The sequence below is a fragment of the Copadichromis virginalis genome, linkage group LG10 (assembly GCF_057382275.1).
Source record: "Copadichromis virginalis isolate Kocher_CV1m ecotype Utaka linkage group LG10, C_Virginalis_male_GT1.1, whole genome shotgun sequence".
NCBI lineage: Eukaryota > Metazoa > Chordata > Actinopteri > Cichliformes > Cichlidae > Copadichromis > Copadichromis virginalis.
In genome coordinates this window covers 15907918-16180405 of record NC_140627.1, presented here as the reverse complement: position 1 = coordinate 16180405, position 272488 = coordinate 15907918, and the positions used below count along the sequence as shown (strand labels likewise).

At 40.6% G+C, this 272488-nt stretch overlaps 18 protein-coding genes and 1 long non-coding RNA gene across 36 annotated transcripts in view; 11 read left to right on the top strand and 8 right to left on the bottom strand.

Moving 5' to 3' along the window:
• Nucleotides 1–13150: 13150 nt before the first annotated feature.
• LOC146700128 (uncharacterized) lies at nucleotides 13151–14903 on the bottom strand. Of its 2 annotated transcripts, none has more exons than XM_085471381.1 (4): nucleotides 14772–14903; nucleotides 14154–14243; nucleotides 13718–14044; nucleotides 13151–13610 (listed from the first exon to the last, which is right to left on the bottom strand). In XM_085471381.1, the coding sequence occupies exons 2-4, from the start codon at nucleotides 14188–14190 to the stop codon at nucleotides 13513–13515; spliced, it is 462 nt and encodes a 153-aa protein (XP_085327507.1). In that variant the 5' UTR covers nucleotides 14191–14243; nucleotides 14772–14903; the 3' UTR covers nucleotides 13151–13512. The 2 variants fall into 2 exon arrangements, with proteins under 2 accessions (XP_085327507.1, XP_085327508.1); XM_085471382.1 differs by having other exon boundaries at nucleotides 14154–14210.
• A 2957-nt stretch (nucleotides 14904–17860) lies between these two features.
• On the top strand, nucleotides 17861–45827 carry nectin1a (nectin cell adhesion molecule 1a). Its single transcript, XM_085470202.1, has 10 exons — nucleotides 17861–18328; nucleotides 29864–29976; nucleotides 37443–37701; nucleotides 39034–39151; nucleotides 39710–39891; nucleotides 39993–40110; nucleotides 40971–41122; nucleotides 41319–41451; nucleotides 41555–41615; nucleotides 44784–45827. The coding sequence occupies exons 1-10, from the start codon at nucleotides 18271–18273 to the stop codon at nucleotides 45096–45098; spliced, it is 1509 nt and encodes a 502-aa protein (XP_085326328.1). The 5' UTR covers nucleotides 17861–18270; the 3' UTR covers nucleotides 45099–45827.
• A 5489-nt stretch (nucleotides 45828–51316) lies between these two features.
• Nucleotides 51317–77560, top strand: vsig10l2 (V-set and immunoglobulin domain containing 10 like 2). Its single transcript, XM_085470200.1, has 22 exons — nucleotides 51317–51416; nucleotides 51978–52253; nucleotides 52501–52797; nucleotides 52906–53163; nucleotides 54083–54358; nucleotides 55118–55393; nucleotides 55625–55903; nucleotides 56002–56259; nucleotides 56976–57251; nucleotides 57585–57860; nucleotides 59008–59286; nucleotides 59385–59642; nucleotides 69709–69984; nucleotides 70343–70618; nucleotides 71702–71980; nucleotides 72079–72336; nucleotides 72415–72705; nucleotides 72913–73248; nucleotides 75627–75749; nucleotides 75833–75857; nucleotides 75956–76056; nucleotides 76237–77560. The coding sequence occupies exons 1-22, from the start codon at nucleotides 51317–51319 to the stop codon at nucleotides 76383–76385; spliced, it is 5223 nt and encodes a 1740-aa protein (XP_085326326.1). The 3' UTR covers nucleotides 76386–77560.
• A 211-nt stretch (nucleotides 77561–77771) lies between these two features.
• chek1 (checkpoint kinase 1) lies at nucleotides 77772–86153 on the bottom strand. The gene is made up of 14 exons (XM_085470199.1): nucleotides 85982–86153; nucleotides 85684–85749; nucleotides 84530–84644; nucleotides 83628–83736; nucleotides 83366–83430; nucleotides 83197–83266; nucleotides 82899–83087; nucleotides 81071–81175; nucleotides 80903–80986; nucleotides 80746–80830; nucleotides 80495–80663; nucleotides 80151–80282; nucleotides 79942–80043; nucleotides 77772–78080 (listed from the first exon to the last, which is right to left on the bottom strand). The coding sequence occupies exons 2-14, from the start codon at nucleotides 85746–85748 to the stop codon at nucleotides 77988–77990; spliced, it is 1383 nt and encodes a 460-aa protein (XP_085326325.1). The 5' UTR covers nucleotide 85749; nucleotides 85982–86153; the 3' UTR covers nucleotides 77772–77987.
• A 2520-nt stretch (nucleotides 86154–88673) lies between these two features.
• On the top strand, nucleotides 88674–102147 carry LOC146700124 (complement factor B-like). The gene is made up of 18 exons (XM_085470198.1): nucleotides 88674–88784; nucleotides 89532–89738; nucleotides 89823–90008; nucleotides 90279–90455; nucleotides 90797–90883; nucleotides 95431–95570; nucleotides 96350–96494; nucleotides 96587–96712; nucleotides 96876–96974; nucleotides 97171–97305; nucleotides 98894–99000; nucleotides 99395–99524; nucleotides 99645–99783; nucleotides 99893–99966; nucleotides 100741–100841; nucleotides 100935–101064; nucleotides 101186–101235; nucleotides 101739–102147. The coding sequence occupies exons 1-18, from the start codon at nucleotides 88727–88729 to the stop codon at nucleotides 101910–101912; spliced, it is 2265 nt and encodes a 754-aa protein (XP_085326324.1). The 5' UTR covers nucleotides 88674–88726; the 3' UTR covers nucleotides 101913–102147.
• Nucleotides 102148–106574: 4427 nt separating this feature from the next.
• layna (layilin a) lies at nucleotides 106575–112059 on the top strand. The gene is made up of 8 exons (XM_085470197.1): nucleotides 106575–106850; nucleotides 106973–106993; nucleotides 107194–107491; nucleotides 108706–108866; nucleotides 108945–108989; nucleotides 109068–109127; nucleotides 109231–109327; nucleotides 110877–112059. The coding sequence occupies exons 1-8, from the start codon at nucleotides 106775–106777 to the stop codon at nucleotides 111586–111588; spliced, it is 1470 nt and encodes a 489-aa protein (XP_085326323.1). The 5' UTR covers nucleotides 106575–106774; the 3' UTR covers nucleotides 111589–112059.
• alg9 (ALG9 alpha-1,2-mannosyltransferase) lies at nucleotides 112028–121870 on the bottom strand. The gene is made up of 15 exons (XM_085470196.1): nucleotides 121702–121870; nucleotides 119093–119228; nucleotides 118296–118430; nucleotides 117853–117923; nucleotides 117553–117641; nucleotides 117122–117257; nucleotides 116743–116830; nucleotides 115889–115994; nucleotides 115516–115638; nucleotides 115104–115258; nucleotides 114839–114968; nucleotides 114605–114752; nucleotides 114365–114494; nucleotides 114146–114276; nucleotides 112028–113960 (listed from the first exon to the last, which is right to left on the bottom strand). Exons 1-15 carry the CDS (start codon nucleotides 121839–121841, stop codon nucleotides 113837–113839), a joined length of 1842 nt encoding a protein of 613 aa, XP_085326322.1. The 5' UTR covers nucleotides 121842–121870; the 3' UTR covers nucleotides 112028–113836.
• Nucleotides 121871–123429: 1559 nt separating this feature from the next.
• Nucleotides 123430–127453, bottom strand: fdxacb1 (ferredoxin-fold anticodon binding domain containing 1). Its single transcript, XM_085470195.1, has 5 exons — nucleotides 126966–127453; nucleotides 126634–126790; nucleotides 125219–125422; nucleotides 124949–125107; nucleotides 123430–124855 (listed from the first exon to the last, which is right to left on the bottom strand). The coding sequence occupies exons 1-5, from the start codon at nucleotides 127141–127143 to the stop codon at nucleotides 123634–123636; spliced, it is 1920 nt and encodes a 639-aa protein (XP_085326321.1). The 5' UTR covers nucleotides 127144–127453; the 3' UTR covers nucleotides 123430–123633.
• Nucleotides 127454–127688: 235 nt separating this feature from the next.
• Nucleotides 127689–135320, top strand: LOC146700120 (mitochondrial import receptor subunit TOM40B). Of its 3 annotated transcripts, none has more exons than XM_085470192.1 (10): nucleotides 127689–127857; nucleotides 128292–128491; nucleotides 128869–128936; nucleotides 129024–129116; nucleotides 129235–129336; nucleotides 129564–129669; nucleotides 133295–133417; nucleotides 133551–133627; nucleotides 133706–133808; nucleotides 133901–135320. In XM_085470192.1, exons 2-10 carry the CDS (start codon nucleotides 128308–128310, stop codon nucleotides 134038–134040), a joined length of 996 nt encoding a protein of 331 aa, XP_085326318.1. In that variant the 5' UTR covers nucleotides 127689–127857; nucleotides 128292–128307; the 3' UTR covers nucleotides 134041–135320. The 3 variants fall into 3 exon arrangements, with proteins under 3 accessions (XP_085326318.1, XP_085326317.1, XP_085326319.1); XM_085470191.1 differs by lacking the exon at nucleotides 127689–127857 and adding an exon at nucleotides 127866–128059; XM_085470193.1 differs by lacking the exon at nucleotides 127689–127857 and adding an exon at nucleotides 128076–128200.
• Nucleotides 135321–136387: 1067 nt separating this feature from the next.
• On the bottom strand, nucleotides 136388–142722 carry bicdl2 (BICD family like cargo adaptor 2). Of its 2 annotated transcripts, XM_085470185.1 has the most exons (10): nucleotides 142577–142722; nucleotides 141469–141944; nucleotides 139522–139737; nucleotides 139276–139392; nucleotides 138604–138750; nucleotides 138303–138449; nucleotides 137507–137581; nucleotides 137050–137132; nucleotides 136851–136965; nucleotides 136388–136748 (listed from the first exon to the last, which is right to left on the bottom strand). In XM_085470185.1, the coding sequence occupies exons 2-10, from the start codon at nucleotides 141706–141708 to the stop codon at nucleotides 136584–136586; spliced, it is 1305 nt and encodes a 434-aa protein (XP_085326311.1). In that variant the 5' UTR covers nucleotides 141709–141944; nucleotides 142577–142722; the 3' UTR covers nucleotides 136388–136583. The 2 variants fall into 2 exon arrangements, with proteins under 2 accessions (XP_085326311.1, XP_085326312.1); XM_085470186.1 differs by lacking the exon at nucleotides 138303–138449.
• Nucleotides 142723–142746: 24 nt separating this feature from the next.
• mia (MIA SH3 domain containing) lies at nucleotides 142747–144434 on the top strand. Its single transcript, XM_085470190.1, has 4 exons — nucleotides 142747–143260; nucleotides 143345–143478; nucleotides 143639–143749; nucleotides 143832–144434. Exons 1-4 carry the CDS (start codon nucleotides 143143–143145, stop codon nucleotides 143853–143855), a joined length of 387 nt encoding a protein of 128 aa, XP_085326316.1. The 5' UTR covers nucleotides 142747–143142; the 3' UTR covers nucleotides 143856–144434.
• A 780-nt stretch (nucleotides 144435–145214) lies between these two features.
• Nucleotides 145215–146850, top strand: LOC146700117 (uncharacterized). The gene is made up of 3 exons (XR_014922513.1): nucleotides 145215–145259; nucleotides 145462–145548; nucleotides 146248–146850. It is a non-coding gene; the product is annotated as an uncharacterized LOC146700117 (long non-coding RNA).
• A 1601-nt stretch (nucleotides 146851–148451) lies between these two features.
• LOC146700116 (alpha-crystallin B chain-like) lies at nucleotides 148452–150760 on the bottom strand. Of its 3 annotated transcripts, none has more exons than XM_085470188.1 (4): nucleotides 150702–150760; nucleotides 149220–149381; nucleotides 148865–148987; nucleotides 148452–148789 (listed from the first exon to the last, which is right to left on the bottom strand). In XM_085470188.1, the coding sequence occupies exons 1-4, from the start codon at nucleotides 150702–150704 to the stop codon at nucleotides 148598–148600; spliced, it is 480 nt and encodes a 159-aa protein (XP_085326314.1). In that variant the 5' UTR covers nucleotides 150705–150760; the 3' UTR covers nucleotides 148452–148597. The 3 variants fall into 3 exon arrangements, with proteins under 3 accessions (XP_085326314.1, XP_085326315.1, XP_085326313.1); XM_085470189.1 differs by lacking the exon at nucleotides 150702–150760 and adding an exon at nucleotides 150456–150515; XM_085470187.1 differs by lacking the exon at nucleotides 150702–150760 and having other exon boundaries at nucleotides 149220–149399.
• On the top strand, nucleotides 150730–173162 carry cfap54 (cilia and flagella associated 54). Of its 3 annotated transcripts, none has more exons than XM_085470179.1 (57): nucleotides 150732–150960; nucleotides 151685–151790; nucleotides 152090–152239; nucleotides 152486–152651; nucleotides 152823–152881; nucleotides 153484–153627; nucleotides 153941–154054; nucleotides 154276–154377; nucleotides 154712–154904; nucleotides 155002–155094; nucleotides 155194–155306; nucleotides 155470–155584; nucleotides 156172–156257; nucleotides 156389–156490; nucleotides 156630–156777; nucleotides 156966–157021; nucleotides 157162–157290; nucleotides 157437–157677; nucleotides 157906–158039; nucleotides 158159–158356; nucleotides 158474–158566; nucleotides 158663–158851; nucleotides 158939–159057; nucleotides 159159–159306; nucleotides 159404–159559; nucleotides 159655–159777; nucleotides 160238–160360; nucleotides 160456–160576; nucleotides 161351–161440; nucleotides 161532–161658; nucleotides 161781–161883; nucleotides 162099–162187; nucleotides 162280–162477; nucleotides 162724–162899; nucleotides 162988–163136; nucleotides 163388–163597; nucleotides 163748–163947; nucleotides 164373–164508; nucleotides 165148–165277; nucleotides 165491–165601; nucleotides 165692–165901; nucleotides 166088–166175; nucleotides 166369–166539; nucleotides 166649–166715; nucleotides 167205–167390; nucleotides 167476–167562; nucleotides 167650–167769; nucleotides 168358–168405; nucleotides 168713–168854; nucleotides 169218–169378; nucleotides 169718–169872; nucleotides 169960–170029; nucleotides 170202–170361; nucleotides 170584–170741; nucleotides 171381–171527; nucleotides 171652–171772; nucleotides 172378–173162. In XM_085470179.1, exons 1-57 carry the CDS (start codon nucleotides 150815–150817, stop codon nucleotides 172434–172436), a joined length of 7536 nt encoding a protein of 2511 aa, XP_085326305.1. In that variant the 5' UTR covers nucleotides 150732–150814; the 3' UTR covers nucleotides 172437–173162. The 3 variants fall into 3 exon arrangements, with proteins under 3 accessions (XP_085326306.1, XP_085326305.1, XP_085326304.1); XM_085470178.1 differs by having other exon boundaries at nucleotides 165440–165601; XM_085470180.1 differs by lacking the exons at nucleotides 171652–171772; nucleotides 172378–173162 and having other exon boundaries at nucleotides 150730–150960; nucleotides 165440–165601; nucleotides 171349–171448.
• A 619-nt stretch (nucleotides 173163–173781) lies between these two features.
• LOC146700114 (dixin-like) lies at nucleotides 173782–188395 on the top strand. 6 transcript variants are annotated; one of them, XR_014922512.1, is made up of 23 exons: nucleotides 173784–174197; nucleotides 174920–175049; nucleotides 175250–175375; nucleotides 175612–175843; nucleotides 176984–177085; nucleotides 179395–179489; nucleotides 179596–179699; nucleotides 180095–180181; nucleotides 180458–180511; nucleotides 180657–180707; nucleotides 180811–180915; nucleotides 181038–181091; nucleotides 181217–181288; nucleotides 182524–182595; nucleotides 182706–182771; nucleotides 183064–183213; nucleotides 183466–183529; nucleotides 183612–183708; nucleotides 185076–185184; nucleotides 185322–185401; nucleotides 185480–185599; nucleotides 187934–188072; nucleotides 188220–188395. XR_014922512.1 is itself a non-coding variant. In XM_085470183.1 (21 exons), the coding sequence occupies exons 1-21, from the start codon at nucleotides 174135–174137 to the stop codon at nucleotides 185487–185489; spliced, it is 1920 nt and encodes a 639-aa protein (XP_085326309.1). In that variant the 5' UTR covers nucleotides 173782–174134; the 3' UTR covers nucleotides 185490–186663. The 6 variants fall into 6 exon arrangements, 3 of the variants coding, with proteins under 3 accessions (XP_085326309.1, XP_085326308.1, XP_085326310.1); XR_014922511.1 differs by having other exon boundaries at nucleotides 187934–188135; XR_014922510.1 differs by having other exon boundaries at nucleotides 187934–188395.
• Nucleotides 188396–190743: 2348 nt separating this feature from the next.
• On the top strand, nucleotides 190744–199687 carry dlat (dihydrolipoamide S-acetyltransferase (E2 component of pyruvate dehydrogenase complex)). Its single transcript, XM_085470177.1, has 14 exons — nucleotides 190744–191193; nucleotides 192758–192859; nucleotides 192936–193060; nucleotides 193479–193638; nucleotides 195186–195312; nucleotides 195433–195608; nucleotides 195704–195851; nucleotides 195933–196000; nucleotides 196285–196371; nucleotides 196675–196782; nucleotides 196872–196990; nucleotides 198224–198386; nucleotides 198485–198621; nucleotides 198702–199687. Exons 1-14 carry the CDS (start codon nucleotides 190939–190941, stop codon nucleotides 198829–198831), a joined length of 1905 nt encoding a protein of 634 aa, XP_085326303.1. The 5' UTR covers nucleotides 190744–190938; the 3' UTR covers nucleotides 198832–199687.
• A 2360-nt stretch (nucleotides 199688–202047) lies between these two features.
• LOC146700112 (immunoglobulin superfamily member 11) lies at nucleotides 202048–208690 on the top strand. The gene is made up of 7 exons (XM_085471380.1): nucleotides 202048–202141; nucleotides 202964–203124; nucleotides 203970–204036; nucleotides 204123–204254; nucleotides 205571–205726; nucleotides 208206–208328; nucleotides 208410–208690. Exons 1-7 carry the CDS (start codon nucleotides 202048–202050, stop codon nucleotides 208610–208612), a joined length of 936 nt encoding a protein of 311 aa, XP_085327506.1. The 3' UTR covers nucleotides 208613–208690.
• Nucleotides 208691–210651: 1961 nt separating this feature from the next.
• On the bottom strand, nucleotides 210652–242950 carry LOC146700111 (pecanex-like protein 3). The gene is made up of 36 exons (XM_085470176.1): nucleotides 242532–242950; nucleotides 241199–241690; nucleotides 240412–240620; nucleotides 240205–240310; nucleotides 239688–239727; nucleotides 239467–239562; nucleotides 237292–239037; nucleotides 231290–231419; nucleotides 230893–231062; nucleotides 230516–230573; nucleotides 230255–230396; nucleotides 229975–230132; nucleotides 229092–229245; nucleotides 228492–228524; nucleotides 228224–228395; nucleotides 227898–228008; nucleotides 227380–227471; nucleotides 226317–226426; nucleotides 225898–226003; nucleotides 225722–225814; nucleotides 225479–225629; nucleotides 224383–224527; nucleotides 221514–221691; nucleotides 221226–221334; nucleotides 220817–220946; nucleotides 220652–220710; nucleotides 220350–220565; nucleotides 217849–218102; nucleotides 217355–217585; nucleotides 216949–217052; nucleotides 216697–216844; nucleotides 216372–216602; nucleotides 215990–216264; nucleotides 215739–215908; nucleotides 215209–215615; nucleotides 210652–213233 (listed from the first exon to the last, which is right to left on the bottom strand). Exons 2-36 carry the CDS (start codon nucleotides 241349–241351, stop codon nucleotides 213093–213095), a joined length of 6828 nt encoding a protein of 2275 aa, XP_085326302.1. The 5' UTR covers nucleotides 241352–241690; nucleotides 242532–242950; the 3' UTR covers nucleotides 210652–213092.
• Nucleotides 242951–248966: 6016 nt separating this feature from the next.
• Nucleotides 248967–272488, bottom strand: part of LOC146700110 (neurexin-2-like) — a 131409-nt gene continuing 107887 nt past the window's right edge. For 4 of the 5 annotated variants that reach the window (XM_085470175.1, XM_085470171.1, XM_085470173.1 and 1 more), the window contains 6 exons: nucleotides 269365–269546; nucleotides 258267–258438; nucleotides 256035–256124; nucleotides 254372–254700; nucleotides 252696–252780; nucleotides 248967–251542 (listed from right to left, as the gene is read on the bottom strand). In XM_085470175.1, coding sequence (XP_085326301.1) covers nucleotides 250740–251542; nucleotides 252696–252780; nucleotides 254372–254700; nucleotides 256035–256124; nucleotides 258267–258438; nucleotides 269365–269546 — 1661 coding nt within the window. In that variant the 3' untranslated portion in view covers nucleotides 248967–250739. The remainder of the gene's footprint in view (nucleotides 251543–252695; nucleotides 252781–254371; nucleotides 254701–256034; nucleotides 256125–258266; nucleotides 258439–269364; nucleotides 269547–272488) is intronic. The other variant, XM_085470174.1, reaches the window with a different exon arrangement.

The following is a 272488-nucleotide window of genomic DNA, read 5'->3' as shown; positions in this document are numbered from 1 at the left end:
CAATTTCACTCCAGGTGCAGTGCTGTGAAAGTATTTGTGTGATAAACCACATTTTTTGCTGAGGTGCAAAAGCGAGAGTGAAATAAGTGAACACCAACTGTGTAGTTATATAGTTTTAATTGATATCAGTAAGAGGAAGTTAAACTATCACCAAAAAATTGTCAGTCATGTGTTGGTATTGTTTCTATGTCATCAAAACAATGTTGGTCCAGGATTACTGACACTTACTGACACCATCACTTTATCAATGCTGGTCATCATGCCCTTTTGCTGCTAAAGTATTTAGTATTTAGTATTTAGTATTTATTTATTTATTGTCATTGTCAAGAACAATGAAATTGCGTTTGGGGCTTCCATACAACCCCCAAAAAAGAAGAAAATAATAAATACCCCTTAAAACCCAAGTGTACATATTTAACCCAGTGTGACTCCAATGCAATAAGACAATCCTTAGCAATAATGTTCGTAGAAATTCAGACAAAGACCTGAGAAACATGACAAAATACAGCAATGCAACCCATTCAATATTATTGTACTGTGAGATATGATATCAGATATGATAGTTATCTATTTAAGAAAGAGGGGGGGGGGGGGCAGGAGGGGGAAGAGAATAAAGATATGATGCACCAATGCAGACCAGTTCATTGCTATTAAGAAGTTGGATATGGTTATTGTCCGTGAGAGGGGGGCAGAGAGTTCAGGAGCCTCACAGCCTGTGGATACAGGCTGTTGGCCAGTCTGGATGTTCTGGCCTGTATAGACCTGTACCTTCTCCCTGAGGGCAGCAGATGGAAAAGGTGGCGCGCAGGGTGATGTTGGTCCCGCAGGATACTGTGCACCCTCCTCAGACAGCGAGTGGGGAAGATATTACTGATCTCTGGCAGACTTGTTCCAATAATTCTGCCAGCTTCTTTCACCACCCGCTGGAGTGCTTGCTGATCGGCCTTGGTGCAGCTGGGGAACCACACTAGAAATCCATACGTCAGAACGCTGCTGATGGCACAGTTGTAGAAGTTCAACATCAGAGATCTGGGAATGTGTGCGCTCCGCAGTCTCCTCAGGTAGTAGAGGCGCTGTTGGGCCTTCCGTACAACTGAGGTGATATGGTTGCCCCAGGACAGGTCCTCGGTCACAGTTACCCCCAAGAATTTAAAACTGCTCACCCTCTCCACCGCCTCACTGCCAATGAAGAGAGGCAGATGGTTGTTATGACCCCTCTTCCGGAAATCTACAATGATCTCCTTGGTCTTTTTGGTGTTTAAGACCAAGTTATTGTCGTGGCACCATGACTCTAGTTGTTGCACCTCTGTCCTATAGTTTGTCTCATCATTGTTGGATATAAGTCCGAGCACCTACTTTTCTATACCTATACTCTAGGGGTGCAACGATACTCGTATCGATATTGAACCGTTCGATACAGTGCTTTTGGTTCGGTACGCATATAAGATAAGATAACTTTTATTAGTCCCACACGTGGGAAATTTGTTTTGTCACAGCAGGAAGTGGACAGTGCAAAAGTTGTGAGGCAAAAATTAGAATACAATGAGAATAAATACAGTACACAACTGTACAGAATAGAATAAAATAAAATACTATATACAGTAGAATAAAATAAAATAAATATACAATAAGATAAAAATAGAATACAAATACAAATACTATATACAACTGAGTTCAGTTCAGTTCAGTTCAGTTCATTTTTATTTCAAACATTTCAAACATGTGCCTTCACAATCATTACAAAATATCATTCCATTATTTGTTTGAAAAGGAGTAGGCTGAAGTATTTACTGAGTAAACTGAGTAAAAATACAACGATGACAGAAAGGATTATTGCACTTAGTATTATTGCATATGTATGGATGTGTGTGCTTAATCAGTTAAAGTCTTTATTATGGAGTCTGACAGCAGTGGGGAGGAAAGACCTGCGAAATCTCTCCGTCCCACACCGTGGGTGCCGCAGTCTCCCACTGAAGGAGCTGCTCAGTGCTGTCACAGTCTGCTGCATGGGGTGGGAGATGTTGTCCATCAGGGATGACAGCTTAGCCGCCGTTCTCCTGTCACTCACCACCTCCACTGGGTTCAGAGGGCATCCTAGAACAGAGCTGGCCCTTCGGATCACCCTGTTCAGTCTCTTCCTGTCCCCAGCAGAGATGCTGCCGCCCCAGCAGACCACACCATAAAAGATAGCAGAAGCCACCACAGAGTCATAGAAGGTCTTCAGGAGTGGGCCCTCCACTCCAAACGACCTGAGTCTCCGCAGCAGGTACAGCCTGCTCTGCCCTTTCCTGTAGAGGGCGTCTGAGTTATGAGTCCAGTCCAGTCTATTGTTCAGATGAACACCAAGGTACCTGTAGCTGTCCACAGCCTCAATGTCCATACCCTGGATGTTCAGTGGTTGCAGTGGAGAATGCTTGTGCCTGCGGAAGTCTACCACCAGTTCCTTGGTTTTACTGGCGTTGATCTGGAGGTAGTTCAGCTGGCACCAGTCCACAAAGTCTTGAGTCAGTCCTCTGTACTCCTTGTCGTCCCCATCAGTGATGAGGCCGACTATTGCAGAGTCATCAGAGAACTTCTGCAGGAAGCACTGGGTGGAATTGTGGGAGAAGTCTGCAGTGTAGATGGTGAAGAGGAACGGAGCCAGAACCGTTCCCTGTGGGGCCCCCGTACTGCAGACGACCCTGTCCGACACACAGCCCTGAGTCCTCACATACTGTGGTCGGTCGGTGAGGTAGTCCAGGATCCAGGTAGTGAGGTGATGGTCCACTCCAGAGTTCACCAGCTTGTCCTTTAGAACCGAGGGAAGAATAGTGTTGAAGGCACTGGAGAAATCAAAGAACATGATTCTCACAGTGCTTCCAGCGGTCTCCAGGTGAGCGAGGGAACGATGTAGGAGGTGAATGACGGCATCATCCGCTCCAATGCCAGGCTGGTAGGCAAACTGAAGTGGGTCCAGTGATGAGCTTATTAGGCGCCGAAGCTGAGCCAGGACCAACCGCTCCAGGGTCTTCATCAGGTGGGATGTCAGAGCCACCGGCCTGTAGCTGTTGAGGTCCTTGGGGTGTGAAGTCTTTGGCACTGGTACAACACAGGAGGTTTTCCAGAGCTGTGGGACTCTTCCCAACCTCAGGCTCAGGTTGAAGAGGTGCTCCATCACCCCACACAGTTGGTCCGCGCAGGACCTGACGACCCTCGAGCTGATGCCATCTGGACCCGCTGCCTTCTTGCCATTAATCCTCCTCAGTTCCCTCCTAACCTGGGTGGTTGAGAGAGACAGGCTGGAGCCTTGTGTTGAGTGTGTATTGGATGCTGCAGTTGGGGGTGGGGGGGAGTGAGCAGGGTGAATAGAGGAGGTGTGAAGTGTCTGAGGTGGAACAGCAGCAGTGGGGGTGGGTGAGTCTGCAGCCGATGTTGCAGACTGCCTCATGGCTGAATCAAATCTGTTGAAGAAATGATTCAGTTCATTTGCCCACCTCACATCCCTCCCAGGCAGTATCGAACAATACACAATTTTTAATTTATTTTATCAACTTTCCTTCTGACGATGCTGTCTGTGTTGAGCGCTCAGGGGATCTGCGCTCGACAGTGCAGCCTAGGCGGAGTAGTCGAACGCAGATTCACTGAGCGCAGGGCAAGCTAGCGAGACAGAAGTTAAACTCTCCTTGCAACATGGCAAATTGAACCTTCCCCACCCTAATTCAGAATCAGAATCAGAATCAGAAAGGGTTTTATTGCCAAATGTTGAGCGGGTTTACAACATTAGGAAATTGCTGCGGTGCTTCAGTGCAGACATATTGTTATAAATTAAGCTTAAATAGACATGAAAATAAAAATGGGAATAAGAATTAAAAGTGCTAAGTAGATAGATAGATATATACATGATATATACATGAGTGCAGGTGGTGATCAGTGCCAAACATGGAATGATGCAGTGAACACAGCGTAGGGTCATGTATTAGTGGTGGGAACAGTCATACGGTTATTGTTCATGTGTTCAACAGCAGAGGAGAAGAAACTGTTCTTTTGAGTTAAAATATATATATATATATATATAATTTTAATAAATGACAAATTAAAAAGGCATGAACATTTTTTTTGTATCGAAAAAATATCGAACCGTGACACCAAAGTATCAAACCGAACCGTGAATTTTGTGTATCGTTGCACCCCTACTATACTCCATACTGGTACCCAGGTTGTTGCACTGTATTTATTTGTATTACTTTATTACTTGTTATTCTGTTTTTTAAATCTGTTTTTTTTAAAAATTCTGTTTCTTCATTATTCTGTTTCTTTTCGCTTTTCGCTCTCTGTACGTAATTTTCATTCCACCTCATGTAAACTTGTGATGCAAATGACAATAAAGCTTCCTTGGATCCTTGAATCAGCATTGCGACTGACCTGTGATAATGTCTGAGCATCCAAGAAGTTGGCTAATTCAATTATCACTGGCAAACCAATGTGAGTAAACTGTAAACTAATCTGGCTAAACTAAATAGCAAACCTAACTTAAAAATGTATTTACTATATTCTATAAATTAATAAAGAAAAAACTTATACTGACTATTTGTTCTAGGAGAGAGTTTTATATAAACAAGCACATATTTGAGGACATTGCAACGTTATGACATTACAACAAAATGATTGGTCAGTACCAATGTTGATCCTGGATTAGCATTATTATACGGATGCAACACCAACACAAGGACATCAGATACACTGTCACTCATCATGAAAAACAGCATGCCAGAGTCATGCCATGGCCTCAACATAAAAGACAATACCTCTTACAAATACCTCTGTCATGAGAGTGATAAACACACAGTGCAACATTATAGATTACAGATTAAGTTACTAAACTGCTGATCTTTTGTCTTGATGCATGCTCAGTCATCCAGGTAATGAAATCCCAAAAAATGGATTCTGTTCATTTGGATGTAACATTTTGAGTGGGAGAAACACTTCGTAACTCATCCAAGTGACTTCTTCAGTCTCAACTGTCTGCAGGTTTCCTCAATCTCAAAAACCGTGCCTTTGCAGAATTACTAAAACTAGCACCACTGGCAAACAGTGGGTTGTGAGGTAGTTTCTTGATCATTAACCATTTATGACTGTCACTGCTCAGTGACAGAAATACTTATGAGCCCCTGAAACAAGCCCAGGAAGTGGTAACAGGAAGAGGGTGATAGATTGTCTGAAGCAGTTAGAACAACTGCTTCAGCCATTGTTATACACAGACACAAATTTTCAGAGGCTTAGAAGTAATTGAACAAATTAGCATTGTTTTAAATATAAGAAAAGTCAATGACTGAAGTCTCTCTCTGTCTTCATATTTCTCAGTAACTTCAGTAAACACATGTTCTGTTGGGCTGAGATCAGGTGAATGGCTTAGCTAGTGAAAAATATCTCATTTCTTTACCTCAAGAAACTCTTGGGTTGCTTTTACAGTAAGCTTTGGGTCATTATACATTTGCACTGTGAGCCACCATTTGATCAATTTTACAGCATTTGGCTGAATATGAGCGCAGAGTATTGCGCTGTACAATTCACAGTTCATCCTGCTACTTCTATCAGCAGTCACATCATTAATAAACACTAGTGAACCGGTTCCACTGGCAGCCATATATTCTCATGCCATAACACTGACTCCACCATGTCTGACAGATGAAGTGGTGTGCTTTGTCACCTCGCAGTTTCAGACATGCAGATTTTCAGTAAGGTCAACAACTTGTTGGACAATGACAGACCTTTTAAAATTTCCCCTCTCTGCACGATATATAATTAAAAAACAAAGCAAACAAAAAAAAACAACCGAGATGTGATTGAAGTCCATACCACAGGCTATACCCAGGGACAGTCTATATTGTGTACCTTTAGGACCAATTGTCCTAAAACTCGGTCACCTATAACACCTTAAAGTTTCTGGCTTTGATCCTCAACCCGTTGGTAGGCAACTCTAAACATTACATCCAGAACAGTTAGTTTCGGTCATTGTGCAAGGGTACTGTTTATTCATGTTACAGCAACTCATGAGTGAATGAACATGGTGCAATAAAAGTACTTTTAAAAGTAAATTTTTCCAAACTCTTACATGTACTTAAATTTACTGGAGTAGGGTTAGGGGTTGCCACTTCAGCATGCAGTGAAATTCTATACTCTTGCTAATAACCTACTAATTTTATTCAGGCGTGTTGCAACAGGGACACATGGAAAAGTTTCCGGACACCGGTCCTCGAGGACTGGAGTTTGAGACCCCTGCTCTAGTCTAACCTCCCTGGTATCTGTCCTAGCCTGTGTAACACAGACTTCCTCCCACCTGTAGGGTTGCAGCAATATCTAATGCGTGCATCACCTTTTGCCCTTAAATGGTGTCAAATTTGTAAGGAAAATGTGAGTTGAGCACCAGAGTTGAGTATGTGGGTTGCGGCCATGAAAAATTTGCCAATAACAAACAGTTTATTTTGCTATTGACACTTGTTGGGTGTCATTTATAGAATTCTGAAAAAACAAGCCACATCCACAATTTAAGATTTTATTCTTTTAACAAATAGGGGCGTCAATAACATGTGGAAGAACAATACGCAGCCACAACAGCCTGGTATCTCAGCCTCATGCTGGTCACCAGGTTGGCCACACACTGCAACTCAGCCAGTGTGTGACCAAGTGCTGTGTTGGTCACTCTGTTAAATGGGGTTGTGTCCTTGTTTTATTTTGTTACATTTTTGGAAGAACCAAACTGCAGGTTCAGAGAGTGTTTCATTTTGCAACAACAGTATGTCATTGATATCTATGATCAACTACTTATTCCAAGACAAAACCAAGTTCCCAAAGGATGTACTAAAATATATTCTGTAGATACCATCCAAGATGTTGGGTCTAAATACCCCCTTTACGAAGTTCTACCAGAGTACTGCACTCAAGCTTGTATCTTTTTCCGACTTCTACAAGTTCATTTTTTTTGTGATTAATATTTTATTGTGCTTTTAGAACACTACAGTCCACTGCAGAGACAGGTTACATCACATAAAAAAAAACATCAGCATAGCAGCAGAACAGTAGAGAATACAAAACCAAAATGAGGGGGGACAAACAAAGCAAGAGAAACAAAAAAACAACAACAAACAAACCAAAAAAAAAAACAAAAACAAAAACAACAACAAAAAAGAAACAAAAACAGCCAGCCTTTGACTATGTGGGTCTCACTGCATGCCACACTCTGACATCCCTGAGAGTGCTTTGTCAGAATTCCAATGTCTGTCCCACTCTAAGTTCTAGTCTGATCCTTTTATTCTGGACAGATATGGATCCCACTTCAGATGGAAACTCTCCACTTTGTTCAGAAGCCTGTATGAGAGTTGTTCTAGTGCAGCGAGTCTCCCTAGTTGAATATGCCATACAGAGACAGGTGGGGTGGAAGGGGCCTTCCACTGGGAGATAATGAGTTTACGCCCCAGCATCAATGCAGTCTGTACCCACTCAGCAGCTTTAGGCGGAGCATATTTAAGGAGTGATGGGTCCCCCAAAACAAATATAGTCTTGGTGAAAAAGGAATATCCCATCGTATGGTTGATTTGATAAAGTCATGTATCTCAGTCCAAAAGATTTGGGTTTTAGGAAAGGGCCAAATCATATGGGTCAATGTGCCCACCCCAGTCTAACATCTCCAGCATTCAGGGGACTGCATGAGGTTTGTCCTATACAGTCTATGTGGCGACCAGTAAATTCAGTGTAGTAATATGAATTGGATTAGTCTCGTTCTAAGTTCCCTGGACACCTTTTTACTATTCTGCAAAATTGTAGTCCATTCCTGATCTGTAAAAACCACATCAAGGTCAGATTCCCAAGCTAACCGGAGGGTGGGTAGCCCTTTACTCGTGCCCTTAACAAGCACTGAGTAATATTTAGAGACTTCACGACCTCCCCCAAAGATTTATTTTGATGTAGCTGAGATATTCAATAGTTGGAGGTGGTGTGGAGGAGGAACCAAAGGTTTTCAGCAATAAGTGCCGGAGCTGCAGGTACCTCCAAAACTGACTCTGTGGCAACTGAAACTGTTCTTTAAGGTCGTTGAAGGACTTGAGAGTTCTCCCCTGATTAGAGATGAGTATTGATAAGATTTTCACGATTCCGATTCCATTTTCGATTCTGTTTAACGATTCGATTCTTTATTCTTTTTAAAAAAAGAGAACACTAAGGTCGCTTAGCTTAGAACTTTGTTTTATATCTTCTCTTTGAACAAGATAGAAATTTAGGAGTAACATGGCCTTACAAACCCAACAGTGAGATCTTAAGAGATCCACAGCCTACGGCTTTTCAATGGGTCACAGGGTCCCCAGGAAAAAAAATTGTAAATGTAAAATAATATAATAAATATAAAGTGTAACATAAATTATTCTGTAGCAATTACACAAGAATATCCAGTAATGTCCCTGCCTACAATTAATCACATTCACTTACCGAAAATCGGGGCCATATGCTGTGGCAAATGGGTGCAAGCCTTTGACCACAAACTTAGTCACTGCTAATATGCTAATATGCACTGTTAGTTGATTATTTACCTGCCGCATTAACGGGAGAGGATGGGCAAACATTACCGCTGCTTCTGGGTTGAGATTCACGAGTCCGGAGCGGAATTAAAAACACGACATTCATTTAAGGTTATCACGTGTTTTGTGAGCAAATGCTTTTGCATATTCGTAGTGTTTCCTCCCTTAAATGAAATATCTACTTTTCAAGTATTGCAAGTCGCCCTGTTGTCATCCATTCTCGTAAAGTATAAACAAACTTTTGAGCGTTTGAGCCGCTTAGGCGCCGTGTTTCCTGCCAGGTAAATGAAGCTCCGCAACATGGTGACGTCATTCGGGGCGACTGGAATCGATAAGGGAATCGTTTGCAAAAATGGCAAACAATTCCAAGGAATTGAAACAGTGGAAACCGGTTCTCAACAAGAGCCGGTTTTCGATACCCATCCCTACCCCTGATACAGGTCTCCGAGAACAAGTATCCCTCTCTGGACCCACAGTCTCCAGAAAAATGGAATACAAGTTCATTTTTAGATAAAATTAAAATTTAACCTCAAGGCCCAAACACAGTCATTTTAACCTGTTTTCCTACCATCAAAATATTTATAAATACATTACACAGCACATTTCGACACCCAGACTGTTGAATGCTTTTATTTTCAAACTTTTCAATCCAGGAAAGCCAAATGGAAAATACAAAGTATAGATTTTATTTGAACAACAGAGTCTGCGTCTAACTAATCAAAAGGTTTTTAACCCATGAAGCAGTTCAGCAAACATGTAACGCAGCAAAAATACACTAAAGGTAGAAAAGTGTTTTAAATAATTAATTAATGATGGAAGACTCACTCTAGTTTACCTGAGTTAATTTATTTAAATTCAGCAAGAAAGGGAAAAAAAATCACTGTGGTGTGAACATAAACCAAAAAGCCAACAAATGGTGTCCACAACCTGAAAAATGGCGCCATCTTGTGGCCTCTATCTGTCCCCGTAATTCCTTCAAAGCTTTGTGAACAAAACTGTCCCCGCTGACAGTTTTGTTCACCTGCAGAACGTTGAGCGGCTTCAGTCGATGACGTCACACGAGAGTCAGAACGCAAAACTAGCAAGGAAACCTATAACGTTCATCTCTGCATCATTATATTTGGATGTAATTGGTGGAGAAATATCAGTTAACACTTAGCAGCGTTCCTCACAGCATTCACTTGGCTTACTCTACATTTACATCGTGTTTTTAAAAAGCTTGCTAAAACGTTTTCAGACAATTTTAAACGACTTTCGACAGTCTGAAAGTTTTAAACCAGTCAGCTTAAAAGTTGGACAACTGTACCGACCAGTTTCCTTCAGACTGTTTTCATAAATCAAATGGAGACAGGAGACGGAGAGCATAACGACCCCATTCGAAGTAAGAGCGTGATTTCTCTTTTCAGTTTTCAGATGGATTATCTGACAGTTTGTTAGGGTTGCAATTGCAATTCGCCCGATGATCCGCTGGCTGCAAGTCGGTCTTTCACGTGGTGTCTTGACTGAAGAAAGCCTCGTTGTTTTGAGTCAAGTGATTCTTCAAGTGTCGCAAGATGAAATTGACGACAATCTTTCTAACAATGAAGAAGAGGCTGATATTCTTGCAGGAGGAATTGAAATTAATCCACCTCAGGAAGAAGAAGGACCCTGGGAAAATATCATAGCAGAGATCCCGGCAGAAGAAATTGAATTAAACCTGGCCCAGCAAGCAGTAGATCCGATAGTGGGAGAAATGAGATGGTTCTGGGAAGACGAAGGGTCTGATAGTGACAACGAAAGTGTCCCTGAAAATGACAATGATGACAGTGACCCTGATAACAGTGACAATGAAGACTCAGACAGTGGACAGGCTGCCCCTGTGTTATTGCCCCCCAGCCCAGTACCGGGGGGTTCCAGGAGGAGACCAAGAGAAGAGGAGGACGATGAAGAGGAAGATGGGAGAGACAGAAAACATTTCAAATGCTGAATTTTGCTGCTGGACACTCAGCATTGCACCCCATCTTCCAATCCCATTGTCCATCTTGTAACTCCTAAGAGACTGAATCTTGGCTGGCCTCCTCTGACCCACTGATTTAATTCCCTGCCACCAGGGACCTTTTTACCCGTGGCACAATATGATTGTGCATACAAATGGATTAGCTTTTCAATACTACCCAAGAACGAGGACGGCTCACACTGGAGCCGACACTGAACTCATCAGTGTCAATCAAACTCATCAGCAACCAGCTTCAGGTATGTTGCTTTGACTGATCATTATACCTTACAGTGATATCACCTATGATTGTAATAACTTGTTTCAGACTGATTCACTGTTTATTAGAATATAATATACATTCTGTTTCTTTCTCCAGAGGAGCTTGCATCTGATAAAAGCAGCAAGGACAAATCCAGGAAACAAATGGTTAGACGGAAAGAGTGAAAGGGTACACCGTGCACAAAGTTTTGAACCTCATTACAGCGCCAGTTTAAGATGGGGTTTTGGTCCACTGATCTGGTCTGGATTCTGCTGACTTCAATGAAGGGATAGATCCTTGCCATGAAATGCAGGAATGTATTCATAAAATATAGTTTGAGTTAGAGTTAATGGCACCAAATGTGATTTAATAGAATGAATGAAAAACTGATGTGTGTATTAAAAACATTGAATATTAAACTGCAAATCTGTCCTTAGTAGTTTTCCTCTGACACCGATGCATAAACTCTACCGGTCAACTCCGTCCCAGTGGTACCCCAGTGGAATATTGAACCGTTTTGGAGCTGGAGCTGGGCCTTTATATCGAGGTATATTGTGGGAGTAGAAGTGTGTTTCCCTAGATCAGGGGTGTCCAACTCCAGGCCTCAAGGACCGGCACTCGAGGCCTAGAGTTGCCTACACCATCCCTGAGCATCTAGAGCAGGGGTGTCAACACACTTGAGTCAGATGATTAGTTCATTCCCAGGCCTCTGGAGAACTTCAAGACATGTTGGAGAGGTAATTTAGCCATTTGAATCAGCTGTGTTGGATCAAGGACACATCTAAAACCTGCAGGACACCGGCACTCGAGGCCTGGAGTTGCCTATCCTGACATAAACCAAACAGCCAACAAATGGTATCCACTACCTCAGGGGTGCCCAATCCCGGTCCTCGAGAGCTACCGTCCTGTAGCTTTTAGATGCATCCCTACCCCAACACAGCTGAATCAAATGGTTTGATTACCTCTTCAGCATGCCATCGTGTTTGGCAAAGGCCTGATAACAAGCCATTCATTTGATTCAGCTGTGTTGGAGTAGGGATGCATCTAAAAGCTGCAGGATAGTAGCTCTCGAGGACTGGGATTGGGCACCCCTGCACTACCTGAACAAACGCGCCATCTTGTGGCCTCTTTCTGTCACTATATCTCCTTCAAAGCTTTGAAGTCTGATTTAGGAAAAAGCCCAATTTTATCTGCTTTGCTTTGGTGTAGAAAGCAATGAAACATTTTCCAAAGTCATGCCCTTTAATTCAGAAAAGCGCATTACAAACATAAAGTTACTAAAAATGTGACTCAGAAAATTCACAAAAAATAGAAACAAACAAACAAAGCCCCAACATAACAATAACAGGATCGCCAAATGTATACTGCAGTTGAAGCACAGTACTGAACACCAATAAATAGTATCAATAAATAAATAGTAACAGCTTAGAATAACAGTGGCAAAACAGATCAAGCAGAAAGGTTCTGTTCTGTTTATTTTAAATCACTACAGTATGAAGCAGAGCTCACATTACCTGGAAGGGCGTTGCAGAAAAGTGGAGCATAAAATTCAAATGTAACTTCTGTATGTTTAGTCTTGACTCTTGGAGCAGAAAGTAAACCTTTTGCAAGTGATCTGAGAACAGTTCAGGGTAGCAGCTATTGTTAAGAGATTGGTGGTTGAAAGAGGAGTTAAAGAAGCCATGTATGTCCACTGTGAGCGACCATTTTTTAATAGAGGCGGTGGTTTACGACACCGTCTGCCATCTATAATCCAGTTTTGATATCCCTTCCCAGACGCCTTAACGCCCACTCACATCCTGGGCCATCTGACCTCAGGAAATCACATGATAGGGTGGGGCTAGGTTTCACAATGAGCTCACCCGAAACCTTGGCTGATTGTGACCTACACCCATTTTCACACCTTGGCTCATGTGATTAGGTAGAGGATCATTAGGGGGTCCATTGTCCCTCTCGGTGGGTTACTCCCACAGATCTTAAATCTGGGACTCTCCACCATTGGACCCTAGAACTGAAGAAGCTTCTCGGATGAGAGGTGAAACGTCTTCGAGGAACTTAAAGAAGTCCAGACGCTTTTCTTTCCAAGCTCCTTAGAGTAAAAAGACAAGCTTCTTATGAATCCTTAGCTTTTTCTTTTAGGAGTCTTTAAAGACACCACTTGAGGTTTTTTTCTCTTTTTAAATCATGCCAAGACATGACCCCTTTAAATCATTATTTAGTGTCAAGATGAAGGTAAGACTGATTTTATAATTAGAACCCCCCCCCCCCCCACACACACACACACACACACACACACACACACATGTTCCATTTTCTTCATCTCAAACTCTATCTCGGTCCAGTGAGCTCTGACTTCACAGTAAATTAGAATCAGGTTTTAAGTTGTATCTTTATTGAAAACACAGGAAACAAATGCAGCATCTTCCAAAGTAATATTTACAATAATATTGATATTTACCCAGAGTACAGTTGTGTTTATGCATACAAATAGCAAATCGCTAAATATTTATGTTGAACCATATCTGAGTCATCATTATTACCGGAAACATTCCAATATTGTTTCAGTGCTTCTTGGAAGAAAAGATTAGACAGAGAGAGACGGTTACATCTGTGCAGCATGTTGTTCAGCGTTTTTTATGCAAGGGGTGTTTGTGGACGTAGACAAAAAGCAGAGATGGGTTAGATGTGTGTGCTCGTGCACTAGCCTGTATGTTTTCTGTAACATAGCTTTCTTAGCTGTGTGTATGATAGAAGAAAAGCAGCAGGTAGACCATCCATGACCAGGAGTTCTTCAGAAGCAGGCTTACAGCTGAGCAGCTGAGAATATTATCTGCCAAAGAAGAAAAGTGGGTTCACACAGACCTCTTAATATTTGTCTTCCCCTCATGCCCACTGCTTCAGATCCACCCATACATGCGCACTTGCCAGTACACTTACCCTTCTGAACAGTGATGTTTTCACCCTGCCCAGATATTTTGCACAGGAAGGTGGTGTTGTCTGAGAGTTTATCTCTGAAGTCGGACAGCGTCATTCTGTAGCCGACGGGCTCCAGCTCCTCCACTCTGCTTTTGTCTTTGAACAAGTTATTTGCTGATTCACCGGACACATTGGTGTTAATGGTCTCCTGCCTGGGTCCGATAGACCACGAGAACTGATAGGTGTTGATTTTATTAGGCTTGGGCTCGATCAGACAGTCTACTCTCAGTTCCTCATCATCTTCCACGCACACGGTCATACGCTTAGATTTTACTGGAATGAGCATCACTGGGACAAAAAACACAAAATTACATACTTTGTGAAGCAGTTTCAAACCTAAGCATTCAAGTGCTTTTTTCCCTCCTCGACAGTAATATTTCCTAAAAATGTTTCTCACCTCCCAACACTCCATATACAAATAGAGACTTAAGCATGTTGAAAAAGTCCCATCCACCTTTAAACAAAAAAAAAAGAAGAAAGAGGAAACCTGAGGACAAAGAAAGAAAGAGCAACACATAAATTGTAAACAAGCTTGCAGTGACGCATCAAATTGTATTATGATCTCTGTGGGTTGGGCTCTCTGGGTACATATGAGGTCAGGTTGGGTGAGGTCATAACAATATTTCTAGTATGGATTTTGATTTAAAAAACAAAAACAAAACAAGGTTAAAATGCTCTGTCCTCTGCCTACATCCACAACTTGATCCACCTGGGGCAAAATCTAATGATGATGCAGAATAAAAAGAGGATGACACAGTTCTGGTTTTCCCTTGTTTGTTTAGCTAAACTGTTTCTCATGCCTTTCCAATTACATTGAAACACTTCATATTTATCATTATCACAAGCATTATCATTTTAATCTTAAAGGTTAAAGCCTGTTTATCTCTGCTCGCAGCTTTTGCCTCCCATCATAATCTGGGTATTTCCACAGTCTTGCTCATCTAGTACCATCCAGTGACCCAGTCCTCACATATAGTCCCTGAAGGTGCAGATGAACATCTTCTTGGGGTCTTACCTCCTGCCAAGGCTGAATGATGCAGCAGCTTCTTCCTGCGTGGTCTCGTCTGGCTGTGGAGCTGCAGGAGGTCACCTCAATGTGCTGCACCGCAAAGCCCGACAAGTCTGAGAAGAGATGGAGCAGCACAGAAATGTGGAGGGAGAGTGGGAGGGATGATGGTTGAAGAGAGAGTGCTGATTCGTCTTTCTCCTCTGCAGTGCCTGACGAAGGACATCAGTGGGCAGGCTGTCTATGCATGGAAAGGAAAAACTCAGTCATCATTTTTACCAGCACAGTGTGAGGACAGTGAGTCTCCTCCTCTGGTCATCTCACTTTTCTCGTACATTCTGAGTCCTCTCCTCCTAATTTGTCCTTCATTTTGTTATCTTGTACTCTCTGTCTGATTTACTCTTCTGCAACATTAATGACTTTCAACATGATGAATAATTCTTTTAAGTAACAAGAATATGACTATAACCTTACTGTACTGATCAGAGGTATGACACAAATTATTTTGCAGTATAGAGAGAACACACACACACACACACACACACACACACACACACACACACACACACACACACACACACACACACACACACACACACACACAGGCTAGAAATTTCTAGCACCAGTTACAGTGACTCAGGGTCTCCATCCAGAGGCCAATTCAAGGAATTGCACAGACTGATGCAGATTTTATATAGTGCGCTTCTAACGTGACTGTGCTGGGTTTCCTGTATATGGACTGATATAGAGACTGATTTGTGAAGGGCCCTGCTGGGCACGCTATATTAAATTGCCACAAAGTAGCTACAAAGAAATGTAAAACAACTGATATTAGACACATAATGTCATACAAAACACTGGCAAAACACACAAAACAACAAAGAAAAGAGTAAAAATGATCCAAATGAAACAAAAAGTGATAAAAGTGGGACAAAAAATAGGTGCAAATGACCACAAAGCTACAAAGATTTGTTACAGATGCAGAATAACCGAAGTGAGACAAAAACTGTGATGCAAAATGAGCAGAGATGGAAAGCAATTAAAAGCAAGTAACAAAGTAACTACGAAGACATCAAACTAATATTAGAGTACAAAAATAAGTTTAAAGAGATGTAAAATGATCCCAAGGTTACACAAAACGTGAACAAATACACAATGTGAAACATAACTCTTTAAGTGTGGGTGTCCTCAGTCGTTTACATGTTGGTTCCCATGTTCATTTAATCATCTGTGTACATATCAAATATCAAAAGTACTGTGTAAAAATGACAATATGGAAACCATCTGCATCATCCACAGTCTGATATTCAGAGAGTAAAAACATAAGGAAACTTCTAATCAAACTTCTAACATGAACATTTTTTTTCGATACTTTTTTACTCTCTTCGCCTGTTTTCATGATCACATGGGATTGTGCAGTTCCCAGGCTGTAAGAACACATCTGGACAGGTTGCTTGTTGCTCAGATGATAACACTGGCAGATTATTAAAATTCATACTATAGCTATAGTCCACTTACAGCTGCATGAGCTGAAAGCATTGACCTCACAGGACAGTGCTGCCTCTTTCCCTTAAATTTTCAATTGCATTCTCAGTCTTGCTTCCTTATATGCTGTAATGTTGTAGATTCAATTTCGGGTGCCTTTCTGGAGCTGCCCTCTGCAGCAGTCACCCTGGACATACAGGCAAGGGTTTAATACTTCATTTTGTAATCATTTCACCGTGATGCAGACTAGTTCATACAATTAATGTTATCATTAAATAAAATTTGTTAAAATTAGTTTATGTCATTTTCTATAATGCAGGGATGGGTATTTCAGCATATTCACATATGACAGGAAACTATTGAGTCATTTAGTCTTTCACATTCTCGCCATGAATTACTAGGATTTAAAGCAGTTTATTTTTTGATCTTGTCTGATATAATGCTGTGCAAAACTCTTAAGCCACCCATCATTTATTTATTATTGCACAGTTTTAAAAAACTTCTTGAAGGACATTCAAAGCTTCTTTGGATATTTGGTTCCTTTTGTCTTCTTCTCTGTCAAGATGATCCCACAAACTCTAGGAGTACTTTTGTACATGGATAATTCCACCAATTTTGACATGATATCCAACACTACATCCAGACTCAAACAATGACAGAGTCTCCACTATGCTTTACAGATGGCTGCAGACATTCACTGTTGTACCTCCCTCCTGACCTCCTCAGTAACTGATGATGATTTAAACTGAGAGTTTCAAATTTGGATTAATCACTCAATAAGACCTGCTACCACTGATTTTCAGATAAGTCCTTGTGGAACTTAGCACACCTGTTTTTTCTCCCTGTTTCCCTTCTTTAAGAATGATTTCTTGACAGTTGCCTTAAGATCATTTCTGACGAGGCTTCAGTGAACAGAAAATGGATCTGCTTAAGGTCCAGATGCATCCAATTTGTAAGGACACGTTGCATGTTGAGATGTACCAAGTTTTTGGCTAATAGCTCGTCTAAACTTATTGATGTGAAAATACAATTTTGTGTCTGTTAAACTATGATATCTTGGCATTTTTTTGTAGACTTGACTAAAGAAATGAGAAACAAATGATGTGTTTTTGACAGACAGTTAGTAACAAAATGCATAAAGTTGGTTCTTTGCTAAGTTGCCTGTTATGTGTGGACACAACGCTGGTTCATCCCCTGAGTTAGGTGCTTTTGTATGGTTGAACGATTCATTGTACAGTACATGGACTGGATTAAAATGGGTGAAAAAGAAGAAAGACTTTAGAAGAAGTCTGCCTTCTTAAAATATAAATATATATTTATATACATACAGGAAAATATAAAGTAAAATAAAGAGACAGCACAAATCAGTTGGAACATTTTTTTCCTGCAAAACCTAGGCTCCATTATTATTAACTGATTGCTTAATTCAAAAGGTAGCATACAGTATAGACTACAAATGTAACTGTGGCTGTATCAATGTGTGCGGTTTCAGCTCACTGTTAAAGGAGGGTTGGCAGGGGTAAGTCCCCCCGGACCACAATTGCTGAAGCTCTGCTTCTGTCCGAGCGCTTAATTGCGTCAACTGAGAGTGCTCATTTAAAATAGGATGTACACACTAACAGTTTACGCTGCTCAGCCCTCACACAGTGGCAGATATCTGTCAGGCGGGACTGGGGGTAGGCTCTCTCGGAAATAATCTGCCCACGCGTTAAGCTGCTTTATCCCCGCCAAGCTTCGGTCGGACAGAGACGCCGCAGCTCCGCTCGCAGTCACAGCCTCAATTAGAAGAGGGGGGCAGAGAAAGGAAAAGTGACCAAAGGTGCGGAGCAAGTTTGAGAAATCGTTTTCTTTTTTCAGGATAACTGTGTGAATCAGAAGTGTGCGCTGCTGTTTGCTCGGATACATGACTGGACTCAGACAGACGCTCCTGAAGTCGAACCTACTGCTGTCTGGGAGGCAGGAGGCGTAAAACAAGTTAACAGAGGGAATTTAATAGCCACAGCCAGACGCTGGCAAGGGTGGCATGGGCATGGAAAAGGCTGGAGTGTGGATATTCCTGATAACAGCTTTTTTTAATCCAGGTGAGCTACTCTGCTTTTACAAAAGCCCGTTAATTAATGTTAATGTGAGCCCGGTTCTGCTCAACCAGGTGAAAGAAGTGCTGTGTGATCATGCGAATTTTGATGTCGATCCGCTACCTGTATTGCCGACACCAAAACCTATACTTTGAACCTGTAGAGGCAGCTGTAATTTAAGAGATGAATCAGTCAGTTTGCTCATTCTGAACACAATTTAATGACTACTAAATCACTGTGATTTTTACTTTCTACGATAATTAGTTAACAGCATAAAAGCACACATTTCAGGTTCATGTACATCACAGTCAACATAAAAGGGTTCATAAAGTACTGGACTGATCATGCTAATATCAATTCAGTACCAATACTAGCATTGGTTTCGATACTGCCGATTTTTGGATTGATCTGCCCAACTCGAGGTGAAAATCATGATTTCTCCGCTCTATGGCGATCCCAGTGAATGGGATGAAGTCAAAAAAACAAACTCATTTAATATAAACAGGTTAACCCAAAAGATAGAGAACTAACATGATTTTCAGAGCTTTATGATATTTATAAACCCTTTATAAAACAGAGAATTAACACATTTCTGTTGTTTTATTAATGCACTTTTATTTTGGGTTGCCAGGTTGTGGATGGTTATTACTTCTGCTAAATATTAGTGCATTTTTGTATGCGTATACACCAGGTGGATATATTAATACCCATTACCGTTAATTCTAGCATCATAAAGAGTTTGCATGTTGCATTAAAGGCAGAAATAATCTAGACATATTTGTTGCACCCCGGATCTTTTTTTCCCCACTGTGATTGACACGTTCACAGCCTGAAACTCCACTCTCATCTGCCCGTTTAAGTCTTTTCATCTGTCAAACCACAATCAGCAGTGATCAACTCCACAGGAAGTTGTACACAATGTCAGCAGGTGCGCTGCTGCAATCACACTAAAAACACAGGTGCCAGCGGAGAAAGTGTGCCACATATAAATGTGTGTATGTGTTTGGATGAACGCAGTAACTCTTGCTTTACTGTAACAGGTGCAGCGGTGTAATCACACTAAGCTAGGGCCAAACATACAGCTGTCATAAGAGTTGTGGTCTTGTAATATTGAAGCAGAGGGTGGGTGGGACCGAGGTATATATATTGCGTAATGGCAAAAGCTATTGTGGCTGCATATGGACGCTGAGCTGCTGTGATTGCTTTTTTCGCTCGTTCAGTGATAAACCCCCCAACTCCTGTGTGAGCTGAGCAGTAGTTTGCCTGTGTGCATACATGTGTTATTAGTGAGTATGAGGCTGGTGCATGTGTGCAGGATTGTCATGCTGAAGGCCAGAGCTGTGGATTAGAGCAGGGAGCAGAAGGGTGTAACAAGTTGATTGCTGCCAAGTCCCAGCCGGCTGACTGTTGCTGCAGTGTATCTGTCTTTTCTCTGGGCTCATGCAGACTCAGAGCACCTCTGCAGGTCTGTCAGATGGTGTAGGGTGTCACCAGGCTGATGTGAGTGCTGTCGCCACACTGTCCCCCCCTTTTGGAATATAAAAGTTTGAAATCCGTGTCTGCGGACTGACACAAAAAAAGGCTGAGTGAGACCAACAAATAGACATCCTCATGAATTCTAGCATAATCCACTGTCCACAGCTGGAACACACAGACGCCACCCCACAAAAATAATCCATCACAAACACACAGCCCGTCTGTTCCCTCCAGTTTTTTTTCCTTTCTCTTCTGTGTACCCCTTTCTCATTAGAGTCTGCAAATATTACGGCTCCCCCCCGCCGTCCCCCATTGTCTCTCAAACATTTGCTCTTCCTTCACAGATATTTTCCTCATTTCTCAGCATCTACCTCCCCCTCTTGGCTCTGTGTTCTCCTTTCATGTCTCAAACACAGATGCAGCAGCCATCATAATCCTTCATGAACTGCCCGCTGAACACCGGCCAAGCGTACTCTCCACGTTCCTGCGCTGCCACAGGGATTACACACTCGCATAGACACAAACATGTGTGGGTGTGTATTACACGCGCACAAACACACGTGCACACAAATTCCAAACAAACACAATGAGAGCTTATAATCGATCTGGGGGGAAATTAAAGAGAAGTTGTTTTTTTCATTTCATATTAGACAGAAATGGGCTGGAGCTCACACAGTTTAGTAAATGGAGTAAATGGAGGTCTACAAGTCAGTTTGATGCTGTGCAACCTTTTTGTTGGTGCTGCTGTGTGAATTTACATATAGTGGCATATATCATATCATATATGTTACTGTCAGGCCACCTGTAGTATGCACAAGGCAGGCTTCGGTGTGAGTGTTGTGTGTTTTTGTGCATGAGCACTCTACCTTTTAAAGAGGGCCTCTTTAAAAGTCTCACTATATTAGTTTTTTAATATCTGATTGACTTGAAATTTTGAACTTTTTATAGTAAATTTTGGCATAAAAAATGGACTTAGTGTCAGTCAAACCCCCAAAAAGAGAGAGGGAAATAGTTTGGTTTTCCTCTTTTGCCAGTTTAATCAGTCAAATGATTTTACAATGTGAATATACAATAATAAAAAAGAGACACAAATAGAGTGTATAATCCCCGATCAATCACAGATTTGATGGCCTAAAGATTAAACTGCTAATCTGTCCTCTTCCTCTGTCACATCAGGTCAGTTTTTTTCTTCTGGGTAGCAAAACACTGCAGCTTACTGCAGAAATCTTTATTAACAGAACCACGGCAGGTGATGAGATCAGTCTGAGTTTTTTTTAAACTCTCAGACACATGTTTGTAGTTACTTTATCTCTTTGGTATTGAGTTTGATCTCTGTGAACCAGTCATTCACAGAGATCATTTCATGAGTTAACCATAAGTCAGAAAGTTGTTTAACTGCAATTGAATGTTTAACTTGACCAAAATTGTAAAATAATTTACTGCTACCATAACTACAGATTTATGGCTACTGGTTGCTGCAGAGGTACTTTAAATTTAATGTATTGTCACATTAGGTCATTGTTTTTCATTGGTTTTGTGGTTTCAGACAGACTTTAGGAGTTGTTTTAATTAGAGTTTCAATAATTAGCAATCTCTTTAGGGCTGTATTTTACTGGTTGCTTACAAAAGGTTGGTGGGTCACTTCCAGCCGGAGACACAAATCCCCTTTGGGGTTGTGTCAGGAAGGGCATCCGGTTTAAACTGCTGTCAGATCAAACATGGAGAGCGACCTGTTTGGGCGACCCCTTGTGACAAGGGAACAACGGGGAAAAAAGGCAGCTCTAAAGAAAACAGAGATCAGCATTTTTACAGGAACTTAAAGTAATTACAGCAACAACTTGTACAATAATAAAACTCATGCTTGAACTGTTAATTAAGAGATTGATCGTGATAATACTCTTCCTTTCTTCCTTATTTTTTAAAAGCCTTCTACAACACCTGCAGGCACCTCTATTTTGAATTGTCACACATACAAGAAAATGTTCAAATTAGCCTCTCACGTAATGGCGCAGAAAGATGGGGATATCCACTCAGGATGCGAGGGAAAGGTCCAGCATGGTCTGGCTGCACGTTGCACATTCAAGTGTGAAACAATATTGGTATTGTTTTGTGCTTTTCCCATGCTCTTCTGTTGCCCATGCAGTGCTGTTTATGGAGTATTGCCATGTGGAGCTGTGAGGTCATTTCCCATACTCTAAACAATGGAAGAATGTGAATGGGCGCAATAGGAAAGAGGAACGTGGGAGAGATGTAGGGCAAATGAGATATGAGTGTGGTGTGTGTGTGTGTGTGTGTGTGTGTGTGTGTGTGTGTGTGTGTGTGTGTGTGTGTGTGTGTGTCAAGTTGGTCTATCGGTTCTTACCTTAAGCCCATAATGAGCTCAGCTGCTCAGCTCAGTAGGGGGTGCTATCAATGGGAGGTGTGTGTGTTAAAAAAAAATCCCACATAAGTGAAAGTGGGTCACGCCATGGATGAAGTTACAATTACACTTTTCAGTGTTACTCGCCGTGTTGTCTCATATTAACCAGATCTGATTAACAGTGAAAGAAAATTGCCCGGTTAAGTGAACTGCAAGAGCAAATCTTAAGCGGTGGGATAAGCAGCAGGTTAAAACTCACTGCTCGACATCTTTGGGGTTAGAAGCAGGAATAATAGGTACATTAAGCAGATCTGTGGGGTCAGGAACCTTTTCTCTAAAAGGAGTCATTTTCATGCATGGAGCTGCAAACTATATGTCGGTTCGACCCAGTATTTTGAGTTTCTTATGTTTTGGTTTATTTTTGCATTATGGATTAGTTCTTATTCTCTGGTGATACTGTTTTGATTATAATTATATTCTGATTCTTTAGTTATCCGATGATGATGATGTTGATGATGACGATGATGATTATTTCTGGTTTAGGTTTTGTTATCTTGCCCTCATGTTTGGTTTAGGTTGCCTGTGCTTAGTCTTCTCTGCCCGTATGTCCCTCTGTCTGTCCATGACATCATTATGCCTGTTTACGAGTCTGTGTCTCTGTCTGTCGTGTGCTTCCTGTTTTATTTTGTAGGTCTGTGTCCTATGTCAGTGCGTTCAGCTTTGTGCTCTCCCTGTCTCGTCAGTGTAATCAGCATCAGCCGTGTCTCCCAGCTGTTTCCTCTTCGCTTCGTTCACCTCTTGTATTTAGTGTCTGTCTTCCCCTACTCGGTGTCGCGTCGTTAACGTCTGTTCACCCTCGCTTCCTCTGTGTGTTCCGTTTGCCAGCCAGCCAGCCAGCCTACCTGCCTACCTGCCTGCCTGCCTGCCTGCCTGCCTAGTTATTCTGTTCTTCCAGTTTAGTTAGTGTTTTTCTGTTCTGCTTCTTACCAGCAATAAAGCTGTGTTTTGAGTTACTTCCGCCTCAGTGAGTCCTGCATTTTGGGTCCTCTCTTCCTGCCTGCCTACACACAGACATGACACAGGCTTTTTCATGGCACCACCACCAGTGTATATGCCACAGGTTAACCTACCAGTATGCACAACCTCTTTAATCAAAATTATATTTTTAATGCTAAAATAGAATTACTGGGTAAAACTTTATAATAGTGTCACACCATTAAGTGCTATTAAGGTATTAGCAAGTGCTTTATTCATAATTCGGCTTTCTTAAAAGTCAAGTTTGTGACAGATTTCTAAAATATTTGTTTGTTTTTTTGACAGTTGGTCTAATAAATGTGTTAAGCAGTGTATAGTTAAGGCAAAGACTCCTTGTTATCTTTGGCATGAATAATTTCTTGTCACAGCTACTCGAAATGTGTTTCCGCTGCCACATTCGTTTCCAGTCCTAAATGTATTTAGCATACCTTAGCATAATGACTGGAAACAGGGTGCAAGAGTTTTCCTGGCTTATATAGCTGGCTTCCCAGCCCCTCTGTTTATGTACAGTATATATAGTTATGGTACAGTATATTTCCTGAACTGTCTGGCTCACATAAATGTCACCACACATTTCATTCTTCATGATTTTGCAGGCTTTTTCAAAGTTTTAAGTGTGAGTTTAAAGCGCTAACATATGATTGAGCACACCAAAAGATAAATGCTGTGGCATTAGTGAGTCACTTTAGGATCCTTTTAAATGCCATTTACATATTTGTTTATAATTCTTTAGCCATTAGTGGCATTTTTTTTGCGACAAGCTGTTATTTGTTACTTTTAAAAAGCTTTGACTTGAAGTTGAAGACAAATGCTCCATTGTTACCTTTCTGAGGTGCTATATCATAGAATTACATGAAGTAAATGTACTCCATAACCTGTACTTATTCTTGTCGTGCTGTCAGGCCACAAAAAAAATTAAATAAAAATTAAGGGCTGTCGTAGACACATTCTTAATATTGTCATGATCTAATTCTTGTCAACAGTAAATCAAAGAAACAGCAGTTCTAATAATGATTTTTTTTCATTTACCTAAAAACTGGACAGCCAGTGTTGTATCATAGTGATACAGATATTTCATTCTGCAAACACACAGCTTCTTTATTTCTGATGTTCATCTTCCACCAGCTGTGTTTCAATATGTTGATTACCTTGATTCAATATGTTTTCGGGGAAATAGCTTGCATTCACTGGCAACACTTTTGTTAAAATTGAATAGGAGGTGATGGCTGAAATATTACATATTACCATATTTAGAACAAGAATCATGCTTCAGGTTAATAATTATATATATATATATATATATATATATATATATATATATATATATATATATATATATGTATATATATATATATATATATATATACATATATATATATATATATATGTATATATATATATATATATACATATATATATATATATATATGTATATATATATATATATATATATATATATATATATATATATGTATATATATATATATATATGTATATATATATATATATATATATATATATATATATATATATATATATATATGTATATATATATATATATATATATATATATATATATATATATATATATGTATATATATATATATATATATATATATATATATATATAAAGTGAGACTCCAGTTACTGTAAAACCATCCAGATAACTCTTGTCTTGACTAAATGGTTAGTTTAGAGCAGACTCTGAAAATAACTATGCATTACTTCAACCAAAGCAGGTTATAAAGATGAGCTGTCTATATGTACAGTAGTAAATGGGTCATAAATTATGTAATGCAAACGCACTTTAACATCCTGAATGCTGTAATCTGACATTGCTGGCCTTCCCCCCTCCTACAGACCCCCCACAAAAGCACACAATGAATTAATGAAAATGACCTTGCAAAGCGCAGTGAACCCCAGCATTAATACAAAACTTGCTAATATCATAAAACACACAGCTGTGTTTGACCATGGAAAGATTTTGTTCATATTGTGCAGTTGGGTCCTCCTAAGAGATCTGTCCAAGCTCTTGAGTGCATGTTTGCATGCAAATGCACAAAAGCCTATTAAATTCTCTGCGGATTGGTTTCTGTAACGTGACAGGAAAATGACAACAGCCTTTTCTCTGTAAATCTGTGTGATTTTGTGTCCCACAAATCAGTGTTCACAATCAAAATTCAGTCTGGCAACGGCTGAAATTGAACATTTGAATGAGGTACTGATTAAATAGCTAAGAGAGGACGGTGAAATTAGACAGCAAATTACCTTTGCTTTATCAACTGTCTTAGTTCCTGATCGCACTGATTCAGCAAGGTGCTGGAAGATGGCTACACTGAGGTCATAAAGGGATGACATGGTCAGCAACATTACTCAAGCAGGCTGGGGTGTTTAAATGACTCATGTGGTGCTCATTTATGCAAAATTTTTGATGCTAATATCCAGATGTTGCAGATGAGATTGGGATTCATGAGACCAGACAACGTTTTTGTTCTATTATCCAAGTTTTGGTGAGCACACAAGAATTATGGCCTCATTTTCCTGTTCTTAGCTGTTAGGAGTGGCATCCCATGTGGTCTAAAGCTGCTGTAGCCCATCTGCATCAAGGCTTGATGTGCATTCAGGGGTGCTCTTCTGCATACTTTAGTTGTAACAAGTGCTTATTTGAGTTACTGTTGCCTGGTGAGCTCATCACTGGACCCACTTCAGTTTGCCTACCAACCTGACATTGGAGTGGATGATGCCATCATCCACCTCCTACATCGTTCCCTCGCTCACCTGGAGACTGCTGGGAGCACTGTGATTTTGGACTACCTCACCGACCGACCACAGTATGTGAGGACTCAGGGCTGTGTGTCGGACAGGGTCATCTGGAGTACGGGGGCCCCACAGGGAACGGTTCTGGCTCCGTTCCTCTTCACCATCTACACTGCAGATTTCTCCCACAACTCCACCCAGTGCTTCCTGCAGAAGTTCTCTGATGACTCTGCAATAGTCGGCCTCATCATTGATGGGGACGACAAGGAGTACAGAGGACTGACTCAGGACTTTGTGGACTGGTGCCAGCTGAACTACCTCCAGATCAATGCCAGTAAAACCAAGGAGCTGGTGGTAGACTTCCGCAGGCACAAGCATCCTCCACTGCAACCACTGAACATCCAAGGTATGGACATTGAGGCTGTGGACAGCTACAGGTACCTTGGTGTTCATCTGAACAACAAACTGGACTGCACTCATGATTCAGAAGCCCTCTACAGGAAAGGGCAGAGCAGGCTGTACCTGCTGCGGAGACTCAGGTCGTTTGGAGTAGAGGGCCCACTCCTGAAGACCTTCTATGACTCTGTGGTGGCCTCAGCCATCTTCTATGGTGTGGTCTGCTGGGGCGGCAGCATCTCTGCTGGGGACAGGAAGAAACTGAACAGGCTGATCCGAAGGGCCAGCTCTGTTCTAGGATGCCCTCTGGACCCAGTGGAGGTGGTGAGTGACAGGAGAATGGCGGCTAAGCTGTCATCCCTGTTGGACGACATCTCCCACCCCATGCAGCAGACTGTGACAGCACTGAGCAGCTACTTCAGTGGGAGACTGTGGCACCCACGGTGTGGGACGGAGAGATTTCGCAGGTCTTTCCTCCCCACTGCTGTCAGACTCCACAACAAAGACTTTTTCAGCTGATCAAACCCTCACACGTGCAATAAGACTGCTATATGTGCAATTCTTGTACAATTCTTCTTCTGACGAAGTTGTACTTTTGTATTTTCTTACTCAGTTGTATATAGCATTTGTATTTCTATTTTATTCTATTGTATATATTATTCTATTCTATTCTATTTTATTCTATTGTATATAGTATTTTATTGCATTCCAGTGTTTTCTAATTTCTGCTACATAACTTTGCACTTTTGCTGTAACAAAACAAATTTCCCACCTGTGGGACTAATAAAGGTCATCTTATCTTATCTTTCTATCACCTCAAGTTAGTCTGGCTACTCTCCTGACCCATCTGACCTCTGACATCAACAACGCCTTTTCCCACTAGATATTTTCTTTTTTCTAGACCATTCTCTATAATCCTTAGAGATGGTGGCGTGGGAAAATCCCAATATATTTTTGAAATACTTAGACCAATCAAATTTCATTCCCATTCTGATGCTCGATTTGAACTTCGGGTGGTCTTAATCATACGTCAGTGTATTTAACTGCTGCAATTTCATTGGCTGTTAGATATTTGAGTTAACAAGCAGTACATAATAAAGTGACTTTTGTGTGCCACTAGGTGACAGTTGTTGTGAATTAGCATTAAATAAATAGAACAGAATTATTGAATTATTGCCCTTAATGTTACCATTTGATTTGCCAGAAACCAGATGTAGTAGAGATGCTACTATCTATTCTTTAATTACAAATTCTCCCCTTTGTATTGCATAATCATCTGTTAGACGAACAGGTGTGCCTAACAAAATCCAGTGAGTGCCTGTGGGATTGTAGCTGCTCAGTTTGTCTCCTTCGTTGTATTTTCTTGTTCATGATGCTCCAAATGTTTTCACTGGATGACAGTGAGCCAACAAACAACCATGTTCCTCCATACCATCGCGTTTACTGGCTTTTGAACTGTGAGCCGTTAAAGAGTCTGTGCAGTGATTTCCATTGCAGACTCTGGTGATCTCTGGATTTTCTGAGTCCTTTGATGATTTTATGCACAGTAAAATGAAATTCCCAAACCAGCTCTGATGTTATGTTGAGAAATGCTATTCATCAGTCGTTGAAGCATTTGGTCGCAAACTCTTACCCAGAGTGGTAGAAACGCCTCCCCATCTTTACTTCAGAAAGACTCAGCTTCGCTCAGCTCTGATATTTTTTAGTCTTGTTACACACTTTATCATGCAACAGACTGGCGACCTGTCCAGGGTGTACCCTGTCTTTTGCCCTACGACAGCTGGGATAGGCTCCAGCGCCCCCAGCATCCCTGAAAAGGATAAGTGGAAGCGAATAGATGGATAATGTAACAGCCTATGAAAAAACAAACAAACTGTGAGGTTTATACCAGCAACTTTTTCCATATCCCATTTTTTTAAAAATCAGTCCTTAGTATGTGCTTTTCAAAACCCAACAAATTCAGTTGCAGCATTTTAATACATATGAAGATATGTCCAACAAATTATAGGGGTTAAAAGTTTTGCAAATCAGTTTTCTGGTTATCTTGGTCTTAGGCCTTCAATCTGAGCCCTTGCAATTTTGCTTTGCTGGAGATTTTCAGTGCTAAGTGAGTGATTTCCCATGATGCTTAAAGTTCAGAGAGTGGTAAAACTATTTGAAAAGATTCTTAACAGTCCTGATTGAGGCAATTTAGTTTTGAACAATGCTCTGGAGTTCACTTTATGTTGGTAATGAACTGTGTCTACATCAGCAAGATCTCTGGAATTAAATTAGAGATACAGCTGTGTGTTGTTAGCACAGCAATGATAAAGCATGTAACAAGACAGTGCAGTCCAGGAGTAGTAACGCAGCAAATATCACCGGAGCACTATTCGAGCCCTCGGGAGAACCACAAAGCTGTATTCAGTCCTATCAGTTAGTATCTTTATCATAAACCCACTCTACTTCCTAATTCACAGCCACCTCTTTAATCATAAACAGACAGTTGAAATTAAACCTCAGTTCTACTACTTCAATAGATCCAAATGCACACACTCTGAGACTGGCAAGAATAGAACAAACAGAAAGTAAGCTTTTAATAAAACAATGATAGGAACTTACAAGCAAATACGAAAGTTATTAGATCCTATTCTGCGCTGCTCCCTTATTCAAAAGCTGGTAAATATGCAGCTGATAGCGCTGCATATTTATTTTGGATTTTTACACTGCACGCCTATTTTTGCATGCCTGGGGATGTTTCACTTATTAGGTGAATTTGTAAATGGTTATTCTTAAGGAGTCACCAAGCTAAGCTGATAATACGTCCAAAGTAAATAAGGAAACCAAAACTAACTAGACTAAGATAACCAAAGGCAGGGAACTGATGAAGATAGATTTTATTTAAAGTTCTAATTATTTTTCTAATGATACTACTCAAAGTGCTTTAGACTACAAGTCCATAACCATATATTCATACAGTACTGTATACACTCCAAGAACTGATTTATTAATTAATTAATTTTCTATGGTAAAAAGTAAACTAAAGCATCTAATGGGCTCTATTCATAACATGAAAATAATGGCCTGCAGAATGAAATATGGCACCTCGTGATCTTGTTTGTTTTCTTCTTCTTTTAATTATTTCAAACACGGAAACCCCTCCATGTGCAAATTATGTCTACGGTGTCTAATGTACAATGATGGTTTGGTTAGTTAGTAAGTTCCACTAACTAACTTGTACTTGTGTATGTGGTGGATGTGGCTCTGTGTTGGATTTGTTGAAGGAGATCAGTAAGTCAGTGGGAAAAGTAACAAATCACGCTTATTTTTATCTCTCTCTAATCCACAACCTTCGACCTCAGCTGACCCGTTACGCTGCTGAAATCACCTCTCACAGCTCAGCTCACTTTATGAGCTCAGCATATTTTCTGAGTGTGAACAACTTAAAGCACACCAGTCTAACGCTGTCAGCGTGTATGTTTGTGTGTTTGTTCATGGGAGTGTTTGTGTGTCTTTAACCTCTTCTGCTTCTCCTCTAGGAATAAATGGACAGACTGTGGAAATGGATGATGGGAAGTCAGGGTATGTTGGCTCAAGGGTGGATCTGCTGTGCCGGTTCATTAACAGCTCTCCGCCTGTCAAAATCTCCCAGGTATTAATTGCTCACCTAAATGAATGTACTATGCCAAGTGTATATGGTCCAAAACGTACTAAATCACAAAAACACAGTATATCTGGTCCAGGGGGTGCCTCATTTGTCACCCTCCCATCAAGGATGGCAGATGGCTGCCTCTACTTGGGCCTGGTTCTACTGCAGGTTTCTTCCGGTGAAAAGCTACTTTTTCCTTCCAGCTGTCACTAAATGCTTACTCAGTGTTGATCGTCTGGTTGTTAGCGTTTTCCTTCAATTATTGGAGGGTGTTTACCTTCCAAATAGAGCACCTTTAAATGACTATTAAATGACTATTATTGGCAGTCTTCAAAATTGAATTAAAGACTTTGACAGGTGGGATTGGCTCCAGTCCCCCCTGTGACACTAAAAATGGATCGATAAATGGATGGATGGATATAACAGACAAATAATAATTATCACTGAGATGACAAAACCACAACTATATTCGCAAAACTAAGGCTAAAAGTAGAGTTAGCAGAGGTATAATAAACTCTTAAAATAAGGTTTTTAGAAACAGCCTCTTAAACATTTTAGTAAATGGGACACAAATCCAGTAAAACCTGGAGTAATTCGCCTTTGCATGCAAGCGTGGTGGATATAATAATAATAGTAAACCTCGATCTATTTTCTAAACCGGTTATCCAACCAGGGTCATGAGAGGCTGGAGTCTATTCCAGCTGACATTAAGCAAGCACCAAAGTAACACCCTCGTCAGCCACTTACTCTCACATCCTCACCTATAGCTAATTTAAACTCACCAGTACAAGTATTTATTACGACACAGAACAGGTTCTTACATGGATTTCTCAGTGGTGGTTTTCACAAATAGTAGAAATGCACTAACATTTAACAATAAGATAAGATGTCAGTTTTGTAAACTGCTTTTTATCCTTACAACATTGTCTCTGTAGTAAGAAGTCAATCTAAATCTGTATTTGAAATCTGTATTTGGTTGAATAAAACAAATAAATAAACACTGCTAAATGCAGTCTGTTCCATAGGTATTTGGAAAGTGGTGGAGTTTTCACAACTTTCCGTCTCTTCTCCATCATAGTTATATTTAAATGAATAAGTCAAGATGCATTTGAGGTACAGTTAAGAATTACAGACATTTTTTTAACCCCACGTTCAAAGTTAACTGAGCAAACTGTCATAATTACGCTCATGGATTTTTGTAATCAAGGCAGCACGGTGGCACGGTGGTTAGCACTGTTGCCGCACAGCAAGAAGGTCCTGAGTTCAATTCCACCATCAGGCCGGGGTCTTTCTGTGTAGAGTTTGCATGTTCTCCCCGTGTTTGCGCGGCTTCCTCCCACCGTCCAAAGACATGCAGCTTGTGGGGATAGGTTAATTGGATAATCCAAATTGCCACTAGGTGGGAGTGTGAATGGTTGTCTGTCCCTATGTGTTAGCCCTGCGACAGACTGGCGACCTGTCCAGGATGTACCCCGCCTTTTGCCCTATGACAGCTGGGATAGGCTCCAGTGCCCCCCGTGACCCTGAAAAGGATAAGCGGATGGATGGATGGATTTTTGTAATCACGTGAAGGTAAATCATTTGCAGCCCATGACTGAAACCAAATGCTGATTTTCTTCCTCTGAGATGCTTTATCAGGTTGCTGCTTGTTTATGTGTATTTCTAAATTCAGTTTTATTGCTAGTAAGTGACAGACATGCTTAGTGGAGCGTATCTTGGTTAAAAACAATATATCTTTTCTCCCATATGGAAAAGATATATATAAATCTTATAAAGTTTTTATCTGTCTTGTATGAAACTTGTATGAAAAGCATACAAGAGTGAAAACACATATAAGATCCCTTGAAAAATTATATAATGAAACTTGTATGTTTTGTATACTTACTAAAAAATATATGAAAGTAATGAGAAAGTGGCCACTTTCATGAGTAAATCATGTAAGCCTTAAATGATTTATATATGATTTACTCATGAAAGTGGCCACTTTCATGAGCAAATCATATATGTTTTTACTATTTCTTTTCCATATGGGCTAATTGGCTCAGTCATTTTGGGGTCATTATCTTTTTGCACTGCATTTGATTAAATCAGAAAGTGTCATTTCGAAATTCATCCTGCTACTTCTGCCAGCAGTCACATTATAAATAAACACCAGTGAAGCTGTCCGTTTGGCAGCCATACCTGCCCACAACCTCACACACTGACCTAGCAGGTGTGTGAGAATCTCGTGTGCTTCGGATAATGAGCTCTTTCTTTCCTTCTCCCTGCTTTTCTTTTCCCATTATTCTGGTTAAAGCCAGTCTTAGTTTAATCTGTCCAATGAGCGTTGCAGACATCCTGAAAGGTGACTCTAGTTCATAGAGTTTGACTGTAATAAGCATACCACCTTGAGATTGTTCTTGACTTTGTAATAAACAGGAAAACAACTCTACAGTCATCCAGGTCACTTGTGTTCCTGTTTGGTGTTACTGAATTGGCCAGTGTCTTTCAAATAGCTAATTTTAGACACTTCTTAAGTTTCTCTCCTGTCTTTTGTCTTTCCTGCCTAATTTCACCCCATTAGCGTCTCTTTGGACCTCATATTGAGAGCATATTGAAATTAACTTCAGACCTTTAGTCTCCTGAATTTATTAGTACTTCTTAGTAGGGCTGGGAGTTGTTTAAAAATATCGATATATTTTTATACGAGATAAGATGTGACAATATCCTTTATATCGATATAGTCTATGTTACGTTATAATTATAGTTGTGGAGCCACAAGTTTGCCTCTCTTTCGTCAACTTTTGTCTTTACGCAACGTTACTCGGCCTCGCCTCTCCTTCACTGAACACAACTCCCCCTCCTTCCCCATCGCTTCACCTGCAGGCAGCGACAAAATGGACACGGCAAATCTCCGTTAACGAGTTACTGCGCATCGCTCCGTGCGTGGGGCTGGACGGCGTCAACGTGTTAACGAGCTAACCACGCTAACGCCATGAAGCCCACAGGGGCTGCACGGCCTAAAATCCTTTCATTCTCTTTAAAAGTTGACAGCGCGCCTTTTGTATGAATTCTGGTTGTGCTTGATGACCGCGAACCGATTTTATGTGGTACACAGCGCTCAGCAATCTGTCAAAAAATGTTTTAGTACGACTTTGGTAAGCTACGGAGCTGCACCGCTTGATGGATTGTCGGAGCATTATGGCTACCGAGGAGCCTCGCGTAGTAATACGAACTAGTGATGTGCGGATCGATCCTGAAATATCGATTCCTCCGATACCAGTTTTAGAATCGATTCTCACATTAAAATATCGATATTTTAGTAATTTAGGGTAAATTTGTAGTTTACCATTAACATGAACACAGTGGAAAGTAACTATATCATTCAGATTGTCTACATTCGAAGGAACTACTTCCTCTTCCACCTTTCATAGTCATGTGCAAAATACGGGTGCATAAATGTCTGCAGCCCCTTGGCGTGCGCACTCACAACAATGGCTGAGCGTAATTGGAGTCATGTGCGGACTATTTTACCTCCACAAACAGCTGAGCTGGTTTGCGATACATGTGGCAAAAAAGTGAGGTGTTGTGGCAACACCACTAACCTTGTCAAACACCTCAGAGTAAATCATATCACAGAATATGACAAGCGTATGTTGAGGCGAACTGAAGAGGAGGAGAGAGACAGGTGCTGCTAGGGCGAGACAGACGTCTCATGGAGTCCTTTAGTGCTGCAGGCAGGCAAGGTGTTCAAATAGCGCATAACTTCAGTTTTTTTATTTCTATATGATTAACTCTGCATTATTAAGTGATAAGAACAAGTAATCTGTTGTCCTTTAATCATTATGACACTTAAATTTGAGATACAGTAAATAAAATAAGTTTTTGTACAAAGTATCGGTATCGGATCAGTATCGTCGATACCACCCTGAATTCTACTTCGTATCGGATCGGAAAGGAAATCAGTGGTATCGCACATCACTAATACGTACTCTGCTTCAACGTAATATTACCGTATTGTGTGTGTATAAGGACCATAAATGGCACCTGTTAAGAGACATGCTTACGAAGCGGATTTCAAACTCCAGGCTGTCAGTCATGCAGTAGAAGTTGGGAACAGAGCAGCTGTGAAATCTGTCTCTTTGTTATTATGCTCAGCGTCTTTTAGTTTATATTTTGACTGCACAATTGTGAGCTCTTTGTTATACACAAAACCAACATAGTTTTCTTTTATTTATGGAGCCTTATTATTTAATAAATGCTCACAATTTATTTTTGAGTAATTCTTTTCATGCACATCTATGCTGTATGTTAATAAAAGTGCCCGTGTGACATCTGGGACACAGCTTTGACTAAGAACTCTCTTTTTGTTCTTACTTTATGGCTTTAAAAAAATATCAAGATATGAATTTTGGGTCATATCGCCCAGCCCTACTTCTTACCGCTAAGTTGTTCAGTGGGTGTTGTTCCTGGAAAAATGGGGCACTATGTAAAATGGGTTTAGTTAACAGTTAATGTAATGTTATTGAATATTTTGATCACATCCTGATTATTTGGATCCAGATTATTAACTGGATTTTGGACCTCCTTTTTTTTTTTTTTTTTTTTTTTTTTGGGCCTGTCCCGTTTGGCTCTTTTGCCATCAGAATTGTTGTCTAAAGGCAAAGAAAGATGCCCAACGGATTTACTTTACCAAACTGACCATCCCAGCCTTGCCGTAATGGTCCATTTGATTCACCTTTTATTGTTTATTTTATTTTCACTTACTGAATACGGGACAGACTTGACTGGGGGAAAGAAGGGAAGAAAGAAAGAGGGAAAGAGAAACAGCTGAGAAGAGGGACGGGGGAGAAGGGCAAAAGACAAAAACCAACAGAACGGGCAGAGATAAAAAATGCATATATCGATCACCTGGATCACCTGCTGAGAAAGAAAAAAGAAAGCAAGCAGAAGAGAACAAGAGTAATAGAATAAACAACATCACAATGATATATGGGAATATGACAGTAAATACTAAATGTTAAACATTATTGTGCAGCACATAAGATCAACAGAACACAGTGTGCTTTGAGGTAGGAGCCAAAAAGGGTGTAGTTTGTGGGTGTGATCACCCGTGTGTACACCTGTGAGCATGGACGCGCTTGTTTTTTGTTTTTTTAAAAGGTTCCTTCATGTAATGATCTGCTAGAGGGTGTGGGGGGGCCACAGCCCCGTCCTCCAGGGCGTGAAGCAGGTGTGGAGGAGATCAAAACTCCAGACATCCAGAGGCCCCCAGAACACAAGAGACCAAGGAAGACCAACAGAGGGGCAGCTGCGCCACTGTCCCGGAAAGAGCTGAGGAGAGTCCCAGATGAGGGCTCACTCAGCAGCCGCGGAGCAGAAGCCAGGGGGAGTTGCAGTGACGCGCCCGTGAGCTCCGCCGGCAGCCAGCTGCGCCTGAGTGACCGAGCCCCAGGCCGAGAGGCCGGGGGCACCCCACCTCCGAAGTGGCCCGAGCGAGCCCCAGGCTCCAGGCCCCGATAAGCGGCCGCCAAGGAGTGAGCCGGTGTGTACCTGGACGCCCATCCCCGGACACAAAGAACCACCAACGCACCGATGTCTGAGGGGGTCCGCCACTGGCAGGGGAAGTGGTGGTAGGGGGAGATAGGCCTCCAAACCTTGGAGGGCCTGAGATGTCCCCAGAGAGGTGGCGCCTGACACCCAACCTGACATATAGACACAGACATACAGGCACACACAGATACAAACATCCATTCCCACCCTCATGCTCTCATATGCACTTACTCCACACTCAACCAACGTGGAGACAGACATAAAGAGACGTTGTACACACGATCACACTCCCCAAGCGTACCCTACAAACCGGGTCTAGGTGCCCTCCCCCCCTGGAGGGGGGAACTGCACCCAGACCCAGGTGGTGTTTCCCTTTTCCCTGCGGTGGGGGGAGGCAGACCGCCCCGACTCCGCAGCAGCAGGAAGGCTCCACACTCCAGACCGCAGTCGGACGGCCAACTCCTCCTCCTAGCCCCCCTGCTCCAGCAGGTCGCAGAGAACGGGGGTGAGAGAAGACTCCAAACCTCCCTCCACCCGCTCATTGTAATGTTGATGCATGTGTGTTCTAAGGTGCATTTAAAACCCAGGAGGGCATGGAGCTACCTGCCAGAGAGCAGCAGGTAAGCGTATGGTCCCTCCTGCTAGCCCTCAATGTCTACGTGGGATTTTGGACCTCCTAACAGACTGACCACGTGGTGAGGATGGGGAGCAGAGTCTCCTCTGAGCTAACAATCAGCACAGGATCACCACAGGGCTGTTGTCTCAGCACTAAACTCTTCACAACACTGTCATCATCAAGTACGCTAATGGCATCACCATCCTCGGGCTCATAAAAGGTGGGGGATGAGTCTGCATATAGGGACTTGGTTAAAAACAATGTCTACAGAGAGGAGAATAACCTCCTCCTCCTTAACATAAAAAAAACATCAAATAATTGCAGACTTCAGAAAACACCCCCCGCTTCTATAGCCATCAATAGGACTGAGGTAATGAGAGCCGACAGCCACAAGTTCTTTGGTTTTCATGTGACATTGACTATGACTGTAAACATCACAGCAACAGTGAAAAAGCTCCAGCAGCAGCAGCTTTATTTCATCATGCTGCTCAGGAAGGCAGAAGTGAGCATTCATGCCCTCACTCAAGCTTACAGAGAACTGATGGACAGCATCCTGACTCCTGGCATTACTGTCTGGTACAGAAACACCACCCAGGCCGAGAGGAAGGCTCTCCAGAGAGTCATAAAGACTGCAGAGGGATTATAAGGCTTCATCTTCCATCAATGAAACAAACCACTGTAAGATAAGAGCACTTCATATCATCAGAGACATCCCCATCCTTAATAACAATAAAAAAACAATCAGCACACAGCCTGAGACGCAGCACAGCAGACACAGCACACTTCCACTACAGCTTCACTCCTGCCACAATCAGAATGATGGCAAGAAACAAAATAAGGACTGACTAAAATACACACAAGTGTAATAAACATTTCCATAGCATGCAATATGTTTTCATACTATAGTTATTTAAGTGTTTATAGTAATTTACAGTGACTTGCTGTTCCTTAAACTTGGAATAACTTGAAATATTGCCCCTTAATTGATCTTTGTTTTATTTAGCTTTGACTCTAATCGCTGCTCAATGTCTCTAGTATGTGGCAAATAAAGATTTTTTAATCTATCTTTTCTGATTTGATTTAATTTTAAATACGTTATGATGTACAGGGATACAATTACAAAACTTGTGCCACTGTCTAAAAAATGATGGGCCTGACCCAAGTGGGATAAACTCATTTCCTACAATAGGAATGTTGCCTCAAATCATATTTGTTGTGTGACATCTGTGGCTCATCTAAGATCTTTCAAACTTGAGCAGTATGATGTTCTCCGTCATGTCAGGCATCTTTTCTCCATCGTGAATCATCCTTCTTTCTTTAGGTAACATGGCAGAAACTGGTGAACGGCACAAAGCAGAACGTGGCAATAGCAAATCCATCCCTGGGTGTGTCTGTGGCCCCGCCCTACAGGGACCGCGTTACCTTCAAGAACGCAGCGGTGAGGCGACGAACTCCCACTCTTGAAGACACCACCATCACTTTCTCTTCACTTCGCCTCTCTGATGAGGCCACCTACATCTGCGAATACACCACCTTCCCCGCAGGAAACCGAGAGAACACAGTGAACCTGACTGTCTACGGTAAGGCAGACCTTTGATGGATGATCTGTCGGTGTAGCACAGGTGGATTGCCATCCTCCATCCTTGACAGGAGATGCTGGACGTAAAATTGTTAGAGTTATGATAAGCATAAAAGGTTCAGGACTTTAGAAACTGTAGACTCATGAACAAAAACTTGTAACGTGAGGTCCATATTCAAATGCATCTACTCCTCATATTTCTCTAATTTCAACAGACAACATAAATCGCTGTCATCATGTATCTGCCAGCAGGAAAACCAATATGAATGTCAGAGATGATGTGTTTGGTTATTTGAATATTTAGAGTGCCAGTGTATTGCTCTCTTAAAAATATCAACAGTCCCACCGTCCTTTAAGCTGCTTATTACAGAGTTTTTTGATTATCTGAACACTCACAGTCAGACATGCCAGGACATTTGAAGACATCATATTCAAATCAAGAAACAACCCAACTATTTCATAATTTTGTTTGGCCTAAATAAAATAAAAAAAGTATCATCAGTGCACCGTTTAAAAAAAAAAAAATCCTGTTTTACTAGGCGGTTCTTTATTCATCTGTAACAAGTTTAGTTTTTTTCAAGGTCGAGAATGCACTGTCGCACTCATTTCTTCATTCATATAACAGAAGTTTTCTTGATTGATTTTGTTACTTTCCTAAATATACAGTGTAAACCAGCTTTCAGGTGACTGCTGTCGATACGCTATATGAACGAAAGCTTTCGCTTAATCGTTAAATTCAGGTGTTTTCATCCATACACTTAGCCTCTGCAAACATTTGTGAAAGAATCGGTTGTTCTTAAGGTGTTAAGGAAACACAGCAACTCTGGAAAAAAAGAGCCAGACCACGTAAAGCAGGGGTGTCGAACTCCAGGCCTCGAGGGCCGGTGTCCTGCAGGTTTTAGATCTCACCCTGGGTCAACACACCTGAATCAAATGATTACTTCATTCATTAGCAGGCATCTGGAGAACTTCAAGACATGTTGAGGAGGTCATTTAGCCATTTGAATCAGCTGTGTTGGATCAAGGACACATCTAAAACCTGCAGGACACCGGCCCTCGAGGCCTGGAGTTTGACACCTGTGACGTAAAGAATCACAAGTCGCTGAGTATTGAGCTCCATAGTGCATAAAAGTTGCTGACTCAGTAACTCCAGAGCTCCAAACCTCCTCTTACATTGACATCAGCACAAAAACTGTGTGCTGGGAGCTTCATGGCTCCTGTACATGTAACGTGTGGCCCGGTACTTTTGTCTATACAGTTTATATAAGGTCAAAGCCATAGTTTTACTTATCAGCACTTTCATCAAACATTGTGTTGTATTACATTTTCACAGTTCGCCCAACAACTCAGATGAGTCTGTCCACACCAACACTGGTGGCTCGTTCATCCAACCTAAAAACTCCAGTGGCTACCTGCGTCTCTTCCAATGGAAAGCCACCCGGTACAATCAGGTGTGTGGGAATTCACTTTTCCTTTTCACAGCGTGCTGTCCTCTGATTAAGGTTTGCCTTTGTCATCTTCAGATAATGGTAAATGGCCTGTATTTATATAGCGCTTTACTAGTCCCTAAGGACCCCAAAGCGCTTTACATATCCAGTCATCCACCCATTCACACACACATTCGCACACTGGTGATGGCAAGCTACATTGTAGCCACAGCCACCCTGGGGCGCACTGACAGAGGCGAGGCTGCCGGACACTGGCGCCACCGGGCCCTCTGACCACCACCAGTAGGCAACGGGTGAAGTGTCTTGCCCAAGGACACAACGACCGAGACTGTCCAAGCCGGGGCTCAAACCGGCAACCTTCCGATTGCAAGGCGAACTCCCAACTCTTGAGCCACGATCGCCCCAGATAATGAGAGTGTTACTGCTAAATCTGTCTCATCTCCATGCTTTCCTCTTTTTAAAAACTTCTACTTTTTGTCCACTAAAATAAACATTTAGGTTACATTTACTGCATACACATGTATTTGTGCATCTCCATTAAGTCCTCACTGATGTGAGCAGGTGGGAGACCAGGGTACCTGGAGAAGTGACCACCCGAGAGTACAGGAACTCAGACGGGACATTCACGGTTCAGAGCGACTACATTTTGGTGCCCAGCAAAGAAACGCACAAAGAGACACTCACCTGCGTCACCACCTACAACGAGGAAGTCTACACTGACAGCGTCACCCTCGATATTCAGTGTAGGCCTCTTTTAAACCTAACAACCACATGACAGTACAGGCACTGAGAGCTTTTGTTGTGATAGTATTGCCAGCTAAATGTTTGTGCATGTGTGCGACAGATGAGCCAGATGTTTTAGTGGATGGGTTTGATGGAAACTGGTACCTGAACCGAGACAATGTTCAGCTGAGCTGCATAGCTGATGCCAACCCGGCCGTCTCTCTGTATCAGTGGAGAGTGTGAGTATAGCTCTAACATTTATTTTCTTACTTCCAGCACTCATGCAGCAGAGAGCAGATCATTTTCACTGGCTTCACCAGCGTGGTGTCTGAGTGTGATTCCAGCTTCTGCTTATGCATTATATTAAACTGCCATTTGACTGATTAATAGTCACAAACACCATGTAAACTCTTTATACTATTGACCAAATTACAATAGTGTCAATTTAATTCAGTTTAGCTCATTTTTATGCCATCTTGGGTGTAATGGCCGACCTAACAGCTCATTCAAGAGCTATATTTTTAGTTGTCACAGAAACCCTGTCCCACAGCGATGTAAGCAGGCTTTTATATAAAGAACCAGTTCAAATAATATAGACTGAATGTAACTTTTAAACTCTTGCGAGCCCTGAAGTGAGGTTCCCTCTTGGTTTTATTTCTTTCCCTTTTAGCTTCCTACGATAAAAGCATTCTTTCTTCCTTTTCTGGGGAGAGTTTACGTAGTGGTCTCTGTTGTCCTACTAGTCACCGTTTTAGCTCCAGATAGCTCCAGGAGAAACCTGTTTTGATTCAACAAGTCTTCATTTTCCTGGGAGATTTCATATCCAGTGGCAAATAGTGGTAGTGAGGCTTATAAGAACAGAAGGTGTTTTTATAATTTAGCTTCCACATAGGGAGATCAGAATCCGCTTCATAATTAAAAAGTTAAAGCCTAACAGCTGCTGCTGAGTGTCTAAGAAACATTGTAATATCTGGTCGTACTTTATCAGTTACACAGGAGTCTATTATTCCTAACGGCTTTATATATTTTTGTAGCTTCTGTTTTGTGGTGTACTCCTGGGTTTGTAAACTTTGATTTCACACCACTGTGTACTGTTCAGGATTAATGGCACCATCCCGAGCAATGCTGAGATCCGAGACAACGTCCTTACCTTTAAAGGGCCGGTCACATATGACCTGCAGGGAATCTACGTGTGCGATGCAACGAACAGCATCGGGACAAGATCGGGCTCCGTGGAGGTCAGCGTTTTAGGTAAGATTACATGAATTTGTCTGAAATTCAACATTACTACTTCTGATATTGTTAATGCTTTACTATTAATAATAGTAATATATAACACTCCTTCAGAAACAAGGTTTTGCTTACTGCTTTACACTCAAATTTTCTGTGCTGCACAGTTTTTGGAGCTTTTCCTTAAAAGTGTGTTGTTGGGTTTTTTTTTCTGCAGAAAAACCTTTACCGCAGATCGCAACGAGTGATGTCATCAGCGTAATCGCCTTATTATTGGCTGCTGGAGTGCTCCTGGGCATTACTATCACAGTCCTGGTGCTTAAAATAAGAAGTAGAAAGTACGACGCCTCGTACGTAAACAGCTCTCCATCTTTTTGCTTCACACGTGCCTGTTTTTTACGACACGGTTTAAAACCTTTAATACATCACTTATTTTGTTTTCTGCTTGATCAGTGACTCTCCATCCAGAAAATTGTCCCAGCCAATAAGAAAAAGGCCAGCAGATGACGTCCAGGTAACGTTTGCACTGAGTGGAATTTAGATAGCACATATTTAAAAAGTTTGTAAAATGTCCACAGGGATTTGGCTAATCCACTAATAAAATAGAAATAAAAATAAAATTGTTCCGGGCCACTACTGAGAGGACAGAAACTTCAGTGAGGACTTTTATGTCGTAAAGTATGTACCTATAGTTCAGGATTTGTACTAGCTTAGATACAATTACCCCTTATTTCTTCATGTTTTCCTTCCAAGAAGACAGACTTGTTTTTTTAAGTAAGTAAGTAAGTAAGTAAGTAAGTAAGTAAGTAAGTAAACTTTATTTATTAAGCGCTTTTCACAGACAGACAATCACAAAGCGCTGTACACAAATATTAAAATAAACAATAAATTCAATAGACATTATATACAATGTAAAAGATCAAACGTAAAAAATGTAAAAAATATAAAATATGTAGATCAACAAAAGGCTTGTTTGAACAGAAGAGTTTTTAACTGTTTTTTAAAAGAATCCACAGAGTCAAGCAAACGTAATTGTAGTGGTAAACTGTTCCACAGCCAGTGGGCTTGAGCAAGTTTTCCAGGTTCATAAAGGCCTTTTAAAGCTTTTCTTTGCTGCTTTTTCCACTGTTCATGACCATTTTTAGAGGAATTATTTGTTTGTTTGTTAAACCACTTAACACCGACTGAGTCATTCAAGCTTAAAAAAAGTCACTTAACTCAAGGGATAAACCAGTGTTGAGTGTACACACTGGTTCAAAAGAAAGAACCAATTTTAAATTGTACTGTTAGACACTTTATTACCAGCAGCCCCCCCTCAATTTAGTTATTTGAATTTCAACCTTAACACAGTTTGACAGGCATAAAATAGTAATTTGGCATCTAGATGATCCCCAAATAGGTTTTAGGCAAAAACTTTGATTGGTGTGCAGTATGTTCTCAGGAAATTTCAAGTAACTGGACAAGTGGAAGACAACAGAAGACCTGAAAACTATTTACAGCAGATAAACAGTATCTGACGCCGCTTTCTTAAGAAACAGGAAGAAAAATCCAGCAAAAACATGACACAGGAGCTGGGAGATGCATCTGGCCCCTCTCTTGAATAGTTTTCTGTTCACTGACGCCTCATCAGGATTGGTCTCAGTGGAAGTGTGGATGTTAAGAAGCTATTCTTAATGAAGGGAAACAGGGAGAAAAGGGTGGCGGTATGCCACATTACACAAGAACTGGCCTGAAAATCAGTGTCAAATTTAAAAATGTCATTAGATATCAGGTCAGGATAGAGGTACAGTGACTGTCTTCAGCCATCTGTAAAACATTGTGGAGGTTCTGTCACGGTTCAAAGCTGCATTTCAGCCAGTGGTGAACATAGATTATAGTAGATAGAAAAACATGAACATAGCAAATGACCACAAACACACTTCCAATTCTATCAAAAGCATACCTGGATAGAAAAACACAGCGGTGCACTATCAGTCATGGATTGTCCTCCCCAGACCCTGGACATCAGCATTAGCCGCGTGGGGTCATCCTGACAGAGAACGGAGGAAAAGCCAGCCGACATCCAAAGAAGAGCTTTGAGTACCCTTCAAGAAGCTTAAAGAATTATTCCTGAAGACTAATTAAGGAAATTACAATAAAGTTTGACTGAGAGTGTTCAGGCTATGTTGAAGAGTAAAGGCAGTCATACTAAATACTGACTGTAAATCTTATTAGAATTGTACAAACTCTGTTTTTGCCTTATATGCCTTATTTATGTATTTCCATGTAAGTTTGTACCTGTTTCCCATCTTCCTTCACTGAAAAAAAGACCATGTTGGATTTACTTAATTCAATAGTGGACATTGGTGGCACACAGTTGTTTTGCTTTGGCAGAAACTTAAACAACTTAGTTAAATCAACATAACTTATTCATATTCAATAAACCTGTGCATTTTGTGTTGATTAAACAGGATTGAAACATGTGTAGATGAAGTAAGTTGAACTCCTGGAATATTTTAATCGTTCACAATTTTGTCATTTTATTCCAAAACTATTCAATAGCTTTTACCCCAGTACTATGTGGTCACTTAAATACTACATGTTATCTTCATATTATATAATGTTCAACAAAGTCTAGAGTCTGGTTAACATAAACATTAAATGGATTTAATGTGTGTTAGCCCTGCGACAGACTGGCGACCTGTCCAGGGTGTACCCTGCCTCTCGCCCTATGACAGCTGGGATAGGCTCCAGCGCCCCCCGCGACCCTGAAAAGGATAAGCGGAAGCGAATGGATGGATGGATGGATGGATGGATGGATTTACAGCAATTACCTTCCTCCTATCTTTATACAAGTTGGAGGGGTGGCTGGGGCATAACCCTGAAGTGATAGATTAAGAGGCAGGGTACACCTTGGACAGCTCACCAGTCTATCAAGTAGAGACAAACAACCATTCATGGGCAATTTGGAATTAACCTAACTCTAATAATTGCATGATTTTTAACTGTGGGAGGAAACCAGAATACCCAGAGAGAACCCAGTGCAAACTAGCCAGATTGCAGATTTGAACCCAGGACCTTCTTGCTGTGAGACAACAAAATTGACAAAAGTTTGAAATCTCATGTGATCTTGTGAATTTCATAAGTCCAGCAACTAGCCACTCTTACTAGATTGTATCATGTCATCTCAACAAGAACAAATTAAGGTGTTGAATTTCATACAAATCCTACATGATTTAATTACGTTCACCATAGAAACATGAAATTATTTTGTTCAAATTACAAGTTAGACTTTTGTAAATGTAACAATCACCCAGCCTTCAGCGGCTGCTCGACTTGACTGAGATGGATGCCTTCCTCAAACCACGATCCAAAGCCGTCGAGATGAAATCACATGCAGTGTCGCGAGATTTAACATTGCTATATTATTGACTTACTTACTCACTCGAACATGATATGAACAATTTAATATACCATCTCTGCATATAATGCAGTTTCTACACTATACTGTATCTACACTTCACTTTAAAGCATCAGGCAATTGTGTTGAATACACGCAAGATGCTTACATAAATCCAAGAGATGGGCAATCCCTTTTTTTCAGTGTAGTGAAATTTAAACCCCCCCCCCCCCCCCCCCCCACAGATGATTCACGACTCACAATACTGTAGATCTTTAATAAACACGCCTCCTTTCTTCACAGCATTCAGCACGGTTTTACGAAGAGCTTCCAAGCACAGCTGACTATGTGAGCTACAGACTGGCCTGTAACAAAGAGGATTACCCAGAGCCCTACTCCCCTCCAATCAACCCTCCTCTTACATTTCTTCCCCAGCACCCCTACCACTCTACTCCTCCAAACCCTGCAACGACCATCAGCAGCACCGCCGCATCAGGAAACACCTTCTCTCCTCCTTCACACACCACTGCCATCTTTAAATACCCCTCTGTACCAGGTCTGTCCTCTCCTCCCCCAGGAGTAGCAGCGTACACTTTTCCCAAAGAGCAGTATGTCTGAAACGACATCAGCGAAACGACACGAATGAAAAAAAAACAAAAAAAAACCCCAAACATATTTAACCTGACTGGACTATGGGGCAGTGTCTCTGCACCACTGAGGATAAGGACAATAAAGGTTTGGCTATTGGACTTTGAATTAAGGCCAGTTTGGAAACATTTTCTCTCTTTGTCCTGATTTATTGTGCTCTACTTGTTCAATGAAAAAAGGAAGGCTGTGACCCTTAAAGGTGAATTGAATTTCTTTTGAAAAATGTCTATTTCATGGTTGTATTAGATTTTGATTATATCAAACTGAATGGATGGGGTTATCTCTTGATGTGGTTGATTACTTACTTTATCCTCTATAGCATCATTTTGTAAAAAAAAAAAAAGAAAAAGAAAAAAAAAGGAAAAAAATAAAGAAAAGAAAAGAGGAAAAAGTAAATGGAAACAAAAAGAAAAAAGAAAATACAGTTTCCTACTTGATATTTGATTCCCATTGTCTTCATCCCGTGGAACAACAGATATTACCTTTTGATTTTACCTCTTGGTTTAATGTAATACTACTGCTGTGCTTGTATTTTGTATAATCTACCTTTTTTTCTATGTAAAGAAAAATGTTTTTATTTACTGAGGAGATTATGTGATGATTTGTAAAGTTGATGTTTTTATTTGTGGTATCTGTGGGTTTTAGCATTCATTGACACTGGTTGTTATTTTGTTAAATAAAAATGATCACATAAATGTGCTTCAACAGTCTAGTAGCTGGGTAAAACAAACTCACCGCAACATGGCTGTGATGGTAGGACCCTCTTTTGACATTCAGATCTGTTTGAGATCTTCGTGGCACAGATTCAACAAGGTGCTGGAAACACTCCTCAGAGATTTTGGTTAATACCGACATGGCAGCATCACACAGTTGCTGCAGATTTGCTGCAGGTCCAGGATGGGAATATCCGGTTCCAACCCATCCCAAAGCTGCTCTATTTAATTAATTAATCTAATAATGGTGTGTTATCCTGCTGGAATCAGGAGCCTCAAGACGATGGATACACTGTGGTTATAAAGACAACCTGCGGTGTTTCAAGGACGCTCAGTTGGCACTTAAGGGCCCAAAAAGAAAAATCCCCCACCATCACACCACCAGTCTGAGTCATTAATAAAATCCAGGATGGAGTCATGCTTTTACGTTATCTACACTAAACTCTGACCCTACCATCTGAGACCCTTCTGACCGGGCAACATCTTTCAAATTTTCAGTTGTCCAGTTTGGTGAGTCTGAGACGCTCTTCTGCATACCTTGGCTGTAACAAGTGGTTATTAAAGTTACTCTTGCCTACCTAACAGCTCAAACCAGTCAGGCCTTTCTCCTCTGACCTCTGGCGTCAATAAGGCATTTTCATTCGGAGAACAGCTGCTCACTGGATGTTTTCTCTTTTTCTAGTCATTCTCTGTAAAACAGAAAGATGGTTGTGCGGGAAGATCAGCAGTTTCTTAAAATATTTAGAACAGTCCATCTAGCCAATAAACGTGCCAAGTTCAAAGTCACTTTATTCACCCTACAACTCCATTGTAATGCAGGTCATCTCGACAGTGTCTACATGCCCAAATTCAGTGAGTTGCTGCCATGTGATTGGCTGATTAGTTAACCAATAGAACAGATCTACCTAATCAAGTTTCTATAAGTAGGCGGCCCATTTAAATAATTGTGTTACAAACACTGAAGTCTGCAATGGCTTTCTTTCATTTTGGATTAAAAAAAAAATCTCTAACATTAGTGACCAATTTACTTTTTAACTAGTGAGACTGAATAAAAAGTTATTAAAATTTAACCTGTCAATGCTGAAAGGGTAACTGAATTTGTTTGTGTGTGATAGTTTCACACACAAACAAACTCTCCCATGTACACAACTATGCACTTACTCTGTGATTTAAATCCCTCAGGGATTTAGCTAATTATTTCAAAGAAGCAGATTAACAGCGGGATCAAGAAGTGTCAGCCCCACTAATTGTAAGAACAACCAGAAATGACACTTTAGCTTCCTAATGCTGAAGTCCTGTTTATTTAAAATGTGGATTTGGGCCAACAAGGCTTAGCACTGAAAGGAAGAGGATATTAGCTTAGTAATAACATCAATGTTACAGCTTTAAACATGAATACTTAAATCACTTAAATCTTCACCATTATGACACTGGTATCATTAACTATCATTAACTGACTGACTACCTAAACCATGTTAATTAAAACATTTTTAATGCTTAATTTGTGTGTTTTGATTTAATGTTATTTCCCAGAAGATTATAATTGCCATTATATTTACAATCTAGATGTTTAAAAAAACAGATCTATTATGGATTCTATGTCTGGCTCATAGCTCCCTCTCTCGCCTTGTCAGCTGCTACTTTCAAATGTGCAGTTTTTATAGTGAAAGCGAGTGCATCGACTCACTCTTGAGTCTGCTGCTGCTGCCGCTGGGCTTTAAAGTTGATGAATATTGTAATCAGTTTCTGATTGTACCAAGGGAACGCCTTGTTCCTCTGCATAAATCTGATCAGATTTACTATTAAGCTCTCAGACAATAAGTATATAAATGCATACGTTGTACTTCCATAAAACAAAACTGCTCCGAGTGGCACCAGGCTCAGATTATTTTCTTTTGGATTCATTTTCTGATTTATTATGAACCTTAATATCTTGTTGGGATTTGATGAACTGAAGCTAAAACTGATCTCATCTCACATTACATGCTACCTAAAAGTCCCTCCTGCTCCTCTACAAAGATAAAAACTTTCTTTAAAAAGAAGGATTAGGAAAAATGGACCCCAAGACCGTGCATACATGCAGGATCCGTTTTTTATTAACTGGAAATATACATCTTAGTATGTGCAATGATAAAGACCATGCTACGAGGAAACACGGCAAATGACTGCAAGATGCCAGATATCTAAATCAATTTCAACACTAATCCCATCAGTACAGGTTAAGCTTCCCATTTGCTCCTCATATGATCCGATGAAGAAATCTGAAGCCTTTGATTTCACTGTTTACCTAACAAAACAAAGATACAATAAAAAAAACATTGTTTGATCATACTTTGACTATACAAATGAATATTTTTGCTGAGATCCTCACCTACTAAATCATTAAAACCTCTTGTTTTTTGCACAAGATATTTTTGTATTTAAGCTGACACTAAAAGAAAAACAAAGGACAAAGAAAACATAAGAAGATATTAATCTCTTTTAATCCCCACCCCCCTTTTTTTTTTTTTATCCCTGAGCTTTGAGTGCATCCTCTGCGAGGCTATATGAAAATGACTGTTGATAACATTGATCAGCATTCCCACTTTGGTCACAGCTTGAAGAGGATGATGTAAGAAAATAAAAGAAAAACTGCACTCTATGAATATGAAAAAAAAAGGATTTCATTACAGTAAAACCTTTGTGAGATTTTCACATGTGAAAGACGTGTAGAGGAATGTCAGCTTCATCCAGTGCAGCCTTGGCTGTATGAGTAGTTGCGTGAAAGGCTAACCCATCCACTCATGCATATATCTTGCATAATAGATGATTTTGGTATAACTGATATTCTAAACCAGCAGGAGAAACAAAGACGGACAGAGAGAAAGGAAAAACCCATTAATACTTCGGTCTAAATCAGTTTACCGATCCTCCGTCCCTTCCTGCTCTCAGTCTTGTGAAGTCAGTCTCTGCAACTGGATTCCCCGAGAAACTCGTGCATCAGAAAGACAGAACGACGAAAGCCTCAGGCACCTGAGGGCAGGCAATAACGTGCTATTTTCAGGGCCACGAAATATTCACCTTTCAATCTCAAACACATTTTTTTGGAGTAAAGAAGTTGTTGGACTCAAGATCATCATGATACCATGGTGGCACCACTGCTAGAACTGGCTGTTCTGTTTCTAACTACCAGTCTGGTCACTTTGGGGGCAAATGGTAAGAGTTTTCCAGTGTCCGTGGATTAATTTACACTTTTATTGTTATTGTCTACATAACATCAGACACTGATTATTATAACATCACCTAAGTAGGTACTTCAGTACCTGCAATTCTGTTGGAATTATTGCTTAACAGACAAACTAGTAAAGACTTATTACAATTTCTATGGTATTTTTTACTCTCTGTCACATTTCAAAATTCGTTATGCTCAAAAAAATTTGAGATTTTGGAATGTTTTTTAAACAGAAAAACGGATAAATCTGTTTGTATTTGTCTCACATGGATCAAATGATGATATACAGAACCTTGCAGATGAAATTAAAAACAAAGAAGAAAGAAAATGTGTTTGAAAACTGAATCTGGCATTAAAAAAATATTAGAATTGCTTTTTATAACATTACACTGCCTCTGAAACTGACTGTGTAATCAATCCTGCAACTGAACACTGACCAGGCATTTGACACCACCGTCTCCTGTTGCTTAATAGACACTCACAAACAAAGTGTTTGTGTGTGGGTCCATAAAATAATGGACCCACACACATTGTACCCACACACATTGGCCATTGTATCCTCTGCCTCCTCCAGATGTGCAGATCAATCATAAAGGGGAGGTGGTGTACCAGGACACCAGTGTGTATGGGGTGGTGGACAACGCGGTGACCCTAGAGTGTGGTACCACCGTGCCTGACATGTATATATGGAGCTTCACCAAACCCGGCACTGAAGCAATAAAGGCTGTGGTGTATAATGTGGGTCAAGGAATAAAGACCCAGAAGTTGGCTGAGACACTCGGCCAACCAACAGTCATCTCAAACAGCTCAGCTTTAAAGATCGAGAAGCTCCCTCTGGCATCACATGGCTTATTCACCTGCCAGGCCTTCTATGACATAGCACAGGAGGCCAAAGTCTACTACTACTATGTCCATCTGACTGTTCGAGGTAAGAACTCCCCTCAGAAACAATGTTCTTCCTAAACACTCTCAGATCACGGCAAAAAAGAGCTAGTCTGCACAAGGTGAAAAACTTCAGCGGCTTTATAGAAACTAATATTTGAAGCAGTTGCGAAATAATCTTGGAGAAACAAAAAACCTTTGGGCCATCTTTCATCTTGGTGCCCTATGTGTTGACCAAACTTTAAAAACAATAGTTAATGGACATAATTTTAATTCTATAAATATGTACATATAAAGACAGCATTAACCAAGAGTCATGAAAGAGAGAATAGTACACCAAATGTGGAGGCCAAGAAAGTGAAGGCATAAAGTGACACCTTGATGTCCACACAGGTGTGGGCCCTTTTTTCATATCACCCTACACACAGTTTTGGAGCTCAGTTGGTCAACACAGCCTGCCATAAATTCCAAGATGCTTGTCAGTGTCACCTGCTGTGATCAGTGATTCTTGATTCAAGCTACTAGCCATCAATGGCAGTATTTCGCTTTGCTGCTCAACGTAGTGAAAGATGTTTTTCAAAGAAGTTTCCAAAGAGACGCAGTGGAAACGTGGTTTCCACTAAAGCGATACAAGAGGAGAGCTTATGTATTTGGTTGCTCAGAAAATTACCAAGAAGGTAACTGTGAGCCAGGCTGTTTGTCTTTGCAGGCAAAGACCAGATCCTCCTCCTTGTGCATGCAGCAGTTATCTTGTTTGTTGTACTTGTCTCAGGTCTCTACTACTACAAGCACAGATTAAACAGGAGTTGCTGTTGGCCTTGTGACTACATCGGAAGACACAAAAACAGGCCCAGGTCCCAGACAGTGAAGTGCAGATGGAGACTCTGAAATATGTTAGAATCTGACACGTTCTCTTAAACATGCCATCAAGCATTCCTGACAGAAGAAAGACAACAGCCAGAGTGCATTAACAATCAAAAATGGTGTGATAAAGTATATAATGGAGTTGAAGGGTGTGATGTTTGTGACTGGGCTATAAGTGCAAAAATGAGGTCCTTGGTACTGAGGGGGAGGAGCCTTGGGAAGATTAACTGATATCAAAGCCTCTTCGAAGCTGAAGATTGTGTTATTTATTGAACACTGTGACTCATTTTCAGTGAAGACGGTAAACATACCTTCACGTGTGTAACTTTATCTTAACCACAGTGCCTGTCAGCAAGCCTTACCTCCTCGTGAACAATGCTCCTCCAGTGGAAGGATCTACAGTGTGGATGAACTGCAGTGTGGAAAATGGGACTGGACCGATCCTGTATGTGTGGCACTATGAAACCTACAATGGTAACGCCACAACCTTTGAAATGGGCAACAGCAGCATTATTAACATGAACAAAGTTAACCGCAATCACACCGGTTGGTACCGCTGTGTGGCCAGCAACGCCGTCAACAGCGAGAGCTCCAAACGTCTATGGCTGGACATCCTCTGTGAGTATAATTAGATCAGGCAGACCTATTTCTTCATTCGTTATTCATTTCTTCATTTAACAATTAAAAGAAAGCATCAGTATGTAAAAACTTAATGCACTGAAGGTGTTTTGAGCATTTTTCAGTTAAATTTATTTACTTCTGTATTGTTTCCATCTAAAAAAAAAAGTAATGCCCTGTTAAGAATTTGGCTTTTATCCCCAAATTCAAAAAATGCTGATCACAGTACAAAAATTATGCAATTATCTGAATTTTTAGGGAATTACACATATTAGGGTTAATTTAGCTGCTGTATGTCTCAACTGCTAATGTAAAACTAAGTAAGAGTCCTACTTTAAACTGGATTTCTTATTAGCTTTCTGTAATCTGCATTTAACACGCCTGTGTTATGTGGGCTTGGGCTTGAAGCTTTCCTTGTTGATAAAGCTTGTAGTTAATGATGGATCAAGTTAGAGTTAGTTTGCTTTCTGTCGCATAAAACAAAGATTTCTTTGTTTCACAGGCACATAACACGCCTGTGTCCCTTATTTCTTGATTTGCGTTCATATTCTTTCTCCTCAGTTGGACCAGACATTCCTCAGATAGACGTGACTCCGTACACTATGACCAGGCGGGGTTACACAGCTCTGGAGACGGAAGCTGTTTCCTTGCTGTGTCAGGCCCAGTCCAATCCAGCCAGTCAGTACGTCTGGTTCTACAACAGCTCCCAGGTCTATACTGGGCAGAAGTTCACCATCACCAAGATCCTCCGTATGCACACTGGTGACTACACCTGTTTGGCACAGAACACCTACCTCAACACCAGCTCCAATAACACCATCAGCCTGACTGTCTACTGTGAGTGTGACCTCTGACCTCGTGACCATGCTATTAATCATCTTACTCCTCTGTCAATCCTTGTATGCTGCACTGACCTGAGCTGTTCCATCGCTGTACTGCATTTACCAGGATTATAAAACACTACAATGTCATTAAAATCACAATTTCACATTTTTAATAAAACACTACAAACAACTTTTATTTTCATCTTTCTTGTTCATGAATATCCTACCAACTTCTAACTTCATATGTTCTCCCCCCACAGACCCCCCTGATGGCTCCCCGTCCTGTTCTGTGGAGCCGGCCCTGAATCACACCTCTCTGCGGCTGCTGTGTTCCTGGCCTGGTGGATTCCCCTCACCTTCCCTCCACTGGACTGGAGACCTGATACAAGATCAGTTCAACACACCCCAGCAAACAAGTTCAGCCTCCAGCACTACCATCCTCATCAGCACTGCAATCTCGCTGCCCTCTGGAGGCCCGACTTCTAATAACAGCTTGTTTACGTGCCTGGGCTCCCATCCTGCCTTGAAACAGTCGACACAGTGCAGCACACGCACATGTGGGTGCAGAAATGTCAACAAAGAACAACAGAAAGTTAAACAAATGAGAGAGTAAATGTGAAGATTATACACTTTCAACATCACTCATTTGATTTATCCTCCATCAGATATTCCCCCTGCAGAGCCAGTGTGTTTTGTTGACGTGACTAATGACAAACAGTACTTAATGATGTCCTGCTCCTGGGAAGGAGGGTTCCCTAAAGCCTTGGTGTGGTGGGAGGGACCTGCGGGCCAGAGCAGGGGTGGAAAAGAAAACTCCAACATCCTCATCCTCCCGTACGGGACAGCTCACAGCGGGAAACCTTACACCTGCTATGCCAGGCACCCACTTCTGGTTCAATCCAAGACCTGCAGCCTCACACTGGGTCGGTGCGAGTGATGTTCAGCTTACTTAATCTGAGAACCATGTTATCACTTCTACACAAACATTGCACAAAGATTTTAAAGGATCCTTAAATTTTTAAGCCTTTGAATTGTGACAACTTCATGTACAAATCCAGACATTTTTTAGACCTTTTTAATGGAAGGAATAAAACGTAAATGCCATTATTAATTTATTTGAATTTATATTTTCTAATTCAGGATGTTACATAGAATAAGTTAAAATATGTCACGTTTATCTGAGTGATGCTTCGTTATAACAAATGCTCATCATACGAATTTGCTCAACCACACGAATTCAATTTAGTTTTATTTATAAAGCACCATATCACAACAAGAGTTGCCTGAAAGTGCTTTACATTGTAAGATAGATACTACAATAATACAAAGAAAGCAGAGAAAACTCCAACAATCATATGACCCCCTATGAGCAAGCGCTTTGGCGACAGTGGGAAGGGAAAACTCCCATTTAACAGGAAGAAGCCTCAAGCAGAAACAGGGTTACTAAGGGTCGGGCATCTGCATCGACAGTTTGGGGTGAAGAGAGGAAGACAGGAAAACAGGAAAGCTGTCATGAATAGAGAAACTACTGCATCCATAGAGACCAAAAGAATTTATTTTACCAGTTTGTAAACATGCTTTATATTTCCTATTAAATCTGCATTTTAATATATGAGCAGGCCATTACAGATGTTGTCTGGTCAAACCAAGAACAAAATTATACTGGTTGAGAAAAACTTTGGGACAAATATTATGAAGTCTTTGACCCCTTTCTTAGGTTTGAACCTGGATTTGACTAAAGCTTACATACCAGAGGTTAACATATAATCCATATTTTTAGTCAAAAATGTGACAATATTCTTCTTCAACAGACCTGCATGTATGATTTTGTCTTAAACACAGTGCCTGTCAGTAAGCCTTACATCCTGATGAGTAATGCTTCTCCAGTGGAAGGATCTTCAATGTGGATGCGCTGCAGTGTGGAAAATGGAACGGAACCGATCCAGTACACCTGGCACTATGAAACCTACAATGGTAACGCCACAACCTTCGCACTGGGCAACAGCAGCATCATCAACATGACCAATGTCAACCGCAACCACACTGGCTGGTACCGCTGTGTTGCCAGCAACGCCGTCAACAGCGAGAGATCTGACCGCCTGTGGCTGAACACTCTGTGTGAGTTTTAATATATAAACATTTTTAAAACAAGTTTTCAGTAAATACATTAAAAAACTACAAGCAATTAAAAGCACACAACTGTTACAGACCACAAGTAAGCGAAATTTTTGTTTTCTATACTTGGATTTTTTTAGTACCCAGCATGATTCAGTTTTTTCTTTGATATTTTATGTCTGATTAAATTTAAAGAGAATGTGCTGGTATCTGGCACCAAGATTTTAGCAACAGATCCTTTAATTCCCATACGTTGCAAGATAGGGCCTCCATAGATCTGACTTATATCGCCGACAAATCCCACAGATGCTCGAAAACACCTCAGACTTCTTGCTTTCTGTAATATCAGGAACCAAATTAAAAGTCCCTCTACTCACATATAGCCCTTAATTACACATTTACATAACATCCTCAAAACCTAACAGTAACATTTTGACCCGAAAGAGAGTGCTCTCAGAGTGCAGGCTTACTTGTTGTTCCTAGATTTTCCTAAAGTACACTGAGAAGCGGAGCCTTTAGCTATCAGGGTCTCTACTGTGCAGCTCCCTCTTTGGGTTTGGGAGACAGAGAGCTACTCTACTTTTAAGATTGGGCTTGAAGCTTTCCTTGTTGATAAAGCTTGTAGTTATGGCTGTATCAAGTAAGGGTTAATTTTCTTACTGTAGCATAAAACAAGATTTCTTATCAGACTAATATGAGTTTTTCACATAACACGCCTGTGTCCCTTATTTCTTGATTTGCGTTCATATTCTTTCTCCTCAGTTGGACCAGACATTCCTCAGATAGACGTGACTCCGTACACTATGACCAGGCGGGGTTACTCGGCTCTGGAGACGGAGGCTGTTTCCTTGCTGTGTCAGGCCCAGTCCAATCCAGCCAGTCAGTACGTCTGGTTCTACAACAGCTCCCAGGTCTACACCGGGCAGAAGTTCACCATCACCAAGAGCCTCCGTATGCACACTGGCAACTACACCTGTTTGGCACAGAACACCTACCTCAACACCAGCTCCAATAACACCATCAGCCTGACTGTCTACTGTGAGTGTGACCTCTGACCTCTTGACCATGATTTCAACTCCTTTGTCGGCCCTGTACCACTACCGTGTGTTCTTCTTACTTGTGTACTCACAGACACACAAACAATTTCTCTTGGGAAGTGGAAATATCGAATGATGAAAACACTTATTTTATTCTGATATAATAATTTCTACCTAACGTCTTTAGTATCGCTGCCAAACAATAACTTTTTTCTGTGTCATATGCCCACAGATCCCCCTGATGGCTCCCCGTCCTGTTCTGTGGAGCCGGCTCTGAATCACACCTCTCTGCGGCTGCTGTGCTCCTGGCCTGGTGGATTCCCCTCACCTTCCCTCCACTGGACTGGAGACCTGATACAAGATCAGTCCAACACAGCCCAGCTAACAAGTTCAGCCTCCAGCACTACCATCATGCTGCCCTCTGGAGGACTGACTTCTAATAACAGTTTGTTTACATGCCTGGGCTCCCATCCTGCCCTGAAACAGTCGACACAGTGCAGCACACGCACATGTGAGTGCAGCAATGTCAACAAACAGTAAAAGAGAAGTTAGTGGCAGTTTTGTGATCATGTATCTGAATGTGTTTATATCTCTCCTCTCCTTCATCAGATATTCCTCCTGCAGAGCCACTGTGTTTTGCTTATGTGACTAATGACAAACAGTATCTGACGCTTTCCTGCTCCTGGGAGGGAGGGGCCCCGAAAGCTTTGGTGTGGTGGGAGGGCCCCGAAGGTCAGAGCAAAGGTGGAGAAGAAACCTCCAACAACTTTACCCTTCGCTATAGCACTGTACGGTTTGGGAGACCTTACACCTGCCATGCTAGACATCCACTTCTGGTCGAAACCAAGACCTGCAGACTCACGCCGGGTCAGTGCACATTTTCACTTCATTCTTTTTGATCGATGCTGATGCAGTGCAGAGTCACATTTGTATACACGGGAAATTATTTGGAGTGTTCCTTCCACCTGGAAACAAATTATCTATCTTTCAGTAAACTAACATGATTTTAAAATCAGCATCTGAGGTCCTTTGATACAACACATGCAATAACTGACCACCAGCTAAAAAATCTATATGTGATGTCTTACTACCCAAAATTATACAGCAGTACAAATATATTCAAAATGATCTTATCAGTGTTCATAAGCTGGGGTTTGTTTGTTTTTAAAATTTTTAAGGTTCATTGTGCCTCTAAAGCTGACCATTTAAGAGTTGTCTTTACTTGATCTATTAAAAAAAATCTCAGCGACAACAATTTGTCCTTTGAACTCTGCAAAACATGACTGGTTAAGTCTGAGCATAATGACAAATGGTATACACATGTCCCTTTATCTTCATAAAATAGTATCACTGCATCAGCATTTATTAGTCATTTTGTATTAACATGCCCACATCAGATTAAACCTATACTATTCGAGAAACTTTGAGCCTCTTTCTCAGTTTGGTGTCCTGATTGGCCAAAGGTTTACACATACTGGAAATGAAATTATAAGATCATCTTTTTAGTGTTTGTTTACTGCCCTTCAGTTCTACTACTGACTGTTAACATCCAGACACATCTGTGTTATTCATCTTCATTGTAGTCCCCGTCAATAAGCCTTACATCCTGATGAGTGATACTTCTCCAGTGGAAGGATCTTCAATGTGGATGCGCTGCAATGTGGAAAATGGGACTGAACCGATCCGGTATGTGTGGCAACGTGAAACCAGCAGTGAAGACGTCACAACATTTGCACAGGGCAACAACAGCATCATCAACGTCACCAACGTCAACCGCAACCACACCGGCTGGTACCTCTGTGTCGCCAGCAACAATATCAACAGCCAGACATCAGATCGCGTGTGGCTGGACACCATCTGTAAGTATTGAAGCTGAGGTAGGGAATCACTGGATAAAAGAAAAAACGACCAAAATCATGATATTTTGGTCAATGGCTTATTTTTTCTGATCAGACTGAGTGAGTAATTTTTGGCATTATAGCTGCTTTACAACAAATGACCGCCACAGTTGGTGACCTAATGGCAACAGGATGCAGTAATTTTGTGTGTGATCCTACATGGATCACATGATAAAACTTTTCATTGTACCCTGGTTTGAATTTTAGCTCTTAACAACATTTTCTTGCTCTGCTTTCAGCATAAGTTGTTTGTTTCTTGTATATCTTACATGCACTGCTACGTTTTCTCATCAGTTGGCCCAGATGTTCCTCAAATAGATGTGACTCCACCTCGTACAGTAAAGCAGGGCTACACAGCTCTGGAGACGGAGGCTGTTTCTTTGCTGTGTCAGGCCCAGTCCAATCCAGCCAGTCAGTACGTCTGGTTCTACAACAACTCGCAGGTCTACACCGGGCAGAAGTTCACCATCACCAAGATCCTCCGTGTGGATGCTGGCGACTACACCTGTTTGGCACAGAACACCTACCTCAACACGCGCACCAAAAAAACCATCAGCATGACTGTCTACTGTGAGTGTGACCTCTGACCTCTAACCATTATGATCATTTCACTTTCAATTAAACCTCTCCTGTAATTAAACCTCTCCGCCTCTGTCAGTGCGCCCCAGGGTGGCTGTGGCTACAATGTAGCTTGCCATCACCAGTGTGTGAATGTGTGTGTGAATGGGTGAATGACTGGATATGTAAAGCGCTTTGGGGTCCTTAGGGACTAGTAAAGCGCTATATAAATACAGGCCATTTACCATTTACCATAATGCAGAAATCCTCATAGGTTCCTTTGTTTTAATTCATCCTTGGCTGTGGGGATGAACACAGTATGGGGATGACGTCTGACTCAGATACTAATTAAAGATGTCAATAAGAAATAACAAGAAGCAGAAGTGCCACACCTCAGTTTCTACAAAGACAGACCATGCTCCATGTTTATTGGACAAATATGGTAGAGAAATATAATGGCCATTTCATTGCTATAGCCCACTCCAAGGCGACTCCTAACCCATTTTAACGTGTTTTGTGATTGTCAAATGTGAGACAAGCTTTTGTGATCCTTTTTGGTCAGGAGTGGTTTTCTCCTTGGAGCATTTTTGCCTAGTCTCTTTGCTGTTGTTAAATCATGAAATCTGACCTTTACTGAGGAAAGTGAAGCCTCGATTTCTTTAGATGTTTTTCTGGGTTCTTTTGTGACTTTCTGGATGAGTTGTTGATGCACTACTGGAGTAATTTTGGTAGGCCTGCTACATCTGGGAAGTTTCATCACTGTTCCAAGTTTTGATTTGTTATTTGTGGATAACTCGCTGGAATCCGAAATACTTAGAAGTAGCTTTGTAACCCTTTCCAGACAGATAGATGTCAGTGACGTTGTTTCTCATCTGTTCTTGAGTTTCTTTAGAACTTTGATGTGTTGCTATCTGAGATTTTTTTCGCCTACTTCACTTTGTCAGACAGATTCCAGTAAAGCAGCTTCTGGTTCTGTCAGTAATCAGGCCTGGGTGTTGCTCATGAACCTGAACTCAGCTTCCCAAAATATGTGTATATAATCAAATAATTTTATAACTTATTCATGCCCAACATTGTAAATACACAACATCTTTCTTGGGCCTTGATTTCACCGCACTTTAAACATCATTACCTTGTTACCTCTATCATATCCCCACAGACCCCCCTGATGGCTCCCCGTCCTGTTCTGTGGAGCCGGCTCTGAATCACACCTCTCTGCGGCTGCTGTGCTCCTGGCCTGGTGGATTCCCCTCACCTTCCCTCCACTGGACTGGAGACCTGATACAAGATCAGTCCAACACAGCCCAGCTAACAAGTTCAGCCTCCAGCACTACCATCATGCTGCCCTCTGGAGGACTGACTTCTAATAACAGTTTGTTTACATGCCTGGGCTCCCATCCTGCCCTGAAACAGTCGACACAGTGCAGCACACGCACATGTGAGTGCAGCAATGTCAACAAACAGTAAAAGATAAGTTAGTGGCAGTTTTGTGATCATGTATCTGAACGTTTTTATATCTCTCCTCTCCTTCATCAGATATTCCCCCTGCAGAGCCACTGTGTTTTGCTTATGTGACTAAAGACAAACAATACTTGATGCTGTCTTGCTCCTGGGAGGGAGGGGCCCCGAAAGCCTTGGTGTGGTGGGAGGGCCCCGAAGGTCAGAGCAAAGGTGGGGAACAAACCTTCAACATTCTGATCCTCCACTATGGCACAGCTCGCAGTGGGAAACCTTACACCTGCCACGCTAAACACCCACTTCTGGTCGAAACCAAGACCTGCAGACTCACGCTGGGTGAGTGCACATTCTCACTGTACAACAAATAGCAGATATAAATTGTTAAATAATTAGTCTGTACATTGTCCCACGTAGAGGCACCAGTGCTGCAGACACAGCGCAGAGTCGTGTCTGTGTATGAGGGGAGCGACGTTCAGCTTACCTGCAGTCTGAGAGACAACTACCTTCCTGTCAATGAAATCACCTGGTTTAATAATCAGGGTGTCGGTGTGCAAGATACCTCAAAGTACATGCTTCTGAGAACGTCTGCATGGGCCAATCTGACTGTGAGAGACACAGATGAAACTCAAGACAGCGGCGAGTACAGGTGCTCCACTTCCAACGCAGTGGGAGGAACCGAAATCAATATCACTTTAGTCATCAAGAGTAAGGACCTGTTTTATTTTTCTGATCTTTTTTGGGCTTGTTGAATAATTTCCCTGTTGAGAACTGTATTACATTCCTTGAGTCTGTACAGCATATGAATCTCAGTCAGCTTAGAATAAAGATGTGAAGCGAGAGGGAAATGTGTCGACTTCTTCTCCTGATATTTTCCAGTTAAAAACACCTTAAATCAGAATTCAATACACAAAAAAACAACATGGAAAACTCATTCTTTCACTTTTTACTTTTGTGCAGTTTAGACAATGCTTTCACTGTCTAAATTCAGCCGAGGGGTTAATATCTCCCGTTTAATATATTGGTAATAGAAGTATTACTTAAAAGTAATTAGTAGTCTGAGAATTGACTACACATTATTTAATGGAAATCCACACATTAATTGATTAGATATACAAACTGGATTGATGTCATATCGAAGTCATATTTATTTATGTTTGTTTTATGTGTGTATAAGAGTACCCCATGCCACCCAATGCAACCCTGGTCAGAGTGATGTACACCAGCCGACAGCGTAATGAGGTGGAGCTGGAGTGGGTGGTGGAGAATGAGGAAGCAGGAAGTTGGACAGGTTTCTTTTTGGAGCACCGATGGTTGTCTGAGCGTCCACGAAGGAAAGGAAGTGGGAATGACTCTTCAAGTGAGCGGATGGAGGAGAAAGTTGGTCCCGTAGTCTGGTACCGTAACATCCTCCAGGATCCAGCTGTCAGGATTTATACAGTGGGGAGCCTGACGCCAACGGTTACCTACCAGTTTCGCATCATACCGGTGAACCACCGCACTGTGGGACACCCTTCTACTCCAAAGAAACCAGGTACAGGAAATGCGAGACATATGAGACTGGCAAAGAATTGGGCAAAGTGGGTGGGGGGCTTTAACAAAAATGTATTAAAATGTATCTGAAAAATTAACCCACAATACTCTAGTTCAACAGAGTTTACATTAATGTGGAACCTAGTAGTCATTCCTATTATGGGATAACGGTACGGTGAACGCTTATCACTTTGCAGATGTGTTTTCACAGAGCTCAGCTCCTTTGCAATGTTTAACTCTGATGTGTTTTAGTGGAACCACGCAACAATTTGTACCCCGCTGTGATTGGAGCAGCTATTGGTGGGATGATTGCAGCCATTGTCACTGTTCTGCTGCTCATGTTCATCCTCCGTAACTGCAGCATCAATCCTCGTGAGTCCTCCACACACATGACCACCACCAGCATCTTGCTGACCTGTGCATAAAGCAACATTATGTAGCTTTAATACTCTGTATCTTCCCCCAGGACTCCATGACTTGCTGTTTGGCTTGTAAGTATATGTGTATCTGTTGCAACCTTCACCCGGCACTTTATTAGGTACACACTGGTAGTATTGGGTTGGACCATCTTTTACTTTCCAATCTGTCTGAATTCTCTGTGATATTTTCTAACCTGAACCATTTCTGTTATGTTTCAGTCTTGTTTCCAGAACAAAACGGCTACATGTTCATCAGAAGTTATTGTGGGTAACCTCTGCTTGTACAGCTTGCAAGGGATAACCTCGGGAAAACACAGAATCTATTCTAATGATCATCAAACCATGTCTTTATTGATCATTACTCAGGTGTCAAAACTTGTTATTAAAGGTACTCAAGAGATGTTCAAGGGGTAACAAGTTAAGTAAGGTCTTGAAAACATCATCCAGTGCTTTTTAGTTCAATTCAGTCCAATTCTATTTTATTTATACAGCACCAAATAACAACAGCAGTTGCCTCGAGTAGCATTATATTGTAAAGTAAAGAACTTACAATAATAGAGAGAAAACCCCAAAATCAAATGACCCCCTGTGAGCAATCACTTGGCTACAATGGTAAGAAAAAACTTCCTAACAGTAAGAAACATCTAAAAGAAATTGATTCAGGTTGGGGGTGTTTCTACAGCTTATAGAGGTCACCTGCCCCATCATGTCAGGTCCTCCAGGGGAAAAACAAGGCATTCTGTACTCAGCAGATATATAATTTCTTCAGTTTTTTCTAGTTCTGTGCCTTCCAAATTGTACAAAACGCCACCGTCAAGAGATGCCCGAATGGAGCTCTTCATCCTGCATTTGTAAATATTAGTGAGTCTTTTCTGCTTATACTTTTAGCTGTCAGCTGATTCAAAACACTGCAGCAAGAGTAATAACAAGGACTGGAAAGAACGAGCCTGAATAATCAGGCTCTATTAAATTCTAAACTCTTTTTGTACTATATCATCCCGATAGAGGCCTTCAAGCTCTGTTTCAAGGCTTATTTCTGATTCTGAGAATTTCCAGAATCAGAAAGCAGACAACTGCTCTACCTCCCTTTTGATTAAGATTGCAGTAAATAAAGCAACCCTCAAGCAGCTCTTAGTTATGTTGCTACAGCCTGTGTTTATGTGCCGCTCTTGGATAGCAGGAATGTTTGCTTTCTCTTTTCTCTTTCCCCTCCACCCCTACAACCACTCAAGACAGATGGCTGCTCTTCCCTAAGCCTGCTTCTGTCAGAGGTTTCTTCCTGGTAAAAGAAAGTTCTTGCTCTCAACTATTGATATTGCAATATAAAGTTCAACAAGACAATTGATGTCAATACCTGCAAATGGCGGGCCCACTGGTGGGTGGTCCCATGTGGCTATTTACTAAAAGTCTCATAGTACGTATTCACAGTATTACTTATTTTTAAATAAGTAAACTTGGTAATGGACCCTCTGAACTTGAGATTCTTTCATTCTAGCATTTATTCCCAGTTACTTGCATAGTACGGACTAATAAAAATTTTTTTTTTTTTTTTTTTTAAAGACTCACCTCAGATTCCTGCACATTCAGTATTTTTCACATGTGAACTTGTTTTTGTGATGTATATATACACAGTATAAGTCTAACAAAAAGAGGAACTTTGGGGGAAAAAAAGAGGTCGACATCAAGAGACGATGAGCTGCTTCTGAAGTTTCTAAGCAGGAAAGTGGAACTGAGACTCAGGTTTCATGCAGTTCTCAAGAGAAGGGAGCAGCAGGGACAATTTCATGGTTTGATGCAGCAGTTGAAACTGCAACATGGACACTTTTGTACATATTTCAGGATGTCAGTGGCGCACTTTGAGTTCGAGTTAGCAGAGATGGGCCCAGATCTGAGGAGGCAGAGAAATCATTTTAGAGACGATTGACCCGAAGCAGTCAGTTTTGAGTTTAAAAGCGCACTTGTTGCCAAAAGCATTAATCTGACTGATGAGATCTGTTTATTCTATACTGAAAAATTAGAAAAATCGAGCTTGATCCAAAAAGACAAATGCAGAATATTCATCATATGAAATTAACGGCTGTGAACAACTTTAGTAAGACAGGCGAGTATAAAAACTATTTGGACTAACGCTGGAAACATTAGCATGAATTTTACTAGTTAGGTTTGTAAAGGCCTTTAGACACAGAGGCAACACTCATATATTTTCCCTTTTTAGACATCTACTCCTTGCCTTTAATCATTAGCTTGACATTGTATTCTACTGTTTCTCAGCTGCTTCTACTAAAATGAAAACATAAGCATTAAGCGGGTCAGCTCTAACTCACACTTATAGCCACAAATGCAGCGGGGCTTTGGCAGGTATGGCAAAAACCTGTTTATGCACAGGTAAGGACCCCTTCAACAATAAGGTGAACAGGTGTACCTAATGAAGTGTCTGGTGACTGGTAATGAAACATTTCCAGTTCGCAGCGCTGATGGTAACGATTACTATTTGTAATGCCTTTTCATCTTTGATGATGACTGCAGGCAGCACAGCCAGTCGCAGGAAAACATCAACTTCCCAGAGGATTAAGTGTTTGGTGGGTCAGAGGGAGCAACTGGTGGATCACCCAGTCCAGGAAAGTTGAATAGACACATTTATAGATTCATAGTCTCGAGTCCAGATTAAATTATTTTCTATTTTTAATTAATGAAAAAAAATCCAATTCATTAGGTTCTATTTTATGGATTTTGTTGTTGTTGTTTATTTGATTGTTTTATGACTTTATCTTTTAGCAATAATCAATGCCAGCACTCTTAGTTACCCATCTGCATAGATGCAAATGATGAATTGGACTGAACTTCATTTTCTAATAGATATGTGCTCATTTTTCCCTCATTATGAGCTTTGTTGAAAAAAACAAAATGCCAACAATAGTCTTTGATGTTTGTCTTTTTCCAGGTCCAGCAACGGCTTTACCCCGAGCAGCTTCAACCCTCACCTCCTCACCTATGACTGCCACCCCCATCCCCGCCACCACCAGCCAAGCCCCTCCCTCTGGAGGCGATAACAAGCCAGTCAGCGTCACCATCACCGTCAAGGCGACGGGCTCATAGTCACACGCCCCTCTCTTTCAGCTGTAATTCACATGTGACTATTTTTGTTGACAGTTTGCTTTTGAGCTCTTTTAAAATACAGTAAAAAGTTACGAGTTCCCCACATCGACTTTTCACTGCAAAGCTCACAGTCATTTAAAGCATGTTCGACACAGTAAATTAAATGTTATACAGAAAACTCTGACCAGCCTACTGTAGTTTTTTATTTATAAAATAGGAGAAATATTTTGAGTCCATCCATCCATCCACTCATCCATCTTCTGCTTATCCAATTCAGCGTCACCACTCAGGACACAGTGTGGTTCATCGACCAATTAGAAACAACTCCTCAAGTCTGCATGTTGAAGCATCCTTGAGTTGCCCCCAGTGTGTCTATTCAAGTGTGAATGTGTATTTGTGAAAGAAATCCTAGTTTCAGACACTAGAAAAAGTCACTTTATAAGGCACATCTCTCATTCAGATCAGTGGATATGTGCATTTTTACACCAATAGCTTCTAATTACCTGAAAAAATTCTGTGATTCACCTTTGGAGTTCTTGTAGATGTTTTCTGCATCAACTGATGTTAGGGTGATTTGGATAGGGTGGCCAGTGCTGGACTCACCGACAGTAGTTTGAAATTTAGGCCAATTTTAGATGATTTCAATGATTTCCCTTAAAGTAAAATGATTGATCTAAAAAAAATCTTTTTAAAACCTCTTTTTTAAGCCTTTATTCTGATGCCTTACAGATCTCGGCATAGTCACACTGCACACTACAGTAGCAAAGAGAACATTGTAGATATCAGGTGATGTTACTGGAGATGATCAAAGAAGATTAAGTGTTTGTAGTCCACATACGTAAAAAAAAAACAGCTTTTTTTATTTATTGAGACTTACAACCCGTTTCGTATCATTCTACATAACATCAACATAAATTTGGTCATATTTGGTCAAGACTGAAGCTTTACACACAATATCTTTTATAGCTGTATCAAAAGGTGTCCATCACTGGGAATGACTGGACAACATGGAGGCAAGAACATCTTGAATGGCTCTGTACATAAATCATGTAACATCTTTCAAAATGCTGAATTCTGTGTTTAGAATGCTAAAAAAAAAAAAGACAAAGCAAACTGATTGGAAGTCACCATAAACGTATAGGTAACAGAAATATAACAACCAATAACACACTTTATAATTTGTTTATGAACATGTATGTGGATCAAAATTGAAATTCTTTTTGGGAAAACATAGGCACCTTTTCCTTGGACCAAAGAGAAAAGGAACCATCTTTTTTTCAGTGCTTATCTTCTTTTCTTTTCTTTTCTTTTTTTTTTTAAAAAAAATGTATTTGTTGTTTGATGTGTGGACATGCTGCAAATCAATTTCCCACTGGGGACAATAAAGTCACTGACCATTGACTCAGCTTAAAAGCCTGCGTCTCTGATGGCATGGTGCCTACGAACTTGGCTGCTGAAAAAGCACCATCAATTCTGAGAGGTGTATACAGGTTTTAGAGCAACAGGTGACATCTTTTTCAGGGAAGGCCTGAATATTTCAATAAAACAATGACAAACCGCATACTGCATCTACTGCAGCAACATGTCTTTGTAAGTAGAAACGTCTAGATGTGAAAACATTTGAAGTATCATCAAGCAGCTATATCCACAAAACTCCAGCAGCTGCTCTCCTCAGCTCCCAGGTGTTTACAGACTGTTGTTAGAAGAGGGGATGTTACACAGTGGTAAACATGACACTGTCCCAACTTTTCTTGTCTATATGCTAAATATAATACAAAAACAAAACAAACCAACAAATAGAAAAGAGCTCTTAGCCAAATTGTTGTAGTGAAAGGCTGCATCTGATTTGAGAAATTATGATTCTGAACGGCACATTTCTGTGCCTGAGGAATTAATTGCACGGGACTATAGACGCCTTAATTTCCCTAAATAAATCTCACGCTGGGATAAAGCTGCATTTTAACATTTGATTAGTTTCCCCTAAATAAAGGAGTAACCTGCTGTATTCCATCATTCTGTTTGTCTGCCAAGTGAGGGAAACTGATCTGCGCCCTGCATTCATTCATGACAAACGTCTCACATTACATACTCACGGCTCCACCAAGCAGTCTATTCTGCTCTTGTATAAACATAAAAACATGTTGAAAATGGTTACAATTACTGAATAAAAGTGTTTGATGGACAGACTGTGCATTCTTGCAGTCCACTTTAAAGTGGAGATTACATTTTTAAATGTTGGCATGCAATGAGAGCATGCTGTGAGGCAACATGACGGTGAAATACTGAATACTTTTACTGAATGATTTTAATCCCACTGGTAGAGTTTACTCTGCTCCTTGGATCCTCATAAAACCTTTGAAATCTGAAGCCTTTAATCTCACAAGTCACCCAAGATGACTGCACATTACAAATGCAGTTTAATCGTACTCTGACTGCATAAATGTTTTTGCAGAGCTCTCCACCTATATATTTTTGTCTTGTATATATTTATACATTTACATATATAGAGAGAGAAATTTTATATATAGATAAAGATATATGTTTATGGCATTCCAGAGATCTGAAATTTGTATGAAATTCCAGTGTAGAGGATTGTGGTATTAAGTCCGCAAATGACAGATTCAGCTGCAACTGTGACTGCATTAGTTAATGTGCAGGTGTGTGTGTGTGTGTGTGAAAGGCCAGCCCATCCACTTACGTGGCTTTCTTGTATAATAGATGGTCTCGGTGTCAGTGTGTTATTCTAACCCAGCAGGAGAAAGAAAGAAGGATAGAGGGATAGAGAGAAAGGAAAACACATTAATAATTGAGCCTAAATCAGTTTACTGACCCTCCGTCCCTTCCTACTCTCAGTTGAATGCACTGGAATCTCCAAGAAGACCTGCAGATCAGAGAGTACGAAAGACGGAACATCAGGCATCTGAAGGAGGGCTGTAATGGTCAGTTAGGCTTCACCTTTTGATCTTTTCCACATTTTTTTGGAGTAAAGAGGTTGTTGGACTCGGGATCATCATGATACCATGGTGGCTCCACTGCTAGGACTGGCCATTCTATATCTAACTACCAGTCTGGTCACTTTGGGGTCAAATGGTAAGAGTTTTCCAGTGTCTGTGGATTCATTTAAACCCCTACTTTTTAAACATCCTTTAAAACAGCAAATTAAGAGAAGTGAATTCTTCATGATCTGGAATGCTGTTGCAAAAATGTAGGATTTGAATACTTGCATGTCATACATTTACATTTTCTGAAAGCACATATCAGTATGTAGACTGTATAAATAATGCAAAGTATTCAATATAACATTTCAAAATTCGCCAAGAACATATATTTGGCATTTCTGTAATCAAATTTGGGGTGAGCAGCAAATACACTGATGCATCTACAGTTATTTGGTTCTTACTGATTTAAATGACGGGTCACAGGGCACTGTAGATAACAAGCAGAAAGGCTATGCTAGCAAAAGCTGTTTTAGAACCTGCATGTGGAAATTAAGGAAAAGAAATGCCTGGAATCACTTGTAACAATGTTACGCTGCCTCTGAGACTCACTGTGTAATCAATCCTGTGACCGAACACCGACGAGGTAAACAACACCAGCGTCTCCTGTTCCTTTACACTCATATCTTTGTATCCTTTCCCACCACCAGCCCTGCAGATCAACCCCAATGGAGAGGTTGTGTACAAGGACACCCAGATGTATGAGGTGGTGTACCAGGACGCCAGTGTGTATGGGGTAGTGGGCAAAGCCGTGATCCTGGAGTGTGGTCCTTCTGTACCTGACATGTACATATGGAGCTTCACCAAGCCTGGTACTGAAGGCATAAAAGCTGTGGTGTATAATGTGGGACGAGGACCGAAGATTCAGAAGCTGGCTGAGACGCTGGGACAGCTGACTGTCATCTCAAACAGTGCAGCTATAAGCATTGAGAAGCTGCCTCTGGCTGCACAAGGCTTATTCACCTGCCAGGCTTTCTATGACATAGAGAACGAGCCCAAAGTCTACTACTACTACGTGCATCTCATTGTCCGAGGTAAGACTTCCTGCTGTCATGAATGCTACAAATTTTTAGTCAGTTTATAGCTGAAACAGAGACTGACATTCAGTCTTGTTGCCCAATTTCTCCAACATGGCTAATTTGTCTTATATATTCCAAAATAGGACAGTAGACTTGTTGTGTTTACTTGGGTGTATTATCCTAAATTATTATACAGTGTATTACTATCCCTGTTGCCATGTGCATTGGAGAGAAAGAGGAAGAGATGGAACAACTGAAAATAAAAAACTGTAGATATTTCTCTCTTTTTTTGACTTTTATCAACTAAGAAACTCTACTGTTCAGCATGTGCTGCTTTGTCTTTTGATTATTTGTTGGTCTTTTGAACAGAGCATTTTAAAACTTTATGAAATAAAGGCTTCTTTACTTTATTTGGCAAAGACGATTTAGATTATAAAAGTCTAAAACACAATTCCCTATAATCAGGAGATTATAGCTTTGTATTAAGGCTGGCCATAGAGGGACCATAGACTGCATACAAAAGATGAATACAGGCACTACCGATTATTTCTCACCCTTTTCAAGCCCACAAAATAGGAATTTTAGGATAAGGGGGTGGAGGCCCAGCTTATGTAAACTAGCTTGTTTGGCAAGTGCCTCCATAAACGGTATTGAGGTTTTGCAGACAGGTGACCACTAATCACACAATTAACTTGTCAGCAAATTTAAATGTTTAACAATCAAGTTTTCAATGTAGGATCACATGAAGAAGGCCTAAGTGACATAGGCCTTGACCAACTGCAACTTAGCTAGTAGTTAGTGGATACTTGCAGACAAACACAAAAAACTACAAGCAACTGTGGCACTCTGATAGCAACCAAAGCAATCACACAGAGGGTTTTGGTGTAGCACTTTCTTTGCAACCAGATTCCACAAGTGAGAGTCAGCAACCTCCAGGAAACATCACCAACCACCCAAGAAATATGTTTGAGAAGCTCATTAAGTGCAATATGGTAGACATGAAAGAACTATTGCTAAAAAATTCATTCACTTCGACTGGAGCAGAGACTGTAGAAAAGCTGTTAGATTAAATACCGAAAAGGAAACATTATTTTGTCAAATGACTGCATTGAAAATGTTAAATGCTAACAGTGGTGAGCTCCTGTTTTGTAATCGAAATTAGCATAAGTAAAGGCAGGAGAAAGTAAAAAATTAGCCATAGGGCCCCTTTGTAGGGCCCCTTTTGACACTGGTCTCATGTTCAATCTCCAATGTTGCTGCTTGTGGGAACTTGCAGCTTTGTTCTGTTTGTAAAATGATCTTTCCAGTTACTGAACACTGTGTTTCTTCGCCGCCAATGCAGTCCCCGTCACTAAGCCTTACCTCTCGCTGAGTGAAGTATCTCCAGTGGAAGGATCTACAATGTGGATGCGCTGCAATTTGGAAAATGGGACTGGACCGATCCAGTACGTGTGGCAACATGAAACCCGCAGTGGTAACATCACGATCATCGCACAGGGCGACAGCAGTGTTATCAATGTGACCGACGTCAACCGCAACCACACCGGCTGGTACCGCTGTGTGGCCAGCAACGCAGTTAACAGTGAAAGCTCCAACCGCTTGTGGCTGGACACCATCTGTAAGTTGAGGAAGTTGGATCAATATGGAGATTTTTGTAAAACTTTTTTTTTTTTAAAAGAAGCAAAAAGAATAAGACAGTGGTTTAAGTTACAGTCTTAAAGAAACAGAAATTGGTATGACTTTGATATTTTCTGTGTAATTTAAACTTGTCTTTGGCATTTTCTGTGTGAGTAATCAGTAAATTACAGGTAAACTGTGCATCATCAGCATTTGTCACTCTCAGAGAAAATGTCATCTTGTGAATCTAAACTAACTTGGATGAAACATTTTGTTATGAGTCAGCTTTTGTGGACAATTTTTAAATGAAGCAGAAGGTCCATCACATTAAATTTCACAGCAATGATTTTTCTCCTCAGTCGGCCCGGACATTCCTCAGATAAACGTAACTCCGTACAGTATAACAGAGCGGGGTTACTCGGCTTTGGAGAGAGAGACTGTTTCTTTGCTGTGTCAGGCCCAGTCCAATCCAGCCAGTCAGTATGTCTGGTTCTACAACAACTCACAGGTCTACAGCGGGCCGCAGCTCACCATCACCAAGATCCTCCGCATGCACACTGGCGACTACGCCTGCTTGGCTCTGAACACCTACCTTAACACCCGCTCCAAAAAAACCATCAGCCTGACCGTCTACTGTGAGTGTGACCTCTGATCTCTGATCATGCTATTAAGCATCTTACTCCTCTGTCAATTCTACCCTAAAGCCTATTGTTCTCTTGTTACTGCAAGGAGTGTAAAAGAGTCAAATGTGATCAAACTGTTCAGATTTGACATTTTCAGTACAATACTATCAACAGCTTAAACTCCTAAGACCCAAACTCTTCCATGGCATGTATTTTTAATTTCTCTTTGATATTTGGGCATATTGGGACCCGATGAATGTAAAAACAAAGAATCACCAGAATTTTTTGTTCCTAAGAAAAAGAGAGCCACATATGAGGATATTCGTTTTTAATTTTGATAAAACAGGGGCAGTATAATGTCCTCATAAGTGGATATCAGGCCCTTGTAGAGCAAAATTACGTTTTTTGGTCTAGACAACCCAAAATGTGATGTCCACATATGTGGATGCCAGGTCCTAGGAGGTTAAACATCTTTGATTTTCACCCAGGATCTCTGACCTAGAAACATCTCCCTGATCATTTCACTTAATGCAGAATCCTTTTCAGTTTCTTTTTCTGAATGTCTTCTGACTCCATTCAGCACATTCATCTGATATACTTATTTCAAAAGCTTAAACACCTTCAAACTCTGTCTCACTCACACACACACACACACACACACACACACACACACACACACACACACACACACACACACACACACATACAGCAGATAATGGAAAGCTTGCTGAGCTGTTCTCCTGTTTGGACCATCTTGGAAGTTGATGGGACTCTCTGGCAGGTATCTCACTGTGACGTCACAATCATGGCAAGCACGTCATTCACTCTCCCTACTTTTGGTTTTGCACATGTCTTATGTTTTTGCTATTTGCTAAGATTACATTTTCAGAAGAACTCCACCACCAACAAAAGAAAAAAACAGCAAAATCATAACAACATATCTCTTCTTCGATAATTTATGTATAGTTATTTTAACCAAACATCCTTAACAATGTAGCAATAGTTGGAAAAAAAAAAAAGGTTCCGGGCCCTGATGACATCAGTTTACTCCACTCGGCACATCATTACCTTGTTACCTCTATCATATCCCCACAGACCCCCCTGATGGCTCCCCGTCCTGTTCTGTGGAGCCGGCTCTGAATCACACCTCTCTGCGGCTGCTGTGCTCCTGGCCTGGTGGATTCCCCTCACCTTCCCTCCACTGGACTGGAGACCTGATACAAGATCAGTCCAACACAGCCCAGCTAACAAGTTCAGCCTCCAGCACTACCATCATGCTGCCCTCTGGAGGACTGACTTCTAATAACAGTTTGTTTACATGCCTGGGCTCCCATCCTGCCCTGAAACAGTCGACACAGTGCAGCACACGCACATGTGAGTGCAGCAATGTCAACAAACAGTAAAAGAGAAGTTAGTGGCAGTTTTGTGATCATGTATCTGAATGTGTTTATATCGCTCCTCTCCTTCATCAGATATTCCCCCTGCAGAGCCACTGTGTTTTGCTTTTGTGACTAAAGACAAACAATACTTGACGCTGTCCTGCTCCTGGGAGGGAGGGGCCCCGAAAGCCTTGGTGTGGTGGGAGGGCCCCGAAGGTCAGAGCAAAGGTGGGGAACAAACCTTCAACATCCTGATCCTCCACTATGGCACAGCTCGCAGTGGGAAACCTTACACCTGCCACACTAAACACCCACTTCTGGTCCAAACCAAGACCTGCAGACTCACACTGGGTGAGTGCACATTCTCACTGTACAACAAATAGCAGATATAAATTGTTAAATAATTAGTCTGTACATTGTCACACGTAGAGGCACCAGTGCTGCAGACACAGCGCAGAGTCGTGTCTGTGTACGAGGGGAGCGACGTTCAGCTTACCTGCAGTCTGAGAGACAACTACCTTCCTGTCAATGAAATCACCTGGTTTAATAATCAGGGTGTCGGTGTGCAAGACACCTCAAAGTACATGCTTCTGAGAACGTCTGCATGGGCCAATCTGACTGTGAGAGACACAGATGAAACTCAAGACAGCGGCGAGTACAGGTGCTCCACTTCCAACGCAGTGGGAGGAACCGAAATCAATATCACTTTAGTCATCAAGAGTAAGAATTATTAATCTATGTTTAATTCTAAATTACTTTCTTGCTGAGTGTAAGATCAGAATACTATAACACCTCTGATGTTTGTACAATTATTGTCCATAAAGTTACAGTCAGCATGAAAGTCGATGAGCTATATAAAAAGTTACAAGTGGTCATCACAAAGAAGTCATACAGATGAGGATATTTCTGTTTGTGTTATCTCTGTAGAGTACCCCATGCCACCCAATGCAACCCTGGTCAGAGTGATGTACACCAGTCGACAGCGTAATGAGGTGGAGCTGGAGTGGGTGGTGAAGAACCAGGAAGTTGGAGGCTGGACAGGTTTCTTCCTGGAGCACCGAAATATGTCTGAGCAACCACAAAGGAAAGGAAGTGGGAAGGAGGAGAAAGTTGGTCCCGTAGTCTGGTACCGTAACATCCTCCAGGATCCAGCTGTCAGGATTTATACAGTGGGGAGCCTGACGCCAACGGTTACCTACCAGTTTCGCATCATACCGGTGAACCACCGCACTGTGGGACACCCTTCTACTCCAAAGACACCAGGTACAGGAAATGTGAGACATATGAGACTTTTAGCAAAGAGATGGGCATTTTCAGCTTGTTAAGCTTAAATAAAAAGAGGCAAAATCACAAAGATGAAGTAATATAACATGTAATATATAATATGTAATATAGATGATGCATATAGATGTAATAATAACTGTTCTGAAAGGTGTGTTCAGTTTCAAACTTCTCCATTAACATGACATAAAACATGATCACGATGAGCTCTAAAAGTAGATAAGACCCCAATTAAACAAATGATACAAACATATTAATGATCAGTTCTTTACTGAGGAAGACGATCCAATCCAACTGTGACTGACAAAGGTATGTGAAACATTGCTTTCTGTACAGACCTAACATTATGCAGAAGTAACTGCACCTTAAACATCGGTCTGGCATACAAGAAATTGGCTTAAAATTGGGACTTTTACTTTACCCGTTAAAAAAAAAACTAGCATTAAATCAATTTGTGATCGAACAGGATCCTCATCTTGCTGCAACTTTCTCATAACAGGCGGGAACGAAGTGATCTCTTTTCTCCAAACACGCAATTTACAATTAAAATACAGTTAAACCATCTATTAAGCATCTATTTTGTTCTCACACAGTGGGCCAAATATCACACCAACAGGACTCTTATGTGCTCTGGACAGAGTTCTTTTTGAACAGCCAAGCACACCATGATTGCTTATTTACTCATGAATGTGAAAGAGGGCGTTATTGCACAACATGCTTTGATGTTCAACCACTTCGATGGAGTAAAACAAAGACTTATTATTCCCATTATTTGTGTACTGTCTGTTCATTAGGATCTCCCTAGGTGGTAGATAATATTTTGTGTCATTTGCTTAACTGTGTTGTCTTTTTTTTACACTCGTGTTAAAATCAGATGATGCTTCAGGTTATTTTTATACAGGAATATAAAAGATTCTTTCAAGCAGCATTGCTAATTATGAGATACAATCTTTAATGTTGTGTTATGATTAATGTGTCTAACTGTGGTGTTTTTTTGTTTTTGTTATCCACTCAGGTGAAAGACTCAAACAAAACACATGCAAACAACGACACATACCTCATGCTTACACACCTTTCCCTCACTTCCTTGTTACTTTCTTTTTTTCTGTCCTCCTGATCTTCCCTCGAATTCATCCTGTGTGATAAATGTGCCACTTTGTATTATATTATTGCAGGAAACTGTTCTGAATAAGCCATTTGTTTTATTTAGGTTGCAGAGAAACCTGTGCAGTTATGGTCAGATTTTCATACACTCATCATTGGCATGAATGTAATTTTGGGTTTCAGCAATTTCTTTGATTTTTTCTTTTTATAGGCTTGTATGATGGTGCAGCATATGTCTTTATTACTGATGTAATAAAGAATTATTACATCTGAGGGCACTCCCTGGGTTGACTAATACTCACAACAACAAGAAAGTCCAAGAAATTCAGTGAAGAGATTTGCAGTTCGGAAAGTCTCTTAGAGCCATTTCTAAAACAGATTCTAAGATCATTGGTTCAAACAAGAGTGCATAAGTACAAGTTATTCTGATGTGCCTCCACTTTGCCAAGGACGCAAAGAAAACCCAAACGGTCACCCTCAGATCAGAGGAAATTGGTTATGTTGTTCAGGAACAACCCAGGAACCAACAAGGCTCAAGCCTCCCATTAACTAGAAACTGCTGGAACACCAGTATCACTGTCCACACTAAAGGTAACTATTTGACCACAATGACTAAGAGGTATGTTTGGAGTAAAGGTGAGACTTTCAAAGCTAAGAGCACTGTGCCAGACGTCAATGGTGGCACATAAAGTTCATAAAGTGGGTGGAATAGTGAAGAAGGAGGACTACCTCCAAATTCTTTATTTTCATCATTAATCAGCAGCTACATGGTTGAAAATGCAGATGAAACAGGCTAACACAGGCTAATTTCTATCATCTGTTGATTACAGAAAAAAAGAAAATTGTGCACCTAATTCTTGTTTTTTTAGTCATTAAAGATGTATGCTGTACAATCCTTCCACCCTGAAAAAAGAACAGTTCAAATAAATCATTAAAACCCTTAATTTATCATGAGATTCATGCCCCCGATGAGTAGATGTAAACATCTGACTAGAACTGTAACATGGTAGGATGGTTCAGTGGTTTTCAACCCTTGTATGAATGAATGAATGAATGAATCCACATTGTTTAGTTCAACAGAGCTCCTTTTAAAGAAGAACCTAAGCAACATTTATTTACAGGATAATAGTAAAGTGATGTTTTCAAATCATGACATACACTGACCTGGGTTGAGAACCACTCGAGCTCCTGGATGTAGCTGCGGTGTTCTGACAGATATGAACTTTTTTGCAATCTGTAACTATGATGTGTTGCAGCTGAACCACGCTACAATGTGTACCCTGCTGTGATTGGAGCGGCTATTGGTGGGATGCTCTTTGCAGCCATTCTTACGGTTCTGCTGCTCATGTACATAATCCGCAACCGCAACAACAACCCTCGTGAGTCCACCGCACATGAGCACCAATATCCTGCTGATCTGTTTAAAATCACTGTGATGTTAATGTCGTCTTCTTTCCACCAGGACTACATGACTTGTTATTTGGCGGGTGAGTATCTAGATATATGTCTATAAAACCAAGAATTAATGATTTCCTGTTTGCAGTTATTGCTACAGACATGGCGTTTTAACATTTCCTGCTTCCAGGCAGCACAGCCAGTCAAGGGAAAACATCAACTTCCCAGAGGATGAAGTGGTCAGCACGTCAGAGGGAGGAATAGAGGAGATTGGTGGATCATCCAGCCTAGGCAAGATGAGCTACCCTAAATGACCATACACCTATAAACACACATATAGACCCATATAGGACGTTGCTGATGGCCCACATGGAAGTGATGGAATATCTCTAAGCAGATGTTTCAACCGTCAGCAGGCCTAAAAATCGTAATGCACATCTGTCTTATCTGCTGAACTTTGATGTTTTGCAGGTCCAGCCATGGCTTTACCCCGGGCATCTTCACCCCTCACTTCTTCACCTGTGAGTGCCACCCTAACAACCACCAGCCAAGCCCCTCCCTCTGGAGACGATAATGAGCCAGTCAGCGTCACCATCACTGTGAAGGCGACAGGCTCGTAGTCATATATCCGACCCATCCAGCAGGAAATACGCAAAACCCTTGAGCCATCTCCCATTTCTTCATATTTTGCTTCCAAGGAGACAATAATACATCTTCAGGCTTTCTGATGGGTTTTTCTTTGGACATTGGCTGCTTTTTCACTCATTTTCAGTCCAGTCCTTGTACCTGAGCATTTCCACATTAATGGTTTTAACACTGATAAGAAAGTTCACTGTTGTGTCACATGTGACATTAAACCCAGCAAAGAGTCAGTTTGAAATCATGTCTTTGGGCACCCTGTTAATATCAGATTTTCATGAAAACATTATTTGTTCATTTTTCTTTATTTCAATCTGTGAAAAAAAAAATGGACAAGCAGAGGACAAAAGAAGTGGCAGGCCTAAAGGCTATTTACAGCAAATGAACAGTATCTGAAAGTCGTGTCCATGAACAAATCCAACAAAGACCTGAAACGGGACCAAAAGATCAGACTTGATCAGAAATGTGTCATCTGAAGCGTGGCTGTCAAAAAGCCATTCTTAAAGAAAGAAAACTGGGAGAATAGGCTGAGGTATGCCAAAATACACAAGAACTGGACTGAAAATTAGTGGTAACAGTTCTTATGGAGTCACGAATCCAAATTTGTCATGTTTTACTGAAATTGTCATCAATACATACAGAGGAGGTCAGGAGAGAGGTACAAGTGGGGTCCACAGCCATCTGTAAAACACCATGGAAGCTCTGTCATGGTTGGAGCAGCATTTCAGCCTGTGGTGTTGGAGCTTTTCAAAACCGACGAAATTATGATGAGCAAAGTACTACTGTTTTGATCCAACATGCAACATCATCTGTAAACCATCTCATTGGCAACAACTTTTCAAAAGGACAATGATCCCAAACACACTGCCAGTATAATAAAAGCTTACATAAACAGAAAAAACACAGTGGAACACGAATTGGCTTCCCCAGACCTGTATCTTTATATTATTGAAGCAGTGTGGGAATCATGTTGACAGATATCCGAATAAAAAGCAGCCAACATATAAGGAAGAGGTTTGAATGTCCTTCAAGAAGCCTGGAGAACCATTCCTGAAGACTACTTAGCCTTGAGAGTTCAGGCTGTGTTGAAGAATAAAGATGGTCATACCAAATATTGACTTGTTAGAATTGCCTTATACTCTATATTTCTATTTATGTTTGCATGTTTCAATAAATAACACTTATGTCTGTGTAGATCTTCAGTTATTCTAGGCCGTGATAGCCTTAAGGTAAGACTAGCAAACTAGCACCTAACAAAGTATAAAGCAATGAGGTGTAACTCCAGACTTTAACAGTACTGTGTACTTGATTTTCATGGATAACAGCAAAGCTACAGTGTGAATTTATCAAAATACTCTGCGCACAACTTTGGTCTTTTAATAATTTATTCAAGATTTTGGACTGTTTAAACATAATCAGAACACATCAGTCTTTAATAGCAGAAACACAAACGACAATGTAGACAAACTCATACTCACTCAACAGCAGAATACATGAAAAACATCAACAAAACAAGTAAATATATACACAGGTTTGCCTCTCTACAGTCCATGGTAGAGAGCATTAGTGTGAAGATCTGCTCACTAGATGGGGACCAAAATCTTTTGAGTGCTGATTATGTCACCGAGCTTGTGTTTGATCTTCACAAAGAGACGCTTGAACTCCAAACCATCACCCTGGAAACACACACACACACACACACACACACACACACACCTTGATTAGATGAAAGTGCACTCATACACTGAGGACATTGTACTCTTAGACCTGTTCATTAGGTGACTCAGACCAGTGGGTTTCTCTGTATCAATTCTGCTACAGTTTGTCTTTCAGTAAACCCGTTTTAAACAAACATGAGTGAAACCAACTGACCTATAAGGATGACTGCATGCATACATCTATATAGATAGAGTTAAGTTTTACAGATATTTTACATGAATATAGGCTACAATCTAAGCCCTATATGCCTACATCTGTTTACCTACGGGTATCATTAAAAACAATATTGTTTTACAGACACATATGGATGAATATTAGGGGTAATATACACTAACAAGTTCCACTCCACTCACCCAAGGACACTGTACAAGTTTAAGAGCATGGGAAGTTATACAGAGTAGGCTATCTTAAACAGGCGGGTTTTGAGGGTTGACTTAAAAAAAGGGAATAGTGATGTTTTCGAGGTCAGAGGGTAGGCAATTCCAAAGTCGAGGGGCAGAGCGACTAAAAGCCCTGCTCCTTATTGTGATAAGACGAAAGGATGGAACAGAAAGAAAAAGAGGAGGATCTGAGGCACTGGGATGTGATGGAGATCTGTACCAAACCAGAACGGCATGGTGGGGAGAGAGAATGAATAGCCTTAAATGTATAAAGGAGTATTTTAAAATTAATGCGAAGTTTAACCGGGAGTCAGTGAAGCTGCTTCAGGATAGGGGTGATGTGGTGGGTAGAGGGAGTCCTAGTAATAATACGGGGAGCAGAGTTCTGGACACGTTGAAGCTTATTGATGGATTTTTGTGTAAGGCCAAATAAGAGTGATTTGCCCTGCTTATCCATGTAGAGGTTTTCAAGTGAGTTTATTGGTTCAGCCAGTTTGAAAAATCCTTATTTACAGACAGCTGAAACCAACTTTCCACCAGTCTGGGGAAAAGACTGAAAATGATCTTCATGTCTTCCATTGTCCAAGTTCAAAAGCACAAGTCACAATGTTTGTTGTAAAGTCATATGAAATAGAAAGCTTTCAAAAGGACTCCATGCAGTCCTGCAAAACACAAACTACATCCTTACTGCAAGTGCCAAAGCCCAAGAGCTACATCTCAGACTCTACAGGACTCAGTTTGCATGCTAAATGTTAAACAATCATTTCAAAAAGTTCTAGTTGAAAAAGACTGAACAAGTAAAAAAAAGAAAGAAAAAAGAACAGGCAGGTTTTCAAAGTCGCATCTAAACACACCACAAGACTTCTGGAAGAATTCTTTGGACAGATGAGACGAAGGTAAATATGTTTAACTATAATACACAGGACCATGTGTCAAGCACAGTGGTGGCGGTGTAAAGATTCAGGCTTGTTCTGCAGCCACAGGACCCGGGCACCTTGCGGTCACTGAGGTTTCTGTGTATACCAAAGTATTCTAGAGGCAGATCTGAGGCCATCTGGCCAACAGCTTAAGCTTAGCCAAAACTGGGTCATGCAACAGGACAATGATCCCAAGCACAGCAGTGCATTTACCACAGAGGTTTTGCAATGCTCCACTCAAAGTCCAGACTTCAACGTGACTGAATAGCTGTAGTGGGACCTTAAGAGAACTGTGCATAAACAAACCTCAATAAAGTGAAGCAGTACTGTAAAGAAGAGTGGGCCAAAATTCCTCCACAATGATGTGAGACACTGATGTAGCTACTGAATCTGAACTTCATTTTTCACACGACTGCATGGACTGCAAGCTTGAGTGGTTAAGATGTCAGAACGTGCAGAAGGCAGGGGATAAATCGTGTTAGAAATAATATACAATTCATCTTTTAAATGATAAAACCTACCTTAGACAGTCTGAAGTCCAGCAGCACTCTCTGATTCATATCCAACAAATGAATTTTAAAGATGAGCTTATTATTGCGTTTGTCAAGCGTGCTCACGGTCACCTAAAATGTGTGTTATAAAAAATAAAAGTATGTTATGATGAGACGCAGAAGAAAAGGCTGTGTTATCAGGAAATGTAAAAATCTTGTATATTTGAGTATAGATATACCTGTTTGGTGCTAGTGAGTTTGAAGCCAAGTGCCAGGCCTTCACAGATGTCTTTCAGGGCAGTTAAGGAGGCATCAGCACTGACAGTAGTGAAGAAACGCGTCATTCTCCGCACTAACCTCTGCCACGGCGACTGTGCACAGAAAGAAGAAATGAGGACATGTTAAAAAGCTCACAGCAATAATGCATCAGAGTTTTGTTGATATTCAGATGCCTTTAAATCAAAAGAAACTTTGGTGAAAGGTTAAAAAAAAAAAGAATAATCTGCATCTTTGTGTGTGAGAATAAATACACATATAAACATTTACGTAGTGAAACCAATCCAGCACTGAGTATGTGAATTACCTGACTGGCTCCTGGTGTAGCTAGTAACTGACTACCCAGTAACATGTGCTCAGGTTTGGTCGGCTGGGAGAAGCTGACTTGACCGTCATTTTGACTAATTAACAACATGGCTTCCCAGCCACCGGCTGCAAAGTCAGGCTGAGAGCTTGAAAACTGCATCCTGTCATCACTACAGAAAGAGAAAGACATTCTTAAGATTATCAGACACAAAAAGAAATTGAGCTAAAATTAGAAAAGCGCAAAGTTCTGACCTGTTGGCCCGAGATATGAGTGACCCATCAGATCGAAGACTGTTGTTCCCTCCTGAGTGCAGAGAACTTGTTGGCTGCTTCACTCCTACAGAGACAGAAAGACCATTATGAGTACAGTGAACACTGAAGCTAAACTAAACCTGTTGCTGGGACTTGCCTTCAGTAAACCAGCGGTCTTTCTGGATGTCTGTGATGGAAATGCGTGCATCTGGACTGGCCAGCAGCAATTTGGATAACAAACCTGAATTTTAAAAAAGTTACACATGAACCAAAGAACAACATGTAAAACATGCAGTAACTAAACTTACAATAGCGTGCGACTCACTAAGAGGCAGTGGTTGTATTTTTTTCCAAGGAGGTAGATATGTTTTCTTCTGAAGCCAGTCTGCGTACTCCTGACAGCTCTCAGTTGGCTGGTCCCACGGCAACTCTAACAAGGAAACAACAAAAAGGTTTCCTCACATTAACTGCATGGACTTCAATGATGCACAACCTCAGAGAAGTAGCGTTTGCATTTTTTCTAATGATGTAAGACATGCTGTCTGATCTTTCAGAACTGTATACAATAAATAAACTGAATTTTTAAACAGACCTCAATCTCTTTTTTTTACCATTACAGTGATGTGACTGTATTTCAAGATAACTAAATCACCTTGAGTCTATAATTTGGTTAAGTTTACAACCAATTCTTAAGCGTATAAACACAGATATCTATATCTGTATGTGATATAAATATATCTATAAAACTGTAACTTGCCAGCGTCCATCGACCTGACTGATTTCCGCAGCGATGGGGCAAAAAATAAGCAGCGGATAACAGACATGTAGTGACAAAGTTTAAGACAACATACACAGCTTTCACCTTAGAAATACTTTACTTTTTAATTTAGTCATTTTCCCCTTCACGTCCCTCCTGCTGGGTGTCACTGCTAAAGTAATGTGCCCTCTCATAGAGCAAAACTCAAGCATCTCAGTCTCTTCCACTGGTTGTAAAAGGCAACTTGAATTTTTGCCTCAATGTTTGTCATGTTCAACAACAAAAACAAAAAACAAAACATGTTTTCAATACACTGTGTGTCAACTCCGTACCAGCACTCTGGACTAAAAGTTTCACCCTCCTGGGGTAAACAACTTTTCTAGCGCACAACTCCTTGTCAGAGAGACAGAGAGTGTGTGTGTGTGTGTGTGTGTGTGTGTGTGTGTGTGTGTGTGTGTGTGTGTGTGTGTGTGTGTGTGTGTGTGTGTGTAAGCATCTAGTTGATCACTGGATTGTAGCCAACCTCAGTAGCAGTGCTGATTTGCAATGTGGAGGTTGGGGCAGTTAAACACAGAAGTTAATCTTTAAACAAGTTTGACATTCATGGTGAAATCAGAGACGGGTCAGAGCTTTGATGGAACATAAAAAAAAAAAGAAGAAAAAAAAAAGTCAAAAACTGCTGAACAGAGGCCAAACTTAAATCCAGTAAGCGTTTAGATTTTTATGGACAGAGTGAAAGAACTTAAATGGCACCGTGTACAACAGTGAGAACCATGTGGACCTGTACATTCTCTCAACATCACCAGAAGGGCACAGTCAGGAAATCTGTCAAACGAAACGGATTAAGGGCTTTAATGTTTTGTTGTTGTTTTTTTTAATATATACACTAACTGTTTATACTTCTATTATAAAAATTCTAACCGCTATAACCAAAGAATTTCATATATAAGAGATAAATAAAGTATTTCTTCTTTTATTTCTATTACCATGTGATCTCCTAGCTTGTTTGTACTTCACTGTTGACTTAAAATAAGATGATATTCAGGTAAACAGGTCAGGCTGTAAAGATTGAAAACTGAATCTGCTCGACTGTAAAGTTCAGACAATGTCAGACTGAAGATGGAGACGAAAACTGAGGATGGTCCTGTCTGACATCAGGCAGAAATATGACAGCAAGTTACAAGACAGTAAAAATGATGAAAAATCAGCTATTTAATTTAGTAAAATTAGTAATTCAATCAAATGCAAATTCACACAAGCACAACAACCACTTGCAGCTTTGACACTGGCCCTGCTGACCTAACAGCTTTGTGATATCATCAACTTCTCATTGCCATTGCTGTCATATGGTATTGGACTACAGATGTGTGTATGATCTTCAAATTTTGGATCTTACCACCAGCCAGCATGGCAGTGAGAACTATGCCACAAGCCCAGATATCTGCAGGCTGAGCTCTGTACTCTGTTTGGCTCAGAAGCTCCGGAGCCACGTAGGGAAGAGTCCCACACAATCGATTCAGACGGCGCTCTCGGCCTTTAAAGCGAAACATGGTCGCCAGGCCAAAATCTGTCAGCTTCAGGTTATCTGAAGGTAAAAAAATAAAATAAAAAATCAACCCCAGAGGGCGGTGGTTATAAGAAATAAAAGAGAATCCTAAAAAGAGAATCCCTCAATAAAGATTGCATTTCCTCACCTTTGTCATCCAGCAAAATGTTCTCTGGCTTTATGTCTCTATGTGTGATGCCAAAATCATGGAGGTACTCCTAGAAAAGGTCAAATAAAAATAAAAAAACTTAAAAAAGAGAACAACAGCAGGAAAATATGCAGGAAGTCACATAAACACAAAGATGTTCTTCACTCACCACAGCTGCTATTAGCTGCTGGAAAAATCTATGAGCATCCTTTTCAGCCATCCCTACATCGGGCTCTAAAGAGAGCGTAAAAGAAGAAAGAGTAAGCCTGAAATCAAATACTTGCAAAGAATGATTACTGAAAACTCCAGACGCATTTCAGCTAAGTTGAATTCATGTATTCATGCTAATCATATCCGAGTCAGGAAAGCTACAGTTGGAAGAATAAATCAGCAAACAAAAGGTTTTTCTTGTATGACAGTTTACGGCTCACCGATTCGATCAAACAGCTCTCCCCCGGTGCAGTACTCCAGGAAGAGGTACACAGTTGGTCCTTCCTTCCGATGGCCAAAGAAGCGTACAATGTTGGTGTGTTTGAGCATCTATGAGTTAAGTGCACACACAAAGATCCTCAAAACAGTGCTCTCAGCTATCATTCTACCTAGCTAAGAGCTTAACGTTTTTAATTAATTCTACAAATCTAAAACAATTAAAAATAAAATAAAAACAACTTCAGTCTGTGTTAAATTGCTTACAATCAGTTTGTACCTGTAAACCAGAGGAACAAACTGGTCAGTCTCAGCCAGTTTATCTTTATGAATCTAACCAACATTAATAACAAATGCCATTTCTTTATATTTTACTTTAGTATGAAGTACGACTTCATACATGTTTGCTTTCAGTTTGCCTCTTCGGTGTCTGTTCAGCTGGTTTTTGGATCTTCTGTCATCATGTCACATCATTTTAGGTGAGCCAAAACAAGCAGACACATCTGTACATCTGTATTCTTATCTGCATGTTTGCTTTCAGCTTGCCTGGAATAGCATTAGCTTTAACAAACTTTTCCCAACAAATGACACCCTCGAGCTGAGGGCTACCAACGTCCCCAGATCAGCTGAGGCTAGAGTTGGTTTTCACAACAGTAACAGTTTTTATCTAATTCTCACAGTCTGGAACTGGCATGAACAGGCTGTGTTCATGCCAGTAACTGATGCAAGGAAAAGGGAAATGAGAGCATACAAAGCTGTGATTCAGTTAATTAACAATTTCTTTCATGCAGCTGTTTACTGTATTAATATATGGATTTAAGAACAGCTGGACTTGTTTTACAACACACCACTGGTGAGCCGCTGCTTTCATTCATACTAACTGTGCAGGTGAAAGTGATGGATGTACCTTGTGGATGCAGACCTCCTTCTTGACATTTTCAGCACACTCTTTTGCCTGCGAGGTATCGATGACCTTCACTGCTACCGCCTCTTCAGTCTGTCTGTTCACCAGGAGCCTCACTCTGAGACCAAGAACACAAAGAGGACAAACCGGTTAGATCATAAAGAGAAAAGAGAACACAGAGGTGAAGAGAAGTGAGAGGAAGTCTGAATGGAAACAGGATGTACAAAGAGCTAAAGTCTTCCTAAAGTGTTTCTAGATATAATTTTCAAGTAATTTAAACTTTGTTAAACTTTTCAATAAAATCAGAAGGTCAGGTGTCAAAGTCCGTCTGTTTTAGTTGTTTATATTTTATTTATTTTTTTCCCCTTCTATATGTTACTACATCACTGTTGTGCATTTTATTTATTTTTGTTGCATTTTAGATTCTTAAGTACTTTGTGCAGCATGCAATGTTGAAAATGTGCTATATAAGTTAACTTGACTTTGACCTCTAGAAAACAAGAAAAGCATGATTGATATTAGTGATGTCATTCGCAGCTGCAGGTCTTTCTGATTCAGTTGATTAAATACCTGCAATCATCATACATCAGAAAAACAAAAACAAACAAACAGAAATATTTAAGATCATTTTAAACCCACTCAAAGAGTCAATCTAAAGTTAAAAGGTTCTTTTTGTGCAGTAGTTTTCTTCTATAACAAACTTTGAGCATTTGTATCTCTGGACACCTCATTTAATGGTGGCATAATGCCATAATTTAAGAATGATAGAAGCAGTCATTGCTACCCTGACTGTTTGATTTGTTTTCTAACAATTCCATTGCAAAAAACATGGAATTGTTATTGTAAAAATGGTTAAACTTTCAAGTCTCATAACACTACATTAAACATGTTTTCGCATATGTAAGGTCTCATTTTTACCTACATTTTGATACCTGGTTCATCTACCTTTTTTTCAAAGCTAACTGTGACTGCGATGGAGTCAGGTGTCTCCTGTGAGTGATGTTTTTGGATTATCAGATGAACATTTCTAGTGCATATACATGCCTGTCATGATCCCATGAAACAAGAAAAAAAAAAATCCTTGTCCGATGGCTAGAAGAGGACAGCTATTAAAGGCGATAAGCTAATGATAAACAATGATAAGGAATCTTTCATACTCTCCGTAGGCTCCTTCTCCCAGAGTCTGAACAACGTCCCAGTCCTGCACAAAAGGCACCGCCATGCTAGAGACAGAAACACACGCATTCATCACTTTGGCTTTCTAATATTTACTTATGTATTCGTTATTTCCACAACATGGGTCCTATTTCTTCTAACAAGTGTCTGTTAAGCCTTTACCGGTTTGCAAAACTGTTAACTTTGACAGCACTTTGACAGAGTTCTGTCAAATGTCATGATGCTCAAAAGAAAACCGCTAAGAAAACTAAAATACGAAAATATGAAAGAATAACCTACCTGCTCAGCCTTTTCACACAGCAGCGACTGCCACATGTAGCTATCCTTAAAGCTCAGACGCACGTCTTCATCCTGGTGCACTGACTTCTAAAGATTTTTCACAAATTTGGCGCGTTGTTGTCTCATTGGCGATAACTTCCGCATTTCCGCCTTGTCTTCTTCTACGCCTCTCTTCTTTGAGTTTAGCCGGTCAGACACATATTGCTGCCACCTACTGTTCACCTACTGTTATCCAAGTCTTATTCGAATTAAACATGCCAGATTTACAATTCATTATTCAACATTATTTAAAGCCTGAATAATTGCCACAAAATTTTTAAATGGAGAGTTTATTGAACCAGCTGAAAGATTTGTTTATAAAGTTATTTAGATATTTCCCCCCTTATAGTAGTTGTAATTTGCGTCATATTTGCTACATCTGGCCTTTAAAAAATGCTTTAAAAAGCATTGCAAAATTTATTTATACTTTAAAACGGGTAACAAATCACACTGATGATGTAGAAGTCTCAAAAATTCACAAAAAACTGCATGTATTAAATACGATACACTAGGCATGAAAGGGTTAAACATCCATCCATTCTCTTCCGTTTATCCTTATTAGGGTCTCACGGGGTTGGAGCCTATAAAGTTAAACATGTGGCATGTTTTTTTATTTTCTATGTAAATAAGATTTGGGTTTATGAGATATGCCAGTCATTGCATTCTGTCTTCAGCGCTTTGGACAGCTTCCCAATTCTTTTTGAATTGGGCTTGTAAAGAGCTGAAAAACATTTTAAATCTTTCTTTGAAATTACTGATGCAGGTGTTTCACAGTAATAATTGGCACTTTGCTGTTTTAAGAAGTATAATAAAAGATAGAAAACAAACAATAACATGAGAAGAAAACAAAAACCCACCCATCCACCCATCCTCATTTAGAGTCGCCCTAACTCAGGTCAGCACCAACACAGAAAGAATGACACCAAACTCTACCACTACCCTGACATTAAAAATGATGTCCCAATATCTATTCCCTTCTACAATATATTTACCAATATTTATACACTCACTTAATGTAATTACATGTTAATAATCTAATGTGACTCATTGTGCAGTGTAAAAAACTATGTAAGAAATACAGATTATGACATTTACAATAACATGCTAGCTGCATGTGGAATCCACAAGATCCAATTTTAGTAACAAAAAGTGCTACAATACACGTGGGTCAAAAATAAGGGAAATGCAATGCAGCTGTGAGTTTCATGCAAATGAATGTTCAAAAAGCCTTTCTTGCCATGTGAGAAAACATTTTCTAGTTAATGGATGTTACAAAGCTTTTATTTAAACCACTTTCAGGTGTCTGGAAGTGTGAAGCTTCAGCTGGAAGCTCCTGCAGATACTGTCATTTCAGAAGGCCCTTACAGAACTAAGGCTTTTCAAATTGAGGGCACTAAAGGGAAAATAATAGTGGAGTTTTGTTACTGGAGGAACTGATGTGTCCAGTATTCACACTGTAAAACTGCCCAGTTAGTCTGTGTGGCATGTAAATTAAAAAGAAGACCAAAAAAATCACATTTTCAAAACATAATCTCTTAAATGTTTTTCAGAAAACAAACTCAAAGCCAGAGAGAGCTTGAGGCACGACGGAGTGTTTAATCAATACTTGAATCAATGTGTCAACAAGCAAGCCTGGTGCTTTTGGGAAATGATGAAGTGAATGTTTGTACTTTGTCTTGATTTCACAATGACTTTGTTTTTCGTGTAACATGTGACAGCATGTGTACACATAACGGGAAATCCTGGATCCAAAAAAACTTAGTTAAGGTCAGGACACACAACACAAACCATGCAACCCACATTTGTAGTTGATGCATTTAACTATTTCATATATAAACAATTGAATAAATGAAAACAGTTAATCAAAAAATCAAAAATCTGAGTCAAGAGCACTTTTGTTACTGTAGTGCTTCACCTTTTGTTTTAAGTGAAAGATAATTGCTTAATACAGCGGTTCAGCTGCTCAGCTGCTTTCTGTTTGTCACTTCTTACTGCACCAACCAGGTGTTATAACACAACATCACATAGTTTGGCATCTTTTTCATAACATGAGCAAAGTCTTCCCAGAAAAAAAGATATCAAGAAAAAAGACAGCAAAATATTCCTAGTAAAGTGTCAAGTGTGTCTTTAATGGAGGACCAGCTGGAGATCCAGAGATTGGGGGCATTCGGGATCAGTTCTTGGCCTCGTGCCTTGTGTACTCTGAATTTGTCAGTTTTCCACATAGTCTTTCACAAAGTGATGAAGTGATCTTCATTCTTATTGCTGAAAGATGCAGACTCTTTGTATAGCAAATCTTATTACTAATGAACCTAATCAGTTTGGTAAATGTTTTGCTACTGGTTGTATTTATTTATGTATTTAATTGAGATGCTCAGCACGTAATAAAAGTAAAGCAAAGTTTACAAATAATAACTACTGTAAATAGCGTCCCAGCTCACATTGTAAGTAATATATTAGATAAGAGATCTTTGCGTAATTCTAAATAAGTTATCAGTTGAGAAGGATTTATGTAAATGTAGAAATTGTTTGAGTGTTTTCTGTGATAAACATGTATTGATCCTCTTTTATGGGTCATAAAGTTAATAAGTACCAGGATGGTCTTTGTCCACTCCCAGTTTAAACATCACTCTCTATTCCGAAATAAATCGGCCACTTCTGCAATATACTCTCATTTTTAAACTGTCCCCCAGTTTAAGCTTCAAGATGGGATTTTCTATCCACTGGAGTCGGCTTGCAGCGCTTTTATGTGCACTTTGGATGGGTAAGATACTTTTATTTTAGATAAAAAATTATATACAGTTTTGAGTTTCCAATAATGTTTTTGTTGTTTATTTAGGTTTATGCATTGTATAAGGTTTAGTATTCATAACATAGTTATAAAAACTGATCAATTTTCAAATATATTTATTTATTAACTAATATATAACTGAATATTACACAAACGTCCTTCTATCCATCAGGTTTTAGAGACTTCTATGCTTATTTTTCTTAAGGTACAATAGTTTTATGTTCTTAAAACTATGTTATGTTCTTAATTTGAGGTAGTTATATTGCCAAGAATTAAATAAAATAAAATCATTATCAAGTAGCAACATCATCAAATGTGATTATAGTGAATTTTAAAGATTTTTTTTTCAGAAAATGTAAGTCTGTTCTAAATTTTGTTCATCTATTTATGGAAATAAAGAAATAATGTTGTGTTAAATATAAAATATCAGACTTTTGCATTTTTACACATTAAAACATAACAATTTAAATTCTTGTAATACAAACAATACTTCGCAAAGGTAAGTAAAACAATGTATAAACCCTTCGTGATGATAAGATTTTAATAAAATAATAAAATGATGATTTTAATAAAAGAACGTTTATTCATTGCATACTGTGCACTTTAAAAAAAGGCAAGTTTTCAATTTTACACTACTTTAGTAATTGTGTAGTGGTACGTATGTAAGTGTATGATATACTTAAATTGTAGCCTCTGAGAACTGTGGACTTTTTTTTTCAGGAGCTGGTGTTCGATGTGCTTGCCCTGAGAGTAATTTGCAAATGCAAGGAGGGAATTACACACTGAGTAACAACCTGGAGAGAGGCAGCATGTTGGTATACCATTGTCCTGAGGGCTACTATCCATACCCAGCAATAACCCGCTTATGTCAGGCTAATAACTCCTGGAGACCAAAACCCAAAAGATCTCCAGCTCAGAGATGCAAGCGTGAGTAGCAAAGATGTTTCTCCCTTGCCTCACACTGCCTGATAACAACATATTAACTGAGGGTCCTTTTGTTTTGTTTCACAGGGATTGAATGCCCAGACCCCAATGTGCTGGAGTACGGAAGTGTCTCCCCCCCTCAGGAGAAGTACTATGTGGACAACGAGACCACGTATGAGTGCTACTCTGGATACACAATGCAAGGCTCAGTCACACGCGCGTGCTTAAAGAATGGGAAGTGGAGCGGCTCCACTCCAATCTGCAGGCGTGACTGTGAGTCCCAAACAGCAATGATTAAAACTTGATCATTGCTGTTCCAGCTTTCTAGATTTCATTCTCGTATTTAAAAAAATACAATTTATTATGTATATTTAGACAGACTGAAATTGACATTTTATACCTTTAGATTTGACAGCTGTTAAAACACACAGTATGATGAATGTAAGGTTTTTGTTGTAGCCCCACAACGGTCTTTTCTTGAGTAGGTGCTTGCATTCAGGCCTTCCATTGGGTTTTTGACATTGGGTTTTTTTCTTACCAAAGCTGGGGATCATTGTCCTAATCCTGGTATCCCACCTGGTGCCTCAAGAGTGGGGAATATTTTTGGAATTGATGACACGGTGAGATACACCTGCAATGGAAACCTGTTTTTGGTGGGCTCCAGTGAACGAGTGTGTCAGCAGACCGGCGAGTGGACTGGCATTGAGCCAGCATGCTACTGTAAGAATGACACAAACACATACTGTTTACACTCTGTGCCATCATCTTAGCCACTCTTTGCTCTTTTAAATGTTCTGGTTGTATGATATCTACTGTTTTCCTTTGGAGGCCTTAATGGTGGGAAGCCAGTGTGGGATCACGTCCTGCTGTGACTTAGTCACTGGTTAAGCAAATAGGATCTGCAGATGTGTGCTGACCATCTAAATATCACGTGTGCAGTGACAATATGATCCCTCACCAGCTTCTTATCTATAAATGTTTCCTGAAACTCCTGAGAGTCACCTTGTTATAAAGTCTTTCTTTAGTATAATTGTTATATATCACATACGTATTTCTTGCAGATAAACACACCTTCGACACACCACTGGAGGTTTCAAAGGCATTTGGCAATTCAATTAAAGAGAGCCTGACCACTTTAGAGTCCACAGGTAAGTTATTGATCAACAACTACATACTCTCACTGGACACTATATTAGCTACATCTTGCTAGTACCATTCTGGAGCCCAGGTACAGGATATCTTGAAAAACGTTCAGCAGAGAATTTGGTCTATATTCACATGACAGCAAAATGCACATCTGTTGGCTTCAGATGTGAATCATCCCCACATCCCAAATATCCTTTGTTGGGTTGATAGCTGGTGACTGGAGACCATTTGAGTTAATTTACTGAAGTCTTTGAGAAACCAGTTTGAGATGATTTGGGCTTTGAGACATGGTGGGTTTCCTGCTGGGAGCAGCCATCAGAAGATGGGTACGCTGTGATTGCCAATATTCTAAAAATGTTTTCTAAAAGGGAACGGGGATACAATTTGAGGGGGGAATTAAATTTAAAACATCCTCGTATCCGTACAACATTAAAAAGTTTTTGCATCTCTGTGTGTGGAGTGAAGCTGTGGAACAGACTAAGTAAAGATATGAAGCAATGTCCAAGCATGGCGCAGTTTAAAAAGCGGTTTAAGGATATGGTTTTTACAGGGTACAGGGAAAAGGTAGAGATTTGATAGGGTGTTCTTGTCTAATATTTTCATGTGTGTGCGCATGCACGGGTTTGTTGGTATGGGTATATATGTATGTGTATATGTATGTATGTATGTATGTATGTATATGTATATATATATATATATATATATATATATATATTAAATATATATAAAATTGTAGGTTGTGTATCCTTCAGGTGTTAATGGGGTTATTGAAAATGTGTATATGTGCGTATGTGTGTATATACGTAGGTATGGATAGATAGAAACATATATGTGTATATATTAAAAAAAAAAAAAAAAAAAAAATTACACATAACATATAATGTAATTACAAGGAGGTATTTCTGTAGTCTATTGATACTAGATAGTGGAAAAGGGGTGGGATTAAATAAGCTTATGCTTCTTCCTGCTCCTTTTTGAACATGGACGTTATTTGGAGTTGTGGTTGCTCGTTTTCCTTTTGTTTGCTTTGTTCATTTGTCTCTTTTAATTCTATTTTTTTTTTTTTTTATACTTTTTCAACATGTTCAAAATAAAGATTCAATCAATCAATCAATCAATTGCAAAGCAGCAGACATGGTAAACAACAATACTTAGGCAGTGGCATTAAAATGTGTTCTGTTTGGCCCATAATTTGTCAAGAAAACCATCCCACATCATTGCACAACCACCAGCAGGGTGAATTGCTCATGCTTTCATGGAGTTGTTTACACATCATGAATGTCTTTGCACTATAATCCGAATGTTGCAGCAGAAATCAAGACTCATCGAACCGGGCAAATTTTTTCAAATCTTCTGTTGTCCATTTTTTGTGAGCCTGTATGAATTGTAGTCTCGCACTCCTGCTCTTAGCTGACAGCAGTGACAGCCAGAGTGGGCTTCTGTTGATGTGTCAGGCATTCAGAGATGCTCTCCTGCATACTTTTTTTGTAACCAGAGGTTTACATCAAGAGTAGCAAAGCCGAATTTGATGCTGAGATTCATTGCCTGAATCCGGCCTTTATATCAACTTTATATTGGAAATATAAATGTTTGTGAAACATCTGCTTACATCTCATTGAACTCAGTTTTGTAAATCCACGAAGAGCAGTAAACATCAGAGGAACAGCAGCAAGTCAGCTGATCGCAGCTTGTACATCAAGAAAATCTACAACTCACAATAAAAATTATACTGAGGTTATTGTTCCCCATGCTGAGTCAGTACAACGGATCTTAGGGTACCACATCCACTGAATCCCACTTTCACCCCTGGCTGTACAAATTTTCCAGTTTAGGTGTGAAGGCAAAGTCACTCTCTAACACACATGTAACAAAAAATAGAGCTTTTTTAAAAAAAATTCTACTTTTTCTCTGCTCATATTTTACATATCTGATTCAAGCTTTAGTTTTTCACTTTTACTTGCGTAAAGAAGTTGATTCAGTACTTCAACTTTTACCAGAGTACTTTTAACACAAATATTTGTACGTCAACTTAAGTATAAATATGCATACTTATGCCACCTCTGGTTGTGACAAGTGGCTATCTGAGTTACTGTTGGCTTCCTATCAGCTCAAAGAAGTCTGTCCATTCATAGGCGGCTGTGGCTACAATGTCAGGGCAGCTGTGGCTACAATGTCAGGGCGGTTGTGGCTACAATGTAGCTTGCCATCACCAGTGTGTGTGTGAATGGGTGGATGACTGGATGTGTAAAGCGCTTTGGGGTCCTCAGGGACTAGTAAAGCGCTATACAAATACAGGCCATTTACAGGCCATTTTTATTCTATGACCTCTGACCCCTGGATATTAGGGGTGCAACGATACACAAAATTCACGGTTCGGTTCGATACTTTGGTGTCACGGTTCGATATTTTTTCGATACATAAAAAATGTTCATGCCTTTTTAATTTGTCATTTATTAAAATTATAAATATATATTTTAACTCAAAAGTACAGTTTTTAAATTTAACCCTAACCCTTGTGCGTGTTTTTTATTTTTACAGCGAATGCGCACCTGCGGACCACTTATGTGCAGCCCTGGTTATTTAGCTCGTCATATTGCAGCCACAGAAATTCTTTTGTCCATGAAACCATAAAGCTGCACTTTCTTTTTGCCTTATAGTCTGATTTGTCATAACTTCTCCGTTTTGTGGTAAGCTTTTCTTTGGCTGTCACTTCTTCACCCTGACCTGTCTTATTTGGCTCAGCAGAACTAAAATATATATCTGTCTGTGAAGGTTCTCAGTCATCCAGGTCATCGTAGTCAAATATAAATCCTGCTGCTTTTACACACGCACTCACATAAGCTCAGCGATTCTCTGCGCGATCAACCTCTCACATGTTTAAGCTGCGGGAGATTTCACTTGTCATGTTTGCATAGTAAGCTAACGATTAATAAGACGATGTCAGAGGAATTGGTGCGCAAATTATCATCACTCACAGATCAGTACTGTCGCTCTCTATATACAGTTGGCGCGATTGCAAAGTGAAAGCAAAAGAACAAGCGCAAATTCAAACTAGATTTCAATATGTCACATATTGACAGTGGCTCACAGATGCCAATGACATAATTACCCAGCTACATTTCCGAAAGAATGCAAAAGCATTGACATATATTTTTCCTTCCTACAATAGCCCGACGGGCAGGGCAGAGATAGATTTTGGTAGCCCGACTGAAAAAATCGCTAGCACCGGGACGTTGGGCTAGCGATATTGCGAGCCCTGTATCTGATTGAGGAATCACTCATCTTTGGAAAAGAGAGTTTATTACAGAGAAATGGCTCTTTCCAAAATAAAAGCTATACTATCCGCTTCTTCTGGGCTATATTCTCAGCAGCATATTAAACAGCTGTCTAAATGACTCGGCTAAAGTTAGTAGCATGCTTGCTTGTTTTTTTTCTGCTTCCACTTGTCTTTGCACTAGGATGATGTCGGCGTAAATGTGCAGTCATATTCGTTGTGTTCCCACTAGTGCTTTCAGGTTAATCTCGTTGAAATGACCTTAACGCCACAACACGGCAAATCTCCGTTAACGAGCTACCGCCGATCCCCCCGTGCATGGGGCTAGACGGCCAACACGTTAACGAGCTAACTGCGCTAACACACTAGTTCCCACCCATGTAATTGAGCATTGCACGGCACATCCAACATACTGTTTTACTTTAGTCCATGACTCGCTTACCTTCAGGATCATACGTCACATGAAAACCAAAATAATTCCAAACGCCAGATCTGAATGAGGGTGGGGGAGGTCCATGTTACAAGGGGAGCTTAACTTCTGTCTCGCTAGCTTGCCCTGCGCTCTTCCTTCTGACGATGCTGTCTATGTTGAGCGCTCAGTGAATCTGCGTTCGACTACTCCGCCTAGGCTGCACTGTCGACCCTAGGCGGAGTAGTCGAACGCAGATTCACTGAGCGCTCAACACAGACAGCATCGTCAGAAGGAAAGTTGATAAAATAAATTACAAATTTTGTATTGTTCGATACATATGCGTACCGAACCGAAAGCACTGTATCAAACGGTTCAATATCGATACGAATATCGTTGCACCCCTACTGGATATGTAGTTTTTTCTATGCATATTCTAGGAATGGTTGTGCGAGAAAATCCCAGTTGGTCAGCAGTTTCTGATCTACTCAGTCACCTTTCTTCAGTCTGATGCTCGGTTTGAACTTCAGTGGGTCGTCTTGACCACATCTGCATTAGATTCGATTTTTGCTTTAATGAGCAGTTGAACAAGTGTATCTAATAAAGTGATGGGTGCGTTTTGCTGTTTAGGCATATTTAAATAACAATAAAATTACTTGTGGCAATGACTGGGGGTGTTATGAGAGAATTAATCATAGCATAATAATGCATGCTTCTTTGTTGTTAATTCAGCCCAACAAAATGTGCTAATATATGCAAACATATAGTGTAACAGAGTTGCTATCTGTATAATAATTTAACAATGACAGTGTTTATTCAGACTTTTGTTTGTGAGGTGTAAGCTGACAGTATCTTTTGTCATTCAGAGGAAACACAGGAGGGCAGAAAAATCAGGATTTCAAAAAATGGCACACTTAACATCTACATTGGTGTGGATATTTCTGACAGCATCAGCGAAGATTATGTCAATAAATCCAGAGACGCTGTGGTGAAACTCATCACAACGGTGAGAAACAAACAGCTTTTCTTTCAAAAATTGAGAAAAAAAGTCAAAAGTAGAGTTTTCCAAAATGATATGAAAGCACATTTTACTGGAAGCTTTTTGTTTTTTATGCTGCTACAAAACCTCCTTTTGTGCTATAGCATGCTGATTTTGCAAACAGTCAGCAACATTGGGCTTGGACTGGAGTTATATTAGGATTGCTTTGCAAATTGCAGGCTCAGTTTGGAGGTCTAACGCTGTGCATAGGGTGAAGCTACAGGCTGCTGTTGAAGGATGCTGGCAACATATTCGCTGAGTCTTTAGAACATTCGATCAGATATTTGATAAAATGACAGGCTGCAGTTTAATTATTCACGTGTCACTGGTTTATTTCTGCCTTTAAATGTGGCACATGGACCCATAGGCGTACGTGAGTGTGAAGCTTTTTACTCTGACACACTTTAAGGAGCGCATCTTCCATGATGTACACATAACGTACACACTAAATCTCATCCAATCTGGCTGCCACCGCAACGTCCCATTAGAAGTAAATTTCATTATGTATTACAATTCATAACCGTGACTGATGCTTCTTGGCATGAGTCCTTTGGCTGGTTGTCAATGTTCAGCACAGGATACGCTAGCTGCTGATTTATGGATCAATTACTAAACAAAATAACAAACATAAGCAATCTGAAATGTAAGGAGGTGTTGCATTAAGTTTACACGTGTTCACAATGGCGTGACAGAAGTTCATATGAGATCAACTCTTTATGTAACTGATTTCCTTTATGTATCAACAGATTGCCTCCTTTGCCGTGACCCCAAACTACGAAATCATCTTTTTCTCCTCTGAACTCTATGAAATTGTCAACATTATTGACTTTATGGACGGCACTGCCAAACTATCAGATGTCAAAACTAAATTAGAAGAATTTGATATTGGTGGTGAGTAAAGCACGTATTGCTATTGTACTCTGTTAGTTTGTTTCTAACAATAAGTTAAGGAATGTGCGTTTTGTGCTTCTTCCTGCTCAAAGACAGAAACACGGGAACAAATCTGAACCTTGTCTTTGAGGAATTCTTGGAGAAAATGGCTCTTATAAAGATTCGAGCTGGAGAGAATTTTAAGGAGCATCGTCACGTCATCATCGTTTTTACAGATGGTATTTCCAGCCTCTTGATTAACTCTGCCGTCAACAATAAGAAATGCTCGTTAACTTCTTGTTATCACAATGTGGTTGTTTTGTTTTGTTTTGGCTCTAATAATATCTAAAAATATCGTTTTTTAAAAAAAAAAAAAGGTTTTGTCATTGTTTTTCACAACAGGGGCTTATAACTTGGGCGGTTCACCAGCACCCACTGTAGCGAAAATAAAAAACTCAGCATATTTGAACCTGGCAGATGGATCCAGAGACGACTATCTTGGTGAGTTTTCCATCCAATTTGTGCATGTTTCTATTTTTATACAGTGTAATCATTCCAACTTGATCCTTCTTTACAATAACATTTTATTGATACACAACAGTTTCTTGTTCGATGCTCACTTTAATGCATAGCGTGCTCAATAGCATTCTGTATATATTGTATATAAATAAACATGTTATGCTTCATTCTGCTACAGACATTTATATCTTTGCCATTGGAGATGACATCTTTGATGATGACCTAATGCCCCTCACAGCAGGAACTGGAGGAACCCATTATTTCAGAGTTAAGGACTTAGAAAAACTACAAGACACTTTTGATGAAATGATCAGTAAGTTGTGTTTGAAGTGAAGCATGAACGTCCATCTGTTTGTAGTTCAGCTGTGTGTGTATTTGTGTGTTTGCATTCACTCCAGCATTCATCATCCAGCACTAATAAACACAAGGGAGACAAATGATCATAACTGGAGGCCTGCTTGGTTCTCTCGTTTCCTAAAGTACCTGAGATCAGAGCGATTACTCTTTATCTAGCCTGACACCAGTGATGTAGCCGTGATAGAAATATGATCATGTATCCCTCTGGACCTGTATAATGCAGTTTAATGTAATGTAAAGGGTTTGAGATACTGAAATCCAAACTGAATGCAGCCTAATGTTCATTGTTCAACTTCAGTCTTCACTGCTGCTGCTACCAACTACTACTAACAACAGCAGTACTGGTAGATTTATAAAACCAATTTAGAATTGAACAAAATTGCAAAGTGCTTCACAGAACAGATGAAAACGAAATTTTAAAAACTTCAATAAGAAAATAATGATAAGTCATGAAAAAAACATCTTACTGTGAAACTGCACACTCATTGAGCTGCAGTGTTAATGTGGACTGTATTTTACAAAATATAGATGATGTTGTATTCAAGAAGAGTTTAAAATGAGGACCTGCGAGCATAAACTCATTAGGAATGGGCTCACTGTGCTTACATATGCAAGCACAGTTATTATAGTTAACAAATGCTCTCCACAACATAAAAACTAAAATGAAAGCAAACCCACTACGTAAACAGAAATTGAACTTTAATTATTTCAGATTTAAGGACTTAGAAATTAAACTGAATTACAAACAAACACATTAGAAAATACAAAGCCTGGGGAATTTTTCCCATTCCCTTCCATACAAACAAGCTGCTGACCAATGAAAAAATCCAAGTTGCTCCATGTCACTCACAGAAGCTACGTGCAGTTTTACATGCAGTCATATGTGAGTCCATGAACATAAGCAACCTACGACCAGATGATTAATGTAACTATCGCGATGTCAACCACTGGCTTTTTGCATCTTGCAGCTAAGATGTTGATTTTGGGGACTGGAGGGGCAGGTCTGAATGGGAACTCGCACACGCATTGTTTTTTTTTTTTTTTTGTTCTTTTTAAACATACTTAATATTTCAATAATAAATTACAGAGATCAAGACAAAAAGCCTTTTCCCCTGTAAACTTCTACAGCACCACAATTACCCCAATCTGGTGGCCCTCTGATAGAATTTAGGCTTAAAGCACTTCTGAATTGGCACTTTGAAATTAATTTTTCCAATCTGGAGGCTACATCCATGTTGTATACTTATGCAACCTGTCTGTGCAGCAGGCCACAGTCCCTGTCTGCCTCACGTCCTTTATCATTTTACCTGTAACAAAAAGATCAGCTGTTTCCTGCCTCAGTGATTACCGCGATTACTCGCCCCATCTCCCTGACTATTTTAAATGGTAAGCTAAGTGCCCCTTCTCTTCCGTGCTGAAAGCTGCAAAAGAAATTTAATTGATAAACACATAACAAAAAAATGCATTCCTTGTCTTCTGCTATCTACATGAACAACACTGGATTTTCTATTTTTAAATATCATTCATTTATTGTTTTCATGCAGATGAAGATGAAGTCAAGGGTCTCTGTGGACTTCACAAAGAGTATACGGATAACCGCAATGAGCTGAAGAGGAAAATGTATCCATGGATGGTGTTTATTTCTACTCAGGTGAAAAGTTTCGCTGTTTCATTTAAACCAGTAGAGTAATGCGACTGAATATATAAATCTCTATCCTTACATGTTTGCTAGTGAACCATCCAAAAACTTATAGGCATAACTTTGTGCTGAACATTGGGGAGGGGAGGGGGGGGGGGTCTGTCTCATTGAATAAATAAATCTGAGTAAATTCCCATAGCCCCCCTGGAAATTACGCCCCTGCAAAAACTCATAGATTTAATGAATTTTTATTTTTAGGTGAACAGACATCAGATTCATCTACCATATTGCTATGTTCTCCCTACCAGATGTTTTACATAGTAGATTAATTATGTAAATTAAGCGTGTCTTGCTTCAGTGCATGCAGCAGTCTAAGTATATGATTGTTTTTTATTTCAAATTTTAGGCTGACGGTCACTCGAAGAAATGTATGGGCTCTCTGGTGACGCCTGAGTTCGTCCTGACTGCTGCTCACTGCGTGTTTGGTTTTTTGCCTGACAAAGTCACTGTTGAAATTGATGATGGAGATAACAAAAGTAATGAAAACTTTATCTAAAGATAGCATGATACCCTGTTTTATAAATTTGCTATAGATAAATATGTCTAATGTTTTTGATTGATGATATTAACAATAATACAACTGATTTTTTTTTCAGTTAAAAAAGCAAAAACTTTATTTTATCATCCACTCTACAATGTTACTGCCAAAAAGAATAAAGGCATTAACGAGTTTTATGACTATGATGTGGCTCTGATCCAACTGGAGAAATATGTTGTCATATCCACTGACGTGAGGTAAGAAATTAGGCTATGCAAATTATTCTGTTTGTACTGTACTGATTTACTGATTATTGATAAAACACTTTTTATTGTTTGGAATGTTTGAAATAATACATTTTTTCAGGCCCATTTGCATACCTTGCACCCGCGAGACCAATGCTGCTCTACATTTGGTGGACCAGAGCTGCGAGTCACAAGGTGTGATAACTTTGTATGTATGCTGTATAGCTTCATCATAGAGCCAAGTCTGTAAAAACAACAAAAGATATAGAATTTTATGTAGAGCTCGGTGATGTTGCCTAAACAGACTGTGAGTTATTGAGCTCAGAGCCACACTGTCCTTATATATTTGTACAATTAGTTTTGTCATTGTCTTTCTGAAATAAGCAAAACCCTAAGAGGAAAAGTGGATAACTGGACTGCAAGTGGTTGCAGACCTGGTCCAGTTTTAGAAGCAACCATTGCAAAGGTAGCAAGATCGCACGTTTATCACACACAGTTGTGCTGCAGTGTCCAACCACTGTTTTTCTTGTGTTCCCCACAAGGAAAAAAATGTGTATCTCGTGACCAGCGTTTAGAGGAGTTTGCTGGTTCTTGCTCCTTGTATTTGCTTTGGCTGCTCGCAGGATGCAGCAGACAAAGTGATCCAGTGTTTAGGGACTCACTTTGCAAATTTTCACTGACACGCGGATGTTTGCTACACATTTCCATTATTCTTTTTCTTCGTGCTTCTGCTTGTTTTGTTTTTTTCCCTAACTACTACTTATGTGTCTGGTGTGCATTGGCTCCCTGTTTGATGGTTCTTTGTTGCTTTTTAGCTTTTCCCTCTGTTTCATCAGAAAGCTTTGTCTTTTGTTGGGTATACACTGTGAATAGGTATGCTTTGTTGAAAAAAAAAAAAAGGAAAAAACTGATGGAACGGGTTGCAGAGTGGCTCACCTGTATTCTTCTGTCTCTCTCTGTTATCTACAGAGAGACTTCTGTTAAAAAATCACCTCGAAAGACTGAATTTCCTGACAAGGACAAGCAATGTAGTGGACCTGAAAGATGTCCATGCTAAGCTTGGTGATAATGTAAGTTTTACACTTGTGAGCTGTGTTGTGCATGTGTCTTTGGGTATGTAAGCACAGGTTCCTTATTCTTCTCCTAAAACCTCTCCGATGTAGAGATATGAATGCATCAAACATGCCGTAGGTGTAGAGGGCATAACGGCTGATACACTGAGAGATGCTGTGACGGATAACTTCATATGCACTGGTGGTCGGGAACCTTTCAGAGATCATATTGCATGTACCGGTAAGTTCCTAATTTTATATCAAATTTTATACTCCAATACAGTGACAGTGGTGCAGATGAGTGACTCGGACTTTGTTTTCTGTTTTTTTGTATCTCTGTGTGTTTCTATTCATTGGTACAGGTGACTCTGGAGGTGCTGTGTATAAAAACTTTCAACAACGCACAATACAGGTAGGCTGCAATATACACGGTGCAACCACTGCACTCAAACGGTTCTGCTGCACAGCCATTACAAACAGAAAAAACACACATTTTAAATTTGGCTGACATTCCATGCAAAAGTCCTACTCAGAACAGACAGACATCCAAACAGCAATTTTAGCAAGAAGAGCAGGTAGTGAGCAAAGATTTCCTTGGTTTGGTGGCGTGAGTGGTAGCACATTGGTGAGTTGACAATTTGCAGGACTCAACCCCGTGATTGTCAAGGTCAAGCAGAAAGCAGAAACAGTAAAGCGATAAGTCGTGTACGACCGCTCCATAAGGCTATCTTACATGTGAGGGCAAATCAGTGAAATCTAAATCAGCTACTTTGTTTTGTATATCACAACCAAGTATAACCTTAGGGAATAAATTCACTAAGAAAATAAGTTCATGTCATTTTACCTTGTACATTCTTTTTTAAATAACCAATATTTTAAATAACCAATTGTTTTTTTGTTTTGTTTTTTTGACAGGTCGCATTGGTCAGCTGGGGAAGCCAGAAAGTGTGCACAGCCGGTGGTGTTAAAGAATCAACGTCAAACTCCAGAGACTTTCACATTAATCTCTTCAGAGTTATCCCTTTCCTCAAGGGTGTACTTGGAAGACAAGATATGGACTATGCACCACTTGTGTTTTTGGAAAATTAAACTCTTTGACATGCTGCAAATTCGTTTTGGGATTTCTCTTATACAATGTGTGCTCTGTTTAAAACGCTGCCTTGGTTTATTTTTCTAATTGAAGAACATATGATTGAACCCACTGAATCATTCATTTATTCTTTTTGTCACACTGTAAATTCACAGTGAAAACAGACTTTCACAAAGTCTGTTTTCACTTTTTTACTCAGAATTTTCTGAAATAAAACCAATAATTGAGGTTTGAGCTGTGCTTTGCTATGTTTTGAACAGAAGCTTGTTCAAGATCAGTTTGATCAGGGTAAAAGATATGACCGTATGCAGGAAAGAAATGAACATTTTATTCGACGCACATAGTTCACAACCTGCCAAAACAAACTAACAAACAGACTTTAGCTTCTGTAAACGTTACAGACCCAGGTCACAGTTCATGAACAGGTGCCTGTGTACAAAAGGGTCGATAAGAGAATCTTCACTAATACAGCAGATGGGCATTGTAGTATGGATACCAGGGGAGGGGCTGGGATTAATGATGAATGGGAGCTGCTGTGTAATGTGACTGTGTATAGATAGTTTTTATATAGGCGCTTCCTGCTGTGGAAGGTAACTCCATTGAAAAGTGCAGAAATGCATTTGTTATGGTTTTAATTTCTAGTTTCAAACACTTAAGTGGCTGCATTGTTAGTGATTGGGTTGATCTTTATATACACAGACACATTAACCTCATGCAGTCCCACTGATGCAAATATTATGGATTCAATCGGCAAAACTAAAAAGTGCCTTGTAATCTATTTCACACACACACACACACACACACACACACACACACACGCACACACACACACACACACACACACACTCAGAATACAGACAAAATTAGGACACAACTTTTCTGCAGTATCAAATATGATGCCAGTGGCGTGTCACACACACACCTGCAAGCAGACATACCTGAGCCTTTTTTGAAATAATTAAAAACAACATAATGACAACAGCATAGATGTCAAAATTTTCTATCATTTTCCAAACAGATGCCATGATCGCATGATCTTTGACACATCCCATGTAAACAGCTTGAAATCCTAAGGTTTTTATTCAGACTGAAAACTATGTATATACAGCATATCTGCAAAAAGCCTTTTTGCACCTCCAAAGCTCAACATTTCCCCAAAACTGACATAATGTGTGACACAGATCGCAGGGCCTCTGTACAAATTAGCATGATAATAAAATTATTCCTGACAAGCCTTTAAATCCCACCTGAACTGTAACGCTCTGTCTACAAAGCCACAATAATAAGAAGGATAGCGTATACACAGTGATGCTGCTTGGTAATAAAATAACAGAGAGCCCTTTTTTTAATAAGCAGGATGCTTTTTGTTTCTTTGCAGATATGAACAGAGATCTATCACACGGCTAGCACACAGTTTGGTTAATGGTAGCGCTTTCCGTCCCTCAAACACATTTCCAAAACCAGATTAACAAAATGAATGACTAAAAGAATTACTTCAGCTATTTAAAAGGTTTCATCAAAACTCTTTTATGGACACTCAGCTCTGCTGATAGAGCCGTCCGGCTCCCTCAGGTCAGTGACTCAGGGCCCATTTCCAGCTCTCTGTGCGGGCGTACGCAATGCGGACACTTGGTGTGGGCAGCGTGCCAACCTCTGATAATCCAAATTGAATTTAGTGGAAAGTTGAGTTCTTTTGTAGCGTGTAATTAAGTTTTTTCTTTCTCTTTCCTGCTTAAAGACTGGAATTAACTGAGTTTGACAGTCGTCGTATTTTTACAGCCGGCAAACAAACAAGCTCATTACATTACGAATGATTTGTTGTGGTCAGAGCCAGTTTATGGCTTCAAATCATGTTATTTTAACTACGTGGCTTTGTCTCAGTGAAATGTGCGTTTAGCAGTTCTCTCTGCTAATGCATATTGGCTTCAACATCACAGAACAGAGGTACATTTTCAACATTAATGCTAGGCTTCTTTATGAGGGGGAGTGTCTGCACATGTGTGGTGGTGCTTTGGGCTAGTGATGCACTGGCTTCCCATGGGAATATTCATCTGGTTTCCCTTTAACTAAATGGTAGAGAGGGTGGAGGCAGAGAAAGAGGGAATATGTGAGAGGAAGATTGAGGAAGAGAGGCTTAATTTAATGAAACCCTCTTCTGGTCTCAGATGCTATAAACAAGAAGGAAATTTAAACCAAGGCCCATTCCTTATTGAATCTCTCTTAAGGACCCTATAACCCCTCTGTCTTCTCTTTTACCATTCAGAGCGCAGGGTAATGCAAACGTCTCGTACTCCTCCTTCAGTTTATACAAAGCTGAGCCCCTGACTGAAATCAGTCTACACCTAAACTGATTAGCTGTGTTTAGATAGCGCATCTTGCATGAGGACAGTACTTTCAGAGCAGCCCCGCTGCCCCCGCCCTGGCTCCTTATTCAAAGCTAGCACACACAATATATTCCTGATGAAGCATCCTGCTGTTTAAACTCTGGCTGATCTGTCTCTCTGCGAGCCTTAAATCAACCTTATGGGCCATTTCAGAAATTACTACCATTAAGAACTGCATACATACACTTTTCTTCCATTTGTGCTCTGAAAAGCGGGTCACGTGCACATGCATCCTTGGCTTCAGTTCATCCTGCTGACTGAATATAAAACTGCAGCGGTAAAAATGCGTCTCAGTAATTTGACATGCTAATGCCTCTGCAATTGAGCTTGTCTACAAAGTTGTTGTTTTTTTTCTACCAGTCTTGTTATCTGCAGGTTTCCTGTCTGTAACTGGAAACAGCAACAAATAGCTAGTGGGTCTCTGGCCATGTAGCAATTCACCAACTAGCACCTTTAAAATTCCTGGGCTAGAAACCACAATCTGTATTCAAAAGATGGACATAATCACTGTGACATCACCCAGTGGTTTTGGACTACTTGAAACTAATCTGAAGTTTAAGATTATGAACTTGTTTTTGTTTGTTTGTTTTTTTCAAAACAATGTTATTCCACTTTGAAAAGGGAGGAGTGGTGAGACATGAGCTAACAATGTAAATATGCATACACTGTTGTAGATCAGAATAACAGTGTGTACAGAGAGCTGGCACTGAAAGCAGCTACAATCCCTTATCTCTTTAGTGAGTAAAATATATATACTGTAACTATTCAAAATGAGTGCTGCACTGAGTATTTGACATGGGGGACCATCAGTTAATTACACAAACGTTCTTAACCACTAAAGAGTGCATGAACAATTCATATAACACACCAGTTTACAACCCACACTGTCTTAAGCAGGGAAATCATCACAACACACAACGATTTGTGATACAAAAATACTTTTAACACTAAAACATTTACAAAGCTACGCCTCTGGGCAGCAAGCTACTTATAACCAGGCAGCATGGAGCCTTTTAATCACTAAATTCAAGAACATTAAAGACAGATGGAGGAGGAAGGAAAGATATCACAGACCCACCAAAAGTTATGTCTTAAAAACGGTGAAGATGACACACATGAAAATGACCAAAACAATAGATCAAATTGTTAAGTCAAAATTTTGAAATCATAACCCAGATTCTTTTACTTACACATGGCAAAAAATGTCGTTTTTAGTCGCAATGAAGGGAAAAGCTTCCATAATAGCAGACAGGCAAAGGTCTTTGACTCCCGTAGTGCTTTTTCTGATTAAACAGAGTCGCTGCCCAGTCAGAGCTTGATTGTAATAGACACCTACAGCCCCTTGTTGGCTTCTGTCTCTCACTTTGGCTGCAGATAACAGCAGTGGTGGTTACAGGATGCTAGTTTTCACACTGTACTGCATGTTGCATGTTACTTTAAAGGAGTTAAAGTGTTAGCTAGTGGGCTTTAGCAGCCCAAACTTTTTCTATGTCCCTGTTTTTTTCCTGGTTCATACAGTCTATGCACACTGCTGCAGAAATGCTGGCTCTTTGTTGATATGTAAAATCACTGTCAGAAAAGAGAACTACTCCCTGAGTCCTGAACTTATATTACTATTTTTTTAAAGACTACTTAAAGACATTAAATGGTCTTAATTATAATGAAAGATGCTTTCCTTCATGATTACAGGGGTTATTTGGGGGGTGGGGTTGACTTTGCTTACCATGCCTCATTAAATCTTGAAAACAGTTGTGAGGTTGTTGATATTCCCTGAGCTGTACACTTCAGTCTCACCAGTACACAGATAAGACCTGATAAAAGAGATTTTAATAATAAAAGCATAATGTGTTGTAGGGCTTGCCTGCTGGTTGTACGTGTCTGCTGTGTTTGGCTCTGTCTTGCTTTGTAACGAGAAACAATCAGCAAGAATGCTGCGAAGTGGACTTGAGAGAATATCTTAAAATATCCCTGATTGAGTTAGAGGGGATCATTTTCATGTAACACTTTTGTAATGATAATATCCGAAGCTTAAGTAATAAAGGAAGGAGTGAAATCTGCCTCTTGTCAGCATTTACGATGAGAAGCACTTGCATGATTAGATGTCTTGCGATCGATGCAGCCTCTTCTCCCAATCATTAAGACTGCTCTTAACAGATTACAGCCCCCTCCCAAACATGCAGCCCTTCCTCCTCTTCTCCCTGCTCCTCCTCCTCCTCCTGTCTCACACACTCCCCTTTTTCAGCAGAAAGAACTGGAGCCGAGACGCTCTCGTACTTCTTAAGCTTTATTTTTTTAATTTTAGCCTCTTTTTATAGCATTTTCTTACACCTAAAGCTGAAGCTCACCTCCTTTGGTATAGGTGGCCGTTATCTGCTTTCACATGAGCACTTCTGATGACCTGGCACATGAATGGACAGCAGAATGAAAAAGACTAAACTGTAATACAAGATTTTGTGGTTAGAGAAAAGACAACAAAGATGGATCTGCGGACAATCCTTTATCACCTGCTGCTTTTCTGCTTTGATCCATCTACAGCCACAAGCCTCATAACAGGTAAGACGCACTCACACACAAAAATGCTGCAAAGATACGTCTGCTTGATTTAAGTGTGGATCTATTTTTGCTTCCTCATGTGCTGAATATCTGATTGTGTGCTGAACTTTGGGCTCCTGAAGCAGATATATTTGAAGCCAGAGGTAAGCACTGTACTTCTACTGAAACTGAAACACTATAAAGACGAATAACTAAGTGTATTTTTGTAGTTTTCCTATATTTACTATTACAAAGTAATTTATTTGTTAGTGTAATACAGACTATTTAGTGAATGCAAATGTGAAGCCAATTCAGTTTATATCCAGCATGAACAATGGTGTGTGTGTGTGTGTGTGTGTTATAGGCCAGCGCGTGTGCAAGGCAGGAAAAGGGAAGCCATGCTATAAGCTGGCCTACTTCTCCGAGCTCCGCCGTAAGCTGAACTTCGTGGAGGCAGAACGCGCCTGCAGACGGGATGGGGGGCAGCTCCTGAGCGTGGAGTCTGAGTCCGAGCAGAAGATCATAGAGCAGCTCATCACAGAGCTCCGCCCAACTGATGGAGACTTCTGGATAGGTCTCCGCCGAAACCATGGAGGCGAGGATAGCAACTTGGACTGCTCTTCCCAGTATTACTGGCTGGATGGTAGCAAGTCCACATTTAGGTCGGAACAGAGTCAGTTTGTGAAAAGTTCATTTTAAAGCAGAGATGTAAAAAAAAAAAAAAAACTCCACCAGATGAGAAAATATAGACTGTATAAAAGATGGATGTAGCTTGTAGAGATTTTAGCTGAATTCTTTTTAACGGCATGTAGGGGTTGAACCATCTTATTAATACTTGCATAGAAATCTATGAGTAAACAGCCTCTAGCTGACTTTGTGTCCTCAGAAAATACTTCATGCATGACTAAATCGGCAGTTTTGGATAGTGTTAAATAAAACATGAAGTTACGACAAACGTGAAGCTATGTTCGTTTTTTGCGTCATTAGAGAATAAGTGTGTGTACCTCCCCTGCACATTTGAATTTAAATGACCAAAAATTGTGGTGGTGCAAACACTCATGGCTTCTTAACACGACTTCACTAATCAGCTGATTGAGTGGCTGCGTCCATCTCTTTATAGTCTGTGTGAGAAGACAGGTTTTTCTCATTTGTCTGATCTGCTCAAAGACTTAAATGTGTTAGTGTCAATGCTACCTTTTGTTATTTCAGACCTACTTATGTTTTTCATTTTTGTGTTAAACTTGTTGAGTTTACCTGTAATGAAATGTGCTATATAAATATAATTGGCCTTGCCGTTGTCAAAACCAGCTTGGTAGAAAAAGAAGAGGAAAAAAAAACAGGACAAAAAATCTTTATTTCAAGGATTCACGTGAAAAAGGTTAAATGCTCCCTTTTTTGCAGTACAACTGATATTGTTTTAGGTCTGTAGTGTAGTACAGCACAAAATCTTGCAATTAAGTTTTGCTGTAACATATTCAACAATTATTTTTAACTTGAAACCTTTTGATGCCAGCTTTAAATAGTGTACAGCTTAATAAGCAAAACACTAAAATATCTTTTATTTCTTTCCTTCATTGCGACTAAAAAAAATGATTAATTAGTTAAAGCATCCATTACTCAGTCTTTAAAAAAGTCAGACTTCAAACACTTTGTCGCTTTATCACATTGTCACGTTTTATTTCATTTTTGTTCGTTATAATACTCCTATGTGCTCATATCTGGTGTTAAACAATCAGCAGCGGATCAGCAGAGCTCGACGAGGTCGAAGGGACACTAGTTACCTCTCAAGTTACTTTACAATACCTTGAAAAGTCATTATAGATTTTTTTTCTCCAGTGATGCCAAAAATATGGTTGCTTTGTGTGCGTCTGTATAGGAACTGGCACTGGGATGAGCCATCGTGTGGTTATGAGGTGTGCGTTGTAATGTATCACCAACCGTCCGCTCCTCCTGGTATAGGGGGGCTCTACATGTTCCAGTGGAACGATGACAATTGTGAAACCAAGAACAACTTCATCTGCAAATACTTCACTGCAGGTATTACTCAGAGGTCATTTAATTTTTGTTTGACTTGAAATTGTTGTTACTGCTGAATTAATTTTTTTTTCTTTCCAGAGGAGTCACTGGATCCTTCTCCTTCACCTAACTCCACTCAAACAGGTAAAAAAAATATTTATATTAGCTTTTAGGCTGATGTTGACATTTTGAATGTTTAGAGACTGATAGCTTTCATTACAGATGTCTTCCCTTCACCCGTGGTGCCGTGGAATCCAAATGATCACAACCACAACCAAACAGGTCACGATGATAAACATTTCAATCATTTGTGAAAAAATCTGACAGATTTCGACCTACACGACAATTACTAAATCTGTATCTTTGTTGTCTGTCTTTTATTTAGTTCTGAATTTGGTTTACATCATCATTCCCACCATCCCCCTCATACTGCTGCTGCTGACAGTGACAGGCGTCTGCTGCTTCAAGCTGATTGTCCGACGGTGAGGATCCAAAATAAAGGCAAATACTAAATGCAAGAATACTAAAGACAGCAATGTCATGCGGTTATGGTGACATACACACACAGTGGGCATGAATCTCATGGTAACTGGGAGCAAAAGGTGGAATTTATTTGGGATTTTCTCTAAATCCACACAGGGCCAGAATTATTCATACATCCCCACTAGTATTTGACCTTTCCAAAGTTCCAACCTCAACCATATTGAAGTCTACCAAAAGCATCTGGTTGCAGTGTAACTTGCTAAGGGAAATTTAACCATTTGAGGAGATTAATGTTTCCCAATTCAGTTTTCAGTATATTTGAGATCATTGGCCTGTTGGGTCACCCAACTGTGTCCATGTTTCAGTTCATGGCAGGTTTGATCCTTCAAGCTTTCTGGGTTCTTCCAAAAAATCCTAAACAAATTTACTCTCATCTGGGTTTAAAAAAATCTGAGTTTCTACTGGACCTTAGCAAAGTGGTGGCACATCAGAATAATTTGTATTTGTGTACACTTGTTTGAACTGATGATCTTGAAATCTGCTCCAAGCAACCTTCCCAACATCCTTCTCAGATATTCACTGAGTTCATAGGACATTCTTATTATTCTAAGTATTGGTCAATCCAATGAGTGCTGTTAAATAAATCCTTTATATGCTGGCAAAGGAAACTACCAGTTTTAATCAGTTCTGATCATTAACAAAATGGTAAATGGTCTGTAGTTGTATAGCGCTTTACTAGTCCCAAAGGACCCCAAAGCGCTTTACACATTCAGTCATCCACCCATTTACACACACATTTACACACTGGTGATGGCAAGTTAACAGACACTGTAGTGCTTCAGCAACTTCAGCACAACTTATTAAAAGATTTAAATGAGTGTATGTATATATTTGAGCCTGTGTGGATTAGAGAAAATCCTAAATAAATTTAAACTTGTGCACCCAATTATTGTTCTTTAACGTTATTAAAGATTTATGCAGTACAATCATATTTACTCTGGAAAACAACTGTTTAAAGAAATCATTAAAAGCTCAAAATGACTGTGATATTCATGTCCATGATGACTGCATCTAAACGTCTAACCACAATTGCATTGCTACTTTCCCTATTTCTACCTCTAATGGTAAAAAAAAAAAAGGGGTTTCCTCTTTATAGCATTATTTGAGCTCTTCTTCCAATTACATGCTCACTTTTCTTCCCTATCAGTAGCACTTAGTCCGCTATAGATTGACAAATCCGAAATGGTTTTAAAATGTAATGTTTTTTTAATTAAAATGTCTGAGAGATTTCTAAACACAGCTGAGATGTGCAGTTTTTCATAGACATGACTCATACTGAAGTACACTGAGGAGGAGTATTTTCAATGTTGATTAATACACAATATTAATTTATGGCAGCATTCACAATGATGTATGTGGGGTGTGCTCATAACACACAGTAACAATCCATAATGGTGGAGATAGATGGATGGATAGAGTCATGTTGTTTTCTGTATGCGTGAATGTTTTAAGGTGTCTTGTTTGGTGTCTTCTCTCTCTGTGTGACAGGAGGAGGAAACAGCAGAAATCCGAAGTATGTCAAACAGACCCAGGACTGTGCCCAAGCCCAACTTCAACTGATGTCTACAACGTCATTCGTTCCCAGAAGGATGACGACCTCGTGTCAGCTCGCCCGCAGACCAAGAACACCTCCTTTTTATGCCCCTCCCCTGACACACCAACTGGTGACTACGATAATCTGGGGGGCCGGGACACAGAGAGCGGCTTTGTGACACTTGCAAGCACAGAGAGCTGTTTCCTAAACTTTGACCTCAACGACCTCAGCCTCGGGCGCCGTGGCACTCATGACTTCTGCGACACCAGCTTGGGCCGCTCAGGGAAGAGGGACGTGAGTGGCAGCAGTTTGGGTCGCACGGGTCACAGAGAGTTCTACGACAAGAGTCTGGGTCGTCGTACAACGAAGAGCGAGCATTTCGGCAGCAGCCTATACAGGGACCACGGACTGTATGATGGCAGCACCACAGCGGGGAGTGACCTCTATGATCCCAAACTAAGACCTGGAGGTCACACACGAAAAGCTGACCTGTATCAGACATACTTCACCAATGGAAAGGAAGACACTTACCGAACCAGCCTCGGAACCTACGGAAACCGAAAGTCCTACAACGCAAATGTGGATTGCTACAGAAATGGGCTGAATTTGGACGGTGGAAGAAGATACTTCAACGAGCATGAATGGATCAACAGGGAAAATTACTGATTGCCTCAAAATCTCCTTTATTATGTGTACAGCACTGAATGAGTGAATGATACTGAGAGAGTGGCTAAAGACTGTGCATGGTTTTAAATGTTTCTAGTCTGTTATGTTTAAAGGACTGAAAATCAGGTTGAAAAAATATATAATTTATATTTTATTGCTGGCCCAATAATTCAGCCTGTAGCCTGCTGGTAGACTAGTCTGTGTAGGTATTCGTTTTTAGTAAATGAACACAATTTTGTCTATGAATACTAAAGTAACCAGGTGGCGCAAATAAGTTATATTTGTTTATGCAGATAGTTTGATGTGCTCCCGTTTCGTGATGTCTCAGCCTCTTCCTCTACAGTGATGCTTACTGAAAGAACGCAAATCAACGAAAAGATTTGGGTTACTCAGAATCATTCAGACCTACTGTAATGAATTTCTTTTGAAGACAAGGTCATAGGATTATTTGTGACTTTATTACAGGGAGGTAGGGGCAGAAATACATCAAAGCAACAATTACAAAAGGGGAGTCTGTTACTGGCATTTCCACAATTTTACGCATTGATTTCTGTTTACAGTTTACCCTGAACGGGCTGCGTATAATGCCTTAAACGATGTCCGTTCAATCTGTGCCGTTCTGTGCTTTAAAACTTCCAAAGGCGGAACGAAAAGTGTTGTAGGTTTGGGGTTAGAAGAAACAAAAATGCATGGAATAACAAAGACAATGTCTCAGGTTAAAGTTTCGTCCTATTTAATAATGATCCAAAGTGACAATATTACACGAGATCAATTCCAAACCACCGGAGTACCCTTGACACAAAGGTCACCTAATGGTAAAGCCTCCAGATTTTATCTGGACCTCACTAAAGCATCCAAGCAAATATTTCAATATATGCATGCATAGGAAGTTTTTGGAAAGAGCCATAATACAGTTACATTACAGAAATGACCCAGTAAAGAAGCACCTACTGTAAGCTAAGCTCACATTTTCTTGTGTACATGGCATCATTACCAAAATGTAGACGTTTACAGTTGACTCTGAGGATTATGAGCATCTCTGTCTATAAAAGCATGTGTGTTTTCATGTGTGTGTAGCAGCCTGTTTTGCATGGTCGTGTCAGGTAAGATAACTGAGGTCTTGAACTGTTATGTTTGCTGTGCTTGAAAACTGTTTTGTACACCCAAGTATACCTGAGAGATGCGGGCTACCTCAAACAGATTAAACACAATAAACCAGTACTGCTCGTGGAAGGTGGTTGTATTTATCTCCTGTGTGGTTTTATATTGCCTTAAATTGTGACGAGACCTTAATTTTACACACTTATTAAAGTATTTATCAAAGCCATTCTTAAAAAAAACAACAACAAGTGCAACGGTAGCTGCTACAATTTAGCTTGAGTGCCTGCAGCCTAACCAAACATTACGGCATGCTATTACAGTGTAATATAAACCAAAGCATCATCATTATTACTATTAATTCAGAATGTATTATGTCTTGATATCTCTCCTGTAAGTGAAAGTGGTTTGTATGTTTGCTACATAAGGAATATTCCAATAAAATGAGATGAAAAGCCAACCTGTCAAAGAGTGACTTTACTGCCCCAATAAAAACAACATCGGATTTATATTCACAGTCAATCATGATTTTATTAAGTTAAATTACTTAAGCATCCTTGGTTTTATTTATCTTCCACACTCATACCTGACAGAGCACACAACAGGACACTGTTCAAGCCCAGACGCGAGAGGATTTCTGCGTTTCACTGGTCAGAGAAATTCCTCCAGTCAGGCCACATTTTCAAGTTTCGAATACGGGCTGAATTAATGCAAATATTTTGTGGTGTGCATCCCCTTAAAGACATCCGGCTCAACACAGGCATACAAAATAAGATAAAACGTCCAGCTGATACCCTGCCAAGCATTTTCTTTCACTCTGACATGCACTGTCTCACACACAAGCTCAAAAGCAGACTGATGTCTTTTCCACATATTTTTCTCAACTTTTTCTAATACGTTTCTGCCTTTCATCCACACGCAAACACTGTTTGGTCACCAAAAAGTGGTCCAGGGTGGTGATATTCAGAGAGTCTGTGTAGTGTTGATGACAAGTAAACAGGGGGATTGATGTCTTTAAAGGGTCTGATAGCTTCAAAGGTTTCTTGAGACAACATGCACACTGACACACAAATACCAGCTGTTTTGAGAAGAGGTGATTGACGTCTTTTGTTGGGATTTTGTACAACTGCACAGGTTCGGGTGTAAAAGGTCAGCCGTGGCTCCGCTTACGAGGCTGCTTTTGCCGCCGCGGTTTTAAGATGGCGTAGCGCCTAAAGGTGATGTGGTGGTCAGATATGAATGGGATGTAGAACGCTCTGAAGAGAGGAGATGACCTGAGAGAAAAATGCCTTACATGTAAACAATCTGCTTCACATTGTAGATCTCCTTAATGTTTACATTTTCTCAGGATGTTTCCTTTTCTTTTCAACTGCAATACGTTATGCTTTTTCCTTCATTTACAGATTTTAATTTTACTGTTTTTTACACTTATTTGTAAAATATTTACTTGTAAAACTACCTTGATGCTTGAAGAAAAGGCTTATAAGCGATGATAGTCCACTCCTCTTTGCTGGCTGAGTAACGTGGCTCAAGCGGCGTCTCTTCATCTGTGTCTAGGTCCACTAAGTAGTGGCACTGTTTTAAATCAACCTGCACAGAGAAGACAAATACATTTTTAATTTATTTGCTCTTAACTACAGTATTAGTTAGCAAACATGTCTGCGTCTAAGGAACTTACATATCTGCTTGGCTCCTCCAGGTTCTGATCGTTCATATTAGCTGGGATGATCTGTGTGGCCAGAGGACCAGAGGCATACGGCTGAGGCAGCTGCCCCTTAAACTCAGACTGAATGAAGTGCAGTTGCCAGCTGGAGATTAAAAGAGAGACTTTTAGCTTAGTGAAAACATAAAAATGAGAAATCACCCTTACAGACTTTATCAGACACTGAAAACCTGTGCAGATTTTCTGGACACTGACTTGTGTGGGAGAAGAAAACTGCTCGGGAAGCGATACCACTCTTTGCCAACACATACGCTGACAGGCCTGCTTTCGGGGACCGAGTGAAGAGTCGGATCCTTGGCAATGCGGTGAAATTCTGGGTACAGGTCCAGAGGGGCATGGTAGCCTGTAAACAGACCAAAATATCATAAGCCTTCGCTCAATGCTGATGCTGGTGCTGGTGCTTAGGGAAAATGGGACACACACACAAACCTCTGAAGAGGGCGACAGAACGAGACAGTGACAACACAGCGAAGACCACCACTGCGCTTAAAGCCAACCAGTTCGAGGAGACGGTGTAGTGTTCCAGTCGGTATCGCTGGAACAGGAAGTGGTAGCATTTCTGTAAATAAAATGAATAAAATCCATTTCATTTACGTGCACATTTGTGACCAAATGGGCCTAAAAATGCTGAAATCAACTAACGCAGCAGGCTGTTTTGCTTTGAAAGCCAAAATTAGACAATGGTAAACTACACCTGTAATGAGGAGAGGGCAACTGCCCCGCTGAGGCAGATGAGAGGGTAAATAGGAAAGAGAAAACGCTCTTCTTTATGAGGTCTAGTGAAGAAAACCAACATCCACAGATACATGGGAGACAGAGTCAGCCAGTACGGGCGGCCCAGGTTCTGCACTGAAGAAAACACATGTGTGTACAACGATGTGAAATCACAAAAGGTAAACCCTGTAAATGTGCTGGAAGATACTGAATATACTGCACTGTGGAGCACAGTGACTTAGAAGAGTGCTAACCGGAGTTAATGTGAGATGAGGGTAACTACCTGGACTAAATCACGAACAAATGTATATAGGTGAGTGAATCATTACAAGTGTAATGTAAATGTAACAAGCCAAAATCAACATATTTTGTGCATACGCAGGAAAACACACCATTGAACCTGTGTAACAGTGTCTCCATGAGAGCAGTGAGTGGCAGGGAAAACAGTGCCAGAGCAAACACCAGGTTGAAGTTCAGGACGCCGTTTACAAAGTAAAAATGCCACGGCTCCGTACCTGGAAATTAAACAACAGAAAGCAAGAGAAGTTACCCTGTGCCCAACAAAAACTGCAGCGACAAACTGTTAAATCTTAATATTTGCTTGATATTGTCATTGACGTATTATCAGTCCAACAGTTACTGTAGTAAATTAGGCAATTCATAAAAGGCATATCCAACATTGTATATCCTAAATATCTCATACTTTATATAAATATCACATGTGGATGTATTGAGGTATTAAATGTGACAAAACAGGTCATTTACCATATAGATCAGGCCCATGTGGTGTAAAGACATTGTACAGGAGAATATTGAGTGGCGCTATGACCAGTTTGCCATAAAAGAAAGAGTCCACCGCCACCAGAGGTACCTGAGAACACAAGATGAGAAGGAAAGTGAACTGATGCAGGTCACATAAACATTAAGCTCCTGCATAAAAATATGCTATAATTCACAAAGAACTACAGATACAGATGGACAAAAGGGTTAAGCCACACCTCTTAAATCTTTGAATTCAGGTGTTTTTCGTCCCATTGCCACAAACTAAAAGAAAATCACCAACCTAACTATGCAGTCTGCTTTAAAAAATATCTGTCAAACAGTGGATCATTCTGAAGAGCTCTCTGATTTTGAGCGTAGTGCTATAATAGGATGCCATCATTTCAACAGATGAATTCGTCAAATTCCTTCCCTACTAGATATTCCACAATCAGCTGTAAGAGGTGTTCCTGCAAAGTGGAAGGATTTAGGAACCACAGTAACTTAGCCACAAAGTGATAGAGGACATAAAGTTACAGAGTTAGGTTAGTGAGCGCTGAGGTGCACAGTGTGCACAGTGTGTCATCCTGACTCAATAACCTCCACTGGAATAACCATCAGCATAAAAACTATCCACTGAGAGTGTCATGACATGGGTTTCTATGGCCGAGCAGCACCTGTAGGTGTATGTGGCCCAATATTTTTTAGTATAGTTTACATATGTTGTGACAATGTGACACATGACAGCAAAATGCATTATTATATTCCTGCCCCTGTGGTACGTCCACAGAGATTTTGTGGGGAATGCTCTACCTGTGACAGAAAAGAAACCCATTATTCTAGTAGTTCTATATTCTTACCAGCAGCAGAAGCAAAGCAATAAATGACCAGGTGATGAAACTCTTCCACTGCCTCTTCAACACAAGCAAGTCGAAAGCAATTGGAAGTCTAACAAGAGAGAAGAAACTTCAATGACACAGTAGCTGATCCGGCTCACATTCATCCCAGTTCATATGTTATTGTAACGTGATACAAGTGATACATTTTTTGTTGTCAATGGTTGGCTGTATTGCACTAACTAAAAAGAATTAAACTCCACTGAAAATTCAAGCAAGCCCGTAAACATTTATATCCAGAATAAAGTAAAAAAAAATTTTAAGGTGTAAAGTTTTTTCAAAAAAGCTGTATTACAATTAACACATAGTTAAAAGCCTGCAATGCCAGTATTTACAGTCATACCCGATCAATGCAGAGAATGGCCATCCAACAATGGCGCCGGCAGCCACGCCGATGATGGCTAACGGTGTTGAGTCTTGGAACCAACCCGTCATGGCAACCAGTGTTGTGTACATACAGAAAGACGAAGGTAGGAAAGCTGTAGAGAAAGAAATAAACTTTAATCAGAAAAAGACTAAGCACAAACACAAAAATGTCCCTACAATCCCTACAGCGTTAATGGGAGCACAGGAGAAATAAATCATAAATATGAAATGTTCCTTAGAGGCAAACACTGCACACTGTTCGTGTGGCAGTTCTGCTCTTCTTGATCAGTGATCTGCCAAAAGGCCAGAAAAGCAAGGCTTTGTAATGAGTTGCTCGATGTAAAAACCAACAGATGTAAGGATGGAGGCAACTGATAGTCCCCAGAAATGTAGCTAAACACGACCAACCTGCAGAGGAGCAGAACATTCCTGTGCTCAGGACGAGGAATGCCAACATCAAACGACCCACGTGCAAACCAAACTTCTTACAAACTGCTCTGTGGCACACACACACACACACACACACACACACACACACACACACACACAAAATAAAAATGCTTAACTTTAGTAACATATCTTAATCAGAAAAAAACGCTGCAGGAAAATTGCTTTGTAACAGATGATTCTAGACATCTACAAAATTATCCCAAAATGTGAACACCAAAGTGCTAACATGCCTTGCATTTAAGAGGAGGGTAAACTCACTTGTAGAAATAGAGCTCACAGACACAGCAGGAGAATGCTAAGACACATCGCACAAAGTAGAACACCAACACCTGCAACACAGTCATAACACAAGCCTGAAACTACTGCACATGTCCCACTATAACGTTACACACACCTGTGTGTGCACGCATGTGTGAATTCATGTATTTTAAACTTTAGATGCCCCGTGGAGGAATATTGAACTTTTTAGTCTATCCAGATTTTAGTTTAAAGCTTCTTCTAATAGAAGTAGCATGTCCTGCAGGTAAATATAGTTTTCAATTTTAAAAAGAAAAAGTATACTGATGATGAGCTTGTTAGATTTTACACAGAATGCATTCACTGTGGTGTTAGGATCAGCATAGAATTTCAGAATCGGTGCATCCCTATTATAAAATACAGGAACGTCAACACATGGCAAAAGCCGAGCTTGCGATACTTACCTTGTTTGTCTGTAGAACATGGGCGTGCAAGCAAGCAGGAAGTGCATGTAACCATAAGTAAGCATAGGACCGGATGGCATACAGTGGAGAGTATTCCCATGTTTGCATTCCTGTGCCGTAGAGCAAGTAGTGCATCTGTCAGAACACAGGAATAAAAGACAAACATAATCCATTGGAACAAGAGAGAGATGCTACAAAATGATTCTGAAGCAGGCATTAGAAAAACTGTCACACAACACACTATGGTAGGGCTGTGCGATATGACCAAAATCTCATATCCCGATATAACACATTTATCGCTCTGACAACGATATAAATCACAAAAATGTAACATTTTCTGTAAATTCTGTAAATCTCTGGCAACTCAACTTGCGTGAAGTGTTTGCTTCTCATCCGTAAACTCTCTGCATACTCTTTCACGTGATTCAGTTTATTTTGAAAAGTCTCAACAGGATCTTGAGCTTTATTGTGAAAGGTTTACGAGGAAAACAAACAAGCCACGCGGTGGTTTTACCATCATTGTTGCTAAAGACAACAGGTAAAAACAGACGCTTGTTCGTCCATAGTGTGGTAAGAGAAAGAGAGAACTTTAAGAAATTAATATAGCCACTACAGTGACCATCAAAACAATGAAAAAACATTGCTGTAAACAGTTTATTTTACGACACCACAAAACAAACGATAGCGTAATAGGAAACGATAGATGTTTTTATATCGTCATCCGATATATATCGTTATATCAAACAGCCCTACACTATGGCACTTTCAAATGCCCCACAGCAGAGATCAGTACTCACAGGCTCCCAGTAGTTAAACGTCTCATCGCAGTCGGAGATGTTGCTGAGCAAAGCTGCACAGAAGCGTGCAGAGAGCAGGCATTTAAATGCAGTCGAACCTTCTGGAGCCCATACCTGCCCCCCACGACTTATTGACCTATTACAAAAAAAAAGATTAATATGAACATTCATTCAATGCATATGTATATATTTATGCTAATATAAATCAGAACGTTCCCTTTACACAAATAAAAAATAAATTGTCTATATCTTAAATAATATAAACATTTATGTGAGCACTGAGTGGGTGTTTTATCACATACCAGTTTAACTGCTTTACTACACTCGTGTGCCTGCTTTTAATAAAATACCAATTAAGATAACACAGATAATCCCAAAATGTGCATGTGTGGTATCAAATTGTTGTGTATTTCCAGCTCACATTTCTGTTCACTTTTACAAAACACTTAAATATTTTCTCCAAATTTATTCCAGTTTCAGATTTACTTTAGGAAATACTCTTTAAACAGTTTCTCTCTTTTCCAAACCAACATTATTAGTACTATTGTGAATAACAATTTCAAATGTTTTTATTGTTTCTATATTTTTCTCCAATTTCTTTTCACCTTTTAGGTTTCTTATCCTGCCTCTGGATTTTGTATTTTAAAAGTATCTGATAAATTATTTAAACCAATGGTTTTTTTGTGAGTTATTAACAACAAAAAGAGAGCCAGTGTGATATTTATTTTAGTATAAGAAATATCAGCATCAACAAACTTTTTTCACACAAAAATTTATATAGTTCCATATTTCTCTGTATTTTTTTTTTTTTTTTTACAATGGCTAATCAAATATTGGTGAGTTAAATAACAGAGAGGGCTGCTTTTCTGTTAATGACATTAATAACGGGTCCACTGAGGGACAACAATGAGACTTGCCTATAACAGGAATGTTTTACATGGTGGAGGCTGCTGACATTTTCCTTAGTCATGTTTTCTGACTGTTTTTTCACTAGTTTTGCATTTGGCCAGGGTCAGTGTCACTACTGGTATCATGAGGCAATACCTGGGCCCTACAGAGGTTGCACAGGTAGTCCAACTGCTCCAGGATGCACATCAATATGTGGCATTGCCAGAAGGCTTTTTGTGTTTCCCAGGACAGTTTCAAGAGCATGGGAAAGATTCCAGGAGACAGGCAGCTACTCTAGGATAACTGAACAGGGCTGCACAAGGTCCTTAACCCATGAGTATTACCGGTATCTGCTCCTTTGTGCAAAGAGCAACAGGATGAGCACTACCAGAACTACAAAATAACCTCCAGCATGCCACAGGTGTGAATATATCTGACCAAAAAATCTAAAACAGACTTCACGAGGGTGGCCTGAGAACCCAACGTCCTCTGAAGGATGAAGGAATTGATATCAATGACTGGCTTTGTTTTAGCCTGACCAAAACGGGACATTATGTTTTGGTCATCCGACTCCACCAGGTTGCACCTTAGACAGCTCAGTGATGCCCTGGTCCAGCTCTGCAAGGACATCCCCCAGGACACCATCCCACATCTTATTAGCACCACATAGGACCATACAAACTCCTAAGTGGCATTTTGAGTTGCTGCAATGGAATTTCAGCAGCAGCAACTATCCTGTCTCATCAATTTATCACTTCTGGGTGTCTTCCATCAAACAATGTGGTATCATTTCATTCCTAACGCATTATCCAGTCCATCTGAGCATAGATACCCAGCTAGATTTTTTCCCATTGCGATTTGATGTTTTTTTCTAAGTGTTAGTTAATTTTTTCTGAGCAGCGTATACATATGATTCTGGTCTGAGCAGATATTCTCATTTCTGTCAATTATGATCACTCCCAGTTAAAATGTTATCATTTCAACTCTGCCACCTCCAGATCTGACTCCGAACCACACATCACAGCCGATCACAGCGTCATCTTGTAAAATATATAAATAATGTGCACTTTCTATCGGTTAGGAAATACTTATATCTTTATTGTCTAACAGTTATAATAACTTCTCGTGTAAAGAGAACTGCGTGGATGGTCACACTAATACAAACGTGTGATTTGCGTTCACAGTGTTGCTTATGTGTTGCAGTGTTTCCTTTGTTCGCGCCCATCATCAGATTAGTCAGATTATAGTCGGCTCAGCTGCAGCTCAGCCCTGACCCTCACGTTGCGTATTTTATGACACGTCACCTTACAAATTGTCACTTTCCCCAACAACAACACCACCCAATCGTCTCAAACAAGTGTTTGTGTCGGTCCAGAGCACGAGTTTACCCACGCCACAACTGGCACCACAGCCAGTTACCACATATCTGACACTAACAGAATGAATGGAGCTGACCACTGCGATTTACTGCTCCGCTAAAACATAAACAACGCAACTTAGTTAGTACGGTGGACACACAGCTAAACAGCCACTGTGGTTCATATTAATGTAAATACACACTGGTGTAGTTTGTTCAATGGTCATTGCCAGGCGTTGTTATCGTGTCGTTACAGTCAAAACTTACTAAGGTATCAAAGTAGCTAGCTTAGCTAGCTTCCCCTGCTCAGGCTGTCAGTCACACCTCCTCATGCAGCTTGTGTCTCCTCTGGATTCATACTCACTCTTGCCGAGTCTCTGTGATTTTGCTGTCATCGGTGACTTTCTCCTCTTTGGGTGCCCGAGTTTCGGCGGGGACGTTCACGTTGTTTGCATCTTGTCTGCTGCCTCGCCTGGTTCGCTGCCGAAGCGCCTTGGCCGCCATGTTTACCGACGGTCCTGCTCCCGAGTCGCGATTCGTTCATTTTCGGCTGTGTCCGGATATTGACAGCTCTAATCATACAGTTCAATTAAGCGCTTAAGTTACAAGTACTCTTTACTGCGATTCAGTAAAGTTTCAGTTCGCTTTAGATTACTTTTATTTATTTAAACGTATTTGTTATTAAAAATAAATAAATAAAAACGTTTAAATAAAATAAGGAAATGTGTGTGGGGGTAAGGTCAATCAAAGAAGTTCAAATAAACGCGAACTCAGCACTCTGTAAAGGCAATAAAACATGCATCAGTGCTTACTGAAAATTAGACCTAAGATAAATTTTTAGTTCCAGTTTTAGGTCAGTTCACAGACTAAACTTTCAATGAAACCAGGAGGAATTACAAAAATTACATTTTGACCTCTGAATTTTTGGCAAAAATCACCAAACTGGGCTTTGTTTCAACTGTTAAAAACCTTTGTTAATTTTCAGATCTTATGATATTGTCTCTATTTAATCTTTTCTCCGCAACTCTTCCCTTGGATTTGATCTGTGTTGCTGCAAAGTAAAGTTACATTTTTTTTTAAAACATCTTAAAAAATCTCACAAGTAATAATTTTCATCACATTTTCCTTGCTGAAAGTACCGTGACTCATAGAACCTGCTCTAGTGAAATGTATATAACCTTTGCATTTGCTGCCCCACATGTGTGACCACCTTTATTTTTTAAAATAGCCTGAACGCTTTTAGGTAAACTTTCTTGTCATGTCATGTCTTCAAAAAGTTTGAGGCATTGGGGAGACCAATCAGTGAATGTGAGTTTTTCTATCGAACCATGGTTTCACTGCATTAGCAGTGTTTTTGTTATCATTGACATGCTAAAAATAAAGCTGTTGGCAATCAGAAACTTTCCAGAAAGCATTGCATGGTGGGTCAGAATCTGATGGTACTTTTTCTGTGTTTATTATTTCTCCAGTTTTAACAACACCAGTAGGTGAAACGCAGCCCTAACAATGAGAGAGGCTCTCGTACATCTCTCCGGACATCCTCCGTACATATGATTAAAATTTGAGTTAAAACATTTTTTTAATTTGGATTCATCACTCCATAACATCAACATCATGTTTCAACTAAAGGAATGGCAACAAATTATGTGCTTTCATAAAAGGCTGCTAGTAACAAAGTGCCTAAAGGTACAATTTAAAACAGTTTTTTGTTAGGTTGTCTATTATGTGTAGATACAACACTTATTAGGTTTCTTTTTTTATGTTTGAATGAAGTCAGAAAGAAAACAAGACTATTTTAAAACTGCAAGAAAGTCTGACTCCCTGGACACAAAATATAAAGAAATTATGGGTGGCTGAAGACTTTTGCAGAGTACTGTGGTAAGTGTTTATTCTTTTGTGACACAGTTAGATAAAGGAATTTATTTTATTTTTTTTACATCTTTACAACGTGTGTGTAATGTGACCACTAACTAATCTCAGTCTGTTCTTATTGAGAATTGTTTACTTTATGTCAGTGTCACGATGTTGCCATGTGGTGCACCATATGTGTCTTTTACTCTTTTACAGTAACTCCAGAGGCCAAAAATTTACATTAAATAACAGATTTATTGTTTCCTTGAAGCACAAACATATACACAGAATTACAATCACAATGTAGACACAATAGAGCAAACAACACCTCAACAACTGTAAACACTGTTTAGCTGCAGATTACACATTTATCATTTTCTATGCAGATATGCCTCTTAAAGGTAAGAGTGTAAATCGCCGTTCTTCTCTGAGTTTCAAGTGATGGCTACCTGATGGTGACTTGTAATCGAGAGGAAAGTAGAGTCTCCAAGTGTTTGTGAAACTGGAGTGCTCGTGTGTGTGACAGAGCATGTGTGTGTGAGTGGTAGATGAGTCTGTAGCAGTAACTGGTCTGGCTCAGATCAGGATGTGAGAACCTGTCAATGAGTTTAACTTGCTCCACGGTCCCACAACTAGCCTCTCGGACCACCGCGTGGAAATTCTTCTCCTCCCACGTAGGCCCAGTCCAGAAGCTGATGTCAAAGGTGAAAGGTTCGGGATACAGGCAAAAAGGATGAAACGGAGTCCCCGGCAATGGGTGGGATGAAAATTGTTTTAAGAAACGTGGGTCATGTGACCAAAGCAGCCTCCAGTCAGGGAGCGAGAACAGGAGCATGGCGAGTAGGTCCAAATTTAGAGACGCAGTGATGCGGACATGATTGTTGTTGTCACTTACATCGCTTGCAAACACCTTACCAACCAAACCCACTGGCTGCGCTTTCAGACGCAGACCTCCCTGCTCTGTTACTATGGAGACGCCAAAAGGAGCAAGTAGCGTTTCCAGCTTTTCTCCAAGCAATTTACCCGGCTCACTTTCTGAAGGAAAAACACCTTGGATGAGGAGCTCGTGAAAGGCAGGCATAGCCCAGAGGCCGATGGGTACATTTCTGAAAACCACACCACTAATTCCATATAACAAGCTGGTAACACCATTACAGCTCCCACAGGACTCATCCTTCTCATTTCCTTCACTGTCATCACTCCCCTCACAGTCACCATGACCATCGGCGTTAATTATCGCCTCTTTTTTAGCTAGAAGCTCTTCCATCTGAGGGAGCAATGATGGACGTAGCATGTGCATACCACTTTCCCCTTCAGGATCAATGTCAAGAGAGCATGCTGACCTGAAGCTCTCAACTCCTTTGATTCTCACCCTACCTCCTTTATTTGAGGCAAGACATGTGGGCAGCAGAGTTTCTGTGGGTCTCGGATCATTTTCTTTGTCTGCAGAGGTATCAGTGTCAGAGGTGAGGTCTTTCTGAAGCAGGTGGATCCAGTAGCATTGTGCGCCATCGATGCCACAGCAGTGTGTCTGCAGCTGTTTTGCTGTGAGGAGGAAGGGGATGGTCTCTGTCATCATGGAGACCGGCCATTTCTTCGCCAGACCTTCGAGAAGAAAATCTTGCACCAACTTGACAGGGTGGACAGAATCTGAGTAGAGAAATCTCCTGATGAAAGAAAAGAGGTTGTAATTATATTTATGTGATTTATGTGTGTGTGTTGGTGGTGCAAACACCCGGGTAGCCACTGTGTTACTGTACCTGAATATGTAATCACTGAGCTCTGCTGGTATTTCGTACTGCACTTTCTCTCCTTCAACGACCTCCTCCACCTTCAGCAAATGAGCAGGAGCGTAGGGGATGCTGCGAGTAAACATGTGGACCAAAGCTTTCTCCACATGGAAGCCTTTATCCTGGCTCCTGTTCAGCAGCGATATCATCATTAGTGCCAGGCATGCAAACATACAAGGAAAACAAACAAAGAGATACAGCTGGGTTGCTTCTATACATAGACTCACCTTTACTCCTTACCTGTATCCAGTGCACTTGTAGCTCTGGTGCTTATCACTTTCAAAAGGGTGGATGGCACTCAGAATTAGATCTGCCTCCGCTGCCATGGCAACCGCCTGCCAGCTGTTGTGCCACTCTCGCTTCGGCTGGTCCGCTGGTGTTCCTCCTTGTCCGTTGCACAAGGAGACGTGAACCTCCCCACTTTCAGCCAACACTTGAACACAACTGGAAGAACAACAAATTCACATTTTAAAATGTCAATACATGTATGACACATACATAAAGGATTATTTTCTAATAACCAAAGAAGCAAATATTATTATTCAGTTACCCTGCAATAACACAGCTCAATTTCTCACGATAGCAGGTTTGTTATTTAGTGATCGCAAGAAAAAAAAGTTTATTTCCTCTTTATTTATTAGAGATCAAAAGAAACAATTAAGCAAGGAAAAACTTTAATAAAGTGCTAGACACCAAGCGAACTCACAGGCGGGCATGCTTCAGGGCTGCTAGTGAGACTCAGTGAGAACCAGATAAGAAAACCGGATAGCAGATAATCAGATTTTGATACTGGCATTGAGGGAAAAGCAGTTTTCTCAATAAATCTGCCTTTTTTTCCAAGGTAGCAAAATAAATTAACCTGTCACCACAGGCTTTATTATTTTGTGTTTTCTGCAGAATTATACTAAATAAATAAAAAGAATTTCAAGCACGACCATTCACTATCCGATATAAACAGTTCCAATTTTTAATTTAAAAACATGTTGCAGTAGGCACAATAAACAAGGTTAAATGATGATATCATTTTGAGATCACAGTGCCAAGCCAGAAAAAAAAATAATGAAGTGCGAGACTCCCAGTCTCCTGACAGGCGGGTGCACCTCCTGCTGAGACTGCCACAGAAATCAGAAAACCAGAACGAAAAACTGACCTTTTGATAGTGACAGTGGGGGTAAAAGGCTATTTTCACAACAAATCTGCCCTTTCCCCATGGTAACAAGGCCTTACCACAGAGAAACAAGCTTTATTATTTCAGGTGGTTCTCTCCGTTCATTGTGCCATTAAAACTGTTTACATATTTATTTAAATCAGTAACTATTCGATCAAATAACAGCTAGAAGGGTCTGAGCATCCTGTAGAAGCTTTCATAACCTGGTCATTAGTTGCCTAAAACACCTTAAGTAGACACAAGAAGCAAGATTAAGTGATGATATCAATTATATTGAGGCAATAAATTGCAATTATTCCAGTTCATGTCACATAAAAAGGGATATAAACTGTTATAAAAACAAACTGAAAAACACATACAAACTTTTAAGCCCCAATAATGATGAGCTTGAGGCATCAAAAGCCTCTTTTAGGCTTCTTGCATAGATAGAAATGAATGCAAGTGATGCATGTGATGATGTTGTGATCATGGCATGATGCAGTCCTACCTGAGGAAGAAGTTTCTGAGAAGTTCTCTGTTCTTTTTAACCCCACTCTTTCGCCCACAGTGAGGGAAGTTGAACACCACACGGTCAAACAGATGGCCCTGCAGAGAGGCGCATTCCCCCAGCTTTGTGCAATCCACCTCAAACAGCACAGTCCCTCCTGAAAGAACAAACAGTGTTAAAGATAGCATGCAAAGAAAGAAAGAAAGAAAGAAAGATAGTATGCAAGAAAGATAGTATGCAAGAAAGAAAGAAAGAAAGAAAGAAAGAAGGGGGGGCACAACTCCATAAAACTCAAAATAGCAGCAGTTATTACAGCTGGTAAAAAGCCGTACCAGAGTCCTTGATGGTCTGGATGTTATCAGCTGCGCCTTCGTGCCGCAGTGCCTCCTCCTGATGCTGCAGGCAAGTGGCCGTTACGGTGGTCTCTGATTCGGAGTACAACTGACAGGCAGAGGCCGAAAAGGAGAAGTTCCCTTCTCCCACCATTAATACTGCCCGCGAAGGAGACATATCCAGGGTAAAGCGCAAACAAAGCTGCTTCCCAAAAACTCAGCTCTGTGAAAACTTGTCCCCAAAATCTGTCCCTGAAAGGGATGAGCCGCGTGTGCGGGTGACAGCGGCCACCTTCAGTCTTCTTCACGGGTCAATATTGTGGTTTTGGAACCATGTTTAAGCTTTTTGTTTGTTTTTGTTGCCTGAGACAGGCGCGAGCGAGACGCTGTTAGTACCGCTGCTGTTGGAGAATAAAAGCTGATGACCTTCTCCAACTCGAGCTCCGCAGTACGTGAAAGCCGAGCTCACCTGTAGCAGCTTGCGTTAGAAGCGGCGTCGCAGATAAAATAGTCCGACTAGAAACAAAAGGCTCCCCTCCCGGGGCCTCAAAACATCAAATCAATACAATAATAATAATTGGCTGAACGGGAGCCAATAGTCAATAGCTGCAATTTTAATAACGCGGCCACAGAAGTGCCAGTTTTATACAGTAAGGTGTAAAAGTGTGCAGTTTTCAAATGTGCAGGGTTCCCGCCGTGGTTTCAGAGGGACGCATTTGTGGGGTGGCACACGAGGCAGCTATTTGCAGCATCAGTGAAGCGCAGCATCAGTTGGCTTTGCATCTCAAGTTGGTATTTGTAAAGAAATTAAGGCAAAATCCGTCTGACAGTTTTCCTGATGTGCGGTTCTCATTTCCGCTCGGGATTTTAAGGTCTTTCGATCAAATCGGAAGTAGGTAGTAGAACAGTTAGCACACATACATGTCTGTTTTTACCGATGCTAAGGTCATACTAGCCGACGGATCTGCGGCACCTGCTCATATAAACCTCAGAACAGCATGCATGACGTGCAGAGCCATGCAGACCTGGTTTTAAAATCCTTGGAAACCAGTATGATGAGACATAACAATACAAAGCTCTCATACATTTAAAATGTAGGTTTGTGCTGTTAATGTTGATGCAATTTGTAATTCTGATATTGAGGTTTTCTAAAAAAAAAAAAAAAAAAACCCCAAAGCTGACTAAATAAAAATAATAAACATCATTTTTTTCCCCATCAATGCATTTAAGAAGAGGTTAGTCCTCTTCCCCTGTTGTATCCTTGCACAACAGAGTTTTTCTTTTTTAGCAGGTATGAGAAATAAATCTTGTCTTTGTGTCTTGTAGGGAGTGTTGCACCCACATGGGCAGCGTTCTGGCTTTGTCTTCCAGTCCGGGCCATCAGAACTGGCCTTTCTCCACAGACCCACCTCCTTCCCGCTGGGACGCACACCCTGCTCACTGGGACAGTCCACCGCGCTGGGAGAGGAGGGATGGCCGCCTTCCCAACCCAGGCAGCTTTCACTCGTTGCACAGGAGCTGCAAAGGTATCACTGGTTAACATAGGAGAAGTGAGGAGTGCTCACCATGCTTAAAGTGAGGCAAAAAAGACGCTTCTTTCATTAGAGTTGCAACTGTTTTCCTGTAAGGTCAAATGTCAATTTCAATTTTACTTCTATTGCACTTCTAAAGCAGCAAGGTTAACCCAAGTTATTTTAAAGTTATTTAAAAAAAACAAGATAAAACCATGGATAAAACTCCATGTTTCCTTGTATAATGTGTGGTTCTAGCTACTCATAATCCTTTGAGGCTAAATAAAGCAGTCCTTATGTTTCTAAATTCTGTTACTAGCCGTGAACAGCTACAGAAATACAAATTCTATTATCTAAATGTTTCTTGACATGATTGGTTTTTTCCTCTTCAGATGTGTTTCCTCAACAGATTGAGGGTGTTAAGATGATACTGAATAAAACCCTGAGCAGCTTCTTCAAGGTGATTTTTTTCCCATTCACTTTAATTTAGATGCAAGCAGTTTGTAGCATTTAAAGGTGATAATTATTAACCAAGGAATGTTTTCAGGTCAGCCATGCGCTCCACCTCAGCGCTGTAAGTCCGTCGTATTATCGATTTCACGTGGAGCACCTGCAAAGTGACGACTATAGCAAAGACAAGGTCAGGCGTGAGTCATCACAAAGCTATCTTCATAATAAAAAAATTTAATGGTAACTGCGAGGGAGCTGCTGCCTTTTTGTGTTCACAACTCGCATTCTGTTCCTTTGTCAAATCTCAGGATGCTCCAGCGTTGATCGGGGAGATGGACTCCTCAGGTAGTCTGAACGCCCACGCTCTGCTGCATCTCACTGAGCGCGTGCGAGCCAGAACAGTGTTTCAGGTGTGATCATAACATCTGACGTCTGTAAACATGGCATTCATTCATTCATTCAGTTCCCTCCTACAGCTATTACAAATCTTGACACCTTTGACATCTTTCTTCAGAATATTTGTCTTTACTTTCTCTGTTTGTAATGTATAATGCTCCATGAAAGGATACCTGTTCTGTTTTCTGTTATAAACTTTATCGTTAGAGTAACATTTTTTGAACTGCTCAATGTGTTTTAGACCCAGCAGTCCCAGTTTGTAACGTGGCAATTTGAAACTGAGTACAGAGGGAACGATTTTACTGCTGCTGTGACGGTGGCCAACCCAGACATCCTCAGAGAGTCAGGTGAGAAATGGCAGGTGGAAAAATGAGCAGAGGATTAACCATCAGGGTCTGATCTATGGAAAGTTGGAGTCAGTGCTCTACACTGGAGTGATAGTTCCCCTCTTTCTAATGTGGACCTGGCAGAGGGTGTGTTTCAGCTTCAGGGGGATCATAGCCCTCACCCTACCTGCAAAGGTCTTTGCCAGGGTCCCAGAGAGCTAATTTATACACAAAGAATCAGTCAGAGCCTTTCTATAATTACCCGCACTAATTAATGTTTGAAAAATGAGAACACCTGTTGAGGGAGGGCAGTTTAGATGCTTGGAAGGAGGTTGAAGAAGAAGGAATATGCCTTCTACAAGGGTGAACTGGTCTGTTAGGAAACTGCTGTGAGCTGTATGAGGTCCTGAGGACTGAGACTCAGGTGGAACGCAGGATTTATCCATAGGAAAGCTGCATCATTACAAACTATTCCACCTTACAAGCATCAGATCTGTGTGGAACAGCTGACCTGTACGATGTGTAGAAGAAACAACAAACTAATCTCAATCTTTTTTTAATAAAGATATTGTTGCTGTGCTCTTTTTTCTTACTTTTTCTGCAGAGTATAGCAGCTTATTAAAGTCAATATTACACATGATTTTCACATCAATAGCTGAATTTGGATGGACATTTTCAGTATATACTGTAGGACTCATAGATAGTTAGAGAGACGTTTTTAGAAAAGAAGAAACTACATAACTACAACTTTCACAAATCCTACACCAAATAACAATTTTTTTTACCCTGTAGCCATAAAAGACTGACAGGCCATTGTCGGCATAACTTTATAAGAGCAAACCTTAGTAAATCACATTTGTTTGATTTGTTTAAATATTTTCCCAGCATGTGTTGTAACCTCTATAATACATTTGCCAAAAGATCAGCGACCAAGTTACCTGCTGTGTCCCCACCTTTCAGCTACAAAACCGACACTGTGGCTACTCTCATTAAATCCTGACAGTAGTTTCTTAACCCTAAAAGAGGACTTTGTTGTAATGCAGTGTTAGGAAATCTGGTCCATGGACACAGTTATTTGTGCCCTTACTTTCATTAAATATGTATTTAGATTTCCTTCCAGAGCCTGCTGGGAGTCACAATACAACATCCATGCTGCCATTAGAGATACTTTTTAAAGTGAGCCGATGGATTTGCAGTGTTCAACATTTTTCGTCAAAATATGCAAAATGGTCCGCAATGAACGCGAGTGCATTCATACAGCTCTGCAGTGCCAGAGATCACTTTCATGTAGTGTGTTTTTCTTCTTCTCTCAGATGTAATATTGTCTGACAAAATGCTACCGTTAATATGTCTTGATGCATGCTCAATCATCCAGGTAAGGAAACCCCAAAAAGTTGATTCGGTTAATCTGGATGTTGTAGTTGAAAATGGCTACCAATAATAGGACTCAAAGATCAGCAGTGTCTTAGAATAATGTCTGAATTTTTCAGTATATAATACTGACTTTAATAATATTGTAGCATTACATGGTGTACAAGAAAAAATAAATAAACAATGGCAGTTGACATTGTTATATTCTAACTTCAATACATAGACGGGTCAGCTGTAACACAGATTTCAAGTTTACACGGTGGAATATTTGAATCCTGCACTCCGCCTGAGCTGTCAGATACGTTTGTAACTCTGACGGTAACTCTGTGAATAGCAGAAGAATTCAAATTCACCAGAGAATAAATAAGGGAGAGACATGGCATCAAAGTTAGATAGAGCACAGTCCCACAGGTTAAGAATGAAAAAGAGAAAATACATCCCAGGAGGCGAGAGCTAAAGGAACTGATGGACATGGTCAGACAGATGACTTATGTTCCTAAATTCAGCCTGACATTTTATCACTTTTGCTCAGTTATACTTTATTAATGTAAACTTGCTGCACTTGCTGTGTGCATGCACATAGATGTGTGCATGACCAGTCTGCTCCATTACTTAAGCAAAAAACACTCCACCTCTGGTCACAGGCTGCCCCAGTTCTTGTACATCTGTAGTGAGAGCTTACTCTGGATTATTGGCAATATGCGAGAATTTCTATGAGCAGCCATGGGGTGGAAGTTTGAGGGTTGGCAGGTCTCAGAGGTTTATCTCTGCTTTGCAGATCATGTCATTGATTTCAGGCGGTGGCCTCCAGCTTGCCCCTTGGGCAGTTTGCAGCTGAGTGTGAAGCGGTTGGATGAGAATTAGCTCCTATATGTCTGAGGCCATGGTTCTCAGCCAGAAAACAGAGGTGTGCCCACTTTGAGTTGGGAATGAGTCGTTGCCTCAAGTGGAGGGTTTTAAGTATCTCGGCATCCCCTTCACGAGTGAGAGGAGAGTGGAGTGACAAATTGATAAACAACTTGCCGTGGAGGGTGCAGTGATGTGAACGCTACACCAGTGTGTTGTGGAAAAGAGAGACATGAGCATGAAAGTGAAGCTGTCATAGGTGACTAAAGGAAGAGTGGAGCAGTGGAAGTGCTTCCTCCAAACAGCTTCTCGATTCACCCTGAGAAGCTTAGTCATTCAGGAGGGTAGTTACTCTTCCACATTAAAAAGAGCCAGTTAGGGTGGTTCAGGCATCTGAAAGGATGCCTCCAGGGCACCTCCTAGGTGAGGTGTTGCAGACGTGTCCTATTGGGACATGTCCCAGCTTGCTTGGGATCACTTAGTGTATCCACATAAGAGGTGGGGGAGGTGGTGTGGAGAAGCAGGTCTGGGCATCTCTACGTAGAAAGCTGCACAAGCTGACCATATCTTGGTCTCTTGTGTTCTGGGGGCCTCTGGATGTCTGGAGTTTTGATCTCCTCCATACCTGCTTCATGCCCTGGAGGACGGGGCTGTGGCCCCCCCACACCCTCTAGCAGATCATTACATGAAGGAACCTTTTAAAAACAAACGCGCTCATACTCACAGGTGTACACACAAGTGATCACACACACAAACTACACCTTTTTTGGCTCCTACCTCTAAGCACACTGTGCGCTGTCAATCGTACGTGCTGCACAATAATGTTTAATATTTAGTATTTACTGTCATATTCCCATATATCATTGTGATGTTGTTTATTCTATTACTCTCGTTTTCTTCTGCTTGTTTTCTTCTTTCTTTCTCAACAGGTGATCCAGGTGATCGATATATGTGGTTTTTTTTCTGTTTATTCTGTTGGTTTTTGTTTTTTGCCCTTTTTCCCCGTCCCTCTTCTCAGCTGTTTTTCTTTCCCTCCTTCTTTCCCCCAATCAAGTCTGTCCCGTATTCAGCAAGTGAAAATAAAATAAAATAAACAATAAAAGGTGAATCAAATAGACCATTACGGCAAGGCTGGGATGGTCCATTTTGTAAAGTAAATCCGTTGGGCATCTTTCTTCGCCTTTAGACAATAATTCTGATGGCAAAAGAGCCAAACGGGACAGGCAACAAAACAAAAAAAGAAAAAAGAAAGGAAAGCTGCACATGGACCTGAAAGAGTGGCAGGAAATAGATGGATGGGTGGATGTTGGCTTTTCTTTGTTATCCCACAACATGAGAAGAAAATAATTTAACACTTTTTCTGGTATTTTTCACTGATGTGCCCCTTGATGATTTTTCTGTTATCTTGCTGTGTGTTTTTCCTGGACAGTTATCCTGGTGGCGCATTTCCTGCAGAGCGTGTCTTCTGGGCTGGTGTTAGGAGGAGAGCTGGTCTACCATCGGGGACGAGCAGAAGAAGGAGGCATCCTTACTCTGGCTGGACAGTACTCAAGTGAGATGTTGTTTTTACTCATGAATCTGCCTCGCATATCATATTTTAACAGAGCTGGTATCATCTCTCCTTTGTTGAGCTTTGATTTAGCCACAGTGGGGGTGGTGGGTGGGTGTTCTGTCTCTTCATGCAGGACCAAACTGGGTGGCAACATTGAATGCTGGCAAAGGAGGTGCCCATGCAAGCTACTATCACAGAGCCAACAAACAGGTACAGCCAGTGCCACCCATAAGCGTAAACACCATTTACCTTAGTGGCATATCATTAATGTATGTTTGTGCTTTGCAGATACAAGTAGGGGTGGAGTTTGAAGCCAGTACCAGGACACAGGAGACCACAACATCCTTTGGGTATCAGATGGAGCTCCCAGAGGCTAATATGGTCTTTCGAGGTAAATTTCCTGATGTAACTTTGAGTCATGCGCGATGTTAACTATTATGAAAGCACAATGCATGAGTCTTTTGTTTCTGTGTGTGTATCCAGGTATGATAAACAGCCGGTGCATAATAGGAGGTGTGTTGGAGAAGCGCCTGACTCCTCTCCCAGCCACACTGATTATGGGTGCCTTTGTAAATCATAAAGGTGATAAACTGCAAGTGGGTCTAGGCATCAACGTGGGTTAATCATCAGCTAACCCCCGCTGGAATTACACTGGATATCCGTCCAGAGGCACATTTCAGAGGCTTCATTAACAACGTGACCTTGCGAGACTTTTTCAGCCTCACCAAAACACTTCCTGTTTCTTTAAGTCACCTACCTCTCTAAGTGGAGGCGATGTTTGTCTGACTGAGTGACAACAAGAGGATTGCACTAAGAGGAGTGGATGAGCACCTCGAGGGCTCCAGTACAGTATGTGACTACACAAATGTTTCAGTCTCCCTAAACCCAAACTGTGCATCCACTCCTGGACACTGAACCAAAAGGATAAAAGGCATACAGTACTGTAAAGTTAAAATAAAGATTTTATATTATGGGTAGTCCTAAACAAATCTAATGGAAGTACACTGTATTAAAGAACAATAGTCTGTGAAGGTTCTCAGTCATCCAGGTCATCGTAGTCAAAGGAGCTTGCAAAGAAAAGCGTCTGGACTTCTTTAAGTTGCTTGAACAATAGTCTTTTTAATAGTCTTTTTAATGTTTTTGTTCATCAGCTATAATTTTAATAGACTATATACACAAGATGCTTACAAAAGATGTTTGCCCATCTAACAGGCAGTGATTGGTTTACATCAGCGCCAGTATCAATTAAAAACAAAGCTCATCAACTCACCTGCCAAAAAATTAAATTTTAGCTTGAATGTACAATCATTTGGTGCTCTCTAACCACGACACAAACAGAGAAAGCATTAAACTGAAAAAGTTCAGCGCTTACTCATAAAAAGACAGTCTGTGTGGGCTAATCTGCACACAAGCAAATGCTTAGAGGAGCATTCCAAATGGCAGCAAATGCTGAATCTGAGTATGAGTAAATGGGTCGGCTCACGTTAAAACGTCAGTAAGAACCTTAAAAAATATGCATGAGTAGGTGAATGTTTGTTTGATTGGGTACAGATCTTTTTTTTGTGTGTGCCGGCATATTATATAGTGTGCAATCCACACAGAGAAAGGTGCTGCTTCATACTGTATATAGTAATTTAAGGTTCTGAGGGTTGAGAAAGAGGCTATGCACCAAGTCTGCTGATTGAGGACTGCGCTGTATGTATACTGTATAGATGAAGGCATTTGGTAACACTGACTGTATGCAACCTGCACTACTCGTACTGCGTTCGAGCATTTACGGTCCTCTTCAACTGGGAAATGTTGCATATATATGATTTATTCATTATATAAAGTCAGCACGGAGAGAAATGGAAGGGATGGCTATCTTTTTGAACTTAATTTATTAAAGATGTTATTTCTGTCATTGTTTCTTTTGACTGTATGTCATGCATTTCAACAGACAGTTACCTACCTACAGTAAGTCTGAACCTAAACTCAGCACCAAGGTACCTTTTTACGTCCTGTTGCTTATTCATAGCTCAGCAAGACACAAACACGAAAGCCAGATAATTTTCACTTAAATCATTAGAGCTGAAGATTGCAGATTCATTAAGAATTTGCTTAAACTGAACATTTTCCACTCTCGGATCAACATGCAAATATTCCTTCCCATTAACTTCCATTAAGTTGTGATGATTTTCCCTGATATACTGTTTTAGTGGTGGATGTCCCTTTTAAACAAGGCCAAAGTTTTAAATACCAAAATCTGCACAAAGATAGATGGAAGCCCAGACCTCAGACTGCAATAAGACGCTACATTTTGGGAAAAAAAATTTCTGTGTTTGATTTTGGATGATGGCTATGAGAGTGAATACCTTTTAATATGCTTATGGAAGGCACACAGCTCATGCTGACAGCACAGAAATCCCACTTTCTGTTTGTCAGGGGCAGCTAGTCATAAGAAAAGTGGGTTCAAAGGAGAGGGTGTGTTGTGAGATTGCACTGAGGTCTAATGTGTGTGAGATTTAAAAAAAAAAAAAAGAAAGATTGTTTTTGAACTTTGAATAATGTGTAACATAGTAAAGGATAAGACCTGAAAATGATAGGTCCTTTTTAATCTCTTATTCCTTCGTATTTGCATGCTGCCTCTAAAAATCTTGTAAACTTTTGTCTTTAACCTCCTAAAATCTGAACTCTTCCACGGCATGCATTTTTAATTTCTCTTTGATCAAAAAACAAAGAATTACCAGATTTTCTTTTTATCTGATTTTTGTTTCTAAGAAAAATGAGAGCCACATATGAGCATATTCGTTTAAAACAGTAGCAGTATAATGTCCTCGTAAGTGGATATCAGGCTCTTGTAGAGCAAACTTGAGTACTTTGGTCTAAATAACTCAAAATGTAATGTCCACATATGTGGACGCCAGGTTTTAGGAGGTTAAAAAACTAGAAGTGACTTAAATAATGCAAGAAAAGATGATAACATATCCAACACTCAGTTGAGACTTTTTTTTAATATAAAGTATGAAATTAATAATACACTGTACATACATATATACAAATATAGGTATGTAAACAAGTCACTTGTTGCTAATATGGCATTAGTGTCCATTATCTGGCCACAAAAGACAGAGTGGCAAAGAAAATTGCGGATAGTGTCCATTTAAACCTGGGAGTCTTCTTGCTGTTATATATCTTTGAAAAAAGAGAGGAATCCTTTCGATCCTTCTCCCTTCATTCTCAAAGACCTGCTTCTTTGGAATCCTGTAGCACCTTTTTCTTGCTGGCTCTCTTTCTTCCTCTCCTCCTCCCTTTGCTGAACCTGTTGATTTATCACCACCCGCATGTCCTCCTGGAGCAAGAGCAAAGGTTCAGATTACAAAAGTATAATAATTTTTTAAAGTCCATTTTTCCAAAAGAGACTATCTGTAGTTTTGTATCCAGGTACACAAACCTGCCAGGCCTCCAGCTCTTGAGACAGCGCCACCTTCTGCTTGATGGTGTTGAGAAGCTGCTGAGTTAGTGATTCTTTCTCTTGACGCACCGTGACCAGTTCACTTTCTAAGGACCTAAATGGAAATTTTAAAAACAGATTTATCTTAATAAAATCTAAATAAAATTGAGAGAAACTAAACTAATCAGCATAGCATTACCTGTAGCTTGGCTTTCCTGAACTGCGGCCACACAGCTGAATTTCCTCCCTCAGAGACTCGAGTTCTTCTCTCTGACCTTCAAGCTGATGTGTAAATACATCACTCACATTGATCAGAACATTGCATATTAGAGCATGATTGGCCTCCAAAATAAATGTGATATTATAAAGTCGTGCACAGATAAAAGCTGAGCAGAGAAAAATAGGCTACATAATGTCACACAGTTAGCCTCAAATCGTCACATCACACACGTCTTCACAATTTAATCAACACATGTTGATTAAATTAATCCAAACTTAAACATACTGATTCTATAGCACATTATTAAAAAATGTAATTCCGTGACTTCAGTTGGTGCTTCCTATATTGTCTGTTTTTGCTAGACAAATCAGCAAATATGTCTTTTTCTATTCCTGCAGCAGTAAGGACAGTATATACAGCATACAGTTTCACTGACCTGTTCTTTGAGTGCCTGTATTTCTTCATCTCTCGCTTGCAGCACTGTGGAGTGAGCTAGAAGAGCCTCTTTAGCCTGTAACAGGAGAGATATACACCGCATCACAAAAAGTCAGAGGGGTCCAACACTTAACTAGGCATTTGTGCTGTTAATGCAAATTTGTCCTGCAAATATGTTGCTTTTTTTGGCAGACTTGTGCACTATATGGGCGAGATTAATGTATAAGCAAGGTAAATTTGAAAAAGTGAGATTTTTTCAGTGTGGAAAAGGACTCTTTTTACCTGCCTAGATCACCACATTCACTTATGCTGAATACATAAGCTGATCTGTACCAATTTATGTCAGTGTTTTCTCAAAAACGCTTGGACGCTCACAACAGATGGCTGAAAAAGTAATATGCACTAAGATGAAACAGCTAGGGGAACATTTTGCAACTAATTGGGTTAACTGGCAAACAGGTCAGTAAAAGACTGGGTTTAAAAGAGAATGTTTAAGAGAGACAAAGTTTCTCAGGAGCAAACAAAGGCAGCGGTCACTAATCTTAAAAATACTGTGCCTACAAATTCATAATAATGTTTGTCAGTGTAAAAAAGTGAAGACATCATCAGCTACAGAACAATAAAAAGGTTCAGTGAATCTGGAGAAATCTCTGTGCTCAAGAGACAAAAATCAATATCGGATGGATCATGTAAACATACACGAGTACAAGGATTATCCAGACAAGCTTTGGTACACAGGATCGGTACACACTGACTTAGACTGTGGAGTTACTCGGTGGGTGTGTTTCTGTGGGCACCTGTGACTGCTGAATTTCACTCAGCAGAGACAAAGGTTCTGCTTGTGTCCTGTCCAGGATGCTGTCTTCATCCAGGTTCAGAGCTTTTTGCTGTAGAGAGCGATTCAAGGTGCGCAACTCAAACACCACTCCCTGCTCCTGCTCTATCTACACACCAAGCACATGCACACACACAGATCGAGAACGTGTTAGTGACCTCTGCTTGTGATGAGCAATGCTTCCTGCAACAGATATAACTGCCTCAAGTTTCATCGGTCAACACCACGGCTGATCCTAAATATGCCTCCGATTTATTGCTCACCTCTGCTTCTTTCTCTTTGAGTTTCATCTGCATTTCTGACAGTCTGTCTCTGAAGCGCTCTCGCTCCATGCGAAGTCTTTGGTTGTCTTCCCCTGAAGCTTTTAGTTGCGTCTCCATGTGTGACCGCCACTCTTGCAAAACTCTGTTCTGTATGAGAAGGATCAAAAGGATAGACTAGCAATATAAAAGCTGTTTTAGCATTGTCAGCCCAGATGTCACCCCAAAGCCTACTTCCTGCACACCTCGAGGTTGTTAAGAGGTTTATAAAATCAGCATCCTGATTGTTGGTTTACACCTCAACTGAACATTTTAAGAATTTTCCACTATTTCTCGTTACAGTCATTTTGTAACCAGATTTTCATGCTTCATGATGACACAAATTATTGTGACTGAAGGCTTGTCAGACCTCCATGACGTTAAGAACTTTACTTATTTTTGCTGGTATTTAGTCTCAAGCCAGACTCAAATTATCCGAACATGAGATTTGATTTTAGCTTATGCTATATGAAAATTGACTCCCAAAAGATGTGGTTTGTGGACTTTTCATTGCGAACTTAAGACTTGCACTTGTACTTTCATGTGGTGCTACTGCTGCTCTTTGTGCTTTTTGGGTGTGCTGTTCATAATAAAACCAAAACTTTTGTGTATGCAATGTTTTACTTATGGGTTTACCTCTGCTTGTATGTTCTCTAACTGTGTAAAGCTGATGTTTCGGCTAAAAGATGATTCTTCCATTTCGTCTCTGATGGTACGCAGTTCAGTCCTCAAGGAATGCTCCAGTGTCACAGCCTAGATGTGTGAGAAATGGGAAGGTGAGAAAGGTGTGAATAATAAAGGTAGGACTATCTAAACCTGTTAGTCTGCATTTTCCTGTGATGCAACATACGTGCAGAGATTCACTGATCCATTAAAACAAACCTCTGCCAGCTGCTCAACCAGTCTCTGGTTATGGTTGGCTAACTGGATCATCTGCTCGCTTTCATCTTTTCGCCGGTCACGCCCTTGACTCTGATGTTTCTCCACCTCAGCCCGCAGAGTTGTTAAATCAGCAGTTAGCTCCGCCTCCCTCTGTCCAAATGCCAGTTCATTCATCTCCAGCTTCCTCTGAAGAACGTGCTTCTCCTGCTGTAAAGCCTGTATTAAACACCATATGAACCAGCTTCAATAACCAGACTTTCCTGATGACATGAATGGTGACTCCAGTCCTGGACATGGCAGTGTGACAGCAAGCCAGCGTGCTCAATAGGAAGACTCAGAAAAAAAAGGTTACATGTAATCAAAAACATTCAAAGAACATTTAACATTGTATTTCATGAAAAATACTTTTCTGTTTATTTCTCTGTGCTTGTCGATTCTGCACTGGGGGCAGATTTATTAATTAAAAAATTAAAAGCTGTAAAAACAGTATAACTAACACAAAGCCACATGAACCTGATATATGGTGAAGATCTACTTAAATGACTTCTGCTAAAGTTAAATGTACTTAACTCACATTAAGTTGGAGCGCATGCAGGTTAAGTAATGCATACTTATCAGGAATTGGAAGCACCGTGTTATGTCCCATACATTGCACTGTAGTGCAAAGTACTGAAAATTTTTGGTATCATCTGATACCAAGTAAATAAAAGGCCAGTATTGTTGATACTGATACTGATACTTTAATTCTGAACACATTTTAATGACCACTTAAATCACTGTGATTTTTACTTTGCACAATTATTTGTTGACACAATAAAACACACCTTTCAGCTTTGCATGTATTTTAAAACCTTTTTAGAGCCCTGGGATGTAAATTTGCCTGTCTCTAAAGCACTTTGGGTCAGCTTCTGTTTGAATGTGTTATAGGCTATAAATAAAACAGACACTACAGTCAACACAAAAAGGTCGAGCCATTTTTCATAGTGCATGTTTGGGGTATATTTTCCAAAAATATGTTTAACCCAATTGAGAAGGCTACATACTGAACTTAGAGGATTGAAACAATACATTGATCTCATCACTCTAGTATCAGTCCGATACCAGTAGCGGCATTGGTATCGATACTAACGATATTTAAATTGATTGGCTCACCTCTAATGCAGTTGCAGAAACACTATTTGGAATAACAGTGGATTAAGAAATCATGACATGATGGCTGCCATGTAATCATGGATCATTATCATAGCCAGCATAAAAGATTGTTGTGGCTGTAGAACATTTGATTACATAACTGGGTAACTGGGGGACATAGCTGATGTCACATGCTTTGACCATTTTTAATGATTAGACTGCATACTAGAACTAGAATGATAGAATTAGCTTTGTACTGCCACATTTAATGTTAAATGTATTGTTATCTCTGTAGAGAAAAAACAAATGGTTTAAATACTTTATATATAGATAAAATCTATCTATATATCTATTTCTGATAGCATTTTCACACTGTGTAACTTAAGTTATTTTGTAAAGCAGTAGTCAGTAATGGTATGTCTGCAAGTCCCTTGGTGATCTATGGCAGCTTTATGAGACAAAGTTAGCATTAGCTTCCTAACAGCTAACCAGATATAATCTCCTTCAGCACAGTGAAGTGATTTGCCAGCTAAAGGCATTGCATAAGTTTCAGTCTGCGGTTATACATTGTTGGAGCTCTTTCTCCTCCAGTGGGGGTGGTTATCATGGTTGCATTGTCTCCTTGCAATCTGACAAATCTTCTGCCCACAGGTGGAATGACTGTGCACTGCAGGCCACATCCAAAAGTTTTGCCTTCATGCAGCGATTTGCTTGTAATTTTAGCTAATCTTACTTCCCATTTCATTTTGTGTAAAAATGTGTTTATCAAATATGACCTTTTGGGAGATTAAGGGACAACAGTAGCTTTAATCTTACCTCCAGCTCCCTTTCCCTCTGCTCCAGAGAGGCTGCCAGCTCCTCATTCTTCTCCAGTAAAGCCCGTCCCAGCTCAGCAGCTAGAATCAGGTCAGTCTCTATGCCTCCTCCACTGTCAGTGCTTCCAGGGGAGGATGTGGATGAGGGGAGACCAAAGGAGAGAGAGACCGAGGAGGAGGGAGAGAGAGGAAAGAACGAGTCCTCCAAGCTGGGTGAGGGAAGACTGTTTTTGCTGAACATAGCTGACAGTTGAAGGATCAGTTAAAAAGTACTATCCCAAGTCCTGCAGTTGTGATTCAGTCTCTCTTCAGTGGAAGAGAATGGATAGAGAGTCAGGACTTTCTGTTTCCTGATGGTTTAGTTTACAGGTGTTTGGGTTCCACTTTTGTTATCCAGAGTATTCCTTGTGCTTCAGTGTGTGGTCCCAGTGCTTATATCATTCACTTCTTCTTCTCTTCTGGTCTTTACCGGGACATCTTTGGGCAAGAAAAGACATTTAATAACACAGAAAACCTTGTGTGAATATCACACTAGCTGCTTTCTGGTAACATAATCCAGCATGGCCTAAAAGGAGATCTTTTGTCTGACAGGTGCTTTTGTAGCTCTGACCGAAACACCAACCTGCACTATTATCATTGTCTCCTCCCTAAATTCCAGAGGCACTGTGAACTGCTACTTCTTGTGATCGCTACAATGTGTTGAGTATTTCAAGTAGACTCTTAAGTAATACGTTTAGGTCAAATTATCAATAAACAATCAGCATAGGCTTAGTCTTAAAAAAAAGCTTTTTGTTTGATAATTCAATGCTATCATGAATAATTCCCAGATTATTTTTATTCAAATTTAGACCGTATAAGCTGAATTTCAGTCACAGTGTAGCAGTGTCAGTATCTGGAGTCTCACCAGCCTCAACTATCAAGTCTGTCACTATTTGCTTCTCACCTGTTATTACCTATTGGTATCATGAATCTGTGCTGACATGCTATTTAAAGTCCTTTAAAATACAAGTAATAAACTCAGTCCTACTTTATTGCCAGTACGACAGTTGACAGAATCCGTGTTAACCTATTTTCCACCAGACTTTGAAAAATGATAAGTTAGGTCTTACCTGACAGCTCTCTGCCACCGCAGGCTAACAGGTACAGTCTTCCTGTTTGGGAGTGTTTGCGCAAGAGAAGCTCAGCTGGTTTCCTTGGTAGTGGAAACGTTCATTATATAAATAAAGCACATGGCTCCACCTACTGAGTTCCAAAGGTGAAGCGAGGGAAAAAGGAAGAGGAACTGACAGAAAGAACAGGGAATACTGGAAAAGTGGGGTAAAATTAATAGTTGCTGATTGGATATCAGGCAGTTAAACAAGGAAGTGATTAATTCTGGGGAATTCACTGGGGAGGGGTTTGCATTGCGTGACAGATGGAAAAGTCTAGGACACAAGCAGGGGTCTGTCTACTCCCCACCCCCTTTGCCCCATCCTGTTTACCTGCTTGAAGAATTTCAAAGGAGCTCTGTGTGTGCTCATGTGACGAAGGGTTGGGGGAAGAAGAAAAAGGGGACTGCTTCTGCTGCACCTTCATTTTAAGAGTGGCCAAACAGACTTACAAGAAGACTGAAAACCAGGACCTTCCCAGCTGAGAAAAAAGGCTTTTCCATCAGTAGGTACATTGACGTAAAGACATGGCTTTTGAACTGTGGTTTGCTCTTTCCCTGTGCCTTGTGTTGGGAACCTCTGAAGCTGGAAAGCAAATGCCTAAACTCTCTGACAAGAAACTCTGTGCTGACTCCGAGTGCAGCTGTAAGTATCAACTGTTTATTTTGCTTCGGAAAAAAAGGTCAGATTCATATCACATTATAGCTCATGACATTTGTCCCTGCACAGATCCTATCTTGATAGCTCGTGCACTGCAGGACTACTACCCTGGAGACTGCAGGTTCATCCCCATCAGGCAGGGGCAGCTTGTCTATGTTTATGCAATGCTAAAAGACAGAGGGAATCTCTTCTGGGCTGGCAGTGTGAGTAAAAGTGACATATTTATGTGGCTATAAATGGCCTGGGCACGGCTCTAACCATAAAACTGTGAAAACGTCACAGGCTTGGGCTTCCATGTGCAGCAAAACATTTAAAAGTTTTGAATGTTATCAAACAAATGTTATCTGCGTCATCTTTTCCCAGGTACAAGACGCCTATTATGGACAACAGGAAGCTCGCATTGGCCACTTCCCCAGTAGCATAGTGGAGGAGACACATGCTCTCATGCCAGCCACAACTGAAGTCAAAACTACTGTAGGTGAACACACACACATGCACATGTGCATATGAATTATTTAGTGCTTTCTCCTGATTCAGTGTATCTTCTTTTTTCCAGAAATGGGACTTCTACTGTTACTGATAATACACTTCCCAAGAAACTTAACTTGATATGATGCACACTGCTGACAGTTTATTTTTATGCATCTAATAACATGAGCGCCAATAGAAGTATGCATAAACTCTGCACAGCAATGAGTGCATGTATTATTATGAAAACGTATTATTATAATTTCATGTCTCCATTGATGGTCTTGCTGTCTTTTGATGACTTAGACATCAGCAGCGGTTCTGCAGCCTTGCTTTGTTGACAGATGAACGATGTACATTGTCTGTAATGCTCCTGTTTATCTGAGGTTTTGCAGATAATAATAAAAGTTGTCCATCGTGTACTTACAAATGAAGGAAACACGACTTGTGCCCTCCTTTTCTCTGCTAAAGCTATTCCTTTTTCGTGAGCGTTGTGTGTCTTATCAACAGGCAATGTCAGATTGTAAAAACTGTTTTAAAAGCAGCAATGAAGTAAGAAATTTCAATTTATTAGAGGGGACTTTTGCATTGTTTAATAAATAAAGCGTGCCGCAAAGCATTTATCTGGTGCTTTTTGAGGCCAGGCTAAACCTTCATTCCTGAAAGCTCCAGTTCCCCAATATTAATAAAGTGTCTGAAAAAAAATATCAGCAGCTCTACATTCACTGTACATAACCACCCACACCTTTTGCTGCATTGTTGCATTGCACAGGTTCAACTAGTTACTGAAAATATTCTTCATAGATTTTCACATGATATCATCAAACACTTGCTGCATATTGGCTGCACATTCATGACGTAAATCTCCAGTTTCACCACATCCCATTGAGATCTGGTGACTGTGGAAGCTATTTGAATACAGCAAACCTACTGTTATGTTCAGGTAACAGGTTTTAGATTATTTAAGTTTTGCCACATGGTGTGTTATTCTTCTGGAAGCATAAGATGGGTACGCTGTCATAAAGGGATGGAAATGATCATTAACAGTACTCAGAAGGCTGTGCCACAGCATCCCCCAAATTGTTACACCACCAGCCTGAACAGATACATGGGAGGATGAATCCATGCTTTCACATTATTTACGTCCAATTCTGATCCTATTATTTTAGCTACACCTTTATACAGTGTACCTAATAACAGGGGCGGAGCGTGGGGGTGGCTTACTGGGCTTAAGCCCGGGTTGTTTTGTCAGAAGCCCGGGGTATTTTGGAGTGCAATTTTTTCATAGTTAGATGCCTGGCTGACAACTGTATAAAACAAAAAGTACACACAATATTCGAAGCACATAGTGCACACTGTGGGAATTTACGACTGTGCGTGAATCCCCCCCTGATATTGGTATGATCCAAGCTCAGGCACTAAGCGACTGAGCGAGGGGGCGGGGCAGCTGCTGCCCGTCAGTGCGCTGTCGGAGAGACGGAGCCAGCCATACTAAGGAGAGCTTAAGTTTGACCAGGTACCAAAGCAAATCATTCGTACCGTACAAATAATGTAAATATGACGGTGCATCACGAAAGATTGATATCAAACTGATCACTTGACCAATATTACGTTACTTGCTCTTCAAGTGAATCAACAAATGGCGAAATGAAAAGCCGAACAAATGCTATTTTTTTTTAGAGATTCTTAGCTTACGTGTGTTTATTTCATATTTTCAGTTCTTACCCTCCCCGACTAAATCGGTTTCAGTTATGTACTGAAATATAAGAATGGACATTAGAGGGTTCTTTCAAAGAAAAACTCAGGTAAATGTTATTTTATATGTTATGCTTTGTATGTTGTTCAGTATATTTCTATGCAAAACAAGAGGAATTTCAGTACACAGCAGGATATTCACATTTGTAACCAGATATTTACACTTTAGGGAGAAAACATAAAACATTTTTACTGCACAACATCAATTTAGAGTAAACTTTTGTTTTAGATAAATATTGAAATATCTTTTGAATTAGTTAAATGTCACAATAAAGAGAGACAGAGCTTTCTGTTTTTTATCACTTTCATCAAATTTAGGAGTACATGTACACTAAGTTTATTGTTAATTAATAAGAAAACTCCAGACGATTCCATTCTGAGCTGAAGAAGCTTCTGATAGGTTAGTAGAGTCCATGTGAGTAAACAGGTGGCACAGCTGTGGATGCATATAAGGCAAAACACAGAGCCTGTTTCTGTGACATGGGAAAATCAAGAGATGTCAACCAAAACACCAGGAAAAGAACTGTGGAGCTCCATAAGTGTGGCTCAATTTTGAATACAATTTGGTGCCATTTGCAATTAAGAAATACAGACGATTTCTCTCTTTACTCTTAAAGTTAACAAATATGTTTTTTATATTTATCAATCTAAAAAAATAAACATTTAGTCTGATTTGATGTTACAATTAAAAAGTGTTTGTGTTTTTATCTGAAGAGTTTGTAAATATCTGTATATTTGATGATTGTCAGCACAAAGAGGGAGAGAGGAACAGAGAGGGAGATGGAGAATGAGGACAGAACAGAGATGAACAAGAGCAGGTGAGACACACATGTTAGTCAAATGGTTGTTTACCAAAAGTATCACCGTATCATAGGTACTCATGTATCTCATACCTAGTGTTTCTTTTTAGGTTTGTTATTTTTCAAATTCTATATTTATTAAGTTATGAAGGCTTGTTTGCACAACAAGGCTAAATAATTATATAAACCTTTCTCAATCTAAATATTGTACTTTGGTAAAATTAAAAAATAAATGTAGTGCAGGTCTATGATGATTTTTAGTGCTACTATCATCTAGTTCTGATTCTGGTTCTGTCTTGGTTAAGTCCCAAGTAGTGCTGATTTTGAACTGTTGTAGTCCTGTTTTAATTCTGGATCAGTTCTTGGTCTGGTTGAATTGGGGTTTAGTCCTCGTGTCTTGATACAGCCCTGATTTTGTTCTGCCTTGCTGCTTAATTAAAAAACTAGTTTAAGGTGTTCTGCACATGTGATATATATTTTTCCCTATATGAAGTCATTCTTTTTTGAACAAAACTCAAAACAGAGCCAATTAATCTTTCAGTCATTTCTACCCCCCCCCCCCCCCCCCCCCCCCCCCCCAAGGGAAAAAAAATCCCACATGCATACTATCCTTTTGGGCTAAGCCCCGGGTGTTTCAAATGTCTGGCTCCGCCTCTGCCTAATAAAGTGGCAGCAGAAATCAAGACTATTAGATCAGGCAACATTTTTCCTTCTATCTTCCCTTCTTTTACTATTGTCCAATTTTGTCAAGCCCGTGTGAATTGTAATTGACAGGTGAAGGACCTAATATGGTTTTTTGCTGCTGTAATGGCCTGTATTTGTATAGCGCTTTACTAGTCCCTAAGGACCCCAAAGCGCGTTACACATCCAGTCATCCACCCATTCGCACACACATTCACACACTGATGATGGCAAGCTACATTGCAGCCACCCTGGGGCGCACTGACAGAGGCGAGGCTGCCGGACACTGGCGCCACCGGGCCCTCTGACCACCACCAGTAGGCAATGGGTGAAGTGTCTTGCCCTTTTCTTTGCTAGCTCCTTTGACTGTCTTGCCAAAGGACACAACGACCGAGACTGTCCGAGCTGTAGTTCATCTGCTTCTGATTCCTACTCTGAAACTTCAGCAGATCATCTGGACCATGACCATGAGTTCTTGCCATTTGATTGGCTGATCAATATTGATGTTAATGAGCTACTGAACACCTCATTAAGTGGTCAGTGAGTGTACGTTGTTATTTGAAATCCATTTGAGAACAGCAACACAATAGACAGAAGAAAACCTTGACAATGATTCAAAAACACACACAACCGACCTGTGAACTTGAATCTCCATATTTATTCTATTTGCTGTTGTCAGTGTTAATATTCCAAAAGGCTTAACAAAGATAATAGAGTTGTAATTCTTGCATCTACAAGTATAAATGCGCTCACGTACATTCACAATCATACTACCCTTAGCAGCTCAGAGGTCATGTTCCCCAGTGAAAAAGGGGCCCTGTCTGTTTCTCTCCTTTGTCCACAACTTTGCTTCTTGCTCATTCGCTCTCATTCTCTCAACACGCCTGGTCCCGAGGCCTTTGGTGGCTTTTTCTTCTTCTTCTGTTTATTTATTTAGTTTTTGTTTTTTTTACTAAAAACAAACGGGCTGTCTGTGCCTCCAGAAAACCTCCTCCTCACACATGCAGAAACCAATGCTCTTCCCACAGAATGAACACAGCACATTTGGCATCTTACTAATACCCGCTCACTCTGCTCTGTGTGCTGAAAATACATCTTTGGTTAGTGTGTTAGCACCTTTAGTGGATAGTACTGATTAGTATTAGTATTTCTCTGCAGAACCAGTAGATGCTGCAAGCTTCTCTGGGTTCAGTTACTAACTAGCACATTTGCCACTGAAATGAAAGGTTGCTAGAGACATTGTGTTTCTCTAAATGCCTGATGGTGGTTATGAATTTGTCTTTGGAAATACTGTTACATGTGCGACTGTATTTTGCGTAGAAGCCTAATCTGTTTGTTTATGATAGGGAAATGAACTCTTGGGAGCTCAATATCCTGGAGCTCACCATGATGTGTCTATAAAAGCTGTACTGTCAAAAACAGACTGTTACACGAGCTCTACAGTTTTGCTGAGACAACACAATAATAGTGAGTTAGGGGTTAGGAACTGTTTTATTAGACAGCAGTTTTAGACATCTAGAACTGTATGACTACTCTATATATATGTACGGCACTGCCAACATAACAGACAATATAAAGGGTTAATAGTAAAGCAGCATCTGGTGCGTCAGGCTCTGCTCTACATTTTCTGTTTCTGTGTTCCATCTTCACAGGAAATAGGAATATTGCGCTCCGGCCCAGGAGATGACCGAGGTGCTGTGATTGTCAGTACACCATCACACGACAGACTGGAGGTGACCTCGGCACATGTCACACCAGAAGGAAGCCTGTACTTCCTCAGAAACTCTCTTGACACATAGCCGTGGTCATCCTGAAACAGAATTAGTGAGTGCATCAGAACAGTGTGGCTAAATTTATTTTCTGGTGTTAAATTTGCTCCTCTGACCTGTCTGTCTTCATGTTTGCCGTGTATTGTGATGAAATCATCACTAACGCTGACAGACAGCTCATCAGGGGAGAAATGCTTCACATCCACATAAATGACATAGCGATCCTTTTCCAAGCGCATCTAAATACATACAGTAGAGCAGTGAGTCAGCCTGGGATAAAAACCCATACAAATCTTGTTTAATGAAGGACTGGCACCTGAAAATTACACAAACACTCATGATATCAGTGGAGGTTTTGACTCTGATGATCATTAATCCAAACCTCACAAACGAAAGGCCATAAAACACTGACATTTGTGCGTAACTCCCATGATGTAATAATCTTAATTACACAGGTGAACTGTACTCTACCTCACTGTGTCCATTGTCGGGCCAGTTGAACCAACGCATAAACAAAGGGCGCATCCAGGGGAAGGACCAGGAGAATGGCCACATCATTGGCCAGTCAGTGAGAGGTTCTGCCATGGAGAGGTCAGGAAATCGATGTGGGAACGCCCGGCGGTACCAGGGATACTGGATGGGGATATCCATGGTGAGATTCCAAGAGGGTTGTAATAAATGACGAGGCAGGCTGACTAGGTCTGATTTGGTTTGAGATGGGTGCTGCTGTGCTCTCCTGCACTGAATTTATAGGTCTTTCCCTCCCATCCAAGCCAGACTTTGCCTCTGTTCACCACCTCTGCACCTCCTCCCCTCCGTGACCTCCCATGCACACTTGCATATGGACTCTGCCAACAGCCTGATCTTTCTGGAACAATGATCTCAACTGTTTATCCCTCCATCACTCCCATTGTTTTATCTGTCTGACTGAGACTGGTTCTCTCCCTCGCCGTTACCCTCTATCTGTCCCTGTTCTCTCGGTCATGAGGTGACACTGGCTAGGAATACTGCTGACATCCTCCATGCTCATTCCCCAGGAAATGCTCCTGTCTGGTGTGTGTGTGCCTGTGTGTGTGTTTTTGTGAGGGTTTGTTTGAGGAATAGCTGCCAGAGCATTAGCCTGCTGTGCTCTGAGTGCCAGGAGCTTTAGGTTTGTGTGTGGAGTGGATGTGTGACTGAATGGGAACTGATGAGTTTGTAAGGGCCAGCATTAGATGACACTGTGCGTATCATTTTGCTATGAGCTCAGATGTAAAATATGAAGTCCTTTGCGTTGGTTGTGCCAATAAATTTCTTTCATCCTCCCAGTCATGTTAGTACTGAAGGCTATATGCATTAAATTATATCTGCAAGCATAGAGGTTCATCAGAGGCTTTTAAACCATCACACCATGAATTTTAGTTTTAGTGCTTTGCAGACCAAGCCCAGGCACTGTGCCTGAGCCAAAGACCAGTCCAATCAAAGCTGGAGTTTTTATCTATCATTAATATAAATGCCCAATATAAATGTTAGGTTTATGGACAGGTCGAAATGAATTCAAGTAAGAAAGCAATAAAGACACTCCAAGGTACTAAAGCATGAGCATGGCAGGTAGCAGTAAAAGCCCTGACTGTAGTGAATTAAAGGATTTGTATTTTACTGATTATAAATGAAAGCTTTGTAAGTGTAAAACATTATATGTTTAATCAGTCTTTGTTAAACTGTTACCTTTTTAAAACTGTCCAAAAGCTCAGCAGAAATATGTGCTGAACCTTTTTCTTTTCTTGCCCTTAAGGCCTTTCAGGAAGGCTCTCCAAAACGTGGTTAACGTTGTTTATCGCAAACTATAAGTTTTCCCTAAACACGGGAAACTAGTTTTCATTCTTAAACCCAACAAAAGAATAGAAAAGAAACAAAGAAAAAGACAGGAAATACGGTATCCACAAAGTCGGCCCTATTAGCGTCGCTTGTTACCATGGTGATGTGTCTTGTCCCGGTCTCTTAGACTGGAGCAGTTTTGTTGGTGTAGTTGGAAATAACCAACATAAATGTGCTAGCCGGTCAGAATCGTTTTTGTGGACGCAGAAATGGATTTACCAGCGTCGTATTATGGGGAACTTGATCAAAGAAACCCAGTACTTTCAGCTTTTAAGCGAGAGATTAACTCGTTTATAACGCTGATGAAACAAGTGGCTTCGTCGAACAACCAGGACAACAGCACTTATGCTAAAGGGTGAGATGCTAAAAAGCCAAGTCAGCGCTAGCTTATAAAGCTCATATTGACTGATTATAGGAAACTTTAGCTTATTAAATCAGGCTTATTTAAATAAATTTTTATAGCTAGTTGCGTGCAGTTTTTATTACCGTCATTGTTCCACTAAAATGTATTTAGCTAATAATAAATGATACACTGTGTAGCTTATAATTATTATGGTGTTTATGATTTGACCATAATATATGGAAATGTTTGATAAGGTCCAGTTACTAGTCTCAAACACTTGGCTTGTACTTAAGAAAAGTCTTGAGTGCACCATTTACATTTTTTGCTTTGCTATAACTGCATGTATCTGCTGTATAAAGCAGGATTGCAGTGGCCTTTAATAATAACTTCAATATCATACTGCAAGCTATACTTTTTAGGAGACGCTGACAGTTGCTGCTAGCCAGCATCATTTTTTTTAAAAAAACCCAGAACAACCGAGTCGTCAGCGTACATCACAGCATAATTAAAGGCTTTTTCCTATCATGCATCCACTGAATGTCCTTGTTTAACTTTTTAAAAAGATCATGTAGAAAATGAAAATAACAATGTTCAGTTTGTCAGTATCCCAAAAAACAGATTTGAACATATTTTATATTACATAGATCTTGAACCAGTTAGAGATCTCTTGGTGTTGATGTTTGCTTATTTATGTTATTTATTTTAAAGCTATGCTTTTCTGAATTCATTTTCAAAGGATTAAAATTCTGGTGGAGATATGGAAAAAGTTCAAACATCGACTGCCTTTGAAACTGTACCAGGAGCACATGTTGCAGATTGCAGATTTTCTCTTTGGAATAAAGGTATTTGACAAATCCCCCAAATTAGAATACCTACTAATATTTGGTTACCACAGACTTTTTCTTTGATTAAATATTAATTCAGTCTGTGAATTACACAGTTTTTTCAGTCACTATTGTCAGTCTTGGTTGCTGTGAATTCTTTGTTTTACTACTTGACTCATTGGTTTTGTTCTCAGTATTTGCAATCTTGGTTTTGCTGCAGTAAAACTATAAGAAGCCTTTGGATATGTTGTCTTCTGCGCATTAATTACATGTTAACACATTCACAGTGTTATTTTTCTTCCCTCTGCTTCTTCAAGCTGTACCAGCTGGCTCTAAGGCAGGGCTACAGTCTCCACCTGTCACAGTTCAGCTCAGTGAAAATAACTGACATCACAAATGTGGATCAGTTTATGGCCTGCTTCTTCCCCGAAGGGCTTGATACAGACCAAAATACCTTTGCCATGAAGGTAAGGTACACATCACTGTGTGACTGTGTGTGTCCTGTGTATCTCTGTTTAAAATGCTGTGTAATAACTGTTTCCAGGATTTGCTTTGTTGTTTTATGCTACAAAGAAAGTTTACTACATTGGCTGAGGTCATTGACATTTTGAGACATTTTTGTTAAAAATCTGCTATTATTCTGTATGTATCCATGTGTCTGTGCCTGTGTGTCTGTCCTCTATATGTGTGTGTTTGTGTCTGTGTGTGTACAGGTACGTGCCATGCAGGGCTGTGCCCTGTGTATATTTGAGCTGGAGAGACAGCACAGTTTCCTCAGCCAAAAGGGGCTCTGTAAACTGCTGCGTGTGCTGAACTTCATGAGGACCATGATGCAGGCATTTCAGCAACACGAGCACCTCTACTGGCAGATATATAATGGTATATTAGAAGAACTTGTATAATTCAGTGTGATATTTCTATCTAGGAGTAATCTTGGTAGAACAAATTGAGCTCTCAAAATTTGAAGATAAAAATGAAAATGAACTGTTCATAAACTGTTTATCTACTATTGTATTAAGTAGTAATGTATTTCTATCTCTTGTCATCCAGGTTCATTACACATTTACAATGTCTGCCGTTATTTGATGACTATGCAGTGCAGCGCGCAGGTACTGTTCACTCCTGCCACTTTTCACTTCTGCTACTCATTCCTAAAGCAGGGATGTCAAACATAAGGCTCACAGGCCAAAATCAGCCTGTCAAGGTCTCCGATCTGGCCCACTGGGTTACTTTAAAAAATGTGAAGAAAGGCATACATTTGGGGTTTTTAACTGTGATTTGTAAGTTTTACAACTTTTCCTAATGATAAAGACCTCATCTATTGCCATTCATACTACCGTACATCAAAGTAAGCAGTAGATAAGCAAACAAGTTCCAAGTTTTTTTTACTCAGTCAAAGTGGGCTGTATCTGGCCCACGATGTGAAATGAGTTTGACACCCCTGCCCTAAAGGAAAATAAAAACATGAAGGATGGTGAGAAAATCATGTGTGACAGAGACTGAATGTCTAACTGAATGTTGGAATATGGCTTTGGACTGATCGTGAGTGACAATATTTCAGTTTTAGTTGATTGAGCCTCTGCACATTGCAGAACACACAACTAAATCTGTGTAATATTGTTATATAATGAATGTAGTGTATAATAAAATTGTGTAGTTGTCTTTTTAATACTTTGTGATACTCACAGCCTCCGTTTGTCATCCTATTCAGGCACTGGAGTACCTCCTGTGGGCAAGCATCAGTTTGGAGTTGTCCATCCCTCTGATGACAGCTAAGTATCTGCCAGTGATCGTCACACTCTACTGTGCCGTCTGCCAGTGTTACTATGACAACCATGCTGAGGTGCAGGCGGAGGTGAAATACGTCAGCGTCAGACACCTACAAATACACGATTTGATCCATCACAGGCTGATCTAATCAGTAATAAATGCTCATTGTAACTTGGTGTTGATCTTTATGTAATTTCCTTAGCCTGCCTGCTGTTAATCAGCACAAGGCACTAAATTATTCCTCACACTTGACTGTACAAAAAGAAAGTCTTGCTGGTATGGTTAACCCATGAGTATATTTGCTAACTACATTTGTTTGTATAGTTTATTTTGAAATGCAACCATCATATTGTTGCAATAAAAGTTAATTGGATTTGTGTGTCCTCAAATGCTCTCAGGAATTTGCCCGGAGAGCCCTTGGAAAAATCAATGAATTAGCAAAACTCGGGGAGCACAGTGAAGTTCCTGCCACCAGAGAGACTCAGAGAGCTTACAAAGATGCCTCCATCAAGGCAAGAAACTTGTCCTTGAGATACATCAGCACACTATGTTGTTGTGATAAAATGCTGTTGTTTCTCAGTGTGTTAGATACAGCAATTTCCATACTTACATGCTCACAACTGAATATAGTCACTTCTGAAGAAGCTTACTTACCTTGTCAGTGTTTTACAGTATTGATGTGCTCTTCTTTGGTTAACATATGAAAGGTGATTGAGAGCGTTCTGTTTTTCAGCTTGGTGCCATGATTTTCAAGCGAGCAGCATTTGAGACCCGAAAGAGACCCAAAACCCTGTACAAGACCAAAATCAAAAGCACCCTGAAGGACATACCTAATGTAATGGGATCTGCTTTACTGCCATATCATCATATTTAATGTTAATTCTTACTTTTAAATGCAGTATAATTTAGGGGCTCTTGTTAGTTGTTTAACGCTGTATACTGTGTTATCACCTTTAAATCTTCTATCACTCTATGCATTGCCTTTGTTGGATTTCTTTAATAATAATAATAATAATTAAATAACCCCGTGCCATATAGTTTAATTGTTTGAACCCTAGATTTCTGTTTTAGTTCTGTTTGTTTTTTACAACCTGTTTGCTTCTAAGGAAATCTAATGTTGTGAGTCGGTGTTGTAACTAAAATCACATGCCTATGTGTGTGTACTGTAGGTGCCATGGCCTCGTACCCCAACAGAGCGCCTGCTAACAGGCTTGTTTGAGTGCAGTGCAGCACAGTTCCTGGGCATTTTGGAAGCACTCTGGGACAGCAACACGCGGCCACTTCAAATGAGAATGCCTGAAGATCCGGAGCTACAAGAGGTCTACCTGGAACTCCTGTCTGCTGGAATTAGTTTGTTATCTGGTTAGTGAAACAAGTACACAATAAAAAACATTTTGTGATTTCAGTAAGGTGAGGGATTCTGAGTGGGTAATGTACATGTATGGCCGTGTCTGTCAAGGTGTCACTGGTGAGCAGAGGTATGATGACCACCCGTGCCTGTCTCCTCTTGTACTGACACAGAATTCGACTCTGATAGATTTAGCCATTTCAGGTGAGTCATTTTGGTCCTTTATTACAATGAGCATGTGTGTTTGTTTTGTGCATTGCTTTAAAAGTCAGTATGAGATAAGGAGATGTGTTGTGTTGCTAGGAGAAAACAAAATACCCGTCATGTCTGCAGTGAGGTTCATCAAACTGCTGTTTCAGTACAAGCAGCAGGATGCATTTACTGAACTCAGCACAGAGATGCTGCAGGTTTTGACTGTAAGTAGCACACAAGCAAAAATGCTTTAATTCATATTAATGAGAAAAGTGGAATACATCAGGTTTCACATGCATTTCAAGATTGATGATTCGGTTTGGGGCTTCCACTGTTTGAATGATCATCAGGGAAGTTTTTATTTAATTTGGCTTTCTCTAATCACAGAGTTTGGATGGCCAATCATTCAGGAGGGGAAAGCAGGAGCTTGCTTTGCTTCACAGTTTCAACATTTTGCTGTCTACCCAGAGGAGCCCTCCTAAAGAAGACATCACAAGCAAAGGTAGCAATATTAAATCTGCCACATACAGACTTATTAAAATTTTCAGGCTCCAAACTTTTATTTTGAAAAATAAACCTTATTAATAAAGGATTCATTAAATAGCTTTCTGCCTCCCTGTCCTTGAATTTTGTGCTTTTAAGCTGCTACAGAGTTTATCAGTATTTTTACCGCATGTAATACATCCAGTTTTTATCAAAATTAGCCAGCAGATTAGTATATCTGGAATCTAATTTTTCAAATCAGCTAAAAATTCAGCATGCTAGCACAAAGTCTGAGTAATGTTCAATCAATATTGTGAGAATAGAGCTGGTAAAGGTTTAGATATTTCACTGAAAGCAAGTAGGTATTATGTAACTTCTGTCCAGGGATCACCACTTACCTAAATCAAATAGAGTACATATGAGAAATGTCAACTGCAAAACATGTCTGGATCTATTTTTTCGTGATGTTTTTAGGTCAAATAATGTACTAAACATTGATTAATTGTTAGTATGGTGGTCAGTGGTGAGCTTTGGTTCCTCAGATTATTCCAAACTAATCTCAGCAATCACAATATAAAGTGGTCATGTTCTTTTATGTTTCCACAGACCAACATAAGGCTTCACTTTCTATGAGTGATAAACTGATGGATCTGGTAGAAACCCTTCACAAGTCCGTCTGTGATTCTGCTCCTGTAAGTTTCTATGCCACGTACTGTTTGCAGGTGTTTGTGTTGAGGATAAAGGATTAGGGTTCAGGCTAAAGTTAGAATTCAGAGGAGGAGATTTATAAGCATTTAAGCTGTGTGTGTTTGTGTCTGTGTAGGAGGTGCAGCCAGATGCAGACCTGATTTTGGATATTGTGTTGTTCCTGTGGGGTAAGATGAAAGCGGTGATACAGAGAGATCCTCTGCAAAATCATAACAAGGTATGTGTTCAAAAAAACATTTCCTGCGGCTGCTTCCGACTTTATTGCTGTTAAATATAAAACTTTGCATAGTACATTCATGAATTTTCATTGTTCTGTTCATTTGTCTTTTTTGCTGTTTGTAAATCTATTTTTGCAGTGGTTGTGGTGTCTTTATGTGTTGTATGAGGTGGCCCTCACCTGTGACCTGGCAGCTGTTGACTGTATCATGATAGCAGAGATGAGCCACACACTGGGCATGCTGCTTGAGAATGCAGCTGAATATTTTCTTGAAACTTCAACGTCAGGTGCGAGGTTATTTTCTGCCACTTGCTCTGTTACGGTCTGCTGGAGATTTAAAGCTATTGTTGTTTGTACTGTATCTATTTGATCTTGCACCGTCACAAACACATACGTATGCATACGCATACGAACATGCACTACAGACACAAACCAAAGCTTTGAGAATATTTTTATTCTCATGTCTTATCTCCAGCAGTTTGCGAAAGAGACTGTGATGATGCAAAGCCAAACTCTTTCTCTATTCTTGAGGTATGTAAATAGACTGGTTGGGCATACCATCAAAATGTGAACAAATGACATCATACTGCATGGTGCTATTGGGCAGTGTCCTGTCTCTTGTTTACTGAAAGTATGAAGTGAACTTTTTATATGTGTGTTTGTGTTTGCAGAGTTCAAGCACAGAGCTGCTTCAGAAAGTGTGTGAGGTGGTAAAGAGGGGTCTCGAAGCTTTGGCAAAGGGTGCGGCTACGCTGGCCCCCCAGGACTGCTCAGCTTTCACTGACTTTGCGTTCATGCAGGTACACAGTCATCTTGTCCCACACGCATTTCTAGCATGTTGGTAAATATTCTTTCTCACATTTACTGAGTTTATTTACTAAATCTTGTATGGGCATGCAGTTTTTCGTTTTGTTTTTTTAAATTGCATGTGTTCTTCTTCTGATAGAAATTTTGTCCCCTCCAGTCATCGGCTTTTTCCACAACCTCTCCAAAATCATCAAAACACAGAAATGAAGACGATGAAGTAAATCTGAAAAAAGGAGAGGTGGAAACTCAAACAGAATCTGACTTTAATGGCTGTCGACAAACTGAAGCCACATGCACGTATCTTCTGATCAAAGATCTCCACCTAGAGTTGGACATTGTCCTCCACAGGGCTTCCCTCAAGTTGCTGCAGCTAAATGCAGGTCAGAGTTGTTCTGGTGGTTTTACTCACCAGTGATTTTGGACAAGTAGTTTAAGCTCTGCACTGACTGAAATGGCAAAATATTGCTACTTCACACTTGCACATTTATAAACAGAAGTTAAAATCTGGCAACAGTAAATCATAGTTAGAGGGAATTAAATACATATGCTTACCGACAAGTTGTATGTCTGAATATAATATAAATTGTGAGTAAACTGTCTTTGTTTAGTTGTAGAGTCTGAACTGTTGGACCGGATCAAAAAAAACAAGGTGTCCAAAGCTCTGTTCCTGATCCAGAAAGCTTTGCTGGTGTACAACAACATGGAACAAAGTGACATCAGTGAAACCAAAAGTCTGCTGGAGGTTAAACAAGCAGAATACTTTCACGACATTTGGTTGATTATAGCCACATTTTGACTTAGTGGTGTTTAATATTAGTTTTAAGGACATGTGAAAATTATACTGCTGTGCGCTGTTGATAGGATGCTGCTACCCTCATAGAGAAAGCAGGTATGGAGGAGAGAAAAGTGTACATGTCCTCAACTCCTAATACTACATCTGAAGATAAAGGCAAAGTAATCAAGGAGGACGGACAGAGCCCTCCACCTCCTCCTGTCCTACTCTCACGCAACAACCACTCCATGACCTTTGCCCCAGCACCTCATAACTTAGAGGGACAAGTGAGATTTACATTTAATTAGGCCATCATTTTACTAATCTTAATAACCTAACAGTGAGCAAATAATCCACACATGTTCAACACTTTTTGAAATCTTTCCTCTTTTGTTTCCTTTGAGGTGTGCTGGTACCAGCTTTGCAGTCGGGTAGCTGAGGGCATACACCGGAAAGTCCGGCTTGGAGACTGCAGCCTGCCAGGAACTGGAAATATGGTGCAGTTTATTTCTTCACAGAAGAAGAATATCAAGTGTAGTGAAACTCATTTTTGTCATTATCACTTACCTCTGTGTATATGATTTTGTTTCAAGGTACCTGCTGTATCTGGTGAGTGTGTGCTGAGGGTGGAGGGTCTGGAGCCCAATCAGAAGTATGTGTTTGCTGTTGCAGCATACAACAGTCAGGGAGAGCTACTGGGCAGCACTATAGGGGGGACAACATTACCACTGTTGGCATCCATGCCTGTACCACTGCTCTCTGCTTGGGCTCATTTGGCTAAGGTACAATTTCAAGCTACTCTACACCTGTACCAAGTAGACAGAGAAAGGTTTGGGCTATGTTTTTAGCCTTGTTGACTTTTTCCTCAGGTGGCTTTTCAGACAGAGCAGTATGCTATAGCAAAAAGAGCCTGCAGAGAACTTTGGAGCCACTGCACCTACCCTGACAGTGAGTCCAACAGCACAGAGGGTAGACTAGCCACCACAGGGTGAGGAGGGAAACACACACCACACAGTACCTGTCAAGGAATTTTCTTTTTTGTTTTGTATTTACTTACCTCCTACTCTGTCTTCATTTATCATGCTAAAGACTACGCAAAGAAATCCTGCAGTACTCCTCTCTTCACTTGTGTCAGCTGTTTCTCACGTCCATCTTCATAGAGACAGAGATCAACATTCAGCAGGGATCACTCTATTGGGACTCATTCAGTGACAATGGACCATTTATCTGGGAAAAAGTAAATACCTGAGTCTTGTTGAGCACTGTGCAGTGACACTAACTTATACACTTATTTTGCATTTTCTAAATGGAATGCTCTTCCTGTTTGTACGCAGGAAGCCAGACTGGAAGAATGCGAGCGAATGCTGGTGGCCATGGACTTGGCGATGTGTTTGAATGATGCGGCTGCTGCTTTGCAGGCTGCAGTTAGCTGCTACGGGCTCCTGGCACCTATAATGTTCCATCAGATTACTTGTGACTCTGTGGTGCAAGTATGCAACCACCACGTCCATAAAAGTATCAACAGTATAACATAGTAAGAACTATAAATGAATAATCATACCTCTGTTTGTGTTCTGGTGTTTAGGTACTAAAAAAATGCTTGATGGTTTTGGAGGAGAATTCAGGTCTTCTAAAACAAAAATGGACTGGAAACACCTCAGAATCTTTTATCCACATGATAGCCTGCATCACCTACTACCTGGCAAAGGTGTGTGTGTGTGTGTGTGTGTGTGTGTGTGTGTGTGTGTGTGTGTGTGTGTGTGTGTGTGTGTGTGTGTGTGTGTGTGTGTGTGTGTGTGTGTGTGCGTGCGTGCGTGCGTGCGTGCACATAGTGTTCATGTTAATGTGCGTACAAATAGATAACCTTTTCTAATTGTATGCACAAGTTTTAAAGTGTTATACATAAAAGTTTTGATTACTTCTTGCACTCATTGTTTGCATGTATATATTTGCACTGCATATTGGTTGACAGCGCTCCGTTGGATTTACCACTACATAAAATCTTTTTGTATAGTTTGAGACCATGCTACAATGCCAATCCATTTGTGTATTTATTATTTTGTGTTGACTTTTACTTACATTTACAGTGACTCACATGGAATTTAAAATAAGAATAAAATCAAAACTTTGTGCAAACTAACTGGGAACTCTTCTGTTCTTCCTGACAGACGTTGCGTGTGCTCAGGAAACACGAGATGGCCAAAGCACTGATGGACTGTGGCTGCAGGCTACTTCAGGATGTCTATCATGCCCAGCTGCAGATTAGGAGACTCACCAATCAATCTGAGGGTGTAAGAGCTGTTTTCTGGATGCTGTTGTGATATATTATGTATATACTTAAGTAAAGTACGACTTCTAGCATTTTTGTGCATTTCCATGTGTATAGCGTAAAACGGCAGATCAAGCCACAGTCAAGAGTGAGATGAAAATAAGTCGTCAGCTGAAGGCACTGGAAAGAAAGAACAAGAAAATAACAGTTTCAAAAGGAACACACACCCCAGAGCCTGGTAATAAACACATGTACTCACACTGGTCCTGTTAGTGGTGTGCAAAAGTCTCAAACCATTCCTTATTTCTTTGTATTTTGGTATGTAAATGGGAAATTGGTGCAGTAATTTAGTGAAATGTGGAAACATACACTGAAATATAGTAAATAATGAACATCTTTATTCTTCAACACAGCCTAAACTCTCTTGGGGAGGCTTTCTTGTGATTTGTAAGTAGTCAGGAATTCAGGAATCGTTCTCCGAGCTTCTTGAAGGACATTCAAAGCTCTTCTCTGGATGTTATCTGCCTTTTGTTCTGTTCCCTGTCAACATGACCCTACACTGATTCAGTAATGTTGAGGAAAAGCCAATCCATTAGTGATATTGTGTTTTTCTATTCAGCCCTTACTGCATTGACGATGTGTTTGGGATCGTTGCTATCCTGAAAAATGATGCTTTCCAGATGATAAGCATCTGGAAAAGATACAATTTAAAATTATTTGCCAAGTCGTATGTGGCTTAATAAAAGCATTTTCTGAAAATGGTCATGTACAAGCACTAGACTGAAAATGAGTGACAAAATAGCCAATGTCCAAAACCCTTCAGAAAGCCTCGGGTGTTGTTCAACAACACTTAAAAAATTACAAGGTTGACTCTTTGAAACAAATCAGGAAGAAATGAGGGATGGCACAAGATTTTTGCACAGTAATGCTTATAGAAGAAAGTTTGCATTTTTGTTATAAATCCTGTAATTTTTGGACTGATTTCTATGTATTTTTTCATATATTTTTCCAGAGACTTCTCAGACACTAACCGTCTCAGAAGATCCAAACTTATTGTACGAGCTGATCTCCAGTGGCACATTAAAGGATGCCTACATGCACGGTAAGCTGTATAGTCTTTCATATTTTTTTTATGACGTAATTATTAGTATTGCTAATTCGTAGGTTTGTTCGTGTGTGTGTGTCCTTGATAGTAATGAAACTCCGACGCAAGGTGTATTTTACTGAGTTTGCTGCACTGCTACTCCAAAGAACCATGAAAGAAGGCCACACAGACCTTGTGTTGGAATGGGGGCAGAGCATGTTTCAGTTTCTTTCCAGGTGTGCTTTTAATATAAAGCTCTTCAATATATTTTTAAAAGCTAAAGACACCTAAAGATATCAGAAAGATATGAATGTCAGTTTCATTAAGTAAAGTTCGTGAATAGTTTTCTCTTTGGCAGCCGTGACGAGGCGATGGTACTGTCCACTAAATGTTTGGAGGGGCACGGTCAGATTAGAAAAAGAAGTGGAAACCAGAATGCAAAAGGAAGCGAAACCTCCCAGGTGATGATACAACATGTGCACACATGCATGTAGTTAATAAGGGCAGGAAATATCTGAGTTACACTGACAAAAATGTACATTACATCTCTGAATCTTTGGCTCACCAGGCTCAGTTTTAGTGCCAAAATTATGCTGCGACTTGAGAGAAAACTTTGTTTTTACTTTGTTGCTGCAATATCAACTAAAAACAATAACATGTGCTGCCCTTTAAACAGCACAAGAACGCTTCTTCACATGATGATACAAGAAAGCAAGCAAAGCATAAACTGGCACAGAATATGCTTTTGAAAATGAGGACTCACAGGTAGAGTATCTGTGTTTTTGTTTTTCTGTTTTCAGGAGGTTTCTTGATCATTTCTGTAAGTCCATATATAATAAGTGTGTTCATGTTTGTAGGGAAGTGCTGGCTATGGAGAACTTGCTTGCTATGATTTCATCTGTGATGCAGCGCCAAAAGAAGAGGCTACAGCTGAGGCACACTTGCGCTGTGGAGAGGGTGTGGAGATCACACCTGAACTACTACATGGCTCAGGCCCATTTAGCAGTGTTTTACCAGCGTCTGCCCCAACAACACAGAGGAGACCTGAAGCAGAGGTTCACACACAGAGATGCCAGATATTATTCTTTACTTTTTCATTTTTTTTTCTCTTTGTAATAAAAGACTCACACTGAATACAAACACTAAGAAACAACATTTTTCTGATTGATGCTAAGCAGCTTTGCCTTGTTTTTGGGTGGCAATGTATTTACTTTTACGTGTATTATCTGAGCTGAGATACTGTAGTACTTCACATGGTTGACTAATTATAAAATGTCCTGCACTGTTTGTTCTTTTAACAGATACAGCCAGTTTCACCCTTTGTGTTTTTCTCTGGCTTACTCTGGTGTCCTGGTATGGAGGAACAACTCGCAGCAACATGAGTTGGAGTCTTCAAATGAAGCTGTTTTACATGAAGACTCATCTGATCACATGGACTATGTGATGACAGCTCACAAAGATAGAGGAAGAAAGGATGGTAAGAAGAAAAAGGCACACGGAAAATAAAGTGAAGAGAAAAGCTAGCATCTGGTCTGTCTGTCAACATTTGTCTTAATCTGTTGTAGCAGTTGATGGCTCTGTCGCAGAGGACAGATGTAAGGAGGGAGAGGGCTCTCCTCATTCTGTGGAACAGCAGATGGAGGCACAGAGGTGCACTGGTGCCACACTGCTGGAGTCAATTAACAAAGTTGCTGTGCATCTCCGGAGAGCGATGGTACCATTGATACATATGTGGATGTAAACTTATATATGACTTTACAGTGACTTTACATCTACATCCAACTCCAACCCTCTGCATGTCCTCCTTCACTACATACGTGAATATTCTCTGTGGTCTTCCTCTTTTCCTCCTTCTTCAACAGCCTTTGTCCAGTATATCCACTCCCCCTCCTCTGCACAACTTACAGTCCAACCTGAGCTGTCCCTCTGATGTACTCATATCTAATACTGTTCATTATTTTCCAGGTGTTGGCTCATCGTGGCAACCACTGGACCACTCTGCAGTGTGTGTGTCAGACACTGTGGGACCAAAGCTGCAGAATCACTGTCCTTGTACAGAGAGCTGCTCAGCTTGAAACTCCATGTACGATTACAGCAGAACAGCTGCACAGTATTCTCACCCCACTGCTGGTGCTGGCCACTGACTTTATCATGGACATGCTGCAAAAACTAGGGGTGAGCTTCACATATTGCTATTTGTACTAATAGCTGCTTTCTAAAAACTTGCACATAGTTTTATTCCTAGGAAAGTATAAAGGCAAAACCACAGCTTACATGTCACTATGTGTACTTTTACATTTTCATCTGCATTTCTGCCCCTGCTAGCTCTGGAGTTTGTATGGCAGTGACTTGACTGAAGATGAGCTAGAGTCCAGTCTCCACTTCTCAGTCCCACTTGATGACAGCACCCAGGTGGATCTGCGTTGGGTCCGCACGTTGGTGTTGCACACTCTTGAGTGGCTCCATGACAGTGGCAAGTGGGAAAGCCTGGCCCACTTTGCTTTACTTTTCAACTCATACACACGGTGAATAAGACGTACTACAAATCTTCTTCTTCTTTTGGCTGCTTCTGTTAGTGGCTGCAACAGTGGATTATCTGCCTCCATCTAAACCTATCCCATGGATCCTAATCTATCACATCAACCCTCTGCATGTCCTCCTCTCAGGTCTTCTATAAGACTTATTACAAATAGAAACATTTGTTAGGGAGAAGTAAATCAAATGCTCTTTGAGATCTTGGCATCGCAGGAGATTTGAGTGGGGTTGTTGTACTTTGCATGAAACATAAATTCACCATAAGAAACCAGGAAAACTCAAAATCATGTAATATAGAGAAACTTGATGAATACTGTGTTTTTTCACTTGTTAATGACCAAGACATTTAGTTCCTCACAATCTATGTTCCTGACAATGTTTTGTGTGTTTGTTTCCATCTATGTAATGATACTAGGGATCGGTATACTGTTATCGTAACTCCTCTGCTTGTCCACGCCCAGAGGATGTTACTTGAAAGAATAAACTCTTTTGGAGGCCCTTCATTCCCACAGCCACACCATGTCAACACACAGAAGGCCACTGGAAAAGAGGTAGCACAGACCCATACACAGAAACGCACACACAAAGCATAGCAAAAAAAAAAGTGCTCGTGTGCATGGGTGAATGAGGCAAGTCGTGTAAAGCGCTTTGAGTTCTCAGATAAAGTAGAAAAGTGCTGGTCTATTTACCATTTACACTCCCATTTATTGTAACTGTGGCTCACTTAGCTACCACCTGAGATACCACCTTTAAATCAACCTCAGACTCCTCCTGTCTATGTGTCAAGGTATTCTTGGAGAAACCAAAGTTGCCCCTGATGCATTTATCAGAGTGTGAGTGTGTGTGAATATTAGAAATAAATGCTTAGGTATAGCTAAAAGCACCTTATGAATGTGTGTGAATGAGATTTTAGTGGGACGCTCTTTGAGTAGAAAGGGGCTATAGTACCGGTCATCATGTGTTGGTTAAAATCAAAGTGTAAGAAGTAAAACTAAGGCAGTACAAATGGTTTTATACAGAAATATTGTGGAATATTTGAAAAACTTAAATTATTTCAGTTAAATATCTCATAACTCACAGCACCACGGAATCTATGTTTGTTCTAGTTGCAGTCCTTAATTAATCTCTTGTGTCTACAATCTTGCATTGTCTGTATTGTGCAGTAAATGAGTGTATACTATGCTTTTCAGGTGACCAATAAAAGTTATGCAGGCTGCCAGCTTCTCAGTGGTCGGATCCATCACGCCGCACAGAAACGGCACCTTCACAAAAAAGCAGCACTGACAAACTCGATTCCTCGAGAAGCGGTTGATCTTACAGGTTTACACAGCCAAACAGCTCATCTAAAATAATGTTAACACTGGTTTGTGTACAGTAAATAGTAATGACTAAATACCAGAGTAAGAACTAAATGTTAGACAATAACTTATCAATTGCAGCAGCGCAGGTGTCATATTTTCATGTACATGCTGTATATTTAAGGTGCGGAGATACAGCACTCCATGTCCCTTGTTTGTGTCCCACTGGATGTAGAGGACACGCTGAGCTGTTATCATCAAGCTCTTGAGAAAAAAACATATTGTCTTCAGATGTTCCAGCACAGTCGCTCACTGCTTGTGCTGCTTCTGGCAAACACACAACCCTGTAAGTTCTTCACTGTTTGAATAACACATACACATGTCGCACACAGTATTTTAAATTAATACTTTTTGCACTGCTTGTGTCCCTCGTGAGGTTTTATGATACCGACGCAGCATTGTCGGAGCCGAGGTCTCAGCCATTCAGCGAGCTTTGTGAATTTCAGTCCCGTTGTTATGCCCACTCCAAACATCCAACCATGTGACCTGACAGAGGAGGACTACAGTACTCCAGATGCTATCTATGGCTTGCCTATCAGCCGTGACCACTTGCAGACTATCATTTCTGCATACTCCACTTCTATAAGTACGAGAACAAAAAATGTTTAGAAACTGTCGAGACTTTTATTGCACATTTTACATAAATAAGGCAAATATCAACAAATGCAGACTAAGTGACCTTACAGCAATATAGGATGAAGACATATGAGCACATATTTCAGTGGGTCAGATGGTTTACTGTCCTTATAATTATCATTCACCTTTTCCTCAGAATACCTGAAGGCTAACAGCCGTGACTCCCTCAGAGTTCTGGCTCTGCATGAACTGGGAAACCTGCAGTTCTACAGTGGAAACACACGGTTAGCAAACTGTTGTACACGAGTGTGTTGGAACAAGTCTTCAGCCTTGTATTTAAATGCATTTACTTGTATTTAAATGCATTTACTTGTATTTAAATGCATTTTCAACCTTTTATCAAAAGCAAAACTCAGATTGGCATAATTTATGATTTATTATGGTAAGAATTTTATTCCTGGTGTTTTTTATTTCCAGAGCTGCTCACTCATGCTGGAGTAAAGCCGTAGATTGTGCCTTGAAGAGCTCAGGTGTTTTGGAGAAATGGGATGGCGCGTCGCTTGGGAATGGCTCCCTGCAAGAAATTCTAAGGCAGGCTGGAATGTGGGGATGTCTGCAGGCGGCTGTGGTCACCGCTAAGATAGCACAGTAGGTTTCACTGAGGTTTATCATTGACTTGATGTGTTTTTTCATGGGTTTTCCAAGCATACACCTTTAGGTTTCGCCAACTCCTGCTGCATGTTTTTTGGTTCTGCAGGTTTATCTTAACTTCTGATATCAACCAGCGGACAAAGTACTGTCTCCTGTCTGCTTACCTGTTTAAGGTAAAACACATGGTTTGAGCAGATATACTGTTGCGTGTTTTAATGTGTAGGTATGCATGCGTATGCATTCATTCCTACATGCCAAGGGCAAAGCATGTAATAGACACCCAGTTCTCTTTGTCTCTCCAAAGGGTGAAATGGACACGCATGCATAAGCTGCATTACCAACAGGGGGAGATAATACATTTAGGCCAAGACATCAGTAGTGAGCAAAAATTGTATAAAGTGCATTCTAGAGCCTTTAATCGCCAGAAACGATTAAGCTAGGTGCCTAATATGTATTTACATGTAAATATGTTAATAATGTCTATGTAAATGATTTCCCCTGATTGTTTTAATGTTGTCTTGAAATAAAATATCTCCCTCTGCTGTTATTACAACTTACTGCAACTTCTGCACATGTGTCCACTTCATGCTTTGGAGAGGCAAAGCATGAAGTGGACACAGTGGACTGGAGTGTCTATTACACATTTTTGCTTCCTTCTTTAGAGTTTGCTGTGTTGCTCCATGGCTCAACCCCAGGCAGACCTCCAGTACGCCTCCTACAGCATCGGAGATGAGTTGCTCCCTGGAGTTGACCTTTTCTCCGAACCCCACAGGCTTCACCTCGGCACAACTGTGTCAAGCCTGAACTTCATTTGCCACTGGCTTTTAACCACTGGCTACTGCATCATGGTACACATACAAAAACACTGCCCGCTATTCATCAGTGCTTATGATAAATAACTGGCTTTGTGTTAAGTTGTGTTTGTAATTTCAGCTGCTTCCTACACTAGCCCTCTATCTACATTTTGTTGGGACTGTGTGCAGAGACGTACAGCACACTGTCAAAGGCAAAATATTGAAGGTCAGAATTTGTTGTTTCTCCTGTGTTTGTATTCAAGTGTTTTGCTTTCATGATGGATTTTCTAATCTGCCTGCGTGTTTTCTGCAGATACGTGCCCTTACTGAACTGTGTCTGTTCGCTGAAGCTGTGAAGGACGCAGTTCAGCTCACACGTGGAACAGGTGTCCTTCTGCCTCATGGACAATACATTGCCAGTGCCTGTGTCCAAGTAAGAGCATTTTGTTTTTAGAAGCTGAAAGAGAATTTTCAGTGTCTTTCCACATTTTCATTTTTTTCATTTTCAGTACACTCGTGTCCTTTGTTGTCCTGGTACTGGGAAAGGTTTTGTTAATGCATTGAACTTATGGAATCATCCATATGGAATTCTTAATATAGTAATAGTAATGATTACATTGTTTTTTTTGTGTATATGGAATATTTCACTGTTGTTGAGATTATTTCAGTTACACTTCTGGCCTTGTGCAGTTTTGGCCTTCTCCTTGAAATGTCATGTGCAGTACCCTCTCAGGAAGCCCGTCATATCTGTTTTAAACTGTGAGCTGGTCTGTCTTGTGAGCACTGCAAACTTCTGGTTATCACGTGGTAAAAAACTGATTTGAAACACTGCAACATGCTGTTTTTCTCATAGCACAGTGATTAGCACTGTTGCCTCACAGCAAAAATGTCCTGAGTTTGACTCCACCACCAGGTCGCAGCCTTTCTGTGTAGAGTTTGCATGCTCTCCCCACAACCCTGATAAGAGAACTGATGGATATATGTCATAATTTCACATATGTTTTTGCTTTCTTTTGTGCAGCCTACAAAGACATTCTGTAGCAACGAGTCTCTTCTGGACAATGCAGAGGTATTCTCCACATTACTGTAAAGTCACACTTCAGAGTTTAAGTCTCTTAGTCATACTGAATTGGGTCAACCCCCTTGCCCATTCCTGTCATTTTGGCCTTCCAGGCAAATTTGAAAATACAAGTTAACCAGATATATGCACATGAAGTCACAAACATATATACACAAGTACTGTACTAACCTCTTTTTTGTCTTTGTGCTGCTCTTTTAGCTGCATACAACTTCTTTTAAATAGATGCTCTCTAAAGTGATCTACTTCATTGGATTCTTATGAATGTAATCTGTGTGTTTGCGGTGCTTGTGTTAAGGCTTTGGAGGAACTTGTGAACTGTGACTTTACTCCAGAAGTCTGCACCCTGTATGGACCAGCACTGTGCCTCAGATTTAACCTTGCTCGTGTTCAACTAGTTCTGGCACTTACTAATGCTATCGCAGGCTATCCTGTGCCAGGTCTGTAATAAGAATAATTCTTTCTTTTGTTTTGTTTCTGTTTGAGGTGATTTAAACAAGAAGATTAGAGGTAAAATTGACTCTAAACTCACATTTAATATATGCGTTCACATGAAAAAATTACATTATTGTATACATAGTGCTGACTGTTAGCAAAAAAATTGCAATCTAAAAAGATGATTTGTCCATTTTTTATGGGAGTAATAAATTTGCATACACTCACATTAAAATATACTGTTCTGTATTTGTGCCCTAAATGTTCAAGTTCTCTTTAAAAGCAACTTCAGTGATAGAACAAGCTGAGGATGAGGCAGTTTTGATGCTTTACAATTGTGAAATTTCAAAAGTGTGGATGTTTTGCAGATTCTGTGGAGGGAGAAGTTTGTATCAGTGTAACAAGTTGTTCGGTGGACCCAAAAGATGATGAGCAGGACAGTCCAGACACTGATGACTGCTGTCCAAAGACAGGAGAGCAGAAAGTTCTCAATCTTGATGCTAAGAATCTAACCCCAGAAAGGATAAAGGTAAGACTCTTGGGAATTTAAGTTTTCTGTATTTCACACAGTAAATAAAGGACTCAAGGTTGATCTGCAGAATGTGAACGATGCCAAAACACACAATAATTCCACATATTTTTTCCTGAATTCCTCTCCTGCTTTTGTAGTCCTTTAGGTAACATTTACGCGGACTTTTTGATAAGACTTTCTAAAACCTCACTGAAATGTATGAAAACAATATGACCGAATTATGTCAGGCTTAGTAAAATAATTATCCATTCACAAGTACAGGGTAGGATGAGGTGAGGCACACCCTTAAGAAATATGAAGTCAATTCTCTGCCATTTGTCATCTCTTCTGTTACAGTTCCTTTTGCTGGAACGTGCCTCCTCGTGGTTAAACACCATTTCAGAGCAGCTTGAATCTCATTCCTTGTGCAAAATGGAAACCCTGGAACTGACGATAGAATCCAATCTTCTAAAGGGCAACCTCTACATGCAACAAGGACATACGGCACTTTGGTACGATGACTTTATGCATGTCTACTGTGTACATGTGTATATCTTACCTATCCTAACCATTTTTATGTCCCCCCCCCCCCCCTTCAGCTTTGACACGGCAGTTTCATCTTTGAAGCTGCTCCAAACATCACCTGTGACTGTGAGAGGATCCTGGGCTGTAAGTGATTGGGCAAAATATTTATATAAAGCATTAACAGAATCGAGTAGGTTGATCCTTGAATGCTTGGTTACAGCAACTGTTACATTACAACCAGAATTGAATTTTAATTCTTTAAGTAATCATAATAAGACAGCAGAAATGATTTGTTGTATACATGATCTTTCTTAAGGATGATAAAGATTTTGGTGAGTCAGATGCCCAGAATGGAGACTGTCCCGGAGTAGTTGAGGCCAGTGAGAGGATTGGAGTTCATCTGTGGTTACATTGCCGCTTGGCTCTGGTCAACAGCTTGGTTGCCCACAACCCTCGCACCATTGAGCTTTTACCAGGTCTGGTCATGTGTTTGCTGTCTTTTTTTTTCAAAGTGGTGGATTGTACCACAACTTACTACAAACATTATTACTATTACAGTCACTAAAAAAAGATCACAAACTCTTTCTCTTTCTCATTTTTCACATTATAATTTTATTATAATTATTAATATTCCTAATATTTTTATTATTATTATACTTTTTGTTAATTTACGATGTATGTGGCACCATCTTTTCAAGGTAAGAACATTAATGAGGAAGCAGCCCGGGTGTTACAGGAGGGTCTTGATGAGTGTGCACTGTGGGGAGACCTTGACATTCAAGCCCTGCTGTTGGTCGAAGGTGCCAGACTGGAAGCCCGGAGAGGCAAGACTGACAACAGCATGACAATGCTGCAGGTACCATTGCACACAAAGACAAACACATTTTTTTCATTCTTTTTTGCAACAAAAGTAACGTGTTGAAAAAAGCATTAACAGAGCAGGAGACCAGAGCATGCGGTGTACATGTCTGATGGGTTGAATTCCAAGGCCATGCAGTCCTTGATTTAACCTAGATTTATACATGATCTTTGAATAATTCGGATCAGTCTATACGTGATCCAAGTTTGAAGAACTCCCTCAAGACGTTCCAGAGATTCTTGTGTTCAGCAGAATGGGACAGAGGTCAGTTAGAGACCCCATTCTCTGGTCTGCTGAGACAGTGGCTGTTAGTCACTGTTTATAAATGCAGGTAAATATAAAAAAGCTAAGAAAAAAAGCTAAATGAGATTAGATTTAGGTAAATGCAGTCACTCTTTTGTTCTCAAACTAGAAATAGAACGTGGACACTCTTGAGTTGGTGGCTCACATGATCAAAAATCTTGTTGTTTTTTTGACTTCATTAAAACGAATGAAGTGTGCACATTAGAAAGTGTGATTTTTGACGTCATGGATTGAGCCTGTATTTGTGATATAATTATCAGCATGGCTACACTGAACGTGCAGTGAATTAAAGTAATCACAGTCTCGGCGTTCGCCGTTTGTCCCTGTGTGTAGAAAGCAGTGAGCCTGCTATCAGGACGGACACGCTTGCCACAGAAGTCTGTCATTACGCTGGCTCAGGCCACTTTGCTGCTCAGTGACTTAAGAGGGGCACAGAGTATCACACCTCTACAGCTGATGCAGAAACTGCTGAAAAAGCAGGCAAGTGAAGACACAAACACTAACACACACATATGTGTACATCATATTATCGCTGTATATTCTGAAAGCAGACAAGCATAACATCATAACATTAACATTGATCTTTTTCCCCCTCTTCTTTCAGCTGTGTGATTTTGGTGAAAGTGTGGAATTAGTTGATGGAAAAATGCGTCTCTTTCCTCCCGGACCAAGAAACATCTACCTCCCATACTTCAACATACTAAACCAGACCAGTTTGCAAATTGGTAAATGAGGAACATTCTGTTTATCATGCACCACAAAGTACAACTTGGTCTTATGAATGTCATGAGTTTTAAAAGTATATATTTACAGACCAGGCGACTGATAGGCAGACGGCAGCCCTGGTATTTAGAGCTATGCTGCAACAAACAAAAAAATAAAAATAAAAAGTTCATAGTTTGAAATTTAAAATTCAATATCTCTGAAAATGGATTTCATGCAGAAGGTGTGGATCGTGAACCCCCACCTAGGATTTTACACTATACTCACTGAGGACATAGATGATGTTCTGTTTCCAAAATCTTCACCATTAATTGATCTGGTCACTGTTTTTTAAATCAGGGATTTATTATTCAGACTTTGAGTATTTTACAAACATATTCCGTTGTTTAATGGCTTTACTGGAAGCCCCAGGTGATCTTTTTAAATTACTATTACTAAGATATTTAATTTGCTGTCATTAGAAGGTTAGGAAGATCACTACTAATATTTAGTTAGTATCACTACCAACTAATAGTAATATTAAAAGTTTAAATTACTACATTTTGGGTAATTTTTCTGTGAATAAATGTCTAGAAATGTCATTATTCTTCTGCATCGCTTTCTGCAGGCAACATCCTGGGTCAAAGTAAAATGGAGACACAGGTTTCTGCAAGCCAGTCATCATAGTCCACTTCAAGGCAGACTTTGCACCACTCTATCCAGAATGAGAGCGACTCGAGCAATTTCATCTCCAAGCAATCCAACCATCTCCAGTCCTAAATTACTTAAATGCATCTTTTGTGCATATTTAACGATAGAGATGGATGCTGAAGGCTTTTATTTTCCTGGAGACCAAGAGTCTTGTGGACAAGTTTGTGTAGCAACACATTCTTTTATCAACTTAAGAGCAAAATAAGAGCCAAAATACTGTATAGTTTCGCATTTCTGGATATTTTAAGTCACTTTTAGTTAAGGTCTAGAATAAAATGAAATGGTATGCATTAATTTAGCGCCTTTTAATCTAAGGTACTGAAAGTTCTACAAAGCAAATGAAACGCAAATGTTCATTTATCAAGTCACACACACCAAAAAGATCAGCCATGGGTTTGGTGTCTTGTCCGAGGACACTACTATGCGTGAAATTGCACAGGCTTGAACCACCAACCCTGCAAGCTACCCCACAGCTACACGGTGCTACCAGAACTCTGTGTAGTTTTTGTTGTTCTTCTTGTATGTTTATCTGCATCAGTAAATGGGTCAAATAAAAAAAACACAAAAGAAAAGAGTAGTTTCAAACTGACGTATGAAATATGGGAGCCAGACATCTCTGAAAAGATGGACACAGATGTTAAGTGACGACTATTTGGTATGGCAATGCAATGATACAGATAAGTAAAAGTATTCATATTTTGATCAAGTGTGGGTAACAAGTGCTTTCTGTCAGAAAAGGAATCCTTAATCTCTGAATTGACTTTTCTTTTTTGTTTCACAACAGGGTTGCACCTTCACCTGGATATTCTTCTGCTATAATTACACACTCTTTCTATCTTTCATTTCATTTCACCACACAAATAACATCAATACAAACAAAGCATCAGGAGTATCAAAAATAGGTGTCACCAAACATTAATTCTGCCTTTTAAATAATTGTAACTAAAAGTTAGGAAGATTTTCATTTTTGTTTTCCTGTGAACATTTGTACACCATTCAGCCACAAGCTTTTGACCACAGACAGAAAAATAAAAACAGTGATTATCTTATTAAAATACATTGTTCCCCTGGGAAACCTTGGATCTTCCCCTTGCTGGATTTTGACGCTAAAGCCATCTTAAATACTGCACTCCCTTAATAACGACAGCCTTTCCTGGTAGGACAACACCTCAGGGAACCTGACCCAAACGTGTCAATCGACAGGGCTAAAGGATCTTTGACAGATAAAGAAAGAAATCCTGAGAGGTGCCTTGATTGGTTTTGGCAGCTCCAGTTTTAAGGTCAGTTATAAGGCCTAAACAGTTCTGAAGGTGTCTAAAAACAAAACGTAAATCATAGCGAGGAAAGTAAAAATGACAGTGACTTAGAGGTCATTAAAATGTGTTCATTAGTACTTGATCTGAACGCTTCACGACTTCCGGAAGTCATGTGCATTTTTATTGTGAAACGTTCAACCGGATGTTCCGAGTGTCTAATCTTACTTCACACCGGTCTGCATGCCCGAGTAACGGTAGTCGTTTCCTCAGATCCCCCAATTGTCTGGGTTTGTTGACGTTTGCAGAAGGGCAGCAGTAGTTAGTAACGGGGCTCTGCCCCATGTTTAGACCAGCCGTGTGACAGTCAGCGAAGCTAGCCAGCTAGCTGGCTGGCTTAAATGGGTTTTCGAGTGAGAAGATGATCGCCTCACTCTCGAGAGGAAGTTTGATGGATGAGGTTCTTCACGGAGGCTTCAACGAGGTAACTTTACTCGGCGTTACTACTGCTAATGTTTATTACGTTGTGTTTGTTGTAAATTGTAAAGCGATTAAATTTCTTAAACGTCAGCCGGTAGGACACTGAAGTTAACCTTAGATAAAAATAAAAAAGCATCCTTTATTGTAGTTTGTGCAGCTCAGGTAATGTTGACGCCGTTTTTGCTAATTTCATATGACGGTTGTAAATGAAATAATTGGACAAATAACTGACGTAAGATGTAGTTTTATGCCTGACTTGGATGGCTACAATAACGTTTAACGAAACGGTTGACAGGAAGTGAGACTCGACTGCTACCAAACATCGCAATTAAACATCACAATTAGCGTGAAATGAGCGTTTCTGGTTTGTGGAGATGGGTAGGTTCTTTGTGGCGTATCCCGGACAACGGGGTGTCACGTGACTGACCGATACCGGTAAGGATGTGGTAAACCCACGGAGTGTACGAGTGAACCGTGTGAAGTACAATGGGGGAGTATGGTGAACTCTGCACCTCTACTCTGAACGTGAAGGTACATGACTGACTTCACGGAGTAAAAGTAAAATCCATTGGGACAATAGGCGGACCCTGCCCCCTCTCCCCCTGACCCAGTGGCGTAAACAAAGGCACCCGTGTGTTATGCCGTTGTCGCAGGCTTCTTTGGCAGCCAGTCTAATGTGTGTGTTTGTGGTTTGTCGGATTTGTGCATCTGATTGATGGATTGCAGCAGCAGCTGGCAGCATATGTTTCCTGGGTGAACTCTCAGCTGAAGAGGAAACCAGGCTTGAAGCTCATCGCAGACCTCAGGCATGATCTGCAGGATGGGGTTGTGCTCACACAGCTAATCGAGATAGTTGGTAAATACAATTCTGCACACTGACACACAAACAAATGGATGACATGATGAAAAAATAATAGAGGGAAAAAACAAAATAAACCATCAATAAGATGTTGTTTAATTTAGGGTTGAACACAGTCTGTGCTCAACACCTGTTCGTCTTTTTTAACACTTGTTCTTTACATGGCCGTTAATGATGTTTCGTATTCTCTTTGGGAGCTGGGGAGGTGCTGGAGGGAGTGTATGCTGCTCCACAAAACAAAGAGGAGAGCAGGAAGAATGTGGAGGAAGTCTTGCGCTTCATTTCCTCCAGGCACATACGCATGCCTCACATATCCGCAAGAGGTAAACTTACAGAAAACTATGTATTTCCGCTCTTTTTTTCTTTTCTTTATTTCAAGAGTATATGTTCCTAAACTTTCTGTGGCTCATTATTCACAGTTGTAGCCAGGAAGTGTTATTAAAATTAGAACTTAAAGTCCATAAAACACTTGTATCAAATATACGTATTTGTCTATAAGTGTAAACAGTGTCTAAAAGTGTAGGGAAACTCTTAACATGTGCTTCTTTTGTTTTTGCAGACATTGTCGATGGTAATCTGAAATCCGTAATGAGGGTAATTCTGGCATTGGCGGCCCATTTCAAACCAACAGCCAATCACAGGAATGCTTCTGGGAGCGGGAGGAGGTTGACGAGAGGCCATGCCAGTCACAACCCTCTGTCTACTGTTGCTCTAGCTCAGGGTGCCGCTGCTACTCTGGCATCAGCTCGACACGATGCCTCACTGCCCACACATACCGCACGCCTCCACAGGTATGCTGGCCACATGTTGTAAATATAATCATGGGTGTAAACTCTTATCCCCATAGATTACTGTTTAGAATCATGCAGAGGCTGCTTTCCTGTCATTTGCTTTGATGTAGTTCGGACAAATGTAAAGTTTTTGTTGTAAAATTCCTCTGTCCACTTATTTTAATTTGCACCTGAAAGTGGTTACTCTTTTCATACAAGTCAATCAAATGGGCCTACAGATCTAACAGACTAAAGTTAGCCGGCATTGTAGAAAACACCTCAACATCTGCAGAGGACTTTCACTCACTTTTATAAAACCAACACCATGGAAGTGTCACATGCTTAACTAGTAAATTTTAACCCCACAAAGCCAGTTTTTTTAATGATCATACAGTTGTATGATTGAGTTGTTAAATAATTAATGCACCGCCAGATGTGCAGTGCCTGAAAGCTGTGTTCCAGAAATAATTAAAGATATTTATCGTCAAACTATTTAGCAGCTCTACGTATTTTTTTTTAGATTTGAGTGCATTAGAAATCAATTGTGTGTCTTTGTGGAAACTAGCAAATGCATATTTTGAAAGAGTTGTTTTTCAGCACATATGGCTTAATCATTGATGTGTATTTGATAAAAGTAAAGCTGCCGATCATATTTTTTTTTATTTGCACAAGACTTCTTATGTCTTGAAGCTCAAAAAGCTCATTGGTATAAACAGGGCTGTAGCATACAGTCAGGTATGTTATTATTGTTTGCCTGTTTATGAAGTCTGTTGATTTATTTGTGCATTTTTCTTGTCTTAGTTTGTCAGAACTGCAAGAAATTATTCATATTCTAATTAAGTAACTAAGAATCTGGTATTTCAGCTCCTATTCTTTATCTGTGGAGGAAGCAAATAATTAAAGCTTCCTTTTAGTCACATTTCAGCTGAACCTGTGCTCTCTATGGCAGAGTACAGTTGTATCATAAGCCCTAAAAGGGCTGATTCTTAGCTTTAAATGGCACCAGAGATGGTCAGATGTGGAGTGACAGAGCAATAGCTCTGTGGTCTTTGCTGTCCTCTGGTGGAGAAACACCGATCATCACGTTTCCATCCTCACAAACGCTATAAAATAAAGAATGTCTCTGTGTGCAAGTTGAAAAGCTATTCGGTTGTCTTTCAGTGGCTGTGGATTGGATGGGGAGAAGAGTGTGTGTGTCCGTGCACTGGTTGAACAGTATGAAAGAGGAGCCCCAGATGAACAGGATAACCCTCAGCATAGCAGGTAATTTTGCACAAGCCTGTGTTTGCCATTGCTGTTATAGTCATGCAGGGCAAAAATAAATTTAGCAGACTGAAATTATATTACTAGAAAGCTGTCATATTGCCATGTTTACATAACTCGATGCATATAAAGAGTATTGGCTTTGCTGGCTGAAAGTCATCAAGAGGTTTATTAACCTCCACTATACAAGGTAACAGAGCTTTATTTCTAATTAATTTTATTTGTAGACATATACTTTGTTATATTATCAGGATGAAGCCTCTTACAATAAAATGTTAGAATTATACTACGAGTACTTTGGAGAGGTTCAGCTCAAACCCCAGAGATCACATGAGATTCCTTCTTTCTTTCCACAATTTTTTCCTTTAACAATATACTCAGAAATACTCAGTCCACCTATCTGTGCATATATAACATTATAGTATTATAGCTGATATCTAGAAGCTTTAATACTATAAACATCAAACTTCAATGAAAGCCCACTCAGAGATGTTTACACAGGCACTCCCTGTTTTTAATATTATGAGACATGTACATCCAGACTAGGCCTAAATTGTTTGTGTCAACAATGCCCCTGACCTTTATCAGAGACCCCGCTTCTGTCTATTAGTTTTATTTGACAGAGTGATGTGATTAAATGTTGTTTTTTTAAAAGTATTTTTACATTAGAGAGGGCCTTTTAGCTGCTAACTTATTTAGGGTTGTTACAGTGATGGATCCACAGTTTGATTTTACGCTGAATGCTCTTTCATTCAGACTTGGGATCATCACTAGGAGTAGACTAGCTTGTGAGCCTCTGAGGCTGGGTGTGTGTATTTTCAAGGGATCAGTAACTTGAAAGTAACATTTGAAGATCAGCAAATCTTTCTAATAAAAGGCCGACAACAAACTATTAGCTATATAGTTAGGTAGCCATGCACTACAGGCTTGACTTAAAACACTACTTTTCCAAGTTTTCTCTCCTAAATTTGCCACTTTTATCTGTAAAAGTATCTGAATGTTAGTGTTACATGCAGCACTGTTTATGTAAATTTGATATCTGTCATTTTTAAAACTTATTTTTCAGCAGTTTAAAAACAGAAAACCACATTTTTGTGGTGTGAGTGTTTTACTTTGCAGAAACTGCCTGACAGAGCATATGACTGCAAGTTTTGTTCTCTCTCTGTGTGTGTGTGTGTGTGTGTGTGTGTGTGTGTGTGTGTGTGAGAGAGAGAGAGAAAGAAAGAGAAAGAAAGAGAGAGTGTTTTAGTACATCTGAGCAAACCACAGGCAGATGACAGGGGAAAAAAATCAACCTTTGTCTTCTCAAATCACATGTCCATTTTGAAGTTATGTGATCATATTTTTAGTTAGTTATTTTTAGAGTGAGGGTTGAATTAATTGATTATTTGTAGTCCAGTGGGGGTTTGTCTTCTCAGAGAGACACTGATTCATCAGAGATATAAATAAAACCCGATGCTGCCATCCTTCCCATATGTTGCTCATTTGAGAGATACTAAGCTGCTGCGCTGATTGCCATGGTTACCCTTAGCTAGCTAGAGGCTGGGGAGCGGATGTTTCAGCATGAGGAGATTCACAAATTGCCATTAGTTTGTCTTAGCTGTAGATGCTAGACTCTTGCAGACAAAGTCAACTACTTGGAGTTGTTAAGTACCAGCTGAAGCGACCATAGCTCGCTATGGGGGGTGCACAGATAAAATGGTAAGGCAAGACACTGATGCTGTGTGGGTTTGTGGTGATTCCTGAGGTTTGTGTGACGTTATGTGTGTTGTAGCATAACTGAAAGTTTGGTTAGTTCAAGTGGATTTTGACCCCTTCAGGCTCCTTTTCCTCCAGGATGTGAGACAAGACATTTATCTGCAAGGATTTATAAAAGAGACACCCTGGTAGCAGTTTACATGCTTTGCTTACGACATGTTTACAGTGCTTTGTGCATGATAACTGTCACTTTTGTCTCGTGGTTGTTGTGTTTTTTTTCTCATGCTGCTAAAAATGCAAATATGTGTTATGAAGGACATGCAGTAAGAACCTGAAACAAAGATATGTGAGTCAGCATTAAATGGAGTGTCATACATGGTGTAAAGTAATATTTTATATATATATATTTATTTATTTATTTATTTATTTTCTGGAGAGGAGGCTGTTGGTCTCTGCTATCCTACAGAAAAGTGTAGCTTCTCTGTAGGTGTGCAAAATAGAGCTGACAGAGAGTTAAACGAATGAAAAGTATTTAAAATCTTTATGTAGGTGCACAAATCTACATGCTTCTGTAGTGCAAGATGATTAATAAGTGTTTTGTCCTTTATGAGCCTCAGCTCTGTTAGTCCGCTGTCATCACCAAGAGCTCCACCGAGCAGCCACTCAGACAGGCAGGAGCAAGACCAGGAGCAACAGCAAAGCAGTGGTGAGACACAACTCGTCACTTCAGGTTCATTTCTAAATTTCTCCAAATTTCCCACTGACATCACAGTGACACTGTGTTATTTGTTTGTACACGTGTGTGCGTGTAGCCGAGTCATCTCAAGTTGCAGTGGAGATGGCATGGGGGGACTCTCTCAATGATACTTTGGAGAAAGAGGTGCAGGAGACACGAAAAATGGTGTCTGCATTACAGGTGTGTTCATCATAAACCTCCATGTTTGGTCACTGATGTGCTTCTTCGCATATTGTGAAACACTGCTTGTATTTTGCTCATGTTTTCGTACATATAGTAAAAGAAGGCTCCAGGTGATTTTTGAGATTTCTTGTTAAAAGAACTGTGTGGGGGTCATGGTTCAGTTCCCTGCACTGGGCCAGAACACACTACCCTAAACAACATAAACATGCAAGGTCCTGTTTATGTTGTTTACCTACTGACTTTTACTTGATGCAGGATTGTAATGCAATTCTTAGTAGCTTTTATTTTAGTTCTTAACATACACCTTGCACACAGCTGCACTGCCTCATAAGGCAACCTGCCAGCTAATGTAACACCGTGCAAACTGCTGTCACATGTGTGTGCCTTTGTAGGCTCTGCTGCTGCGTGGTTCGCTGCCCGAGGACGAGCAGGATGCGTCTTTGACTTTGGAACAAGGGAACACGTCTGAACAGCAGCTGGTAATAATGGTTTCTTTTTCTTAGTTTTTCCTCTCACATTTGTTGCCTTTATTTCATCCCTGCTGTCTGCTCTCTGTCTTGCTGTCTCTCTTTCTCTGTCATTCCTGTGTCATTTTCGTCTTCAACCCTTTGTGTTCACTACAGATCACGTTACTGTTTCATAGCTGTGGTTTTTGTGTGCGCGCATGTCTCAGAGGGTGACACGGGTATCAATTTCACTGTTTTCTCACTCCATTGCAGTTCTCACACACATTCCCTCTTTCTCTTTTTTTCCAGGTAGTCATTCGCAGTCGTTTAGATCAGAGTATGGAGGAAGCTCAAGAGCTGAAGGTACAGTTACTTTTTACAAGGTTTTTTTTATGTCACTGTTTTCTCCTCTTGTTTTTGTTGGGAAACATGACACCCAGAATGGATTTGTGGCGAAACACACTGCGATTAATTATTAACATTATTAACGATGTGTTTGCTGCTTCAGAGGGAACTGTTGTGCTGTAAGCAGGAAGTGAGGAGCCTGCAGGGAGTCAAGGTGGGACAAATCTAGACCCAGTTAATGATCTTAGTGCTTAGTTGAAAATGATTCTAGTTGTATTGAAAAAGTGCCGACTTTCTGTTGGGTTGTTGTTGTGCAGGACGCCCAGCAGCAGAGACTGTGCACTCAGGAGGCGCTGATACTGCAGATGAAGCAAGAGCTGCTCAGAGCCAGCATGACGAAGGATGAACTCGACAGCAAAAATGTACAATACAATACGATTCCATTTTTATAGCATAAAGTCAGAGTCCTGTTTACAAGAAAGTTGGGCACTTTGCATTATAGATGTGTAATGCACAGTCCCTCATCCGTGGAAATGTGTTGCAGGCAGAGCTACAGTGGAAGCTGGAGGAATGCAACAGGCTGTGGGCTGAATGCAAGGTGAGCTACTCTAGTTTATTATTTGAGTCTCACTTTAGCATTTATCATGACAACACATTTGTGCAATAAGGTTTGACTAAATGTAGAGCCACATATTTCCTCTTTGGTTGGTTGGGCGTGAGCAGAAGGAGGTCGCTCAGAAGGACAGACTTCTACAGCAACTCAAACACAAGCTCGAAGAAAGCCAGGACATGCAGGTGTGAAGCTCTCTCTCTCTCTCTGCCTGTTGACAAGATGTCTTGATTAATGGAGAAGTATTAATCAGTCTTTTTAACCACATGTCAATTAAACCACTGCCTGAAACATAGCTTTAGATAGGAAGTCCTCTTAAGTAGATCTATGAACTCATCCTTATAAGTAACTTCAATTTCCTCCTGAAGTTTCTTTAACTTAAAATAAGATAACAAGACTTTCTGTCTAGCATTCACAATGATGAACGAATCTTGGGTTTCAGACCAAGTATACCAAGGCATGCAGACCGGAGCAGTCAGAGAACCAACGACCTTTAGATATTCCTTGGAGAGTCAGCGCTTGTTTGCATGTATAGCTCTAGAATTGCTGCAGTTATCCGAGTAATGGATGAGCAATCAAAGGAACCATAACTGATTTAAAGAAACATTTGCAGTTTCACTGTATCAGCGGTGCGTATATGGCACACCTTTGAGACAAAGAAAAGCAGCAGTTAAATGGTGAGTGGTGAGTTTGGAGTTATCGGACAAGAGGGCTGCCTGCTGCTGGTGTGTTTCTGAGCCAGGTGCTGAGCCGTGGTGAGGAAATCAGATGTGTCTGTATCTTCATAGAGATTGCCAGGCCTGGCGATCTCTATGAAGATTTTTGGTTACATTTTTTATATGTTTTGGAGATGCATGCAAAGGTGGCCAATCACAAATGTTTGTCCTTCAAATGAGTTGGCAGTGATGTGTGACTTCCTTGGACTGACCTGCTTGAGGTTTAAACAGTACATACATATTTGTACTTTTCATATCATTTGTATTCTTATAACATCAAACATCACAATTTAATCTGTAAGATTCATCAAGATGATACTACTTGATTTTTAATATATTGAAGCAAACGATCATGTTGAATGAAATTAAAGATGGTGTTTGCAGAAAAGTTTCTCTCAGTTTATCAGACTGTCGCATATCTAGGATATGAAACTGATTCTCCTGGAGATTAGTTGTTAAACCCAGTGTCAACAGGCTTGAGGTTAGCCAAGAGGGTGCTCTTAGGCATTGTGGTCATGCTTGTTGAATATTGAGCTGATCTATGCAAGTTGGAAACAGAAGTTCTGGCTTCCTGGGGTCATAAAATGCTTACACATTCTTAGTTTAAAGAAGTCTTTGTGGCTATCACAGTTTATTCAGGGCTCTGTCAATGATTGCCTGCAAGCACTACATCATATTGATTACATTAATTCGTGATTTGGCAGAATGAACTACAAAGAGAGTTGGAGCATAAAAACAGCATGCTGCAGGAGCTGATGAGCAGAGATCCACAAGAGGTAGTATTTTTCTACATCGGTCCTTTAAGCAGGATGATTTTATGTTCTGTCTGCCTCAAACATAAGTTCAGAGTTGCAATAAACAGCTGATTATTCCTCTTTCTTTTCAGATTCCCACCAGTGCAGAAAATAATGGCTGTTCTTACCCTGGAAATCCTGCTCCTTCTGTGTCTGGCGTAAATATTATTTTTTGTCAATAAGACTTCTCAGTATTTTGGCTGATTTCTTTACACTTGAAATGTCATAAACCCGTATTCTAAATTTTAGACCAGCAAGTTCTTTGAAATGCTGAGATAATGTGATAAGATTGTTTGAGCATTGATCACTGCTGATCAAATGATTACCCAGAAGGCACTATGCTTCAAAATAGAGTTTCTGTGATATAACAAACGTCGAATATATGCAGAAATAGCAGTGTAAACAAGCACGAGGGGGTTTAGCTCAGTTTGTTTGTTTGTGCTCTGTCAGCAGGCAGAAGAAGTTCAGCTGCTCAGAGATGCACTTCGGAGTTTGAGGAACAACTTCAGAGACCACGACCCGCAGCACCATACACTGGACACCCTGGAGCAGGGCATTGTATCACTCATTGACAGGCTGCATGTTCTGCACACGCAGAGGGTACAAATACCATGCATTCACAGAACACCTGATAAATTAGTCTTATGAGTTTAGTTAGTACCTGTGCCTTGTGGGTTAAAAGCTCAAACTGTGTGGTGTCACGAGTCGATTGGCGAGTCTGCTGTAACTAAAAGTAGCTGCTGACTTGTTAAACTATCAGCTGATGATCACTTTAAAATCAGATTTTTACCCTGAATTTTTATTGAAGATTCAAAGAGGGTTTTTGTTTTTTGTTTTGGTAATTTTATCCAGGGAAGGGGGAAATCTCCGAGATGCAAAGCCCAACACGGAGATTTGGACTCGTCGTCTTCCACAAGTAAGAGCCTTTAGTGTGTCCTAGCTTCACAGCCATACAATGTAATCATTTTACTGATTGTGTTCTTGTTGTTTTGTTATAGACAATTGTCAGTCCCACAGTGGTTCATCTTCCTCCACAAAAATCCTTTATTTTACTGGAAAATCCCCAACGCCTTCAATGATCACTATACCGAAGAGGTTTGTGTGTTTATAGACGAGTGTGATAATGTTACACAGCAACAATTGAAAGAATATACTAACTGTACTGCTAGCTACACTGACTGAAGTGCTTCACACCTTAGACTGTATTTAAAAGATGGTTATTTTGGGTCTCTATAGTGTCATAAACCTGCAATCTTTCTAATGGCCAACAGGAGGCATGGTTAGAAAAGAAGTTTGATTGTGTAGAAGTCTGAGAACACAGACCCGTCCTTTGATCTATGACCTCAGGAAACACTTTCCCAATGAGTTTATGACTTCAAATCATTAGTTTCACACCTTATTGAATATAACATGATCATTTTGGAAATTATGGACTCTGTTGGCCTCCGTATCCTTGTCAGACCCACCTTTTACGTGCCACATCATATTGACAACGAACAAAATGCTTCTCAAATAGGGTTGTGCGCTATGACCAAAATCTCATATCCCGATATAAGACATCTATCGTCCCGATAACGATATAAATCACAAAAATGTAACATTTTCTGTAAATTCTGTGAATCTCGGGCAGCTCGTCTTGCGGGAAGTGTTTCCAGCTGGGCGTCATGTAGCTGGAGTTGAGTGTTTTAACACATGCATGAAACGATACATTTTTAGACATAAGTTGTAAAGGCCGCCGTTTTTATTACACGGCGTGCTGCGGGGAAAAGCCTGTTCTAACATTTGAATCTAAGGTTTATTTTTTAGCACCTGGCTGCTCTTTTTTTAATTCTCATCCGTAAATAATCTGCTCTTTCACGTGATTCAGTTTATTTTGAAAAGTCTCAACAGGATCTTGAGCTTTATTGTGAAAGGTTTATGTGGAACACAAACAAGTGGACATGCGATGTTGTTACCGTCGTTGTTGCTAACCACAATGCATAAAAACAGGCGCTTGTCCGTCCGTAGTGTGGTTATATAAAATCTAAGAGAAAGAGAGAACTGTAAGAAATTAATATAGCCACTACAGTGACCATCAAAACGATGAAAAAATATTGCCGTAAACAGTTTATTTTGCGACACCACGAAACAAACGATAGCGTAAAATGAAACGATAGACATTTTTATATCATCACCTGATATATATCGTTATATCGAACAGCCCTATTCTCAAAATGCTTAACAAAATGTGGCTGCTTCCATCTTCTGTATACAGTCTATGCCCGAGACTTAGTATTTCTATTCAGCGTACTCTTAGATTGGCTTATCTGATTTTGTGAAATCAGCCTGTGAGAGACAACGTATCCAATCACCTGCCCTTTCCAATTCCCATATGCTTCAGTGTAGTAAACTGTGTCAGGTCAGGCCAAGAAATTCGAAAATTATAATTAGCGTGACACAGTTTCTTTGCTTGTGTTGTCCAGGCTGGGTGAGGTGACTCTCAAGGACGTTAAGGCAGCTGTTGATCGAGAGGGAAACTACAGGTATCACTTTAAAGCCCTGGACCCAGAGTTTGGCACTGTGAAAGAAGAGGTGAGAAAAAGCAGCACAAGTGTAAAATCAAATCTGGTGCACACTGCTGAGGGTTTGTTGTTATTATTACCTAATATGCTAAATAATCCTAGAATTTCTTGTACTAAAAACTAATTAGTCTTTACTCTTGCCTGCAGGTATTCCTGGATGAAGCAATTGTTCCAGGTTGGGAAGGAAAAATAGTGGCCTGGTTAGAAGAGGATTGTGGTGAGGAAAGGTAACGGCATGATCCATCTGTCTCTGTTTGTTCCCCTAAATCTCAGTGTTGGGGAGCTAATTATGTTTTCTGTCTCAGGCCGCTGTAGGTTCAAACTGAGAGGCTTTCGACACTTTTTACTGTGATCCCAGAGGCACATTAAGGCAGCAAAGGCACAAGTGGACTGGACCTTCTATCAAAATACTGTAGGAGCACCAGGTTTGGGTTCATTGTAACTGATGTCCATAATAGTGTAAAAGTCAGTGCCTTATACGGTGAAGCTATTTATGGACTCAGAAATAACATTTTAAAGGACCCGTCGAAAACCACAGTAGCGTTGTTGTTTCACCACAACTACAGAACATTTACTGTAGTCACTGTTTAGTTTTTATTACTTGTTCATCAGTGTTGCCTTCAAAGAGACACCACCAGATTACATGTTACAAATTTATGTTTTCTGCTATGTCCTCGGGTACGTTACAGTTTTCATTACTATAAGCTGTTACCTTCAGATAAAGAAATGGGGGGGGGGGGGGGTGTTGTTGTACATGTTTTGCGCTCTGATTTGTCTAAACTGTGGTCGACAAAATATAGAGAGACAAGACACGGCTGTATTTCTGTGTTTCGTGTTAGTTACGTATGATGGCATGGCAGTCAAAAGGACTCATTTGTGAACTAAATCAAGAGGAGAGTTGAATGTGGCTTTGTAGCCAATCGGCGTGCCTTGTAAGCATGCTCAGATTGAACTTCTGATAGTAAAAACGCATTTTGTGTAAATTTGTGTCTTCACTATGCCTTTAAATATATTCATTTTATGCCTGCTGTTTGTTTAAAGAGATTATGAACCGAGGATGTCCCTCCTCTGGTCGAAATATGCTCTGGATGTGAATTTTACATCAGAACGTTCACAGGATCCTTGTTCTGTAACATTTAGCCATCTTTCTTTTTACTGTGTGCGGGTGTATGTGTGTGCGCACACACAGATGTGTGTGTTTGGGAAGTTAAACTGGTTGTCACACATGTCATTGTTTCTCCCTGCCCCTGTCTTGCCATTTGGAATAAACTCCTACAGAATCCAGCAGAATCCATGCAGACGTCTGTTTATTAACTCCTGCTTGAATACCACGACTGGCTGTACTGTAGAATGTAGAAATATACTGGTGAGAGGATTATTGAACACCTGAGCTGTTTGCTAAAAGTTATTTTTTAAGTGAATACTGTCTGTTAACAGCTTTTATTGTACGTTAGGTATTTTTGAAATAAAACCTGAGACTGTTTTTTTTTTTAAAGAAATGTGTTGTTCCCGTTTTTATATTGCACATGCAATACATTTCCATGAATATCAATGTCTTTATTATTGATTTCATCTGAGATGAACTGGGATTGCAATGGGTTCACTCATTCCAACTGAGACAGAACATATTAGGTTAATCTCTTTCATGATTGGTCAAGTTCTGATTATTTTCTTCATTTTTTCGGTGAATAAATGTCAAGGCGTTGCAAGTTGTCTTCCTGTTTGTCGGAGCCGAAGGTGATTTTAATTAGTGAAGTAAAGCAGAGAATGATGGTCTCAAATGCATTTTCAGTTCATTTAATAGTTTAATCATAAATTATAATTGCAAGTCTGGACTCAACCCTAAACACTGTGAAACGAGGACTAAAATAAAAAGCATAAAACCAGAGCTTAGAGGTTAAAAACTTAAAATCAGTGTCCATTTAATGTGCTTTGTGCAGAGTTACCCTCATTGTGTTGACTACTATCACACAGAATTGGATGGATTGAAAGATTTGCTAATTCTTGAAAAGAGCAGAATTCTTGAAACAGAGTTAATTGAACAGATTCATATAAACAGAAAAACAACATCTTAACACAAAGAAAAGCAAAACAACCCCGGGGTGAAAAGCCTTAAACACATGTAGGTCAAAAGTCAACAAAGACAAAAACTCTCGGGCATATCAGGGCTCTTATTTATTTGTGAGGAGTCACCAACTCCTCCTTCTTTTGTTTTGTAGCTTTGTATACTTTGCATTTAAATTTATTAAATTCCCATCTTTTATTTCCCTGACTGAGTCCAAATCTTTTTCATAAAACACAGTTAGCTAGTAGATGAGACTTACTTTGATCAGTATGTAATTTTACACCGTTTTGCATCCTTCATTATAGTCGACACATCACTTTCTGGACACTCCTGCTGGACTCTATCATCCATTGTCTTTATAGTTATTTGACAGGTCTGTGACATGTTAGATATGAAATGATGATTATTTCGCTTATAATAGGACTGCCCCATCCAACTTGGCAGTTCTTGACTTCTTAACCCAGGTGCACTGCCAAGAATAGACTCTAAATCTCACTTCTACCACTTCAGTCAGTCTGTGCTATAGAAACAGCCGATACAGCACAAAAAACGACCAGGTGCATCTTCATATCAGCCATATTCTACCAACCATAAGGCATAATTTCCACCAGGTTCCTCTATGTTGGTAACTGGCTCCCATGTTTCATGTTTGTTCTCTTAAGTGCTCTGCTTATGCTGTTATCTCTTGCTCTAGTTGCTCCCGGATACTTCATGGCGCATGATTGAGACTCACCTCTGGGATTCTGTTTTCATACCTGCTCTCTGGGAATTCCTTGGCGCCTCACCTGCATGCCCTCCTGCCCACTCATCACCTCAGACCCAACTGAACTCAGGTCAGCCATCTCACACTCACGAATCCTCCTGGACTCACGCCACCTCTATCACTCCTCCTGCAAGTAAGCTAGGAAAAACTGTCATACTCACCTTCTCTTAAACTCACCCTTGGCTCCCGTTCTAACTCCATTCTCCTCTCTCCCAAGTGTGACCATTACATACCAGCCATGCTCCAGTTACCTTCACTGTCCCGTTTCTCTGGTTGCTCATAGCTACGTCACCACGCCATGTTTACCAAACCACTGTATTTTGTCACTGCTAATTGTTACCTCTATCCTCTTTAGTCCTTTCTTGTGTGATGAAAATAAAGGCTTTAATATTCTTTGTTGTCTGGGTCTGCTTTCTGGGTCCAACTTGAGGCTTGATTACGATACATACAGTATGTCAAGTGTGGCAAAGGAAGTGTTTGTACTCCTGGTGCTTCATGAAAACTGACACGACAGAACGTTTATCGTCTGTGGGATAAACACTGAGATTTCCTGGAGGTTTGGATGTACATTTAAAATGGAGTACAATAAAATGATCAATTATCAAGATACACAGAATAAATACAAAGAAATATAAAAAACGACAGTAAGCAGTGTGAAGCCACTTATGAAAATGTAATATATCTTATTGCAAAAAAGTGTGTGGGGTACCGAGTCTATAGTGAGTAGAAACTTACTGTAATGTCACAAGTGGGAGGAGGGTTCAGTGATAGCCGCTGGGTAGAAGCTGTTCTTTAATCTGGCAGTGGGGGAATTCAGTAACCTGTACCGTTTCCCAGGGAGGAGCAGAGTGAACAGACCAGTGGATGTCCTCCAGAGGCGGCAGGTGCTGGCCGATGATGCCCTGAACAGTTTTTATCACCTTGTGGAGAGTTTCTCTGTCTGCTGCTGAGCAGTTCCCAAACCAGACTGTTATACAGTACGTCAGGAGGCTTTATATTGAGCAGAGGTAGAAAGACTCTAATAGATTTGCAGACAGGTGGGCCTTCTTTAGTATTCTGAGGAAATAAAGTCTCTGTTGTGCCTTTTTAATAATAGGAGCACCGTTCGTTGTCCATTTAAGGACCTCCCAGAAATATAAAGCAAGCACCCTCTCTACGTCAACCCCTGATTCCAGTGGCCTGAGCGCCCCTCGCTGTCGCTTGAAATCAATGATTTCTCTCTTCTTTTTTTTTTATGTTCAGGGAAAGGTTATTATAACAGCACCAATCAGATGCTTTAATTATTTTGTGGATATGTGATATCAGCAGAGATGGGAAGTAATGAAGGACAAAGCTTAAAACCATTCAAGGTTAAGCTGTGATTTTTTCTGTTTATAATTAACACTTTGTGAGTTTTTATGTCAAATAATAGCTGATGAGCTTTATCTCCATATTCTACCAGTTGGTGGTGGTAATGCATCATCATTTGAATATACTAATAACAGAGTTACATTAACTGATGATACTTAGTTTAAACAATCATTCACCACACATTTATTTAACTCAGCTTGTTAACTAAGCATCACTCCATTAGCAACTGAACTAAACTGTATATTCTGAGTAAACTTAACTTTTTTATTTCTTAAAAATAAAAATATACCTTTCAATCAATAGAGGTTGGTGGTGTACCAGGGGCAGGGGGGTGACTTCTGAACTGGTTTTTCCTCTTCTCTGCTTCATCTGTGGGGGAGGGAAAAGAAACAGAAACCCCCAAGACAACAGTAACTGATTTCAAGTTTAGTTGTCCTGGCAGTTGAACAGAAATTGTAATGTCGGTGAAATGGATTCAGTTTTGTTTACTGATATTTTGCAGTATTGAAGGTCTGAAGATTGGCCTCCCTCCATTCGCCAACCTCTAGCTCCCTTGTTAAAGAGAGAATGTGTAGTTTTAAGCCTCCTATTATTTCAGCAGACACGTTTCTGCTCACATAGTTCATATTTGTGAGTTACCTTAGTTTCATCTATGAGCTCACTGCACACCAGATTTTGTGATCGCCGTACACAAAGGGTTGTGCGTTTTATGAGACTGTGGCATCCCAGTGAAAGAGGAATCTAATGTGATGCTTAGGAATGTCTGATTTGTCCCATCAAGCAAGGCGCACATCAGCCTAGGATGAGAGGCTGGAGCTTGAAACAGGCTTAACTCTTCCTTCGGTTGATGTGTGTAGGCATGACAGCAAGATTTCAGAAAAACTCATGGAATTTTTTAACAATACTTTCAAATATTGTAGATCGTGCTAGACACTCAATGAAACACATGGAGATTGTATTTCGTTCTACCGAAGTCCTCTTTTATTTGAAGAAAACTCATTGCAGATTCATGCTAATAACTTTGAAACAGTTACAACAACATATATAAAAAGTGGGCTTTCAACAGTCACCTACCTATGCTATGATGGGTATATGTAAACTTCTCACTGTGATACATTCAAATCAAGATTCACAGGCTGGCTGAACCCAGGCAAACTTCCCAGTAAAAGAATCTACTGCCATCATGTGGTCATTGATGTGATTACAGCACAATTACATTTATCGCTAAAAACAGTTTGAACAGTTCTTATTATAATTTTTTCTTTGCGTTACTTTGTTTCTTTAGCATTGCACTTATATTGACAGTGGTGGTGTTTTTTTGTTGTTTTGTTTTTGTTTTGGGGGTATTCAGCGACTGAATTTTGAGCCGCTGCGATTTACGACACCAACGACAAAGCTACGACAGCACAAGCAAGAAAGCCGTAAATGGTTGTGTTTGGGGCTGGAGGAGGTCATTAGAAAGTGAGGAGTTAAATAGGGGTTGGCTGTCAGGGAGAAGAGACCCCTCGGTGTAGGTGTAGTTCTCATGCTGGTGTAAGTCATACATATTATTCACCAGCTCTGTATAGTATCCCAACCGCTGCGAAATGCTTCGTCTGATCCTGCGGCTCAGGCCGTCCTCCGGGCTCCGGTGTCCCCGTGCCCTCCCGGCCGGGCCTGCTGCGCTCAGCTCCCGCTCTGCTCCCGGAACCAGCTGTCTGAGACGGCTTCATTATGGAGCGGGGTCCCGAGCCGCCTCTCTGGACTCCGGCTTCAGCTACAGAGCGACTCTTCTGCGGTCTCCCCAGCTAGCAAGTGGATGTCAGTGCAAGCGCTTCTACAGCCTGCCGCCACACCAGAAGGTAACGCTACCGGAGCCGGTGTCAGGTTGCTATAGCACCCATGTTCACCGCGTTAGCTGGTTTGACCTCCCTGCCTGTTACAGAGATCTGTTCGTGGTTCTGTTTATTAGCTGGAAATCCGGCTCTTCCCTGTATGAGGTTAGCAGGAACTGTTGAACGATTAGTTTCTCCACTGTTCACTGGAGACACTGTTGTGACTGTTTGTGCTGCGGTTCTCCTGAATGACACCAATCCGTCAAACCTGACTTGTGTGCCCCAAACACGGAGGCCATAGGAAATACTTGGGCTATAAAAACGTAACACATGCCTGATGGTGCTGAGCGATACTGCAAAATTTGGTATCGATCCCGATACCAAGTAAATACAGGGTTTCGGATTGCCAATCCCGATACTTGTAACCTATAAAGACATCTTAAGTAGGGAACAGCAGTATGTTATTGTTTATGAGGTGATTCATCATAAATTTGCAACTTGTGAACAACTTTTAATGACCACTAACTGACTGAGCTTTGCCTTCCATAATGGCTGTATTTTGTTTCCACAACAAAGTACAGCTTTCAGCTTGTCATCTATTTTGAAACAGTTTTTTTTAGACTTGGAACATAAATGTACCTTTCTCTAAAGCACTGTTATTTAAATGTGCTATAGCTTACAAAAAACAAGGATGTGACAGGTACCGCGAAAAGGTTCAGACACTTTTCTGAGCAAATGTTTGAGGTATATTTTACTTTCTCCAAAAATAATTTATCTAACACAGAACTTAGATCTTAGACATTAGAAGTAAAGTACAGGTTGTATCACAATCTGATCCCAATATCAGTGTTTGTTTCAGTACTATCGATATTTGCCTCTGTCTGAGACATTTTAACACAGCGCATTCATTGTAAAGTTTTAAAAAGACTAGATTCATACTTTGTCACTTTCCCCAAGTGTATTGAAGTCAGTTAGAGCAGGTGATTTGTGTTCTCCTTTACTGCATTAGACAGAGGACTTTGAGGGAGCTGATGGTTAATTGGTTGTGGAACAACTTCAGGAACTCCTGAAAACATGAAACAATTATAACGTGGGAAGTCTGACATGCTCGTCCTCCAATTTAAGTGACCTGCTGTGCTGCATGTGGAAATTACATGCTGTCCCCTAAATCATGAAACTGGCAGCTTCACTTTCCCCTTACAGTCCAGAGGTGTGCTTGTTAGGTTAATTGAGCATAGGTGCAGATTTGAGGCTGTGAGCCTTAATGAAACCCTCTATTTTTGACTCTAAAGTGGAAGGCTTCTCAGTAGTCCTTCCACCTTTGTGTTACTCCACCAATAGCATGTCATTCATCTTTGCTGTTATATAAAAAAAACTCAATAAAAATCAGATGTGGTAAAGTGGATGTAGGTCATTTTATTGAGCAATGAATGAGGTGATGATGATGATGTAGCAACAGCAGTTACAACACCTGACTTATGGCACTTTTTTGACTGGCCTTTTGGATACTCTAAAAGGATGATACAGATAATTTTTTTTATTTTAAGTTTTAGGTTAAACTTTTGATTTTATTCATTTGCTTGTTCTTCAGGTGGAGCTTCCTGCACTGTCGCCCACCATGCAGACAGGAACGATCGCTCGCTGGGAGAAGAAGGAGGGGGAGAAAATCGGCGAGGGTGACCTCATAGCTGAGGTTAGGAGCCGCGTGTGCCCACGCTGCCGCAAAACAGGATCGTGGTGTACATTTCTAATGTTGCCTCTCTCTGTAGGTAGAGACGGACAAGGCCACTGTGGGATTTGAGATGATGGAGGAATGCTATCTGGCAAAGATCCTGGTTCCTGAAGGAACCAGAGATGTCAACGTTGGAGCCGTGATTTGCATCACAGTTGACAAGTTAGTGTGTTTGGACAGTCCAGATTCAGAGCTGAGGCCTGTTAGTTCACTGGTGGTTGTTCTTTTATAGTAATGGGACGAATTAATAGTTGAAAAACATTAAATGGGGAGCACTCTGTTTTGATAGTGGCAAAATGCTGCTTTTATTTATTTTTTCAGTCCTTTAAGTGCATCATTAATCCTACAGCTTTAACAAACATGATAAAAAGACTTGAATCTTCAGAAAACCCTTAAAATAAACTTTAATGCTGCTTGGTTTACGTCTACATTTGTTATGTAATGTAATGAAATGTGCTATATCAATAAAATTGCCAGGTGCCACAATCAAATATGGGAGGTTAAAAGCTGACAGGGTGCCGTATGGCTCGATGCAGTTGTGTCAGTTTTTACTCATTTGTGGATATATTTTCCTCTGCAGCCCTGACTTGGTCTCAGCCTTTAAGGATGTAACACTAGATTCGATCAAAGCAGCCGGTGCCACTCCTTCACCTACTGCCTCTGCTCCGCCTCCGCCACCCGCTGCTGCAGCGGCAGCTCAACCTGCAGCCCCTGGAAGCTCTTATCCCGCACACTTGAAGGTAAGCGAGCTCTCCCATAAATGAGTTCAGTCAGAAAGCCGTAGATTTGTGATGTAGACAGCATCTGTTTACGATGCTGTTTTGTGCGCGTAGTCTTGGTTTGATCAGGGTTGTCCAGGATCACTGTGTATCAGGGCAGTGAAGCGGGTACCACTATGGACTCTTCTGATCATGCGTCAGATTTTGCTACTTTGTGTGGCATTAAACAGTTTCCGTGGATGTGTAGTTTCCATGTATCTGTTATATCGCCAAAAGTTGATTCTGTTCATCTGGACATAGCGTTTAGTGGGAGAAACGTTTCGTCACTCATCAAAGTGACTTCTTCAGTCTCAGCTGACTGCAGGTTTCCCCAATCTTATAAACAGTACATTTACATAATGACTGAAACCAGCCCACTGAAGGAACAATGGGCTGGGAGGTCGGTTCCTTAATCTTAATTATGCAAATTCTCATGACCCTTGATCAAAACCCACTGATCAATGGCCATGAGTACCATTCACAGAGAGTTGGGGAATGGCTGCAATCACAGTATTGTAAGATGGTGACAGATGTACCCTCCTCGATTCAGAGAGGGTCTTTCCCGATTCACGTAAATGGCCTCCTTGACTCCGCACTCAAACCAGCATTCCTCCCTGTCCAGGATGTGTACATCCTCATCATTGAAAGAGTGTCCACTGGCCTATAGGTGTAAATAGACTGCAGAGTCCTGGCCTGACGAGGTAGCTCTTCTGTGTTGTGCCATCCGCTTCGCCAGAGGTTGTTTGGTTTCTCCGATGTATAAATCCTGGCAATCCTCCTGGCACTTAACAACGTACACTATCTTACTCTGTTTGTGTCGGGGGACCCGATCCTTGGGGTGGACCAATTTTTGGTGCAGCATGTTCTGGGGTTTAAAAGCCACAGACCCGGTGTTTAGAAAAAATGCGTCTCAACTGCTCCAATACTCCCAGCTTTGACAAATGTCCAGCTGGGATAACCACATTTACTCAGGGTCTTCTTGATGTGCTGTTCTTCTGCTTCCCTGGCTGCTGTGTCAGTGGGGATGGTGTTCGCTCTGTGTTGTAGTGTCCTGATGACACCCAATTTATGCTCCAGTGGATGATGAGGGTCAAACCTTAAATACTGATCCGTATGCGTAGGTTTGTGGTATCAGCTTTTCGATGTCCACCATTACTGATGGAAATCTCAGTCTAAGAAGGCTAACTTGCCATTTTTAGACTGCCCTATCTGTTATATTTTTAACTTTCTCTATTTGAAGGACTATTTTCTTTCTCCTTAAAAAACTAACAAAAATAATGTCACACCACGTCATCATTTAATCAGAGAGAGGTTAAAGGCTTTAATTTGCTGGAGGCTGTGCCACAAAATTGTCCCTGCCCTTACTTCAGCTGTGAATGTCCCTGTAACATCATTCAGTGTCTTCAGGGGTGATCATGAAGAAATTTTCTCTAGACCTTTAACAGTGTTTGTTGTAACTTGACTAGATGCTTAAGAGGTTGTCAGTCTTTTTCAGGTCTATTGTTCACATTTGTGGGAATTTGTTACAGATCGCACTTCCTGCTCTTTCTCCAACCATGACGATGGGAACAGTGCAGCGCTGGGAGAAGAAGGTCGGAGAGAAGCTGAGCGAAGGAGATCTCTTAGCTGAGATCGAAACTGACAAGGCGACCATTGGTAAATCCAAATGGATTTGAACACATCGATCCTAAAGCGTGTTCACTTTCAGCACTACAGAGGAAAAAATATTTATGATCTTACTTTTAATATAGCCTGGTCCTGTGTGTTTGCATACAGGCTTTGAAGTGCAAGAGGAAGGGTATTTGGCAAAAATTCTGGTGGCGGAGGGAACCCGTGATGTTCCTCTGGGCGCGCCGCTCTGCATCATTGTAGAGAAGGAAAGCGACATTGCCGCTTTCAAGGATTACGTTGAAACTGGGGTGGTTGAGGTTTCCACACCACCTCCAGCACCGGTGAGACTCACAGAAAACCTGCACTTTCAAATAAGAAGTCATTTGGCTTTTGTACAGTTTTAAGATGCCTTAAGAACACTTTGTTTATGTCGTAGGTCGCAGCTCCAGCTGCTGCATCACCCAGTCCTGCTCCACCAGCAGCAGCTGCTGCCCCTGCTGCACCCAGGAAGGGTCGTGTGTTCATCAGCCCGCTTGCCAAGAAACTCGCTGCCGAGAAAGAAATTAACCTGGCTCAAGTCAGCGGTACATAGCTGGACCTATGTGATGGACGAAGAGCGTTTGCTGAAGCTTTTACATTTTAATTTTAAATACTCTTTTGTTCAGGGTCTGGCCCTGATGGACGCATCACCAGGAAGGATATTGAGAACTTTGTTCCACCAAAAGCCGCACCTGTAAGGGAAACCCATACTATTGAGTCACATTAGTGCCCATCAGCCGAGTTAAATCATGTGTACCCATTCTTATTGTTTAATGGTCCTTTTCTTAATACCGATGTAATACTGACAGTCTGATCAATAAGTCCCTGTCAGTCATGCCCATTTTTCTTTTAAATGATACATTTAGCTGTTGCAGGACAGTGATTTATCTGTTTTGGCAAATAATCACAATTATTAATTAATTTCCTGTACCTCTGTTTCTGTTGTCTGTAATGCAAATTAAATCTCTACGTCTGCAGGCTGCTCCAGCTGCTCCCGCATTTGCACCAGCCCCTGCTGCACCAACTGGCACCTTCACAGACATCCCTATCAGCAACATCCGCAAGGTGAGCACCACCACACACCTGCCTCTTGATGGGCCATTACATTCTGTGATGACTTCCGCTGCTAGCAGTCGGTGCATTAGCGGCTCCTTCTGTGCGGGGTGCTGTGCTGGTGTATTGAGAGCTTGGAGGCAAATGTCCCGAGGAGATCTCAGTGTAGCTCTGTTATCTCTGACCTGTGCTAACACATTTTGCCCCACAGGCGGGCACTCCATTTATCAAAACAGACCCAGCCAGCACACCTCATTCCTCTTGGTGATGAATAATGGATCAAAGCTAAAGTGCATATATTTGTCTCTCCTGCAGGTCATTGCTCAGAGGTTGATGCAGTCCAAACAAACCATCCCCCACTATTATTTGTCTGTAGATGTCAACATGGACCAAGTGCTTGAGCTTAGAAAAGAACTCAACGCTGTGAGTTTGTGCTTTCTAATAGAGATGTAACTGCACTAAAACCTCATTTCCAGCATCTCATAAACGATTTCACCCTCTTCTCTCTGCAGGAGGTGAAAGCCCAGAATATCAAACTTAGTGTGAATGATTTCATCATCAAAGCTAGTGCTCTGGCCTGCCTGAAGGTTCCTGAATGCAACTCGTCCTGGTTGGACACAGTCATTCGTCAGTGAGTAAAAACTCATTAAGAGCCACATGGAGTTTAGTTCCTATAAGCAGCAAACAGAAAACACGTTCTCCTGACTGTGGAAATATCCATCTTGCTTTGTATTCCCAGCCATTGTCTCTTTGGATCTTATCTTTAAATGAGTGCATGCATCACAGAGTGTGTTTACATGCCGTTGGGGAACATTACGCCAGTAAGTCATTTAAATGATAAAACCTTGTTACTGAAGGCAGAAACCATCACGGCCAAAAGCAACTAGTGCAGACTGGTGGTTCTCTCACAGCAGCCGAGACGTGTACAACCACAAGATAGATGCAGAGAAATGAAGTTAACTTGATAGGGAAGTTTAAAATTTAGATTTTTAATTTCAAGATAAATTAACTTTGTTATTTTGTTTTAATTATTGCGCTTGATTGAAACATTTCAAAGTTGGGCAGCATGATTTTAATAATCAAAGACAAAGTCTCGTTAGCACTGGTGAGGTCAGTTTATTTGCAGCAGAGGGGAGAGTAGCAAAATGAAATTAACGTTGCTCGTAGCTGAAATTATTTCCATTTTCTGTGCTGTTTAAGTGTACATGAAGTCACTTGCACCGTTTCTTACACTGCGTGAGACTTTCTTTATTTTAGTTGTTAAGATGAAGTGTGCAGTATTGATTTAGAATAATAGTGGCCCTATAGTGCACTCGTTTACACATTCGCCCAACAAGCAAAACATCCTGGTAGGAGACGCAGATCTCTTTGGGTTTGTGTCAGTAATGGCATCTGTTATAAAAATGTGCCAAATCAAAACACGCGGAGCTACTCGCTGTGGCCACCTTTTGTGAATAACAGAGTGCCTGAAAGCAGCTTGTTGACTTAGAATAATAATGCAATATCTCCCTCAAGTGCAAAGTGCAATAGTTGCAATGCCTTTATTAGACTTCCCATTATATCGGTGTGTTCCACTGCCTACTTGTATCATTGTTAATGCTGCTATTAGCACTATTTACCTCTCCATTTATAGTTATTTATGGTAGTATAAAACATATTGTTATACTTTTATTCTAATAAGAGTGCCTGTCTGTAAATATAAAGTTCACCAATGACTGTTATCTTAATGATGTGATATTTCTCAGGTTGGCAGTTTCAGTTTTGCCAGCAGAGAGCGCTCGGAATAAGTCTTTCAGTTTCGAAAGGGTCGCCTTGAAGAGAGAACTGCGCCGGCATCTGTAATGACTTTATTTATGTTTTCCAGGAATCACGTGGTGGATGTGAGTGTGGCCGTGAGCACAGCCAGTGGCCTCATCACGCCCATAGTGTTTAACGCCCACATCAAAGGACTGACCTCCATCAGCTCAGATGTGACGGCTCTCGCTGGCAAAGCAAGAGACGGCAAACTGCAGCCTCACGAGTTCCAGGTAAGGCTTTTTAATATTCTGACTGAGTGATAATTTTTTTTTTTTTTTTTTGTCCTTTCTTCGCAAACCTAAATTGTCCTCTTTATATTCCCAACCAGGGCGGTACATTCACGATCTCTAACTTAGGCATGTTTGGCATCAAGAACTTCTCGGCGATAATCAACCCTCCTCAGGCTTGCATCCTCGCTGTCGGTGGCTCAGAGAAACGCCTCATGCCTGCTGACAACGAAAAAGGGTCTGTGCATTTATGTAGTAATGTAACAGAATGGCATGGTATCATTTTAAACTGCAGTCTAATGCAGCGGGTCCTTGCAGGTTTGACGTAGCCAACATGATGTCGGTGACGCTGAGCTGTGACCACCGGGTGGTGGACGGCGCGGTCGGTGCACAGTGGCTCGCAGAATTCCGCAAGTTCCTGGAGAAACCCGTCACCATGCTGTTGTGACGAGACTGTACTGCCATCAAACTGCAGCAACAGGCAGAGGCTTCTCACTGAAGCGATCCGATTGGTCTAAACTGGTCTGGATCCTCCCGTGATTGGCTGGCCCTGGCACCAGGTCACTCCCTGTTACCCAGAAGGGGAAGAGGCAGGACTCACTCCGCTTACTTGTCTGTCTCGCTTTCTTTCCTACCGATCTGTCTCCCCTCTTGCGCTTTCTCACCTATACTCTATTTATTGTGGCCCTCATCTTACACGAGACCAGAATTAGGAGCAACTTACCCTAGAAGAGCAACTGACTGTGCGTCACTAAAAAGGGAAGTGTTACATGTCAAACCAGAGAGCAAATCTATCCCGTATACCCCTATTTCTGCCAACTTACATACGGGAATCTGTGAATGTTAGAAAATAGGAAATGCTATTTGTGGATAAAAGATTTAAGATGTTTGTATGCTTGTTGGGGATCTAAATGTTGAGGCTCACACAGATCTACACACCTGTCCCTGTTATGATCCCAGACACTCAAAATACAAGATGTTTTCTGTAGGGAGGGTGAAGCTAGGGTTATGTATATTGACTGTGGATGAAAAGAGTTGTATGTGTATATTTGTATATGGTGGTGAGACGTTTGGATAAAAACAAATCAAGCTCTTGGAGACCTCACCATAGAACTTAATAACATTATAGCTCAGAATGAAAAAGGCTGCCCTTACAGGAAATATCCAACAGTTTTGCCAATTCTCTCTTCAGCAGGGATGTTTTGTTTTGTTTTCTAGTCTCAAACATTCTGTATTTCACAGCTGGAACGCACAAAGGTGGTGCTGGATGCTATTTGTAATTTGAATAAACTGGGTGAAGACAACCTTGTGCCATAAGCTCCTTTGTTTTGTGTTGTTGTTGTTGTTGTTGTTGTTGTTGTTGTTGTTGTTGTTGTTGTTGGAAGACTTGATGTAAGATTGTATTCACACACGGTGATCTGCCCAAATCGAAGTGCAAGTGATGTACCTTTCTTGGGCATTGGTCTGATTGCAAACGACACCTGAACCTGGAGCCTCAATGACCACATTGGTTCAGGTATGTGGATGACATCTAGGTGAAAATCAAATCTCAGGATGTGCCACAGTTCACTGATCACATTAACTCTGTGGACCAACACAACTTTGCCAGTGAGGATATGAAAAGTGAAAGGTTAGCCTTCTTAGACTGAGATTTCCATCAGTAATGGGAGACATTTAAAAACTGCTTTGTACCATAAACCTATACATATGGATCAGTATTTAAGCTTTGACTCTCATCACACTCTGGAGAAGAAACTGGGTGTCATCAGAACGTTACAACACAGCGTGGATATCATTCCCACAGATATGGTGGCCAGGGGAGCAGAAAAGCCTATCAAGAAGGCCCTGAGTAAATGTGATTATCCCAGCAGGACTTTTGTCAAAGCTGGAAAGGCACCTAAAGAAAGCTCCAGGTGATCCAGGAGAGAACAAGGACAACTGCTGTCTAAGCGAAAACCTTTCGTGATCCACAACGTACCATTTCAGTCAATTTTTCATGTTAAAAATACAGGTGGATGATGAATCAAAGGAAAAGCCTGAATGTTTGACTCCTACAGTGAGTAGAGCTGGTGGATGTGTCTTTGTGTGTGTGTGTGTGTGTGTGTGTGTGTGTGTGTGTGTGTGTGTGTGTGGTAGCGGGGGAAAAAAGAATGAATCGCTGCACATCTGTGTCTAATATCTGTTCCCTATCATCACCTTCATCCTTCGAAGCATTTCTATCTCAGTGGGAGTGCCTCCATCTGAAGAACTTAATAGTTTAATGATGCCATAAACTTTGTAGTCCATATCTTTTTTTCCCTTCATATGTTGGTGCTGTTCTGGGTGCGGATGGTGTAGGCATTTATTCAAATCCCCATGGTATCACAAATCTCTCTCTCGCTCTCTACATACTCTCGCTCTCTACATATATATACATACACATACATGGAGCACCACTCTTCTACAGCCCATCCGATTTCCACAGCACAGTTGGGTCTTTCTCCATGAACCATCACAGTGAAACATGGCAGCATTTACTTATGTTCCCATATGAATTCCATAAATGTGACAACAGTTTATATGTTTAGACGACGACTGCAGAACATGCCCGGCAGATCGACTTGGTGAGTCATTACTTAGTGAACACATTTTATGTAAATGCATCAAAGAGGAGCTCTGGTGGATTTTTATTTTGCCTGTAGGTCATAACCGAAGGATGTCATCATCTGATGACTCTTCTAGTGTCAAAAACACGCCTCTGAACATTTCTTTGCACCACTGACGACCTTCATTTTTTCTTGAAGCCTTGAAGCTGTAAATAACCAGATGATGCAAAATGTTAAAGCTGTTTTTTTTGGCCTCTTACCACAAGGACAGAGAGTGTGGATTTTTGGCTTTATGGTTAAAAAAAAATGCCCAAAAGCTTATTTGAGACAACACCCAAAAGTCTGAAGCTCTTCGGTTGTTTGTTTGAATCCAGGCTCGGGCCTTTCTGTGGTCTCATGTCTGTGTGGGTTATCTCCAGGAACTCTCAGGTACTCCGGCCTCCTCCCACATACCAAATACATGCGTGCGTTTAGGTCAATTGGTGATTCTAACTTGACCAGGATGGGTTCACCCTGGACAGGTCTCTGTATTTTGACTGAAATCAGCTCCGGCCCCCTCAGAGACCCCGGATTGCATAGATGGAAGAAGCTGTATGGATTATGAACATAAATGAGCATTATTTGCTGACAAATGAATCCATTTTAAGAATATGTTCAGTTAGTTTACTATACCTGGTGCACAGATTGTTTCACCTCTGCAAAGATGAAACATAAGATGCTCCTGAATTTGGAAAACAACCATGAAGGTTTGACACTCCCATGGCCGCACCATGTTGCTTACCTCTTGCTGAATACATGCACGTTGTAGCTTCTGCAGCTGCAGTTTTCGTCACGCTACACTAACTAATTAGACTACAAGCTCACGCTGTAGGTACCACTGTAGGAACAGCTAATAGGAGCAGAAAAATTCCTTGTGCACTCGCTTACCTGACAACCTAATTAGAGAAAATTCTCCCAGCTGACAACGGGACAGAGACAGAGAGTGAAAATAACAGGGAGGGGTTGATCGCAGCACTCGATACATTAATCATGCATGCCTGGGTTTTTTGGGCCACCAGCTTGGAGACCGTAGGGATGAGATGACTGCCTCTCTGTCTTCCCTAACAGCTATGGGTGCTACAGGGAGATGGATGTTCTGGACCTTGTGTGTGTGTTTCACCGCTCAGGAGAACAGTGAGTAGGCCTGTCTTAAGAAAAGATTGAATTATTGCTGCTTTAGTACACTGCAGCAGCTTCGAGTGTTTGAAGGATTTGCAAAGTTTCACGAATGTTTGCTGCGACTCTGTGATTCTTTGCACGGATATTGCTAAGGCAGAAGGTTCCTTCTCTAGTGTAAAAGGAGACGTGACATGAATAACCTAAAACCTTATGAGTATTTAGAAAGAAGCATTTAAGCTTTTCCAGACAGAAATGTAAGACTGTGGGCGACCTCTTGATGCATGCGTGGACTGTTCGCTGCACAAATACACATGCACAAATTCATCAAATGAGATGATATTTATTTAGTACGAGCTACAGGGGCTTTATTCATGTTAGTGCCGTTATTAATCAACTGCCTCTAAAGCGTGACCTTTTAATATTAATACAATACAGTATGTTTGACATTTTGAGTCTTAATGAAAGTCTCTCTTGAGGCCAGCATTTTCAGAACTTGTGATCTACGTAAAAACAACAAGAGAAATGACCAAACACATCCTAGTGAAGTGGCCTGTTGTTCTTCTCGTCCTGTGACGGATCTGGCTCAACCTCAGAGCTGTCAAGTTTAATTAACGACGACTGTGCTCGCTCAATTCCCACGCACACAAAAGGGCCCGGGGATGGCAGAGAGGAGGAGGGAGGAGGTTCATTATTGCAGTAATGAAGGGGAGAGTGAGGCCTGGTGCTGTCTGCACGTCAGCAGAAAAACAGCAGATGGGTGACGATAAAACAAGAAGAAATACCTGTGTGATGTCATAGGTAATGCTCGTCTCATTTGAATCTTTTCCCCCCTCCTAGCTGCGCTCAGGGTAACCATGAGAGAATCCAGTCTGGAGGTGGCTCGAGGGGATTTTGTCGTCCTGCCCTGCTCCTTCTACACCTCCGCCTCCAACCACCTCTCCAGACTCAACATCATCTGGACGCTGACTCCCTTCTCCAGTCCAGAGGCCCCGATACAGGTGTGGCAATACATCTGTCAGGGTGATGCCTTGCAATTGCATATTTTAGCATGGCTGTAGCTCATGGGGTGGAGCAGGCGATCTGCTAATTAGAGGCTTGGCGGTTAGGTTCCCTGGCTGCTCCCGTCTGCATGCCAAAGTATCCGTGGGCAAGATACTGAAGAGAAATGTCTTCACACACAAAGAACAACCCTGTAGTGCGTCACATAGAAAGCACTTGAGAATGAGGCATGTTGTATAAAGCCTTTTGAGTGTTCAGGTAGAAAGGTGCTATATAAGTTCCAGTCCATTTATATTCTCTACATATCCTGTTGTGTTCGAGTAACGTTTGTTTTAAATCAGTTTATTTCAAACGTAAGGCACAGGGGCCAGAAGTGGCCCGGTAAACACTCCAATCTGGCCCCCTGGACGGCTTTGGAAAATGTGAAACAGGGAATAAGTTTTACAGCTTTTCCTTCTGGCAAAGGTCTTCCCAGTGACCATTCATACTGCACCACACACACACACCAAATCCAAATTTTAAAAAAGGACATTTTCTGTGAATTAACAAAAACTTTGTTTCATTGTTACAGGACAAACTGTGAAATGAGCTTCCAGAACTTTTTCTGCCCATTTTCTATAATTTAAACCTAAAACATCGATCTGACTGATTTTTTTTTTTCACTTACTGCAGCAGCATTTCTTTATTGGGTAGAAAAACTGAGGCGTACCATTAAAACTGCAGTTATTTTCTTATATATCCCCAGGATTAAACGTGTAGCTAAACATCTTTACACTTAAGATCAAAGTGTTTGTGGCCCACAATGTAAATGGACTTTGACATCCTTGTTTTAATTGATTTCCAGGTGATTGTGTACGATCACGGGCAGGTGATTGAAGACCCCTCCCTCATTGGCAGGGTGGGTTTCACAGGTAAAATGTAAGATGATCCTCTTTTCATAGATGAAACTTGATACTGAAGACAGACAAAAACATTATTTCATGTGCTCCTTGTGCAGGTCTTCCTTTGAGTGCAGATATCATGCTAAACGACACACGGGTCTCAGATGCTGGTATTTACCGCTGCATGGTTAACAACCCACCGGAGATTACAGATCCCGGCATCGGAGAGCTGCTGCTCAGTGTTCTGGGTAAGTTATTGAGAGTTGAGCAGCTGGCAGAAGCACTCGCACATTATGACCATTTACCAAAGCAGGAATTGGTGATCCATTTGTCTTTTTTTTTTCTCTGTGATTCTGACTATGATATTTGTTGTTTTCCAAACCAAATCTGCCAAAACTGCTGTGGATTTATTTGTAGTGCAAATACCGAGGAGCCAAACAGGTTAGGTTAATTAAAACATTTGTAGCCCTGCCGACAGCAATCGTGGTGCTGCTGGTGAGTCTGTTTTTTAGTTCAGACTCACACAATTTTCTAGATACAATCATGCGGCCGAGGGGAGGTTTCCTAATGACTTTGGTGGCTCTGTGACTTTTCCTCCACTGAACAACCTGCTGGGAAGATTTCTATAATATTTGGCAACACACATTCACACAGCTCTTAGGGTGAATTCTGCTATCTTAGTTGATAAACCGAGTTTGTCTCTGGTGTGAATCGGCTGATAAAGACATAATGTTGTTCAGTGCTTTGGTTGAAGCAGAGTGCATCCAATAAAGGAAAAATATTTTGAAACCTTATCAGATCTCATAATTTTGACAGAGAATTGCACAATCCCTGAAGGTTAAAACTGATTTGGGAGAGCTGCTATAACGTGAGTGTAATGTGATAAAAGGTTTGTCTAAAGTAAATCCAGCAGTTCCCATGCTTTTGGGACAAAGGACGCATAATCTGAATAGAGGTGAAGCATATGCTTAGAAGCACTTTTGTTCTTGGAAGTCAAAATTTCAGCTCATCTCAAATTTTTGAGTTATGAGCCTTAATTTGCTCAAACTTCTAAGTCAAATTTTTAAGATAACTCAAACCTTTGAGACAATAACCTGAAATTCTGACCTATAAATAGCAACATTTTTTTTTCAGTGGCAGAAATAAGCTTCTGCAGAGCAGAGCCAGGCAGAGCATAATGAAGCACGAGCATGTTCTGTTGTTACAGCAACATTACTTGTTGTAACAATAAAACAAGACTATTTTAAACTGTGTTGTCACATGTTGATATGACAACACAGTTGACCACAACCCCCCAAAATACACACCATTAACTTTAGCTGTAATACAGATAAAAAGCACAGATAATGTGAAATTTGGAATGCTATCCCAGAGGCATACATTGATAAATCCATTTATACAAGAGAGTTTAAATGTTATTGAGTCAGCGGTTTACCAGATAGTTAAATTTTTACAGACCATCTTTCAGCTTTGCTTCTAAAAGCCACCGGCTTAAAAGTTCAAATGTGTGTCGTCTCGGTTTGTATCACATCTTTTAAGAAATTCATCTGTGGGTCATCTATAGTGCCGCCTTCGCTGCCTGTGTGCCAGTGGGATGGAGACATCAATATGGGAGGAAGTGTCAGGCTGTCCTGCTTGGTGGCAGAGGGCATCCCCACTCCAGAGATCTGCTGGGATAAACTGAATCCAGATGAAATCTCCCTTCCCATCAACATGGAGAGTCAGTTACACACACACACGGATATGTATTAAACTTAAAGCACCCCTTGAGCTGAATCAAAATAATCTTGTGTGCAGATCGTTATTTAGATCTTAAAGTCCAAAAAGAGTCAACTAAATGACCCTAAAATGACGCACAATAAATGTTTGAATTTAATAGTGCAAGTGAAATATGATGGATATTATAATTGACTCCATTATAGCGCAATAAGGCTTCCGGCTATGACAAGCAGATTTAGTGCCTATTAAAAAGTATTTAACCACTTGGTGGCTTTTTCACTTAAGGCAAAAACACGCACACATGGGTCTGCTATAGAAAAAAAAGGAAGGCGTATTAAAGTCATAAGTGTTTTAAAATGAAAGTGTATTTAGGACTGTTTAAATGGAAGAGAAATTTAGTATTGCACTTCTTAGAAAAACAAAATCGACTATTTAAAGAAAGGATGGACTGAATTGGAGCATCATTAGCAAATATAACTTTAACTTTAGTCTCCAGTGTATGGGATAAGCTTTTTATTTCAGTTTTTCCCCACAGAAATAATTATGTCACTCAGCATGAGACCTGTGGCTAAAACACGAGTTTTACCAGATGTGGTACAAAAGAGCTTTTATCAAAGATCTTTGATTTAAAAAGAAAAAAAGAAAAAAAGCTTTTCTATATAAACACTTGAGTGGAAAGAAATGTCATCATCATGAAGGTTATTCTCCCACTAATGCATATCATTAACTCCTGCTTTGTGTTTTGTCCTGTTTGCTGTCTGGTGGTTTCCAAATGCTCACTTTCACTCACTCCCTCACTGGTTGGAGCAGATGGCTTCTCCTCCCTGAGCCTGGTTCTGCTGGAGGTCTCTTCCTATTAATAGGGAGCTCTTCTTACCCATTAGACTGCTGGGCTTCTCTCCCCAATACTGTAGGGTTTTTTCTTTAAATGTAAACTTCCTTGAGATAACTTTTGTTGTAAACAGGTGTTATATAAACCGAATTAAAGTGAATTTAATAACATAAAGTAGTCAAATGCTCTTTAAAAAGAGCACTGATGTGTTCTTGCTTATTTTCTCTCAGGTTAAATACTCATACATGACACACGCTTTAGATATTAGCGTTCACACATGTGCAGGTGATCCTAAATGCTCTAAATTATTGTTTTTTGACAGTTTTTTCTACTCTTAGGAGGATATGATAAATATGACTACCTCGCAGCCACAGGTACTCGGTATAGTGGCCCCAACCCACCAGCTTGTCAGATCTTTTGCTTCTGATGGGCACCCAATCAGGAGAAGGTTTCTTTGAAGTAGTGCGGAGATCCTCAAAGAGAGGGAAGCTCAGTTTGTCCTCTTCAGATGGTGGATGAAATAAAGCCATTTATAGGATCAATAAGGATTGTTTTGAAACATGAATAATGCAAAGAGTTCAAGCTTAAAAATACATATTCCTGGAAATAAGCTTAATACTCCACTTAAAAATAATTAAAGGAATACCTAGAAACACAACTGATCTCATTGGGGGGAAAAAATCATGCCGGATATCTATATTGATGTGGACCGGGTAACAGAAGAAAGGATGCCACCTTGTTTGATGGAAATGAAAATTATTAACCTACAGAAGACTAAATTCAAAGACAAATTCAAAGGGATCTCCTCCCAGATCTGGACCAGGGCATCACTGAGCTCTGGACTGTCTGAACTGCACCCTGGCAGTGTCGGATGGACTGAAACATAAAGTCCCAGAGGTGTTCTATTGGAGCCAGTCAATGATATCAATACCTTAATTCTCCAGAAACTGTCTGCATTTTCTCACCACGTGAAGTCGGTTATTGTCAAACACCACAAGGAACCCAGGACCCACTGCACCAGCGTAGAGTCTGACAATCCAAGGATTTCATCCTGATATCTAATGGGTCAGGGTGCCGTTGCCTAGATGATCAGATCCTGGTACTGCTGATGGTTTAAGGACCTTCTACGGCCCTGTCCTGCTCTCCTAGAGTAACTGCCTGTCTCCTCCATGCTCTTGAGACTGTGCTGGGAGACACAGCAAACCTTCTGTCAATGGCACATAGTTATGTGTTATCCTGGAGCAGTTGGCCCTGACCCTTTTATTTCCTAATACTCACCCCAGCTTGTCTGACACCACCAACCACTACTGAAAACAGTCAGAAAAAATGAGAAGGACAAAAATGGCAGAGTCCTCCAACATGTAAAACCATTCCTGTCTTGGTGGTTGTCTTATTGTTGGCCTTCAATGCCCCTGTTGTTATTGTCATTAACAGCAAAGCAGCTGAAACCGATTAACAACCCCCTCTGATACTTAACTCACCACATCTATATCCCAGAAAGTTTAACTGCCTTAACGCTATATTCTGATTAAAAAGTGTTCCTTTCTAATTTTTTAGCCATTATATAATGCTGGAAGTTTAATATATATTAAGCATGAGATTTGTAAGACAGCGCACTCACCGTCATACTCGTCTTCCTCTCTCTAAGGTGAACTATCGGGCTCTGTTCAAATTGTCAACGTGTCCTCTCAGACCTCCGGCCTGTACCGATGTTCCGCCACTAACACCCTGGGAACAGAGAACTGCTACATCAACTTATCCATCTACAGCAGTAAGATCCTCTTTGTTCACCCATAACCCTCTGCCAGAGTTTTTATGCCCTGTGATAAAACGTTCTTGTATTTCTGCCCAGCCCCAGACAGTCCCTCTGGTGTACTGCAGGGTGTGCTGCTGACCTTGTCTATGTGCCTGCTGTTGCTGGCTTTGCTGGTGCTCGTTCTGTGGCTCCATCACACAGGGCAGGATGGGAGGTTGAGGAAGGGGAGAGGAGACAAGGATGAGTTTTATAACGAGATACGGTACACGCCGTCCCTGATGAAACGCTCTTTTGTTTGATTTCTCAAAGACTTTCGGGACTTTTTAATGTATCCATGTAAAAGATGTCTGCAGCCCAGACCAGTGTTCCCTGAATGTTACTCCACAGCTGTAAAGCATCAGAAACTTTGAAATAAATGTTCTGAAAGGTGTGATAGCAATGCGTCTCATTTATGCTCATTTCCTCCAAACCAGCTTTTAAAGGTAACCATCAATGATCCCCTCAGCTTTAACCAAAGACAAAAAACTGCACTCAAAGTCGAGTCACCATCTTTCATGTAAGTTTTCCCTGTTTTTGGTCATAATTCTGAGCTAAGCTCTTACCTGGCTTCTGCTTCACATGGACCTCGCGAACAAGAGTGGAATCATCTAACTTCTCAATAAAACAAATACCTACATTTCCCTGAAAGCATCAGGCGAGAACATTTATGCACATTATCAGAGTCGATAAATTTAGGTTGCCAGTGGGAAATGTCATTGGGTTTTCAATCCAACTCCTCCTTGTAAATCTCTTGAGAAAACCAAGCATTTTCCTTGGACGCGAGGTTGAACTGTTCAGTGTAAGAGGACAGTGACACTGCTTTTAGAGCATTTTTTTGGCTTTTGAATATTTTCAGCAGCCACACACTGGCCACTTTATTAGGTATGCCTCACTAGTATTGGGTTGGGATCCTTTTACCTTCAGTGCTGCCTCAAATCAGAAGGTGCTGGAAACATTCCTCAGAGATTTTGGTTGATGGTGACATTACATCAGCACATAATTCCAGCAGATTTGTTGGCTGCATATCCACGATGTGAATCTCCTGTTTCACCACATGCCAAAGGTGCGCCACTGGATTGAGATCTGGTGACTGTGGCAGCTGTTTGAGTACAGTGCCATAGTGCTGGAAGCACTGTGGTCAAAAAGGGATGAGCACGCTCCGCAGCAATGCTTAATTGGTACCAAGTGTGCAAGAAAATATCCCCCACACCCCTCCACCACCATGCTGAACATGATGCTATCATGTTGTTTACACCAAATCCATTTTTCCTTGGAGACATTTGTGTTAACGAGAAGTTAAACAGATTACCCGATGAAGTGGACAGGTGAGCGTACAGTTTAATTAAACCCGAGTGCCCGCTCAGTGGTGCTGTTTTTACTGTAGCACAAGGCTTTAAGCTGCTAGGACAAAGATTGAAAATCCTCCAGACAAAAACAACAGCAAAAAACAGACCAACAGGACAAATGCCAGAAAATAAAAATCACACAGCAGTTAATTTGCAAACAAAGACAAAAACCTTTAATTTAAATAGGAGGGGGAAAAAAAAAATCACATAAAAAAAAGAAACTGTACAGAACATTTAACATCGACTTAAAGTTCTTAAATAAAAGACCCCGCCCCTCCAAAAGTAACTAAAAATAACAAAACTATAACAAAGTGGGATGGTGTATGATACATTTTTGTGCAAAAGAAGTACGAACCAATTCTTCCCAAACTGCACATCTTGATGTGGAGAGGGCGCCTCTCTCCACTCAGGTGTCTTTCTACAGGTAAACACGAGAGTCCCTCCCCTAAACATCAGCATAGTGTCTTTGATGTAAAAAGACCCCCCCCCCCCAAAAAAAAAAATCCAATAATAAAATAGATTTATATTTTAAATATATTTATATAACAAACATGCTGTACAGAACGTCAGAGATTAAGAAATCCCTTTTTTTGGACACTCACATCTGTCTGTCAACTTGTGCTTCCCCGACTCCAACTAAAAGGCAAAAAAAAAGCAAAACTGAACAAAAGTCGAGCTCCCCATCGTTTAGAAGTAAAATAAATGAAAAAAGAAAAACAGAAAACAGCACTGATCAGAAAAGTCTCTGTTTTTCCTGAGTTTTGGATTTTCTAATGCAGTTTAAGATGGAAGCTGACACACTTTTACCTGTTTCTTCACAGCCACTCGAGAAAAAAAAAGGAGAAAAAACCCCAAAAAACTAAGGGCTGCTCAAAAGATTAAAAGAAAGAGAGGGGGGGGAGGAGGCTGCTGAGCTTTATCTTCTAAAAACCTTAAAATGGCTAGATGGGGAAGGGGGGGGGGGGGGACACTGCGCAGAAAAAAAAAAATTGCCTTTAACAGCATGCAGAACATCTCTTAAAAAGAGGGACTAAAAGGGAGCATCTATTGTAAGTCTTCCTGCAGAAGCAGTCAGTTCCTTTCCCAGTATACACCCTGAGAACACTGGCCTCCATCCAACTTTCCAGCAGGGAAGGGGAAAAAAAACAAAAACAAAAACCCCCCCCAAAACCCAAACAAATCATTTATGAGGAAAAAGCAGCATATGGCGATTCATGCTATGGCACGAGGTCGTTTAAGAATTCTTCACCCAGTGCGAAGAGCCGGAAACCGTCGGGGACAAAGCCAGTGGACCCGGGGAAACTTCTGGGGCTAAAATTTTTTGACAGAACTGCAAGTTTTTCTTTTATTTTTTGTTTTATGAAACTCTCCCGTTTTCTGCTTTTCACAGTGGTAAAAAAAAATAAAAATAAAGGCGTGGGAAAAGAAACAAACTTAAAGCGATTTCAGGAACACTTCCAGTTATGTTCCACACTTAAAAATAACCAAAAAGAGCCGTTGGTGAGATGGTGCAAACGTGACGACACCAAACAAACTGAGGGGAGGGGGCGGGAGGGTAGACAGAAGGCAGATTTCCAACTCAATATATCAACACACCATATAGACAAACCCCGTTAAAGACATCTGTAAGACATTATCAAATAAATATTCCACCTTTGCTTTCAGTATTTATTCAGCTTTGTTTATTTCCAACTAAAACGCTGGATTTAACTGTTGTAGAAACAGCAGTAGTAGTGGGTATTATAGTAGTAGTAGCAGGAGATGCAGAAGCAGTAGTATAGTAACAGAAAGGCCCAGACTGCAGGCAAAGAGCACACTGGGGATACACTGATGTAGCAGCCAATCACATGGTCAGTTAACCAGTGGCTAATGGTTGTCGGTAGTGTCACATCAACAGCATGATGGAGGAGGAGGACTTAAAATAGTTTCATAATGAAGACGTCTTTTGTTTCCCTGGTGCAAAAGGAGGATAAGTAACTTAAAAAACAAAAGAAAAACAAGCAGCTAAAAATATATATGGGTATCAGACAAACTGTTATTTTAGACATCAGTGCATCCCTAGCAAACACAGCTCTCCTCACAAAGCAGCCTGGACCCCGGCTATTCAGAAAGCCATGAGCTGATTGGATCTGATCAGGGAGGACATTAGTGATCAGTAATCCAAAGAAAACAAACTCAGTGCACATTTGACACCGAGGGATTCGTGAAGATTCAAGTAAAAAACAAAAAATAGAAGACATTCCACTCACCAAAGCAAAAAAAAAAAAAAGGATTAAAAAAAAAAAGTTCCTTACACTCCCAGCTTGTGAATTTGTGATCAACACAATTTTTCACAGATTTGACTCGTCCTCTGTTTGATCCTGATTAATGGAAACCAGCTCTGTCTGAAGTTCTCCAGGTTGCTAGTCAGATACAGGACTCCACGATGTCCAAGCCTACATACGCTGTAAACTAGCAGTAAAAGCACCACATGTCAGCTGGGCTGGAAGGGAGTTTGTTTTTTGTTTGGGGGGGTGGGGGTGTTCCCTGAAACTTGCTCCAAGACAGAACTGTTGATATAGTCAGGCACCTCTGCAGGAAAATGGGCCAGAGTACAAGAATAATGTTTTCTTGTTTTATTTTCTTCTTCTTCCTCATATAATATGTGTATTTGTGCAGGGGAAAAGAAGTGGAGGCTCCTGAAATTAGCCAATATGTCATGTGAAATATTGTTTGATGCACAACTGTCCGGCGAGGATGGTTACATGTGGGGGGAAAACAAAAACAAGGCTTATTGTGGTCTCCACGCGTCCTTTAGTTGCACGTACAGCAATGTACTGGTCCTTTTTCTTTTTCTGGATTTATTATGAGGCCCCCCAAACAAACAGAAAAAAACCTAATGCTGCTGCAGACGTCAAGTTAGAGATTGTCCTCTAGTCTCCAGTATAGAAAAATAAACAATCCTCAAGCAAAATATCCCTTATAATTTGCACTGGCCTGTCTGGCCTGTCATTACTTTTACAACCAAATGGTTGGCTGTAGAGACAGCGAGTGCTCAGTCAGGAAAAGAAAAAAATGTAAAATTAAAAATGAGTACATCATCAGGTCTTACGAGTTGTGATGAAAGCTGACTTTGGAATAAACAGGTTGGCTAAAATGATTTCATGGTCTGACGTGCATCAGCTCAGCATGCTATGTTTAGCTCTCTCTTGACTAACAAGAAGAGTGATGTGTATATTCCCAGATCCACGCTTGATTCAAAGTGCCATCAGAGGACTTCCAAACTGTGGCTGCGCTGAGTTAGTTCAACAACAGTTCATGGAATGAGTCCCAAAGGCTGGAATGAGTCCGGACTGGACCGGTCCACATTCAACTGCGGTGTGCTTTCACTGTAGAAACTGTCAATAGTGCAGACTCAGCGCAGGTGATCAAGTAAAGGCAGCTCTGTGGATTCCTCTCTGGGAGTGGGAGGGTCCGGGGATGGATCTGTCGTCTGAGTGGCTCCCAGTGGATCTTGCGTTAGACCGGCCTCTTGTAGGGATGCAGGAGGAGCAGGCTGAAAGAGACAGATTGATAATAAGAAGACGATTAAGTGCGTTTATCAACAGCACGACCAACAAGGCAGGCAAAGAAAAGCCCACTGCTTCATATTCACAGCTGAACAAAACAAAATGATTCAACGTGCTGTCAAAATCTGTATCATCGAGGTCCAAACAAAAGCAAATCAAGTCATTCGCACAGGCACAGGTACAAAAAGGACGTCCCACTGAGCAATCTGGATCATGATCTGAGAAAGCATGCCATATTTATAAACCACTTCCTGTTTGAATTACTGAACAACAACAAGCCACTCACTGCATATGTGCATCTGTTCAAATGAGCTTAATGCAATATCTCAGTAGGTGTGACTATCGTCTGCTGTCTGCTTACCGTCTACTGTAAAGACATCATGTAGGCAGAAATATAACTAAAGATTTACTTCATTACTGATCAATCTATCAGTTCTGTTGTCTCAGAACTCCTCAGACATTTGGTCTGTTAAAATATCCCCAAACACTCTAAAAAAAATGCCCTGAGTGGGTTTGAAGAGACATTAAAATATTTTAAGGAGCAATTTTTGGGGGTTAACATAAGCAAGACTCAAATCTAGGAAGCAGTAACCATAGAAACACAGCATATTCTTCTTAAGCTCCTCTTTTCCATTTTGTCCATGTGCCTGATTATTTACTTTAGCATATTGCGAATACTCAGTTGTAAGCAACTCTACAAAAAACACTGATCTGATAAAACAGAATGGTCTGAGTGGATTTACTAACAACAGGAGGGCTATATCTATCTGCTACCCCTGGGAAAAATTTTCAGAAATCACAATATCTCTTTCCACTGCTATGCGGATGATATCCAAGTCTATTTCCCTCTGGATTTGGATCTCCAATCCCCGCTATTGCCGTTGCTTAACTGCCTGTGTGATGTCAGAGACTGGCTATTTCATAACTCGCTTACCCTCAATGAAAACAAAACAGAAATTATCGTCTTTGGTAGCCATATGCCGTTGAAACAGCTATCGGGGACCTTAGGTTCTTATGCCAGCCATCTATCGTCTACTGTCAGAAATCTGGGAGTAGTGCTGGACAGTTCCCTCAAATTAGATAAGCAAGTGGCTGCAGTGGTAAAAACCAGCTTCTACCAACTACGCCAAATTTCGAAGGCAATGCCTTACCTACGACACAAGGACCTTGAAAGGCTCATTCATGCTTTCATAACCTCTAGACTGGACTATTGTAATTCTCTTTACTTAGGCCTCCAACTCTCCCTCATCCAACGCCTACAATTAGTCCAGAATGCCGCAGCACGCCTTTTAAGCGGCACTAGAAGACAGGATCATATCACTCCTATTCTAGCTAACCTCCATTGGCTTCCTGTCAAGTACCGTATTGTTTTTAAAATTCTTCTATACACTTTTAAAATCTTAAATAACTTGGCACCCAGTTATTTGATTGACCTTCTTAATTTATATATCCCTACAAGGGCACTCAGATCCTCTAATCAGGGGCTCCTAATGCAACCAATGTCTCGACTAAAGACGAAGGGGGATCGTGCCTTTGCTTTTGCTGCACCAAAACTGTGGAACAGCCTGCCGGTTGATGTCCGTGCGTCGGAAACTATTCAATCTTTCAAATCACGGTTAAAAACCCATTTGTTTAAGCTTGCCTTTCAAACTACTTAGCTTAATTTCTTCCCGGTTCATGCTTGTTGCAATAGTACCATCCTATAACTGTATTTTTGTTGTTGATTGTTTTCTTTTGCTGTAAACCTGCAAGTATGGCTCGTCTGTGAAGCACTTTGTTGTACCTGTGACTTTTAAATGTGCTATAGAAATAAAATTGAAATTGAAATTGAATTTGCTGGATTTGTTTGATTAATAGAGAAAGAGTCAGGTGATTTATGCATCAGAGTGTACTGACTGAGCGTGAGTATCTGTATTTCTGGATCTTTTTAAAGAACTGAACAACTATGGACAGTCTCCTTACCTGTGTGCGTATGGTCTGTAATGGTGCTCCTTCCCCCTCCGTTGAAGCTGGTCCATTAAAGCCCTTCCTCCCTGAAAAACTCCACTTGCTAAAGTGGCTCTCATAGTGTAGTCCGCTGCCCGGGCCAAGGCCAGCCCGCTGGCCCGTTCTGTGCCCCGAGCTCTCCAGGAGACTTGCTGGGCAGAAGCGCTCCGGGCCTGGCAGAGGTGGAGGAGCCACTGAGCTGCTGAAGGAGAGCTGGGAGCTGGACAGCTGCTGGCCCAGGAGACCCTGGATGGAGGATGTACGCTGTAGGGATGAGAGAAGTCCTGCCTCCATTCTGCCCTCTGACTGGCTGAGCAGAGCTAATGGGAGAGGCTGAGGGTGGTGATGCCAGCTCTGGGTTGGACCAACAGGGTTGTCTGTGCCTGAAGTGTAAGAAAAAAAAAAGCACTTTTAACTCCTAAAAATAAAATACTTGCAATACATTTCATCTTCATGTGACCATAACAAGCTAACAAAAACACCTCCATTTCTGTTTCGGTTCTTACCCATCGAGGGCTGGACAGTGGTGATGTGTGGCTGTGGAAGGCTGGAGGCTGGTGTACTCTGGGTGGTGTGAACAGCTGGGTTGGTGGAGATGGAGGTGGAGCCGCCTCCACAGTCTGAGTCTTCTATGTTCCCCCCGCTGTTGCAGCCAGCCCCGCACCCTTTCTGTAACCTGCAGGGAGACATATGTTACAGTTATGTTTACTCTCTCTTAAAGCTCATGTGTACATTTATTTAAGCAAAGAATTTGCACCTGTCCCAGCTGCTGATGAGCCAGGTGTAAATGTTGTGTGGGCTGACTGGTCCTCCCCACACAGAGCGGAGCTGGCTGTGTTCCCCAGCATAAGAGGTTGTGAGGGGGGACACGTAAATGGGGTAGCCGATGGGCTGGTCGCACGAGGAGTTAATCATATTCCTCAGCGCTTGTTTGGCATTTTGAATGCTTCCTCGTTCGGGGTTACGGTTGCGCAGGAAAACCAGCTCCTGCTGCTGCCCCGCCCACAACCCACGCACACACTCTCTGTTCACCTATGGAGGGCAGAAAAAAGAGATGAGGATCTGACAATCCAGGCATGTGATGAGTCAGAGACAACAAGACAAAAAAAGAAGAAGTGCTAAACGTAACAAGCTGCGACCTTGATAACTCTGAAGCTGAGGAATCTCTTGTTAAGCATGATGATCTTGTACTCGTCACTGCCGTCATCCATGATGTGGCGCAGTGCTAGGAGTGAAGGCATGTTTGCTAGAATAGCGCTTCGCCACACGGGGTCACCCTCGTGTGATATCAACATCTTTTCCTCATTGGCAGTGATGGCGTCAAACAGGACCATAGGATCCTCGTACTCATCTGGAGATGTAAAGTGATCCTGAAAGAAACACAGATTATACAAACAGTCTCACTTCAGTATCAAAAAAAAGAGTAAATATTGGCACTCCAGCACTAGTTTTCTTCTCTGGTACCTGGTGCAGTTTGAGTGACATCCGCACTCCTGGTGCTACGACCCGATTCAGCAGGTCCATATCCGCGAACACCCACTCGTCACGAGGAGATGTGATGCGGAAGTCTCCCTTGAAGAGTGCATGAAGGCCATAGAGAAACGGTTCCAAGCTGTCAAACAAACAAAACAACAATAAATCTGCCATATTCTTAGCATATATATGCATGGCATCAGCAACAGTGACAGACATGGTTGTGCGGCCTGGTGAACTTACCTTGCTGACATGCTGTGTGAGGCCGTGCCCAAGGCTCTTCTTCCCAGGATACAGAGGCCAAAACAGAGGTTGACAAGTGGAGAATCTCTTTCGCAAGTCACCGGCTAAAACACAGTGAAGCACAAATAAATTGTGCAATGTTGTACATTTAATGCCTTCTGTATTTCTGTTATTAAACATTTCACTTGTTTGTAATGATGAAAAAAGTATCCTAATGACAGACATAAAGTGGAAGACAACAGATGCTATTTGGTCGCATTTTTCTAAATGACATCTTCTTGTGCACATGAAAGCAAGATATACTTGATCCGTTATGATCAAAATATGTGTAGCATAAGGGAAAAAGCACTACAAATGCAACCCACGCATGTGACGTTATAGTTTAAATGTTGTGGAGGAGTCTTACTGTCTGGCGCCTGCTGTTGCAGTACTGAATCCAGTCCAGGTAAACCATGCAGAATGAGGACGGGGTGATGCCGGACGCTCTGTGATCATAGTCCTCGTCAATGTTCAGGTTGAAGGTGGGGTCACTGTCTACGTAGTTTGATCCGAGACAAGGTCGTAAAGCCTCCTGAATTGTTTCATTGGTCAGCCACTCTTCCAGCTTAGAAGATCGACTCACATAGTAGATGATGCTCTATTGGACACAACAAATACATAATCCAAAATACTAGTCACGCTAGGAAAACATTTTTGTAGACAGCTTTAAATCCACATCAAGGATTACAAGTATGTGCATATTTTAGCTTCATATCTTAGCTTCTAAATTTCTATGACTTGCTCTTCATCACAGAAGTAAAACAGCCTCGAGTCAACTAAAGTAAACAAAACCAACTGCAATAAAACGCAAAAAGCATGATGTGAGAACAGAGTAAAAACAGCTCCTCAACATTGGCTCACCTTGACGTAGTATGTGATGAGGATCTTACGAAGGTCAAATACTTGCAACATGGAGGCGGCATTGTTGTCGCTGATGCTGTAGCCTTCGAGCACGTACTTTGTAGCAGCCACCTCCCAGGCCAGCCAGCGCTGTCCAAAGGCAGCATTGAATGACAACATGTGAGGCAGGTGACCTGGTTCACAGCAGCAGCAGCCTTCATCCTCCTCCACCCCCTCTGTGATTGCTTCTACCTCCCTCTGCTGACAGTAGGTACCTGGAAAGATGTGAAACATAAGGATTAGCTGCTCTATTAAAGGGCTCCAACAGATGACACTGACACAATCTGCCTGGAAAACACAACTTCAAAAAAATATATATCTGCATAATGTGTTTAAAACTTTTATGGACAGAGTTTCTGCGTGTGTTGTAATTGGCTGACGGTTTTGGCTTGAGTGGCCTCAGGATCTCGTCTTTGTTCTTGGTTTGTTTGGCTTCGTCAGCCTGTGACCTCCAGCTTGGGCTAAGGCAGTTTGCAGCTGCGAGGAAAATTAGCACCTCCAAGTCTGAGGTCCAACGGGTGTCTTCACTCAATTCAATTTTATTCATACTGCGCCAAATCAGAACAACAGTTATCTAAAGGTGCTTTATACTCTAAGGTAAAGACTGTACAATGACACGAAGGAGATCCTCCACATCTGGGATGAGTTGCTGCTCTAAGTGGAGGAGTTTAAGTATCTCTGGGTCTTATTCATGAGTCAGGAGGAGCGGAGCAAGAGATTGACAGAGTGGCACAGTATCTGTACTGGATGCTGCACTGGTCTGTTGTGGTAGAGGTATCAATTATCTCTAGCTACTCCAGCTCCCATACGGTCACAAGCTCTGGGTAGTGACTGAAAGAACAAGATCATTGATACAAGTGGTGGAAATTAGCTTCTCTGAAGGGTGACTGCTCTCTCCCACAGTGATAAGGTGATAGAGTTCAGAAAAGAGCCACTAACTCCTCCACATTTGAGGTAGTTTGATGGATCTGACTAGAATGCCTCCTACATGAGGTGTTCTGGGGCATGTCCTACTGAGAGGCAGCCCTGGGGCAAACCCAGTACACCCTGGAGAGATTATAGCTCTCCATTAATTCGGAAACGCCTCAGTTTCTGCCCAGATGAGCTGTAGGAGATCGCTGGGGAAAGGAAAATGTTGATATCTCTGCTTAGACTGCCACCCCTTGCAGAAAATGAACTTTGATAAAATCAGAAAAAGTATCTTGTGTTAAAAGGTGACCTTTTTTGTTTTCTAAAATTACGCTGGTAAGAGGTGCTGTACATAGGTTTCATGTCAACACATGAGACTCTTCAGCTAATTTGGACTGACTTTAATGAGTTTTAAAATCAATAAAATCTTGGTGAGGTTTTTAAGAGTCACCAAATTAGGCTAACATGTGTCACACGGGGTATAACCAATAAGAGATGTTATGCTTATTTAAGGCTAAACACCACCTAATTATTTGATGTGGTGTCCAAATGCCAATAGGTCTCCAATAGGTCAAAGCATTTCTGAGATACGACGAATCCAGTGACAGTGTGATCATATTCTTTAAACGCTTTAAAAGCTGTGTGCATAAAGAGAGCTCCAATCACTCATTCACTGGTCGTGACAGAGTGAGACATTATAATGAAACTTGGTGAAATGACTGTCAAAGTCAGAGTGTCAAATTTAATAATCTTTTACCCTACAGCTCTAGCAGCTGTCACAGACTCCAGCAGGAGAGAAACAAGAGGAACGATATGATTAAGAACAGGTAGAAACACTTCACTGCCCACACATTCAATGCTTGGCCTTGAATAATTTTACTCAGCTAAAAAATAAAAAAAGATTAAACTTAACCAAAAAAAATAATCGGTTTTAAGGTCGTATCATTATAGATCATAAAGCCCCGCTTTGCCAAGTGACAACCTCTTCAGAGGCTGACGCACAACTTTTTTTTTTTTTTTGAATCCTCAATGACCTTAAAATAAACCGACAGATGTGAAACTGATCTCTTTTAAGAATAAAAATATGCTGTAAGAACTTAAACACAAAGTAATCTTCAAAATATGAAGGTGAAGTGGCTTTAGACGACTTTTCAATCTCTCCCCCTCATTCCTCTGCAATCAAGCCTTCATTTTCCACGGAGATTTCATACTTAATGGCAGACATAATTGCACAGGGTACGAATTTCATCGTCAATCGTGTAATTTTTCTATCGGCATGAAATAATGTGACGACATTTACATTTATTTAACATTTACTTTATGACAAGTTAAATCGAGAAACTTCTACGTCTGCTGCCACCTAAAGCTTTATATTCCAGGGAAACTAGTGCCATCAGAAACCTCTTTTTAACTACTGATTAAGCTACAGCACCACATCCCCATAATAAGTACTTTTTCACAACATTTGACTGATGTCCACGTCACAACAAGATGGTAAACAACTAAAAACTACATTACTATTTTATGAGCTCTAAACATCGCATGCTGCTGACCTCTGAACTCTAGACCCCTCAGCTGGAAGGTCACAAGGCCGTTGCCGATTTCGATGATGTGGACCAGAGCGTTGAGGTAGTCTGACGCGAGGATGAAGCAGTCGCCCGTGCTGTAGTTCCCCCAGCGGCCGAGCAGTAAGTCTCCACAGAGGCTGTGCTGCAGAGAGCGGGTCAGGTGCTCGTAGAAAATAGAGTTCAAATTGTTGTCATCAGCACCTTAATGATAAAAACAAAACAGACTGTCACCTTCATTTCAGAACAAAAATCGGTAAGCATCGACAGGAGGGAACACTGTGGCATACCTGGGTTGCGGTCTAACTGGGTGGCAAGTCTAGTATTGGAATGATCGACCCTCTTGGTGCTGTAAACAGGACAAATTAGGATTAAAACCAAATAGATTTAATTTATATTAAGAGTGTAAGATATACAGTTTCACACTTGCAAAGGTTATTTAACCAAACACATACTTGTAGTCGCGCTCCCAGAATTTAACGGGCCTGGTGTATGAGGTGACAAATACAGCACTGCCAAGGACAGGATTGAGAGGTGTGGAGAAGATGGCAGAAAAGACAGCTTGGACAAAAAGAACAGCAGAGTCTGAAATAGCAAGAGTTAAGGACATGTCACCAAAACCCCCAAAGCAAAACAAAAATCTCCACTGAATAACTTCACTGACACTTAAGACTATCAAAATAAAGAATACAGCACAAAATAACAATAACCTCTGTGCAGTAATGCAAAACAATTCAATAATCTTGCAACATAAAATACCTTTGTCACATCTTAAAGCTACAATTTGCCATCTTATACTCTATCAACCTTAAATTTGGCACTGGTGTATTCCTACTATCACAAAATCAAGCTGAATAAGGATACGGGGCACAGCAAAGGGCTGAGCAAAGGCATGAAAGGCTGAGCCCCAAGTGATCTGCCAGGGGGCAATGTAGGTCAGCACGAAACGCAGCTTGTACAGCAGGTCCCACATCTGAAAACATTCAAACATTCATCATTATCAACTCTCACACACATGCGCATGTAAAAATAGTATTCATATTTGCTACAGAAATAAGACGATTAAGACTATTTGTGTGCAGGAAGCTGTTTCTAAAGTAGAACAAAATCATTTGTGACGAAAGAATGCTACAAATATGAAATTTTTCTAACCTTGCTGAAGAGAATGGACATGAAGTAGTAATCGATTAAGAAGGTCTCTGAGAAGTGTGGATAGTCGTAGTGGAAGAAGAGTGTGGTGAAGCACAGTGTGACGTACTGCTGCGATGGGGTACAGAAGGACGAACGCAGCAGCTTCATTCCAGCTACCGAGATAAAGAAAGCTCGGCTACTGGAGGGTTCGAGGAAGAGAGGGGGGGGAGAAGAAAAAAAATCAACATATGCTAACATATGGTTACAACAACAGAGTAAGAAATGAAATGATTATTCAACAACAGGTGCTAGTGATTGCGTGTACGTGCTACAGTTTAACCCCTTTCTTTAGAGTTTGCAGAGAAGTGTGCATAATTTTACAGTGATGTGAAAAGAAAGGTTTTCGCAACACTTTATACAGAAAAACTAAATCCACCTTTAATTCCTAGAGAATTACAGTGGGGCAAAAAAGTATTTAGTCAGCCACCGATTGTGCAAGTTCCCCCACCTAAAATGATGACAGAGGTCAGTAATTTGCACCAGAGGTACACTTCAACTGTGAGAGACAGAATGTGAAAAAAAAATCCATGAATCCACATGGTAGGATTTGTAAAGAATTTATTCGTAAATTAGGGTGGAAAATAAGTATTTGGTCAATAACAAAAATACAACTCAATACTTTGTAACATAACCTTTGTTGGCAATAACAGAGGTCAAACGTTTACTATAGGTCTTTACCAGGTTTGCACACACAGTAGCTGGTATTTTGGCCCATTCCTCCATGCAGATCTTCTCGAGAGCAGTGATGTTTTGGGGCTGTCGCCGAGCAACACGGACTTTCAACTCCCGCCACAGATTTTCTATGGGGTTGAGGTCTGGAGACTGGCTAGGCCACTCCAGGACTTTCAAATGCTTCTTACGGAGCCACTCCTTTGTTGCCCGGGCGGTGTGTTTTGGATCATTGTCATGTTGGAAGACCCAGCCTCGTTTCATCTTCAAAGTTCTCACTGATGGAAGGAGGTTTTGGCTCAAAATCTCACGATACATGGCCCCATTCATTCTGTCCTTAACACGGATCAGTCGTCCTGTCCCCTTGGCAGAAAAACAGCCCCATAACATGATGTTTCCACCCCCATGCTTCACAGTAGGTATGGTGTTCTTGGGATGCAACTCAGTATTCTTCGTCCTCCAAACATGACGAGTTGAGTTTATACCAAAAAGTTCTACTTTGGTTTCATCTGACCACATGACATTCTCCCAATCCTCTGCTGTATCATCCATGTGCTCTCTGGCAAACTTCAGACGGGCCTGGACATGCACTGACTTCAGCAGCGGAACACGTCTGGCACTGCGGGATTTGATTCCCTGCCGTTGTAGTGTGTTACTGATGGTGACCTTTGTTACTTTGGTCCCAGCTCTCTGCAGGTCATTCACCAGGTCCCCCCGTGTGGTTCTGGGATCTTTGCTCACCGTTCTCATGATCATTTTGACCCCACGGGATGAGATCTTGCGTGGAGCCCCAGATCGAGGGAGATTATCAGTGGTCTTGTATGTCTTCCATTTTCTGATGATTGCTCCCACAGTTGATTTTTTCACACCAAGCTGCTTGCCTATTGTAGATTCACTCTTCCCAGTCTGGTGCAGGTCTACAATACTTTTCCTGGTGTCCTTCGAAAGCTCTTTGGTCTTGGCCATGGCGGAGTTTGGAGTCTGACTGTTTGAGGCTGTGGACAGGTGTCTTTTATACAGATGATGAGTTCAAACAGGTGCCATTCATACAGGTAACGAGTGGGGGACAGAAAAGCTTCTTACAGAGGACGTTACAGGTCTGTGAGAGCCAGAGATTTTCCTTGTTTGAGCTGACCAAATACTTATTTTCCACCCTAATTTACGAATAAATTCTTTACAAATCCTACCATGTGAATTCATGGATTTTTTTTTCACATTCTGTCTCTCACAGTTGAAGTGTACCTCTGGTGCAAATTACTGACCTCTGTCATCATTTTAGGTGGGGGAACTTGCACAATCGGTGGCTGACTAAATACTTTTTTGCCCCACTGTAAGAGTGTAAGTAGCAGCAAGTTGCTGCTAATAAAAAGTTCATTAAGTGAGCATCAGCCAGTGTGTCCTTAGCCAAAAGTGAGTTGGTGCAACAGAACAATAATTCCACTCACAGCAGCAAATCTACACAAAATGTGTGAAAATTAAAAAAATTAAGATGCTGCAATGGCCCCAAAAAAGTCCAGACATTAACCTAACTGAAATGCTGTGGTGGGACCTTAATGGAGCTGTGCACAAAGAAAAGTGCACAAAACTGAATGAACTGAAGCTTTAAAAGCTACTGAATCATCACAGTTTTTTACACGACTGCAAAGACTGCTGTAAAAATCTTCACTGTGGTTCTCACACTCATTTTTTGAAAATGACGAAAACAAACTACTACTTCTTCAAAGAAAAGAAAATCACAGGTAACATACAATATACTACTACACTGTTTAATGAAATAAAACCTCTTGATGTTCACATTTTTAAAATCACCCGTTTCAAGAGTTCAATTCAATTCGAATGGATGTATATAGTGCCAAATCACAACAACTGTCCCCACAAGAAACTTTATACTGTAGGGAAAGGGGGTACAATATTAGAGAAAACACCAACTATCAAAAGACCAGAAGAAAAAAAAAAATCAGGCTCAGGGAGGGGCAGCTGCCACCACCGGTTGGGGATGATGGGAAAAAGAAGACAGCAGAGGGAGATGGGACATAAGGCACACATGGGAGAGTTCAACACATCCAGCAGACAGCACATGTTCACAGGGAGCAGAGATAAAGAAAAGTATAACAGTATAACATTTAAAATATTAACAGAACCAGGACGAGGAAATGCTTACTAGATGTCCAGCTCTTTGTGATTCTGGCCCACTGTTCGAGCTTCGGTGGTCAGGGAGTTCAGCACTACAGCTGGGTAGATAAAATATTTCTCCACACACTGAAGCCATGCGTACAGCTTCTCAAACCACATCAACTGAGCAGCATCTGGGTCAAACAGAAAGAAAAAAAAATATGTTACAAATGTGGAGTAATTCACAAACTGCAGATATCCCACCACAGCTGTGAAGAAAAAGAAAAGTGAAGTTTTAAAAGAGGTTCAATACACTAATTAGCCACAACAATAAAACCACTGACAGATGACATGAATAAAACTGATCTGATCATCACTGCAGGATTGTGAGATCAGTGTTACTCACTTGGGATTCATGTGGATGTTTCTGGGTTGTAACGATACTCCCAGAAACACCCATCCTCCTCCAGCAGGCTTGTATGCTCTACCACACTGCAAAAATGCTTAGAAATTGCCTGAAGAATTCAATAAAGAGACCAGGCCTGCCCACTAAATTTCAAAAATCAAGCCTAAACTGGCCCACAGGAACTATCACTGTCACCATCTCAGTGCCAGACACCCCAAGGCTCCAATGTCCATGTTCTGATGAATCAGAGCTATTCTAGTAGCACAAGGAGAATCTATTCAATATTAAGCAGATGCTTTTAAAGTTGTGGCTGACTAGCACTATTAAAAACATTGCAAAAATTGTCTGTAAAATATTTAAAGATAAACTCAAGAAGACATGACAGTAATTTGATCATTTTAAACAACTTCTAACACAAAAATCTTGAGATAAAATAACTGATTTATTTTTAGTGTTGAGTGTATATATTACTTAATTAATCAATGATATTCAAATCATATTCAAAATATGCAGCTGACTGTTGTTTAAAAATAGTTATGTATTGTCTGGTGAAGCAGCCTATGAAGTTTGCCGGGAGTGTTTTCTCAAGAGCACTTTCAGCTGGAGATCTTACTTTTTGTAATTAGAACAACTTATAACATTTCAGTTTCCAAAGCCTGTTATACTATACATGTATTTCTAGATGTTGTTATTTTTCTGTGCATGTGAATGAAGATAAAAGATGCAATCAGACACCCACCTCGGACCTCAAATTGACTATACTCTTTGGAGCGGAGCAAAGGGTGAGCCAGGCAGAACCATGGCAGCTGTTTGCGGAGCTGAGGCAGGAGATAGTGTGTAATGAAGCCAACAACTCCAGCCAGGATGTATAAGACAACGCTAAGAGCAGGCTGCGGAGCAAGAGCAAAAAGAGAAACATTTTAATTAAGTCTATATACAAAAATGATGCGAGAGTAAGGTCAAGCATACTGCTCCAACTAACTTGAAGAGCGATGAAAACTGTGCTGGCACTGATGGCAAAGGTAATCACAGCCATGAGGGGACAGATGACGAGGTCCGAATGAAGAATCTCTTTCTATAAATAGACAGATTGATTTTAAAGCTAATTAAATCATTACATAAAAATTAAACTGCAGGCTGGTGAGCAACAGTAGTTACCACAGAGTTGCGTAGCTTATCAGGAAGAGGGTCCTTGATTTCCACAGGGGGTTCTTCTGGGTTTCGGTTCTCCAGTTCTGGGAATAATTTAGACCGGACCAGTGACCTGATGTTACGGGTAAAAAGCATAAAAGAAAGAGTTACAAGAAATACCACAGAAAGATACAATCTATCATCAAAGTCTTCACAGATGATCAAGACAGCAGCAGTGTCTCTTGGCCATTAGCATCATTTTTATGTCTTGGATTGTAGCTAACTTTGTAAAACACACAAACTACACTTTAGACTTGCTATCTATTGCTATCTATCTTGCTATATAGACTTCTTTAAGTAACTGTTAATCTATTCTGGATCTAAAAAGAAGATTCAATAAAGACTCCCAAGACCATCATTGCCGATATGAAACAGGAAATACTGACCAAAGGATGGTAGGATCGCTGCTTTGGCGGCTCAGGTGGTAGGATAAGGCCAGGAGTAGCCCACAAAACGCGGAGAACAGTACTGGAACATGGGCGTCCCCCCACGGTGCCTGATGGAAAAAAAAAAAAAAAGGGGGGGGGGGGAGTCAAATAGACGACTGTAATAGGAAAAACACGTTCAAACTCTTCCATGTCGTGTTCAGTAAGTTCACACCTGACACTAACATAATCACACATTAACAGCTCTTTTGGCGACTTGGCTTGCCTGAACATGTCAAGGAATAGAAACACAGCTTGCACTGTTTTGATTTCTTCTTTTAATTTCCAGCTGAATAGTCAGGGGAAGTGCATTTCTACCTTTTACCAGTTAAAAATCAAACCCACTTGTCACTGAAATAATATTGTTTTACAGTACACAGTCTTATTTCTTTATATTTTGCTTCGAAGGAGTTAGACCTGTAATTTTTAAAGTGATCTTGAGCAATAGGTATCCAGGCTTTCAAAGTTTTCTCTTTGGCCATTGGCTGCTTTTTCATTCATTCAGGCCAGTCCTTGGACAAGAATGTTCTGTTAAGCCGCTTAGCACCGACCAATGAATCATTCGACCATACTGAAAACCTTACATCGCCTCACTCTCTAGTTAGTTACTGTATTCACGTCACCTGCTCACCCACCCAGAGGGGTGACAACAATACCCCATCAGCCTTTTACAGCTGAGCGCTAACAATTACAGCAATGCTTGCCTAGGAGGTCATAATATTAAAAAATAAAGGTGTTCATACTAAATTTTGACTATCAAGCTCATAAGAATTGTACAAACTCCGTTTTTGCCCTGCATATGATCCGTATTTCCTCATTTTTCAATAAATTGCTGCAGAAGAGAGTGGTGGCTCACACACATAATACTGTATGTCTGCATAGATGCCGAGCCGGGAAGTGACACGCAATCACAAATGATCACTTGAGACATATGTGGAGAGTAAGCAGTCTACCTGTGATCAGATCACCCATGACGCACATTAATAACAGGTGCGAACTGGGACAGTCAGTCGGTTCAACTTACATTTATGGCACCGAGGCAAAATCCATACAGCAGGGCAGCCACCAGCACACTGCGTATGAGGCTGTACAGAGATGAAAGGGGGCTGGTAGTGGCTGAGGAAAGAATACAGAGAGATCAGACACAATTAGGCTGGTATGGGTGAGACACAACGACACAAACGGTAGACAACTCTCATTATTCTGTTTGGGCAGAAATACTCAAAGTATTTGTTTTTACTAGTTTCTCTGAGCAATGCACAAGCAGAATCTCTCATTTTTTAAAATTTTTTATTTGCATTGTTTACTGAAGCCAGGCCTTCCCAAGGCGGAAACAATAACCATACATCTAACTGCCTACTGTGATAGTGTGTAGTGACCATTTTAAAAAAACAAAACAAACTTTGCTCTGTTCAAATGTACCAATAAACACAAGGATGTGTTCAAATAACCACATGGTTTTTAAACTGTCCTCCTAAAAATGGTCTAACACTTTCAACTTCCAAGTATTCGATTATCCCATTCGTGTAATAATATTCTTACCAGTTCCACCAAAAATGTGCATGTCAATCTGCTCCAGCAGACACATCACAAAAGTGTTGACCTGAGGTAGCAACCCAAACAGGAAAATGACTGGGAAACACAGGGCAAACACTGTTGGATGAAAAGAGGGGAAATTGTGTTTAAAAATGGGTTACAGTTTAAAAACCCACTAATCCTCCTCCTGCATAAAGCAGTGTTACAATCAGGATATATTAAGGGCTATTTAATTAACACTGCAATAAGAAAGATAGACCTGCATGTAGCAATGCTAGCACTGTCAATCTGAACATCAACCTGATGTAAAAGAATCCATGAATAATACTAACCAATGAGCACATCCCTGACACAGAGCAGGAATTGCGCAGAGAAGATGATGATGCCATAGAGAGAGAAGGGCTGCAGACTTCCAGAGCGCCCAGATAAGTCAAAGATCCAGATCATCACACAGCATAAGCAGAAGTAGACTGGCCGACTGTACACAATGATCCAGTTATGCCCCTTTTACATAACAGACAAGGAGAGAAACAACGTTATACCATAATTTTAAGGTCAAAAGTATTTTATAAAATGTGGATTCCTAAATCTACTACTCACATGCATGGGAGAGGCTGCATCTGGCTGTACACTCTAAAACAAAGAGGCAGGGAATTTAGGCTTCATGTCTTTCACGTGTATGTTAAAAATAGGAACGACAATTGCTTGGCTCTAGCTAACCAGGTTAACTGAAAATTGTTGTGACCCTTGGACTGGATTTTGAGCACTTAGTCTTCCTACAACAATGATGTTAAAAGATTGCTTTAAAACAAGTCCAGTATCATATTACTGGACTTGTTTTAAATTGCACAATTATTGTACTCTTGACAGAGGATGCGTTGTAAGAGAAAGTCTTATAACGGTCTTACATAGGCTAAGTCTGACAACCATTTGTTTTTCCCCCTTTTTTCTTTTAAATGAACATCAAATCTCTAAGCTCTAAGTAAGATTAAATTCGACAGGATATGATTTTGCCAAATCTCCACCTGCGCGATCTGTTTAGAGATTTTCACAGGACCAAACGGGGGTTCAGAGTTTAGTTTAGACTGAGCACTTATATGTTATGACATTGTAAGAACACAAGTTTTGGTCATACAGTGACGATTATTAAGTTACTTGCTGAAGACTTTTGGTAAGAGAAACAACATAAATAAGAGGTACCTTCAGTAAGGAGTACTGGCAACTAGCAATGACCAGGCAGAACTGGAAGACCCAAATGTCCCTGAAAAAGCCTTGGAGCAGCAGCAGGAACCCCAGGAATGCCACCAGGCTGGCCAGCACCACAGCAAACACGTTCTCTCCCACACGGCGGTTCCTGGGAAAGTAAGGTGCAGCAGTACATATTTGAGAAACCTCAAAATTATATCTAAATTTTGTCTTTGACTTGTAAATAAAATGTGCTTCATGAAAAAAATTAAACCAAATGTGTATTAAGTGTTAAGTCAATATCCCACTGGACATAAGTCCTGTGACAATGAGGAGGTTCATCCATTACAAACGAAACAACCCATTAAAAAAAAAAAAAAAAAAAAAAAAACTAGTATCAGTATTATAGTAAAACCTTAAAGTTTCATCTAAATCAGTTTACAATGCATCCTGTATAATATCATGCCACAAGCTTCTATGTATTTGAAAGAAAAACACAGGATAACATTTTTCTGAGTTGTTGTTTAGTGAAAATATTTTAAATTGATCCTTTAAAAGAACTTCGCTTATGAATGAAAATCTTTTGCTTCAGTGTAAGAGGAAAAGCAGCCTTCAGAAATGATACAGAGTGAACAAATTTGTTGGACTTGTTAATCCATCTTCTCTATCAATTCTCAATCAAAACCATGGACCTGTTTAAAAGTGAACTCAGTTGCTTTTATAAGTTAAATATTTACTTGAACTGATAATTTGTCAAAACTAAAACAAAAACAAATGTTGTTATGTATTAATTATTTGAGGGGCAACAGAGTACATTTTGTACATTTTTCTTTGCTGTCACAGAGAAAAGTAACTAAATAAAATGTAATCCATTCTCTTTTCCAATGTTTTGTCTTACCTGTCTAATAAGGCAAGCAGAGCCAGTCGATCATACCGGACTCTCAGCCACTTTCCAGGCAGCACCCAAAAGCGATAGTACTGTTTAGGTTTGGCTTTCTCCTCAATCATCAAAGTGTTTTCTTGGGACTCTTGTAGAGACTCGTGATCCAGATCAAACTAGGTAAGAATTCAGAGATTGTGTGAATTAGGAAACAGGATCTAGAAGGACCGTCTGTGATAGTTAGCTTTGATGTGCCGACTGATGTCCTATTTGGAATAATCAATGAAGCACTGCTAACCTCGGGCATCTCCAGAGGCACCCTGCGCACCTGCATCCCCTGTAAAGCCCCTTGTCTGGGCTGTAGCATGGACAGGACTGGTGCCCCTTCTGGGACCTCAGTGGATGTGAAGCTTGAAGATTGGGACTGCCTCTCCCTTTCTCTGCAAGTGTAAAATTTCACAGCCTTGAATGTAGCTGTTAGTAATGTTTTAATGACAACAATAACTCTCGTAGTCTGTAGAAAAGAAAGACACTTGGCAATAAAAACTTTATAACTTACTGAACTGGGTCCTCATAGCCGCCTCCAGCAGGTCCAAATGTGTAGGACCTCTTTACTCCTGTTATATAACAGAGACACAGCAGAAATGAATACCCTCAACAGTGTAAAATCTGCAATCACAGACAGAGTATACAATAATGCAATCTGACAAGTGATTTTCTTTATGTAGATTCAAATACCAGTGACCATTACATTACAATTACTTTACATAATGCTTCAAAATAATAGCTCAAATAACAGACTGGTAACATTTCAAGGTAGCAAGTCCTAAGAATCGGTACTCAAGGAGAGTCCACTGTTCATGAATTCAGTCTCATATCTCCCCATTTAATAATAGGATAAACAGAATGACTGTCTAGACAAGACAAGGTACTTACCACTCTCGTCATAGAAATAGTGCACTGCCCCTTCTGATGTGTCGTCAAATGTTGAAGCCTCATGGATGCCACTGCGGGGTAGTAGAAGTGAAGAGGCAAACTGTAAGGCTGAGGGAAGTGTACGGGTGCGTGAATGAGAGGAGGTCCGAGCTCGCTGGAGGTCCTGGAGACTGCAGGAAGCAAACAAATGAATACAGCAGTTAATCTTAATCCTAAACTCAGTCCTCCTAAAGCTCACATCCTCCATGAGCTATAATTAGAATTATTTAATGAAAATACGACTTTATATAGACAAAATTTTAATCTGGGCTGTTATTCTTATGTCCATTATAATGTAAACATACTAATATGGAAGGCATGGCAGAAATATAGGGACATCTTTGCTTAGATGACAAACCTGGGAGGAGATCCCATGGTAGATGGTGGTGGTGTAGGGTTGCTCCCAGCATTGTGTCTCCTGCGTATGGCCTGGGTCCTCTTTACACTGCTGACTGATTCGTGTTTGCCCCCTTCCTCCGTGGCCATGGCTGAGGAAAGTTTATCATTTACATCACATTGTCAGTGTATATAATGCACATATCTAAGATTTAACTATAACTGCATTTTATCTTAATTCAGAACTTAGAATGTCCTTATGTTATTTATTCATTTATTAAATAAATAAGTATAAAGCTTAAGAGATAGTTAGGTTTCACACACCAGACTATTAATTAAAATTAATTTATTAGAAATTTTTCAAAGCATGACTCCATGTTAGCAGCAAGGACATGGGTTAATGAAAAGATTTTGCCTCAATGTGTTAGGGGTGATCGGTTACTGAGGTCTCAGCAGTGAGGTGGTAATCAGGGTTTAAACAATAATTTATACTCATCTTACTGATGCTTCTTATTTTTGTATTAGTAGTCTTTTCGGTCATTTTTCATTGCTAAACATTGTTTTAAATACTCCCATTTTATAAAAAAGAAAAACATCTGAACAGAATTGTAATTGAGCACAACAGTATTATTTACCAGCAGCACATATCTCACTCATGCTTTTCCAAACTGTCAGACCAAAAAAATATTTAAAATGAAGACAGTGAGTGAATAACAAAGAAATCAGATGCTTTCAGCCATCTCATTCTCCTCTCCTATGCTGCTGATGAGGATTCATTGGATTTTGCTGCTAGAGAAAGAGCACAGCTGCAGCCTCAGCCAAATTGGCAATTTGCAGAGGTAAATTAAGTTAGCAGTTAGTGTTTATAGTGACGCTTGTGTTTTAACTTCTTTATCAAATTAGCCTAACAAGCGCTTTTTGGGTGTTTAAAATATTCATATAATTTGTTAAACAGACAGTTTAATAAAACTTTATTGGGTTTTCATTCAAAGTTATTTATTCGATTAACAGTTTTGTAAACCATCTTTTAGTGCAGATGGGAACACCTCCTAAACAACTATGTCTTTGCTAAAAATAAGTTGCACGTCGACCATAAATGGCACCAAAAGATGGTAGAAAATATTTTGCATAGTTTCTTCACATTCTCATGACTCAGGTACAAAGAGGTAAAAGCTGGATGATGCCTGAATGTTTCTGGTAAACTTGCATAATAAGGAGTTCTACTAAAATAATAAAGTTTAAGCACAGCAGTCAACATTTTAATTAATATTTCCAACTTTCCCCAACACTGTGCTTTAGTTACCTTTCACTATTCCTACAGTAGGCATATGTGTGACTAGTCGACTAACTGACTAATCGTTGCTGTTGTCACTAGTTGGTACCAGACTTACTAGTGGTTTAATCTAATTATTAAACTTTTAATCAATGCCAAATGTCGGTATATTATTGGGTCCTAAATGTTGTGCACCCATTTGCCACCAAATGGCACATCATTGTTGGGAAACTAAATCTGTTAATCTAGGCCTGATCTTTCTGTTAACACTATCAGAATGAGATCATTGTTACAAGCAGTGGAAAGGAACTTTCTCCATAAGGTGGATGGGCTCTGCCTTAGTTATAGGGTAAGGAATTCAGTTATTCGGAAGGGGTTCAAAGAAGAGCAGCTACTCCTTCACATTGAAAGGGGATGGCTAAGGATGTCTGACTGACTTTAGATAAGCAGAAAAAAAATGGATGGATGATTTATTGTTTTATTTTAGATTCTAACTTTTATTGAAGTGGATGTCATGAATTTCGAACAGTGTGCATCATTCATAATGCTTGGGACTTTTAAGTCGTGATTTATTAGATGTTAATTTGTCATATTTTAGTGGAACGTGTTTGGTTTTGTATCATCTTTAACATCGGTTTATTTTAAGTGTTTTTCATCTTTGTTGTCTATCTGGAGTATAATGTGTAATATTGATAATGCATGCTGCAAGGTGCTGCACATTTAAGCGGCATGATTCATTACTGAAGAATGTGATAAATGGTTTCAAATACCTATGTTATTAATTTTTGACATTTTCCAATAAAAGTTTCTCAAATGGAACTTATTACCTGAGTGTTCCTAAGTTTCAGACTAGTCAGTTAGTCTTTTTTTTTTTTTCCTCATTTAGTCGACTAAGAAATTAGGAAAATCCCTAGTATAACACACAGTGGAAACACCTGACATTAATACATACAGTATATAGGTAAAAGCTGCTCAGCTGTGGAAGCCCATGCCACAAAAATGCTGGTGCAAAGTTTTTGTGCTGATGGTTTTGTGCTGGGGGCTCTGGAACTCTGCAGTTATTGACTCAAAAGAGCTTTGAAGACTTTTGCGCACTATATGCAGTCAGTAAGCCAGTTCTATAACTTTACACAGTTTGAGCCTTCATTTCTGTGGTTCCTAAATGCTTCCAATTTGCAATAATACCACTTACTGATAGTGGAATATCTAGGATGGAAGCAATTTCACAAACTGGCTGGCATGCTTGAACTCAGTGAGCTCTTTAGAATGAGCCATTCTTGAAAAAATGTTTCTCAAGGCAGACTCCTTGGCTATGGGCTTGATTTTATGCAAGTCTGGCAATGGGAGTGAAAACGCCTGAATTTAAAGATTAAGAGGGACTTTTGTCCATATAGGGTATTATGTTACACAATGTTAAAATAATCTGATTAAATAGAATAACCTAAAAAATAAATTTGAATAAAATATTATTTTCTAAATGTTTTCTTTATTCTTGTTCCTGTGCACAAAACAGACACTTCAAAGCAGATTCTGTTACATCTGTAAATTTGAATGTGTTCTTTCAAACCCCAATCTCATGCTTTATTCCGTAAAGATACAGTTATACCTTTGTTTTGCCTGCTTAATTTCAAGCTTAGTTTTGTGAGGATTTTGTTAATAGTTTTGTTTTTTTTGTTTGTTTGTTTTTTTTAAACGGGCCCAGAGTAACTTCATTTCTTTGAAGCTCAAATGCGGCATCTCACTATGGTAAGTGCCCTCTGGCATGACAAGCCACAGAAGCTCTTATCACCAAGACCATGGGGTCCAGGCATTCTTAGTGCTGTTCTTCTATGTGCCACTACTACACCATAAAGCAACTAACTCATGACTAAATTTAATAAATTCAAAAGGTCAAATAATTTTGACTAAATAAATAAATATCAGTCAGCATTTTTCCTTTTTTTTTTTTTTTTTAATCTATTGATGCCTTACTGACACTGTCCAGTTGCATGGGCAAAGTGCGAGTGAGATACCTCATTCAGTTTTCAAGGAACCGGGGTTAACCCCTTGATCCACGCAAAAGATCAGCCACCTCTGGCTGTCATTCCCCAAATGGCAGGGGGCGAAAAGCTAACAGCTCCTGTGCAGGGCAGCTATAGGTAGAATCCCTAATGTCAGGCATGAAGGCAGCATTAGGGTGCAAAACCTCCCTATTACAGTTGAAAACTACAGACATGATGTGTAGGTAGATAGAGCATGCAACTTACAGTTACTGTTATTTTTCATTGATGCTAAAGCAAGCTGTAAAAAGACTAAGACTAACTCTAAAACTGTAGTTAAATCTCTTTGGTGCATTACCAAAGCCAACATGGCAGCCTGACATTCCAGCCAAACACTTTAGAGGAAAATGCTCTTCCCTTATCTAGCAAAACCTGAAGGAAGTCTAACACAATTCTAACACAGCACTGATAAGAAATTTTGTTCGCAGCTGCACATCTCTCAAATACACACCCTCATAAAGTCAGAATACAGAAACTGCTCTTGCACTCTGAATGGTCTCAATCAACCTCAGGGGGAGACCCAACTCATTTAAATTCAGCCTTTCAGGTGCCAGTCTCAGCTAACTGCTCTGTGACACCTGTGACACCAGGCCCCTGTGCAAAGGCAGTGTCCACCGCCGGGCTGTGGAGAAGACAAGTTAGATCCATCATGGAACAATCAAAATCAAAGACAGCCACTGCTCCCTCAACCTGCTCAGGGAAACTGTTATAGCAGTGCGCCTGGCCATGGGTGAGCTCCCCTAATGTTTTGCCCTCAATTTTTTTAGGGAAAAGAAAAGAGGAGATTGTGTTTTTGTATGATGCAAACAAATATACGAACACCTTCAGACGTGGTGGACTATTGTGGGATTGAGTCTCCACTCCCCATAGAGTGGATTTCCTCTGTAGCTCCACTCCAGTGTTCAATGCACTGGGAACATGCGTCACACATAATGACAGGAGGTGTTCACTGCTCCACACAATCAGAGTGTGAGCCAGGCTGTGTAATGTCACACAGCAAGTGCCTCAGACAGTCTGTATACACAACTGTTGTTATACTGTCTCTCCTAATCAGGACATAACAATTTTTCAGGAGCAGCAAGAAATGCCCCAAAGCCGAAAACCTGCCGTCAGCTCCAAGTAATTTATATATGTGCGACAAAGCCTCTGGGGCTAGGTGCCATTTATGGCCCTCCACTTGAAAACAGCACCCCACCCAATCAATGAAGCATCTAGTTTTCCTCATAACCACCTAACCTAAGGGGAAATGGCGGTGAACACTTTTGGGTCTCTCCGGTAATAGAGAGGCAGAAGATATCTGGGAGAAATTCGGCTGAGATGACGTCTCACATCCAGCTGCAGGGTGGACACACAGAGCTGAAAATCCTGCATCGCCAGCAACCTCTGAAGGATAACAGATTATGCAGGGCATCAGCCCCTCCAAGTGCAAACAAGCTCTTAATGAGACCATACTTCCTTTGCAAAACAGATTGAGGTTCTGGTGAAATTTCTACACAAAATCTTAGAACAGAAAAGCCGAAAAAGAAACACTGCATTTTACAATTACCTGACAAAATACGAGCCTATGAGAGTTGCAAATACATTGCAACATAGTCTTTTCTTACTATTTGCTCTTATTGCACACTTGTCTGATAGTGACACTGTAAACTTATTGAAAATGAAAATTAAGTTGAAGGAATACACTGGAGTAGATCCAACAGGCGCTACTGAGACATAAGTAGAAGACATAACAGGACTTCTACAGTGATCTAAATATAGCAGCTCCACTTACAATGGTGCAGTGTATAATATATTCTTGAATGGGTATACAGGCATGATTTTTGATTTTTACAGAATCGTTTCCAGAGCTTTCTGATCACACCTCATGGTTACTTGGAACTAAAAAAAAAGTAATAGAATTTCAGCTGCTCTCTTATTTCCAAAGGAATTGCCACAGCACATGGAACCCATGTTTGATTTGGCACAGACTTCATATCAGATGGAGTTCCTGACACAACCGTCACCTCTATACTGGCTTGGGTATAGTGCACAATCTGATATCAATGTGCCAATGTTGTTCTAGGATCACCGAAGCTAATGATGGGCCAGGTTCATCATTGCAAGTGACCAATCACATTGTTGTGATGTCATGGTTTTGCGACGTGGAAAGAAATTCGGACCAAACTCTAACCTTAACTCTATAATTATAACCGTAACTCTATAATTATAACCGTAACCCATCCTAAACCACAACTGCCCCGTTTTGGATTTTAGTACACATTGGCAGTTTTTTCCATATGACAATATAACTTGCAATGTTGAACCTGGACCAATATTAATTATGATCACCAGGGACAACACCAACACAGGGATCATATCAGATACATCTAGTTAGATCACAGTACACTAGCTTGTGAGACCCCAAGGCTGGGTTTGTGTCTCTTCGCCATCTTAAATAAAATCTTTCACAAATAAGGTATATGTATTAATCACTACACCATGGAGTCATTACTCGTGATTAAATTAAGTACAAATTAATAGTGGTCTGTCATCAAATATATTACAGAAAAAAAATATCAGCAACAATTTGATGCCTTACAAATAGGCCTTACTATCAGCGACTCCCTATGAAGGTTAACTTTCTTAATTAGTTAGACCTCCAAACCATGATGAAAACTGTTTCAGTAGGGTAAGTTAAAACATATATTCTTGACTGAAAATTTGCAAACTCACCACCTCCAACAGCCCCCTCTTCAACCAGTTCTCCTGTTCTCCAGCCCATCTGGTTGCCAGTCCAAGAGCCTCCAAGTGAATCCAAGCGATGATGGTGAGCTCCAGCAAAGCCATCAGAGTGTATAGTCCGGGCTTCCAGATCAGACTTAGAGATGGTGAGAGTCCGAGGTGCAGGCGTGGAGGTGGAGGGCATTGCAAGCAGAGTAGAGGGCAGAGCCACTGCATTGCTCTGGCTTCCACCTGCCCCATCCATACTTAGCACTCTTGCGTGAGTCTTAGCACTAGCGGTGCTAGAAGAGCGTTGAGCAGCACGAGGATGTGAGGGGCCAGCAGTTTCGGGTAAATCCCCTTCCCTTGGAGTAGGCAGTTGAGCAGCAGGGGGAAGAGTCGATGTAATGCCAGTGTTAGCAAGGTCTGGAGAGTAGCAGGAGGTAGAGGAACTAGAGTCATCATCATCATCGTCATCATCATCTGAGCTGTATCGGCGCTGAGAGCCCAGGCTAGAACCTGCACTCATGTCACTGCCGTCGTCCTCGTCACTGGAATCCTCAAACAAACTTTCACTGTAAGCCTTAGTGCCGAGTCGATTGCGCACTGGTATGTAATCTCTGTGTTGTCTATGATTGTGGTGACGCCTGTAAGAGCCACAGTCAAAACTACTACTGCCAGCTCCAGCGCGCCTTCTTGGAGCTTTCCTTCGGCCTGGCCTGTGCCCCATGCTACCGCCGCTGGCCCGCAGCAGCTTTAAGTCTTTAGGGCGTACAACCTGCTGGGACTGCAGAGCAGGCTGCTCAGACAGTAAGAATGGGGTAGAAGATATGGGCAAAGCAGGCTCAGAACACACCAGACCCAGGGCCAGCCCTGAGGGCACTGAATTGGTCTGCCGAGGTGGGGGTAGAGGAGGAACTGGGACGTTCCTGTCCAATTCACAAACCTCTGAGTGGCCACTACTTGAAGGGGAAGAGTTCTGGAGAGGAGGGGGCTGTGCAATATCAGAAGGTACAGATGGCAGATCCTCTCCTTCAACAAGTGTCCGGTCTAGCCCCTGGCTGAGGGAGAATTCTTTGGAAGGGGAGCGTAGTAACACACTGTCTGACAGATTGTCAGTATCACTGCCATCTTGCACTGCTGAATCCTCTGTGGGCTTGTGGATGTCAGACCCTATCGCTGGTGCTGAGGCAGAAACCTGTCCATCTACAGGCCGCGACTGGCTGAATGAAGGACTTTCCAGCTGAGTTGAATCAGTTTTTTCACTGCGGTAACTGCTAACAGTGCTTAGCGTCTCACGGTCTGTGGTAGCTCCACCAGCACTGAAACAACTGTCTGTTGATCCAGCAGCTAGTGCTACTCCGCTGCGGCTGCCGGGGAGCTCAGTCCCAGGAGCAAAAGCCACAGGGTCAAGGCCTAAACCCAGCAGATTTTCACTGAGTTCTTCACTTAAACTACTCTTTATAAGAGGGCTTAGGGGAGTATCTCCCAAACTCTCAGATTCAGCAGAGGGGCCAAGGGGAGAGTAAGCCCCCAAATCATTGTCCTTGGAACTCTGATGAGACAACTGTTCTGTTAACATCTCCACTTCTTGCAAGTGTTCTTTCTCGCCTCCATCTTCTTGACTCGAGGGTGAAGGGGGGATAGACAAGGCTCCAGGTTCTTCAAATCCAGCTGACACTCCAGATACTCCTACAAGACCTTGGAACTCACCTCCAAGAGCGGCAACAATGCAGGATGAGACCCCATTCAGAGCCCCTGTACGGTAAGAAAACCAAACATTAGACTGAAATGTCTATGAAGGTTCTCAGTCATCCAGGTCATCGTAGTCAAAGGAGCTTGCAAAGAAAAGCGTCTGGACTTCTTTAAGTTACTTGAAGACGTTTCACCTCTCATCCGAGAAGCTTCTTCAGTTCTGAGGTCAAATGGTGGAGAGTCCCAGATATAAACCTAGTGGGAGTATCCCCCCACAGAGGGACAAAAGGACCCCCTAGACTGAAATGCACTTTTGCAAGCTGTAACACTGACGTTGTGAATTATGTTTCTCAAGATTCCATTTTTCCCCCCCCTTTCCTAAATTTGTATGAAAATACTGATATACTTACAGCCTGACTTATACAGGAAGGATTAAACATTGTTTCCAGTATCTAATGCTCATTTCTAAACAGTGAAACATAACAGACTTACTAATGGGGTCCTGGGAACTCTGACGTAGGATCTCACGTTGAGCTGACGTGACAATCACATTATTGCTTCCTTGTTCCCGCATTAACTCTTTGATATCTGAAATAAAAGGAAATTACAAATTTAAAACATATGCTTGGATAAAAATGTCAGACTATCTATTATATACATCATGATTTAAAATAAAAATATGGTATGCAGAATTAAAACATTTAGATGCTTACCCTTAGTACCCCCTGAATCCTCCAACTGAGGCAAGAATTCCTGAAGAGTAAGAAAGAATATACACAATGCTTTAAACCACCTGATACACATGATTATGCATTACGAAACCATAAGAACATCGCTAAGTACTTAAAAAATCCCCCCTTAGCTTGGTACTGAACTAAAAAAAAATCTTGCAAACTACTATTACAGGCATACTGATCATGGAAAATATAAATTTTTTTAACCTGGCACTAAGCCACGGGAGGTTCAGACCAATTAGCATTTAATGAGGAGCTACGAGTTAGAAAGATCATAGCAACAAGTGTACTTGGGTTAAACAGTAACTTGGTTTATTCAATCATCTGCTGTCTATTTTTTTTAATTTTTTGCCTGTAGCCATACCACCTGCTAGCTTTTAAAGCTTGCTACATCTTGTAGTAAGCCTTAGTGCCAAAATTCTAATAGATAGAACTGGAGAAATGTTGGAAGCCAGAAGAGATAATGTTGCATGCTAGTAAATATGGTAATCCTCACCGACACTTGGTTTAATCCAAACAGAGAGTGCTGGGAGCTGCAACGCACTGGGGGTGTTGAGTTGACTTTCCGAAACACAGTCATCTCTACACCAACATGACTATCCCTGTGAAATAGTCACATGCAGGAAGAAATTTTTTTTCCCAAAGAATTCAGCAAGTCACAGCATCGCAACAGGCAAGTTTTCTTTAAGACACATCACATTACCTGTGCTGATTCCCCTCATGAGCACCTGACCCCTCTTCTCCTTCTTCTGTCCTTGGCACTTCAGCTGTTAGTGAGGCCTGCTTTTTCTCTACAATCTCCCCAAGGTCGAACATTGCATGAAGTCGGTAGTTTACCACTTTAATGGCAGTAAAAAATACAGCAACCACAGCAGAGTACACACCTGCCACCAACAAGCTTGGAGGAAGAGCCTGACAAGGAGTTGGAATTTAAAGAGAGGAATTACAAAAATGAGACCAGGCAGTCACGTCAAAGAACTAGAACCAGGAAGGAAGCTTAATTGGAAATGAGGTGTTAAATATAGCTGGATATTTCAAACTTATTATGGAATTGTTTTAAATCAGGATCTTAATTTAACCACACAAGTTCAGGCAAACACCCTTAGTTTTTATTCCCCCTATTGTTACAAGCACTAGAAGTTAAACTATAAAGTTATTATCCCATGCATATGTGCTGAATGAGTCTCTCATACAGTTTACATCATTAAAAAAATGCAGTTATGTTATTCAAAACATAGTATTTGACCCATTTTACACATGATAATCCTGGGAGATGATTAAGTCAGTTGAAGTTGCCAATGTGTAAAAAGGGCTTGGGCATGCAAGTTAGAAACGGATTATTAAACTTCTTGAGGTAAATTTGTGATTTGACCTATATAAGTGAAATTACTTGAAGCTATCATGTCATCATGGCTAACTTCTGAAAACTGATTTAAAAGGATTTGTGCATTATTTTGGTAGCTCCTATGGTGATAGGAAAATGAACTTACCATGTACAGAAGAAAGGGGAAAGCCAGGAGAAATATCCAAAGGTAGAGGTGGAAGCAGTTGGAGAATGTGCTCTGGTGGGGATCCACATACCACCCTCCAGTGAGCGAAGCCCACACGCCCTGCCGCAGTATCTGAAGAGCTTGGGAACCCATCTCCACCTTCAGGTTCAACTAAAAGTTGAAACGCTTCCCCCAAGGCTGTAGCTCAAAAAACTGTGCAGCAGTTTGAGCCACGGTATCTTGTGTCTACGATGGCATGTCCATGGGGCATGGCAGGTTGACCAAGACTGTTTCATCAAGCACAGCAATTTTGTGTCTTAGATATATGCATACACTTCAGCTGAGATAAAGAGTCCTTGCATATTCTTGTGCCAGTATAAGCTCCCTCCCTGCACCAGCGTTGCCACACTCTAGCCCAATCCTCGGTGGGTAATCAGCAGAGTGACTTTTTGACACACTGGTAACCCAATGACTGCACGAACAAGTGCTCATCTGTGAGAGAGATCACAATTAGTCAGTTTTCTTTTATGAAGCTTCACTTTAAACACTGGATTTTATGGAAAAACAATCTTGAAAATCTAATAAAAATCACCAAATAAGTTTAGTGTTGCTCTTTTTGTTTCAGGTGCAACTTATAACGTCTATTTAGTATGTTTACTTTAACATTTTACTCTTTTCTTTCATCTGTCCTTTACTTAATTACATTAAATCACAGGACACTAATTATCCTTTATTGCAACTGAAGTGACAGAATCGTTTTAGTGATCGATAAATGCAAAAGAATAACATAAGCTAGCAATGGCACGTGAAACAACGATTATAACAAACATAATTTGCCATTAGATGTCTTTCACACAAACAAAAACAGCTGTATGTGATATATGACATATCTGACATATTCGGTTTTCCGACAGCATGAACTCCCTATGTTCACGTCCAGGCCATTGTTGTGCCAGCTAGATTAAGTTTTGTGACAGGCACTAGCAAGCTAACTGGCAGCTCATCGTATATTACAAAGATTTCTGTGCATTTCTCACCTCTGGGCAGCCGCCAGTGGTTTCAGTGACCTCAGTGAATATGATAACATGACCTAAACCCGAAGATTATCTCCTCAAACTGCCTGACAGACAACATTAGGATACCTAATGCTAGTTACCGGCTAATGCTAGGCCGCATAAGCAAGCATTTCTATCTTGATGTCCCTATCGTTGACTGGGTAACTGTAACGTCACCCTAAAACAAGACAGCTTAACGCTAACCGCTAATAGGTAGGTGAAAGTCATTAGCTATTATTATCTCACGCTGGCTTGATAGATTTAATAATTGTGCTCACAGTGAGATGTTCTCCGATTTTGGATCCCAGCATAGCTCATAGTTAGCAATAGCTGTCCAGGTTGGCTTATATCCTCCTTCCGCATCCAGTTCATGCAAAATCTCAGCGCTTTCCGTCTCAGGATGCTAGCTAGGAAGGAAATCGGCTGTTAAAAAACTGTAGCTTCACTTTTTGCTGGCGTTAGCTAACTTATCGTTTTTCCCGAGAGGCCGTGCTCCTCTTTGGCATGACTGGGTGACAAACATCATGTATGGGGAGCCGTGGGCCCCTCTCATGACGAACAACAAATGCTTCTTGGTATAAACGGACCCTGTGTAAAAAAAAACAAAAACTAAACAAAAACAAAAAATGTTTCAACGAGCTAGCTCACTGGGTAGCTAGCTCTGCTAACAACTAGTTGACACACGCACGCAAGCACGCACGCACGGCCGCAAAGTGAGTGAGAGACCGAGAGAGATTCCCATGGCGCTGATTGGCCATGTGTACTGACGTCATGAGGAGGACTTTTTCTTCTTCTTTTATTTTAAAATATTCTTAAAATGTAATGTTAGTACAAACCAATCAACCACAAAACTACCTAAACAAATTAATAAAAATAAATAGGTCCTGAATGTTTACTTTCAGGTCCTGGCATTCATGTAGACGTTTCTTATATATGGGTTTACCAGCTAGCTCAGGTTAATGTAGGCCAAGCTAACCCCCATTTAAGCCAGCCACACTGCTAAACTGCTCCCTGCAATCCCAAAAGACCCTCACCTTGCTAATGGTTCAGTTCCAGATGCCACCTGACAATCCCAGTTGTCCATGCTTGAAGAGATGAATTGGACCTACATATAGGTAGGTACCGTAGCTAATTTTTAGATAGGTAAAAATTTTACATTTATATTTTATATTTATTCTTTATAAATAGTATAGAACTCGCATTTGTGTGCCATTCTGCAACATTAGCCAACGATCTCTTGTTTTTATGACAGTACACATAAACTCTTTACAAATAAAAAAGTTGTTCTTTTAAAGTAAAAGAACATCTCCGACCATCTTTGTCTGTAAAATTGCCTATTTATTGAGGGCATGTTAAAAAAAAGTTCTTGTGCAAATATACTATATTGCCCTAGGTATTAGCTCATATGCCTTCACACACATATGAACTTGACTGACATTCTTAATCGAAAGAGTTTAATATAATGTCCGCCCACCCTTTGCAGCTATAACTCTGCAGAAAGTTGGTGACCTCTGTGAACTATGCACCTCAGCATCTGCAGACCTCACTCTGTGATTTTAAATAGCCTACTGCTTCATGACTGAGTTGCTGTCATTCCCATTTGCTTCCAGTTTGTTATAATACCACTAATACTAACAGACTTGTGAAATATTTAGTAGCGTGAAACACCTGAAATCAATTATTTGGATGGGTGAGTGAATACTTTTGGCTATATAGTGTATATATGAGCTGGCTTCCTTAATATAAAATAACTCATTTTCTCATAAGTGGAAGAAAATGGATGGCTGGATGGTCAGCATAGTAGTGCGATGGTTAGCACTGTTGAAGGTCCTGCTTTTGAGTCCATTCTGGGGTTTTTCTGTGCGGAGCGCATGTTCTCGCGGTGTACAGTGGCTTCCTCCCACAGTCCAAAGACACAAATAGTCTGTCACTGTCTTAATCCTGGTGACCCATCCAGGATGTACCGTTCCAATCCCACTGTGATCCTGATTTGGATAAGTGGAAGAGCATGGATGCACTCATTTTCTCTCAATTTACAGAGTTATGTGGAGGGAGTGATGCCTGAGTTAACATCACGGCTGTGGGAAGATGACACATAGCCAAGGTTAAATGTCAAGATATGAAGAGAAGCTATGAAACACATATAATTACTTGTGAAGTCCTTGGAAATAACTACATAGTAATTACAGTAAAAAGAAAACCTTGTTTGAGCAGTGGTTGCTCATTTCATAAAATTTTATTAATCCCAAAGGAAATTAATCATTATTGGTCATCTGCTCGCTCACACACACACACACACACACACACACACACACACACACACACACACACACACACACACACACACACATAAAAAATATGTTAATTAAAATACACACTTTGAGGTAGGCTTGAGCACCCCCACCCCGTGACCCTGAATTGGATAAGCAGAAGAGAATGGATGGATGGATAAAATACACTCATTACTGTCGTACATTACTATGCTTGAGGTGCATCAGGTCTAAAAGCTGCTCCTGCACTTTTCTGTTCCCCCTTCCAATTAAATCCCCGCGTGTTATACCTACAGCTTCAGTGTAGGGTAGGCCATATCAGCCGTCATCTGTTTCCCCTGCCTTTGCTGTTTTGTTGAATTAACCTTGTGATACCTCAGCAATGCTCAGGAGTGGCTTATCATATCCTGTAGCCACCCTCCTTGATACACAGTGTCAGCACAGATCAGGCCTTGCTGCACCAAAACCGTACTGACACCACACCTTGCTTACCCCACAGGATTATTGTCATCACTATCAGCACAAAGAGACTGATAGGACGGGTCATCCTGCTGGCTTGAAATGCAGTCTCTCTAAATTCTTGTCTTTGGTGATAAACATCCTTGAGATAAACTGATGGCTGCTTAAGTGCAGGCAACTATAACCTTACATCACATCAACGTCACCGACTTGCTTTCCTCTCTTACAGTTCCACATGTTCTCAGCAGGGGGTAGTCAAACAACACCAACATGGTGCCGCTGTCAAAGATTATCATGAGGCTGCTGATCCTTATTGTAGTTCTGTAGTTGAAGATGATAACCAAATTTGCCTTTGATAAATGCTGTGCGGTGGCATACTTTTTTTACTGTGAGGGAACTCCTCATGTGCTGTAGCCTCAAAGTTAGTAATATGATATCAGCATATAGACTTGCTCCACATATTAAGGGAATATTCTAGTACTTTATTTGAAGGATTTCAAATAAAGACTGACTAAACTCAGTGTAGCAGAGCCTGATATAGCCTGACTCCTAGTTTCCACAAACACTCCCTCATTTTTAATAATTTGACCAAATAGTAACTTTTTTCATAACACTTCCTGCCTTCTAAATTACCAATTTTTTTTAAACTCTAAGTCACCAGCTTGAAATGCATGTTTTATGTTTTGTTTTTTGTTTTTTAACCCAAGTTGAGTACTTGGTACTCAAGTGAGGGAACAACAAAGTCCACGAGTGTCAGACCTGATTGGGTCACACTGTGGACAAATCACTAGCATCTCTTATGAGAATTTATCTTGTCTTTCTTTTTCTTTTCTTTTCTTTTCTTTTCTTTTCTTTTCTTTTCTTTTCTTTTCTTTTCTTTTTTTGGACTATTTAAATTGCATTTAAGCCTCACAGAGATCATGATATTCCATTGCAATGGACTCTGATAGTATAAGAAGGTGCTTCATTATAAATAATAGACATCCAGGAGCTACTAACATGCCAGAACAACGCAGAGTCCAAAAGAGAGTGCGTGAGCAAAAGAGAGGAGTGAGAAAATGATGATGAAATTCAAGTGTAAGACCCATTTTTAGCACATTACACGACCTGCAATTTGTGCAAATACTAGTTCATCATGTTAAATGTATTAACCTGTCTTGTTAGCCTTTGTAGAGTGACGTCATTGTGATTGTCTTTGGTCTATCCTAAAAAGATTCTTTGGTCCCAAGCACTAACAGACAAACGGAAGCAATCAATATGTTACACTGCTAATTTGCAAGAATTACTCTCTTATAGTAAGTAAGGCAACAGGGGTTAATCTAAATTTTTATTCATTTCTAGCCAGATTTCTATGATGTAGTGAAGATTTTAAAGAAATTGAATGAAAAGTGCTAGATGGATTTATGTCCCACGAGCCTGACTTTGATAAGAGACAAAGATGTAGCCGTGATCAACACTGAGTAAAGACATGGCTGCACATACATCTTCAACCCTGCAGCACAGAAAATCTACACAAGCACTATTGTTTGGCTCCCAGAATTAGTGTGAGTAATTCAGTATTCAACCAAACGTGAAATACGGTCACGATCGTCCTGTTCCAGTCATCAGATTCACCAGGAAGAATATGAAAAGTGGCAAGTTAGCCTTCTTAGACTGTGAGATTTCCATCAGTAATGAGGGACATCTAAAAGCTGATGTGTAATGCAAACCTACGCATATGGATCAGTATTTAAGGTCTGACTCTCATCATCCACTGGAGCATAAATTGGGTGTCATCAGGACGCTACAACACAGAGCGAACACCATCCCCACAGACACAGCGGCCAGTGAAGCAGAAGAACATCACATCAAGAAGGCCCTGAGTAAATGTGGTTATCCCAGCTGGACATTTGTCAAAGCTGGGCAGGCGCCTAAAGAAAGCTTCAGCCGATCCAGGAGAGAAGAACAATCGCTGCCTAAGCGAAAACCTGTAGTGATCCCATATGTGTCAGGAGTATCAGAGCAGTTGAGACACATTTTTTCTAAACACCGGGTCTGTGGCTTGTAAACCCCAAAACACGCTGCGCCAAAAATTGATCCACTACAAGGATCGGGTCCCCCGACACAAACAGAGTAACATAGTGTACGCTGTTAAGTGCCAGGAGGATTGCCAGGATTTATACATCGGGGAAACCAAACAACCTCTGGCGAAGCGGATGGCGCAACACAGAAGAGCTATCTCGTCAGGCCAGGACTCTGCAGTCTATTTACACCTATAGGCCAGTGGACACTCTTTCAATGATGAGGATGTACACATCCTGGACAGGGAGGAACGCTGGTTTGAGCATGGAGTAGGTTGGCGAAACCTGCAGCCAGCTGAGCCTGAAGAAGTCACTTGGATGAGTGACGAAATGTTTCTCCCATAAAACGCTATGTCCAGATGAACATAATCAACTTTTGGAGTGTTCCAGTCATTGTTCTCTTTTTAGTCTGTTTTTCTTTCCACCCTGTTTGCCCTTTGTATTAATTTCTTTGTCACTTTTTCCTATCGCTCCCTGTGTCAATCTGATAGTTACTTTTCTTGTGTGCCTTTCATATCTGGATGTGGTTCACACTCCTGTGGTTCTCTCATTGTTTCCACCTGTTCCCAGTTACCTTGCTGTATTTAGCCTTTTGTTTCTCCCTCTGTCCATTCATCTGTGCACCTTCCTGTGTTCTTGCTTCTCTCTGCATGTCTCCTTGTGTTTCTTCATTGTGTCATTGGAATATGAACCCCCCCTCTTCTGGATAAATCTAATTTTTCTTCTCTGTTTGAATTATTTTTTTGTTTGCCTGCCTGAATAACCCTGAAGCACCTTTTGTTATTCTTCTCCAAATTTCATTAAGGTTTACCCTAGCTTACCTTACATTTGCTTCTGCATCTGTCCTCTTATTGAACTTAGAAACACACACACACACACACACACACACACACACACACACACACCTCCTACTCCTGAGTTATGTTTTACAGAACATTATGATGCCACAGGGAATTTTACTGTTGACCTTTCCGTTTTAAGATGCCATCACTTTACAATATTAAACATTTGTTGGAAATCTTCTGTTACTCGGTAAAGGAACTCTTAAGTTGTGGCCAAAAGCATATTTTATGAGGTCATAGTGATCTTTGGCCACTGCATGGTTGATCCTTGAGTCCCGGTCGATGTTTGGGCCAGGTGTGATGATATTTCTTCCAGGTGTTCTCATAAAATTAAGTAGAGTAAATCACTATTATGGGACTGGGTACGGTCACAGTGACTTTTACCTCTGACCAACAATCTTTATTCAGTTCATCATTGAGGCCAAGGGAATATTTGTGCTAAATATACCAAATTTTCATAAGACATTTCTGAGGTATAACATTCACAAACATGTCAGCATCTGTACCAAGGTTATCATAGCCGTGTTATTTTCATAGCTTTTATTAATATAGAGTTAAAAAGTTATTTTCTCTTTGGCTTATTTTTACTTACTTTGCAGTTTTCAGTGCTAAAGATTTGTTTTATTGTTTAAAATGTTTACTTTCAGTTTAGTTTTGATTACTTTACATTTTATTTGCATTTATATATTTAGCACTATAAACGCATTTGCTACGATTTGCTAATTGAAAAAGTGAGACCAACTTGAAAACTACTAAAACAAAAAGACTGACTGTATTTTTTATATTCAAAGTCTTTTTTTTAACCCTCTGAAAATGTCAGTTTCTTATTTGAAATTTAGTTAGTTTTATTTTACTACTATATTAACTTTGTCCGTTTGCAGGGACTGCACACCCACAGCTGTTGCAGAAGCATACAAGAACAAGGGTCACACAGTTTACCACACCATGAAGCCGAACTGTCCTGACCTAAAAACTACATTCTTTTCATTGTGCTCACCCACAATGTTGCATCCAAGAAGAAAAGTCAAATAAAGTTAATTATTTTAGGGAACTTCTAAGAAGCAACACACAACACAGTTGTGTACAAAGTATATAATCAAGTGTATTTTCATCTTTATCCACGTTCTGTACACATATTAAGATCCATTTCACATGAACACTATACAATAGCAATGAGTGAGGAATGGTATATTTTCTGAGCACTGAGCAGCTCATGTCGAATGGCACTTTCATAAAAAAAAGAACGAAATCACAGAGCATGAATAAATAACTCAACAGAGAAAATGGCTTTATATTATCAGATCCATTGAGTAACAGATTTAGCACATATAAAATGCACAATGCAACAAAACAAAACATTTGTTTGTTCCACCCTTGTGTTTTCTCTGCATAATCTGTACCGTAAATAATCCCCCCCCAAAAAACCCAAAAGATATTTGCAGCTATCAGAGGAAAAAGTGTGCTTTTAGTCCGGATTTGAGTAAAAGGCAATCTAAAATATAACGTGTTAAGAGGAGTGGTAACAAGATACATTGAAATATCAGAGAAATATCAATACAATTCACAAATCTTCAATTATTCATCTCGTAGAATAGTCATTTAATAACCGATAGAAAAAAAAAAACAATACATGTTTGGCTGCTTTACAAGGAATATCTATGCTTCAAAGATATGTTTACATTTTCTGTGTGCTTCTGAATTATCCCAAGACAGTTTAGAAGAAAGAAAACATTATGAGCGAGCCAGCATCTGGTGAGGTGTGTTGGTTTCCTCTTTCCAAGAAGCAATCAGAAAACACTCTCAAATGTGATTCTGAGCTCTTGAAAATTCCTGTAAAGTTCGGGCTGAAACAGTTTTGAAGTTGTCATGAAAAGCTTTGTTGCGGGGGCGAGCCAAGCATAGCATCTCGCATGATTATTCTTCTTTATACCTTCCCTACGTACACGATGCTTTTTCAATCTGCTAACCACTATATGTACATACAAGCAGTGTTCACGGATAAATACCTTCACTGGTGTAGAATGACTGGCTCACAATCATCCCTACCTGGAATGGCATGGCACATTGACTGCAATATCTGATATTAATTCTCTTTCTGAGCCATCATACTGTAAGGTTCACTGGCCAGAATATGGAGAAGGATTTGAAAATTCCTTTTTTCACCAGGAGGGCTAAATATCTTGCTTCATTTACTTTACGATAAGCCATCAGCAACACGGTACCATCTCTTGTGGATAGAGGCAGAGTGAGTGGGGAGTTTTAAAATCACATGAAATAACATGTAGACTGCAGACATGATGTCTTATCCAAATGAAGGCCTTCTGTTCGAGTGTAGCCAGGATGACTGTTGTGCTCTCTGTTCATCTACCATCAAAATTCAATAGCTGGGCTGTTCAGCCTCATACATCATAATGGGGACATTGAGACTTGAGATAGGGCATTACAAAGAAGTACAAAGAAACCAGATGTTTTTCAGCACTTTCTTCACGGTGCCATATCCATGCTATATACAAAGCCAAAGTGGATATGCCTCCTTCGAGCTTGTTAAAAACATAAAAAAATGATACACTAATAAGGAATTGGTGAATGCAGACTGAGTGCACATTGTGATACAGAGGATGAGTCAGATCTTGTGCCGTAGATAAGAATTTATCATTAATAGGAACTGGGCAACCTTGACTTTTGAGAAAAATGTAAAAGCAGGACACAATTGCTTTGCGCAGTTGTTGTTACTTTTGTTTTTTTTCTTTTGTGGAATTTTTCTGATAGTCGACCTGACAATATTGGGGCGCGAAAGGAAAGCATCCTCTCTCATCCTCTTGTCTCAGTCCACACTTGCCTACTCTCCTGTGATTTCAGACGTAGTATTCTTTGTCTTTGTTCTTTTTACCCTTTGTGATGGCCTTTGCCACAGAGGCTGTCGCTGTGTTTTTGTCTTTGACCACTGCTCCGTTGCCCTCCGCAGTGGAATTGTTGGCAAAATTGTGGCTCTGGTCTGTCTGGTAGGAGCCCTCATCCCGGTTCCGGTACTTGTACATGGCATAGAGGAGGATAAGAATGCAGAGAGCAGCAGCAGCCACGATACCAACCACCATCCCCGTGGTGCTACTGGACTCCCTTATCACCTCCACGGCACCAGGCAGGCTCTTATCATCAGAGGCTGTGGGGTTGGCTGTGGGCACATGGGGAAAATTGGGGGGGTAAGTTAGTCCTGGTGTGTTTCGGGAGGATGGAGGAACAGGGGGCAGAAGCACCTGGTCACGGGTGTTCATTTTGCCTGCAGGAATGTGGAGCTGGTCAGGGTTGGTGGTGGGAACAAAAGGAGGTAAGGGGCGGGGTTTCTGGACTCCACCATCACCAGCGGCAGGGGGTGGAGGAAGGACTGTCCTGTCAGTGACCAAGGGGGAGTTTTTATTGTAAAAGTCCTCGTCATCGGATTCCGTCATCTCCCCAGAGCCGAAGGCTGAGACCTCCACAGGGTCACCACAGTCCTCCTGGTCCGGGGGGCAGGAAGGGTGGGGAGGGAGTATCAGGGACTCTTTGGTGGTTTCAAGTGGGGAAAGGAGAGTAGGAGGAGGAGGGATGACGGGGTAACGGGTGGCGATGGATGGGGGCTCAAGGGAATCCACTGTTATAATAGGCAACACTAATTCACCTCCTAGAAAGAAAACAGAAAAGGTAGGGGATCCTAAATTAGAGCAGAATTAACACTGAAATTCTGGCTGAGCAGTTGTGCTCATCAGAACGGAAGCACAATCTGCTCATTATGTACATTATTAATGAAGAATTTAATATTAGATGGCTTATCAGTGATTTTATTTATAGTAATTGCATTTCTATAATACATGGGTATTTACATCAGCGCTTGGCAACTGAGGAGAAAAGCAAACCGAAAGCATCATAATGCTGTCTGGAAGGTATGCATATGTGTGTGGGTGTGCAGATTAAGAATGTTTAATAATGCAATACAGCAAATGCGTAAAAAAGAGCTCACATGCAGAAACAAACATACAAGATGACCCGTGAGAGGCGGCAGCTGAATGAAGAGCACATAATAAACACAAGAACATTAAGTTTTAAATGGCCATGCTGCGATATGCACATCTGTAGGCAGAGGTTGAGGAATGATAAGAGAGCAGAAAGGTTATTGTATGAATGAATCACACACAAAATAGTATGATTTTCTGAAAGCACTTGCTATCTTACAGATGTACCTTTAACCACTACTACTAGATGCCTCAACAATTCAACAATATATTTTCCTGTGTGTGTGTGTATTTGTATATACGATTATAACATTCTGCAGAGTTACAGATGTTACAGATACATACATCTACAGACATTTACAGCCAATAGGTTCTCTTTCATTATTATTTCAGTCACACTTTGCCGGGCCAGACAACAACAAACAATTCTGATAAGGTCATATTAATAATTAAGGCACCCACAATAAGGCCAGACTCTCAAGTTCTACAGCTTGTTTCTGTCACAAACTCGATCAGACTCTCTTAATGCCTGAAGTACACTTCACAAAGATTGTCTTTGATTCACTTTTGTGAGCTACAAATACAGGGTAGAGAACAAATTAATGCTAGTCTGTAATAACTATCCAAATAATGACAGTTATTTGACAGAATTACTCAATATGTGAGTGTAAGATAGTTGGATGAAACTGAGAAGACAGATCTGTTTTGTTAAGAACAATGATGGCTGCCTAAAAGCACTGCATTTTGTCTGCACTCCTGGGTAAAAATAACATTACTCATCTAAGCACCCTAGTACCATCGCTTCATAAGGACCAATTGACCCACCTGTTCCCGGTTCACACTCTTCCAGGTCCTCATCATCACTTGGACACTCAGCTGATGCCACCAAAATATCATCAGAGTTCTGTGGCTGAAAGCAAACAGGGAATACAATTTCTTTTTTAACAAATACCCAATAAACATTTTTCTTCATTCAGGCTCACAGACAGTCTCTTTTTTACACTGACTGTCCGGTCTGAGAAAAAAATCTGCACTATGCAGCACTGTACTGCTTAAGTGTTTGTGCCTGGAGCGACACTAGTAAGACTACAAGTTCAAAATGAGCCCATCAGCAGCTGCTTTTTATCCTTTACCCCATTGGCTGACTTTATGTGTGTGCAAACAATGGAAAAACATCACCGATGGAGGCTCTCAATGAGATAAATGCTATATAATTGGGTTTTAAACAATTCTTTTATATCAAATTTGCACAAAAAACCCATATAAAATTCTCACATATATTTAACGAGGATGCAGGATGCACAGTGGGCTCTGGGCAGAGTGGGCATTAGAAGGCTCACTAATGGATTACTTTGATAAATTGAAAATATAGAGAAGACCATTTTAGGATAGCTAGACAAAAGAAATGGAACAAAAAGAGCACTCTGCAGTTTTATTAGGAGAGGCAGTGGCAGTGGGGGTTCTTTAAAACCTCAGGACAAGTCCAACTACTGAAATTTCTCCAATTTGAAGGGTTTTCAGCATTTATCACATTCAAATTCTTTGTTTTTATGTGGCCGCTGTATTGTAAAAATACACTAAGCAAGAATGTTATCATTATCCTAATCCTAATACCTTGATGGAAAGTAAGTTATGCAGCGAATTCAGAATCAAACATGCTGGATCAAACCTGTTATTTAATGAATTTATGAAGCATTTTAGCTTACCTATTACTCCATACAAGGTTTTATATGCCTAATTCTTTCAGTAATAGCTGATGCAGCGCTAAGAAATTTAATGATGCTGTGAAACACTGAAATTTGTCAAGGTGTGAGACTTAAATGTGGTTCATTTCATCTCATAACTCCTTTCATGATGATCAGGGGAAAAGTGTGTTCATGTTCCTAAACCCCTTTAAGGCCTAAAAATCTGAAAAATCTGAAAAATAAGCTTATCATTGTCAAATGTAGAGAAGAACTGGGGATTCTGAAGTGTTCTCTGGTTTTGTGATTGTGTGTTGACTGTCATCTTAGATTCTAGTACTGCAAGTTAAATTTCAAAATGTGCATTAATACAAGATGAATGGAACAGAAACTACAGTATAAGCTAAACATGACAGGGGGATTAAATAAGCTCCAAATGTGTAAACCTGTGCAAGTTTAAACATTTATGTTTTATAAGGTGACACACATAAAGACAGTGCCAAAGTATTACTCAGTTTTGTTCTTATATTAATCACAATTTTGCATTTTTAAAGCTGATTGAGAATGTTAAGGATGCTTAGACATATTAGCAACCTGATAATTGAACAGAAATATAAATTTGTAATTTTGGGAATCACGCACAGCTCCAGATTTCTACAAAGCTAATTAATTAAAAAAAAAAAAAATCACTCACTGTTATTGAGCCATATTTAAAATGGCCTTTTTTCCTACTGCGAAACATAGACAACAGCCTTCACCTTATGAGCTAATTACCTCCCTGTTGTCAGCTAATTAGCACCCCTTTTTAAACTCGCTGACCTTTGAGATGCTCTCACTCAAGCTGGGCGACCGCTGCCTGCGGGTGGTGGTGGTGGCCATCGTGGTGGTCGTTTCCATGATCGTGGTAGACATATCAGACACCGCCAGCGGGGTGACGGAGGTGGTGTCCGTGGTCACCACGGAGAGCGAGTCTCCGACCAGCCGCAGGTTCCCCTCCACCTGTACGCTGGGGTCATTTTCCGCTGCCAGTTTGAGCACCTGGAGACCATTGTAATACAGCCCTGAAATCTGACCCTGGAAGGGTCGCCCTTTGTCAGAACCGCCAATTTTAATGGCTGCCTGGCTGTTAAAGATGGTCAACTGTCTCCCTAAAGTTAGACAGAAACACAGAGAAGGAGATGATGGAAAAGGGGAGAGAACGGCAGAGCACACACAGAGACGGCATATGGGAGATTTTGCACAAGAACATCATCTGAGCCAGGTGGGATTTAGTAATTCATTTGTTTAAAAGCTTATTTAGATGTTAACTCTAAAAAGGGAAATGTTGGTTAGCAGCAAGTTTATAATTTTGACTTTGCACATACAAGAAGAGGAGGCTTAAAGCCTATTTAGATGTTTATTTATGATTTTGAAATGTCACTGAATAAGTTAGCAGCTGCCTGTGGGAAAATGATATTTATATTTGTCTCTTAGCTTTAGAGGGGAAAAAAGAAGGTGTGAAGATCTGTATCTTATGGCTCCTTTTAACAGGTAACTACTAAAATGGCAGTCTTGCCACACATCAGACAGTTTGAAGCCGAATGACAATAAAAATTTGACTCCCTCCTCCCACTGACTTCATCAGCCATTAGGCCATTAACACATGCTTTTCCATGGGTTTCCCCCACGGTCCAATTGTTTTACCTCCTCAAAGGGGCAATGATATTCAACAGCACCGCTGTCAGCACCTTTACTGATAAGCAGTGTTACATCTGAGGAGGAGGGCTGCGGTAATGGGCCCAACTCAGGAGAATACTTATTAGCAAAGTTAATGGCTGCAAACAGTGATCTACTTTAACAGCCTGTCAGGGTTGTTTTGTTGCAGCAAAAAAAAAATTCAGCTTGGGAGTCTGATGTGCTCGTTGTAGTACAATGCAAGGCAGCACAAGATTACAGGGAACAAGAAAAATGGAAAGAGGTTCACTGGGGTGAACACATCCTGAAGCTGTGGTTTAAAATATGGTTCAGTTATTAGGAACAAAGCCTAGTCAGCTTATGTCCAGTGTTAGCTTCACTGGTATTAATGAAAACGTTACACAGCATTTTAATGATATTTATGTAGAATAATTACACACAGTATCTAATTACACACAGTGGTTAAGAGGGATGATAGAGGGTTAGACAAGGGTTATGCGCTTTTAGTTAATTTAGTTTAAAATCTTTGTTAAGGTGCAGCCTCTCCACAAGGTATAAGGATGACAAAAAGAAATGGCAAGCACGCCATATCCGTTTGCTTCCACACTCATTTTCTTCTGCTTAAAGCTATACTGTGGCCATTAAAATTCATAGCCGGTACAAGTTCCAATTAAAATGGAAATGTATACGTCTGGGTAACCTGCACTTTGTCACCCTTGTCTTCTGGCACTGCACCTCTCAGGGGGGGAAGTTTATTTACTAGTTATTTCAAGGGTTAATTAATTAATTAATCAATTATATTTTTTACCTTTATCGAGTAGCCACTCGTCAACTACCCGACCAAGTCTGTATGGGATTCTTTGCCTAGCAATAGCCAGTCGTTCATTATCATAGTGTCCTTCAAAGAATTTGGAGAGACAGATTAAAGGTTAAAGTCTGCAAGCTGAAACATCACATGGTTAGAAACAAAGTTATAACGGCTAACATTTTTAACAAGTTATCAATTTTAACTCAGCTGTGAGTTAAAAGAAACTTGAGCTTTACTTAGTGTTATCTAGTTATTATGAGTAACACTGTTAATGCTAATTAGAGCAACGTTTAGGCTATTTATAATGCGCTACTCTAGTTAGTGTTATTTAGCTATTTTTTTTTCCAAGCAAAGCATCGTCTTCAGTAATTACCAATTACAGACGAATAATTTTATGTACTTTATAAAACAGACGTTCATTCATAAGAAACAACCAATCAAATCAGGAAAACAGTTGCATTTAGACAGTGATAAAAAGTCATGTAGTTAGAGTAGGAGCATATGAATTTGATTGCATTCACAGAGAGCCAAAGTCTCGCTCACTTCAGTGCCAAAATGCATTTTTCCAATGCAGCGCATGGTATACATGCAGTGTTTTTACTCGAGCTCCCAGAAGGCAGTGACAGTATGTCAACATCAAAGGCTTATGGGAGTTGCAATTTTAAGTCTCTTTGGTGTTCATTCATTCATTGTCTTGTTCATTTATTTGAACGAGACACAAACAGTTCCCCGGTGAGACAGGACTTCAGCTCTCCTTTAAACACATGCAAATGCAAAACAAATAAATTAAAATAAAACAAGAACAAGCAACATACAGTAATTACAGTATGAATTGTTTCTAGACATTAGGAGAGCCCAGATTTTTATTTAGACCTAGCACCGAGGAATTTCTATCAATCATCAGCCACAGGGTCACTAAAACTGATAGTAAATTATTGTGACATTATTTTGTTCCATTCACATTCTGTTGAGATTATTATTTGCAAACATTTTCAACAAATTTGTAATTAATACAAATATGAATAATTATTAGAATCTAAAGTAAACCATTACAGCACAACAGTTAAATGCCTGGTTATACTGTAAGCTGTAATATAGTGAAGATGTTAAAATATGTTTGCCTTTTTTTTCTCAAACAAATTGCCAGAAAAAAATACTCCATGATATTTGATATCTATTTAAGGCACAAGAAACTTGTGTGATGTGCACTCCCTATTTCTAACTATTCTATGCATTGCCGTGTGAAATGTTTCAAATATCACTGATTGCTGAGTGGGAGCTGACATAAAGGTGCACACCATCTTCATTACCCAATTGCATGCTTGCATGTGCCCTCGTGTTATATGCATCTGTGATTTGAACACCAGCTGGAGGCACAGAAAAGATGTGGTTTGTGTCCCACTATGCCAGCTGGTGCACCTGCTCTGAATAAGGTTAATTGGTAGATTGGTTCAGAACAGGTTAAAGCACAGCCAGTTATGATCATTTTATGTATGTATCTTTTCTTTTTTGGGTCCATGTATATGTTGTGTGCACACAGTTGAGTGATTTTTACTCACTATCATAAGTTACCACACATAAAATAAAACTGTTATATAACTTATCATTATAACAGTCTCCCTTTAGTGAATCTACACTATTTTGTATCTAACAACAGACAGATTAAGTATGATCAAGCATGATCACAGCCACATTTTGAATGTCAGCAAGAATTTGTCAAGTGAATATTTATTGAAAACAACACTATCATATAAATTTAAGGCTAGCAGTTCATACATTCACATCTAAAACACTGCTATATTGGGCTGAAATAGCACTTAAGCCGCACAAGAATGGCTTAAATATTACACCATTTAGAAAAGTCTAGAGAATCCCACCTGAGCCACAACTTCACATCTTCCCACCTCTCTACCAAACTAAATGCAAATACGGCAGCAGCTGATGAAAATACCTGAATTGCTAAACTCAAAAAGGCAGCTTTAAGGAGATTTACTCATTTCAAACTATTATATTTTTACACAAACACATAATTTTTAGTTGCATGAGGCAACTTTAATAGATCTCTTATAAACTGATAAAATAACCACGCAGGAACACTGAATTAAAATTATTCACTGGGCAAACTGCCAAGGCAGAAATAGGCAGACATGCAACCCTTTCTCTCTGATCCAGAAGTTTCATGCTGTCTTACTATGCGTGTAATAACTCCAAAGTTTGTCCTGTTAACCTTACCTGGTGGATAACGCTCAATGACTGGATGGTTGTCCACCTGGAGAGTGGCATTGCCACCACTGCGTGTGAAGCGTACAACATGGTACTTGCCATCATTTACTATGACAGCAGGCTCATCAATAGTGATGTCATCTGTCCCCACATTGAAGATGACACCAATGTTTCCTTGATCCTGCACAAAAACAAGAATGAACGTGACTCATTAGGCAAATGACAGATGCGGTAGGAAAAGCGAGCATTGCCACAAATGGGTTTGGGGAAAGTCCAAGATAGTGAAACATGTTGAGCAATCACTTAAAAATAAATGAAAGTAAGGGCTAACCCTACTTAGAGGTATTCCTCTGCTTCTCGGGGCCTGTACTTTGAGCCTTAGGGCATTTGCCCTGGGGGGCATTATGCCCCACTTCAATCTGCTGCTGGATATCACTATTAAGAGCATATAACACAGGTTGAACAATACAGTGTCAGTTGTGAATGATAAAATAGTAATTATTGCTAGTATTTATTTATGCATTTATTTTACAGCTTAGCAGATTGCGTGCCGTTTGGCGTGTATTATTAAATTATATTTAATATTGATATTTGCTTTGTACATCAAAAGAACTGTTTTAATTAAATTGGTGATGTTTATCTTTTTATAATATTTTTCACACTTTTCTGACTAAAGAGACAATGGCTTGACAAGTTTAATCTATCTGCTTGTCAGGCCAGTAACCTTGTTTAAACGGAAACCCATATCCTTTGTGACATGGGCAGTATGTTTAGTTCTTTCTTTAGGGTTCAGTGCCATTTCCCCTCAGCAGCCAGCTCCACTTTCCTGATGTGGATCACTCTTGACAGAATCCTGCTGTTTCTCTTTTGGTTGACCAACTTCTCACCCTGTCAGCCTCTACCTACTCCTGCCAACCTTCCTCAAAGGTCAAATCTGCTTCTCAAACTAGCCTTTGTTTGGTACTAATAAGAAACATTGGAAGCAAACTCTGTGGGGTCTCTGTGCCTGTCCGGCCCTTGTACGTTCACTGCCTCGCAGTCATTTTAAATGCAAGCCAAGGACAAAGTGCTAAGGTGGTTATAATAGACATAGTGAGAAACAACACATAAAGCTGCGGGGCCACTTTCCCTCGACTTATAGCATTAACCTTTAATGCTGGTTTAATACAGAAGTAAGTAAGTAAGTAGAAAAGGTGGAGAAATAAATCAAAAGACCATACTTATTTCATTGTAGACCAGAGATTATGCAATGTGATATTATGATATGTATAACACATGCAGTAATATTCTACTTTTATCCCACCCCATAACATGTGTATCTCAAATGTTTACAGTCAAGGACAAAAGAATCTGAAGGTTCTTATTCAAACAATCTCGACTCCTGCAGCTGGTTACACCGTATCAGACCTTGAACCAGCGAGGAAAGACGAGGTAAAGAGTGAAAATGACTGGAGTTGTGTTTTATTTGAATAAAATCTTGCAAACTGCTGGCCTTCCATGCTATGATGTGCACAATATCTACTGGCCTTACAGCCATTATGTAAATATGTTCAACAGTGGGCCTTGCATTGCAATTGGATTCCCTGCCTCTACTGTCAGAAATGAGCTGCACAGCTTATTCCTTGACATGCACCATTTCATATAACTGATTGTTCCCCATTTTCTTCTACCTCCAGTACTGCATTACTGACTCAAAGGCTAAAAATTCAAATACGTAGACTTCTTTTCCTTCCTTGATGGTGTGATGTAAAACCTGTCTCGGTGCTTTGCTCTTACCCTCTAATCACATGTAAAACCATTCGAGAAACCTTTTGAATTTGAAATAATTATTCTTGCTGACATGGCTGGTGTTAAGTACAGAAGTTTTAAGGATTGTTATCTTTTTATGCTTTCTAAAATCACCTGAAAGCCATCATGAACTCATGAACAGGTGAATATGTGCAATTGAATTGAATTATGATCCCTGAACAAAAGCTGGACAGTTAAAGTCACACAAATGTCACAGAACATGTACACCCCTTCAAGAACAAAGACACACTTTGGCAAATGAGAAATCCTTTAAATGCCTTTTGATACGCACTTACTATAAATTCCTTATATTTTTTATTGTCAGTGTTATCCTTTATATTTTCTTTGTATACTTATCTGTAACCTAAATGGACAACTTTGGATGTCGGTAGTTTAAATATTCTTCCGATGATGCAAACTGAGGAGTAGTCATTAGGCAGCTACAGGGTAGTGCGACCTCAGGTCAAATTTCAACTCGTGTCCTCTGGACAACAATTAAAATCTCCAGGGCCAGGAGAGTCTGCCTGGGGGTCCTTATGGCTTCAAAAAGTGCTGCTCCTATTTTGCTTACTCAGTCTTAGAGAGTGATTGCAAAATAGCCCTGAAGCACCTTTTGACAGTTGGCAAAGCAACACTAATGCACCCCGGTTTTTGTAAACAAAAGCTTGGCCATTCTAGTCAACACATTCTCACTCCCAACTTATCACATACTGATGCTTGGTCATGACCCATCACATTTTTACTCACTGCCCTTTAGCATCATTTTTTCAGTGTGCAGGGCAAAGCATTTTCCAGATAAAATACAAAATTGAAGGCAATGTGGTGCTGAAACAAGCATTTTGTGAGTCGACCCTTATAGAACTCCATAATACAAAACTTTTAGCACAAATAAACTTATCTGCAGCCTGGAAAAGCATTTTTCATTCCTCTCAGTGTACTTAACAGAATAGACAAACAGATAATACAGACGGCAACATGAATATAGCATATTTCAAGATTTATATGTGCAAGGGTGCAGAGTGCCAGATTTTTGAATGATTGTGGAATAAATAAGGAATGGATAACTGGCCACTATAAACACAGCATTATGATAACTGCATTGAGTTTATATAAAGGCTTAAAGTTATATATTATTATGGTTGTGGTTATTTTATCTGACTGACATTAACTCGTTGACTGTGACTGTGACATCACTTCCTTAACTGCAAAGTGGTTTTTAATGCCCATGTAACTGTATGAAGTGCATTTTCTTGCACACTCACTAAACTGTTTCGACACCCGCTCTGATGGACTCTTACTTTTCTCCCAAAGATTTTTCATTCCTGTATCTCATCTAACCTGCTACTGACTATAATTCACATGAGGGAAAAAGTACTGATTTTTATAAGGATATGTGATTTCAAGAATTTGCAGCTTCTTCAGATGAAATGATGACGTGACAAAATGAATTAAAAGAGTTACAATACTAACAGTTCTTCTGTGATAATACATCGCCGCTGCCTGATATATTTTTAAACAGAGCACAGAGTGGACCGATCATGATTCTTTTAACACCACCAGCATTTCTGTCTGTCTCGGTTTGTCACCAGCCAAATGTTTGTCTCTGAATTGGCTTGCTTTACTATACTCTCTACTAGAGACTTTTTAGAGGTGGGTGGGAGCCTGCGACAATACTGTTGGGATTTTAGAGTCTTCAAATCTTTCTCAGAAATATAGAAATGATAAAATGTGCTTCAATCAGGTGTGTCGCTGTGGTCAGGGGTAAGGTTTCCATTAATTTCTGATGGAAACGACACATCTTAAATGAAGGAAACTGAGCTATAAAATTTAAAAGATTATGAAAGACACTGATTCCCAACTAAAATAAGTTCTGCATAAAAATGTGTAATTATTACTGTAAAATATATTCTGGCTATATAGCTAAATGGCTTATCACCTTAATAATATTGGGGAGAGGAGTGAGATTAAGGAATCACTGAGGTCCACCCAAATCTCATCCAGTAAGTTGATCTTTTGCTCTTGAAGCACTGCTTTAACAATTCTAATAGTCTCCATTTTGCACAGTGTATGTTCTGTTTTGTTTCATCTTTTAGTCACTCATTAAAAACATGACCATTTGAAAATAGCATTAGCCACTCTGATGTGCTCTCAACTGAATACGGTGATGGTTTGCTGCTTTTGTGCAGAATAATTGGTCTTTTAAGCTGGTGCATGTACCGTGTTCAAAGTCATATTTTTGAGCTAACCATGTGACCAGTTTATTACAGCAATCTTCAGCAGCTCTGAAATCCCACTGTAATTATTCATCACAGTGGTAGTTTTGAATGAAAGGGATGAAATCTGAAGAAAATCGAAACCATAAAAAGCTCATATCATTTGTTTCCTTTACTATTTTCAACTGTTATTCAAGCCAGCTTTGCTCTCAGTCGTCCTCTTCTGCAGAGGGCAAATTCCAGCGTGGAGACAGAATGAGATAAAAAGAAGAATTAACACTAAAGCAGAATACATTAAAACAAATCACAACTTATGTCTCTACAAAACAAGAAGGTGTGAAATTGTTGGGAAACTAAAAAAAGATTTCAACATCACCTGAACTGCTTTGGATTTCCCTCCGCTGAGCAGTAATAAGGTGTCAAACTCAGCAATCTGTCTGTGCGCAAGGACTTGGCAGATGCTAGGAAAAATGTTTTCAGCTCACTTTGCACGCAGGCAGGAATCCTTGCATTTACTAGCAACAGTCTACGGCTGGCAAGGTCAGATTCAGACATTTAAAACTGGAAATGCAATTTAAATGAGACGATTTAAAAAAAACAAACATCCAGGGCAGGATTTTTGGACCAAAATATGTCAAGTAAATGACATGTGGAGGAAAAACACTTTTGCTTAAATGTTCAACACTACAGTTTTTATCTGTTTTTTCAGTATAATGTGATATATGTGCAAATTACAATTAGCAGAATATCCGTTAAAACAAAAATATGTATTTGGTTTGGTAGGACGAATGTGATGCCCCCCTTCTTTCCCCTTGCCCTGCACTCAGAGTTAAGATTAAGAGACAGAGTCAATGTGGTGTGGAAAATGAGGAGATGCTGACAAGCACACTCAAAAAATTGAAATTGGGTGGTTGTTACATGTACAAGATTCAAACTTGTAATTTGAACTAAATAATTTCATGTTTCTATGGTGAACGCAATTAAATCAAGTAGCATCTGCATGAAATTCAGCAGCTTAATTTGTTCTTGTTGAGATGACATGATACAATCTAGTCAGAGTGGTTAGTTGCCAAATTTCGCTCTACATAAATAAATCACTTCAAGTCAATGTAAGTATACTATACTATACTTTGACATGTTCAAAAATTGGTTATTTTACTTGGTTAAATCACGTGGTTAAATTGTGTTCATCCAACAACAGATTTTGTGCATGATGTTTTTTATTCTAGTCTTTTACCTGCTTCTGTGCGTTGTATCTGCACCAAAAAGTTCAATATTAGATCAAATGAGTCCAATAAATCAGGTAGAAAGTACTTTTCCACACTTAACAGCAGGTACTTTAATACAGAGACTGATATTACAATTCAAATTCCTTTTAGAATAAAAATGATATGAATAAAAGAGGCGCACACGTAATTCACAACTGGTTTCAGAAGGGTCATAAAAACTTTTTCATCAGAAGACTTATTTGTTTTTGTTTTTTGGAATATAAACAATTCAATCAGATTGTTTTCAGGCTGGGTTCTTTCTGCACATGGGGTCCATTCGTCTTTGCTTCTGCCAATGCCCAAAACAGTAATGTAACTGTGTGGTTATGCATGCCCAAAACGGCAGCTTCTGAGCTGAACTGGTCCCCTGGAACGGACACTAGCTGTCTTCAGGGAGCTGATCAGACACGTGCCACAGATTAGATTAGCCACTGAGGACATATTCATTACTTTAGTGGATATGACACTAAGTGCGTGTGCATCCACACATGCAAACACCAGACAGCTGACCTCAAAGCTTCCTAATCAGAATGAATCCAATTCAAATGAGAAATAATAATTAAAAATAAGAGGAGCCAAAGTTTTGCTTTCAAAGGTCAGATTTGTAATCTTATAAAGGCTTTTTTTCCTTTTAGTGTTTACCACAAAAGTGTCTGCTAATAAGATAGCGACTTCGAGTTACGAGTTTTGTCAACAGATGTGATTTTAATTATTACACCATTCACAGACGTTTGACAGATCTCCCTTCTGGTTTTCATCACGGCACACCTGTCCTGTGGCTCCATACTAAAAAGCCTGATTTCCCTCCAGAAAAAGGCACCATTGCAGGCAGATGCTGAGGCGCCACTTGGCTTCAACGACCACACACACACAGGCACGCAAACACATATCCACACACGTGTTCATCACCAGAAAATATCTCGTAGTCTGCTGACGTGCGTGCGCCTCTTCTCCTTCTTGTACTTGTGTGATTTATTAATTCCTATTTTATTCCAATATTTGGACTCAGATGCCACTAATCGGTGAATCACACAAGCTGTGATGCTTCTGCGCCAAGTTATAATAAGGACAAAGTCTAGTTAAAACGTCATTTAAAAATAGACCGAGAGGTTTAGTTATATCCATTTCATTTAATTAAGATTAGAGCATTAGAACTCCACCAGCAAATGTGAGTTTGCTTCCTGTTTTTTTGGGCCTTCATCAGCTTATCTGGAGAGAAATGATGATATGTGACTTACAAGTTTACTAAAATAAAACTTTGGCACCTTAGCCGTCTTTTTCTTCCCCTTTTTGTAGCTGTAACTATTTCTGCGCTGTCTATATTTATTTAACTGCTCATGGAAATGCTGCCAGTACGACAGCAACCACGTACTGTTCACATACGTAAAGGTTGAAAGTACTGCAATCAGCATCAGGAACGGCTTACCAGTTTATCGATAGAATAACACGCTCTGTGGCAACTCGTGAGGGAAGCTGAAATCTCTTGTTAGGGTTTCCCTTTAAGAACCCCTGAGTTACATGGCTGCCTTGTTGTCGGAAGCTGGTGAGCATTTGAGAAGTAGCTGCAGCCGCTCTGAAGCACATGATGACATCATAGTTACTGTAATCTACACCCTCCAAAAAAGCTCTGTGCATATGTGCAGTGCCAACAGATATCCAAATGTTGTGAATCATTTTGCAGAAAGGTCATGTGATGTTATCCTGACGGCTCTTTCTCTGCCTCCTCAACATGCAGACCTGGCCTGAATAATAAAGGTTAACACTTAAGAAGCCACAGCAGCATTTTTTTAAAAACTTTTGAATAAAAAGTTCACATTTCAGTGTAGTGACGTTCATTTCATGGTTTCATTTGTTTCTAACTATGTATGTACATGTTGTTCGGGCATTCAAATAGTTGCTGTTGCACTCTTCTGTTTGCAGTCAGAGTAGACTAATTTGAACAGTTCTGATAGGCTTCACACCTCACACAGACCAGATTTGGCGCCGAGTATGGCAGCCTCGTCGCGAGCTCCCCCAAGCAACGGCTTTCTTCTGTGTTTAATTTTACTTTTCCTTTATTTTTTCACGAGCAGCACTTGTCTCCTTGTGTACGACCGACAAACCTTACTGGACATAAAAGACGGTCTTTCTTATAACTTTCCGGAGTTCAAGTTTTGCAACACGGACGCTCCGTTTGCAGACCCCCCATTCATCTCACCTGAGACGCCTTTGTTCTCTGGCCCTGGAGGCCGCAAACGCCGACGCAGAGGGAGAAGATCTGGCGTTCTGGTTCGACTGAGACGGCGCACTTACAGACCACCGTTACCCAGTTTATTACTGGCTAATATGCAGTCTCTGGAGAACAAGCTGTGCGAGCTTCGGGCACGGATCTCATTCCAGCGAGAGATGCGGGACTGCTGCGTGATCTGCCTCACAGAAACCTGGCTATCGGACAAAGTACCGGACTCCGCAATACAACTGCCGGGGTTCTCTGTGCACCGCGCGGACAGGTCACAGGATCTTACTGGGAAAAGCAGAGGCGGTGGTGTGTGTTTCATGATCAACAACAGCTGGTGTGATTATGCGAACGTGCACCCGGTCAAATCCTTCTGCTCACCGGACCTGGAGTACCTGATGATTAAGTGCCGGCCATTCTGGCTACCGAGGGAATTTACAGCAGTGATTATTACGGCTGTTTACATTCCCCCACAAGCCGACACTGACCGTGCACTCAGGGAACTGTACAGCGCGATCAGCAGCGAGGAAACCGCACACCCAGAGGCAGCGTTTATCACAGCCGGAGACTTTAATAAGGGAAACCTGAAGAAAGTCTCACCAAAACTCCATCAACACATCCTTTTCAACACACGTGGAAACCGGCAACTCGACCACTGTTACACCTCTTTCCGGGATGCGTACAAAGCCCTCCCCCGCGCCCCATTCGGCCACTCAGATCACTGCTCCATCCTGCTCCTGCCCGCCTACAGGCAGAAGCTGAAACAGGAAGCTCCAACCCGGAGGGCGGTGCACTGTTGGACGGACCAATCGGAGTCTGCGCTGCGGGACTGTTTTGATCACGCGGACTGGGAAATGTTTCACGTGGCCGCCAGAGACATTGATGAATACACAGACTCAGTCTGTGGATTTATCAGGAAATGCGTGGAAGATGTCGTCCCATCCAGAACAGTCAAATCCTTCCCAAATCAAAAACCCTGGATTAACGGAGATGTTCGCGCGGCACGGAACACCGCCTTTGCCTCCGCGAACACATCGGACTACAAACACGCACATTACCAACTCCGGAAGACGATCAAAGCAGCCAAACGTGAGTACAGGGACAGGGTGGAACAACAGTTTGACAACCCTCGGAGTATGTGGCAGGGACTAAACACGATCACAGACTTTAGAGGGAAAACCAGCACACCGCAGACCACGGCCTCTCTGTGTGAGGATCTAAATGTATTCTACGCTAGATTCGACACAGCGAACACCATGAGACCGGACAGTGTGCGCACCGCGGATGACGTCAGTGTGCACACTGTGTCTGAGGAGGATGTGCGGAAGTGCTTCAGGAAGGTGAACGCACGCAAAGCTACTGGTCCGGACGGGATTCCCGGCCGCGTCCTCAGGTCATGCGCGGCTCAGCTGGCTGGAGTGTTCACGCACATCTTCAACCTTTCCCTCTCTCTGTCTGTAGTCCCAGCCTGCTTCAAAATGGCCACCATCGTCCCTGTACCCAAATCCTCCACCATCTCCTCATTGAACGACTGGCGACCTGTAGCCCTGACCCCCATCGTAAGCAAATGCTTCGAGAAGCTGGTCAGGGACTTCATCTGCTCTGCACTACCCGACTCACTGGACCCTCTACAGTTTGCATACCGCCACAACAGGTCCACTGATGATGCCATAGCCCTGACACTACACACTGCCCTGTCACACCTGGAGAAGAGAGACACGTATGTGAGGATGCTGTTTGTAGATTACAGCTCAGCATTCAATACCATCGTTCCCTCGAAGCTGGACAGGAAACTGCAGGATCTAGGACTGAGCAGCTCCCTCTGCAGCTGGATCCTTAGCTTCCTGTCTGAAAGACGCCAGGTGGTCAGACTGGGCAGCATCACCTCATCCCCCATCACACTGAACACTGGTGCTCCACAGGGGTGTGTACTGAGCCCTCTCCTGTACTCACTCTACACCTACGACTGCACAGCCACTAACAACTCCAACATCATTGTGAAGTTTGCGGACGACACTACAGTGGTGGGTCTTATCACCAACGGTGATGAGACGGCTTACAGGGAGGAGGTCAGCGCCCTGACCCACTGGTGTCAAGACAACCATCTCACCCTCAACGTCGCAAAGACAAAGGAGTTGATAGTGGACTTCCGGAGGTGCAGAGAAGTACACACCCCCATCACCATCAACGGCGCTGCTGTGGAGAGAGTGAGCAGCTTCCGGTTCCTTGGAGTACACCTGGCTGAGGATCTTACGTGGTCAGTACACACAAACAAAACAGTGAAGAAGGCGCAGCAGCGCCTCTTCTTTCTCAGGAGACTGAAAAGATTCGGCATGAGCCCCCGCATCCTCAGGACCTTCTATCACTGTGCCATTGAGAGCATCCTCACTGGATGCATCACCACCTGGTATGGCAACAGCACCGCCTACAACTGCAAAGCTCTCCAGCGAGTAGTGCGGTGCTCTGAACGGATAATTGGAGGTGAGCTTCCCTCCCTCCAAGACATCTACAGGAAGCGCTGCCTGAGGAAAGCGGGGAGGATCATCAAGGACTCCAGTCACCCCAGCCATAAACTGTTCAGACTGCTTCCATCAGGAAGGAGGTTCTGCAGCATCCGGTCCCGTACCAGCAGACTGAGAGACAGCTTTTTCCATCAGGCCATCAGACTGCTGAACACGTCATAGACACCTCAGCTTCACTACTGGAACTTCAACATTATGCACTCCACACTGTATATAAATGCCACTTGTTTTGCACATATTCAACTCTGTATATTTTATATATTTTATTATTATTATTATTATTATTATTTTATTTTATTTTTTTACTATTTAATTTGTAAAAATGTGTATACACACACACACACACACACACACACACACACACACACACACACACACGTAGGAAAATATTTAGTATACACATCCAGAAATGCATACACTATTATATATTGTACATATATTTATTAGTTTCAGGTTGGCCATTCTTGTATTTTGCTCGTTTGTGTTGTTGTGTTTGCACATCTCTGTTGCTTGTGGGGCTCGCACACAAGAATTTCACTCGCATGTGCTGTGCCAGTGTGCCTGCACATGTGATGTGACAATAAAAAGTGATTTGATTTGATTTGATTTCCATGACATACAAAGTATGTTGTCCTTTTCGCCTCCTAAACCAATCACAATGCTTCTTTATAACCATATTTGCAAAGTGTGACATTAAATAGCACAATATGAATGACCATAAATGCTATTAAGGATAATTTATTCTACACAGAAAGTCTGCTCTCGTATAATCACAACATGATTTTAAGCTCATGAATACAGGATGCAGGTGGTATGAGCAGACTCACTCGGAGAAGGAAATAAAATGAATAGAAAAGTATCTTAAAATCTCTCTGGGTAATCATTCTTACATTTTCTGTCTAAGTAACTCCACTTGTAATATTTAGAAACCAGAAAAAGAATGAGCATAGTATTCAGAGTGTTCAGAGCCGCAGGTCATATGTATGAAATATTTAAATTCTAATCTCCTTTAAGTGTTTTTTTTTAATCTATCGTAGCAGTGTGATACCATACCAGTCTTCCCTTTTTGTGACTTAAAGCCACACAGATTCACGTTCTTACTATGTGCAGCTGAAGATAGTCTCCAAGCCCATGGGTGCTCTCCACTCGCACCAAGATGGCATCCTTCTGCTGAGTGCTGAAGCCCACGGCTAAGCGGTCAGCTCGGGTGCTCGGGCGCTCATTGGGGGCCCAGGTGAATGTGATGAGAGCTCCGCCTTTCCCGAAGATATACGTGGTGCCAGCTGGGAACAGAGGCAATAAGGAAAAGATGAGAGGACAGACAGTAGCCAGAGACACTTTTAAAAACAGGCAGCATTTTTAACATAATTAGTTCTGCTTTATCAGGTGTCTTCCCTTAGCCTTGGTTCTTTTAACTAATTTAACATTTGTTCGTTTTTAGGTTTTTTTTCTGGAAGTACCAATCCTTATTATAAAGAGATGAGATTCCACGTCTCTCTTTCCTTGCACGAACACTACCTTTCATTTTTCAAAATCATGCCATAGGCAGAGAAAAACTTCAACCAAAGATGGGAGATTTATTAAAGAAACCCACTCATGAATCTCCATTAAATAGCCTGAACTACTCATTTTGATAAAGCTTTGCTTTCACAGATGTAAACTTCTCTTGCACCATGGAAATCCAGAAACTAGCAGCATCTTTTGTCCCTGTACCTTCTTGGTTTTTGAAAGATAAGGATGATATTCTGGACAGTTCAGTTTGTTTTTTGTCATTTAGCCAACCATTTAATAATCACAGTTAAAATGCATCGCAAACACTTGATATTAATACAAAATAGCAGCTGGTGCAGAATCTAAGAGGTGCATGAGAACGAAATATATCTGCTTGAACCTTTACTGTGGAAGTCTTTCCTCTGTGCTCAGCAAGATTTTTGTCTCCTTGAGATAAACAACATAAACAACATTTGCCTTGCTTAAATTGCAGAATCCATATGCTGATCAGCCTGTACATATGACACCTCTTGTGACACCTGTTACATTTTCCTAAATTCTAAAAAAAACTAACAGACTGCATAAAGGCATTTCAACAATAATTTGCTAAATTCTTTCATTTGTGTACTTTAAGCCATTTAATATAATCCACACAGCTTTCATAGTTTAAATGTGGAAAATCTAAGTGAGAACCAAGCGCTGTCCGCAGGTTACAAAGTTACACAAAGGCAGGTGATAGTGCAGTCACTGTAATACGTGGCCATAGCAGAAATGAGAATTACTTAAGAAAGTACAAATAAACTCGTGTTGGATCGTTTCAGCAACTGAAACCTAAGAGCTGGTTTCACGACTGGTGGTTTTCAATGCCCGAATCTCTCAAAGATTTAAGTATAGAAGCTCAGAGAAACACTTGAGACAAAATTGTAGCCTCAATGTCAACCTTCTACAAAGACTCCACTCTTCAGCGTAATGGGCACTCACCATACAGGTTTCCTATTGACAGATCAAGCTGCTGGTTGGATGCTTTCTTAACATTAAACGCCTAATCCAAATGCTGAAAAACATCCTGTGCTGGCTTTGAATTTAAATTAAAAGGGCAGGTTCTCTGACAGCAATTATTTTAAAACAAAATTATTTCTTACTGAGGTAATCTTAATTAATGTCAGGGATTTGCAGTCGAATATGAGTCAGTGACATTAGTCACATCAAAGAGCGGTTTTATTGGCTTCTTCCTTTCAGTTAATGTTACTCACAGCTGGCCTCTTAGTCTCCTCTTCCCAAATTACTTTTGAGAAGACTGAAAAGGTTTGTGTGTCCTTGTAGATTCGTCTCTTCTTCTTAGATTACTTTTCTTTGCAGAATTTTGCAAGGGGACTTTGTTATTTTTCACAGTGATGTGTAATGGGCTTCTAGATTCATTTTCAAACCACTATCTTGCTTACTATGCCCGTGTCTTATTGTGTCTTAAACAAAATATAGGTTACGAATCACAGCCGTAACAACTCTGCGATGGGCCCCGGGGCAGATACGGTGTTTTTTTTAGGTTCCTACTGCCAGCAACCAAAGCAGGATCTCTCTCTCTCACACACACAGACACACAATGTATATTTGTGTAAAAAAATATTACATGGTATAGTAGCAGTAATACTAATATCAATAACATGGTTCCAGCTTTTGATCAGAACCACGGATAAAAGCATTCAAAGGAACAGACACATTTAAATAAGCTCATGCTATAAACTTGCACCATCTTCCAAAAGCCCAAAACAGATTCAGCCTCGCGAAAATCATATAAAAACATCTGTAATGTGTGTAAGCATGGAACAAACGAGAGAAACCCATTACCCACAGATCGTCACAGACTTATTTATAGGACTCCTCATTCACAATCGTTTCCTATGGTCCAGCTTCTAGATACATCATGCACACATATTACAGTATTATTTGTATATTTCCAGCCTATAAATGAGAACAATGTTTCAGTGCTCTATAAAAACGCAAACTACTCACCGTCCCAACTTTATCTTTCGGACCTTGCGCTCACTGACAACACTGCTTAAACCCAGAGTCCTGCAGGTATACTCATCCTGTTCTCTCCTTCCTCTTTTCAACCGTACTTAAAAAAAAAAAAAGTCCTGCTAAACATAATTTACAACAGCATCACAGGAGATGTAAACAGGTTCGCCTGCATCAACCACAAATGACAGAGAGAAAGGCCAGAAAAAAGCAAACAAACATAAAATAATCAAAGATTTCCCAGCATGCCTCTGTGCCATCAAAATGCATTTAGAAAAGGTTTCTGTTTTAATCAGTGGAGAGTAAATATTTGCAGAGCTAAAATTCAATTAATAAAGAAAATGTATACTGCATAAACGAGCTTCAGTCCAAAAGATAAAATTGTGAATTTAAAATATTAGCAGGACTAATTATCTGGTAACTATGCCAACTAGCCCCCACCTCACATCCTCTGGGCCTCGGGGTATTGTCCCAACTGCCCCATCGGATGCTACGCCTTTGTTATGAAAAACAACATAGCATTATGAGGGCATATGGTAATAAATTCTATCAGCCCTACAACATATAGTGCAGTACTTGTGCAGATAGTCTACTTGCCTATAAGGAGTTCCAAACTAGCACTTCACCACATACTCAGCCAAAATCAAACACTGCTGGTATTTGTTGGAGGACCATAATGCTGCAGTTGATTATATCATACAAGCCTTCATGATTCCTA

Bases quoted from the DNA above. Each gene is read 5' to 3' on its own strand.
- LOC146700128 (XM_085471381.1), bottom strand. From the start codon at position 14,190: ATGCTTAAGTCTCTATTTGTATATGGAGTGTTGGGAG. The intron at 14,045-14,153 runs GTGAGAAACATT...TTTTTGTCCCAG, and splicing joins TGTATATGGAGTGTTGGGAG to TGATGCTCATTCCAGTAAAA. The intron at 13,611-13,717 runs GTAAGTGTACTG...CTTCTTTGGCAG, and splicing joins AAACATCACTGTTCAGAAGG to ATAATATTCTCAGCTGCTCA.
- nectin1a (XM_085470202.1), top strand. From the start codon at position 18,271: ATGGGCATGGAAAAGGCTGGAGTGTGGATATTCCTGATAACAGCTTTT. The intron at 41,123-41,318 runs GTAAGATTACAT...TTTTTTCTGCAG, and splicing joins CGTGGAGGTCAGCGTTTTAG to AAAAACCTTTACCGCAGATC. The intron at 41,452-41,554 runs GTACGTAAACAG...CTGCTTGATCAG, and splicing joins AGTAGAAAGTACGACGCCTC to TGACTCTCCATCCAGAAAAT.
- vsig10l2 (XM_085470200.1), top strand. From the start codon at position 51,317: ATGAACAAAGTTAACCGCAATCACACCGGTTGGTACCGCTGTGTGGCC. The intron at 70,619-71,701 runs GTGAGTGTGACC...ATATCCCCACAG, and splicing joins CATCAGCCTGACCGTCTACT to ACCCCCCTGATGGCTCCCCG. The intron at 75,750-75,832 runs GTGAGTCCACCG...TCTTTCCACCAG, and splicing joins CAACCGCAACAACAACCCTC to GACTACATGACTTGTTATTT.
- chek1 (XM_085470199.1), bottom strand. From the start codon at position 85,748: ATGGCGGTGCCTTTTGTGCAGGACTGGGACGTTGTTCAGACTCTGGGA. The intron at 83,431-83,627 runs GTGAGCCGTAAA...CGCTCTCTTTAG, and splicing joins AGAGCTGTTTGATCGAATCG to AGCCCGATGTAGGGATGGCT. The intron at 80,664-80,745 runs GTCAGAACTTTG...CTCTTTCTGTAG, and splicing joins CTCATATCTCGGGCCAACAG to TGATGACAGGATGCAGTTTT.
- LOC146700124 (XM_085470198.1), top strand. From the start codon at position 88,727: ATGGGATTTTCTATCCACTGGAGTCGGCTTGCAGCGCTTTTATGTGCA. The intron at 96,975-97,170 runs GTGAGTTTTCCA...ATTCTGCTACAG, and splicing joins ATCCAGAGACGACTATCTTG to ACATTTATATCTTTGCCATT. The intron at 99,001-99,394 runs GTGAAAAGTTTC...TTCAAATTTTAG, and splicing joins TGGTGTTTATTTCTACTCAG to GCTGACGGTCACTCGAAGAA.
- layna (XM_085470197.1), top strand. From the start codon at position 106,775: ATGGATCTGCGGACAATCCTTTATCACCTGCTGCTTTTCTGCTTTGAT. The intron at 108,990-109,067 runs GTAAAAAAAATA...CTTTCATTACAG, and splicing joins ACCTAACTCCACTCAAACAG to ATGTCTTCCCTTCACCCGTG. The intron at 109,128-109,230 runs GTCACGATGATA...TCTTTTATTTAG, and splicing joins TCACAACCACAACCAAACAG to TTCTGAATTTGGTTTACATC.
- alg9 (XM_085470196.1), bottom strand. From the start codon at position 121,841: ATGGCGGCCAAGGCGCTTCGGCAGCGAACCAGGCGAGGCAGCAGACAA. The intron at 119,229-121,701 runs GTGAGTATGAAT...TTTTTGTAATAG, and splicing joins ATCACAGAGACTCGGCAAGA to GTCAATAAGTCGTGGGGGGC. The intron at 118,431-119,092 runs GTGAGTACTGAT...GTGTTCTGACAG, and splicing joins CGTTTAACTACTGGGAGCCT to ATGCACTACTTGCTCTACGG.
- fdxacb1 (XM_085470195.1), bottom strand. From the start codon at position 127,143: ATGTCTCCTTCGCGGGCAGTATTAATGGTGGGAGAAGGGAACTTCTCC. The intron at 126,791-126,965 runs GTACGGCTTTTT...TTGTTCTTTCAG, and splicing joins CCAGACCATCAAGGACTCTG to GAGGGACTGTGCTGTTTGAG. The intron at 124,856-124,948 runs GTACAGTAACAC...TTCTTTCATCAG, and splicing joins CTCAGTGATTACATATTCAG to GAGATTTCTCTACTCAGATT.
- LOC146700120 (XM_085470191.1), top strand. The intron at 128,937-129,023 runs GTGATTTTTTTC...GAATGTTTTCAG, and splicing joins CCCTGAGCAGCTTCTTCAAG to GTCAGCCATGCGCTCCACCT. The intron at 133,418-133,550 runs GTGAGATGTTGT...CTCTTCATGCAG, and splicing joins TCTGGCTGGACAGTACTCAA to GACCAAACTGGGTGGCAACA.
- bicdl2 (XM_085470185.1), bottom strand. From the start codon at position 141,708: ATGTTCAGCAAAAACAGTCTTCCCTCACCCAGCTTGGAGGACTCGTTC. The intron at 139,738-141,468 runs GTAAGATTAAAG...TGTTTAATACAG, and splicing joins AGAGGGAAAGGGAGCTGGAG to GCTTTACAGCAGGAGAAGCA. The intron at 138,751-139,275 runs GTAAACCCATAA...CTTCTCATACAG, and splicing joins TAGAGAACATACAAGCAGAG to AACAGAGTTTTGCAAGAGTG.
- mia (XM_085470190.1), top strand. From the start codon at position 143,143: ATGGCTTTTGAACTGTGGTTTGCTCTTTCCCTGTGCCTTGTGTTGGGA. The intron at 143,261-143,344 runs GTAAGTATCAAC...GTCCCTGCACAG, and splicing joins TGCTGACTCCGAGTGCAGCT to ATCCTATCTTGATAGCTCGT. The intron at 143,750-143,831 runs GTAGGTGAACAC...TCTTTTTTCCAG, and splicing joins CAACTGAAGTCAAAACTACT to AAATGGGACTTCTACTGTTA.
- LOC146700116 (XM_085470187.1), bottom strand. From the start codon at position 149,399: ATGGATATCCCCATCCAGTATCCCTGGTACCGCCGGGCGTTCCCACAT. The intron at 148,988-149,219 runs GTAGAGTACAGT...GTATGTATTTAG, and splicing joins CCGACAATGGACACAGTGAG to ATGCGCTTGGAAAAGGATCG. The intron at 148,790-148,864 runs GTCAGAGGAGCA...ATTCTGTTTCAG, and splicing joins GCAAACATGAAGACAGACAG to GATGACCACGGCTATGTGTC.
- cfap54 (XM_085470178.1), top strand. From the start codon at position 150,815: ATGGATTTACCAGCGTCGTATTATGGGGAACTTGATCAAAGAAACCCA. The intron at 159,560-159,654 runs GTATGCAACCAC...TCTGGTGTTTAG, and splicing joins CTTGTGACTCTGTGGTGCAA to GTACTAAAAAAATGCTTGAT. The intron at 166,716-167,204 runs GTAAAACACATG...TTCCTTCTTTAG, and splicing joins TGTCTGCTTACCTGTTTAAG to AGTTTGCTGTGTTGCTCCAT.
- LOC146700114 (XM_085470183.1), top strand. From the start codon at position 174,135: ATGATCGCCTCACTCTCGAGAGGAAGTTTGATGGATGAGGTTCTTCAC. The intron at 182,772-183,063 runs GTAAATATTATT...GTGCTCTGTCAG, and splicing joins CTGCTCCTTCTGTGTCTGGC to CAGGCAGAAGAAGTTCAGCT. The intron at 183,214-183,465 runs GTACAAATACCA...AATTTTATCCAG, and splicing joins ATGTTCTGCACACGCAGAGG to GGAAGGGGGAAATCTCCGAG.
- dlat (XM_085470177.1), top strand. From the start codon at position 190,939: ATGCTTCGTCTGATCCTGCGGCTCAGGCCGTCCTCCGGGCTCCGGTGT. The intron at 195,313-195,432 runs GTAAATCCAAAT...GTTTGCATACAG, and splicing joins AACTGACAAGGCGACCATTG to GCTTTGAAGTGCAAGAGGAA. The intron at 196,372-196,674 runs GTGAGCACCACC...TCTCTCCTGCAG, and splicing joins CTATCAGCAACATCCGCAAG to GTCATTGCTCAGAGGTTGAT.
- LOC146700112 (XM_085471380.1), top strand. From the start codon at position 202,048: ATGACTGCCTCTCTGTCTTCCCTAACAGCTATGGGTGCTACAGGGAGA. The intron at 204,255-205,570 runs GTAAGTTATTGA...GGTCATCTATAG, and splicing joins GCTGCTGCTCAGTGTTCTGG to TGCCGCCTTCGCTGCCTGTG. The intron at 205,727-208,205 runs GTCAGTTACACA...CCTCTCTCTAAG, and splicing joins CCTTCCCATCAACATGGAGA to GTGAACTATCGGGCTCTGTT.
- LOC146700111 (XM_085470176.1), bottom strand. From the start codon at position 241,351: ATGGGTTCCCAAGCTCTTCAGATACTGCGGCAGGGCGTGTGGGCTTCG. The intron at 239,563-239,687 runs GTAAGCATCTAA...CTTTTATTTCAG, and splicing joins GGATTCAGGGGGTACTAAGG to ATATCAAAGAGTTAATGCGG. The intron at 215,909-215,989 runs GTGCAAATTCTT...GTCTCCCTGCAG, and splicing joins CTCATCAGCAGCTGGGACAG to GTTACAGAAAGGGTGCGGGG.